The sequence below is a fragment of the Ovis canadensis genome, chromosome 8 (genome assembly GCF_042477335.2).
Source record: "Ovis canadensis isolate MfBH-ARS-UI-01 breed Bighorn chromosome 8, ARS-UI_OviCan_v2, whole genome shotgun sequence".
Taxonomy (NCBI): domain Eukaryota; kingdom Metazoa; phylum Chordata; class Mammalia; order Artiodactyla; family Bovidae; genus Ovis; species Ovis canadensis.
The window spans coordinates 62,065,073-62,353,430 of record NC_091252.1 but is presented as its reverse complement, the minus strand read 5'-3'; the positions used below and the strand labels follow the sequence as shown (position 1 = coordinate 62,353,430).

At 40.7% G+C, this 288,358-nt stretch overlaps 2 protein-coding genes and 2 pseudogenes across 10 annotated transcripts; 2 read left to right on the top strand and 2 right to left on the bottom strand.

Annotated features, from left to right (window-relative positions):
* The first annotated feature begins 62,084 nt into the window (after nt 1-62,084).
* LOC138445472 (U6 spliceosomal RNA) lies at nt 62,085-62,407 on the top strand (annotated as a pseudogene).
* Nucleotides 62,408-120,858: 58,451 nt separating this feature from the next.
* LOC138445101 (heat shock protein HSP 90-beta pseudogene) lies at nt 120,859-123,016 on the bottom strand (annotated as a pseudogene).
* A 10,607-nt stretch (nt 123,017-133,623) lies between these two features.
* On the top strand, nt 133,624-203,945 carry NT5E (5'-nucleotidase ecto). The gene is made up of 9 exons (XM_069598336.1): nt 133,624-134,603; nt 165,759-165,981; nt 172,081-172,269; nt 191,756-191,953; nt 192,677-192,831; nt 195,460-195,565; nt 196,617-196,766; nt 198,367-198,567; nt 201,983-203,945. Exons 1-9 carry the CDS (start codon nt 134,265-134,267, stop codon nt 202,144-202,146), a joined length of 1,725 nt encoding a protein of 574 aa, XP_069454437.1. The 5' UTR covers nt 133,624-134,264; the 3' UTR covers nt 202,147-203,945.
* Nucleotides 203,946-210,607: 6,662 nt separating this feature from the next.
* Nucleotides 210,608-284,294, bottom strand: SNX14 (sorting nexin 14). 9 transcript variants are annotated; one of them, XR_011258607.1, is made up of 29 exons: nt 281,930-284,294; nt 266,290-266,410; nt 265,067-265,143; nt 264,907-264,985; nt 260,981-261,024; nt 259,024-259,111; nt 254,709-254,793; nt 250,517-250,673; nt 249,128-249,203; nt 248,350-248,394; nt 248,172-248,252; nt 247,962-248,076; nt 242,416-242,571; nt 241,926-242,050; nt 241,347-241,405; nt 238,167-238,193; nt 236,191-236,323; nt 233,958-234,159; nt 231,242-231,325; nt 226,133-226,233; nt 224,315-224,426; nt 220,810-220,850; nt 220,564-220,683; nt 217,871-217,994; nt 217,440-217,599; nt 216,619-216,714; nt 214,166-214,257; nt 211,657-211,713; nt 210,608-210,820 (listed from the first exon to the last, which is right to left on the bottom strand). XR_011258607.1 is itself a non-coding variant. In XM_069598318.1 (29 exons), exons 1-29 carry the CDS (start codon nt 282,067-282,069, stop codon nt 210,782-210,784), a joined length of 2,841 nt encoding a protein of 946 aa, XP_069454419.1. In that variant the 5' UTR covers nt 282,070-284,294; the 3' UTR covers nt 210,608-210,781. The 9 variants fall into 9 exon arrangements, 7 of the variants coding, with proteins under 7 accessions (XP_069454419.1, XP_069454420.1, XP_069454424.1 ...); XM_069598318.1 differs by having other exon boundaries at nt 217,440-217,604; XM_069598319.1 differs by having other exon boundaries at nt 217,440-217,604; nt 250,517-250,670.
* Nucleotides 284,295-288,358: the final 4,064 nt, after the last annotated feature.

The following is a 288,358-nucleotide window of genomic DNA, read 5'->3' as shown; positions in this document are numbered from 1 at the left end:
ACAGCATGGAGATTCCTTAAAAAAAAAAAAAAAAAAACTAGGAATAAAACTACCATACGACCCAGCAGTTCCACTACTGGGCATATACCCTGAAAGTGAAAGTCACTCAGTCATGTTCGACTCTTTGCAATCCTATGGACTATAGAGTCCATGGAATTCTCCAGGCCAGAATACTGGAGTGGGTAGCCTTTCCCTTCTCCAGGGGATCTTCCCAACCCAGGGATCAAACCCAGGTCTCCGACATTGCAGGCAGATTCTTTACCAGCTGAGCCACAAGGGAGGGAAGCCCATATAATTCTGGAGGAAACCAGAATTGAAAAAGATACATGTACCCCAATATTCACTGCAGCACTATTGACAATAGCTAGGACATGGAAGCAACCTAGATGTCCATCAGCAGACAAATGGATAAGGAAGTTGTGGTACATATACACACAATGGATATTACTCAACTCTAAAAAGGAGCATATCCGAGTCAGTTCTAATGAGGTGGGTGAACCTATTATATTAGAGCCTATTATACAGAATGAAGTAAGTCCGAGAAAGACAAATATTATATATTAACGCATATATATGGAGTCTAGAAAGATAGTACAGATGATCCTACATGCAGGGCAGCAAAGGAGACGTGGACATAAAGAACAGACTTTTGGACACAGTGGAGGAAAGGGAGTGTGGGATGATTTAAGAAAATAGCATTGAAACATACACATTACCATATGTAAAATGGATGCCAGTGGGAGTTTGATGTATGATGCAGGGAACACAAAGCCAGTGAGTGCTCTGTGACCACAATGAGGGGTGGGATGGGGAGGGAGGTAAGAAGGGGGGTCAAGGGGGAGAAGGCATATGTATACCTAGGGCTGATTCATGTTGATGTATGGCAAAAAAAATCACAACATTGTTAAGTAATTATCCTCTAATTGAAAAACTTAAAAACTAAGAAAAAATAATATTGATTTCCCAAAAAGTCCTTTACACTTGCATGGGACTTCATATTTCACGTCTATGTGACATGTACAGCTACACTGTGAGGGCAGCCCAGCAGGCAGCAGTAGTCCCTTTATACAGATGTGAAAACAAATCCCAGTCACACAAGTCATCAGTGGAATTCTGACTGGAGTCTGGATCTCCCAGACACATCTCACTCCACATGGGATTGGAGCTTAGAACTCCTGGACTTCATGCTTAACATGGTAACAGAAACAAAACAATGATTTCATTGCTCATGTATCAGCATTTTGACTGCGCATTTGGTAGATACTGGATTATGGTAACAGAAGGCTGACCTCTGGCCAGCAGCTGAAGTGCCAATACATCTGTACTGACTGACCAGAGAACAGTCAGGACAAGTCTCCACGTATATGCATCAGCATATATTTGGTTTTCTCTTTCTGATTTCACTCTGTATAACAGATGTCCATCCACATCTCTACAAATGACTCAGTTTCACTCCTTTGAGTGGCTGAGTAATATCATCTTATATACCGATGAACCTATTTCCAAGGCAGGAACAGAGACGCAGACATAGAGAACGGACATGGACACAGCCAGGAAGGAGAGGGTGGGACGAATTGGGAGATTAGGTTAGACATATATACACTACCATCTGTAAAAGAGAGAGCTAGTGGGAAACTGCTGTTAATACAGGGAGCTCGGCTCAGTGTTCTCTGAAGACCTCGATGAGGTGGGATGCCGGGGGAGATCCAAGAGAAAGGGGATAGATGTATACATATAGTTGGTTCACTTTGTTGTACAGCAGAAACTAACACACCATTGTAAAGTAATTTCAATTTAAAAAGAGAGGAAAAAAAGAACTAGTCTTCACTCACCCTCCATCCTCATCAAACAGACAACACAGGAAACATTTCATTTTAAAGACAAAGGATCCTAATTTTTCTAAGAACTCCTGAGCCAAAAGCTTTCTGGCCTCCTATGAAAGCAGGCTACAAGGATTCCAACCAAAGGATGAAATATTTTCTCCCCAAATACTACCACACAAGCTTAGAAAAAGGCAGTCATGCTTTCTTTCACTGAGGAAATAAACATACAAAGACGGAAATATAAGCATAAGCACTCATGTGCTCCATAAAATCCAGCTGCCACCACCACCAAAACACACCTTCTAATTCAAGTCGTTCTTTGGATGTTTTCTCTCCATCAACATTGCTTTATTGCTCATTAGATCTGATTCTGCCTCCACTAAGGTTGGGAATTTGGGAAGAAACTGATTTTTCCCAAGGTTTGCCCCCTCCAAAGATGGCACATTCATTAAGCTCAATCTTTGGGGACAAAATCATTTAAACACATTTCTGTGGTTTCATCTGAAACATGGGTTCTTCCATCTGCCTTTTCCCAAGTCTGTTTAAGAAAATCAAACATTGTCCTTAAATAACGCATGGCCCTGAAAAGGATGGTTATGGTAGAACCAACAAATTCTTGACTTGAGGAAGGCCAGTAGAGAATGCTGGCCTATTTCTAATACTATTTCTAAGAATATGATTCTGGACTGCTACCAGCCCCCTCTCTCCAGCTAGTGGTTTTTACAACACCTTGGATGTATACATTTAACACAAATTACTTGGTTCTTAATAAAATACTGACACATTTAGATTTCCATAGCACATTTTTGCCTTTATAAAGATTTTAATAACTTTTTCTCTGATATGAGTCCCAAGAACCTCTGGGTAAGTGGAGCTGGCATTGGACCGTGACATGTTAGATGTCCAAAGTTAACAACTTTTGGAAATTTTTATTTACTTTCTTCTGTCTGAGTGGACTTCATGCTATTAAAGTTCTGTCTGGCAGCAGAAAAGGGTATAAACTTGGCCACTTAAGAAAAGCAATTTGGCCATTTGTGACAACAGCTGCCTGATGTTGCATTTTATTTAATTGGGAAAGGATGCAGGAAGTCTGTGGCGCATTAAAGAAACTCAGAGTTTGAAGATCATAGGAATTTTCTCCTCTATTTTCTTCTATAAAATTACCATTATTAAGTAATTTATTGAGTGTCAACAACATACAAGACACTTTTTAAATTATTTGAAAGGGACTGATTAAGAAAAAAATAATGCAAACTCTTTAAGAAGGGCTCTCCTCAGACCTTGCAGAGCATGTGTTCAGCTGACAGGGTGACACTGTCATTAAGACCATCCCCCCATAGCTGTTGAGTCAAAGCCAAGACCCTAAGCCAGCACGTAAGGCTCTGCCTTCACCCTCTAGTGGGACACTGTCTCCATCCTCTGGCTCTGCCTGGCTCCAAACACTTCTCCACCATTCGGTCTTGCAACCACAGCAACTGTCTACTGCTCCCCAAGGCTCAGCCCCCTCTCATTTCCTAGCCTTGGTACTCACTCTTCTCCCTGCTTGGCACACCCTTCCCAACTGGTCTGCCTAGTGAATTTCTTATCCAATAAAATACAGGAATATCCATCAGATCCAGCAATTCCCCTTCTGGATATATACCCAAAAAGAACTGAAAGTGGAAATTCCAAGAGTTATAGGCACACCCATATCCATAGCAGCACTATTCACAACAACCAAAATGTGGACACAGCCCAAGCGTCTATCAGTGAATGTCTACATAAAGAAATGGGGTGTGAATATAAAGTGGATTATTATGTAGCCTTAAAAAGGAAGGAAATTCTGACATATGCTACAAAAATGGATAAACCTTGAGGACATTATGCTAACTGAAATACACCAATCACAAAAAAATAAATATTGTATAATTCTATTTTAAGGAATCTAGAGTGGTCACATCATAGAGACAGAAAGTAGAGCTGCGGTTGCCAGGGACTCAGGGAGGAGGGAATGAGAATTTATTGTTTATTGGGTGTGGAGTTTCAGTTTTGTGAGATGAAAGCTCTGTGGATGGATGATGGGGATGGCAGCAAAGAAATAATCATGTATTTAGTGGCACTGTACATTTTAAAACAGTTAAGGTGGTAAATTTTATGTGTGTTTTACAATTTTTTAATTTAAAAACTGCTGCTAAGTCACTTCAGTCGTGTCCGACTCTGTGCGACCCCATAGATGACAGCCCACCAGGCTCCCCCGTCCCTGGGATTCTCCAGGCAAGAACACTGGAGTGGGTTGCCATTTCCTTCTCCAATGCATGAAAGTGAAAAGTGAAAGTGAAGTAGCTCAGTCGTCTCCCACTCTTCGTGACCCCATGGACTGCAGCCTACCAGGCTCCTCCATCCATAAGATTTTCCAGGCAAGAGTACTGGAGTGGGGTGCCATTGCTTTCTCCGAATTTAAAAACTAGAATATTAAAAATAATGTTAAATGTTTAAACCTCAAGTATTAACATGTCTGTGAAAATCTTTCCCACTTCCCAGCACCAACAGAATTTGTCCTTCCTTCCCTCTGAGCTCTCACTACACCTAGTACCTAATTAGAATTATTTTTATACACTTACATGGGGAATCTAAAATATGACACAAATGTATTTATCTATGAAATAGAAACAGATTCACAGACAGAAAACAGACTTGTGGTTGCCAAAGGGGAGGGAGAGGTGGGAGTTTGGGATTAGCAGGTGTAAACTATTACACATAGGATAGATAAACAACATGGTCCTACTGTATAGCATGGGGAACAATATTCAATATCCTGTGATAAACCATAATGGAAAAGAATATTAAAAAGGATATATGTATATGAATAACCGAATCATTTTGCTGTATAGCAGAAATTAACACAATGTTGTAAATCAACTATACTTCAATTTTTAAAAATCTTAAAAATAAAATCAATTTTTTCATTAAAAAAATAAATCATTTGTCTTAGTGTTGTTCTTCCCTCCCTCCAACTGGGAACTCCTTTAAAGTCAAAACCATGTCTTTTTCTTCGTTATATTCTGTGGTTGTCACCAAGACAGTTAAATAATCCAAGTATCTCCTAACAATAGAATGGCTCTTCTCTATCATGAATTTCTTTAGCCAGTGAATCAATGTGCATCTGTTAGATGGTCTTTCCCCTCAGCCAGAGAGTAGCTACTCTCTCACCATACCCCAAGTAAAGACTAGATGATTCAGAGTGACCCCCCCAGCGACACATAGTGAGAATGAGAAATAAGCCATGTTGTTTAGACCTCCAAGATTTTAGAATGCTTTGCCACCACAGCTTGGCTCCACCTATCATGATGGATAAATCCCTAAGGCTCAACATAATCCTCATAACATGGCCATTACCTGAAAAAAAAAAAAATCCTTTAAAGATATGAGTAACTGCATTAATAACTTAATGAATAATAAATTACCCCTACTGGATAAAGTCAAATATAGAGAGTTTAAATGTATTTTAATTCATTTAGACTTAGTTTGTAAATTGAGGTGACCACATTAGCAATCAAGAGAAATAATGTAATAATCTACAATTCAATCTCCAGCCCTTTATACCACTATTTATTAATTATAACAATAAAAGTGGAAATAGGAGGTGGTCTTCAGATGGTGGAGGAATAGGGTGGGGAGACCACTTTCTCCCCCACAAATTCATCAAAAGAACATTTAAACGCTGAGTAAATTCCACAAAACAACTTCTGAATGCCGGCAGAGGACATCAGGTACCCAGAAAAGCAGCCCATTGCCTTCAAAAGGAGGTAGGAAAAAATATAAAAGACAAAAAGAGAGACAAAAGAGGTAGGGACGGAGCTCTGTCCCGGGAAGGGAGTCTTAAAAAAGAGAAGTTTCCAAACACCAGGAAACACTCTTACTGCCGAGTCTGTGGCAAGCCTTGGAACCACAGAGGGCAACATAACAGGGAGGGAAAATAAATAAATAATTAAAACCCACAGATTATGTGCCCAACAGTAACTCCCCCAGTGGAGAAGCAGCGCAGATGCCTGCACCCACCACTAGCAAGCGGGGGCTGGGCAGGGAGGCGCGGGCTGCATTGCTTAGAGTAAGGACTGGGCCTGAACGCCCTGAGGGCAATCTGAGGGAACTAACTTGGGCTAGCAAACTAGATTATAGGATAGCTACCACAAGAAAAGCCCTAACGTAAGACACCATCAGGCCCGCTCACAGAACAAAGGACTGACTAGAGCTACATGAAAAGCCCTAACCTAAGACACAGTCAGGCCCACTCACAGAATAAAGGACTGAACAGAGCTAGCCGGTTGCAGACCATCCCCCTCTGGTGACAGGCAGCCAGAGCCAGAAGGGGGCAATCGCAGCCCCAGAGAGCCATTATGTACCAAACTGCAAGCAGGCTTCTTTGCTAAGACTTCTTGGGGTTCTGGACGGTCAACATCTGCCTGAGAAGGTGAGCCAGTTGTACACCCAGAAAACCAAGCGGCAAGGACGGAGGAGGTGATAAGTTGCAGCGACCACGTTCGCCAAACACCTCATCACCTGAGCTGCTCGGACCTGGGAAGGGCACAAAATGCAGGCCCAACCAAGTCTGCGTCTCTGAGGACTACCCAAGTGCCTGAACCTGAGTGGCTTAGACCTGAGAGGTGCATGCAGCTCAGGGCCGGCTTCAGACAGTTCCCGGCAGAGCAACCTAGAGCCTGAGCAGTGTGGGCCAGGAGGGCACATGAGCCGTGAGCGGGGGCAGGCCCAGTGTGGCTGAGATACTGCGAGCACACGCCAGTATTATTTGTTTGCAGCGTCCCTCCCTCCCCACAGCATGACTGAACAAGTGAGCCTAAAAAAGTGTCCACCTCTGCCCCCTTGTGTCTGGGCAGAAATCAGACACTGAAGAGACCAGCAAACAGAAGAAGCTAAAACAGAGGGAACCGCCTTGGAAGTGACAGGTGTAATAAATTAAAACCCTATAGTTAGTACCGTCTACATAGGAAGGGGCCTATAGATCTTGAGAAATTTAAGCTGGACCAAGGGACTATCCAAAAATGAACTGACCCCACACTGCCCACAACAACACCAGAGAAAGTTCTAGATATGTTCTTATTACTTTTACTATCATTTTTTTAAATTTTTTTAAAATTTTAAGTCTTCTATTACTCCTTTAATTTTCATTTTTATAACCTACTTCAGTTCAGTTCAGTTACTTTGAAAAAAAAAAAAAGGAGACCCTATTTTTAAAGCAAACTTCATATATACATATATATTTTATAATTTTTGCGACTTTTTTTTTCTTTTCTTTAATATTGTATTTTTGAAAATCCAACCTCTACTCTAGATTTTTAATCTTTGCTTTTTGGTATTTGTTACCAATTTTGTACATTTAATAACCCAGTCTTCAGTACCCATTTTTACTTGGGAGCAAGATTACTGGCTTGACTGCTCTCTCCCACTTTGGACTCTCCTTTTTCTCCACCAGGTCACCTCTATCTCCTCCCTCCCCCTTCTCTTCTCTACCCAACTCTGTGAATCTCTTTGTGTGTTCCAGACGGTGGAAAACACTTAGGGAACTGATTACTGGCTGGATCTGTCTCTGTCCTTTGGATTCCCCCATTTATCCTCCTGGCCACCTCTGTCTCCTTCTTCCCTCTTCTTTTCTCTGTATAACTCCATGAACATCTCTGGGCAGTCCAGACTGTGAAGCGCACATAAGGAAGTGATTACAGGCTAGCTTGCTCTCTCCTCTTTTGGTTCCACCTCATCTCATTCGGGTCACCTCTAACTCCCTCCTCCCTCTTCTCTTCTCCATGTAACTCTGTGAACCTCTCTGGGTGTCCCTCACTATGGAGAAACTTTTCATCTTTAACCTAGATGTTTTATCAATGGTGCTGTATAGATGGAGAAGTCTTGAGGTTACTGTAAAAATAAGACTAAAAACCAGAAGCAGGAGGCTTAAGTCCAAATATTAAGAACACCAGAGAACTCCTGACTCCAGGGAACACTAATCAACAGGAGCTCATCAAATGCCTCCATACCTACACTGAAACCAAGCACCACCCAAGGGCCAACAAGTTCCAGAGCAAAACATACCACGCAAATTCTCCAGCAACACAGGAACACAGCCCTGAGTTCCAATATACAGGCTTCCCAAAGTCACTCCAAACCCATTGACATCTCATAACTCATTACTGGACACTTCACTGCACTCCAGAGAGAAAAAATCCAGCTCCACCCACCAGAACACCGACACAAGCTTCCCTAACCAGGAAACCTTGAGAAGCCACCCATAGAAGTCCACCCACAGTGAGGAAACTCCACCATAAAGAGAACTCCACAAACTGCCGGAATACAGAAAGGCCACTGCAAACACAGCAATATAAACAGGTGAAGAGACAAAGGAATACCCAGCAGGTAAAGGAACAGGATAAATGCCCACCAAACCAAACAAAAGAGGAAGAAATAGGGAATCTACCTGATAAAGAATTCCGAATAATGATAGTGAAAATGATCCAAAATCTTGAAATCAAAATGGAATCACAGATAAATAGCCTGGAGACAAGGATCGAGAAGATGCAAGAAAGGTTTAACAAGGACCTAGAAGAAATAAAAAAGAGTCAGAATATAATGAATAATGCAATAAATGAGATAAAAAACACTCTGGAGGGAACAAATAGTAGAATAATGGAGGCAGAAAATAGGATTAGTGAAGTAGGAGATAGAATGGTAGAAATAAATGAATCAGAGAGGAAAAAAGAAAAACAAATTAAAAGAAATGAGGACAACCTCAGAGACCTCCAGGACAGTGTTAAACACCCCAACATTCGAATCATAGGAGTTCCAGAAGAAGAAGACAAAAAGAAAGACCATGAGAAAATACTTGAGGAGATAATAGTTGAAAATTCCCTAAAATGGGGAGGGAAATAATCACCCAAGTCCAAGAAACCCAGAGAGTACCAAACAAGATAAAACCAAGGCAAAACACCCCAAGACACATGTTAATCAAATTAACAAAGATCAAACACAAAGAACAAATATTAAAAGCAGCAAGGGGAAAACAACAAATAACACACAAGGGGATTTTCATAAGGATAATAGCTGATCTTTCAATAGAAACTCTTCAGGCCAGGAGAGAATGGCAGGGCATACTTAAAGTGATGAAAGAAAATAACCTACAGCCCAGATTGCTGTACCCAGCAAGGATCTCATTCAAATATGAAGGAGAAATCAAAAGCTTTACAGACAAGCAAAAGCTGAGAGAATTCAGCACCACCAAACCAGCTCTCCAACAAATGCTAAAGGATCTTCTCTAGACAGGAAACACAAAAAGAGTGTATAAACTCGAACTCAAAACAATAAAGTAAATGGTAACAGTATCATACTTATCAATAATTACCTTAAATGTAAATGGGTTGAATGTCCCAACCAAAAGACAAAGACTGGCTGAATGGATACAAAAACAAGACTCCTATATATGTTGTCTACAAGAGGCCCACCTCAAAACAGGGATCATATACAGACTGAAAGGGAAGGGCTGGAAAAAGATATTCCATGCAAATAGAGACCAAAAGAAAGCAGGAGTAGCAATACTCTTATCAGATAAAATAGACTTAAAACAAAGGCTGTGAAAAGAGACAAAGAAGGACACTACATAATGATCAAAGGATCAATCCAAGAAGAAGATACAACAATTATAAATATATATGCACCCAACATAGGAGCACCACAATATGTAAGGCAAATGCTAGTGAGTAAAGTCACTCAGTCATATCCGACTCTTTGCGACCCCATAAACTGTAGCCTACCAGGCTCCTCCGTCGATGGGATTTTCCAGGCAAGAGTACTGGAGTAGGTTGCCATTTCCTTCTCCAGAGGATCTTCCTGACCCAGGGATTGAACCTGGGTCTCCCGCATTGTAGGCAGATGCTTTACTGTCTGAGCCACCAGGGAAGCAAGTAAGAAAGGGGAAATTAACAATAACATAATAATAGTGGGAGACTTTAATATCCCACTCACACCTAAGGATAGATCAACTAAACAGAAAATTAACAAGGAAACACAAACTTTAAATGATACAATAGACCAGTTAGACCTAATTGATATCTATAGGACATTTCACCCCAAAACAATGAATTTCACCTTTTTCTCAAGTGCACATGGAACCTTCTCCAGGATAGATCACATCCTGGGCCATAAATCTAGCCTTGGTAAATTCAAAAAAATTGAAATCATTCCAAGCATCTTTTCTGACCACAATGCAGTAAGATTAGATCTCAATTACAGGAGAAAAATTATTTAAAATTCCAACCTATGGAGGCTGAACAACACGCTGCTGAATAACCAGCAAATCACAGAAGAAATCAAAAAGGAAATCAAAGTATGCATAGAAATGAATGAAAATTAAAACACAACAACCCAAAACCTGTGGGACACTGTAAAGGCAGTGCTAAGGGGAAGGTTCATAGCAATACAGGTATACCTCAAGAAACAAGAAAAAAGTCAAATAAATAACCTAACTTTACACCTAAAGCAACTAGAAAAGGAAGAAATGAAGAACCCCAGGGTTAGTAGAAGGAAAGAAATCTTTAAAATTAAGGCAGAAATACATGCAAAAGAAACAAAAGAGACCATAGCAAAAATCAACAAAGCCAAAAGCTGGTTCTTTGAAAGGATAAATAAAATTGACAAACCATTAGTCAGACTTATCAAGAAACAGAGAAAAATCAAATCAATAAAATTAGAAATGAAAATGGAGAGATCACAACAGACAACACAGAAATACAAAGGATCATAAGAGACTACTAGCAGCAATTATATGCCAGTAAAATGGACAACTTGGAAGAAATGGACAAATTCTTAGAAAAGTACAACTTTCCAAAACTGAATCAATAAGAAATAGAAAATCTTAACAGACCCATCACAAGCATAGAAATTGAAACTGTAATCAGAAATCTTCCAGCAAACAAAAGCCCAGGTCCAGATGGCTTCACAGCTGAATTCTACCAAAAATTTAGAGAAGAGGTAACACCTATCCTACTCAAACTCTTCCAGAAAATTGCAGAGGAAGGTAAACTTCCAAACTCATTCTATGAAACCACCATCACCCTAATACCAAAACCTGAAAAAGATGCCACCAGAAAATAAAACTAAAGGCCAATATCACTGATGAACATAGATGCAAAAATCCTTAACAAAATTCTAGCAATCAGAATCCAACAACACATTAAAAAGATCATACACCATGACCAAGTGGGCCTTATCCCAGGGATGCAAGGATTATTCAATATCCACAAATCAATCAATGTAATACACCACATTAACAAATTGAAAAATAAAAGCCATATGATTATCTCAATAGATGCAGAGAAAGCCTTTGACAAAATTCAACATCCATTTATGATAAAAACCCTCCAGAAAGCAGGAATAGAAGGAACATACCTCAACACAATAAAAGCTATATATGACAAACCTACAGCAAACATTATCCTCAATGGTGAAAAATTGAAAGCATTTCTCCTAAAGTCAGGAACAAGGGTGCCCACTTTCACCACTATCATTCAACATCTATTCAACATAGTTTTGGAAGTTTTGGCCACAGCAATCAGAGCAGAAAAAGATATAAAAGGAATCCAAATTGGAAAAGAAGAAGTAAAACTCTCATTGTTTGCAGATGACATGATCCTCTACATAAAAAACCCTAAAGACTCCACCAGAAAATTACTAGAGCTAATCAATGAATATAGTAAAGTTACAGGATATAGAATCAACACAAGAAATCCCTTGCATTCCTATACACTAATAATGAGAAAGTAGGAAAAGATATTAAGGAAACAATTCCATTCACCATTGCAATGAAAAGAATAAAATATTTAGGAATATATCTACCTAAAGAAATGAAAGACCTATATATAGAAAACTATAAAACACTGGTGAAAGAAATCAAAGAGGACACTAATAGATGGAGAAATACACCATGTTCATGGATCAGAAGAATCAATATAGTGAAAATGAGTATACTACCCAAAGCAATCTATAGATTCTATGCAATCCCTATCAAGCTACCATGGTATTTTTCACAGAGCTAGAACAAATAATTTCAAAATTTGTATGGAAATAAAAAAAACCTCGAATAGCCAAAACAATCTTGAGAAAGAAGAATGGAACTGGAGGAATCAACCTGCCTGACTTCAGGCTCTACTACAAAGCCACAGTCATCAAGGTAGTATGTTACTGGCACAAAGACAGAAATATAGATCAATGGACCAAAATAGAAAGCCCAGAGATAAATCTGTGCACCTATGGACACCTTATCTTTGACAAAGGAGGCAAGAATATACAATGGATTAAAGACAATCTCTAACAAGTCGTGCTGGGAAAACTGGTCAACCACTTGCAGAAGAATGAAACTAGAACACTTTCTAACACCATATACAAAAAGAAACTCAAAATAGATTAAACATCTAAATGTAAGACCAGAAACTATAAAACTCCTAGAGGAGAACATAGGCAAAACACTCTCTGACATAAATCACAGCAGGATCCTCTATGACTCACCTCCCAGAATATTGGAAATAAAAGCAAAAATAAGCAAATGGGACCGAATTAAAATTAAAAGCTTCTGCACAACAAAGGAAACTATAAACAAGGTGAAAAGACAGCCTTCAGAATGGGAGAAAATAATAGCAAATGAAGCAACTGACAAAAAACTAATCTCAAAAATATACAAGCAACTCCTGCAGCTCAATTCCAGAAAAATAAACAACCCAATTAAAAAATGGGCCAAAGAACTAAATAGACATTTCTCCAAAGAAGACATACAGATGGCTAACAAACACATGAAAAGATGCTCAACATCACTCATTATCAGAGAAATGCAAATCAAAACCACAATTAGGAACCATTTCACACCAGTCAGAATGGCTGTGATCCAAAAGTCTACAAGCAATAAATGCTGGAGAGGGTGTAGGAGAAGAGGGAACCCTCTTACACTGTTGGTGGGAATGCAAACTAATACAGCCACTATGGAGAAGAGTGTGGAGATTCCTTAAAACTGGAAATTAGAATTGCCTTACGACCCAGCAATCCCACTGCTGGGCATACACACCAAAGAAACCAGAATTGAAAGAGACACATGTACCCCAATGTTCATGGCAGCACTCTTTATAATAGTCAGGACATGGAAGCAACCTAGATGTCCATCAGCAGATGAATGGATAAGAAAGCTGTGGTACATATACACAATGGAGTATCACTCAGCCATTAAAAAGAATGCATTTGAATCAGTTCTAATGAGGTGGATGAAACTTGAGCCTATTATACAGAGTGAAGTAAGTCAGAGAGGAAAACACCAATACAGTATGCTGCTGCTACTGCTGCTAAGTCACTTCAGTCGTGTCCAACTCTGTGCGACCGCATAGACAGCAGCCTACCAGGCCCCCCCACCATCCCTGGGATTCTCCAGGCAAGAACACTGGAGTGAGTTGCCATTTCCTTCTCCAATACAGTATACTAATGCATATATATGGAATTTAGAAAGATGGTAATGATAACCTTGTATGCAAAACAGCAAAGGAGACACAGATGTATAGAACACTTTTTTGGACTCTGTGGGAGAGGGAAAGGGTGGGATGATTTGGGAGAATGGCATTGAAGCCTGTATAATATCATATATGAAATGAATCACCAGTCCAGGTTTGATGCATACAGGATGCTTGGGGCTGGTGCACTGGGATGACCCAGAGGGATGATGGTACAGGGAGGGAGGTGGAAGGGGGATTCAGGATGGGGAACACGTGTGCACCTGTGGTGGATTCATGTTGATGTGTGGCAAAACCAATACAATATTGTAAAGTAAAATAATAATAATAAATATATATATAAATAAAACAATAAAAGCTACCATGTATTGAGTTCTGGTAGCTGTTAGAGATTGCATTATGAGTTTTACATGTATTTTATTTAACAATTGCAACAATTTTACAGATTGTAAGACTGAGAAATAAAAAGTTAACTAACTTCCCCAAGATCACACAGCTAGGAATTAGTAGAGTCAGGACTTAGAGCTATCACTTTTTTCCAAAGCCCAGAAGAGTTCTTCTTGTGGCCTTACAGATGAGAAAAACAAGTAAAATCAGCAAGGAGAAAAAAATCACCCATTCATCTGGCTGGCAAGAATAGAAAAGACTGATACCATCCAATGCTGGCAAGATTGTCAGAAACAGGCCTTATACTGTGGATCAGAGTGTGAAATGTGATCATGTTTCTGGAAAGTAAACTGGAAGTATTTATTAAGATACACATATTCTGTTGCCTAGGAATTCCACTTTGGGGAATCTTATGCTACAAAGAATATGCGCAGATGTTGTGCAAGACCATTTTTAGTGTCAAAAACCTGGAGGGGGAACTAAGGATCCATTCACAAGGAAATGACTACATAACGTTCAATAAGTCCTAACCCTTGAACAGAGCACACAAAGTCCATAGTCATGTTGCCCAGAGAGATGTCCATGATATATGACTGAGCAAAAGCAAGTGTCACAAAATGTTTATAGCATAATTCATTTTTGTGAAAACAAGCCAAACGAGATCAACAGTAAGAACAACATGTGTGTCTCTACATGGAAGGAAAAGCACCAGCTGTTAATTGGTTAGTCACCCCGAGGAGATGAGAAAGGAGAGGACAAGGTCATACTTATCACTTTTTCTTTATTCACATTGAGCATGTTTTACTTGTGTTTGAGATCAAAAAACCAATTTGGACTTTTTAAAGATATGGATGGCATTGATTTTTTTAGATCTCAATCTACATAAAAAGGGAGAGAATATGAGGTCATTCTTTTCTATTTCTTTCCTCCGTACCACGATGCTGGGTGATTAGCTGGGCACCTTTCCTCACCTTCATGCCCAGTCCCCAGTACCAGACCAGCTAGAGCTCTAATGATGAGATTCACATCCTAGTCTGTACAACTGGACCCACTGCCCAGTGTCCAGTCACCTCCACTTGCCTCAGTCACTTGAAACTAGACCCTGGCCCCCTTTGGGTTTTCCAGATGAGGCCCTCAGACCATTGACTGATGCCTCCATCCCAGAGACAGTGCAACTCTGGTTCCCAACAGGCCAACCTAAGAGCAGTCAAAGGCACTGCAGCACTCTGCTGAAACTGCTTGGCTTTTAAGGATGAAGCAAGTGCTAGAGAGGGTGTGGGGGAAAGGAAACCCTCTGACACTGATGGTGGGAACGTAAATTGGTGCCGCCACTGTGGAAAACAGTATGTAGGTTCCTCAAAAAACTAAAACTAGAAACTGCCATATGTCCTGCAATCCCACCCTTGGGCATACATCTGGAGAAAACCCTAATTTGAAAAGATACATGTGCCCCAATGCTCAAAGCAGCAGCATTTAAAATAGCCAGGACATGGAAGCAACCTAAGTGTCCATCAAAAGATGAATGGATAAAGAAGATGTAATACATGTATACAATAAAATATGACTCAACCATAAAAAAAGAATGCCATTTGCAGCTACATGAGTGGACCTAGAGATCATTATACTGACAAAATAAGTCAGAGAAAGACAAATATCACACGATATCACTTATATGTGAAATTTTTAAAATAATCCAAATAAGCATATTTACAAAACAGATTTACAGACATAGAAAATAAACTTATGGTTGCCAAAGGGGAAAGGGACCAGGAGGTATAAATTAGCAGATACAGGTTACTATGGAATTAGCAGATACAGGTTACTATGTGTAGAACAGATAAACAAAAAGGATTTACTATGTAAAGCACAGGAAACTATATTCAATATCTTATAATAACCTATGATGGAAAAGAATCTGAAAAAGAAGATATATGTATATGTGTGTGTATCCTTGGAGAAGGAAATGGCAACCCCCTCCAGTATTCTTGCCTGGGAAATCCCATGGACAGAGGAGCCTAGCAGGCTACAGTCCATGGGGCTGCAAAAGAGTTGGACATGACTTAGCAACTAAACAATGTATGTGTGTATATATATATTATATTTAAATATATATAGGAATCACTTTGCTGTACACTTGAAACTGACCCAATATTGTAAATTAACAACATTTCAATTTTTAAATTAATTAATTTTTTTTTTAAAGATGAAGCATTAAGGACTATTCCAACCTTTCAGAGGCTAGAAGTAAGGCAGGTAACAAAGTATCCTCTTAAAAGGCTAATGTTCCTGATTTATAGGAAAGTCAAGTATTCATCCATTAGAATTAGAAGCAATCTGATTAACCACATCATAAAATGTAAACTGCACAGGGAGTGAATTTTGTTTGCAAGGTAGGAGTGGGAATGGGTAGTGATGACTAATAATTTTAGAGCATAGCATCCTTTCTGGAATCAGGCAGAGTTAGGGATAGAGTTAAAGCACATGAAGGAGGAGGATGTTGACCAAACAATGCTTTAAAAAAATTAGGTCTGATTGGTTCTAGTAATCTATTTGAAAACTGTAGGCTAAGTTCCAAACTTTGTTCAATAGAACACCTGCACTGAATGTAGTCAGAGTTGTAAGCTAAAGAATAATTTGGGAAGAAATACCAAGAAATAATATCCTCTGTGTTAGTTTTGTAGGGCTGCTCCAACAAATCACTACAAATGTGGTGGCTTAAAATGACAAAAAAAAAATTTATTCACTCATATTTTGGAGGTCAAAAGGCTGAAAGCAAGATGTCAGGGAGCCACACTTCCTCTGCAGGCTCTTCCAGCTTCCGGTTCCTCCAGCAATTTGAGGCGCTCTTTGGCTTTCAGCTGCTTTGCTCCATCCTCTGCCTGTCTCTTCACACGGCCATCATCCCTTTGTCTCTTCTCCATCCAAATCCTCCTCTTCTTTCCTCTATAAAGACACCAATTATTGGACTTAGGACCCATCCACCTTAAATCCAGGAGGACTTCATCTCAAGTTCATTAACTAATTTCGTCTTCCAAGGCCCTATTTCCAAATAAAGAACATTCTGAGGTTACAGATGGACATGAATTTGGGAGAGACACTATTAACTCACTACAGCCTCCAACCATGAAGCCAGTAAACATGAATAGAGAAGTGAGATGAGTCACCTACAGGAGTACCCCATTGAGAATGAGATGCTTCCCAGAGTTCGTACAGGGAGAGGAGTATCTTCCAAATCTCTGTAAGGAAATCACAACGTAAGCTGTATATTATCAACTATTTCTATGATTGAGATGTGTATCTACACAGAAAGATGGAGTTCATTGATGCCAGAGGAGAGAGAGTCTATAAATCCCAGGGTAATTTCTGGTGCCATCCTAGAAAGAGAAGGTTCTGATTACAATGACCATTATTTGTTGCCAAGAACAGAATTTCTCAAATTGATTTTCAAGAAAAAGTAAATCTATGGCATGTTAGTAGAATTAACTCCAAACACTCACACATTTGCATTTCAGGGGGAGCCAAGCTAAGATTGTGGTGTTGGAGAAGACTCTTAAAAGTCCCTTGGACTGCACAAAAATCAAACCAGTCAATCCTAAAGGAAATCAACCCTGAATATTCATTGGAAGGACTGATGCTGAAGCTGAAGCTCCAATACTTTGGCCATCTGATATGAAGAACCATTGGAAAAGACCCTGATACTAGGAAAGATTGAGGGCAAAAGGAGAAGGGGGTGACAGGAGATGAGATGGTTAGATAGCATCACTGACTCAATAGACATGAATCTGAACAAACTCTGGGAGATATTGAAGGATAGGGAAGACTGGTGTCCCACAGTCCATGAGGTCATAAAGGGTCAGACACAACTTGAGAGACTCAACAAGAACAACAAAGCTAAGCACTTGCCCTGGGCCCTCAGTGACTGCACCATGAGGCGTGTTCTGGGAGTACCTTCCTAGGCAGCCAGCTGTGCTCTCTCCTCAACCCCACCCTCTCTCTGCAACCTCCTCTATTCCTGCAAATGTGCACACATTCCACATGCTGACAAACTATTAACAAGAGATTGAAAATATCCAAGCATTTCGTTTCTTTCCATCAGTGAACTGAAGGAAGCAGCTGTTCTCCTAAGAGAATATAATTCATCCTAATATATAACTAAATTGCAGAATCTACTTCAAATCACACAATGAACTTCTTAAATAACTTTAAAAATCTTAAAAATGACTTTTGAAAATGTGGCTGTGCTCTGAGGCATTCTGAGTTCCACCTATTTAAAAATTCATTAAGGTAAAAGAGATTTCTAGAGGAACCTCATTTAAAAGTTGGAACTCTGGGCTTTTTGCACACATATATATGCATACTTGCACGAGCACCATACACCCCTGGCCTGGCAACACACATGCACATGCCTCCTCAATGCCAGGCACATCTCTTCACAAGCCGGAAGAAGGGGACAGGAGAGAAATGTAATCAAAACCTCCAGTGTTGAGAGTGGATACATGTGTATCTATGGCTGAGTCACATCGCTGTGCACCTGAAACTGTCACAACATTGTTATCGGTTATACTCCAGTACAAAGTTAAAAGTTTTTAAAAATCCAATACTTACTAAAATTCCATTCAGAAAGTCTTCTCAATATCCTCACAATTATTCTCATCACTGACCCTAAACAAGCTCCAGTAACTTGAGGCCATCGTCTTCTGGCAGAGTAGAGAAAAGACCATTAGTGGCTAGTTGATCGAGGAGGCTGATACCCAGGTGGGATGTGTTTCATAAAGCAAAGCTGTCAGGGATGGGGGCAGGAGGGAGACAGACATACAAGGCTCTAAATAAATGTGTGTCAGATTCACAGATGGACAAATGGATGAGTAACTATCCCACGAAGATGGAAGAAAGTTGTTCACACTGTCAGTAACATAATAAAATGGCTAATGAGCTCTGTGTTGGACCACAACTTACATGTTTACGTTTTATGAAATGAGACTACCTGTTAATTACCAAAGCCCTTATATAACTGGAACAATATATCTTTGGTTTCAACAAGTCACCGTGTGTGTACACTCAGGACCTCTATTTGTACACGCATTGCTATTCTTTACCAGATGAGTAAGAAGCTCCAATACTTTGGCCACCTGATGCGAAGAACTGACTCCTTAGAAAAGACCCTGATGCTGGGAAAGATTGAAGGCAGGAGGAGAGGGGATGACAGAGGATGAGATGGTTGGATGGTATCACCAATTCGATGGACATGAGTTTGAGCAAGCTCCAGGAGTTGGTGATGGACAGGAAAGCCTGGTGTACTACAGTTCATGGGGTCACAAAGAGTTGGACATGACTGAGCAATTGAACTGAACTGAAGAGTCCAAATACTCCCATACTTCAGAAAGTTACCCCCTAACTTAATACCTTCTACAAATACATGATAGCTGGTCTCTTGATATTAAGTAAGCTAAGAATATTTTTAACCTCATACTCACACAAATTCAGAAAGAGAGAGAACTACTCTTTCTATGCTCTGGCCAAATGTATAACAGATTTCCAGGTCACAAAGCCAAGGCTGGGGATCTGGGGGTGTGCAATGCAGGGCAGATGGCTTCAGCATTTCTGGATCTCAGTCTCCTTACTATCAAGAGTAGAATAGACTGTAACGGATTAGAAAACCTTCTTAAATTATATTTTAAAGTATTTCTATACAGTGAAAATAAAAAGTAGTATGACAATTATCATGTACCTAAAAAACCAGACTTCACAAATGTATTGGTAACCCTGTTACCTGGGATCATCAAAAAAGGCCCAGACTGCATATACCCTAAGAATACCATAACTTGTACCCCAATGTTCATTGCAGCACAATTTACAATAGCTAGTTCAAGGAAGCAACCTAGATGTCCATTGACAGATGAATGGATAAAGAAGCTGTGGTACATATATACAATGGAATATTACTCAGCCTTAAAAAGGAATGCATTTGAGTCAGTGCTAACGAGGTGGATGAATCTTGAGCCTATTAGACAGAGTGAAGTAAGTCAAAAAGATAAAAATAAATATCGTATATCAAGACATATATATGAAATCTAGAAAGATGGTCCTGATGAACCTATTTGCAGGGCAGCAGTGGAGATGCAGGCATAAAGAACAGACTTAGGAACATGGGGCAGGTGGGAGGAGATGGTGAGATGAATGGAGAAAGTAGCATGGAAATATATACACAACCATATATTAAATAGATAACCAGTGGGAATTCGGTATATGACTCAGGGAACACAAACCAGGGCTCTGTGACAACCTAGAAGTGTGGGATGGGGTGGGAGATGGGAGGGAGGCTCCAGAGGGAGGGGACCTGTGTATATCTATTGCTGATTCAAGGCAAACCATTCGATATGACAGTAATCCAAGTCTATGCCCCAACCACTAACACTGAAGAAGCTGAAGTTGAACAGTTCTATGAAGACCTACAAGTTCGTCTAGAACTAACACCAAAAAAAGATGTCCTTTTCATCTGGACTGGAATGCAAAAGTAGGAAGTTAAGGGATACCTAAATTAACAGGCAAGTTTGGCCTTTACAAAATGAAGCGAGGAACAGGCTAACAGTTTTGCCAAGAGAACACACTAGTCATAGCAGACACCCTCTTCCAACAACACAAGAGAAGACTCTACACATGGACATCACCAGATGGTCAATACCAAAATCAGATTGATTATTTTCTTTGCAGTCAAAGATAGAGAAGCTCTATATAGTCAGCAAAAACAAGACCAGGAGCTGACTGTGGCTCAAATTATGAACTCCTTATTGCCACATACAGACTTGAAGCAAGTAGGGAAATCCATTCGACCATTCAGGTATGACCTAAATCAAATCCCTTATGATTATACAGTGGAAGTGACAAATACATCCAAGGGATCTGATAGACAGAGTGCCTGAAGAACTATGGATGGAGGTTTGTAACACTGTTCAGGAGGCAGTGACCAAAAGGATCCCTAAGGGGAAAAAAATGCAAAAAAGGCCAAATGATTTTCTGAGGAGCCCTTAAAAATAGCTGAGAAAAGAAGAGAAGCTAAAGGCAAAGAAGAAAAGGAAAGATATACCCATCTGAATGCAGAGTTCCAAAGAATAGCAAGGAGAGATAAGAAAGCCTTCCCCAGTGATCAATGCAAAGAAATAGAGGAAAACAATAGAATGGGAAAGACTAGAGATCTCTTCAAGAAAATTAGAGATACCAAGGGAACATTTCATGCAAAGATGGGCTCAATAAAGGACAGAAATGATATGGACCCAACAGAAGCAGAAGATATTAAGAAGAGGTAGCAAGAATACACAGAAAAACTATACAAAACAGATCTGTATGACTCAGATAACCACGATGGTGTGATCGCTCACCTAGGGCCAGACATCCTGGAATGTGAAGTCAAGTGGGCCTTAGGAAGCATCACGATGAACAAAGCTATTGAAGGTGACGGAATTCTAGCTGAGTTATTTCAGATCCTAAAAGATGATGCTGTGAAAGTGCTACACTCAATATGCCAGTAAATTTGGAAAACAGCAGTGACCACAGGACTGGAAATGGTCAGTTTTCATTCCAATTCCAAAGAAAGACAATGCCAAGGATGTTCAAACTACTCCACAACTGCACTCATTTCACATGCTAGCAAAGTAATGCTCAAAATTCTCCAAACTGGGTTTCAACAGTACATGAACTGCGAACTTCCAGCTGTTCAGCTGGATTTAGAAAAAGCAAAGGAGCCAGAGATCAAATTGCCAACATCTGTTGGATCATAGAAAAACCAAGAGAGTTCCAGAAAAACATCTATTTCTGCTTCACTTGACTATGCTAAAGCCTTTGACTGTGTGGATCACAACAAACTGTAGAAAATTCTTCAAGAGTTGGGAATACCAAACCACCTTACCTGCCTCCTGAGAAACCTGTATTCGGGTCAAGAAGCAACAGTTAGAACCAGACATGAAACAATGGACTGGTTCAAAACTGAGAAAGTATGTCAAGGCTGTATATTGTCACCCTGCTTATTTAACTTATATGCAGAGTACATCATGTGAAATGCCAGGCTGGATGAAGCACAAGTTGGAATCAAGATTGCTGGGAGAAATATCAATAACCTCAGATATGCAGATGACACCACCTTTATGGCAGAAAGCGAAGAGGAACAGAAGAGCCTCTTGATGAAAGTGAAAGAGGAGAGTGAAAAAGCTGGCTTAAAACTCAACATTCAAAAAATGAAGATCAAGGCATCCAGCCTCATTATTTCATGGAAAATAGATGGGGAAACAATGGAAACAGTCACAGACTACATTTTCTTGGGCTCCAAAATCACTGCAGATAGTGACTGCAGCCATGAAATTAAAAGATGCTTGCTCCTTGGAAGAAAAGCTACGACAAACCTATTCAGTGTATTAAAAAGCAGAGATATTACTTTGCTGACAAAGGTCCATACAGTCAAAGCTATGGTTTTTCAAGTACTCATGTATGGATATGAGAGTTGGACCATAAAAAAGGCTGAGTGCTGAAGAATTGATACTTTTGAATCGTGGTGTTGGAGAAGACTCTTGAGAGTCCCTTGGGCTTCAAGGAGATCCAACCAGTCCATCCTAAAGGAGATCAGTCCTGAATATTCATTGGAAGGACGGATGCTGGAGCCAAAGCTCCGATACTCTGGCCACCTAATGTGAAGACCTGACTCATTAGAAAAGACCCTTATGCTTGGAAAGATTGAAGGCAGGCAAAGAAGTAGATGACACAGGATGAGATGGTTGGATGGCATCACCAACTCAATGGACATGAGTTTGAGCAAGCTCTGGGAGATGGTGAAGGACAGGGAAGCCTGGCATGCTGTAGTCCATGGGATCGCAAAGAGTTGGACACTACTGAGCAACTGAACAACAGTGGCTGATTCACATTGATATATGACAGAAACCAACACAGTATTGTAAAGTAATCATCCTCCAATTAAAAATAAATAAATTAAGACAAAAGGGCCCAGACTAATACTGGGTTGGCCAAAAAGGCCATTTGGATTTTTCCATAACATCTTGCAGAAAAATATGAACAAACTTTTAGGCCAATCCAATAAAAGGTGGAATGGTGCGACAATAGCCCTGAAGAGCATGGAACCCATGTGCCTATAGCTGGAAATTATAGATACAGGATTGTAGACAGAGATCTGCCACTTGGACCTGGGTGCTTGCAAGAGCACAAGCCCCTGGCCAAGAAGTGACTGACTAAATGGATGTGTTCAATGGGGCTCTGGATGGACTTCAGCTGGGAACACAGAATACTATGTGTCACCTTTTCTAAAAAGAGGTACAAGGTCATTGATGCAGGATTCACTGAGGGCATCCCAAAATATGTTCTGCCATTTAAGTCCATCAACCTCTAGGCTATGAAAGGAAGAGCTAAAGGTCCCTAAGATCGGCAGAGAAGAGCTCTGGCCAGAGAGACGTCAGAGGACTGAGCTTCCCCGGGATTCACACTAAAGGTGGGCAGGTCCAACTTGCACAGAGAGCTTGCCTGAGCCCCAGAAGTCTAGGGGACACATCAGCAGGTTAAGGCAAGAGTATGTGCTGCCCCAGTGGCCACCTAGTGGCCAAGCTAGGGGAGGAAACCTTGTTGAGAGCAGCTGACAGCAGGCAGTGTGTTTCCCCTGGCCAGAAGGGACCCATGAAAGAGAGTGGGACCCCAGCAGAAAGGCCCTGGGCCAGGAGAACTACAAGAAGGACGAGCAGAGGACAGCATGTGGTGGGAGGTTCCCTGATGGGGAGGATACTCCAAATAGCCCAGATGTGTCCCACATCACATATACATCTGCTCCACCAGTGGGTATCGGCACACACACCACAAACTGCGCGAGTCAGATCCAGTTTTCCTCTCTTGACCTCTCCTTCCCGCCTCCTCTTTGCATGTGTATGGGCATGTGTGTATATAGGAGTGTGTCCATGCATGTGTGTGTGCAGCTGTCCTTGTGCTCAAGGAACAGGAGACAGCAAGAGAGATGCTGAGCCTGTAGGTCCAGGCAGCAGACATGGCAGGCGGATGCTTGAAGGACATGTCAAAGCTTTTGTTTAAGTCAGACTGAGATTTTTGAGAACTTTTAAAGGTATTAAATTTTTTAATTTTATTATTGGAGTATAGTGATGGATCTGACTGTAAAGAGCCTGCCTGCAATGCAGGAGACCCGGGTTCGATCCCTGGGTTGGGAAGATCCCCTGGAGAAGGGAATGGCAACCCACTCCACTATTCTTGCCTGGAGAATCCCATGGAAAGAGGGGACTGGCAGGCTACAGTCCATGGGGTCGCGAAGAGTAGGGCACGACTGAGCGACTAACAGATCAATAGTTGCTTCACAATGTTGTGTAAGTTTCCGCTGTACAACAAAGCGAATCACCTATATCTAAACATATACCCCCTCCCTCTTGAGCCCCCCTTCTGATATTCAACTTTTAATGCCTAAAAGTGACAGCAAAAACTCTGGAATCTGCCCAAAATATTATCCAGGGGTAGGAAAAGGAGATTTACACACATACATGAAAAAAAAAAGTGGTGTGAAAACATAAAAGGATCCTGTGAGATCTACCTTCACCAATCCCAGCTGCTACTAAATATTTTGTCATATTGTCCTTCAATTCTGTCCTCAGATCTTTCTATTCAATAAATAAAATTTAACAAAGTCCCCTCTTCAGTCCTCAGTGGCTCAGTGAGTAAAGAATTCACGCAGGAGATACAGGATATGTGGGCTGAATCCCTGGGTGGGGAAGATTCCTTGAAAGTGGGCATGGCAACCCACTCCCGTCTTCTTGCCTGGAGAATCCCATGGACAGAGGAGCCTCGTGGGCTACCATGCATAGGGTTGCACAGAGCTGGACATGACTGAGGAGACAGCACGTACACCTCTTCAGAATACCACTTACCGCTCTCCCTCCCCAGGAGCAACCTCCGCCCTGAAGTTGATATGTGCTGTTTATGCCTTTTTAAAAAAAAATTTTTCACCGTGTAATTATTTTTTTGAAAGCAGTATATGGTATTTGTTGGTGATTTTTGGAAGGCTGTCTAAGGTCTTCTGCAAACTGTAATTCTAGACCGTAGTTTAGCTTTATATTATAGTAATATAAAAAGTGAAGGGGCTATTTAAATTCTGTCTCTTCACTTATGTCTTATTAATCATGAATGAAATACAGTGGCTCATGACATGAGAATACAAAGGAGTTCGGCCTGAGCAAGTGGCAACAGAGTTTCAAGGGGTGCGCTGGAAAGAAACCACGGTGCAGATACAGAAGGCATCCAGAAGAGGGCGACATCATCTAGTAAAAAGAGTACAGATGCGGGGGAGGCTTTGGACAACTGGATCGTTAGGAGAGGCCCCTGACAGATTTTAAGTGCTAGAAGGTAAAAATCAGAAAACACAAACTTGATCAAGTGAATTTTTGCCCAAGGTCACAAAGCTAGTTAATGTTTACCCTCTCTGACTCCCAGCTCAGCACTCTGGGAGGTCTGTTAGCAGCCCTGCACAGAGTACAGCAGACGCAAGAAATCAGATTAGTCTAAATCGGGTCACGGGTGATATTTATACTAATGATCCCTTGTGCCACTTGTAAGATCTCATCATGTTCAACTGGACACTTGGTTCATCATGAAGATGACGTTAAGGCTTGAGGAAAGAACCAGAGATGAAGAATTTACACACTGATAAAATTATAGAACTGGGCTGAAGCGGGGGTATTTTTAATCCCCCCTCCCCCAAAGAAACTTTAAGCTCTAATTCTTTACATTTGGTTTTAGTGCATGTAGATAATGTTTGTGTGAAATTGCTGGAATGATGTCAAAGGTACGTTCTGTTGACCACCCAGTGGAGACAGAAGCATTAGACAGATCACGATGGTTTATGCTGACACCACAAGTACTGCAGAAGCCAACTCCATAAACTGGGGCTCAGCAAATAGGCCCAGAGTCTATCTGTGCAGTAAGTCTTAAATGGAACACAGCCACACCACTTGTTTACACAGCATCTGCGGCGGCTTCTAAGCAGGTGAGTCATTGCCACAGAGACACACAGTCGCTTCGATTTGGTCTCAACCTGCAATGCCTAAGATACATATACCGCCAGGTCTTTTATTGGAAACATTTGCCAACCCCTCCTATAAAGCAATGCCATCCAGTAAAACTCTCTATGATAATGAAAATGTTCTTTATTTACACTATCCAGTATGGTAGCCACTGACCACCTGTGGCCCCTGATTCCCAGGACCTGAGGCTTATGGGAGTTCTGATGCCCCTGTGACTGTTACCCGCTCCTCGAACATTCTGCCCAGACTCAAGCCTGGAGAAGCCAGGGTCATGTCCTATAAACCAACACAAATCACTTAGCAACTTCTGCAAGACTTCTTTAGGGTTTTCCATCTGACTCCTAAAGTTCCAGAAAATATATTACAAAGCTTTCTAATTCCCAAAGCTTAATTTTCCCGGAAAACAGCTGTTGGCTATGGATATTTCCCATGAGACTCAACTGTGTTTTAATTTTGAGCTATTAATACAAAAAATATGCCAATGAAAACTGTATCATTTTTGGAAACTGCTTTCCATTTTCACATCTTATCTGTGTTATTTTAACAACTGTAAGTTTCAAATTCTTTATCTTATCTATAACATAAAATGTTTAGAGCCATGAAGTCTTCAGTTCAGTTCAGTTCAGTCGCTCAGTCATGTCCGACTCTTTGCGACCCCATGAATTGTCGCACACCTTAGGTACCATGATTTCTGGGATTCTGGGATTTCTGCCCTTTGACCTTAGAACTTTGGGCAGAGTCCACACCACAGTGTAAAGAGATACTCAAACTCCGAGTCTCAAACTGTCATTGACTGATGAGAGTGGATTACCATAGGAATCTTCATAGAACTTAGCTCTACCTTTTAAATGGCTGGAGGCAACATAAAAGTGTACTGCTGGAATTTGGAAGAGGAAGAGGTTGAACCTTGCTTAATGGCCTGAAGAATCTGTATAAAAGCTGGAAAAATGATAAGAGACTAGGGAAAAACAGAAAAGAGGCAGGGGAACTCCTCCCCAAAGCATTCACTCAGATGAAATGGGCTCTGATGCAGGAAACCAGAACTCCTGGACTGGTCAGATTGATCTTCTCCATCCACGTCAGAGCCTGATTGGAAGACTATCAAATGCAGACTAAAGATATGGCTTGTTTCAGGTAACATGGCTCTTCTATCACTGTAGCTGAGTTTTCAAAGAGATTTCAATATGTACCTTATAAATGAAAACCTGGAAGTCAGCCCAACAGATTTTCCAATTAGTTTCACCACCCTAAAATTCCTGTGCTCTGCCTATTAGTTAATAATCCTTGTCCCTCAAACTCTGATAGCCACCAATCTTTTTACTGTCTCTATATTCTGCCTTTTTGAAAATTGCCATATACTTTGAATCATATACAGGCTTTTAATATTGGCTTCTTTCACCTAATAACATCCATTTAAGGGTCCTGTATGTCTTTCCATGGCCAGATAGCACATTTCTTTTTATCAGTGAATAATATTCCACTGGTTGGGTATACCACAGTTTGTTTTTATTTATTCACCTACTGAGGGACATCTTGATTGCTTCCAAGACTTAGCAATTATGAATAAAGCTGCTACCAACGTCTATGTATAAGTGTGTTTTTGTTTTGGAGGGAGGGTTTGTTTTGGTTTTGTCTGTTCTGGGTCTTCACTGCTGCGCAGGTTTTTCTCTTGTGGTGGTGCATGGCCTTCTCATTATGGCGGCTTTTCTCAGTGTGGAGCACAGGCTGTAGGGCGGCGGGCTTCAGTAGTTGTGGCTCGTGGGCTCAGTAGTTGCAACTCCCAGGTTCTAGAGCAGCACAGGCTCAATAGTTGTGGCACACGGACTTCGTTGCTCCACGTCATGTGGGATTTTCCCGGACCAAGGACTGAAGCTGTGTCTCCTGCATTGGCAGGCAGATTCTTTACCACTGAGCCACCAGGGAAGTACTGTGTATAAGTTTTTGCACAGGCTTAAGTTTTCTACTCATTTGGGTAAATACCAAGGAGTACAACTGTTGGATCATATGCTATGCTCCTGTTTTAATAGATATGGAAAGAGGTCAAAGGAACTTAGAGTCAAAGGCAGAGAGGACTTCCACATTACTCCCTACTCCTCTGCTCCTGTTAACAACCACGGTCTTTATGATTCACCTCGAAATCACCCAGGTTCTGCTTGCTTTCTGTTTCTAATCAGCAGGCATGGAGAGCTTTTGCTTTCATTTGTCTTTCATTTCATCCTGGGTGGTTAAGCCTTATTTTCAACTTTTATTTTAAATTCTCTGAGGGCTTTGCTCTGAGCCTTCGGTAACTGTGTGCTTACTTGATTCACTCACAGTTCCTGAGGGTCACAGCAAGACTCACAGGGTATTTGTATTTTTATAGAGAACAATTATTCAATCTTTCAGATCTTCAGACACATCCTTATTAGTATGAATCATTAAGCTCCTTGTTTGCTAAAAATGTACATTGTTGTAACTAGAAAGGTACACTTGAAAGCATACAATTTGACTCTAATAAGACCAAACTTGAGTATAATTTTCTCTTTAAGAAAAATAATAAGGTTGAAACCATTTTGTAAGAACTTCCTGGCACTATTAGTAGCTGCTAGAACTCCAAATTTTGTTCACCTCACTCTTACTGCACACATATCCCTTCCCCCCTCCAAGTAAAACCAAGGTGTATCTCAACTAGAAGGAAAGCACATCAGATGCCAAGTGCTATCATCTTTTTTAAGCTTTCATCCCCCCTCCCATTGTGAATGCAATTGCTACCTTCTAACACGGTGGCTTGTTTGATTGGACACCTGTATAGCGTCCTTTCCCTCAGGTGAGCACCATGTCCCTGAGTTATAGACACCAAAAGTCCATTATCCAACCCCTGGATTTTTTTTTTAATATAGTTGCTTTACAATGTTGTGTTTATGCTCTACAGCAAAGTGAATCAGCTATACAGGCATGCATGTTCAGTCACTTCAGTCATGTCCGACTCTTTGCAATCCTATGGACTGTAGTCCTCCAGGCTCCTCTGTCCATGGGAATTCTCTAGGCAAGAATACTGGAATGGGTTGCCATGCCTTCCTCCAGGGGATCTTCCTGACCTGGGGACTGAACCAGTGTCTCCTCCATCGCAGGCAGATTCTTTATCCACTGAGCCACCATGAAGCCCATAGGTATTCATATGTTGGGGTCCTTTAATGGACCGGGACTTGGCGGTCTGGAGGCAATGATAAGAAAGTGAAAGAGAGAAAGAGGCTGATACTCCCTGGTTTACGCAGAGAACCAATAAAGTCCTTGACACAGGACTTGCATCTCTCACAAAGGCACTGGGTGCCCTCTCGAGGGGGAAATGAAGGCACGGAGCACCTTCTCGAGAGTCTTAGAAGCCCAGGCAGGAGAGTGAACAAGACGGGTGTCTGTGCTCCAGAGAATTAGCCGAGGAGAGAGAAAGAAAGAAAGATATGGGGACCCAAGCTCTGATGGAGCAAAGGTGATTTATTAGCAGAAATGCAAGCTTATATATTTCCAGTAAGATGATTACACAGGATGAAATTTTATCAATTGCCACAATATGGATAGTCTAATACTATCTGACGCTGAAAGAGTCACTGCATGTCTCATCCCATGACCTCAGTCCTGAGAACTGCATGCAGCTTTTCTCATTCTTGGAATAGGAACTGATAAGGAACAGAGAATCCTTGAGAAATAGAAAACAGCATGCAGGAATCCTCCTGTTAAATGTTCCCTGACAATTCCCCCTTATCTATTATATTTGTAAAAAGAGTCTTGGTTAATTGAGTTTGTCGTAAAGAAAATGTTTACTAAAGGAGATTCAAGCCTGTCTCACAAAATGATCTCAGTTCCTGGGAGCAGCTTGCTGTTCTGCTTAAAAAGAAACAAAGGACTTGTGAGAAACAGCACATAGGAATCCTCCTGTTAAACACTCCCCAACAATTCCCCCTTATTTATTTATAATATTTGTAGAAAGAGTTCTGACCATTAGAGTTTGTTTAGTTTTAACAATCTTGGCATGAAGGCAATGGTAGATGACAAATATAATTAAGATAATCACCAAAATTACAGTTTTAGACCTGATGCTGTGAGAAATGCTTTGAAACCATCCATGTGTGTCTAACCCAGATAATTGATCAGCTAGTTGTTCAGCTAAAGTTTTCAAATTAGTGGAAGAGGGTAGATTATTAGAAAATGTTTCAAATATTTCTTTTTGTAATAATTGCACATTCAGAGAGGCATTATCATGTATGTTTCATAGATGAAATTTGGTTTGTTCCCAGCTGTAGGCACTATTATTGAAATGGACAGGAGTAACACAAAACTGAGTAGAATGCCAATCACAGCTTAGCATCACCTGTTTCTGTACATCTGCCAATTGACCTCGAGCCCATCTGATGGCTGTTTTTAGTTCCTGTGTTTTCTCTTGAATATCCTCATCTATCTGAGCCTGAGTGGCCCATATAGTATGGGCATCTTTAGTCCAATTTTGAATAGAATTATGTGTTTGAATTGAGGTTTGTAAAGCAACACCAGTGACAGCAGCAGTGGTGCAAAGAGCTATTAATCCCAAAATGCCAAAAATCAGCCACCCAACAAATCATTTAGATCACCGGAACAATTTAGTAAGTAACCAGGAAGCAAGTCCAGCCATGGGACCTTCTTCCCAAGGCCACTGGAGATTCATTGGTAACCACAGATTATGTCGAGATGGAAGAATCAAAAGGGAGTCATTTCTCAAAGAAATAGAGGAGTTAAGACAAGTATATAATTTACAATTTATGCAAGTTACAGAACATAAAGTCTGATTGAATTGTAAATTTCCTATAGCTATAACAAAAGGAAGTGGAACACAGGCTTGTATAAAATATGATTGATCATAGCAAAAGAAATAATTGCTATGGCTACGACTGGTCCCTGTAAAATGTCAGGTCCAAGTCCCAAGCTCCTTGGTGCTTGCAGCAAGTTTCCAGATGTCTCATTGCTCAGGCCCAATCTGTTTATCAAGGACGATTCAAGGACGAGGGGGAGCCATTCCATGATCAAGCCGTCCAGGAGGTCCTCTGTCATGGCAATGCTCCATTGTAGTATTAGTAACTTTCGGTGCCACTTGAGTAACATAATCACACATAGTTCTATTAATATCATCTGAGCAGTTAGATAACCATATATTATGGGGTCCCCAAACCACAATTGTATGATTAGCCATTAACATTAATTTTCCTGATTTGGCCTGACATTTGTCCCAATAAATAGGAATATATTCAAAGTTCTTATTAGTAAACCTTTGCATAGTGTTCTTTGTTCTTTCCTTAATTCTTTCCCTAAAGTTTTAGTAGTAAAAACATGGTTCATGGACAAAGAAAGGGCAGTAAATAATCCAAGCAGCATCTGAAAGTCTTCTTTTGGAGGCAGGATGAAAGCCCAAGTTTGTTGATTCACACTAATATATAATTTTGTTGGGCCCATGCATAATGGTAGGATTTCATAGCCTAGAGAAATGTTAATTAGTTTTTCTACTTTCTCAGGATGAGAGGGCCCCTCCAAGCTCCAAGGAGGGGGCATATATATTGAGTCATTAGTGAATATGATTGGTTCTATATTTGTCCAGTCTATAACCTACAATAAAAAAGTGGCAGGGGCGGCTTAGGTACATAAGCCCATTAAGTGTGATCAATCAAGTCAGCCTGAGTGGTGGAAGCAAAAGCAAGCAACGCAAGCATAGCGAAGAAAAATATTTTCAGGATTCCGAGGCATTCCCTGTTGAGAAATCAGATTTTCAGCTTGATTAGTAAGGGTTTTTATCTGTCCCCAAGTAGGGAGATCATAAAGTCGGTGACGTCAAGTGCAGCGTTTTTTGGAAATTTTTAAAGCTGCCATGGCTCGTATTGGAATTTCTGCTTCCTAGGGTTTTTGTTATTTTGTCTTTAGTTTGAATGTTGAGGTCCCCCTAAGGTTGAATCTTCTGAAGAGGAAGTCATATGAGTTCATTGGATCCATCTGGAGAAATAGAAGTATACCCCTTTCCCTGTAAGATTAGTTTCTTAGATTTCTATTGATTAGTTAATCTGTCTTGATATCAAATAGTCAAAGGAAGGGAGGTGTCCTTTAATGTCTTGAAATGTCTTTTTCTGCTTTTGTCAAAATATTTCCTTGTGGTAAGTTTAAAAAATTTAAAACAAATAAAGCTATATTAACAATAGTTATAGAAAGAAAGGAAAGTGAAAATGATGAAAACATTCTTAGGAAATATTTCAGTCCAAAAGAAAAAAAAATCATCTAGAAATCTGTTTGGGACTGGTATTTGGCTGTGGTTTTGAATTAATGGGTTGATTTTCTCTTCATTCAGTATATACATTTTTCTGATATAAAGAGAAATGGGATCTGACTGTGTTTTAAGTCGTTTGTGTTATTTGGGGCAAAGGATTAGGAGCAAACACTCAAATATTTTTTCCTAAGTGAAATTATTGAAAAGTTGATGCAGAACAACTTGATAAATGAATTGTTGATCATATCTAAATATATTTGACCTTGTCCTTGGAAAAGAAATGGAGCCTGGTAGCTGTTGAATCTCTGTTCAGTGTGTCAAGGAAGATGATTATATTTTCAAGACAGACCTGAAAAGAAGGTAAATATTTTGCACTTTCAATATTCTTAGGAACAAATAACTTATTTGGCAAATGGTGTCATTTTTATGTTGTTTTAGTTTTGTATTGTGAAACAGGCAATAAAGTTGATGTTATTTTGTTTTAAGAATCTCACAGATTGGAAACAGAAATAAAGCTATATTAATAATAGTTATAGGCTTAAAGACTATATTGCATTAGAATCTAGTAAAGTCTGTTCTGAATAAGGAAGATAAAAGTGTTCCTGCGTGTATCCTCTTATTTAATTTTTTATTTGCAGTTACAGTGTATAATGTGTTTGTTTAATTATGTCTTGTGTTTGTGGATTATAAGGAATGTTTGTAATCTGTTTAATAGAGGATGAGTGTAAAAATTATTTGAATTTGCTTAGAAATATAGGCAGGGCCATTGTCTGTTTTTATAGAATTAGGTGTTCTCATTATTGCAAAGTAAGTTGATAGGTAGGTTATAACATGTGTAGTTTTACCTTGGAGAGGCATAACCCATATAAAAGAAGAATTTGTATTAATCAAAACATGTAAGGAAGAAGAAGAAGAAAGTTCAGGATAATGAGTTAAATCCATTTGTCATAAAATTTTCTTTCATTTGTCATAAACCCTTTTTATATTTTTGTATTCATCATTTTATTTGCCATTTCTCATATCCTTTTATTAAAGTATATATCTTACTTTTCTTTAGCAACTATGGAGTGTCTTGTATGTTAGTATTTTATAGATTGGTGAATATATTTATTTATCATATTATCTATTATAATATATATATATTTATTAATAGTCTAAAATCTCTTTAGTTTTTCTATGAGAAACACTTTTTGTAAGAGGAGGTTAATGTTCAGTAATTAATGTTTTAAAATATTATTTCATTTGGAAATGACCTAGCTACTTAATAAACTTTTATTATTTAGTTTAGTATAACTCCAGAAACAAGTTACCCCAATCCTAAGAGATTATTTTAGATTTAATAATAGATTATTCTATTAAAAATATAATTATTTTTAATAGAGTTTATCCAAAGTTTTCATCTTATTTTATATCTATATAAAGTTACCCTTTTGTTGACAAAAAATGAAAGTATTTAATAGTGTTGATGATTTAAGACATGTCTTAATTAGATTAGCAAACAATTATATTTAAATTATATTTATATTTAAATAAACATTATATTTAATATTGAATATTTTTCAATTCACGTGAACCTAAATTTAAATACAGTTCATTAACTTCATATTACCCAAAAACAAAGACATACATTGAGACATAGATAAATAGGCATAGTTTTCCACTTAAAACATCTTTTCCATTAAAAAAAAATTTTTTTTCACCAATTTGTAAATGGCTGGAGTCCCAGATAGGGTGGGTTGTGTATCCCAAGGACATGATAAGAGTTAACTTTAGGTTTTTTCTTAGGCCTGTTTTGTTTCCCAGGCAGAATTGGAGCTCCAAAAAAGTGTTTTAAGAAGTTAACCTTTTCTTAACTGCACTTGTAAGAAGAATCGGTTTTGCAATTTTAAAAAAGATTTTATTTTAATCAGTTTTCTCCAGAGTCTAAAGAATATCATGGCCATTCAGTGTCAAAAATATCATTTCTCCTTCTTGTAGTTATAGTATATTATTAATGATATATGCACGAGGGAATTGCTGTCACATTGGATGTAGAGCCTTGGCTACAAAAATTTTGACAAATATTAGGATTGTCAAGCATATTTTGAAGTAATATAGTCTATTGAAATCTTTTATGAGGCCCGATATGATTAGGATGAGGAAGAGAGAAAGTGAATCTCTGCCGGTCTAAAGGGTGTAAAAGTATATTAAAAATGCAATCCTGTAAATCAGTAATAATAATGTGCCAGTTTTGAGGAATGGTAATAGGTGATGGGATCTCTAGTTGTAATGTAGCCATAGGTTTCATAGATGCATTAACTTTCTAAGGTCTGTTAAGATATACCATTTGTTAGATTTCTTTTTTATCATAAAAATAGGAATGTTCTAAGGGGAGTAAGATTCCTCAATATGTTTTAATTCTAATTGTGTGTCTATAAGTTCTTTAGTAGCCTGAAATTTATCTTCGTAAGGGGCCATTTCTCTGTCCAAATAGACTCATCATTCTTCCAAGTAATTTTAATAATTGCTTTGTTTGTTAAATGAGCAGTGGCCCTTAGGAAAAATGTGGGATGTATATCTGAGTTTGCCATTGCATAAGTCCCTTCCTATTAGATTAAGGGGTGCATCTATCATATAAGGTCTTAATGTTGCAGGCTGTCCTTTTGGTCCTTCATATGGGTAGATCTAAACATTTTGATAAATTTCTTGTACTTTGGTTTGAGAAATTCCTGCAATTTGGTGAGAGACTTTTTGTATAGGCCAGGATTTGGGTCATAAGTGTTTGGAAATAATAGTAATATTAGATCCAGTGTCGAGGAGACTAGAAAATCTTTTATCATTAATTTTGATATTTATATTTCATTGGGCATATTCAGATACCAATGCTGTTCATAAGGATTGTTTTTGATCTGTACTGTTGAATCTGCCTGTCCATATATCATTAGAGGAGTTAATAGAACTGTAAGGCAAGAGAAGTAATTGAGCAATTTTGTCCCCTTTTTTGAATTGCCATAGAATCTGAGATGACATCATAATTTGAATCTCTCCTTTATAGTTTGAATCAATTATTCCGGGGTGAACAGTAATTCCTTTAGAAGCCAAACTAGATCGGCCAAATAAAAGACTGAAGGTTTGTGGGGGAAGGGGTCCAAAAAGTCGGGTAGGTACTCTAGAAGGGGCTGCTTGAGGATAAAGGAAAAAATTATTTAGGCCTGGTATATTGACGGCAGCACTGCTGGATGTTGAGGGTTTGACAGAAAAGATAGAATTTGCCCCTGGTTTTTGTTGTAGAGGACCTGGGGGTCCTGTGTTTGGAGTTTCCTGGAATAGGTTTTCCTTTAATATCAAATTTAGATTTACAATCTTTGGCCCAATGCATTCCTCTATGGCAGCGTGGGGGAATTCTTGGAGGTTTTTTATTAGCTTTCTTAGGGCAGTCCCCTTTTATATGGTTTATATCTCTACATGCAGAGCATCCTTCATTTCCCTTTTTAAAGGTAGTAGCCATTGTTTCAGCTAGCATTTGCATCTTTTGAGTTTCTGATCCTAGATTGTGATAAGCCTTCAAATAATCAATAATAGTCCCAGTCTTACAAATTGCAGCGATAGCTCTCTGACATTCCTGATTTGCATTCTCATAAGCAAGCAATTTCTCTAGCTGTTTCTTGGTTTCTTCTCCAATTACAGCATGAGAAATAACAGTTTCTAATGTAGAAAAAAATTAGCATAATTTTCATTCAGTTCAGTTTAGTTCTGTTCAATCGCTCAGTCGTGTCTGACTCTTTGAGACCCCATGAATCGCAGCACGCCAGGCCTCCCTGTCCATCACCAACTCCCAGAGTTCATTCAAACTCACGTCCATCGAGTTGGTGATATCATCCAGCCATCTCATCCTCCATCATCCCCTTCTCCTCCTGCCCCCAATCCCTCCCAGCATCAGAGTCTTTTTCCCAGTGAGTCAACTCTTCGCATGAGGTGACCAAAGTACTGGAGTTTCAGCTTTAGCATCATTCCTTCCAAAGAACACCCAGGGCTGATCTCCTTTAGAATGGACTGGTTGGATCTCCTTGTAGTCCAAGGGACTCTCAAGAGTCTTCTCCAACACCACAGTTCAAAAGCATCATTCTTTGGCACTCAGCTTAGGTTCCAACAAAGGAGAAACTTTTGGAGTTGCGCCTGTTGGCAGAGGAGGAGCATTTGGAGCAGCTGGGCAGGGCTAGTAAGAAAATTTTGAAATATTTTATGTTGTTCTAATTGGGCCTTTTGTAACGTTTCACCATCTAATTCATATTCATCCAATAAGTATTCTGTCTGTTGTTTAATATAAAAAGGGCTAGAATTTACCTTGAAATGGCCAGAAATCAATTGAAATATATTTTCCTTGCTTAGTATCTCATTCAAAATTTTCTTTGACCTGGTGCCAAATTTCTAAATCAAAATTGCATTTATCAGGGAACCAAGGATTACATTTAACCATTGTTTGAAAGCAAGCCTTTATTCATTGACGCAAAACCAAAAGTCCCTGAGCTTTAAACACATGGTGAAGTAAAGTAGAGAAATGATGGGGCTTTCCAGCCGTACAACCCATGTCTTAGTACTTACCATCCTCAATAGGTCCCGAGTCCCTCTGTCTGAAATGCCATGTATACCAGTGTCCCTGTTCTGGGGTGCCACTTGTTGGGGTCCTTTAATGGACCAGGACTTAGTGGTCTGGAGGCAACAATAAGAAAGTGAAAGAGAGAAAGAGGCTGATACTCCCTGGTTTATGCATAGAACCAATAAAGTCCTTGACACAGGACTTCCATCTCTCACAAAGGCACCGGGCACCCTCTCAAGGGGGAAATGAAGGCACGGGACGCCTTCTTGAGTCTTAGAAGCCTGGGCAGGACAGTGAGCAAGACGGGTTTCTGCGCTCCAGAGAATTAGCCGAGGAGAGAGAGAGAAAGAAAGAAAGAAGTAAGAAAGGAAGGAAGGAAGAAAGAAAGAAAGACAGAGACAGACAGACAGACAAGGGGACCCAAGCTCCGATGGAGCAAAGGTGCTTTATTAGCAGAAATACAGGCTTATATATCTTTCAGTTCAGTTCAGTTCAGTTCAGTCACTCAGTCGTTTCTGACTCTTTGCGACCCCATGAATCACAGCACACCAGGCCTCCCTGTCCATCACCAACTCCCAGAGTTCACTCAGACTCACGTCCATCAAGTCCGTGATGCCATCCAGCCATATCGCCCACTGTCGTCCCTCTTTCTTCCTGCCCCCAATCCCTCCCAATATCAGAGTCTTTTCCAACGAGTCAACTCTTCGCACGAGGTGGCCAAAGTATTGGAGTTTCAGCTTCAGCATCATTCCTTCCAAAGAACACCCAGGGCTGATCTCCTTTAGAATGGACTGGTTGGATCTCCTTGAAGTCCAAGGGACTCTCAAGAGTCTTCTCCAACACCACAGTTCAAAAGCATCAATTCTTCGGTGCTCAGTCTTCTTCACAATCCAACTCTCACATTTGTAATGACCACTGGAAAAACCATAGCCTTGACTAGATGGACCTTTGTTGGCAAAGTAATGTCTCTACTTTTCAATATGCTATCTAGGTTGGTCATAACGTTTCTTCCAAGGAACAAGCGTCTTTTAATTTCATGGGTGCAGTCATCTTCTGCAGTGATTATGGAGCCCCCCAAAATAAAGTCTAACACTGTTTCCATTGTTTGCCCATCTATCTCCCATGAAGTGATGGGACCAGATGCCATGATCTTCGTTTTCTGAATGTTGAGCTTTAGGCCAACTTTTTCACTGTCCTCTTTCACTTTCATCAAAAGGCTTTTTAGTTCCTCTTCACTTTCTTCCATATGGGTGGTGTCATCTGCATGTCTGAGGTTATCCGTATTTCTCCTAGCAATCTTGATTCCAGCTTGTGTTTCTTCCAGTCCAGCGTTTCTCATGATGTACTCTGCATAGAAGTTGAATAAGCAGGGTGACAATATACAGCCTTGATGTAGTCCTTTTCCTATTTGGAACCAGTCTGTTGTTCCATGTCCAGTTCTAACTGTTGCTTCCTGACCTGCATATAGGTTTCTCAAGAGGCAGGTCAGGTGGTCTGGTATTCCCATCTCTTTCAGAATTTCCCACAGTTTATTGTGATCCACACAGTCAAAGGCTTTGGCATAGTCAATATATCTTTAGTAAGATGATTACACAGGATGAAATTTTATCAATAGCCACAATATGGATAGTCTAATACATACAAGGTCTCTGACGCTGAAAAGAGTCACTGCATGTCTCATCCCATGACCTCAGTCTTGAGAAATGCATGCAGCTTTACTCATTCTTGGAATAGGAACTGATTATGAACAGAGAATCCTTGAGAAATAGAGAAAAGCATGCAGGAATCCTCCTGTTAAATGTTCCCTGACACATATACAGATTCTTTTTTGGGTTTCCTTACCATTTAGATCACCACAGAGCACTGAGTAGAATTCCCTGTGCTCTACAGTATGTGTGTGTGTGTGTGTGTGTGTGTGTGTATAGTTAATATACTCTATATAGACAGTTACATACATGTGTGTATATATATTATATATACCTATATAGTGTATATGTCAATCCCAATCTACCAATTCATCACACCCCACATCCCCTTTTGGTATCTGTCAGTTTGTTCTCTACATCTGTGTCTCTGTGTCTGTTTTGAAAGTTCATCTATACCATTGTTCAAGATTTCACATAGAGTGATATTATATGATACTTGTTTTTCTCTTTCAGACTTACTTCACTCTGATGACAATCTCTAGATCCATCCACAGGTCTGCAAATAGCACTATTTTGTTCCTTTTTATGGCTGAGTAATATAAAAAATCAGTCAGGGATTATTCTCCAAGATATACAACCCCTGGATTTTTTGACTGAAAGCTCATTAATATTCGCTCATTGTCCTTCAAGAATAATCACCATGCAGATTACTAGCATCAGTGGGTAGAAACAACAACAAAATTTTGGTTCAGTAAAGGAAGTGCGTGAGTGCATGCTCAGTTGTGACTGACACTTTGTGACCCCATGAACTGTAGCCCACCAGGCTCCTCTGTCCATGGGACTTTTCAGGCAATGGTACTGGAGTGGGTTGCCATTTCCTTTTCCAGGGGATCTCCCTAACCCAGGAATTGAACCCAAATCTCTTGTGTATCCTTCACTGGCAGGTGGGTTCTTTACTGCTGTGCCACTTGGGAAGCCCCAGTAAAGGAAGAAAGTCTCAGAATTCAGAGCTATTAAAAAATCAAATAGTCACATTCATACACAATCAAATTGAGGAATATTCTACAAAACTCCTGGTCATGGTTTTTCAAAAATATCAATGTCAGGAAAGAAGAAAAAGTAATAAGCAGAGAATTTGTTTGTATTAAATGAAATTGCATCAACTGGATTAACTACAGGCTAGATTAAAGGAAATACAATGCAAAATATTTTGTCGAATTCTGATTTGATCAAAAAGAGAACATTATTATGAAAATTGGAGAAACAAGTATAGAAATACAGTTCACATTAATAACAGAAATGAATTCATGTTACATTCCCCAAAGTCATAGGAGGGAGGTGGGTTAAGGCAGAAATAGAAAAACAAATATTGTATATTAAAACATATATGTGAAATCTAGAAAAATGGTACAGATGAACCTATTTGCAGGGCAGGAATAGAGATGCAGATGTACAGAATAGATGCATAGACACGGGGGGGAGGTATGAATTGGGAGATTGGGGTTGATATATATACACTACTGTGGGCAAAATAGACAGCTGGTGGAAACCTGCTGTATCGCACAGGGAACTCAGTGATGATCTAGAGAGGTGGGAGGAGGCGGGGAGGGCTAAGAGGAACATACATGTGTACTCATGGCTGATTCACTTTTCTGTACAGCAGAAACTGACACAATGTTGTAAAGCAACTATACCCCTCACCTCAAAAAAACTCAGCAGTTTGGCTCCAGAGCATCTTAAAATTTTCCCATCATAAAGGTATTTAAACTTTAAGACAATCAATCACTGGAATTAAAATTATCAATTCAACTAACCTACCCAGGGAAAGCTTTGCTACACACTACCCAGTTGCAGTGACCTCATTTTGTAATGAATGTAAAAAAAGGAGTCTACTTCATAGGCAGAGACAAATATGTATCAAGGATTTATTATGTGGCAGGCATTAAGCCATGCACTTCCACACATCATCTCCTTTAATCTCTCAGTAGAGAATTAAAAGGAATGGAAAACATATCCTATTAGGCAATAAATTAGTGTGCTACAACCTAGAAAAGAGAATGGCTGCTCATTGCAAAAGGGAAGGACTTCACAATGCCCAAAGGAAACAAGTCCCCTCACTCCCTGTCACTCTCTACCATACTCATTCAGCTGTCAACCAGTCCAGCAGCCTCACAGCTTCACTCATGGGCTTCCCTCTTGGGTTGTCTCAGCGGACTTGTCATCTGAAGATGGTTTATCTTCCCTTTACCTCAGGCCTGTGGCTTGTCTCAAGACTACCTTACAAGCCTTAGACCACTGGCACTGAGCTCTGAACCTGCCCCCCACCATCCATAGCACTGAGTAGATGGATGTCCTGATCCCAGTAGCTGCTCCACCTACACTTATTGAAAGAAATTGCAGTTAGAGGAAGTGAAAGGCGCTGTCAGTGAAGAGGGATTCCCAGGGAAGCACCTCACACAATTACCTCAGCTCTAATTGCTTAATTGGAGCAATGGTATTAAATAACTTAATTAAGCTATTCAAGTAGACTCCAGGAGGCACTGTAGCATTTTTCCTTGCTGCAAAGCTAAAATAATTTTTCATAACTTCATTGGAAACATGTTCCTCAACTCAAGAGCTACTTCGGTACAGCTTTGCATCTAAATGAAACTCCTGAATTCTACCAGGGGTGCACCTAGGCCTGTTGATTCTGCAGCTTAATTTTTCCAAAGGTGTGTGGAGCGTCCTGAGGATATTGTTATGCTTGTCCATGTTTTTATTCTGTGAGCTAGATCTGGACTAGTCCCTCCCTCTTCCCCTTGCTCTTTCATTTCCTAGAGGGCCTTTAGCTGCAACCAACAATAGGTGGGGCTTCCCAGGTGATACTAGTGGTAAATAAGCTGCCTGCCAATGCAGGAGACATAATAGTGGCAGGTTTAATCTCTAGGAAGAGCCCCTGGAGGAAGACATGGCAACACACTCTAGTATTCTTGCCTAGAGAATCCCATGGACAGAGGAACCTGGTGGGTTACAGTCCATGGGGTCACAAAGAGTTGGACACAACCAAAGCAACTTAGCATGCATACAACAAAAGGTTAGCCAGTGTGCAATTTTGGGGCGGGGGGAGCTGAAGACTGTTAGATTTGAATCATGTGTAATTTTTCTCAAGCACTACAATTAAACCTACTTATAAAAATATGTTGATAATTTGATGTCATTAAAACTGACATGTCACAACATACATACAAAAACACATAATGTCACAACATCTTCCATAGTCATCAAAGACTTCATTTTAATTCCACACGGGGACTTGGATTTACTGACACTGAGTTTTCTTTATTTATTTTAGCCTTTGACTTTTGTAACATTTCTTTTCCTAGGAATTATAAGTGAAGGCAGGTAGGACTGTGATAAACTAGAACAGGTTGTTTCATGTCCCGTATGTCATGGAGCTTGGCAATGTTTGATCTGAAATCAAAAGGGGAAGAGGAAACAACTGGGGGATGGGGTAGATTGGAAGGGACAAGAACAGCATTTCAGGGAATATGAACAATGTAAATTGTGGTCCCGAGGCACTTCCTTCAAGATGTCAATTGATTAGATGCAGGAATCTCCAGAGTCATTCAAAATACAAAGGAAATAAAACATATATTACAATATCCAGGACATGGAAGCAACCTAAATGTCCATCAGCAGATGAATGGATAAAAAAGCTATACATACATATACATATATATATACACACACACTTTCAGAAAACAAAGATCATGGCATCTGGTCCCATCACTTCTTGGGAAATAGATGGGGAAACAGTGGAAACAGTATCAGACTTTATTTTGGGGGGCTCCAAAATCACTGCAGATGGTGACTGCAGCCATGAAATTAAAAGACGCTTACTCCTTAGAAGGAAAGTTATGACCAACCTAGATAGCATATTCAAAAGCAGAGACATTACTTTGCCAACAAGGGTCCATCTAGTCAAGGCTATGGTTTTTCCAGTGGTCATGTATGCATGTGAAAGTTGGACTGTGAAGAAAGCTGAGTGCTGAAGAATTGATGTTTTTGAACAGTGGTGTTGGAGAAGACTGTTGAGAGTCCCTTGGACTGCAAGGAGATCCAACCAGTCCATTCTGAAGGAGATCAACCCTGGGATTTCTTTGGAAGGAATGATGCTAAAGCTGAAACTCCAGTACTTTGGCCACCTCATGTGAAGAGTTGACTCATTGGAAAAGACTCTGATGCTGGGAGGGATTGGGGGCAGGAGGAGAAGGGGACGACAGAGGATGAGATGGCTGGATGGCATCACCAACTCGATGAACATGAGTTTGAGTGAACTCCGGGAGTTGGTGATGGACAAGGAGGCCTGGCGTGCTACAGTTCACGGGGTCGGAAAGAGTCAGACACAACTGAGCGACTGAACTGACTGAACTGACTGACACACACATAATGGAATATACTACTCAGCCATAAAAAGGAAAACATTTGAGTCAGTTCTAATGAGGTGGATGAACCTAGAGCCTATTATACAGAGTCAAGTAAATCAAAAAGAAAAAAACAAATATCATCTATTAGTGCATATATATGGAGTCTAGAAAGGTGGCACTGATGAGCGGAGAGCAGAGCAGCAGTGGAGAAGCAAACACAGAGAATGACTTCGGACGTGGGTTGAGGGGAGGAAGGAGAGGGTAAGACGAGTGGAGAAAGCAGCATGGAAGCATAAACACTACCACATGTAAAAGGGTCAGTGGAAATTTGCTGCACGACTCAGGCAACCCAAATTAGGTCTCTGCAACAGCCTAGAGGGGTGGGAAAGAGTGGGGGGTGGGAGGGAGGTTGAGAAGGAGGAGACATATGTATAGCTAATTCATGTTGAAGTGAAAGTCAAAGTCACTCGGTCATGTCCAACTTTTTGCAACCCCGTGGATATACAGTCCATGTATTCTCCAGGCCAGAACACTGGAGTGGGTAGCTGTTCCCTTCTCCAGGGGATCTTCCCAACACAGGGATCTAACCCAGGTCTTCCATATTGTCAGCAGCTTCTTTACCAGCTAAGCCACCAGGGAAGCCCAAGAATACTAGAGTGGGTAGCCTATCCCTTCTCCAGCAGATCTTCCTGACCCAGGAATTGAACTGGGGTCTCCCGCATTGCAGGCAGATTCTTTATCCACTGAGCTACCAGGGAAGCCCAATTCATGTTGATGTATGGCAGAAATGAAACCAGTATTGTAAAGCAATTATCTTTCAATTTAAAATAAATTTAAAAATAAAAAAAGAAAGGAATGATATTGGGTCATTTGTAGAGACATGGATGGACCTAGAGTCTGTTATACAAAGTGAAGTCAGAAAGAGGAAAACAAATATGATATATTAACACATATGTGGAATCTAGAAAAATGGTACAGATGAACCTATTTGCAGGAGAGGAATAGAAACACAGACATAGAGAATGGATGGGAGGTGGAGGTGGGGGAAGACTGACATATGCGCACTGCCATATGTAAAACAGATAGCCAGTGGTAAGCTGCTGCATAGCACAGGGAGCTCAGCTTAGTGCTCTGTGGTGACCTAGATGGGTGGAATAAGTGGGGAGAGGGAGGTCCAACAAGGGGGGGATATATACATATGTACATATAGCTGATTCATTTTGTTGTACAGCAGAAATTAACACAACATTGTAAAACAACTGTACCCCAATTTAAAATATATATAATATTACATTTTATATATATCATTGTTAAAGTCACAGCTGAGTTCAACAGAAAAGGACATCTTCATATGCCAGAAATGAAGAAGGAACACATAATTATTAAAGTATGCAGTTTTTTAAACCACACAGTCCTTGGAAGAATCTAGACCTGATATATATCTTAAGAGATAGCAAGCTCATACCTTTGTGAGAAAGGAATTTAAGCCGCAGGCCTCACATATGTCAAAGAATAGGATGGGCATTCTCTTAGCACTGATTTTCCAAGAAGGCTGACAAGCTCAAAAACATTACCTGAAAATCTCCTCCAACGTGACCAGGATTGCATGAAGAAGTGAGCTGACTTTCTCAGGCTCTCAGAGACAGAGATTTCAACAGCCACTCCTACATACAGAGAGATTTTGAATGTTGAGTCTACATCAGTACAGAACCAACCACCTTCCCATTACCAGAGCAATATGATAATCTGTGTTGCGATCGAAATGACACAAAGACAAAACACTCGAGACACACAAGAGACAGACAATACACACTCCGGCCGGAGGAACAGAACTGCGCAAACAATTTGCGGTTTATTATTATATAGCCCCCTAGGCAGAATTCCAGACTGCATGAATAAGCCTTTCCAGTACAGCGCAGGTGCATACATGTTATTGTACAGCCAGGGGAGTGAAATCCCTGTCTACTGCAGAGTCTGTCCAGGGCCCTTTTTTTTTTCTTCTTATCACAAGAAGGGAATGCTCCCTCGTTTGCAAGGGACCATTAAACTCTAGGCTGTGTCCAGACTCCTTGGCAGAATGCCTCGTTTGCAAGCACGTTCAGCCCTGGCAGAGAGACCCGTTTGCAGGCACATCTCCGCTTACCCTACTGTGGCTGTATTAACCCTTCAAATCTGGAGCTCAGAACCTAGTGTCAAAGTTAGTTTGGAAGCAATAGACTCAGTAGGGCTTGAGCAAGAACAACGGTGAACCTTGTCATCAAGAGGACTCTCTAACTCAAGGCATGGACAGAATTCTCTCTAAAGATAACTCTTTCAGAAGATGAATTTATAGACATAAATTAACAGATGCATGAGGAAATTCAAAGCAAAAAGAGAATGTCCAAAGACTCCAAAATAGACGAATTAATAATGAGTATCATTATTGTATATTAATTTACAAAAGAGAAAAGAACATGTAAGTATAGCTTTTTTAAAGGAACAGAACAAACAAGAACAAGTTGACTTAAAAATGAACCAACTAGAAGCTTCTAAGTATGAAAGATACAGTAGACAAAATAGAAAGACTCATTAAACTTGTTAAATAATAGACTAGATTCAGATGAGGAAATAATTCATGAACTGCAATATGGATCTGGGGAAATCACCAAGAAAAGAGTAAATATAGAAAAAGAAGTAAAAAATAAGGAACAGAAGTTAGGAATATGGCAGGTAGAATGAAAAGTTCTAATTTATGTTTAGTAGATGCTCTAGAATAAGGAAAAAAAGACTTGGAAAGAGGAACATTTGAGATAACAGTGGAGAGTTTTCCAGATTTATGAAAAGGTATGAGATGTCAGATAAAAATACACAAAACCAAACAAGATAAATAAAAACAAAGGTTTATTTACTGCCAAACCACCAAGATTAAACAGAAAATCTTGGAAGCTCCCAAAGAGAAAAGATAGGTTGCCTGAAAAGGTGCAACAATAAGACAGAATGCTTCTCACCAGCAATTATATATGCTTGAGACAATGACTGAATATCTTAAGAATGATAAAGGAAGGGACTTCTCTGGTGGTCCAGTGGTTAAAAATCTGTCTTCCAACGCAGGGGGCATGAGTTCAATCCTTGTTGGAAGAGCTAAGATCCCATATGCTGAGGGGCAACTAAATCCATGTGCCATAACTACTGAGCCCTCACAAAGCTGCTGCTGCTGCTGCTGAGTCGCTTCAGTCGTGTCCAACTCTGTGTGACCCTGTAGACAGCAGCCCACCAGGCTCCCCCATCCCTGGGATTCTCCGGGCAAGAACACTGGAGTGGGTTGCCATTTCCTTCTCCAATGCATGAAAGTGAAAAGTGAAAGTGAAGTCGTTCGGTCGTGTCTAACTCATAGCGACCCCATGGGCTGCAGCTAGAGAAGCCCATACACCACTATCAAGATCCCATGTGCCACAATTACGACCTGATGCAGTCAGATAAATAATTAATTTTTAAAAGATGAAGGAAAATAATTGTCAGTCTATAATTCTATATCTGGCTTAGTTATACTCTAGGAATTTAGGGGAAATAAAAGCGTTTTTCAAACATACAAAGACAAGCAGATAACTTTCCTGAGACCTCATTGGAAAAGACTACCAGAGGATACACTCCCCCAAAATGGAAATGAGTAGGCTACACAAAGCCAAGGTGGAAGGCAGGAAAGAGGGTAGGAAGAGAGAGAGAGGGGCAGGGAGGAAAAGAAGGGAGTTATAAGTTATTAGGAAATATCATTTAAAACAAAATCTTCTCCCAACCCAGAAAATCTCTCCACAGAGATAGGAAAGAAAAAAATTTTTTTTAATTATCAAACAATCATTAAACAAGAGTATAATACTCATCACAGGCAAATTGTTTGAGGTTGCAAAGACAGAAGAAAATCTCACTTTTTTGTTTACCCAAGTAGATACAACCCATTATATTCATTTTTCAAGATAAAATTGTTAAGCTTACTTTGCCTTCATAATTAGAAAGGGGGGCTGCCATTTGGAGCTAGAGGACAACTGAAGTTAGGCACATTTTCTCCCAGGTTATTAGCAGCTGTGTTCCTGAGGCATTTTTATCTTTCAAGGTCTTTCTGTGACTCCAGAATCATATCTTGAAGTGATTAGCTTCTCCTCTTGCTCAAAAAGCAATTCACACTTAAATATTCAAATTTCTATGTTCAATTCAGACATTCAAAGCATTTTAGATTAGTAGTCAGAAGATTATCCTCTTTGTCCTGACTGTGCAATTAATGAGCTGTGAGAACTCGAGCAAGTCATTTCATCTCTCTGGCCTGAATGTAAAATGAGGGAGTGAGGCCGAATAATTCCCAGTCCCTCAGCTCTTAGTCTGTATGCTTCTGTTTAGGACACAGTTCAAAATCGGCTGTGTGTGATGGACTCTTATTCCTGTTCCTGAAGAGCCTTAGAGTAGTTCCATCCTGGAGAACAGAGCTCCTTTCAGTGCAAATGCAAATAATACACATGAGAGTAAGACTCAATGAGCAGCTGCCATCTATTCAGCCCGTGGGTAGTGGCAAAGCATTGAGAAGGCAAAATCATTGACTTTGGTTTGATTCCAGAATAAGACTTTGATGTTTACACAGAAAAAAAAAAATCATTAGTGCACCAAACCCTAAAAGTTAGTGTCTTAAAACAACAATCACTTTATTTGCCCGAAATTATGTGAGTCTACATTTGACCTAGATTCAGCTAGAAGTTTCATCTGCTGGTCTTGGCTAAAGTCACTCACACAGCTACAGTCATCTGAGAGCTCACCTGAGCTGGACTGGTCTAAGACAGCATGAGTCTAATATCTGAAAGTTGGTATTGTTGGCCAGGGGGTCTGCGTGTCCCCAGCAGGTTGAGCAGAGCTTATTCATTTTTTTAAAAAAAAAACAACAAAAGAAACCTTTTTATTTGGCTGAGATGGGTGTTAGTTGGGGCACACAGGATCTCTGATCTTTGTTGAGGTATGTAGGATCTTTAGTTGGAGCACAGGAACTTAGTTGCAGCATGTGGGAGCTAGAGATCCAACCAGGAATTGAACTCAAGACCCCTGCATTGGGAGCTCAGAGTCTTAGCCACTGGACCACCAAGTCCCTAGAAGACTTCCCTGGGGGTACAGTGGATAGGAATCTGCCTGCCAGTGCAGGGAATGGGGATTTGATCCCTGGTCCAGGAATATTCCACATGCCACGGTACAAATAAGCCCATGAGCCACAACTACTGAACCCCCACTATAGAGTCCACAAGCCACAACCATTGAACCTGAGTGCTGTAACTACCAAAGTCCACTTCTGCCTAGAGCCTGTGCTCCACAACAGAAGCCACCACAGTGAGAAGCCCACACACTGCAGCAAAGAGTAACCCTTCTCACCACTACTAGAGAAAGCCCTCGCACAGCAACCAGGTCCCAGTGCTGCCAAAAATAAGGAGAGAAAGGGGAAAAAAGGAAGTCCCTAGAGCTTCCTCATTTGACAGCAACATTCCTAGAGGGTGAGAGCTCCTGGTCAGGACCTCTTGAGGCATAGTCTTGATTTTTGAATGTCGCACATTATTCCCCTGCCTTCTATGCCTCAAGCAAGACTCAAAGCCAACCAGATTCAAGAGGGAAGTGAAGTAGACTTACATAAAAAAGAATTTTTCTTACTGTTCAAACTGTTGCAGGCTCAAGAAGTACATCTGCCAGGATAGTTTTCTCTAGCTACCTTTTCTTTCTGATGAAAAGTTACTAGTAAGACTTAAACAACCACTTGCTTTGGTTGGGCAGTGGGAGCGGGGTGAGAGGGTAATCTGAATTCAGAAATACGATTCCTTTAGACGTTTCTTTTAGAAGTTTCATTGTATATTGGCATATAGTTGATTTACAATGTTGTGTTAGTTTCAGGTGTAAACAAAGTGATTCAGTTATACATATATCTATTCTTTTTCAGATTCTTTTCCCATATAGGTTATTACAGAGCACTGAGTAGAGTTCCCTGTGCAATAAAGTAGGTCTTTATTGACTATTTTATAAACATTAGTATGTATATGTTAATGGTCCAAAGGTTGTGGGTTGTTGTTAAACTATTCCTTTTGAATGAAATGTCTTTCCCCTTTCTTCTGCTCAGCTCAGTGTTTCCTTCTCTGAATCCACATCCTATCCCACCAAGTAGTTGGTCATCCACCTTCCAGGCTCCTCATTGCCTTCTGCATGGCTCCATTACACACCCATCACACCTACTGTACTATCAGTCTATCTGGTCATCTCTTCCAGGACTTTGAGCTTTCTGAGAACAGATAGTTTTTTTATTTATCTGTACAACTCAAGGCAGATAATAAATGTTTGATCAATGATTTACAAAATGATTGAGAGAAGAAATGAACAGATAAGTTAAAGAGCAACAGGTAACCTTCATTAAACTTCTGAAGACCCCAGCATGAGCTGACCTCTACTTCTCATCTCAAATTCACAGAACCCATTTCTTTTTGTTTCTGCTTCCTTCATATTTTCTTCCTCTAACACACCTGAGGCAAATTTTTTAATCTATAATCATTTTTTATGTTACCCTCAAGACACAACAGATGACTTGCTATGAAAAGAAAAATCCCTGTTCTTGACTTTGATTTTTTTTTTTTTAACCAAGGGATTACCTTTCACCCTTAAATGTCTAAATTATCTCCTATATTGACAATAGCTGTTGGGTTTACTTTGCCAGAAATGGGGCATAATTTCACTGGAATCCAGAAAGCATTCTGGAGAGACTGGTTTTGTGTGTTTGCTCAGTCATGTCTAAGTCTTTGGAACCCTCTGGACTGTAGCCCAGCAGGCTCCTCAGTCCATGGGATTTCCCAGGCAAGAATACTAGAATGAGTTATCATTTCTTGCTCCAGGGGATCTTCCTGACCCAGGGATAGAATCTGAATTTCCTGTGTATCCTGGATTGTAGGCATATTCTTTATGAGCTATTGGGGAAGCCGCCAGAGATTGGTTTTAATCAGATACAAAATCACATCTAGGGAGGACTATGTTTGTGTGCGTGCATGCTAAGTTGCTTCAATCACGTCTGACTCTTTGCAACCCTACAGACAGAGGAATGTGCTTAGTAAATCTTCGAAACTTGCTAATTCATGGTTCTACTACTGTCAGGGAATGTTTAACAGGAGGATTCCTACGTGCTGTTTCTCACAAGCCCTTTGTTTCTTTTTAAGCGCAACAGCAAGCTGCTCCCAGGAACTGAGACCATTGTATGAGACAGGCTTGAGTCACGCTGCTCCCAGGAACTGAGATCATTGTATGAGACAGGCTTGAGTCTCCTTTAGTAAACATTCTCTTTACGACAAAACTGCTTAGTCTTGATCCCCTTTCTTGAGATATGGATTGTCTCCTGACCTTGTGACCATTATTAATCCCTTGTTCCCTTGGTAACAGTTGCTGTGCATTTGGTTTTATGATCTTTATCATTGTCAAAAGAAACTTCTTGTACCACAGCCTTTATATACTCACAGAGAAATCATTAAAGCACCTTTGCTCCATCAGAGCTTGGGTCCCCGTGTCTTTCTTTCTTTCTTTCTCTCTTTCTCTTTCTCTCTCTTTCTTTCTTTCTCTCCTTGGCTGATTCTCTGGAGCATAGAGACCCGTCTTGCTCACTCTCCTGCCCATGCTTCTAAGACTCTCTCCAGAAAGTGCCCTGTGCCTTCACCCACCTTGAGAGGATGCCCGGTGCCTTCATGAGAGACGTAAGTCCTGTGTCAAGGACTTTATTGGTTCTCTGCATAAACCAGGAAATATTGGCCTCTCTCTCTTTCACTTTGTTATCGTCGCCTCCAGACTGCCAGGTCCCAGTCCATTAAAGAACCCCAACATACTGCCATGGCTACAGCTATGCTAGGGACAAAGGAACTGGGGAACTCAAGTCAGTCTCTCAGGGTGGCAGCTTCAAGGCATAGAACCTAGGTGGCCGATCCCTAGTTTAGTCATAGACTTACTAGTGAATGTGTCACCATAACTGGGTAATATAAGACCCTAGTCAAAACAACCCAAAACACAGTAAGTCTCCAGTGATATGATTTTGTTTAATAAAATGGAAGCATTAGGAGATAACGTCTTTGTTATTTTAACAAAGAAAGTTTCTAAATTTCTTGAGGGCAGACCTTACTCCACCTTTCTTTATGTCATCATCATCAACCATGACTGGCAGACACAGCATAAATTAGATACCTAGTTGATACTTGTAGTTGAGATAGGAGTATATGAATCAGAAATTATTTGGGACATAAGTCCAATAGATGAAGCTAATTAAATCATAAAACTTGGACTGGAGTTTGTTGGGTGCCTTAAGAACGTCAATTCAGTTTAGTTCAGTTCAGTCACTCAGTTGTGTCCAACTCTTTGCAACCCTATGGACTGTAGCACACCAGGCCTCCCTGTCCATCACCAACTTCCAGAGCTTGCTCAAACTCATGTCCATTGAGTTGGTGATGCCGTCCAACCATCTCAGCCTCTGTTGTCCCCTTTTCCTCCTGCCTTCAATCCTTCCCAGCATCAGGGTCTTTTCCAATCAGTCAGTTCTTCACATCAGGTTGTCAGATTATTGGAGTTTCAGCTTCAGCATCAGTCCTTCCAATGAATATTCAGGAATGATTTCCTTTAGGATGGACTGGTTGGATCTCCTTGCTGTCCAAGACTCTCAAGAGTCTTCTCCAACACCACATGTCAAAAGCATCAATTCTTCACACTCAAATTTCTTTATAGTCCAACCCTCACATCCATACATGATTACTGGAAAAACCATAGTTTGACTAGATGGATCTTTGTTGGCAAGTAATCTCTCTGCTTTTTAATATGCTGTCTAGGTTAGTCATCAATTAATTCACACAAAAATGAAAAGCAGTGAAGAAGACAGAAAGAAAAAAAAAAAAAACATGAAAACAAATGATAGAAAACAGCACACTTTGAGAGGAGTCCTTACCAGACTTGATCTTTCTAGCACAATAAACAAACATACCAGGAATTAGAATAGTGGTAGTGGTTCTCAAAGCTGACTAATTGTCTGAATTGTGTGCTCAGTCGCATCTGACTCTTTGAAACCCCATGGACTGTAGCCCACCAGGCTTCTCTGTCCAGGGAATTTTCCAAGCAAGAATACTGGAGCAGGTTGTCATTTCCTGCTCCAGGGATCTTCTTGACCCAGGGGTTGCGCCCTCGTCTTGTGTCTCCTGCATTGCCATGTGGACTCTCCCACTAGAGCCATCTGCGAAGCCCTAGTTACCTGGGATTTTTTTTTTTTTTAATGTAGAGATTCCCATTCCTGTTTCAGACCCACTGACTGATCTCTTGGAGACCATGCAGGCATCTATATATTTCAACCTCCCCAGGTAATTCTTTTATCAACCACTCCTAGCAACATTGCTTTAGACCAGTGATTTTTTTTTAAAGACAACTTGAAGGTGTACTATTATGGGCTCAGTTGTATTCTCCCAAATTCATATGTTGAAGTCTTACCCCCAGTACTTCACAATGTGACTGTATTTGAAGATAGGTCTTAAAAGAGGCAATTAAGTTAAAATGAGGTCATTAGGTTGGATCCTAATACAATACAACTTGTGTCCTTATAAGAAGAGAGAATTAGGACACAGAGAGGTATAGAGGAAAGACCACCTGAAAACAGGGAGAAGAGAGCTATCTCTGAGCCAAAGAAAAAGACCTCAAAAGAAACAACCTTGCTGGCATCTCAGTCATAGACTTATACCTTCCCAGAACTGTGAAAAAATAAATTTCTGTTGGTTAAGCCACCTAGTCTATGGTACTTTGTTATGGCAGCCCTGGCAACTAATACATGTATCTTCCCCTGCTAATTTGCAAACAGGCAAATCTGAACAGCAAGAAGATACTGTAAAGGGTATCTTGTGTGAAAAAGAGATATTATATTTGAAGTGGATGAACCTATAGCCTGTTATATGGTGTGAAGTAAGTCAGAAAGAGAAAAACAAATATTGTATGCATGCTAAGTAGTTTCAACCGTGTCCGACTCTTTGCTACTCCATGGACTGTAGCCCAGCAGGTTCCTCTGTCCATGGGATCCTCCAGGTAAGAATATTGGAGTGGATTGCCACACCTACCTGCAGGGGATATTCCCAACACAGGGATGGAACCCGCATCTTCTGCCACTCCTACATTGCAGGAAGATTCTTTACCACTGAGCCACCAGGTAAGCCCAGATATTGTATATTAATGCATATATATGGAATCTATAAAAATGGTATTGATGAACCTATTTGCAGGGAAGGAATGGATATGTAGATGTAGAGAATGGACTTGTGGACACAGTGGGGGAGGGAGAGAGTGGGACAAATGGAGAAAGTAGCATTGACATATATACTCTATCGTGTGTAAAGTGGATGGCTGGTGAGAGGTTGCTGTACAACACAGGGAGCCCAGTCTGGAGCTCTGTGATGACCTAGAGGGGTAGGATGGGAGAGGCGAGGAAGGCTTAAGAGGGAGGGGATATATGTGTAATTATGGCTGATTTGCATTGTGGTTCAATAGAAACCAACACAACACTGTAAAAATTTTAAATTTTTTTTTAAATTTAAGGAAACAGTAGCCCTACTCAAATAGTGACTGATTGTTAAGTTTTAGTATTGTTTCAGACTTCAGCACAGAAAGAAGTTGCTGTGGGAGAAGGGGAAGAGTGTAGGAGAGAAATGAGTTCAAATAGAAAAGAAATAATGAAGAGCTGGTAAATGGGAGAAAGGAGGGACATTCCAGAATATAAAAACCATAACCCCAATGAATGCACTCTATCACAATGACATTATTAGGAAACAGCCACTCCAGGAGGGAAACAATGAAACACGTGCCCACAAAAACCTTGAAAGTACATAAAGAGAACAAAGAGCTTTTCTTGCTCACCACTCAGTACTATTAAGGATTAAGTCATAACCTGCTGCAGTCATGGACCAACAGGGAACCTTGAGAGGAAATTAAGATGTTAGCAGGATGTTATGTACTTTGGACAAGCAGGCTCCTTTGATAGTCAGATTAATATCTCAGGAATAATTTTAATTATTTTTTAATTATTTAATTATAATTATTCTATGCAGGGGAAGAGTCTTCCCAAAAGCCCTAAAATCATTACCTTGAGAGGTGTGTTCTGTGTGACTAGCAGTGACTTTTTACCGAGATGAAAGCTTTACTGTACATATGTGTGTGTGTGTGACTGTACATATTCCCCAGCCAAAAATCACATATATACTGGCTTCTCCATCTCCCTCTTTGGAATAGCTCCTCAGAGTTACAGAGCTGCTGCCTCCCAGACCATAGTTCTCAATAAGGTCCTTGAATAAATTTAAACCCTCAGCTCTTGATGTTGTGCATTTTTCTTTCAGTCGACAAAAGTTCATAATGATTTTTGTCTCTGAGTCTTTCCTGATCAGACAGAAAGTTAATTTCCTTCATTCCTTTAGTCAAAGACCATTTAGCCAACTTACTACGTATTAGAAACTCAGGTGTAGTCTTGCTATGTGATGATTCGCACAGGAGCTGTGCCACTTAAGAATGCCAGTCTATAAGGAAAGAGTTCTAGGCCTTCTTCAAGGCCCAGTCAGAGGAAGACACACTGATATTTTCTTTAGGGGATTTTAAATTCTACAGCCATTGATCTCTCTGTAGAGCTCGCAGGTTTCCAGGCTGGGAACCCACAGGTAATTCCTGTCCTAGCAACCCAAGAAGCACATGTTTTTTCAATCACTGTGGCCCCAGTGGGTTGTGGTCAAGAACTATATGTCTCTGACATCCTGACTCTAGCACAGAGCCAGGCACAAAGTAGGTGCTCAATAAATATTGAATAAATTAACTAATGACTCAGACAATCACATCTATCAATATGAGAAGCCCTCCTAGAGAGTCTAGTACACATTCCCCATCCCTTACACCCCAGATCCTTTCCAGAAGCAATTTTCTTCATCAGACTCCCTAAGAAGAGGTCACATAAGATATTGTTTAGGAAATATAATTAAAAAGCAAAATTTTCTTCCAATCTAGAAAACCTTTACACTAAGGTAAAAGAGAAAGAAAACAATCTTATTACTGAATAAAACCAGGAGGTGATACCACAGGCAATTCTCTAAAGATACTGCAAAGACAGAGGAAAGTCTTTTATATAACTCAGTGGATACAATCCCCAGGATTTATGTGTTCAGGATAAAACTGGTAATTTTATCATACGTTTACAGCTGGAGGTCAGATTTGCCATTTGGAATCAAAGGGACAGCTGAAATTAGGCCCATCTTCTCCCAGGAAGCTGGATGTAGGGCCTTACCTTCTTTGATGGTTATATTTCAAAGAGATGTGAGTTCAGGTCCATAAGAGAACACACCTGAACTGTAAGCTGGCAAGAAGTTCATTTAGCATTTGAACTTATTAGCAAGGCAGCTCAGTTCTCCTGGAAGCCTCAGGAATGGCCTATCTACCTATATACAAGCACCCCGGAGCAGCCCCAGGGACCACAAGTGTTCTGTTAACCAGGTTTCCTAGTCATGGCACTGTGTCTGGAGCTGCATTAGGCATTACTGACAAAATGGAGGCACAGCCCCAACCCCCTCTCCTCATCCCACAGGCACGGTCCCAGGATGAAGGGGTTAGCTCTTGTGATTCTGACTTGTTTCTTCCTTTCTTCAGTTGAGTTGGCTGGAAAGAATGTTAAGGTGCTTATTGTTCTTGAGAGGAGCATGAGAAAGCAAAAAGCCTTCTGCAGCTGTGCCCAGAAAATAATCCATAAAGTTAACCACTGACATTTGTTCAAGGATCTATACAAGGAATGTTCCAGGATGAGCATGTAGGCCGCAGCTTGAGGCCATGGGAAGAATTGTTATCTGAGACCTGTTTGTGAGGGGAATGTTTATGGCAAAAGAAGTTTGCTGAGCTTAGGGTTTAGGAATAATTAAGAATAGCTAGAAGCCTTTTTAGGAGATAGTGAGCTTAGGATGCTAGGGGCAAACAGGATTTAGAAAGATAAGAAATAAACTGAGGAATGTGGTATGCAGCCCAGACATAAACATGAGTTACAATGTAATCACAAGTATAGGACACATAAGAAGAAGTAGATAATAGATAGTAAAGCCGATTCTGAATCGCTGAAGCAGAAACTCTGTTTGAAGGGCAACAGTGATTTCTGGAGATAATAAATCTGGGTGCGGGGGTGGGGGGAGGGGGACTAAAAATGTCAAACCTCTGACCTAATGCTTTTGTCAAAGTATGAAATAAAACCTGAAGCTTGAAATAAATATGTAGTCCCGTACCTCGAGTCAGAGGCTACATCATTCTTCACTGACACCGCTCATCCCTTCAGGCTGATTCCTTGGCTGCTGGAGCTGGACTCCAGAGGCCCTGGACACTAAGGCCAACTTTGAGGAGAGAAAGCTGAAACCTCTTTCTGAAAAGCTACTTGATAGCCCATAAAGCACATTTTTTTAAATCTGACTTGCACTAAAGTGAAGTCACTCAATCGTGTCCGACTCTTTGCAATGCCATGGACCATAGCCCTACCAGGATCCTCCATCCATGGGATTTTCCAGGCAAGAGTACTGGAGTAGGTTGTCGACCAGAGATCAAATGGGTGTCCCTAACATTGTAAGGCAGATTCTTAACCACTGGACCACTGGGAAAGATCCCTATTATTACTATTATTGAAGCAAGAAAGTATAGAGGCTTAAAGCACACACTCTGAACCTGCCTGGATTTCATTCCAGACTCACTTTATCCAAAATGTGGCATTCCTCAATTGCTTCATAAATAAAGTATTTAGAAGACTGGAGAGCCCAGGTAAGAATGTAATCAATGTTAGCTATTATTTTTTTATTCTCATTAGTGCTTCCAAGACACTAAAGTAAACCTTTTATCTCACTCTTTCCTCTTTTCCTTCAATTTCTCTCCTCACCTTCACCTACCTTTTGCCCATGGGGATGAAGAAAGTGTGCTACAATTATATCCCACCATGCTTTCAGGTTGTTTCTTTCATTTTTAATTAGGTAGAAACCTCTTGAATTGCAATATCTCTAGACAGATTATTATCCAGATTAAAGTCACTTCAAAGCAAATGGACATAATTGTAAAACCTAAAGAAGCATAAAATTTCAAAATTGCACCTTTTTTTTCCTTGGCGGTTTGTGAACTAAAAGAGAAAAGCTTAGCTTTTCATGGCTATTTCACACTGGTTAATAATTGACAACAATTTTAACAGAGCCAACTATATCCCCAAACAGAGAATGATCACTAATTGCTCTTCAAATATATAACAGCAATCATTCAAGGTGACTGACTGCCACCAAAGATGATGTTCATTATCCCCACTCTAAAGTTCTGGGTTCTTATATCTCCAAATCAAACTTAATAGACAATTTAAATCATGATTACTCAACAAATGAAGGCCTAAGACCTGGGAGTTAACACTATCAGCTCCAGGACACAGCATAATTTTTTAGATGGAGAAACAGTTAATTCCCATCTCCACAGATACTATGAAAGATATTAGGGCTTTGATTTATATTTGGTTTCAGCTAGAATAAATGGCTTGCATCTGGTCAACTTAACAGAGATGTTTTAAAATATTCTTTATCTAATACTCTAGTTTGTTAGTAGACCTGATTAGGGTTATTGTTTAGCTGAACGTTGCCCCCACACCTGGTCTTCTGGGTTCCTCTTCAAGGAACCCTGAGGCAGGAACTTCCTTGGTGAACCAGTAGCCAAGACTCCATGCTCCCAGTGCAGGGGGCCAGGTTTGATCCCTGGTCAGGGAAGTAGGTCCCACATGCTGCATCTAAGAGTTTACAGGCGGCAGTTAAAAATCCCACATGCCACAATGAAAATCAAAGATCCCATGTGCCACAACTAAGACCTGGTGAAGCCAAATAAATCAATAAAAGTATTTCTTTAATACTAAAAAAAAAAAAAAAGAAGAAGAAGAAAGAAACCATGCGGCAATCCTGATTTAGGTCGTTTATTGGGAAGATGATCCCAAGAAACACAAGTGGAGAAAGCAAGGCAGGGCTGGGAGGAATGACAAGGATGTGTGTTTCCACATTAACAAATTGAAAGATAAAAACCATACGATTATCTCAGCAGATGCAGAAAAAGCCTTTGACAAAATTCAACATCCATTTATGATAAAAACCCTCCAGAAAGCAGGCATAGAAGGAACATACCTCAACATAATAAAAGCCATATATGATAAGCCCACAGCAAACATTATCCTCAATGGTGAAAAACTGAAAGCATTTCCCCTAAAGTCAGGAACAAGACAAAGGTGCCCACTCTCACCACTGCTGTTAAACATAGTTTTGGAAGTTTTAGCCACAGCAATCAAAGAAGAAAAAGAAATGAGGAATCTAGACTGGAAAAGAAGTAAAATGCTCACTGTTTGCAGATGACATGATCCTCTACATAGAAAAGCCTAAAGACTTCACCAGAAAATTACTAGAGCTAATCAATGAATATAGTAAAGTTGCAAGATATAAAATTAACACACAGAAATCCCTTCTATTCCTATACACTAACAATGGAGAAAACAGAAATTAAGGAAATAATCCCATTCACCATTGCAACAAAAAGAATAAAGTACTTAGGAATAAACCTACCTAAAGAAACAAAAGATCTATATATAGAAAACAGTGTTTTATAAAATACTGATTAAAGAAATCAAAGATAACACAAATAAATGGAGAAATATACCATGTTCATGGATAGGAAGAATCAATATAGTGAAAATGAGTATACTACCCAAAGCAATCTATGGATTCAATGCAATCCCTATCAGGCTACCAACTGTATTTTTCAGAGAACTAGAACAAATAATTTCACAATTTATATGGAAATACAAAAAAACCTCAAATAGTCAATACAATCTTGAGAAAGAAGAATGGAACTGGAGGAATCAACCTGCCTGACTTAAGATTATACTACAAAGTTACAGTCATTAAGACAATATGGTACTGGCACAAAGACAGAAATATAGATCAATGGAACAAACTAGAAAGCCCAGCGATAAATCCATGCACCTATGGAGACCTTATCTTTGACAAAGAAGCAAGAATATACAATGGAGAAAAGACGATCTCTTTAACAACTGGTGCTGGGAAAACTGGTCAACCGCTTGTAAAAGAATGAAACTAGAACACTTTCTAACACCATACACAAAAATAAACTCAAAATGGATTAAACATCTAACTGTAAGACCAGAAACTATAAAACTCCTAGGGGAAAACATAGGCAAAACACTCTCTGACATAAATCACAGCAGGATAATCTATGACCCACCTCCCAGAATATTGGAAATAAAAGCAAAAATAAACAAGTGGGACCTAATTAAACTTAAAAGCTTTTGCACAACAAAGGAAACTATAAGCAAGGTGAAAAGACAGCCTTCAGAATGGGAGACAATAATAGCAAATGAAGCAACTGACAAAAAATTAATCTCAAAAATATAAAAGCCGCTCCTGCAGCTCAATTCCAGAAAAATAAATGACCCAATCAAAAAATGGGCCAAAGAACTAGACAGACATTTCTCCAAAGAAGACATACAGATGGCTAACAAACACATGAAAAGATGCTCAACATCACTCATTATCAGAGAAATGCAAATCAAAATCACAATGAGGTACCATATCACACTGGTCAGAATGGCTGCTGTCAAAAAGTCTACAAACAATAAATGCTGGAGAAGGTGTGGAGAAAAGGGAACCCTCTTACACTGCTGGTGGGAATGCAAACTAGTACAGCCACTATGCAGTGTTAAAAAACTGGAAATAGAACTGCCATACTACCCAGCAATCCCACTGCTGGGCATACACACTGAGGAAATCAGAATTGAGAGAGACATGTGTACCCCAATGTTCATCACAGCACCGTTTACAATAGCCAGGACATGGAAGCAACCTAGATGTCCATTGGCAGATGAATAGACAAGAAAGCTGTGATACATATACACAATGGAATATTACTCAGCCATTAAAAAGAATGCATTTCAATCAGTTCTAATGAGGTGGATGAAACTGGAGCCTATTATACAGAGTGAAGTAAGTCAGAAAGAAAAACACCAATGTAGTATATTAACACATATATAAAAAATTTAGAAAGATGGTAAGATGACTCTATATATGAGACAGCAAAAGAGACAGAGGTAAAGAACAGACTTTTGGACTCTTTGGGAGAAGGCAAGGGTGGGATGATTTGAGAGAATAGCATTGAAATATGTATATTATCATATGTGAAATGGATCACCAGTCCAGATTTGATGCATGAGACAAGGTGCTCAGGGCCGGTGCACTGGAATGACCCTGAGGGATAGGATGGGGAGGGAGGTGGGAGGAGGATTCAGGATGGGGAACACATGTACACTCATGGCTGATTCATGTCATGTATGGCAAAAAACCACTATAATATTGTAAAGTAATTAGCCTCCAATTAAAATAAATAATTTTTTTTTTAAAAAAAAGGACATGTGTTTGATGATTGATGACTCCTGAGAGTAGCTAGAGTTCAGTTTTGCTGAGGACCCCCTGAGAAGTACCCTTCAGAAGTATCCCAATGAGGGATAATGAAGCTGGAGTATTTATCCACTGACCCTCATCCTTCATTGGTTAAGGACTGACCTATAGGCATTCATTTCCAGCACATTCATTTTCAGGCATTCATTTCCAGCAGCCTTGCACATGCAATGTACAAACACTTTTGGCTGCATGTCTTCCTTGTTTTGTTTCTCTTGAAGCAAAGAGACATGAACACTTAAGGTGGCAGGCTGCCAGTGTGCACAAGAGCTGTCTGTTGTGGCTGTAGGTGAACTCAGGGCTGGGGTTCAGTAAAAATCTAGCTGGCACTGAATGAATGCAAAGATAATTATTTCATAAACACTGTGTATATCTTAAAGTAAAGTCACCCATCTAGAAAAATTACATCAATCTTTTTTACCTAATATCCTATTTAACTCACTTAACATATAATATTCTAAGACCAAATTCTGGAATGTTCTAGAATAGAGATCATGGATATTTTACTTTTCAATTCTGTTTGTTGGAGTTCCTGGTTTTGAAGAAGACAAACAGGAATGTGGGAGCTAGTGGCTACAAAGAATCTTTCTCAATCACTTTTCGAATGTTCTTTATGAATGTACAGTGACTTTCCAGATCCAAACAGGAAGCCGGCTCTCAGGCTGCAAAAACAACTCTGAACTTGTCAAGTTTTCCAAAAGCCCAATCAAGTGAAACAAGTAATTAACCACTCACACAACCCACATCCTTGACACTCCACCTTGCTCACCATTCCATTCATGCTTCCATCATATTTTCTTTCCTCCTACAAACATTGAGACTTTGTGTTTCCACAGAGCTGCTGCTCCAGGAGGATCACAGGATTGTACAAACAACTCCAGAATTCTAAATAGCAGAATTCTAAATAGCTTCTCTTTATCCCTCATGGCTTCTCCCAAACACTGTGGGCTAGAAAAGTAGAGGCCTGTAATTTTGGTGCCAACATGTAATATTTTTAATCAGGCTCAACAAGTCACACAGGAATTTCTTGGGAGAATGTCAACTTTTATATCTTACATTTTTCCACATTAGTAATGGTAAGATTAGCCTAAAATCAACTAATAAATAAATACAAAAGGAGTAATAAAACAGAGTTTCTTATCAAATCTTATCAACTCCAGCTCTCTCATTTTGTAACAGTTTTAATTTGACACCTTAAATTAAAGCAAAGATTCTCAGGTCAGGCTCAGAATCTTCAAAGATACATTAAAATTTGACCAGAGCTTAGCACAAACCCCTGCTCAGAATGAGACCTTAAATAAACATGAGGAACTCTGGGAAGTCAAGTACACTCTCAAAATGACCTCCAAACCAAATCAAAGATGACCCTCTTTATGAGCTACTATTCTGGGACAAAATAAAAATGTGAAATGTGTCCTAAGGATTCAACTTTTGTATTCCTGTTTGAAGTTTCTTTTTTTTTTTTTTTTTTATTTTTTAAATTTTAAAATCTTTAATTCTTCCATGCATTTTATTTTTTTAACTTTATTGTAGTGCCAAGAGAAGATCATTTTATTCAGGTAAACTGGGATCTCCTACCAGTCTTAATCACAAATATAAAACTGCTGAAAAATGAATGCCAAACATTCTCAGGACCCACGTTTTAGGACTACTTTCAAGGAACAGAATTTTCAGAATCATGTGAAAGCCAGGAAACCTTGAGCAAAGAGTTTACTAATGGCACCTCTTCCTTGGCTACATTTAAAAAAAAAAAATGAAGAAGAAGAGGAAGGAGGACTGAAGAACATAAAAGGGAAAAACAAAAGCAAAAGACCTGTGAACATGCCAGGTGCAGACTGAGGAAGGTTTGAGTGCACTTAAAGCAGAAGCGTGGTGCTTGCTTTGGCAGCATATATACAAAAATTGGAACAATACAGGGAAGATCTGACTCATTTGAAAAGACCATGATGCTGGGAAAGATTGAAGGTGGGAGGAGAAGGGGACGACAGAAGATGAGATGGTTGGATGGCATAGCCAACTCAATGGACATGAGTTTGAGTAAACTCCAGGAACTGGTGATGGACAGGGAGGCTTGGCATGATGCAGTCCATGGGGTGACAAAGAGTTGGACAAGACTGAGTGACTGAACTGAACAAAGATCAGCAAGGCCCCTGCCCAAGGATGACATACAAATTCATGAAGCATTCCATATTTTTAAAACAGACTTATGGTTACCAAGGACAAAGGTGAAGGAGGAGAAAGAATAAAGTATGAGGTTAGGATTAACATATACATGCTACTATATATAAAGAAAACGCGAGTCTGAGTGAACGCCAGGAGTTGATGATGGACAGGGAGGCTTGGCATGCTGCGATTCATGGGGTCGCAAAGAGTCAGACACGACTCAGCGACTGAACTGAACTGAACCAACAAGAACCTACTGTATAGCACAGAGAACTATAATCAATATAATGTAATAATCTATAAGGAAAGGAATCTGAAATATATATGCATATACACACACATATATTCATACACATATGTGTGTATAAATGAATCACTGTGCTGTACACCTGAAACTAATACAACATTGTATCAATAAATCAACTATACTTCAATAAAAATAAAATAAAAATATTTTTAAAAAGCAGAAGTGTGGAATGATCCTCAGCAACCATGAGGACCTTGGGAACTGCTTAAAAATAGAAGTGGTGGCCATGAACAAGAAATGCGTTCACAGTTGCTATGGGGGAAAAAGCAGCAAATATTCCACTGAATAGACTCAGACACTTTAACAGGCAGATTTCTACCTATGGGAACTTTCTCTGTTTCCTCCTGACAGAATTAAAGGATTAATCTATTAAAAGGATTAAAAGGATTGCCCATTTAGCAAGCAGTTGTTCAACCAGCCATAAATCTATAAGAGACCACAACAGATATTTCGGGAGGCAAAGAAGTAGAAGGTTCTGTCCTTGTTCTCAAAGTGATTACAACTGGTGACTGGGTTGACAACATTCAGAAAGAAAAAATTCAGCTTCCCTGGTGACTCAGCAGTAAAGAATCTGCCTGCCAATGCAGGAGATGTGAATTTGATCCCTGGGTTGGGAAGATCCCCTGGAGAAGGAAATGGCAACCCACTCCGGTATTCTTGCCTGGAGAATCCTATGGACAAATGAACCCAACAAATCTAAGAGTGTGACACAACTTAGTGACTAAACCACCACCACCAAGAACAAATGAGCACATCCAAGCAATCCCAGGCTGCTGGGTTCCAGACTGAACACAGCTTGGAATGGAAGGGAGGAGTGAGTAGCTCACAGAGACTTTTTCCAACCTGGGATAAGACTTGCTGCTCCTTATTTACCATTTACCTTCTCTGAACTTCCATCTCTGTACAATGAGAAACCTAGGGTGTCGTGAGAGTTTTATAAAGTTGATAGCCCAGAGTAAGAACTGAGTAAGAACCTACTTTTATCATTATTAGCAGTAGCAGCAGCATCAATATAATCATTAAGTAATATCTCCTAAAAGAAGAATTTCCAAAAAGGTAGGACAGTGTCTTATAAGTCCCACCCTGGAACTGAAATGCACTTGCTTACTGCTATCAATTGTATTTAAGAAAACTGACTACTTCATGAATTAAACAGTTGTTTATTCCTTGTTGGGCATCCCTGATGGCTCAGTTGAATCTGCCTGCAATGCAGGAGACCCTGGTTTGATTCCTGGGTTGGGAAGATCCACTGGAGAAGGGATAGACTACCCACTCCAGTATTCTTGGGCTTCCCTTGGGGCTCAGCTGGTAAGGAATCTACCTGCAACGTGGGATACCTGAGTTCGATCCCTGGGTTAGGAAGATCCCCTGGAGAAGGGAAAGGCTACCCACTCCAGTATCCTGGCCTGGAGAGTTCCATAGACTATACAGTCCAAGGGGTCACAAAGAGCCAGATACGACTGAACGACCTTGTTTTTTTGTTTGTTTGTTTGTTTTTTGTTACTTGTTTTCAGGCTACAGTCACCGTAGATAATGTCCTTTGAGATGCTGAAACTGAGTTCCCAACAAGGTCAACACTACTCAAGGTTGGCAGATGCACAAGCAGATACTTGGAGCCATGCATTTATAATTAGTGTCCACCAGTGGATGATAGGAAGCAGACTGATGACAAAAGCAATGTGCTCAGATCAAAGTCACCCAAGGTGGGAGGGACTGAATTACAGAGGCCCCACACAGCTCCCAAGACAGGCCCCAAGCTCAATGATTGCAACGCAGCCTGAGTTTTCATTGCCTGCAGAAGCCTTTGGGTGGAAAGCCCATTGCCCATGGAGCTATGCTGCTTACAGGAGGAAATTTTCTCTAATTCTTTCACCCGGAGAAGGCACCATCCCATAGGCTTTACCAAGAAGGGAAATTGTTTCTATTAAGTCATCAGTGTGAAACTGAGTCCCCATTAAACTGAGTTCCCCTGTCGAATTCACAATTAGCCTCTCTATCCAAAATGTTATTCTCTTTCTTGTCCCAATCATGGTATCCCCATGATGGAGAAATATCAAAGAAAAGGAGGAACTGAAACTGAGCAGGACCCTGAGGAGCCCTCTTGAGTATAAAGGCTCCTCTGTGTCCCTTTTTTTCTTTTTTAGAGGAAAAGGCTTTAGTCTCTTAGACCTTCCCTGAGATCCAAAGAGCAGATTCAGTTCAGTTCAGTTCAGTTGCTCAGTCGGGTCTGAATCCTTGCAACCCCATGAACTGCAGCACTCCAGGCCTCCCTGTCCATCAGCAACTCCTGGAGTCCACCCAAACCCATGTCCATCGAGTCGATGATGCCATCCAACATTCTCATCCTCTGTTGTCCCCTCTCCTCCTGCCTTTAATCTTTCCCAACATCAGGGCCTTTTCAAATGAGTCAGCTCTCCACATTAGGTGGTCAAAATATTGGAGCTTCAGCTTCAACATCAGTCCTTCCAATGAACACTCAGGACTGATTTCCTTTAGGATGGACTGGTTGGATCTCCTTGCAGTCCAAGGGACTCTCAAGAGTCTTCTCCGACACCACAGTCCAAGAGCATCAATTCTTCAGCGCTCACCTTTCTTTATAGCCTTTTTCTTTTCTCACATCCATATATGACTACTGGAAAAACCATAGCCTTGACTAGACGGACCTTTGTTGACAAAGAAATGTCTGTGCTTTTTAATATGCTGCCTAGGTTGGTCATAACTTTCCTTCCAAGGAGTAAGCATCTTTTAATTTCATGGCTGCAGTCACCATCTGCAGTGATTTTGGAGTTCAAAAAAATAGTCAGCCACTGTTTCCACCATTTCCCCATCTATTTGCCATGAAGTGATGAGACCAGATGCCATGATCTTCGTTTTCTGAATGTTGAGCTCTAAGCCAACTTTTTCACTCTCCTCTTTCACTTTCATCAAGAGGCTTTTTAGTTCTTCTTCACTTTCTGTCAGGGTGGTGTCATCTGCATATCTGAGGTTATTGATATTTCTTCCGGCAATCCTGATTCTAGCTTGTGCTTCCTCCAGCCCAGTGTTTCTCATGATGTACTCTGCATGTAAGTTAAAAGCAGTTAATAATTAGGGAAGTGAGGGAATGCAAAAACAAAGAAAATGCAAAGTCAAGAAACAATAGCTCAGTGACAAAACAGAGTCCGAGTTCCTCCTCAAGGGATATATAACAATCTGATACATATCTTTGAGCTATTTTGCAGGAACTAAGACCCTCAGCCAGGAGGAAGATGGTGACTACATGCTGACCGCAAGAATATAGACTCCAGACTGGGTGGAACCAGATGTGCGATGCTAAAATGCCCCCAAAATACCACCCTGTTATCTCAACACCAACCAATCAGAAGAAAGTCATGCTCTCTGCAGCCCTCACCCAAATGTTGCCTTTAAAAATCCTACCCTGAAAGTCATCAGGGAGTTCACATCTTTGGAGCACAAGCTGTCTCTTCTCTTTGTTTAGTACCCTACAAATAAACACAGTACTTTCCTTCACCATAACCCAAGTCAGTAGATTGGCTTTGCTGGGCATGAAGTAAGCAGATCCAAGTTCAGTTCAGTAATAAGTATTATTTTTTTTAAAGTAAGAGGAAAGAATTTCAGTGATGTAGATGCTCATAAGTTGGCTAGTAAAGTGTCAGTCATTTAAAGTGATAATACCTTTTAAATATTTAGTGTTTTAAATATGTGAATCAACTTCATTAAAATGTGATAATAGTAATGAACAATAAACTTCTGTGGAAACCTCAACAAAAAAAATCTCATTCCTCTGCCATGAGAAGGCAGTTTCTTTTAATTAGCACAAAAACTAGGAGCCACTTAGGTATGATGAGCAAGAACTCTGCAGTTCAGAAGAGAAGGGTAAGATCCCAGAGGGGCTGGGGGGCCAGGAAGGCATTACAAAAGGCAGCCAGGGAGGGGGCAGGAAGCAGCTCCTGAGGGAGCATGTGTGTCTTGGCAGGAAAGGTCTTGGCAGTGCCTTCCACACAGGGAAATCCTTGGTCTTCACAGGAAGCTAAAGAGTCACAGTCCTCAGGGTGACAACCTGAAAGTCCTCATTATAAAAGACCTGCCTTAGCAGAGCATTCATACCCAGAGCTGGCCCCCTTCCCTGATTTATCAGACCTCCATGGGCAGCCTTGGATCAAGGCACAGAAATGTGGCTTTAGCTGTGACTCCTCATGGTCAGGAAATGCATGTCTCCAGCTCCAAAAAGAGCCTGCTTGCCTCTCTTCACTGAACAGAAAATCCCTCCTTTCTCAGAGACTCAGGCTAGCCCCACAAGCTGTCCTCATATCCCCATTTGCAGGCTCAAAAATCTCATCTCAAACTCTTTTCCCAAAGAGAAATGCCAGAAACATCCACATCATACTGTAAAGGACAGTTTGCCAAAAAGAATAGTTTTATCTACCCCTCCTTAAGTGGGCTTTCAAATGTCGTTTTTTCTCCTTCTGCTGGGTATGAATGAATCACGTCCTCAGGAAATACAACCCGTTGAGTAAATCAGCACACTGAAATATCTTAAGAAATAAAGCTAGCATGGTTGACTCATTGGATGGAGGCAGCTTTAACCAAACACTTGAAACCCTGAAATAGGCATCTTCTGATATTCATTCAAGGTGGGTTTTACATTGAAGCTCAGGTATTTGTCCAAGTGAAAAGGGCAAGTTGACTTAATATAGAGCCCTTAATCATTTACCTGAAAAAATGAAGAGAGCCAAAGCAATCTGGGAATCCAGCTTTAGGAGTAGCGTGGCTAAAATTCCTTTTAAAAGAACAATAGTAGGGAGCTACCAAGGAGAGGTTGTATGTAGTTCTGAGCATCCTTTATCAGTGTGGTGGGAAAATTAAAGAGATTTAGAACTCTGCATCCAAAGATAAATAAATAAATAAATATATACATATATGTAATTATTTTATGGTCACACAATTTGCCCCTGTGTTTCAGCCTTGATGGAATAATTGGGCATTACTGGCAAGGTGAGTCAAACTGGGGACAGTTCAGGAAATTGGGTGAGGCCCGTCTGCCCTATGCAAATAAATAATACTCCTAGACATGGGCAAGATTTTCATTTACCTTCTAAAATTAGAATGTGCTCTTAGACCTAAAAATGAGAGGCAGTGGAGTCATAGTGTCATCTGAGAGAGATGACTTAAACCAAGTTACTTTCCCTGTCTTTTGTTTGTCACAGCCAAAAGACACCTGGCTGAGTGAAGGGGGTCACAGGTATCAGAACACAGGTGAGTGCTCCCTGGCACCCTCCAACTGAGGGAAGGGAATCACAAGTGTCAGTACTTAACGGCACAAAAAACACACCAAATCACAAGAGAAAATTTCATTTCTTTTCTTAGCTAGAACAATACATCCTTCCAAACCACAATCCCTCAAATTTCATTCCAGTCAATATCCTTTCAGCCCAGTTCAAGCTGTGGCTAGGAATTCAAAATAAATAGTGCTGATTTTGAGAGCCACAAAACTTTGCACACAAGAATAAAGTCAGTTGTTATTGTCAGGGGGAAAACTACATACATCTTTAGTTCAGAAGGTAAAGAATATGCCTGCAATGCAGGAGACCTGGATTGGATCCCTGGATCAGGAAGATCCCCTGGAGAAGGGAATGGCAACCCTCTCCAGTATTCTTGCCTGGAAAATCTCATGGACAGAGGAGCTTGGCAGGCTACAGCCCATGGGATCACATAGAGTTGGTTATGACTGAGCTAGTAGCACTTTCAGGGGAGAGGTGAGGCTGAAAGTCAAGTTGTACAAAATGGAAAACTTTCTGTTTCTAAGGGCAGGCAAAGTGAAAGTTGCTCAGTCATGTCTTTGTGACCCCCTGCACTGTATCCTGCCAGGCTCCTCTGTTCATGGAATTCTCCAGGTCAAATACTGGAGTGGGTAGCCATTCCCTTCCAGGGTATCTTCCCAACCCAGGGATCAAACCCAAGTCTCCCACATTGCAGGTGGATTCTTTACTGTCTGAGCCATCAGGGAAGAGCAGGTAGGTTGGTCTTAATAAGTTAATGCCTGATCAGTTCAGTTCAGTTCAGTTGCTCAGTCTTGTCTGACATTTTGCAACTCCATTGACTGTAGCACACCAGGCTTCCCCCATCACCAACTCCCAGAGCTTGCTCAAATTCATATCCATTGAGTCAGTGATGCCATCCAACCATCTCATCTTCTGTCATCCCCTTCTCCTCCTGCTTTCAATCTTTCCCAGCATCAGGATCTTTTCCAGTGAGTCAGTTCTTCACATCAGTTGGTCAGAATATTAGAGTTTCAGCTTCAATATCAGTTCTTCCAAAGAATATTCAGGACTATTTCTTTTAGGATGAACTGGTTGGATCTCCTTGCAATCCAAGGAACTCACAAGAGTCTTCTCCAACACCACAGTTTAAAAGTATCAATTATTTGGGGCTCAGCTTTGTTTATAGTCCAACTCTCACATCCACACATGACTACTGGAAAAACAACAGCTTTGACTAGACGGCCCTTTGTTGGCAAAGTAATGTCTCTGCTTTTTAATATCCTAAGTTGGTCATAGCTTTTCTTTTGAGGAGCAAGCATCTTTTGATTTCATGGCTGCAGTCACCATCTGCAGTGATTCTGAAGCGCAAGAAAATAAAGTCTGTCTCTTGTTTCCATCGTTTCTCCATCTATTTGCCATGAAGTAATGGGGCTGGATGCCATGATCTTCATTTTTTGAATGTTGAGTTTTAAGTCAGCTTTTTCACTCTCCTCTTTCACTTTCATCAAGAGGCTCTTTAGTTCTTCATTTTCTGCCGTAGGGGTGGTATCATCTGTATATCTGAGGTTATTGATATTTCTCCAGGCAATCTTGATTCCAGCTTGTGTTTCATCCAGCCTGGCATTTCACATGATGTACTCTGCATATAAGTTAAATAAGCAGGTGACAATATGCAGCCTTGACATACTCCTTTCCCAATTTGGAAACAGTTCGTTTTTCCATGTTCAGTTCTAACTATTGCTTCTTGACCTGCAGACAGATTTCTCAGGAGGCAGGCAAGATGGCGTGGTATTCCCATCTCTTTAAGAATTTTCCGCAGTTTGTTGTGATCCATAGTCAAAGGCTTTGGTGTAGTCAATAAAGCAGATGTTTTTCTGGAATTCTCTTGACTTTTCTGTTGGCAATTTGATCTCTGGCTCCTCTGCCCTTTCTAAATCCAGCTTGAATGCCTGGAAATTCACGTACTGTTGAATCCTTGTCTGGAGAATTTTGAGCATTACTTTGTTAGCATGTGAAATGAGTACAGTTGTGCGATAGTTTGAATATTCTTTGGCATTGCCTTTCTTTGGGACTGGAATGAAAATTGACCTTTTCCAGTCCTGTGGTAACTGCTGAGTTTTCCAAATTTCCTGGCATATTGAGTGCAGCACTTTCACATTATCTTTTAGCACTTGAAGTAATTCAACTATTTGAGGAATAGGTGAGTTGATGGATGAATTCTATCACCTCTACTAGCTTTGTTCATAGTGATGCTTCCTAAGGCCCACTTGACTGTGCACTCTGGGATGTCTGGCTCTAAGTGAGTGATCACACCATCGTGGTTATCTGGGTCATGAAGACCTCTTTTGTATAGTTCTTCCATATATTCTTGCCACCTCTTCTCAATATCATACTTCTGCTAGGTCCATACTGTTTCTGTCCTTTATTGTGACTATCTCTGCATGAAATGTTCCCTTGGTAGTTCTAATCTTCTTGAAGAGATGTCTAGTCTTTCTAATTCTATTGTTTTCCTCTTTTTTTATATTGATCACTTAGGAAGACTTTCTTATCTTTCATTACTATTCTTTGGAACTTTGCATTCAAATGGGTATATCTTTCCTTTTCTCCTTTGCCTTTAGCTTCTCTTTTTTTCTCAGCTATTCCTAAGGCCTCCTCAGACAACCATTTTCCTTTTTGCATTTCTTTGTCTTGGGAATGGTCTTGATCATGAACAAAGATCATTTTGTCATTTTTGAGATTGCATCCAAGTATTGCATTTCAGACTCTTTTGTTGACTATGATGGCTACTCCATTTCTTCTAAGGAATTTCTACCCACAGTAGTAGATATAATTGTCATCTGAGTTAAATTCACCCATTCCAGTCCATCTTAGTTCACTGATTTCTAGAATGTTAATGTTCACTCTTGCTATCTCCTGTTTGACCACTTCCAATTTGCCTTGATTCATGCACCTAACATTTCAGGTTCCTGTGCAATATTGCTCTTTACAGCATCGAACCTTGCTTCTATCACCAGTCCCATCTACAACTGCGTGTTGTTTTTGCTTTGGCTCCATCCCTTCATTCTTTCTGGAGTTTTTTCTCCACTGATCTCCAGTAGCATATTGGGTACCTACCGACCTGGGGAGTTCATTTTTCAGTGTCCTATCTTTTTGCCTTTTCATACTGTTCATGGGGTTCTCCGAGGCAAGAATACTGAAGCGGTTTGCCATTCCCTTCTCCAGTGGACTACATTCTGTCAGACCTCTCTACCATGACCCATTCATCTTGGATGGCCCTACACAGGATGGCTTAGTTTCATTGAGTTAGACAAGACTGTGGTCCGTGTGATCAGATTGGCTAGTTGTCTGTGATTGTGGTTTCAGTCTGTCTGCCTTCTGATGTCCTCTCTCAGTGCCTACTGTCTTACTTGGGTTTCTCTTACCTTGAACACAGCTGCTCCAGCAAAGCGCAGCCACTACTCCTTACCTTGGACGTGGGGTAGCTCCTCTCAGATACTGCTCCTGACCTTGGGTGTGGGGTAGCTCCTCTCTGCTGCACCATCGCATCCCCTGCACTTGTGCACCGTGACTTTGCTTCTCTGAAATTTCTAATGTTTCTGTACTTCTAACTGTCAGTGGTATAAATGCTATAAAATTCAACTTCTTAACATGGCAGGGGTAAATGTCAGTGACCTGGCCTCTGCTTGCAAGCTGCTCTCATCTTGCACCATTTCTTGTGTCATATTTTACCCTCAGAACCACTTAGGAGTTTGCTGCTCCCCCCACATCATGATGTGCTCACCTCCATGCCTCTGCTCACATGCTCCCCTCCACATCTGTCCCTATTTTCATCTCTCTCAGATCTACTTATCCTTTGAGAATTTACTCAGCTCTTACACCTATCAATTCTCCCTCTCACCCCAGGCCTCATAGGTTTGCGAAAGTGCTCCAGGTCTTGGAAAAAGGTCAAAGGGAACTTGAATAACTGGGCCAGTTGTAAGGGCAGGAATTCTGTTGTGAGAAAGCAGGTAGCCTTAATCACTGAAGAGAGGTAGAGCCCCAGGGCAAAGGGTCAAATAGATTCCAGCAGCAGGGTTGGTTTCATTTTCATGGTTAATATTTATTGATCATTTACATGACATACTCTTTGCAAAATGTTTTACATATTTCAATTAACTTAATCTTTACAATGAGGCTGTAAAGTAGGGACTACTATTGTTCTTGTTGTATAGATGAGGAAGTTGAGCCATAGAGAAGTTTTTCAGTGTCTGGTTTCATAACCTCTCCAAGGTCCCTCAACGAGTAGGTGGTGAAAGCACTGTCTGGCTCCAAGTCTAAGCACCTAGCCAAGCCTGCATAGCTTTCTGTACAATGATTTACAGACATTAAGCTGGTCATAATTTGGACATGACAGCACCTAGATTCATCAGGTAGCCAATAGATGAACTTCTCTTTATCCCATAAAACTGAAAATTTCTTTGCTCTGAGATCCAAACTCATTAAGCAACTTTTTAATTAATATTAATACCAAAAGGCACCAGAACTAGTGGGAGGCCTAGATCACAAATATAAATATTCATGTAAAAAAAATTCACACTATTGTAAATAGATAAAGTGACTTTCTGATTTAAAGATAATCCTTGTACCTGATCAGATTGACTCTGCTCAAGACAAAGTCTGAGTGTAATGACATTCACTCAGATAGACCATATTCTGGGCCATAAAACATACCTTAACAATATAAAAGAATAAAAATTGTATGATACCTGTTCTCAAACCACAATGAAATTAAACCAGAAATTAATAATAGAAAGGTAGCTAGATAATCACCAAATACTTGAAGATTAAATGATATACTTCTAAATAAATCATAGGCCAAAAGAGAAATCTCAAGACAATTTTAAAATATTTTGTACAAAATAAAAATGAAAAACAAGTGAGAATTGATGGGAGTTTGTGAAAGCAGTGCTTAGAGGGAAATTTATAGCATTGAACATATTTATTAGAAAAGAAGAAAGATTCAAAATAAGTTATCTAAGCTGACCCCTTAAGAAACTAGAAAAAAAAAAAAACTTAAATCCAAAGTAAATATACATAAATAAATAATTTAAAAAGCAGAAGTGGGGGAGACTTCCTTGGTGGTCCAGGGGTCAAGACTCTGAAATCCCAATACAGGGAGCCTGAGTTCGATCTCTGGTCAGGGAACAAGATCCCACATGCCACAAATAAAGAGCTCACATGCTACAACTAAAAATCCTGCATCTCACAGCGAAGACAGGTCTCACATGCTGCAACTAAGACATGGCACAGCCAAATAATTTTTTTTTTAATGTAAGAAAAAAAGAAAGAACCAACTGAAGAGTCATGAAAAGATGTGAAGGAAACTTAATAGCATATCACTACATAACGAAGTCAATCTGAAAAGCTGACATACTATTTGGTTCTAACTATCTGACATTCTGGAAAAGGCAAAACTAAGTAGACAATAAAACAATAACAGTAAGGTTCCTTTTCATCCCTGAATTTTCTTTCCTCCAAAGTGTGGTTTGGTGCTAACATGTTCATTTCAGCCTCCTTTTTATTTAGATTTGCATGGTATATCTTTTCCTATCCTTTAACTTTTAGGCCACCTATAGTATGGATGTGAGAGTTGGACTATAAAGAAAGCTGACCACCAAAGAATTGATGCTTTTGAACTGTGGTGTTGGAGAAGACTCTTGAGAGTCCCTTGGACTGCAAGGAGATCCAACCAGTCCATTGTAAAGGAGATTAGTCCTAGATGTTCATTGGAGGGACTGATGTTGAAGCTGAAACTCCAATACTTCGGCAACCTGATGCAGAGAGCTGACTCATTTGAAAAGACCCTGATGCTGGGAAAGATTGAGGGCAAGAGGAGAAGGGGACAACAGAGGATGAGATGGTTGGATGGCATTACCAACACAATGGACATGGGTTTGGGTGGACTCCGGGAGTTGGTGATGGACAGGGAGGCCTGGCATGCTGCGGTTCATGGGGTCGCAAAGAGTCAGACACGACTGAGTGACTGAACTGAACTTAAATAGCATTGGATTTGAAGTATTTTGTTTACATACAGCATACAGTTTAGACACCCTTTTTTAATATATTCTAACAATCTCTATTTACTAGTTGGTATATTGAAAGTATTTACACTGAGTGAAACTAATGATACATTTGGATTTGTTTACCATTGTATTACTGTTTTCTTTTTGTTCTCTTATTTCTCATTTCTCTGTTTCCCTTTTTTTGCCTTTTTTCTTGGGGGGAGGACATTATTTGAGCACTTTTTATTATTATATTTTATTACTATATTGTAATTATAGCAATAAATATTGCTCTAATCTATTTTATTACTCTATTCTACACTGTTATAGTTTTTAATGGTATCTCTCTATATAGTTCTTTAGTGAGTGGTTGCTCTAAAGGACTAAAAAATATATACTTTTTTACAGTCTACTTAGACTCAATATTTTGTCACTTTTATTGGAAACTTTAACATCATAAAGTTGCCCTTACCCTGCCCTTCTTTTTGCTATAGGTATTATCATAAATATCACATACACTGAAAACTTCACCAGACCATGTTATACTTTTGCTTTCAACCACAAAATGTATTATAAAAAACCCAAGAGAAGAATAGTCTATTATACCTATCCAAATTTTAACAGTTTTATTCCTCTTTTTCACTCTTGATGTTCCCTGCTTCCTTGTGGTATCATTTCCCTTCAATCTGTAGAATCTAGCAATTCCTTTAAAGCATCAGAAATGCCTTTATTTTACTTTCATCCCTGACAGATATTTTTGCTATACACAAATTCCAAGCTGACAATTCTTTTCTTTCAGCACAGAAAACTGTACTACTTCCTTTTGATATCCATGATTTCTGATGAAAGAATCATTGTCAGCAAATCACTTGTTTCTCAGGGAGGGATAAATCGGTTACTTGGGATGAACATATACACACTACTGTTTATATATATATAACAGATATGAATGGCAAACCACTTCAGTATTCTTGCCTTGAGAACCTCATGAACAGTTTGAAAAGACAAAACGATAGTACATTAAAAGAGGAACTACTCAGGTCGGTAGGTGTCCAATATGCTACTGGAGATCAGCAGAGAAAAAACTCCAGAAAGAATGAAGGGATGCAGCCAAAGCAAAACAATACACAGTTGTGGATCAGACTGGTGATAGAAGCAAGGTCCAATGCTGTAAAGAGCAATATTGCATAGGAACCTAGAATGTTAGGTCCATGAATCAAGGCAAATTGGAAGTAGTCAAACAGTAGATGGCAAGAGTGAATGTTGACATTCTAAGAATCAGCAAACTAAAATGAACTGGAATGGGTGAATTTAACTCAGATGACCATTATATCTACTACTGTGGGCTGGAATCCGTTAGAAGAAATGGAGTAGTCATCATGGTCAACAAAAGAGTCCAAAATGCAGTACTTGGATGCAACCTCAAAAACGACAGAATGATCTCTGTTCATTTCCAAGGCAAACCATTCAATATCATAGTAATCTAGGTCTATGCCCCAACCCGTAATGCTGAGGAAGCTGAAGTTGAATGGTTCTCTGAAGACCTACAAGACCTTTTAGAACTAACAGCCAAATAAGATTTCCTTTTCATTATTGGGGATTGGAATGCAAAAGTAGGAAGTCAAGAAACACCTGGAGTAACAGGCAAATTTGACATGGAATATGAAATGAAGCAGGGCAAAGGCTAATAGAGTTTTGCCAAGAGAACCCACTGGTCATAGCAAACACCCTCTTCCGACAACACAAGAGGAGACTCTATACATGGACATCACCAGATGGTCAACACCAAAATCAGATTGATTATATTCTTTGCAGCCAAAGATGGAGAAGCTCTCTACAGTCAGCAAAACAAGATTGGGAGCTGACTGTGGCTCACATCATGAACTCCTTATTGCCAAATTCAGACTTCAATTGAAGAAAGTGGGGAAAACCACTAGACCATTCAGGTATGTCCTAAATCAAATTCCTTATGATTTTACAGTGGAAGTGAGAAATAGATTTAAGGGACTAGATCTGATAGATAAATTGCCTGATGAACTATGGATGGAGGTTCGTGACATTGTACAGGAAACAGGGATCAAGACCATCCCCATGGAAAAGAAATGCAAAAAAGCAAAATGGCTGTCTGAGGAGGCTTTACAAATAGCTGTGAAAAGAAGAGAAGCGAAAAGCAAAGGGGAAAAGGAAAGATATAAGCATCTGAATGCAGAGTTCCAAAGAATAGCAAAGAGAGATAAGAAAGCCTTCCTCAGCGATCAATGCAAAAATATATAGAGAGGAAAACAACAGAATGGGAAAGACTAGAGATCTCTTCAAGAAAATTAGAGATACCAAGGGAACATTTCATGCAAAGATGGGCTCAATAAAGGACAGAAATGGTATAGATCTAACAGAAGCAGAAGATATTAAGAAGAGGTGGCAAGAATACACAGAAGAACTTTACAAAAAAGATCTTCATGACTCGGATAATCACAATGGTGTGATCACTCACCCAGAGCCAGACATCCTGGAATGTGAAGTCAAGTGGGCCTTAGAAAGCATCACTATGAACAAAGTTAGTGGAGGTGATGGAATTCCAGTTGAGCTATTACAAATCCTGGAAGATGATGCTGTGAAAGTGCTGCACTCAATATGCCAGCAAATTTGGAAAATTCAGCAGTGGCCACAGGACTGGAAAAGGTCAGTTTTCATTCCAATCCCAAAGGAAGGCAGTGCTAAAGAATGCTCAAACTATGACACAATTGCACTCATCTCACATGCTAGTAAAGTAATGCTCAAAATTCTCCAAGCCAGGCTTCAGCAATACATGAATCGTGAACTTCCAGATGTTCAAGCTGGTTTTAGAAAAGGCAGAGGAACCAGAGATCAAATTGCCAACATCTGCTGGATCATCAAAAAAGCAAGAGAGTTCCAGAAAAAACATCTACTTCTGCTTTATTGACTATGCCCAAGCCTTTGACTGTGTGGATCACAATCAACTGTGGACAATTCTTCACGAGATGGGAATATCAGACCACCTGACTTGCCTCTTGAGAAATCTGTATGCAGATCAGGAAGCAACAGTTAGAACTGGACAAGTAACAACAGACTGGTTCCAAATAGGAAAAGGAGTATGTCAAGGCTGTATATTGTCACCCTGCTTTTTAACTTATATGCAGGGTACATGATGAGAAACGCTGGGCTGCAAGAAGCACAAGCTGGAATCAAGATTGCTGGGAGAAATATCAATAACCTCAAATATGCAGATGACACCACCCTTATGGAAGAAAGAGGAACTAAAAAGCCTCTTGATGAAAGTGAAAGAGGAGAGTGAAAAAGTTGGCTTAAAGCTCAATGTTCAGAAAACGAAGATCATGGCATCTGGTCCCATCACTTCATGGGAAATAGGTAAGAAACAGTGGAAACAGTGCCAGACTTTATTTCGGGGGGCTCCAAACTCACTACAGATGGTGACTGCAGCCATGAAATTAAAAGATGCTTACTCCTTGGAAGGAAAGTTATGACCGACCTAGATAGCATATTGAAAAGCAGAGACATTACTTTGCTGACTGAGGTCCATCTAGTCAAGGCTATGGTTTTTCCTGTGGTCATGTATGGATGTGAGAGTTGGACTGTGAAGAAAGCTGAGCGCTGAAGAATTGATGGTTTTGAACTGTGGTGTTGGAGAAGACTCTTGAGAGTCCTTTGGACTGCAAGGAGATCCAACCAGTCCATTCTAAAGGAGACCAGTCCTGGGTGTTCTTTGGAAGGACTGATGCTAAAGCTGAAACTCCAGTACTTTGGCCACCTCATGCGAAGAGCTGACTCATTGGAAAAGACTCTGATGCTGGGAGGGACTGGGGGCAGGAGGAGAAGCGGACGACAGAGGATGAGATGGCTGGATGGCATCACTGACTCAATGGACATGGGTCTGGGTGAACTTCAGGAGTTGGTGATGGACAGGGAAGCCTGGCATGCCCTGATTTATGGGGTCTCAAAAAGCTGGACATGACTGAGCAACAGAACTGATAACAGATAACCAACAAGGAACTACTGTATAGCACAGGGTACTCTACTCAACATTCTGTGATAACCTGCATGACAAAAGAATCTAAAAGAGAGTGAATATATGTATATGCATAACTGAATCACTTTGCTGTACACCTGAAACTAACACATTATAAATCAATTAGACTCCAATAAAATTAAAAAAAATTTTTAATCACTGTTTCTCTCTAGCTGTTTCAAGAATTTTTCTTTGTCTTTGATGTTTCAGAAATTTAAATATAATATGTTTGGCCATAGATTCCTCTGATTTTTGTCCTACCTGGAGTTTACTCCACTTTGTGACTTTGTAGGTATGTGTCTTTCTCCAAATATGTTAAGTTTTCATCCATTATTTCTTCAAACATTTTTTCAGCATCACATTTTCTTGTCTCCTACTGACAGTCTGATGACACAAATACTAGACCTTTTGCTATTGTTCCATCAGACCCTGAGGTTCTGTTCTCTTTTTTTTTTCCAATCTTTTTTCTCTCTGTTGCTCAGATTGGATAATTTTCAATAATATGATATCAGGTTCACTATTTCTTTCCCCTATCATCTTCATTCTGTTACTCTTTGCAGTGAATTTATATTTTTGGTTATTGTATTTTTCACTTCTAAAATTTTTCATTTCATTTTCTTTTCTATCTTCTATATCTGTTTTAAAATTTGTTTCCAAAAGTGCTCATGATTGCTCCTTTGAGCATATTTATAAAATCTGTTTTAAAGACTGTCAAATAATTCCAACATCTGTATTATCTCATCACTGGCATCTGTTGATTGTCCTTTCCAAAACAATTTGAGACTTTCATAGTTCTTCATACTTCAGGTAATTTTGGATTGTATCCTGGACATCTTTAATATCACTTTATATGACTCTGGGTCTTATTTAAATCCCATCAGAGACTGTTGATGGTTCTGTTTTAGCAGGCATTTGCCCTGGTTAGGTTCAAGTCATAAGTTTCAGCTCAATTTCTGTGTGTGTAGTCACAACATCAATTCAGATTTCAAAGGCTTTATGTGCTATTCAGATATGTCCTGTAAGTGTGTCACCCAGAGATTATTCTGGAACAAGGCAAGAAGTCAGTTAGCTCAGTTCTCATAGTCTTTGGAAGGCTAATGAGGGGCAGATCCACTATGCACAGGTTGGAAAACAGCCCAGAAAGACAAACAGGAAATGGGATCCATTTCCTGATCTCTTCCTTCTCTGCTGTCTCCCTAGTAGTGTCTGGTTTCTTAAACCTCTTTTTTTCAGTCCATCAGCCAAAAGCCTCTTGCTTCTGTGACTGACTCACATCTGGCATTCAAATGACAAGAGGCCAGACAGAGGTAGGGAGAGGAGGTTTGGAACTGCAGCTCCATCAAACAAAAAATGAGGGTCCCTCTCCCTCAGAATTTTGGCTCCTGCAGTTTTCCATATAGGCTGCTTTACTGCCACTGCCCCCACCACAAAATTGCCTGGGGTCTGGGGTGAAAGTAAATGCAAAAAAGGAGAAGGAAAAGAAAAAGGGTGATTCCCTCAATCTCTGTGTTTTAAGAGCTCTTTTCTGTTCCTCAAGCCAGAACTAAAAGAGCATTCCTGGGTCTCTCTCTGTCTGTTCCATAATGCTTACTTCTGAATTTTGATGTTATGGAATCAGGCTGGAGATACCTGAGGAGAAAAATAGAGTAAACAGACTTCCCTGGTGGTACAGTGGATAAGAATCTGCCTGCCAATGCAGGGGACACAGGTTCAATCCCTGGTCCAGGAAGATCCCACATGCCACGGGGCCACTAAGACAGTAGGCCACAACTACTGAAGCCCAGGTGCCTGGAGCCTGTGCCTTGCCACAGCAGAAGCCACAGCAATGGGAAGCCCGCCTACTGCAACTAGAGAAGTAGCCTCCACTTGCTGCAACTAGAAAAAGCCTGTGCACAGCAACGGAAAACACAGCGCATCCAAAAGTAAACTACTTAATTGATTAATTTAACAATATTAATTTTCTTTTAAGGTAGAGGTGAAGTAATGACAGATTTCCTTCTCTTGGGCACCAAAATCATTGCAGATGGGTGACTGCAGCCATGAAATCAGAAGACGATTGCTTCTTGGCAGGAAAGCTTTGAAGAACCTAGGCAGTGCATTGAAAAGCAGAGACATTACTCTGCTGACAAAAGTCCATACAGTCAAGGCTATGGTCTTCCCAGTAGTCACGTACTATTGTGAGAAGTGGACCATAAAGAAGGCAGAACACCAAAGAATTGATGCCTTCAAATTGTGGTGCTGGAGAAAGTGAAACGTGAAAGTGAAGTTGCTCAGTCGTGCCCGACTCTTTGCGGCCCCATGGATAGTAGCCTGCACCAAGCTCCTCTGTCCGTAGGATTTTCAAAGCAAGAATACTGGAGTGGGTTGCCATTTCCTTCTCCAGGGAATCTTCCCAACCCAGGGATTGAACCCAGGTCTCTCACATTGTAGACAGACGATTTACCGTCTGAGCCACCAGGGAAGACTCCTGAAAGTGGCTTGGACAGCAAGGCGATCAAACAAGTCAATCTTAAGAGAGATCAACCCTGAATATTCACTGGAAGGATTGATGCTGAAACTGAAGTTCCAGGATTTTGGTCATCTGATGGGAACAGACGACTCATTGGAAAAGTTCCTAAACTGGGAAAGATTGAGGGCAGAAGGAGAAGAGGGCTTCAGAGGATGAGATGGCTGGACGACACCACTGATGCAATGAACATGAACTTTGGCAAACTCCAGAAGCTGGTGAGGGCCAGGGAGGCCTGGCATGCTGCGGTCCATGGGGTCACAAAGAGTTGGACACGACTGGGCAACTGAACAACAACAACAATACATAAATATAGATAGATAAAGACATAGAGGGAGAGAGAGAGAGAGCAAACTCTCTGCTAGTTTAGTGGTATTTCAAATTCTGATATTATTTTGCAATCTGCCTACTACTGCAGAAGGAAGAAAGGAGCAATAGGGCCATCCTTTGAAGAAACTAACCAGCCACTTACAGGCAACCTGACTTAATTCAACCCCTTCAACCCTCCATGGGGCAGTAATGCATGCTGACTAGTAACTTTCCTTTTATAAGTTCCCTGGGAACATAGACTATTCAGTATTCTGAAGGAGTTACTCCCAGAGTATACTATACCAAAAAGGTGCATCCAAATGGCTCAAGAGCTGAAGTATAACCAATGTTGTGGTGCGCTGTCCAAATCCCCGCATCAACACTAAAACACCCATTCCTCCTGCCATTAGGCCTGCTCGGACCTGATGCTGCTCAGCGAGTCAGTCCCTGGGCATTGCCCTGGAAAGGCAAGCCAAAAAAAAGCCACTTTCCCCAAGGCCACACACTACCCCTGGAGTTAGCTCACATCCGGGGATGGTCAAGGTGAAAAGTATAAAGCCCAGCAGTCTTGACGCAAGGAAGGACAACTCTGCAAAGCCCTCCCTGCTCGTGAGAGCTCCCATGGGATTAACTGAATCTTTTATTTAACCCTTTCCTTTTCCTAATCTTGCTTCCTTCACTCCTCAGCAAGCACTGATTGGAAGACAGGCTCCAGTAAGCCTCCAGCACACAAACTGTCTCAGTTTGCTTCCCGAGGAATCCACCCTAAGACATGTACTAATACTATGTCTAAGCATGATAGTCCCCTGTAACAAGAATTGGTTCAGAAATGGGCACATGACTCAAATCAAGTTAATATGAACTGAAGGGATTTGGTTCTGGAATATTCTGGGGAATTTTCTTACCTCTAGAGAGAACCATCCTTCCTTTTTGGAAGGAAAGTTATGACCAACCTAGACAGCATATTCAAAAGTAGAGATATTACCTTGCCAACAAAGATCCATCTAGTCAAGGCTATGGTTTTTCCAGTAGTCATGTATGGATGTGAGAGTTGGACTGTGAAGAAAGCTGAGCGCCGAAGAACTGATGCTTTTGAACTGTGGTGTTGGAGAAGACTCTTGAGAGTCCCTTGGACTGCAAGGAGATCCAACCAGTCCATTCTAAAGGAGATCAGTCCTGGGTGTTCATTGGAAGGACTGATGCTGAAGCTGAAACTCCAATACTTTGGCCACCTCATGCGAAGAGTTGACTCATTGGAAAAGACTCTGATGCTGGGAGGGATTGAGGGCAGGAGGAGAAGGGGATGACAGAGGATGAGATGGCTGGACGGCATCACCGACTCGATGGACGTGAGTCTGAGTGAACTCCGGGAGTTGGTGATGGACAGGGAGGCCTGGCGTGCTGCAATTCATGGGGTCGCAAAGAGTCAGACACGACTGAGTGACTGAACTGAACTGAGAGAGAACCATAAGAAAAGATGATTGCCCTTCCAAACTAAATCTGAATAGGCAAACTCCAATTGCTACTGACAAGTGTATTTTCATCCCCAGGTCATCCAGTCCTAGACCAAGGTTTATACCATGATTGACAAATGGTGAGATGGAAAGAGGCTGAGGCTCTAATGACATCACTGAGTCACAAAGTCAATGTACCCATTTTTAGATTTCTCATTATATAAGCCATAAATTTTATCATGTAAGACAGGTTTGGGGGGGGGGGGCGGTGGTCTGCTTATTTCTGCTGGTGGACGGGTGGTCAGTCATTCAGTCATGTCCAACTCTTTGCAACTCTATGGTCTGTAGCCCTCCAGGCTCCTCTGTTCATGGATTTTCCAGGCAAGAATACTGAAGTGGGTTGCCATTTCCTACTCCAGGGGATCTTCCTGACCCAAGGATGGAACCTGGGTCTCTTGCATCTCCTGCATCAGCTGGTGGATTCTTTACCACTGCCCACTTGCTGCCAAAGCATCTCACTGATACAAATGTGCATTTTACTGACTCTCCCTTTCTTAACAGCTTCTGCAGGAGGTTTTCATATTCATCAAAAAGAGCTTGAAAAACCCATAACCAAGACAATGGACCAAAAAACTGAACTGTGACTAACTGCAAGTGGCTGATGAAGATTTTCTTTTCCTCCCTCCCTCTCTCTCTCCATTCTTCTTTCTTCCTTTTCCTCTCTCCTTCCTTTCCTTTCTTTCTATAGGTAACTGAAGATACATTCTTTAAAGAATGAAAAAAGGAGACCTAATTGAACAAATATACTTCATGTAAAAAAAGATCAATACTTGAAACTTGGTTGAGAAAAGTTACCTTAAATTCTGTTTTTAAGATCAAATTACATCTAAGCCATAATCTGTAATTTGGTATATAATTGGAACTTCTGAAAACTCTCTGTAATAGACAGGTGAAGACAGATACCTGGTAATTGCAAAGAGTATTTATACACCTGTGGAGGAGGCAGAGAGAGATTTTTGCAAAATGACTTCTGAAGGAAAAAGCCTATAAAAAAAAGATATAATTCCAAAAGTGATTCAGTTTGCAATTTTAAAGATGAACAATCCATTATGACAACCCAAGAAAAAGTTACTTATCCCAAACACATAGTATCTTGACTCAAACTCTGAAGGTCAAAGGACTATGATTTTGAAAGATGAGAGAGGAGGGTTTTAAAGAAGCAAAGGGCTCTGCCACAGTTGTCCTGTTTCGAGATTCAAGGATATGACAGTGGAACACTTGTGCTTTGATTTTAACAACTGCAAGAGTCTATTGTGTCTGCTTAATTAATCATGTTCTCTTTTTCCCTGTGTGCATGTGTGCCTGCTAAGTAGCTACACTTGTATCTGACTCTTTGCAACCCCATAGACTGTAGCCCACCAGGCTCCTCAGTCCATGGGATCCTCCAGGCAAGAATACTGGAGCAGTTTGCCACTTCCTCCTCCAGGGCATATTCCCAACCCAAGGATCGAACCCACATCTCCTGCACTGCAAGAGGATTCTTAACTACTGAGCAATGGGGGGAAGCTTTCTCTTCTTCCTTAGCCCTTGTCATTTCAAAACTGTTTCCTCGAGCGTCTAAATACAAAATCTAATGACTCTATCATTATGGATAACAGAGAAAGCACAGGGCTGGACTTGGGAGAAAGGCTTTAATCCAGGATCCACCCACCAGCGAGTTGGGTGTCATCAGTCACATCACTTTCCTTTCTGGGCCTTCATTTTCTCATCTGCAAAACAATCCCTTTGGTCTCCATAATTATAGATTCCTGGGGAAATAAGAGGATCCACATCAATGCTGGAGTGGCATGTGGCAGTTATAAACATTCTTCTGTCCACTCCATTCACCTGACAATTCACAACTCCAAGTCTTAGCCCAGTTTATAGTCTGCAGTATTACAGGCAAATAGCCAAGATAAAAACAACAAATCCTCTTCCTGAAACACTGTATTCAACCTCTACTTTACTTTTGGTGACTTGAGAGCCTACATCATCACTGCAGAGAAAAATTAGTCAAACACCATTGCTCATTTTATGTTTCACATTTTAGAATGATTACAGTGGTGGCAGTATGTTGAATATGACTGATTTTGTGGAAACACAGGTTAAGGTGGTGATGATTAGGTGTTGAGTGAACTTGGAGTCCCTTCATGTCAGTTCACTTCAGTTGCTCAGTCGTGTCCGACTCTTTGTGACCCCATGAATTGCAGCACTCCAGGTCTCCCTGTCCATCACCAACTCCCGGCGTTCACACAAACTCATGTCCATCAAGTCAATGATGTCATCCAACCATCTCATCCTCTGTTGTCCCCTTCTCCTCCTGCACCCAACCCCTCCCAGCATCAGAGTCTTTTCCAATGAGTCAATTCTTCACATGAGGTGACCAAAGTACTGGAGTTTCAGCTTTAGCATCATTCCTTCCAAAGAACACCCAGGACTGATCTCCTTTAGAATGGACTGGTTGGATCTCCTTGCAGTTCAAGGGACTCTCAAGTTTTCTCCAACACCACAGTTCAAAAGTATCAATTCTTCGGTGCTCAGCTTTCTTCACAGTTCAACTCTCACATCCATACATGACTACTGGAAAAACCATAGCCTTGACTAGATGGACCTTTGTTGGCAAAGTAATGTCTCTGCATTTGAATATGCTATCTGCTGCTGCTGCTAATTTGCTTCAGTCGTGTCTGACTCTGTGTGATCCCGTAGATGGCAGCCCACCAGGCTCCCTCATCCCTGGAATTCTCCAGGCAAGAATACTGGAGTGGGTTGCCATATCCTTCTCCAAGGCATGAAAGTGAAAAGTGAAAGTGAAGTCGCTCAGTCATGTCCGACTCTTAGCGACCCCATGGACTGCAGCCTACCAGGCTCCTCCATCCATGGGATTTTCCAGGCAAGAGTACTGGAGTGGGGTGCCATTGCCTTCTCTGAAATATGCTATCTAGGTTGGTCATAACTTTCCTTCCAAGGAGTAAACGTCTTTTAATTTCATGGCTGCAATCACCATCTGCAGTGATTTTGGAGCCCCCCAAAATAAAGTCTGGCACTGTTTCCACTGTTTCCCCATCTACTTCCCATGAAGCGATGGGGCCAGATGCCATGATCTTCATTTTCTGAATGTTGAGCTTTAAGCCAACTTTTGCACTCTCCTCTTTCATTTTCATCAGAGGCTTTTTAGTTCTTCACTTTCTGCCATAAGGGTGGTGTCATCTGCATATCTGAGGTGATTGATATTTCTCCTGGCAATCTTGATTCCAGCTTGTGCTTCTTCCAGCCCGACATTTCTCATGATGTACTCTGCATAGAAGTTAAATAAGCAGAGTGACAATATACAGCCTTGACGTACTCCTTTTCCTATTTGGAACCAGTCTGTTGTTCCATGTCCAGTTCTAACTTGCTTCCTGACCTGCATATAGGTTTCTCAAGAGGCAGGTCAGGTGGTCTGGTATTCCCATCTCTCTCAGAATTTTCCACAGTCGATTGTGATCCACACAGTCAAAGGCTTTGGTATAGTCAATAAAGGAGAAATAGATGTTTTTCTGGAACTCTCTTGCTTTTTCCATGATCCAGTGGATGTTGGCAATTTGACCTCTGATTCCTCTGCCTTTTCTAAAACCAGCTTGAGCATCTGGAAGTTCTTGATTCATGTATTGCTGAAGCCTGTCTTGGAGAATTTTGAGCATTACTTTACTAGCATGTGAGATGAGTGCAACTGTGCAGTAGTTTAAGCATTCTTTGGCATTGCCTTTCTTTGGGCTTGGAATGAAAACTGACCTATTCCAGTCCTGTGGCCACTGCTGAGTTTTCCAAATTTGCTGGCACATTGAGTGCAGCACTTTCACAGCATCATCTTTCAGAATTTGATATAGCTCAACTGGAATTCCATCACCTCCACTAGCTTTGTTCGTACTGATGCTTTCTAAGCCCGACTTGACTTCACATTCCAGGATGTCTGGCTCTAGATGAGTGATCACACCATCATGATTATCTGGGTCAGGAAGACCTTTTTTACAGTTCTTCTGTGTATTCTTGCCACCTCTTCTTAATATCTTCTGCTTCTGTTAGGTCCATACCATTTCTGTCCTTTATCGAGCCCATCTTTGCATGATCCCTTGGTATCTCTAATTTTCTTGAAGAGATCTCTAGTCTTTCCCATTCTGTTGTTTTCCTCTATTTCTTTGCATTGATCGCTGAGGAAGGCTTTCTTATCTCTCCTTGCTAGTCTTTGGAACTCTGCATTCAGATGCTTATATCTTTCCTTTTCTCCTTTGCTTTTAGCCTCTCTTCTTTTCACAGCTATTTGTAAGGCCTCCCCAGACAGCCATTTTGCTTTTTTGCATTTCTTTTCCATATAGATGGTCTTGATCCCTGTCTCCTGTACAATGTCACGAACCTCTGTCCATAGTTCATCAGGCAGTCTATCAGATCTAGTCCCTTAAGTCTATTTCTCACTTCCACTGTTTAATCATAAGGAATTTGATTTAGGTCATACCTGAATGGTCTAGTGGTTTTCCCTACTTTCTTCAATTTAAGTCTGAATTTGGCAATAAGGAGCTCATGATCTGAGCCACAGTCAGCTCCCAGTCTTGTTTTTGTTTACTGTATAGAGCTTCTCCATCTTTGGCCGCAAAAAATATAATCAATCTGATTTCAGTGATGTCCATGTGCAGAGTCTTCTCTTGTGTTGTTGGAAGAGGGTGTTTGCTACCAGTCCATTTTCTTGGCAAAATTCTATTAACCTTTGCCCTGCTTCATTCCGTATTCCAAGGCCAAATTTGCCTGTTATTCCAGGTGTTTCTTGACTTCCTACTTTTGCATTCCAGTCCCCTATAATGAAAAAGACGTCTTTTTTGGGTGTTAGTTCTAAAAGGTCTTGTAGGTCTTCATAGAACCATTCAACTTCAGCTTCTTCAGCATTACTGATTGGGGCAGAGACTTGGATCACTGATATTGAATGGTTTGCCTTGGAAACGAAAAGAGATCATTCTGTCATTTTTGAAATTGCATCCAAGTACTGCATTTTGGATTCTTTTGTTGACCATGATGGCAACTCCATTTCTTCTAAGTGATTTCTGCCCGCAGTAGTAGATACAATGGTCATCTGAGTTAAATTCACCCTTTCCAGTTCATTTTAGTTCGCTGATTCCTAGAACGTTGACGTTCACTCTTGCTATCTCCTGTTGGACCACTTCCAATTTGCCTTGATTCATGGACCTAACATTCCAGGTTCTTATGCAGTATTGCTCTTTACAGCATCAGACCTTGCTTCTATCACCAGTCACATCCACAACTGGGTATTGTTTTTGCTTTGGCTCCATCCCATCATTCTTTCTGGAGTTCGTTCTCCACTGATCTCCAGTAGTATATTGGGCCCCTACTGAACTGGGGAGTTTCTCTTTCAGTATCCTATCATTTTGCCTTTTCATACTGTTCATGGGGTTCTCAAGGCAAGAATACTGAAGTGGTTTGCCATTCCCTTCTCCAGTGGACCACATTCTGTCTGGAGTCATTTAGGGGGCATATTAACAAAGCTGGGTCTTCGAATGTGTAGAAAAATAAACTCAGTTGCTTTAAGTGCTTGCCCTAAATATCCAGTAAGGTTCTTGGGTTAAAACATCAAAGACAACCTCATGACTCATAGACCAGGGCTAGAAGGACTGGCTCAGAAATACAACGCAACATGAAGCAATGACAGGAACCCACAAAGTACACTGCAGAACATCTGGCCAGGAAAATTCCAAGATTCAACATGAAAGAACAGAGGGAAATGGCAGCTGTTCTAGACTGATGCCTACTAAAGTAATACAGCAGCAAATACAAGGCGTTAACCAGGACTTAACATTCTGGAAATGATTTAGGAAATTTGATAATGGACTATGTATTTGATATTATTGAATTAACCTTTTCTTAGATGTAGAAATAATATGATTATTGACCAGGAAAGTGAAAATGTCTTTGTTTATAAGAAGTGTATTATTTAGAATCATATAGGAATGAAATGTCATGATACCTGTATACTACTTTTGGATAGCTTACAAAAGACGTGTGTGTGTATGTGTGTGTGTGTGTGTGTGTGTGTGTGTGTGTGTGTGTGAAGACATTAACAGATAGTGAATCTAGAAGACCGGTTGTTATTTAGTCATTAAGTTGTGTCTGACTCTTTGCACCCCATGGACTGTAGTCTGCCAGGCTCCTCTCTCCATGGGATTTTTCCAGACAAGAACACTGGAGTGGGTTGGCATTTCCTTCTCCAGGAGATCTTTCCGACCCAGGGATCAAACCTGGTTCTCCTACATTGGCAGGTGGATTCTTTACCACTGAGCCACCTGGGAAGCCCAGAAGACCAGTACAGGAGTGTTAATAACTATGTTCTTTCAATTTTACTCAGACTTTAATTTTTTAATTGAAGACAGGTATACCCAACGTTGGGGTTCCAAAGAGTCGGACACGACTGAGCGACTGAACTGAACTGAACTCATACAACCCAACCAGATTTAGAGAGCATGTAGGGCTCCAGGAAGTCTCATGGCTGCAGACTCCCAAGATGCTTCCCTTTCCCAGGAGCAAGCTTATTTCCTGGGCTCCTACTAAAAATCATACTGACACCTGTTGGGGCCAAATACATAACTTACGATTGCTAAGAAAAGGTATGGGGGAAAACATTAAAAACCCCACTTTTCCAAGGAGAAAACTGAAGCACACCCAAGTCAGCCACCTCACAAGAAGTCTTTGCGGGAGGCATGTTGATATTCTGCCTGGATACCCTGGAGTCTCTCTGCCCAGTTCTGTGTGCCTTCACTCCCAAAGGCTCTCACCTGCCACCTTCTTCACAGGACTAACCTGGGTCTACCAGAACCTTTTCATCTAGACTCCAAACTCGCAGAGCCCGAAGAGCTAGGGAGTCAATGCCTCTCCAAATTACCCAGACCTACCACTGCCTCATCAGTTTCAGGAGACTACGAGTTCCTTCCATTTCTGCTTTTTTCCCAGAAAATAAATCCTTGCTTCACTGTTGCTATTGCTCTTACGAAGCTCAACTGCTCATTCCCAAAATCAAACCACTTCCTTCCCACACATCCTAGTATCCCATACACAGGCTTGTCGTTTCATCCCACGTTCTCTGGGTGGCCACAGATGAGCAGGGGTCCCAGATACAGTCCCATAATTACAGACTTACACTGTGTTCATGTGAATATCGAGGCCACCAGATGTCTAAACCCAGGACAGGCAACCAGAGGCCTTAAGACACCTGGCTCTTCATTTATTTAGCTCTTATAAATCTCAAGGAACATGCTAGGTATGCACTTTCTGAAGGAATCTATAAAGTTTATGATTTTTTTAAATAGAAACCTTAGAAGGGGCCTTGGAAGTCACTCTAGTCCACTTCCAGTGACAGGAGGCTCAAACTTCAGCAAGATAGCTGGGTCTGGATTGTGACCGTCTAAGTCATCATAAAGTTCTTCCTTATGAGGAAAGGATGTGGTCGTTAGTGTTTAGACTTTGAAGAATCTGTCCTCACTGTTCAGCTATTTCTTGTGCTTCCTTCACAAATCTTGGCTGAATTCCAAGACTAAGATTGACCTGATAACCATGTACTCTCTGTGTTAAGTTCTTCTATTTTCAGGAGGTGATACCCAAAACATATACAGAGGGTACGAACTAAGCAGAGTAGATGCAGGCAGGGGTACACTGCCCTAGGGTTCCACGGGATCCTTCCCCAGTTATGCCAGGTATGAACCCACCAGTAGCTGGACTGTGTGAAGGCCCTTGGCAGCAGAGGAGAATCCAGACGGAGTCTGTAACAAAAGTTATTTGTCTTCAGGTACAAAAGCATCTCCATATTTGATAGTCACCACACCCACATCACTGTGCACTATGCAAACATCAGTTCTGGTGGTGTTTTAACAGCAGGAGAAATAGAACACAAATACTTTGAAACCATGAAAAAGAGAAGGTGAGAATGAATGAATGCAAACCTAAAAGACAGCCCTAGACACAGACACCTACAGTCTCTCTCCCGCTCTCTCTTCACACACACACACAATTAGAAAAACAAGGGAAGTTCCACATCCATGGCAACAGGAAAGAATTTGTGGTTAATCTCAGTTTTCCCTCAACTTTAAAACTTCACTTCCCTCAGGCTGTGTTTTAAGGCCTTCTAGAGAAAGGCTATTGTGGCTTTGTACCGCTGAGGTTCCTGGCCAGCCAACTAGGCCTTAACCTCTGGAAAATATGAAACACTATTTATCAAACAGGGAGGAAACTGGCCAAAGCAGGGAGGAGAGCACTAAAGATAATATTATTATCCAAGAGAACACAAAAGGGGAAAAAGCTACCCTGAGCAAGATAAGCCAGGAAGGACACAGTGGCCCAGAGAACAGAGTTTTCCCAGCCAGGCTATCTAGAAAATGCTCCCAGTCCTTGAACCCTAGAATCGTCCTTGGTCAGCAGAGTCCACGATGACTGACACTGAAGTCTTACCCCTCAGTCAACAGCTGCTATAGACAAAGAAGCACCAAGACAGCAAAAGGAAAAGGAGCATTGACTTTAGAGACTATTTAATCATGTTTCTCAACTACAGTGCATAGAAGGTGTTTCACACTGTCATTCACTCATAAACCACTTAAAAACAAACTTGCAGTTACCAGGGGGCATGGAGGGAGGGATAAACTGGGAGATTGGGATTGACATATACACACTACTATATATTAAATAGATGACTAATGAAGACCTACTGTATAGCACGGAGAGCTCTACTCAAAACTCAGTAATGACCTATATGGGAAAAGAATCTAAAAAAGAGGGGAATATACATGCATGCTGCAAGTTCATGGGGTCACAAAGAGTCGGATACAACTGAGCGGCAGAACAACAATGTATGTGTATAACTGATTCACTTTGCTGTACGCTTGAAACTAATACAACATTGTAAATCTTATATGACGATAAAAATTGTTTAAAAATAAAATCTACACACAATGAAAGATTAGGTTAACTAAGCAATGATCTATCTGGCCTGGAGGTAAAAACTTGTGCAAATTCCAGGTGAGAATTTCCAACCATCCAGTGAACACAGAATGTAAACCCTCACCAAGAGAGCTCAAAAACTGCACATGAGTGAGAAAGTTCACTTCTTTCTCTGTGACTCTCCATCACAGCAAACATTCACATGGATCTAAGTTTTATCTCCAACAGAACTGTCATCAGAAAGGATTTTACTGATTTCAGAATGATGCTATTATAACAAGAAAAATGAAATGACCAGCAGGTCATTTGCTTTTTCTTGATGACCTCAGAGACAGGAATAATGCCAGGGGCAGCTGTCAAATGCGCATTTAGGGTGATCGCACTAATAGAGTAACCTAAGCAAATTTAACCATGCCGCTGGTTATGTGTGTCAGGCATTAGACAACCTGGAGAAGACAAATGTAGGGAAAACAGCCGTGAACCCATGAAGAAATGAGGGCGTGCTTGGCCTTCTAGTCTTTTCTTCCTTTCAGGAATGTGAAGTGGGGTTTGTACAAAAAGAAAGCCACTCACAGAAGCCAGGGTCAACAGAAGAAAGGGCAAGGAGAATCAAGACTTTCAAACTTGACTCTCACTCACCTCTAAGATAAAGAAGCTGTGCTTAACAGAAAGGCAAAAGCTGATCATTGACTTTTGGGAAATTCTTCACAGCCCCTTCTGGTAATGAAGTAGCTTCTGGTAATGAGGTGGATGGAGCCCACCACAATATTTACCCTTGTGTCCGAGTGGTTCTTGTGAAACAGCATAAAAGTTCTGATGTGATACTACATCCTACCATGAAAATCCTCAGCAAATACAGTCATTTTCACTATTTTAATTTAAATAACCAAGAACTCACAACTTTCGATACAGTTTGTTTGCTGTTTAGTTGCTCAGTTGTGTCCAACTCTTCTGCGACCTGATGGACCATAGTCCACCAGGCTCCTCTGTCCATGGAATTCTCCAGGCAAGAATACTGGAGTGGTGTATGCGAGACAGCAAAGGAGACACAGATGTATAGAATGGACTTTTGGACTCTGAGGGAGAGGGAGAGGGTGGGATGATTTGGGAGAATGGCATTGAAACATGTATACTATCATGTAAGAAACGAAGTGCCAGTCTATGTTTGATACAGGATACAGGATGCTTGGGGCTGGTGCATGGGGATGATCCAGAGAGATGATATGGGGTGGGAGGTGGGAGGGGGATTCAGGATTGGGAGCTTGTATACACGCGTGGTGGATTCATGTCAATGTATGGCAAAACCAATACAGTATTGTAAAGTAGAATAAAGTAAAAAAAAAAACTCTCAGAACAAAAAAAAATTAATAATACTGGAGTGGGTTGCTATTTCCTTCTCCAGGGGATCTTCCCAACTCAGGGATCAAACTCACATCTCCTGCATTGGCAGGTGGATTCTATACTGCTGAGCCACCTGAAAAGCATAGTTTGTTTAGATGAGAGGAAATAGTACAGTCAACTAACTTGGGCTTCAAGGTGGATGCTTCCTAGGTGGGCCAATATGAAGAAGGTCAAGTAAATTAAAAAGTGCTAGGAATTTCTAGCTTAGATACTCAATTTGCCATGAAAAATACTACTCAGAGTATTATAGCTTAGTATATAGTATAATATATACTAATAATATAATATATACTATATATATACTAGCATAGTACATAGTATAATATTGTACAATTATAGTATTATATTATACTATTATACCTACAGATAGTACTTTCAGAAAGATGTATTTTTAAAATACATATTGAGTAAAATTCTAAACATAATAAAAATCTTTTCCAGAAACTCAATATTTCACTTTGGACAATAAAGAACTTTAAAGGGTATAAATTCAGGGACTTTCCTGGTGATCCAGTGGTTAAGAATCCACCTTGCATTGCAGGGAATGTGGGTTTGATCCCTGGTCACGGAATTAAGATCCCACATCCGTGGAGCAACTAAGCCCAGGAGCCACAAGTAGAGAATGGGTGCATGGCAACAAAAGTCCTACATGAGGCACCAAAATTCTACATGACACAACTAAGACCCAACACAGCCAAACAAATAAAGAAATAAATTTTTTAAAAAGTATAGGTTCAGAAGGAACTAGTCTGGGTCTCAACAATATTTTTTTTTTGAGAAACAAATAAGACTATCTCAGCTATTGATTCCTGATTATTCTTCAAGTTCCAACTGCCCTGGAAAATCTTTTCCCCTCTGACCATTTGAGACAATGAAGATCTCTCCCTGTCCTGAATTTATCCTATGATACTTATATTCATAGCCCAGTGTGCACTATGTGAGGTCACATTTATGTCTTCTTGTTGTTCAGTAGCTGAGTCGTGTCTGACTCTGTGACCAAATGGACTTCAGCACACCAGGCTCTTCTGACCTCTACTATGCTCTGGAGTTTGCTCAAATTCATGGCCACTGAGTCAGTGATGCTATCTAACCATCTCATCTTCTGCTGCCCTTTCTCCTTTTTCCTTCAATCTTTCCCAGCACCAGGGTCTTCTCCAATGAGTAAGCTCTTCACACCCTTATGTGTGAATACGCTTATTAAGAGTTTGATCCCTGGATCTAGCAGATACCCTGAAGGAGGGCATGGCAACCCACTCCAGTATTCTTGCCTGGAGAATCCCATGGACAGAGGAGCCTGGTAAGCTAAAGGCCATAGGGTCACAAACATCCAGACACCACTGAAGCAACTTAACATGCATGCACACATACTTATTAAGCATATGCTTCATTTATTAAGGGCTTCCCTGGTGGCTCAGACAGTAAAGAATCTGTCTGCAATGTGGGAGACCTGGGTTTGATCCCTGGATCGGGAAGATTCCCTGAAGAAGAAAATAGCAACCCACTCTAGTATTCTTGCCTGGAGAATTCCATGGACAGAAGAGCCTGGAGCGTTACAGTTCATGGGGCAGCAAAGAGTCAGACAAAACTGAGCAACTAACACTCACTCATTCACTCACTGATTCATTAAGTCTGGGATGGGGTTTGAGATGCTGCATTTCTGACAAGCTCCCTGGCCAAGTTGGTGCTGATGGTCTTGGGACCATACTTTTAAGCAAGACTCTTGACTACATTGGTTAAGAAATTGAAAGAATGTGGGTTGCTCCCAAAAGCATTTAGCTGATTTAATGCTAAAAAGAAACATCCTATAACAGAGGTATAAGGTATAAGTTCATCAAGGACAAACACATGCTGTGGTCATCTCTGTATCCTCCATTACCCAGCACCATGCCTGGTGCGTGGTAGATGTCTATTGGGTAACTGATTGATTAGTGCTACTGGGGACCCCATATAGAGTCCAGAGAAAAATGGGAAGTAGAGAGAAGGGTATAAGACAAGAAAGGGAATGAGGCAAGGGAATGGGATAGAGAAGGAAGAAAGCCACATATGGAGGGCCTGATCTAGTATCTGGAACGCGATCACAGGAGTCCTCTTAGTGACCTCAATGACACAGGAGGCCTAATTCAGTCCAAGGCAATCCCCTGATTCCAGAAAGGTGTGGCTATAAAACAACCTTAGAGTCACCTGTCTAGTTGATAAGAACTGAAAGGAGTTAAATTAGTCAAAACCTACTCTCAGAACATTTCCGATGTCTGTGGAACAAGGCACTGATGATTTCTCAAATACATCAGTTGAGTAGATTTTTCATGCCAAGATTTGTTCGTATGAGAATTCAGCCTCCTCCAGGCTATTGATTAGACCAAGAATCAACATTTTTTCGGTGGGAGGGAGATAAACAAGAGCTACACCTTTGCTGAAGTGCTGCTGATCTGTACACAATGACACTACCTGATTGGGTAACTGGACAGGCCCTGTACAATTGGGTCGCTGTGCTCCATGCCCTCCTGGCTTCATTTGAAATTCTCCCCTGCCAGAGATATCCCTAGAGTTATTGGTTCACAAAAGATAAAATGCAATAGCCTAGGAGAGCTAGACCATTTGCCCTGTTTTTAAACATTAGACAGCTCCTTAAGGAAAGTCCCTGAGGCCTGGCATGATGCAGATGTAATATTCTGATGAATTATATCTGAAAGGCCCTAATTCCTGAGATGCCTGGTACTTCTGGTTTGACCTGGACCAAGTCCCAAACCTTTAAGCTCCTCTGTGGCTCCCAAGTTGCTAGTTGTTCCTTGCCCCCTACTTTCCAAGGTTTCCTGGGGTTGCTGGGCTGCAGGGAGAATTTTTTTTAAAATGTGCTTCTTGTCTGTTTCTGTTGCTGCTCAGCACTTGGCATTTGGTCTGGCAGTACTGCCTGGTGTCTGGAGCTCAAGCCTGAACTTTCCAGAAAAACATACAAACAAAAACATCATTCTTACACTTGATTTTGCATCCCACTGGGGGTGTGACTATGCTCCCCAGGTCTGCAGAGCCGAAAACCTTGATTCCTAAGCATCCCCAGCAGTGGGAGGAAGGATGAGGAAGTCAGGGCATATGGAAGAAAGGATGATGTCAGAATGCGTCCAGGGGCCAACCCCAGCTGTAATTATATCCTATCCAATGCCTTTCAAAACTTACTTTTTGTTAGATTTTGATAACAGATTCAATTCATCTTAAAAGGGCAACACTAAAAATTCTTAAAATAAAATAAAAATGAAAAAGGGAACATTAATAAATCACAAATTTGGAGTATGTCCATTTTAAATGTTTTATATGAAGCATGAAATGCTCTAGAATTTTAATGTGCACATGGATTACCACTGGATTTTGTTTAAATGAGATTGATTCATTAAGCTTGGGATGGGACTTCAGTTCCTTGGCATTTCTGACAAGCTCCCAGGCAAAGTAGGTGTTGACGGTCTTGGGATTTTATTTTTAAGCAAGACTCTAGATTATGGTGAGAAAATGTGTGGACTTGAAAGAATGTGGCCTGCTCCCAAAAGCATGGATCTGATTGAATGTCCCAAAGGAACATCCTATAGCAGAGGTATAAGGTCATAAGTTCCTCAAGGACAAACACATGCTGTGGTCTTCTCTGTCTCCTCTACTACCCAGCATCATGCCTGGTGCATGGTAGGTGCCTATTGGGGAACCGACTGATTAGTGCTACTGGGGCTCCCAGATATAGTCCAGAGAAGAATGGAAAGTAAAGAGAAGCGTGTAAGACAAGAAGGAGAAAGAGGACAGGGAGAGGGACAGAAAAGGAAGAAACCTGTAAGTGCACGGCCTAATCTCTTTTATGGTACTCTGTCACAAGAGTCCTCTTAGTGACTTCAGTGGCATAGGAGGCCTAATTCAGTCCAAGGCAATCCCCTGATTCTAGAAAGGTGTGGCTATAAAACAACCCAAGAGACAACTGTCTAGTTGATAAGAACTTAAAGGAGTTAAAATTAGTCAAAACCTGCTCTTGGAACGTTTCTGATGTCTGTGGAACAGGTACTGATGATTTCTCAAACACATCAGTTGAGTAGATTTTTCACTCCAAACTTTATTCATATGAGGATTCAGGCTTACCCAGGCTATTGATTAGACCAAGAATTAGCTCTTTTTTTTTTTGGCTTTTTTTTTCTTTTTTTTTTTTTTTTTGGAGATAAGTGAGAGTTACACCTTTGCTGAAGTGCTGCTGATCTGTATACAGTGACACTACCTAACTGGGTAACTGGGCAGGCCCTGTACAACTGGGTTGCTGTGCTCCATACCCTCCTGGCTTCATTTGAAATTCTCCCCTGCCAGAGATATCCCTAGAGTTATTGGTTCACAAAAATTAGCCGTTAGACAGTTCCCTTAAGGAAAGTCCCTGAGGCCTGGCATGATGCAGATATACTATTCTGATGAATTATATCTGACAGGGCCTAATTCCAGAGATGCCTGGTACTTCTGGTTTGACTTGGACCAAGTCCCAACCCTTTAAGCTCCTCTGTGGCTCCCAAGTTGCTGGGTGTTCCTTGCCCCCTACTTTCTAAGGTTTCCTGGGGTTCTGAGCTGCAGGGAGAATTAAAAACAAAATGTGCTTCTTGTTTGTTTCTGTTGCTGCTCAGCACTTGGCACTTGGTCTGGCAGTGCTGCCTGGTGGCGTGAGCTCAAGCCTGAACTTACCAGAAAAACAAACAAGCAAAAACATCATTCTTATATTAGATTTTCAAATCAGATTTGATCTGATTTAATGACAAGAAAACTGACCTCTTCCAGTCCTGTGGCCACTGCTGAGTTTTCCAAATTTGCTGACATATTGATTGCGGAACTTTCACAGCATCATCTTTCAGGATTTAAAATAGCTCAACTGGAATTCCATCACCTCCACTAGCTTTGTTCGTAGTGATGCTTTCTAAGGCCCACTTGACTTCACATTCCAGGATGTCTGGCTCTAGATGAGTGATCACACCATCATGATTATCCGAGTCGTGAAGATCTTTTTTGTAAAGTTCTTCCGTGTATTCTTGCCACCTCTTAATAGCTTCTGCTTCTGTTAGGTCCAGACCATTTCTGTCCTTTATCGAGCCCATCTTTGCATGAAATGTTCCCTTGGTATCTCTAATTTTCTTGAAGAGATCTCTAGTCTTTCCCATTCTGTTGTTTTCCTCTATTTCTTTGCATTGATCGCTGAGAAAAGCTTTCTTATCGCTTCTTGCTATTCTTTGGAATTCTGCATTCAGATACTTATATCTTTCTTTTTCTCCTTTGCTTTTCACTTCTCTTCTTTTCACAGCTATTTGTAAAGCCTCCCCAGACACCCATTTTGCTTTTTTGCATTTTGTTTCCATGGGGATGGTCTTGATCCCTGTCTCCTGTACAATGTCACGACCCTCCGTCCAAAGTTCATCAGACACTCTATCTATCAGATCTAGGCCCTTAAATCTATTTCTCACTTCCACTGTATATTCATAAGGGATTTGATTTAGGTCATACTTGAATGGTCTCATGGTTTTCCCCACTTTCTTCAATTTAAGTCAGAATTTGGCAATAAGGAGTTCATGATCTGAGCCACAGTCAGCTCCTGGTCCTGTGTTTGCTGACTGTATAGAGCTTCTCCATCTTTGGCTGCAAAGAATATAATCAATCTGATTTCGGTGTTGACCATCTGGTGATGTCCATGTGTAGAGTCTTCTCTTGTGTTGTTGGAAGACGATGTTTGCTATGACCAGTGCATTTTCTTGGCAAAACTCTATTAGTCTTTGCCCTGCTTCATTCCGTATTCCAAGGCCAAATTTGCCTGTTACTCCAGGTGTTTCTTGACGTCGTACTTTTGCATTCCAGTCCCCTATAATGAAAAAGATGTCTTTTGGGGGTGTTAGCTCTAAAAGGTCTTGTAGGTCTTCATAGAACCATTCAACTTCAGCTTCTTCAGCATTACTGGTTGGGGCATAGACTTGGATTACCGTGATATTGAACAGTTTGCCTTGGAAACGAACAGAGATCATTCTGTCGTTTTTGAGATTGCATCAAAATTCTCTTAGCCAGGCTTCAGCAATTCGTGAACCATGAACTTCCAGATGTTCAAGCTGGTTTTAGAAAAGGCAGAGGAACCAGAGATCAAATTGCCAACATCTGCTGGATCCTCGAAAAAGAAAGAGAGTTCCAGAAAAACATCTATTTCTCCTTTATTGATTATGCCAAAGTCTTTGACTGTGTTGACCACAAGAAACTGTGGAAAATTCTGAAAGAGATGGAAATACCAGACTACCTGACTTGCCTCTTGAGAAATCTGTATGCAGGTCAGGAAGCAACATTTAGAACTGGACATGGAAAAAGAGACTGGTTCCAAATAGGAAACGGAGTACGTCAAGGCTGTATATTGTCATCCTGCTTATTTAACTTCTATGCAGAGTACATCATGAGAAACGCTGACTGGAAGAAGCACAAGCTGGAATCAAGATTGCCAGGAGAAATATCAATAACCTCAGATACGCAGATGACACCACCCTTACAGCAAAAAGTGAAGAGGAACTAAAAAGCTTCTTGATGAAAGTGAAACTAGAGAGTGAAAAAGTTGACTTAAAACTCAACATCCAAAAAACGAAGATTATGGCATCTGGTCCCATCACTTCATGGGAAAGAGATGGGGAAACAGTGGAAACAGTGTCAGACTTTATTTTGGGGGGCTCCAAAATCACTGCAGATGGTGACTGCAGCCATGAAATTAAAAGATGCTTGCTCCTTGGAAGCAAAGTTATGACCAACCTAGATAGCATGTTGAAGAGCAGAGACATTACTTTGCCCACAAAGGTCCATCTAGTCAAGGCTATGGTTTTTCCAGTAGTCATGTATGGATGTGAGAGTTGGACTGTGAAGAAGGCTGAGCGCCAAAGAATTGATGCTTTTGAACTGTGGTGTTGGAGAAGACTCTTGAGAGTCCCTTGGACTGCAAGGAGATCCAACCAGTCCATTCTGAAGGAGGTCAGCCCTGGAATTACTTTGGAAGGAATGATGCTAAAGCTGAAACTCCAGTACTTTGGCCACCTCATGCGGAGAGCTGACTCATTGGAAAAGACTTTGATACTGGAAGGGATTGGGGTAGGAGGAGAAGGGGATGACAGTGGATGAGATGGCTGGATGGCATCACTGACTCGATGGACGTGAGTCTGAGTGAACTCCGGGAGTTGGTGATGGACAGGGTGGCCTGGCGTGCTGTGATTCATGGGGTCGCAAAGAGTCGGACACGACTGAGTGACTGAACTGAACTGAATGACAAAAGAGGAACATCCTATAGCAAAGAGTTTAAATCATTTGCCCGTGAAATATTTATTAATACAAAATATCAATCCTATAGTGGCCATAAAGAAAAAGTGTATGAATTCCGAAAGTAGAAACAGTACAGATAACATTCTCTGATATCAATGCAATAAAATTATAAATTAAAAGTACTAATACAGCTCTCTGATCATACAGCAAGCCTTCAAGATAGCGCCAAACAAAGACAAGAAGCTTAAGAATCAACTTGGAAGTTTACTTTGGATTTTACTCATCCAGTAGAAGATGTGTTGAGGTCCTTTAATGGATCAGAACCTGGTGTTCTGGAGTCGACCGATAAGAAAGTAAAGGGGAGAGAAAGAGGCTGATATTCCCTGGTTTACACAGAAAGCCAATAAAGCCCCTACATGGGGCTTGCTCTGTTCACAGAGGCCTCAGGCACCCTCTTGATGGGGTGAAGGCACAGAGCGCCTTCTTGAGAGGGTCTTAGAAGCCCGAGCAGGAAAGTGAACTCAGAGGGCCTCTGCACTCCAAAGAAATAGCCTGAGAAAGAGAGAGAAAGAAGGAGAAAGAAAGACACGGGGACCAGAGCTCTGATGGAGCAACAGTGTTTTATTCAACATTGTGTAGGTATTTATACTGTCTTACAAGATAGCTTGTAACCATATGGTTCATAAAAAGGAAGAGGGTACTTATCACCATATAGAAAAACTAACGAAGGAAATACCTGGATTCCTCAGCCCCCAGGAGAGGCTTGCCTCTCCTCTTAATTCCTGAATATTCAGTAATTAATAAGGAACAGAGAATTCCTGACAGATCCAAAATGGCACACAGGAAGCCTCCTGTTAAATGCTTCCTGACAAAGATGGAATTTTAATTCTGGACATTTTGAACAGTTTCTACTGGAGAAGGTTAAAGTGAATAGAAAGACTGGAAATCTTGGGAAAGTCATTCACATTGAACAAAATCACAGTTGTTTCTGAGAAACTGTTCTCTAAAAGGTATCTGAAATACCTTACCAAGAAATAGCTTAAAAAGAACAATCTTCGTGATTGGCTTCCTGTGGTTGCATCTGACAAGGAGACTTATGAGCTTTGTTATTTCCAAATTAGTCAAGATGGAGATGAATCTGAGTCTGAGGACTAGATGAAGCCATCCTTTACAGGGCTTCACTTGCTAATAAAACAAATGAAGCATACAAAAGAAAGAAACATCTTGAAATGGACCTTTAGTTTATCAGGGAATAAAATCATTACTCTGTATGTTAAGCATTCATCTCTTTTATTTAAGTGTATGCTGTTCATATGGTGCTGGCTTTTCTTAAACACGTTTCCCTTTTAAATTTTTACTGGAGTATAGTTAACCTACAATGTTGTGTTAGTTTCAGGTGTAGAGCAAAATGAATGAGTTATACATTCAATCCCTGGGATGGGAGGAGAAGGCAATGGCAACCCACTCCAGTACCCTTGCCTGGAAAATCTCATGGATGGAGGAGCCTGATAGGCTGCAGTCCATGGGGTCGCAAAGAGTCAGACATAACTGAACAACTTCACTTTGACTTTTCACTTTCATGCATTGGAGAAGGAAATGGCAACCCACTCCAGTGTTCCTGCCTGGAGAATCCCAGGGATGGCAGAGCCTGGTGGGCTGCTATCTATGGGGTCACAAAGAGTAGGACACGATTGAAGCGACTTAGCAGCAGCATTAGCAGCCTTGGATGGGAAGATCTAGAGGAGGGCATGGCAACCCACTCCAGCATTCTTGCTTGGAGAATCCCCATGGACAGAGGAGCCTGACAGGGTACAGTCCATGGGGTCACAAAGAGTAGGACATGACTGAGCAACTAAGCACACAGCGCACACACACACACACACACACACACACACACACACACAGTGTATGTCAGTTTCAGACTCCCAACATATCCCTCTCCCTCAAATCCCCTGATAACTATAAGTTTTCTATATCTGTGACAACTTCTGTTTTGTAAATAAGCTTTTATCCCCCTTTTAAATACTTTGTATATAAGTAATATTTAAATAGCTTATACTAGTGGAATTTCTTTCGGGATTTCTGTAAGATACTGATTTTACAGATGTCCTCAAGTTAAAGTATATAGTGAAAAAAATGAAGCACAATTTTGGGTCTAAGCTCAGGCGGTGGCGGTGGCCGGCGCACTAAGCATGGCCGAGAGCTACCCCACATCCGAGGTCAGGGGCAGCAGCCTAGAGTGCCAGGCTGCAACGGCACAGGAACGGCCAAGAGGAGCTACCCTGCCTCCGAGGTCAGGGGCGGCGGCTGAGAGGAGCTACCCCACGTCCGAGGTTGGGGCGAGAGCCAAAAGGAGATATCCCCGTGTCCGAGGCCAGGAACGGCAGCCGGGGGGCTACCCCACATCCGAGGTCAAGGGTGACAGCTGAGAGGAACTACCCCACGTCCGAGGCCAGGGCAGTGCCCAAGGTCAGGGCCAGTGGCCAGGAGGAGCAACCCCATGCTCGAGGCCAGGGTGGCAACAGGGAGGAGCAACCCCACACCCAAGGCCAGGGGTGGCCGCCGGGAGTAACAACCCCATGCCCAAGGAGTGATGGCTGTGCAGGCACAGGAGGGCCTAGAGGATCCATACCATGTTGAAGGTCAGGAAGGGCGGTGGAGGAGATACCCCTCATCCAAGGTAAGGAGCAGCAGCTGTGCTTTCCTGGAGCAGCCGTGAAGAGATACCCCACGTCCAAGGTAAGAGAAACCCAAGTAAGATGGTAGGTGTTGCAAGAGGGCATCAGAGGGCAGACACACTGAAACCATACTTACAGAAAACTAGTCAATCTAATCACACTAGGACCACAGCATTGTCTAACTCAATGAAACTAAGCCATACCCGTGGGGCCACAAAGACGGGCAGGCATGGTGGAGAGGTCTGACAAAATGTGGTCCACTGGAGAAGAGAATGGCAAACCACTTCAGTATTCTTGCCTTGAGAACCCCATGAACAGTATGAAAAGGCAAAATGATAGGATACTGAAAGAGGAACTACCCAGGTTGGTAGGTGCCCAATATGCTACTGGAGATCAGTGGAGAAGAAACTCCAGAAAGAATGAAGGGATGGAGCCAAGGCAAAAACAATACCCAGCTGTGGATGTGACTGGTGAGAGAAGCAAGGTCCGATGCTGTAAAGAGCAATATTGCATAGGAACCTGGAATGTCAGGTCCATGAATCAAGGCAAATTGGAAGTGGTCAAACAGGAGATGGCAAGAGTGAACGTCGATATTCTAAAAATCAGCGAACTAAAATGGACTGGAATGGGTGAATTTAACTCAGATGACCATTATATCTACTACTGTGGGCAGGAATCCCCCAGAAGTAATGGAGTAGCCATCATGGTCAACAAAAGAGTCCAAAATGCAGTACTTGGATGCAACCTCAAAAACGACAGAATGATCTCTGTTTGTTTCGAGGCAAACCATTCAATATCATAGTAATCCAAGTCTATGCCCCAACCCGTAATGCTGAAGAAGCTGAAGTTGAATGGTTCTATGAAGACCTACAAGACCTTTTAGAACTAACACCTAAATAAGATTTCCTTTTCATTATAGGGGACTGGAATGCAAAAGTAGGAAGTCAAGAAACACCTGGAGTAACAGGCAAATTTGGCCTTGGAATGTGGAATGAAGCAGGGCAAAGACTAATAGAGTTTTGCCAAGAAAATGCACTGGTCATAGCAAACACCCTCTTCCAACAACACAAAAGAAGATTCTACACATGGGCATCACCAGATGGTCAACACTGAAATCAGACTCATTATATTCTTTGCAGCCAAAGATGGAGAAGCTCTATACAGTCAACAAAAACAGGACCAGGAGCTGACTGTGACTCAGATCATGAACTCCCTATTACCAAATTCAGACTTAAATTGAAGAAAGCAGGGAAAACAGCTAGACCATTCAGGTATGACCTAAATCAAATCCCTTATGATTATACAGTAGAAGTGAGAAATAGATTTAAGGGCCTAGATCTGATAGATAGAGTGCCTGATGAACTAAGGGCTGAGGTTTGTGACATTGTACAGGAGACAGGGATCAAGACCATCCCCATGGAAAAGAAATGCAAAAAAGCAAAATGGCTGTCTGGGGAAGCTTTACAAATAGCTGTGAAAAGAAGAGAAGCGAAAAGCCAAGGAGAAAAGGAAAGATACAAGCATCTGAATGCAGAGTTCCAAAGAATAGCAAGAAGAGATAAGAAAGCCTTCCTCGATGATCAATGCAAAGAAATAGAGGAAAACAACAGAATGGGAAAGACTAGAGATCTCTTCAAGAAAATTAGAGATAGCAAGGGAACAATTCATGCAAATATGGACTTGGTAAAGGACAGAAATGGCATGGACCTAACAGAAGCAGAAGCTATTAAGAAGAGGTGGCAAGAATACACAGAAGAACTTTACAAAAGAGATCTTCACGACCCGGATAATCACGATGGTGTGATCACTCATCTAGAGCCAGACATCCTGGAATGTGAAGTCAAGTGGGCCTTAGAAAGCATCACTATGAACAAAGCTAGTGGAAGTAATGGAATTCCAGTAGAGCTATTTTAAATCCTGAAAGATGATGCTGTGAAAGTGCTGCACTCAATGTGCCAGCAAATTTGGAAAACTCAGCAGTGGCCACAGGACTCGAAAAGGTCAGTTTTCATTTCAATCCCAAAGAAAAGTAATGCAAAAGAATGCTCAAACTAGTGCACAATGGCACTTATCTCACATGCTAGTAAAGTAACGCTCAAAATTCTCCAAGCCAGGCTTCAGCAATATGTGAACCGTGAACCTCCTGATGTTCAAGCTGGTTTTAGAAAAGGCAGAGGAACCAGAGATCAAATTTGCAACATCTGCTGGATCATGGAAAAAGCAAGAGAGTTCCAGAAAAACATCTATTTCTGCTTTATTGACTATGTCCAAGCATTTGACTGTGTGGATCAAAATAAACTATGGAAAATTCTGAGAGAGATGGGCATACCAGACCACCTGACCTGCCTCTTGAGAAATCTGTATGCAGGCCAGGAAGCAACAGTTAGAACTGGACATGGAACAACAGACTGGTTCCAAATAGGAAAAGGAGTACGTCAAGGCTGTATATTGTCACCCTGCTTATTTAACTTATATGCAGGGTACATCATGAGAAACGCTGGACTGGAAGAAACATAAGCTGGAATCAAGATTGCCAGGCAAAATATCAATAACCTCAGATATGCAGATGACACCACCCTTATGGCAGAAAATGAAGAGGAACTAAAAAGCCTCTTGATGAAAGTAAGAGAGGAGAGTGAAAAAGCTGGCTTAAAGCTCAACATTCAGAAAACTAAGATCATGGCATCTGGTCCCATCACTTCATGGGAAATAGATGGGGAAACAGTCGAAAAAGTGCCAGACTTTATTTTGGGGGGCTCCAAAATCACTGCAGATGGTGACTGCAGCCATGAAATGAAAAGATGCTTACTCCTTGGAAGAAAAGTTATGACCAACCTAGACAGCATATTCAAATGCAGAGACATTACTTTGCCAACTAAGGTCCGTCTAGTCAAGGCTAATGTTTTCCCAGTAGTCATGTATGGATGTGAGAGGTGGACTGTGAAGAAGGCTGAGCACCGAAGAATTGATGCTTTTGAACTGTGGTGTTGGAGATGACTCTTGAGAGTCCCTTGGACTGCAAGGAGATACAACCAGTCCATTCTGAAGGAGATCATCCCTGGGATTTCTTTGGAAGGACTGATGCTAAAGCTGAACCTCCAGTACTTTGGCCACCTCATGAGAAGAGTTGACTCATTGGAAAAGACTCTGATGCTGGGAGGGATTTGGGGCAGGAGAAGAAGGGGACAACAGAGGATGAGATGGCTGGATGGCATCACTGACTCGATGGACGCAATTCTGGGTAAACTCCGGGAATTGGTATGGACAGGGAGGCCTGGAGTGCTGCGATTCATGGGGTCGCAAAGAGTCGGACACGACTGAGCAACTGAACTGAACTGATACAATAAAGTAAATTATTACAAAAATAACATTAAAAATACACACAATTAAGAATGAGAAAGTAATGCCCCGGAGCAACTAAGCTTGTGAGACACAAATGCTGAGCCCACCTGCTACAACTACTGAACTTTGCATGCCCTAGAGCCTGTGCTCAGGACAAAAGAAGCCACCACAATGAGAAGCTCACACAACAAAGAAGAGTAACCCCTGCTTAACTGCAACTAGAGAAAGCCCATGAACAGCAATGATGATCCACCACAGCCAAAAAATAAAGGAAAGAAAGAAAAAGAAATCTTAGAAAAAAAAAATGAGAAAGTGTCAGGCAATGTTTAACAGTAGGATTTCTGTGTGTTGTTTCTTATCTCTCTTGACCCCTCTGTTCCTTATCAGTTTCTGTCAGCAATGAGCAGAGCGGCAAGCCGCTTCCAGAACTGAGATCAAAGAGGTGGGATACTTGCATAAGATTTCCTTCATTAGCTTTTCCATATGGTGAAAGGGATTATTTACGACCCAGTTTTGAAACAGTGGAAACAGTGTCAGACTTTATTTGGGGGGGTTCCAAAATCACTGCAGATGGTGATTGCAGCCATGCAATTAAAAGACACTGACTGCTTGGAAGGAAAGTTATGACTAACCTAGATAGCATATTCAAAAGCAGAGACATTACTTCAAAGGTCCATCTACTCAAGGCTATGGTTTCCAGTAGTCATGTATGGATGTGAGAGTTGGACTGTAAAGAAAGCTGAGTGCCAAAGAATTGATGCTTTTGAACTGTGGTGTTGGAGAAGACTCTTGAGAGTCCCTTGGACTGCAAGGAGATCCAACCAGTCCATTCTAAAGGAGATCAGTCCTGGGTGTTCTTTGGAAGGAATGATGCTAAGGCTGACACTCCAGTACTTTGGCCACCTCATGCGAAGAGTTGACTCATTTGAAAAGACTCTGATGCTGGGAGGGATTGGGAGCAGGAGGAGAAGGGGAAAACTGCTGGGGTCCAGCCCTGGTGGATCCAGGGAACTCGAAGGGGAGATGGAGGCAGCGATTGATTTAGAGAGAGATAAGGAAAGGATGTTGCAGATAAGAAAATAGAGGAGAGAAAGAGGCTGATATTCCTTGGTTTACATAGAGAACCAATGAAACTCCGAGACAAGAAGTTTGCCCTGTTCACGGAGGCCACAGGTGCCCTCCCGGTCTCCCGAGGGAGTGAAGACGCAGAATGTCTTCCCATCCAGGTCTTAGAAACCTGGGCAGATAAGTGAACGCAGGGAGCCTCTATGCTCCAAGGGATCAGCCTGAAAAAGAGAGTGAGAGGGAGAGAGAGAGAATGATTGACATGGGGAGACCAAGCTGCTTCTGTGAGTGAAGCCCAATAACTTTATTTTCAAAAGGACTTTTATAACTTTCCCACAAATGATGTTGTGTACTTTATCTTCTGGCCTTGGAGGCCTGTGAAACATTTTAAGACCCTCTTTTGATAAAGGCTGCTCAACCAGAAAACTTATTTTCCCTTGAAGTGTTTTTTCTTTATATTTCTAATCTATGTCAGCCTCAGAAAGTATCAAACAAGGTTACATTTCTCAAGGAGCAAAGGTGCAGTAAGTTACAATGAAGAAAGAACCAATTAGCTCAAAAGTCTGATGTGGTTAGTTTCAAGGCTACACTTGTTTTTCTTACATTCTAACTATGTTAACAAATGTACTCCCAGGTGCACAGTGGATTAAGAGATATGGGAACTTAGCAACAAGTATTGGCTCAACAGTGAAATCTTACACCAGCACTACTCTAATAACTTTTAACTCTTTGAAAGGCTCTATGTTTTAGGCTTCCCATGCCTCTCACAGTTGGGGGGCTGTAAACAATCACAAGTTGTAAAAGTCTCTAACTGTCAGGCAAGTTAGAGAGCCATCAGAGGGGTTTGATCTGAAACACTCCTTTTATATGCAGGAGACTAATTGGAGCTCTAAGTTAACTTTTTCCAGAGAAAGGTGGTCGGGGCTAGCTCCCCCCTCCCCCATAATGTCAGAAGAATAGGTGGAAAGCATAATGCAGTAAGGCAGGCAGACTCTGGTTTTGGGGGTAGATTCTCGAGAAAGCCCAGGGGGTTTCCTTGAGGCCTGATCTCAGCCTTTGCGCCCTGTGCCTAAGTGAGTGGTATAAGCCCTGTCCTAGGGTTTTATTGGTTTTCTGTGTAACCCAGAAAATATTAAGCTCTTTCCTTTTCTCACTTTCTTATCGTCAACTCCAGACCACCAGGTTCCAGTCCATTAAAGGAGCACAGCAAGAAAGTACTATGTAGCACAAGGATTGTGTGTGTGTGCGTGTGCGCGCGCATGCACTTAGTCACTTTGCTGCTGCTGCTGCTGCTGCTGCTGCTAAGTCGATCAGTCACGTCCAACTCTCTGCAACCCTTTGGACTATAGCCCTCCAGGAACTATATTCAATATCTTGTGAGAAACTATAATGGAAAAGAATATGGAGAAAAATGTAGCCTCTTGATGAAAGCGAGAGAGAAGAGTGAAAAACTTGGCTTAAAGCTCAGCATTCAGAAAGATCATGGTATCTCAGATCATGGCATCTGGTCCCATCACTTCATGGCAAAAAGATGCAGAAACAGTGGAAACAGTGGCTGACTTTATTTTGGGGGCTCCAAAATCACTGCAGATGGTGACTGCAGCCATGAAATTAAAAGATGTTTACTCCTTGGAAGGAAAATTATGACCAACCTAGACAGCATATTAAAAAGCAGAGACATTACTTTGCCAACAAAGGTCCATCTAGTCAAGGCTATGGTTTTTCCAGTAATCACATATGGATGTGACAGTTGGGCTATAAAGAAAGCTAGGCACCAAAGAATTGATGCTTTTGAACTGTGGTGTTGGAGAAGACTCTTGAGAGTCCATTGGACTGCAAGGAGATCCAACCAGTCCATCCTAAAGGATATCAGTCCTGGGTGTTCATTGGAAGGACTGATGTTGAAGCTAAAACTCCAATAATTTGGCCACCTGATGTGAAGAGGTGACTCATTTGAAAAGACCCTGATGCTGGGAAAGATTGAGGGCAGGAGGAGAAGGGGACAAGAGGATGAGATGGTTGGATGGTGTCACTGACTCAGTGGACATGGGTTTGGGTAGACTCCGGCAGTTGGTGATGGACTGGTGTGCTGCAGTTCATGGGGTCACAAAGAGTCGGACACGACTGAGCGAATGAACTAAACTGAACTGAACTGATGTCTAATGGAGACACTTTGCTGTATAGCAGTAATTAATAACTAAACTTCAACTAAAAGAGAAAAAAGAATGAGAAAATTAAAATAACTACCAAGAGTAAAGTAACTTAAACTCTCATTAATAAGTCTGGAAATTCAGAAGAAATTCATAACTTTTGAGAAAGATACAATTACCAAAAGTAACTCAAGAAAAGATGGATATCTAAAGATACTTTTAACCCTGTAAAATGTTTTTAAAGTTGCCTAAGACATCTCCCAAGACACAGAGACTAGAGAGTTTTACATATGAAGTCTTTCCAGTCTTCAAGGAATAAATATTTAAATGTTTGTTAACATTTCCAGGAGAAAAAGTAGAAAACTTCCTAATTATTTGTGCAAAACCATGTAACACTAATTCTAAAATATAACAGAAAACTATATCCCAATTTATCTTATAAATATTGATACAAAAATCCTAAATAAAGTATTAGAAAATAAAATCAAACTATATTTTAAAAGGCCATAACCCCACGGCCAAGGACAGGTCAGTATCAGTTCAGCTCAGTTCAGTCCAGTTGCTCAGTCGTGTCCGACTCTTTGCGACCCCGTGAATCGCAGCACGCCAGGCCTCCCTGTCCATCACCAACTCCTGGAGTTCACTCAGACTCACGTGCATAGAGTCAGTGATGCCATCCAGCCATCTCATCCTCTGTCGTCCCTTTCTCCTCCTGCCCCCAATCCTCTGTTGTAGTTAACAGCTATTTATATGAAAAATTCCCTGTTCACCTTATTCTGTGGTTTCTTTCCTTTGACTGATACGCTAACCAAAATACCAAACAAGATTCTTGTGAACTGGATACAATTATTCTAAAGCTTTTATGAAGAAATAAACAACTGAGACTAGCTTGAAGCTTTATGGAAAAGGAGAATAATGTGCAGAGATAGATTTGCAATGAAGCTGATAAACTTCAGGGTCCCACACCTGCATGGTCCACTTTCAAGACCCTGGGAAGTATCTAGCAATGTATCCATATCGATATGCATGCTAAGTGACTTCAGTCATTTCCAACTCTTTGCAACCCAATAGACTTCCCAGTAGCTTCCTAGGCTCCTCTGTCCATGTGATTCTCCAGGCAAGAATACTGGAGTGGGTTGCTGTGCCCTCCTCCAGGGGACCTTCCCAACCCAGGGATCAAATCCATGTCTCTTACATCTCCTGGACAGGCAAGTGAATTCTTTATCACTAGCAATATCTGGGAAGCCCCCATATGGTTATATGTGTTTATAAAAACTTGGAATGTAATGTATTTCAGCCAACTTTGGTTAAGATCTCTATCTCTTTTCACTCCAACTTCCTCTATATAACACTTTCTCTTATGATGGATGGTACCAGAGGGGCCATAATGGAAACCAGGTAAGGGAATGCTGACTTGAAGATTCACTTAGTTTAGGTTTAATGGATATATTTACATAATATTCAGTCATTTTGTATATAGTTAAACTCATTGTTGTCATCTTTGTATAGGAATAGCTGCTAAGACTATTTCTGCTGTCTGTTACACCAGTTCCCTCAGATTCAGGACATAAAGGTACAATGTGACTACGACAAATCAACAATCAATTTATTGATTAGGGCCCCAACATCAACAACCAATTTATTGATTAGGGCCACCATTTTGAAGAAGATACAAGATTAGTCACTGAAATGAAAAAACTTAAAATGCCCTGAGATCTAGAAACTTTCTAGAGGTTGATGGACATTGAGAACCAAACTTGAAGTTTCCTCCAATTTACATGACATTACCAATGACAAACTATGAAGCTGAAAAAAAATTGTATTTCAATTATAAAAATTTATAAACTTCAGAACTATGGAGATGCCTCAAAAAGATAAGAATAGAACTACCCCCAGCTAACCCATTTCTGGACATTTATCCAGAGAATACAGAAACACTAATCCAAAAAATATATGCAACCCTATGTTCATTGCAACATTATTTACAGTAGCCAAGATATGGAAACAACATAAGTACCCATCAATGGATAATGGGTAAAGAAGATATGGTAATAAATACAATGGAATACTGCTGCTGCTAAGTCGCTTCGGTCATATCTGACTCTGTGCAACCCCATAGACGGCAGCCCACCAGGCTCCCCTGTCCCTGGGATTCTCCAGGCAAGAACACTGGAGTGGGTTGCCATTTCCTTCTCCAATGCATGAAAGTGAAAAGTCAAAGTGAAGTCACTCAGTCATGTCTGACTCTTAGCTACCTCATGGACTGCAGCCAACCAAGCTCCTCCATCCATGGGATTTTCCAGGCAAGAGTACTGGAGTGGGATGCCATTGCCTTCTCTGAATGGAATACTACTCAGCCATAAAAAGATGAAAGCTTGCCATTTGTAACATATATGGACCTTGAGGTTATTATGCTAACTGAAATAAGTCAGACGGTAAAAGAAAAATACTGTACAATTTCACTCAAATGTGGAATATAATAAACTAATAAACAAACAAACAAATGAAACAGATAGACAAAAAGAACATATAGTGGTTTCCAAAGTGGGGAGGTGAAGGTAAAATTGAGGTAAAATGTATGTCGATGAAACTAAGTTTTCGGTGGTGAGCATGTCATAGTGTATATAGAATTAGAAATATAACATTGGAAATGTGAAACCTAAATAATGTAACAGTATGAATCAGTGTTACCTCAATAAAGTAAATTTTAAATAAATAAGTTAAAAATCATAAACTTCAATTATAAAAATGTTTCAATCATAAAAAAATAAATTTCATCTAAACATGATAGGAAAAAAATGACTTTTTCCTATAGAAAATTATAAAGTCGTTTGACATGAAGAGATAATCAGAGGGCACTGCCAAAAATAGTAGGGGAAATGTAGAAAGATCAGAGGCAATGAATAGAAGTATTGCTTTTTCCAGATATTAGGGTATTTGCAGCGTTTATGAATCTTTTGAAACTCTGTAATTTGTGATGATTTTTTTTCTCTTTGTATATAAATATTCTTTTTTGTACTGATTTTATTTTCATAACTTTGTATCTTTTTTGTTAAAACTTCAGGTCACACAAAACATGTATCTACTTGGTAATGAACTAGTAGTTCTATTACATTTTTGTAGCAATAATAATTGATAACTTTGTCAAGATTTAACAATAAATAAAATATAATCAAGACTAAAGCACATATAGAAATTTCTTTTGATAAAAAGTTGCATTATCTATAAATTGGGGAAAGGTAAAACTATTCAATGATAGAATTGAGTCACCTGGCAAATCATTTGGGAAAACAGCAAAAGTGAATCCCCACCTCACTCCTTAGACTAATAAATTCTAGTTGGAACAATTATTAAAAATGAAACTATTAAGACTCTGGAAGAAAATACAAGAAAACTTGACTTGTAACATGAAACCCAGACCAAATGGAAAAACAGATAGACTAGACTATATCAAAATATAAAAATTTTACATGCCTAAAAACACCAGAAACAGAAGTCAAGGACAAGAACCAACATGTGAAAAAAATATTTTCAATCTGCATTATTTAATAAATAATGCTAGATAAAGTATAAAGTCCATTCAGACAACACACAAAATATCAATGAATTTATGGAAGATGCCCAATCTCCCTAACAATTAGAAGAAATGCTACATTATTCACAAATGGGAAGACTGGGGAAAAAAAAGAAATATAAACTAAACCATAATAATAATGAGACACTATTTTCTTATTAAAAAACTGAAAATTATTTTCTGAAATAGCTTTTGATTAAGACAGGGGAGTATAGGTTCTCTCTCACATTGTTGGTAAAAGTGAAAATTGATATAACATGTAAGGAAATGGCAACCCTCTCCAGTGTTCTTGCCTGGAGAATCCCAGGGATGGAGGAGCCTGGTGGGCTGCAGTCTATGGGGTCGCACAGAATCGGACACGACTGAAGCGACTTAGCAGCAACAGCAGCAGTTGAGGGGTGGCACTTTGAATTAACTAAAAACCAAAATCTTTTCTCACCCAGATGCATGGATAGTAATGTATAGGTTGTTAAGGTTGATAGAAACATCATCTGCAATACTGAAAAACTGTAAACAATCCAAGGATCTATTAAGAGAAGTAAATAAATTAAGATTTTTTGTTTGTTTTTAGGGTTTTTTTTAGGATATTTTTATAGTATGGAATACTAAACATCTGTTTGGGTTTTTTTAAAACGTAAAATCTCTATGTATTCAAAACTATTCTGAGTTCCCCAATTCTTTGATTACAGGAGATTCAAGTAGGGAAGGAAGAGTTTGGGAGGCCAAGGATAAACAGTCAAGAGAAATAATAGTGCAGCCTTCAGGCAAGGTCCGGGTTTCCCATCAGTACACAAAACAATATTTCTGAGCTGTTTTGCTGATATTGAAACACCCTCCAGGTGGGAGAAGTTAAGGATTAACAATGGTAAGCTGCCGACAAGCACGTAGACCCCAAACTGTCTGGAAACTGTAGGTTGATGATGCTGATTCCTACTTACCTCACCTCCAACCCATCAGAGAAATGTCCATGAGCTGATCACACCCTCTCTGAACCATCCCTATAAATCTCCTCACTATGGATATGTGATTGAGGGCAATCTCTATAGTCTAGGAGGCTGGAAAGAAAGAGTGAGAGGAATAAACTCAGAGGAAGACTCAGAGCTGAAAAATGCTTACACAGTAAGAGCCATAAAAGAATTTACAGTACTCCAGTGTTTGGTCTAACATTGACTGCTCCTTTTCTATGAGCTTTCAACTCAATATATATATATTTTTTCATTAAAAAATAACTCAACCCGTGGTTGATTCATGTCAATGCATGGCAAAACCAATACAGTATTGTAAATTAAAATAAAGGAAAAAAAATTATTATTAAAAAAAATAAAAATTAAAAAAAAAACAACTCAGATGGTTAAAAATAAGTGAACAGGAACTCATTACTCAGAAGATTTCTTCCTTGTTCAGCTTTGGCTATAAGACACCCATTCATCAAAGGAAGTTATAAGTTATTAACTTGCTTTGTGCAATGGTTACATATTAGTAAAATCAAGGAGAGGCAGTTACACTTAAAATTTTTTAAGACAAATAATATATAATAATTCTCTAAAGTCCAAATTGAAGTCATGGAAAGATTATAAAATCCTTAACTATCAAACCTAAGGGGACATTAACACTTCAAACCCCTTTCTTTTTTAAGAGTTAAGGGGTTGGATGAAGGATCAGAAAATCATGTGACTTTTTTCACATAGCTATTATGATTAAAATTGAACAATAGACTTGAGGGTGAGGAAAGGCACAGTGAAGTGGAAATTTTCTGTTTCTCTCCTGGACAGGTTTCAATATAATTGCTTGTAAAAAATAATTTTTTAAAAAAATCAGGAAAAACACTTCCAAAGGGGGGGTGGGGACCCCTCCCAAACTCACTTCTTTATAAAAACAGTAAATACTAGCAAAAATAGTCAAAATTAACTTCTTCATTATTCTGGACATTAAGCAAAGGCTTGTAACAATGCAATTTTTCTTGTTTCCTCAAGAAAAATGACTGAATCTCTGTAGGAAAAGAAAACCATGTGCAGTGTTAACCTGCCTTATTCCCATCCCCACAGTAATCTTGAAATGTAACAATCTTGCTATCAGCAGCAACTTAGAAATGGCTGAGGGAGGCAGAACAGATCTGACACTCCCCTGAAATCTCCATTCCCAAAGAACTGTCATTCTATAACTTATCTGGTAGCTCCCTAGAAATCCCCACTCACAGACCTGGTTCTTATTTGACCTAACCCAGCACGTTCTCAGTGGAATAGCCTTGTCCCCGCCCCAACACCAGTCCAAAACCATCTTTGGGTGGCCAAGGTGGTGGAGTCGGGAGACACTAAGTTCACCTCCCCCACAGGCACACCAAAATTACGGTTAATTCCAGAGTCAACTATTTATGACTGGCTGACTAGACTAGAAGATAAGCTTTTCCACAACTAAAGATACAGAGAAGGAAGAACGAGACAGGTAGGAAGGACAGAGATGCAGCGTAGTCAAGACCCACACACACAGGAGACCTGAGAAGAGGAGGAAAATCACAATTGCAGAGGTTCTCCCCAAGGAACAAGGGGTCCAAGCCCCAAACTAGGCTTCCCAATCTGGGGGTCCCACACGGGGAAGATGAACTCCCAGAACATTTGGCTGTGAAAGCCGGGAGAGCCAGAGAGCAGAGGGGAACAGCAACTCCACTCTTAAAAGGATGCACATGAGATTTCACATGCTCTGAGACCCAGGACAGAAGCTGTATGTAAAGGAGTCTGGGTCAGACCCACTTGCTAATCTTGGAGCACCTCCTGGAGAGACAGGAGACAACTTGAACCCTCCCTTCCAGGGACATAAACACTGGCACTAGCCAGTTGGGGTACATATTCCACTTTGAGCACACTGTGCTGGCAAGCCCCATTTTGGATTCCTCACTATAGCCTGTTAGAACCAGAACCCCGACCTTGCCACTACTTAGTGGACACCAGTCCTGAGAGGTCCCAAGCCAAGCAGCTAACTGGATGGGAACACAGCCCCACCCACCATCAAGAGGGCTATCATAGCACCCTCTTGAGCCCAGGGGACTCAGCCCCACCCACCAGAGGCCCTAGGATCCAGCTCCACTCCAGTGGGCCAACACTAGCCCCAGGACTCTCCACAACCCACCAGTGGGTGGGCACCAGCCCGACGCTAACCTGGGCCCTGGTCTAATCCACCAGCAGACCAACAGCAGCTCCAGACACTTTGGGCCACTCAGCCAGCCTCCCTGGCATCCAGCCCTAGCTCTACCCACCAGCAGGTGGACACCAGCTCCAGAAAATTCAAGAGGCCACGGTGAACTATGTTGGGACCTGACCCTGCCTACCAGGGCTATTATCAAAAAACAAACAAACAAACACAAATATCAAGTGTTGGTGAGGATGTGGAGAAAGCGAACCCTTGCGCACTGTTGATGGGAACGTAAGTTGGCACAGTCACTATGGAAAACAGTACAGTGATTTCTCAAAGAAATGAAAATAGAACTACCATACTACTCAGCAATTTCACTTCCAGGTATTTACTTCTCTGTAAAAAAAAAAAAAAAAAAAAAAAAAACACTCATTTGAAAAGATATATGTGCCCACAGCTCATTCTAGTATTATTAACAATAGTCATGAAGGGAAATCCCTGGTGGTTCAGTGGTTAGAGCTCCTCGCTGCCACTGCTCAGGTTCAGTCCCTAGCTAGGGAACTAAGATCTTGCAAACCGTACAGCACATCAAAAAAAAAAAAAAAAGAAAAGAAAAAATAGCCATGATATGGAAGCAACCTAAGTGTCCATCAATAGATAAATGGATAAAGAAGATGTGGTGTATGTATACAATGGAATATTATTCAGCCAAAAAAAATCATTCTTTTTTTACTCATCTATTGGTGACAACATGGATGGATCTAAGGTGTTATGCTAAGCGAATAGGTCAGACAAAGACAAATACTCTATGATTTCACTTATATGTGGAGTCTCAAAAGCAAAACAAATGAACAAGCATAACACAGAGAAGTAGTCATAGATACAGAGAACAAACAGGTGATTGCCAGAAGGGAGAGGAATGGGAAGAGGAGTGATCCAGGTAGTGGAGATTAAGAGGTACAAACTTCCATTTATAAAATAGATGAGTCACAGGGATCTAATATACAGCATGGGGAATATAGCCAACAACAATATTACACTGTTATGTATAATGATAGATGATAACGACTTCTGACCATTTTATGATGCATAAAAATATCAAATCACTCTTATATACCTGAAACTAATACCATATTGTAAGTCAATTACACTTAGACTTTAAAAAATCACAAATCCTCATTGGCAGAAAAGAATAAAACCAAACAACAAAACCTCAGGAAAATCCATGGCAATTAACATCCCAGGTGCCTATGATAGCAATAAGTGAAGTCACTCAGTCGTGTCCAACTCTTTGCGACCCTGAGGACCCTGTAGCCCACCAGGCTCCTCCATCCATGGGATTCTCCAGGCAAGAATACTGGAGTAGTTTGCCATTTCTTTCTCCAGGGGATCTTCCCGACCCAGGGATGATAGCAATAGGAGCTGGGCAAATAAAGGGCTGAACAAAACATTTTAAAAGAAAAATCTGGTGAATAAAAAGTTTTGGGGGTCTTTGAAAAGCTCAACATACTCTTTAGAATCTAGAAAGCCACCTGCATTACTGGGCTCTGAGTATGTCCAGGGAAGACCTGAGAAGGTCCTAATTTTTCCACCTCTGACTAGCCTCGAGATTCTGCAGGAGAAGAGAATGAAGGCTAAGGTAGGGTTGAAAACACTAAAAGCAAGTCCCAAAATGCACAGAGAACCCCTTGGGGTTCTTACTGGGAACTTACTGGGTGGGAGACTTACTGGCTCAAGAAATTTAAGGACATGTACCTCCAGTCACTAGCTGTTCACCAGGCTAACTGAGCAAAGACTTCAGTGGCTGTACATAGCAAAGAATGTTGACTCTATAACTTGTCCAGGGAAGTCACTAAAAAAAACAAACAGCAACTACAGTGACACCCACAATCCCAAACAGCAACAACAACAAACCCTGGTTAGGGGGAGGCTAGGGAGGGGATGGTCTGATTATCAGAGTTTTCACAATATGTTATTTTAAAAGCAGTATCTAACCAACAAGAAAAAAAAAAACACACAACTATGAGACATGCAAAGAAACAGGAGAGTATGGATCATACTCAGGGGTATTTTGAAGCACATCATGGAAGAACTGGCAACCTCTCAGTTCCCTTGTATCTGCAAGACATCTCTTTATAATAGGCATCTCCTTGTTTTATTCACTATGTGCTTGCTGGTGCCATCAAAGAAAAATTCTTCCTTTTTTTTAGTCTGTTTTAGGAATTCTGATGACTGAATGTCTTCAAAATGACTTTTCTAAGACAAGAAAGAAAAGAAGAAGGATTGCCAAACACAACTTTTGGCTGAAAAGAAACTCTTTGTGCAGATAAAATTTTTGCCACACTTCATTGTACAGCTTATTCTGCTATTTTTGTGAAAAAGGGACCTCCTCAGATCATTATCAGTCATCACCTTCTACATAGACAGGTGCTCATAACAAAGACTACTCAGGTCACCCTGAAGACATTTTTTAGCATGGCTGCTCAGGCACTTTAGTCATGTCCAGCTCTTTGTAAACCAATGGACTCTAGCCCACCAGGCTTCTCTGTCCATGGGACTTTTCAGGCAAGCATATTGGAGTGTGTTGCAGTTTCTTCCTTCAGGGGATCTTCTCGACCTAGGGATCAAACCCACATCTCCTACGTTGGCAGGTGGATTCTTTATCACTGAACCACCAGGGAAATCCTTTAGTTACAGAGGCTAGACCATTATTAGAACCAGATCTCTGAATCGCCACATCTTTTAAAGGGTTCTGTCAGGAAATGGAAACATGGGGGAGATGACTGCGCGTCCACTCAGAAGAGGAAAATCTTTAAAAGCACTTGAACTATGAGCAGAAGTTTCCTTTTCTCTAAGAGAAAAAGAAACCCGATTCTTGTTTGACTTTGGGGGGAAAATATCCTTTAGTTGCGTTACCTGACAGTTAGTTACACTTACACGAATAAAATAAATCTTTCCATTTAAATCTCTACAGTCACCATCATGGATACTATTGAAACATTATATGACTTCTCGGCTTAGCTGCTGAAATGAAACAAAGAGAGCAGGACCGGCATCCTTCTAACTTTTTCAAAAAAACATTTTTTAGAGCAATTTTAGGTTCACAGCAAAACAGAGCAGAAAGTACAGAGATGTCACATACGCTCTCTGGCTCCACATACACACAGTCTTCCCTGCCTGTCAACACCCTATACCAGAGTGGTACACTGATTACAATCAATGAGCCTGCACTGACACATAATTATCACCCAAAGTCCACACTCTGCATTGTTTAACTATTGGTGTTGTACATCCTATGCATTTTCACAAATGTATAACAAATCCACCATTATAGTATCATACAGAGTAATTTCATTGCCCTAAAAATCCTCTGTGCTACACTTCTTTATCCCTTCCTCTACTCTAACCCATGGCAACCACTGACCCTCTTCCTGTCTCCAGAATTTTGCCTTTTCCAGAATATCATATAGTTCGAATCATATAGTATCAGACTTTTTGGAATAGTATCTTTCACTTAGTGATGTACATTTAAGGTTTTATAACTCATTTCTTTTTAGCACTAAATAACGTTTCATTGGTTATGGAATTAAGCTGGTTTCATAGTTCCACATCTTTTCATGGTTTCATAGCTTATTTCTTTTTAGTACAGAATAATGTTCCATTGTCTGAATGTATCACAGTTTATCTACTCACCCACTGAAGGACATCTTGGTTCTTCCAAGTTTTGGCAATTCTGAACAAAGCTATTATAAACATCCATGTACAGGTTTTTGGGTGAACATAAATTTTCAACTCACTGGGGTAAATTACCAAGTAAAGAGATTGAGAGATTATATAGTAAGAGTATGTTTATTTTTTGTAAGAAACTACCATACTTTCTTCCAAAGTGACTATACCATTTTTCATTCCCACCAGCAACGAATGAGAGTTCCTTTTGCTACTCATCCTTGCCAGCATTTGCTCTTGCAGCATTCTAGATTTTGGCCATTTCCAGAAAATGAAGATCATGGCATCTGGTCCCATCACTTTATGGGAAATAGATGGGGAAACAGTGGAAACAGTGCCAGACTTTATTTTAGGGGGCTCCAAAATCACTGCAGATGGTGACTGCAGCCATGAAATTAAAAGACGCTTACTCCTTGGAAGAAAAGTTATGACCAACCTAGATAGCATATTGAAAAGCAGAGACATTATTTGCCAACAAAGGTCCATCTAGTCAAGGCTATGGTTTTTCCAGTGGTCATGTGTGGATGTGAGAATTGGACTGTGAAGAAAGCTGAGCACTGAAGAATTGATGCTTTTGAACTGTGGTGTTGGAGAAGACTCTTGAGAGTCCCTTGGACTGCAAGGAGATCCAACCAGTCCATTCTGAAGGAGATCAGTCCTGGGTGTTCTTTGGAAGGAATGATGCTAAGGCTGACACTCCAGTACTTTGGCCACCTCATGCGAAGAGTTGACTCATTGGAAAAGACTCTGATGCTGGGAGGGATTGGGGGCAGGAGGAGAAGGGGATGACAGAGGATGAGATGGCTGGATGGCATCACCGACTCAATGGACGTGAGTCTGAGTGAACGCCGGGAGATGGTGATGGACAGGGAGGCCTGGCGTTCTGCAATTCATGGGGTCGCAAAGAGTTGGACACAACTGAGCAACTGAACTGAACTGAAGAGGCATGTAGTGGTATCTCACTATTTTGTTTTGGGTTTTTTTCCCCAATACTTTAATTTCAGAACAAAAAAAACACACAACACACAATATCCAAACCCCATGTCAAACATGGATAGGGATAGGGCTTGCTTGAGGCCCTTGTATCCTGCCTTAGACAGAAGGACAGAAATAAAACCACCAGACATCAGCAGAGGGAACCACATGAGCCACGGCCACTAGGGCTGCCACTGGGTGCACCATGGGGATGCTATACAGAGGGAGCAGGCTGCAGGTAGAAACTCCTAATCTACTTTCATGCAAGAGGCATCCTTGTCACCCTCAAGGTGGGGAATCTCATCAGGAACAGCAGCACTGGGCTCCTCTGCTATCACCTTGTCTTCATCAACGCCCAGGCCAAGCTTTATCATGTGGGAGATGCGTCTGGAATGGGTCTGGGGATCCTCAAGCAAGAAGCCAGAGGAGAGCAGTGCAGTTTCAAATAGCAGCACCACCAGGTCCCTGACGGCCTTGCCGTTTATGCCTGCCTCTTGCCTTCTGCTGCAGGGTCTCCACGAGGGGGTGGTCAGAACTGATCTCCAGGTGCTTTTTGGCCATCATTTAGTCCATGGTCAAGTTGCCCCAAAGTGCCTGAGCTTTCATGATGCACTGCATGTTGGCTGTCCAGCTGTGGTGCTCATCACAGAGCAGCAGGGTGAAGACACGAGCCTGTTGGAGATTGTCACCTTCTCCACCTTCTTATCCAAGATCTCTTTTCATGAGTTTGCAGAGGTTCTCAAACTTGGCCTTGCTCTCCTCCATCTTCTTCTCCTCCTTGTACTCAGGCAGCTCCAGGCCCTCCTTGGTCATGGAGACCAGACTCTTCCCATCAGACTCCTTGAGCTGCTGCACACAGTGCTCATCAGTGGGCTCCATCACGTACACTACCTCAAAGCCCTGCTTCCACACGCACTCCACAAGGGAAGAGTTGGCAACCTGCTCTTTGCTCTCACCAGTGATGTCACAGATGGACTTCTGGGTCTCCTTCATGTGAGACATATATTCTGAGAGAGAAGTCATCTCATCTCCAGACTGGGAGGTGTGATAGCGCAGCAGCTCGGAAAGGCATCGCCAGTTAGTGGAGTCCTCATGGATTCCAAGCTTCAGGTTTTTAGAGAATGCCTCATAGAATTCCTTATATTTCTCCTTGTCTTCTGCCAGCTCAGAAAAGAGTTCAAGGCACTTCTTAATAATGTTCTTATGAATAACCTTCAGAACGTTGCTCTGCTGGAGCATTTCTTGGGAGATGTTCAGGTGAAGGTCTTCAGAGTCAACCACCCCATGGATGAAGTTGAGATATTCTGGAATCAACTCATCACAGCTGTCCATGATGGACACATGGCAGATATACAGTTTGGTGGTCTTTTTCTTTTTGTTCTCGAAGAGGTCAAAAGGAGCCCAACGGGGGATGAACAGCAGTGCTCTGAATTCCAATTGACCTTCTACAGAGAAGTGCTTTACTGCCAAGTGATCTTCCCAGTAATTGGTAAAACTCTTGTAGAACTCGCCATATTCCTCCTGAATGATGTCATCAGGGTTTCTGGTCCAAATGGGCTTGGTCTTGTTCCATTCTTCCTGAGCAATGTACTTCTCCTTTATCTTGTCTTCATTCTCCTTATCTTTGCCACTATCATCCTTCTCATCTGAACCCACATCTTCAATCATAGGCTTCTCTTCATCATATTTATCTTCCTATTCTTTCTCACCGTTCTCTTCTTCAGCCTCATCATCACTGATTTCCTTCTCATGTTTTCTGCAGATAGAGTTTTATGGGATAGCCTATGAACTGTGAGTGCTTCTTCACCACTTCTTTGACCCGCCTGTCTTCCAAGTACTCTGTATGGTCTTACTTCAGGTGGAGAATCACTTTGGTACTCCGGCCAATAGGCTCACCATGGTCAGCACAGACAGTGAAGGAACTGCCAGCAGAAGACTCCCAGGCATACTGTTCCTCATTGTTATGCTTTGTGATCACAACCACTTTCTCTGCCACTAGGTAGGCAGAGTAGAAGCCCACACCAAATCACCCAATCATAGAGATGTCTGCACCAGCCTGAAAAGCCTCCATAAATGCTTTAATGCCAGACTTGGCAATGGTTCCCAAATTATTTACGAGATCAGCTTTGGTCATGCCAATGCCCATGTCTACCAGAGTTAGAGTACATTCCTGGGGGTTCAGGATGATGTCAATTTTCAGCTCTTTACCAATGTCCAATTTGGAAGGATCTGTCAGGCTCTCAGCAAATCTTGTCCAAGGCATCAGAAGCATTACTGATCAACTCTGGAAGAAAAATTTCCTTGTTGGAATAGAAGGTATTAATAATAAGAGACATGAGTTGGGCAATTTCTGCCTCGAAGGCAAATGGCTCCACCTCTCTCTCCATGGTGCACTTCCTCAGGCATCTGCAAGGGTAAGAATCCAGGTACTGGAGAACACGGAGCAGGCAATGGCTGCCTCAGGCTCATTTGCCTCAAGAAAGCTGCGCAGGGGTGACTTAGAGAGCCTCACTGTTGTTTTAATTTGCATTTCCCAAGTGACATAGGATGTGGAGCATCTTTTCATATGCTTATTTGCTGTCTGTATATATTTCTTGATAAGATCTTTTGCCCATTTTTAATTGGAATAGTTTCTTTACTTATGGTTGAGTTTTAAGAGTTCTTGGTATATCTTGGATAAGTTCTTTAACAGGCATGTCTTTTATAAATGTTTTCTCACAGTCTATAGTGTCTACTTATTCTCTTGAGAGTTTTCACAGAGCAGAGGTTTTTAATTTGAATGAAGTTCAGCTTATCAATTATTTCTTGCAGGAGTCCTATCTTTGGTGTTGTATCTAATAAAAAGGCATCACCATACCCGGAGTCATCTGGATTTTCGTGTGTTATCTCCTTGGAGTTTTGTAGTTTTTTTGTTCTATAGTTAGGTTTATGAGTAATTTTGAGTTCATTCTTGTGATGGAAGTAAAAACTCTGTTTCTTTTTCTTTTTCTTTTTTTTTTTTTTTGCATGTGGATATCCAGTTGTTCCAGTAGCAATTGTTGAAAAGACTAATTTTTCTCCATTGTATCATCTTTGTTTTTTGTCAAGGGTCAGTTTACTGATTGGTTTACATTTCTATGGATTGCTTCTGGGCTCTCTATTCTGTTCCATCGATCTATGTATCTACTCTCATAATACTACACTGTTTTGAGGGCTGTAGCTTTATGGTAAGTTTCTAAGTTGAGTAGTGTCAGTCCTCTCTTATAAATTTAAAATATAATACTTATTCTAAACTGTGTAGTGTATACATCGAAATGATTCTCCCAATTAGTATTATTTTAACCAATGCCCATCAAAGTTTTTAATTTTCCTACGGAGAGATCAAGACAGTACAACTACTTCATAATTCCACTAATTGGCCAGAAAGAGGCTAAGTGGTGGAATTACAGGCTTTTGAGGTTTTATTCAAGAGATTTCTGGGTGAAATTCAGTATCAGCATGCTAATTTTAATTACAGATAAACATGGTATAGAACTGCAAATTCTCAGAACTCACTGAATATCTGTTACTGTAAAATTATGAGTTCAAATTTCCCCAAGTCAACTTAAAATATTATAATATATAACCAAAGCATATGAAAGGAAAATACAAAATCAAAAAATAAACTCTGATTGTAAAATGAATCTTACTCAGAATGTTCAAGAGGAAAATTTTATAGATTCATATAATTCCTTTTAGGAAATAGAACTATTTCCTAGAAGATACCATTCTTTCTCATTATAGTACATTTTAATTGCAACTGAAATCCCATGTTTTATCACATTTGCATAAGATTTAGCATTTTTGGTTTAATGTAAACTCCAAATATTTGCCATGCCCCAAATTTCCAATTTTGAGCTCTGTAATAACTGCATATATCATTACAGAATGAAACAAAATTATATTCTTTAAAAATCAAGGTAAATCCACAGATTTTCTAGTTTCATTGTAATGATGTTTTAAAAAGTCTTTCGAAACGTAAAGGGCATTCAATACAAAAGTCCCCAAAGTTGGAAACAACATTTTTGTCAGAAAAAGAAACATTATTTTAAAATGACCACATTGACAAAGAACAGTAACTCCTTGTTCTTTTCCAGAATCTAGATTTTTTGCCTTTGGAAGATTGTAAGCCCTTGTTCTCAAGCCCAAACTTATCAGCTCCTTGGTTTCTTCTTATTGACCCCAACATAAATTTGCTTCTTGAATTTTAAACTCTGCTAAGAGTCGGGGTGGGGGGCGGGGAGGATCATTGCTTTAAACTGAATTAAAACCAGTTTAATTCGCAGAACTAATATAATTTCATTCACAAGCCTTCTAGCTAAAATTCATCAAGTACATGAAATCAAAATGCCCCCATCCAGGGGATGACCCAGAAAGATGTTATGGGGAGGGAGGTGGGAGGGGGGTTCATGTTTGGGAATGCATGTAAGAATTAAAGATTTTAAAATTTAAAAAAAAAATAAAAATAAAAATAAAAATGAAAACAAAAACAAAAAAAACACAAAAAACAAAATGCCCCCATCCATGGTCTTCTTCCCAGAGCAGTTCCTCGTGACCAGGGTGACACCTGGAGCAACACAGATGGGAGGTGGCAGGACCAGGGAGTGCACTCCAGTGTAAGGCCTTCTCAGGGGTGACTTTCACAGCCTCCTATCCTGCCAAGGATTCTGGGGCTTTGCTCCATCTCTTAGCTGTTTCCAGTTGAGAAAGCCTGCATTCTACCAGATGAAGAGCTAAGGACGGGAAGAATATGTCCTCTTCTTCAGTTTAAAAAAATAAAATTCCTTTGTGTCTTCTGCCAGATGGCAAGGTTCTCCTGGCTTGTGACCAGGGGCAAATCTAAACCCCTTTCATGGGCCCTCAAGGCCAGTAAGACGTGATTTTCACCTCACCCACACCACCCTCCGAGGCATCACATATACGCCCCATTCACATGTCACACAGTTTTGTGATTGCTTTGTCTTGCCTTCACGTATTAGTTTCCCAGGGCCTCTGTAACAACATGTCGCCAACTGAGTGGCCTAAGCAACAGAAGTGCACTGGCACACTTTCCTGGAGGCTACAGTGAGATCAAGGTGTCAGCAGCGTTGGCTCTCTCTGAGGGCCATGATGGCAGATTTTGCTTCATGCCTCTCTTGCAGCTTCCAGTGGTTTTCAGGCAATCTTTGGCGTACTTTGGCTTGTGGAAGCATCACTGTGCTCTTTGCCTTCAAGTTTATGTGGTGTTCTCCCTGTGTGTGTCTTTATGAAAAACAAAATTTAACTGAGTAAGCATTAAAGATCTTATTGGCTCTGTATAAAGATTCATGATTCAAGATTCAAGCAGCATCAACAATCTAGCAGATGGAAAGGTTCCCTGAACAGTTAAACAAGGCAAGAGATTTTATAGACAGACTAGAGCAGGAATAAAGAAGTACTAGGCAAAAAAAAGCAGATTGTTTATTGCAAGACGACTTTCCTTAGAGGGGATGGCAAGGGTCTGACAGGCAGATTACTTGACTAATGTTGATCAGGCGATTCTTGATTGACTAGGGTAAGATTCCACTTCTGGGAGAGCTGAAACTGTAATTAAAGTCTTAGTTTGGTGATTTGGGGCTTGGCATAAATGACTCCATTTAGGGCCTGTTGCCTTTTCAACATCTTCACATCATCTCCCTTCTATGCACATCTGACTCTGTGTCCAAATTTCCCTTTATAAGTACACCAGTCATACCAGAACACGTGTGTGTGCATATGGGCAGTTGTTCAGTCTTGTCCAACTCTTTGTAACCCCATGGACTGTAGTCCACCAGGCTCTTCTGTGCATGGGATTTCCCAGGCAAGAATACTGGAGTGGATTGCCATTCCCTTCTCCAGGGGATCTTCCCTACCCTCGGATCAAAGCTGGATCTCCTGCATTTCAGACAGATTCTTTATCTTCTGAGCCACCAGGGAAGCCCTTATTGCCTAATAAGGTCACATTCTGAGGTCTTGGGGGTCAGAGTTGGTGGGACACAATTCAACCTGGCACACACTGAACGGTAAGAGCTTTAAGGACAGGTCTGTCCTGTGACCCATTTTAGCCCCAGAGCCCCATTAACACCTGTCACAGTGTGTCAAATATTCAGTAAGTATTTGCTGAATGGGCTTCCCTGGTGGCTCAGACAGTAAAGAATCTGCCTGCAAGGCGGGAGAACTGAGTTCAATTCCTGGGATGGGAAGATTTCCTGGAGAAGGGAATGGCAATCCAATCCAGTATTCTTGCCTGGGAAATCCCATGGATGGAAGAGCCTGGTAGGCTACAGTCCATGGGGTCGCAAACAGTGGGACACGACTGAGCGACTTCACACATTCACTCATTCAGAACTACTGTGCACAATCCAGCAATTCTACTTCTGGACATAAACCCAAAAGAGTTGAAAGCAGAGACTTGAACAGATACTTGTACAGCACATTCATAACAGCATTATTCACAGTAGCCAGAGATGGAAACAAGCTCCCACTACATATCTTCTTCTATCTGAGTTACTTGACCAGATGTTAGCACTTGTTTCTCTTCCAATTCTTCCTCCTCCTGCCGCTCCCCTTCCCCCAGTAACGGAGGATTTAAAAATTCAGAAGTGATTATAGTTGCCTTAAAGAGAAAATTATTCCAAGGAGAAGTGAACCATTCTCAGTGCTTACATACACAACCAGGACTCGAGCAGAACTTTGAACCTTGATTGAGAAATTTCCCAATTCAAGTCAGGATCCATTGGAATTTGCTAATAAATTCAAGTTAACCATCTGCTCCTATGAGCCCAGGTTTTCAGATGTATATCAGTTAATACAACTGTTAGTTTCTGAAAGTAAAGCAAGGGTATTAATAAAGAAAAAAAGATGGAAACACCTCTTAGTGAACTTTGAATCACATACTCTAGAGGCTCACACTGAATACAAGGGATTAGCTCAAAAACTACTTGAACTTAATCCAGAGCTTTTTCTAAAAACTGTAGACTGGACAGAGATTCAACAGTGTAAGCAAAGATCAAATGAATCAATTCTGGACTATTATGAAAGGTTTGGGGAAAAGAAAAAGAAAAAAATTAAGCAATATTCTGGCTTGACACCTGAGTCATTCTCTAACCACCAATATGACCCTTTGCTTAATTCTGTCTTTTCAGAAGGTTTAGATGAGGATTTGGCTACTTTGTCAAAAGACAATCTAGGTTGGTCTGAGTTACACATAAACACTCTTGTTATACTGGCTGACCAACTTTTCAAAACCATTAAAAGAAAAAAAGGAGGTATCTATGAAAAGTATGAACCTTCAATTGCACCAATTAAGTACACAATGCCTGTTGAAGGTTAACCGACCCCTAACTGGTTTAATTCCCAACCAGTAGAGAAGCTAGCTTGAAAGAAAATAGTAGTAAGTCCTGAGGAAATAAGTCCTATTTGAAGAACCTGATTTTTGCTCCCTGATCCTTGAGACCAGAGCTCTCAGGATCACTTATCTAGACCATCTCTAATTTCTGAGACTGAAGGGGGATAAAAAGGGTATGAAGCCTTCAAAAAAATTTTTTTATTCCAACTGCTACTTATAAACTAGTGAGTTTTATATTGTGATATCTGACTCATGACTAGGTTTAGAAAATGAAGTTAGATCTCTCAGTGTGTCTGTCTGAATACATGTATGTCTTAAGAGTCGTCAATATAATAATCAGTATAATACTTTCATTGTGCCTAGGTTTAATATAAGCTAACTAAGATCTTATTATATGTGTTGCAAATTTGTCAGCAAGGAAAATAACTCAATGTGAAGAAACTTTTAAGGAAAGAAAATGTAATAAGATAAGAATTGTAAAGAGATCATATAAAGAGATACCAAAAAAATGTAATGAGATAATGGAATACGAGAAAGTTTATTGACTAGCTAGTCACTCCTAAACAAAATAAGGTACTGAAACATTTAATACTAAACACTGGCTCCCTCTTATAGAAAACTTAAAGATATTTTGGACTACTAATGAATATGTTTGGTGCCATCCTGAGAGGTTCTCTACAAGAAAGCAAATATTTTTAGAAATTTTTCCTAAATCATCTAAATTATTATCACTGGTATTTATGTTCATCAATCTACAGAATACTAATATAAATGACAGTTGATGGTTGCTTAAGAAAAGTAGGATGCGTATTCTCAGTAAAGATGGCATATAAATGGAATTGTATTTTGTTAAGAAAAAAGGAAATAGGTCTGGTTTACAGATGACTGTTTCTGGATGGGCAAATTAAGTGATGGCTACAGAAAGTGAGGAAGGTTTGCAGAAAGCAGGCCCCAAGAAAAGAATTTCATGCATGGTACAAGTTTTCTTAAGATGCTGAACTGCCTTTGATAACAGATTTTAAGTTTATTTACCTCTGAAGTGATCTGTTCTGTAATTGGCCTTTGGAAATTTTGGTACTGTAGCTAAGTGAATAACTGTTGTTTCACAGTGACCTATGATCCTATCTGACTGAGTGTTCTAAATTCTTTTGATATTTATTGACAAAATTTTCTAAATCAAAATTTAATGAAGTCCTTTGACCATTAGTTAACTTTGGGATGCTTCAAAGGGCCCCTGAAACATCCCAAAGAGAGATATTAAACTAATTAAGTTTTTTGGTACATTAAATTACATGGGAAGTATTGTCAATAAGTAATAAATCTTCTTAGGTTATGTTGTTGTTCAGTTGCCCAGTTGTGTCCAACTCTTTGTGACCCCATGGACTGCAGCACACCAGGCCTCTCTGTCCCTCATCATCCCCCAAAGTTTGCCCACATTCATGTTCACTGCATCGGTGATGCCATCCAGCCATCTCATCCTCTGACACCCTCTTCTCCATCTGCCCTCAATCTTTCCCAGCATCGGGGACTTTTTCAATGAGTCAGCCGTTCCCATCAGATGTCCAAAATACTGGAGTTTCAACTTCAGCATCAATCCTTCCAACTAGTATTCAGGGTTGATTTCCCTTAAGATTGACTGGTTTGTTCTCCTTGCTGGACAAGGGACTGTCAGGAGTCTTCTCCAATAACACAGTTCAAAGGCATCAATTCTTTAAGGTCTGCCTTCTTTAAGGTCCAGCTCTCACAACTGTATGTGACAGCTTAGGTTATATTGTACAGTAAATATTACTAATACAGATATCCTAGAAATTATATAGAGTTTCTAAAATTCTGAAATGGCGTAAAATGTTATCAGTCATAATTCTAGTTATTGTCTACAAGTGTTATATATCACAGCAGTGACCAGGTAACTTTGTCAATTGAATTGTCATCAGATTTTAAATGTGCCTTTGTAAGTCTTTCGTCACTGTGGTTTCACTGATGCCTTTGCAAGAGTGCTTCCTTTTTAAGATTAACAGAAAGAACCTTCTGAAGTGTCTAACCTTCAGGACCAGAATGCTGAACTGAGTAAGAGATGAAAGCATCCTAATGGGAAAACACCTGCTGGCTTGATAAAACTGTTAACAAAAAGAGTTAGTTACAGAAGACAGTGAACACATGAATATCATTACAATTTTTATGGTTTCCATCTGAAAAATTGTTGGGTTGAATCTGTGTTTTCCACGTATAAGGAAAACCTTCCCCTCCAACTAATCATGGCTTACAATAATTTGGTAAATTATACATTTGTAAGCAGAATTGAAGCATTTATCCTTTTTCTCTATCTGCTCCTCCAGAGATTAGAAACCCTTAGATTCCCAGCAGCTTTATCACATAAATTAGGAGGGCTACCTCACTAACAGGTCAGAAATTTCAAGGTATATTGGGTACCTTGTAAAGGGAGGAATTCACCTAGATCTCTCAAGTCCTTGGAGTGACTCTCCCAGCCCTGAAAAGTGTTTTTTGTAAGTTCAGTCTGTGACTCCTTCCAAAAGTTTCAGCAAAGCAAAAAGCCTATATGATAAATTATAGTTACATAAATTATGAGGCCATGGTTTTTTGAGACCACACTTATTTTGCAACAAATAAGGTCTTCCCCAATGGCTCATCAGGTAGAGAATCCACCTACAATGCAAGAGACACTGGAGATGCATGTTCAGTACTGGGTTGGGAAGATCCTCTGGAGGAGGGAGGAAATGGCAACCCATTCCAGTATTCTTGCCTGAAAAATCCCATGGACAGAGAAGCCTGGCAGGCTACAGTCCACGGGGATGCAAGAGAGTCAGATACAGCTGAGCGACTAAGCACACATAGGTGACAATTGGCTTCCCAGGTGGCTCAGTGATAAAGAATCCACCTGCCTATGCAGGAGACATGGGTTCTATCTGTGGGTTGGGAGACCCCCTAGAGAAGGAAATGGCAACATACTCCAGGTTGTTTTGTTTTTGTTTTTTAATGTTTTAGTTGTGTTTATCTTTAAAACCTAAGTACAGAAGGTTTACTTTGTGAGTCAAGTATTTTTTCCTTATTTGGGTCCAGGCTGTAAATCATCTTCTTATAGGAGCTCCCTTCTTATAGGATGGTCCAATGTGATTTCCTCAAAGGAGGCAGCCAGCCAGCCTCATTGTGGATCTTTACATCATCAAAGAGTATGTCTCTTGCTCAATGGTGTGCAGCTAAAGGGATTGTTTGGGAGAAATGAGACCTTGCTGGTGTTGGAGGATCTCCTGTGGAGGCGTGGATCAGTAGTGGCTCACCATGGGAATGGGGGCACTGGCAGCAACAATCCTGGAAGATGCCCCTTCACCCACTCCATATTCTTGCTTGGGAAATCCTATGGACGGAGGAGCCTGGCGGGCTACAGTCCATGGGATCACAAAAGAGTCAGACATGACTTAGCAGCTAAACAATAACAACAAAATGTGGATATTTGATAGAAATTAGGGTAATTTTAGAGAGAAAGAGATTATGCTTCAAAAAATGTTAAATTCCAGTTTTGTTCATGGAGGTCTGCACTTACTGATTCATTTCCCAGAGAGTTCCTTGTTGTTACACTATATTATCGTAAAGGTAATTGAATTACTAAAAGGACACTCTAAGTTTTGTTTCTAAAGCTTATCTCAGTAATCTTTGAATGAAAATCAGATACCCCAGGACCTGCAAACAGGGGATCACGTATATTGGAAAAGATATAAAGGATTGTTTCCAAACTGGATGGAAGGACTTTTTATCAGGTGCTCTTAACTAGCTCATGCACAGTGAATCTGAAGGGAAACTGACTCTTGGATTAATTCCCACTTCTAAAGGCCCCTACATCAGACTGGTCTATAGAGAGGAATGCTGACCTCAAACCCACCTTAAAACAAAGCTCAAACAGAGGAAACTACACCCACCATGAGAAGAAGAAGATAACATCAGAAGTGACAGCTTACCCAAGATGCTGGACCTGATCATACAATTATTTATAATATTTTCTTGATTTCTTAGACCTCTGCATATAAATCAAATGTTTTTCTATCATTGACACAATTCTATGCCCATTTTAAAAATCAATCCAATTGTTGAGTTTGCAGCCAATTATCTGTGTCTATACTTCTAGACTACTTTGATGAACTTCTCCATTCCAAGCCTCTAATTGGCCCTAAGGAACTTTATTTTAGAAGAAAGGAAGTTCAGTCCTGTTCAGGCTACTCTTCATATTACTAGAATTCTCTCACCTGGCCAGTTAGTTATTGCTCTGATTCTGGCCATAAATATGAATTTTCCTCTAAAGTTATTCAAGCTCAGTCAGAGCAACAAGCAAAAATTCAGCCAAGGAATTAAGGAATAAAACCTCCCACAATTATGGGATGGATTTATGTGATTAACACCAGGCTATCATCATTTAAGTTTTAAGGCCTTCCTTTATCTTGAGAACAATTAAATTATACTAAGGATAACCAGCCTAATAACACTAGGAAATTGGGCTGGGACCTATGGACTGTGCGGATACATAATTTCCCTGAAAAATAAAGATTGGTGCAGAATAAACTAAGTCAGACGACCTGAGGCTATATTGCGCTACACTTAATGGAAGTTCTCGGCTGAATTCTTACTTATGACTTTAATAATACTGCTAGCTATGTTACTGAACTTTGCCTGTTTTACAAGATTGTTGTTTCTTGCATTACCAACTGTGTGACAGAAACTTCAATGAAAATAATCATGACTAGGTGATTTAAAGAAGTTGATCAAATCTATAGTTTTGTATGCAGTTGGAGAAAGAAATGGCAACCCACTCCAGTATTCTTGCCTGGAAAATTTCACGGACAGAGGAGCCTGGCAGGCTACGGTACATGGGGTCTCAAACAGTCGGACACAACTGAGCAACTAATACTATGTGATCAATGATTGTAACAGTGTAACTCTAGATATGAGAAGATACAACAAGAGGGAATTTTTCCTGGACCATAACAGATTAAGAGAGGTAGGTGGTCCAGAGCCCTTTGGTTACTGTTGATAGACCTAGTCCAGTAACAGCAACACTGAGCGGCCCATCAGCAAAATCTTTGCCAGATCTAGGAATGAGCCTTTAGGGCACTGTGGGACGAAATGGCCAGGAAATGCCTTCCAAAGTACAGTCGGATTTATGCCCATGAGAGAGCCCTGTCAATTACAAACCGGTACTTGCCATCTACCTCTGCAAGGATTAAATCATGTACTGCTGCAGCTGCTGACCTTCAGCATCGCCTGAAAGGAGTTCAGGGTGAGAGCAGAAATGAGGCACTCTGTGCTGGTGGGGGGTGGATGTTGTGGGGAGGGGGGGATGGTGTGAGGTGGGGGGATGAGGGGGAGATGGGGACTGGAAGGACAGATCTTCAGATAGATATTTTCAGGAGCTGATTTTTTGAGCCCAATTCTTTTATTTCCTCACATCTAGAAAAGCGCTGAAGTCCTTCATGGTGACGACTATTTTTTGTGACCAAAGCTTCCTGAGACCAGTAGAAATTTTCTGGAAAAAATAGGGACTTGATTGCATGTACTCTGCCTTCACCAAAATCACATATATATTCTCCTTCCCCCCTACCTCTTTGGAGCAGTTTCTCAGAGCTATTTGAGGTGCTATCTCCCAGGCTACAGTCCTTTTTTTGCCCCAAATAAAACTTAACAGTCAACTCTCAGGCTGTGTATTTTTAAGTCACCACTCCCACAGCCCCCAAAGCACAGCGCTGCCCTCGCTCCCTCCTCTCACCTATTTTCCTTTCCACCTCCTCTCTCTTCCCTCTTCCCCTTCTTTCAAGTGAGAACTGGCAACCACAAACCCACAGAAACAACGCATCCCTCTAGAAAAATTTAAAGAGGCAAGATCAGCGAAGACCTGGAAGCGGAGTGGGCCCTCCAAGTCCTCCCGCGCACCTCCCAAAGAGCAGCCCATCACCGATAGTGGGACCACCAGGGTCCAGGCTCCCTGGTCGGGCCGGGACCGTGACCGGCGCCCTCTTCCCGCGGGGAACAACCTCCTCACTGTTCCCGCCCGGAGCGAGTGCCAGCCGCCAGCCGCGCCCGAGCCGCCCCGCTGGCCAGGGTCGGACGGGGTGACCGCGGGGGTGTGCGCCTGGCGGTGTGGGGCCGGCCTCGGGAGAGCCCGCCCCGGCCCGGCCCAGCCCCGCCCGCCGGCCCGCGCAAGCCTCCTTCGACTCGCCGCCGCCCTCCTTCGACCGCCCGTCTGGTTCGCACTCACGGGCGCTCGCGCTCTCGCCACCAGCCGCAGCCATGGATCCCCGAGCCGCACGCACCCCGGCGCTGAGGCTCCTCGCGCTGGGCGCGTTGCTGTGGCCCGCGGCGCGCGCCTGGGAGCTCACCATCCTGCACACCAACGACGTACACAGCCGCCTGGAGCAGACGAGCGAGGACTCGAGCAAGTGTGTCAACGCCAGCCGCTGCGTGGGCGGCGTGGCACGGCTTGCCACCAAGGTGCACCAGATCCGCCGCGCCGAGCCCCACGTGCTGCTGCTCGACGCCGGCGACCAGTACCAGGGCACCATCTGGTTCACCGTGTACAAGGGCACCGAGGTGGCGCACTTCATGAACGCCCTGCGCTATGATGCCATGGTAAGACCGCCAGCCCGGCAGGCTGGGGAGCCCCCGGGGTGGAGTGTCCGAGCGAGAGAGATGCCCAGGTGAAGGAGCCGCAGATGGTGAGGCCGTGGGTGGCGAGCCTAGGACCCCGGCGCTGAGCGATGTGGAGAGAAAGCGAGACTCCCTGCAGTCTTCCAGGTGGATGCTTACATAGACGCCCCTTGGCTGATTCGTCTTAAATGGACTGATGTTGTACCTCCACCAAGAAATTGGGTATTTAGAGGAGCAGGACTCGGACTTGCCAGTGAGGAGGTTCAGCTGGGATGTGCAGGACCCCAGTTACACTGTGCCCTGGACCGAGGTAGACCCCTCACATATCTCTCATTTACTGCTTGGTCTTTCGAAGAAATGCTTTATCTCCAGTTAATTGGAAGGGAAACAAACTCAGGGACAAAGAGGTTAAGTGCATTATCCAGGTCATGTGCACCAAGACAGGGAGCGAGATAGGATAATAATAGATCCCAGATCCCTTTGACCCCAGAGCTTAAGCATAATTAAGCTCACAGACTTGGGGAGAATCCCAGCTGGACACCTTCTGTGTGCAGCTGACTTTCTCTGTGCCTTAGTTCCTGCCTCTAGAAAACAGGGTAATAATCCTGTCTGCTTTCAGAGGGTGGGCCGACACATAGTTGTTGTTTAGTTGCTAAACTGTGTCAGACTGTTTTGCAGCCCCATGGATTATCATCTGCCAAGCTCCTCTGTCCGTGGGATTTCCCAGGCAAGAATACTGGAGTGGGTTGCCATTTCCTTCTCCAGGGCATCTTCCCCACCCAGGGATCAAACCCACATCTCCTGCATTGGCAGGTGGATTTTTTACCACTGAGCCACTAGGGAAGCCCACTTCAGAGGGTTGGCTGGCATATGGTATGACCTTTTTAAATGTTAGTTCTTATTATTACCAGACACTGTTGTAGAGGTTTAAAAACAGAAATAAAGAAACTTCCCTAGGGAAGCCAAAATACTGAAAGCACTGGGTTTCAAAGAATTTCATTAAAACCAGTTTGGCAGCAGAGATGTAGGAAGAGTCCCACTTAAGAGATGAGAGGCTGCAGGTGCCAGCTCCTCAGTGCTCTGTTAAAGGTGATGCCTTATTTTGTTGGACTGAATTCTAGAAAAAGAGCAGAGAGGAGTGGCACAGTAATAAATAAGTATGACTTTTGTAAGTCAAACTAACGCCCGAGTTTAGCAGTGTGTGAAATCCTAGAGTGAAGGGATTCTGTGTGGTGAAACTGGGGGAAAAAATCCTAGAAGTTTTACAACAGGAACAGAGCCAGGGGTCCAGGGAGATGTGGTATGTGGATATGGGAGCCAGGGAGAGGTGTGGTCCTGCCTGGGATACAGCAGGCTAACGGTACACTTTGTATCAGAGGAACAGAGAGGTGGGCAAAGCACAGTGTTGTATTTTTCCCCCTGGAAACTTGGAGAGAGGAGGACAGGAAAGATACAGGGTGGGTAGACTTCTTTTTTTTTTTTCCAGGAAAGCTCATTGTAGAGAGATGAAAGAAGGACAGAGAGGTCCTCTCTATCTGATCGTTGGTTTTAAGGTTATCAGGAACACTCAGAGCCACTGCAATTCAAAAGCTATGAGCCCCATAGCCTTTGTGTTTACCTGAGCCACAGCATTTATCTGGGGGACTTGCCAGCATCTGGACTGTGCCAAAGACTCGCAGGTCTCAAGAATTCTGTGTATGGTCTCTTAGTGTTCTTATCTCAGCAGCTAGACCTGCCTGATGCTTTGTCCTAGGTAATGACAGAATAAATATTTATAAAACTGAATTGTTACTAGCCCACAGTTGCCATTTCCTCCCAGAAAGAATAAACCTTACGTGAGCTTGTTTTGATTTCATCTACAAACCACAACTTTCTAAACTTTGCTTTTCATGACGCTCTTTTTTCCACAGTTGTGTAGACTCCTTTCAGTGGAAAAAAAAAAGTGGATAATTCCCAGTTTTCCCAAGTGATACTGTTTTCCTCTTTCAGATGAATTAAGCTCACAATGTTAATCAAGTGTTTATGATAAGATGCTGGGTGAAGCTGAAGCAATCTGCTACAAGTTACAGCCCATCACCATCAGAAATGTTTAGAATACTTATTGTGGGATGGATTTACTGTCTTTTAAATTTCACTCAAAACAATTGGACCAGGGCCTGAGGAAAACTAGGCAACTTATGTAATGTTGGCAGGTTGTGAAAGAGGAGGAAAGCCAAAGGTAAGGTTGGTGGCCAGATTGTTGATACCATCTCATCAGATTCACTCCATGCAGGTTTGACAAACATGGTTTGACCTGCATAAAATCTTAGTTCTTGTGATGCTTTAGTAGGGGATAAAGCTCTGCCACATTCGCTGTGTTTTGGTTTTCCAGTGGCTTTTCACTGTCATTTTGCTTACACACCGTTCAGGGAGTTTATTGCTGTTCTGCTGTTAAAATCTACCTCCAGCCCACCAACCTGCTGCCACCTCTTGACTCTCAGGAAGCTGGAGATGTAGATCAGGGTGGAAAACAGTCGTGAAAGGATATCCCCAGTTCTCTAGAAACTGGGCCTGGTTAGAGGAGCCACATCTAAGGATGCATGGGTTTGGAGGGCAAAGAGGAAGTGACTAGAAGTTAACTTAACCCCAGGAGTTCCCTCAACCTCTGGACTTGCGAGCCCCAGTGAGAACAGCTTAGAGGGGTTCTTTTTTTTCTTATTGGTAGCTAGTTGCTTTACAGTGTTATAGTGATCTCTGCCAAATATCAACTTGAATCAGTCATAACTCTGTGTGTGTGTGTCTGTGTGTATCCCCTCCCTCTTGAGCCTCCCTCCTCCGACCCATTCCACCCCCCAGGTCATCACAGAACACCAGGCTGGTCGCCCTATGTTGGTTACATAGCAGCTTCCACTAGTTATCCATTTTACACATGGTAGTGGATATATGTCAATGCTACTACTCAATTTGTCCTACTCTCTCCTTCCTCCGCTGTGTTCACCAGACCATTCTCTATGCCTGTGTCTCCATTCTTCTCTGTAAATAGGTTCATCAGTAGTGTTTTTGTAGTTTCCATATATATGCTTTAGTATACAATGTTTGCTTTTTTTCTTTCTGACTGACTGCACTCTGTATAACAGGCTCTAGGTTCTTCCACCTCACTATAACTGACTCAATTTCATTCTTTTTTATGGCTGAGTAATATTCCATTGTATATGTGTACCACAACTTCTTTAGCCATTCATCCACTGATGGATATCTAGATTGCTTCCTGGCTATTGTAAATGGTGCTGCAGTGAACATTGGGGTACCTGTGCCTTTCAGAATTCTGGTTTTCTCAGGGCATGTCACCAGGAGTGGGATTGCTGGATCGTTTTATTCTTAATTTGTTTCATTCTTAATTTGTTTAGGAATCTCCATACTGTTTTCCACAGTGGCTGTACCAATTTACATTCCACCAGCAGTGCTGGGGGGTTCTGATAGTACTGGAGCCAAAGACAAGCTTAGAGACTTCTGGACCCAGCTGCCAGGCAGAAAACTCTAGAGGGAGGCCATCACAAGCTGCTAGTTAGTGTCGCTGTGTTGGTGGAGGCACAAGAAGACAGCTCTGATGTACTCACCATGTGACTTGGGCGGGTTGCTTTCTCTGAGCTTCCTGTTCCCAACTGCAAGACTGGCGGAATCAACTACCACCCCGCCCCTCTGTGTAAGACTTTTGCAAGTGATCCATGCGATGGCAAATGTAAAACTCCCTAGCTTCCTGCTGGCTCAGAGTAAATACTCAGTAAAGTTAGTTCCATGTGTCCTGCCAAAAAAAAGAGAAAGCTGTGAGTAAGGGGGGTTGGGGTTTTAAGCTCTCAGTTTATCTGATTCTGACTGCCCACACAGCCTACCACCCTCCTCTGCCCACTCCACCAACTTTTCTATGTCCCATTTCTGAACTATTCTTTTTTCTTTTTTACATTTCTTTTGTTTTTATAGAAAAAATTATTTTTAAATGCTAATCATGTAACATATTCCATCAAGACATACTAGAGGTTGGATTTTTTTTTTTTTTTGGTTTGGGCTATTCTTCATGTTTAGTCATTGAGCAGACTTATGTGAACCCCCAAAAGCACAGAAGCAAAGGGATTCATCTCCAGGGATGGGATTCTCACCACCAAGGTGGGCTGTGGGGAAGGGCAGCCTCTTTTGGGCCCTGTTGTAAGGCCCTGGCCACTGAGCCCAATTTCTGTCTGACAGCCAGCAGCCTCAACCTGAGCAAACCATTCCCTGATGCCAGAGCCAGCAGCCTGAGTGGGGACCATGGCCCCTGACTTTACCTCACCCAAGCCCAATAGACCCCCTTTAGCCCACATGCCTCACCTTCCATTTCCCATGTAGGCAGCCCTCCTCGCATGTTGCTGTTTGTGTTTGATTTCTATGTGGGATTGTAGAACCTTTGTTATAGTTTTAGTTGCTTATACTTTTAAGTTACGCAACTCATTCTGTTACTCAGCTCATTGTTTCTTTTGTTCTGAACTGGGCACCCGCACTGTGCCTCATGCACCATGAAGACCTCCCCACATTTTAGCTTTTGCTCCCCTTTGATGGGTTTGGACATGGGACACATCATGCTGAAGTTCCACAAATGTGCTGCCCCAAATAGCCTCCTGCAGGTCCCGCCTGTGAGACTTCCTTTAGGATCCATACCCATGGCAGGATTGCTGGGCACAAGGATGTGTACACTTACTCAAGAACTGACCACCAGATGGCCTTCCTGGGGCCTTCTATTCACCCCACCCACCCCCAGGCAGACATGACCCTAACCCCACCACATCCTTACCCCTACTTTGCATCATTCTCCAGCTTTCCAAGAGGTGTAAAATGACATCTCACTATCTGAGCTTGTGTTTTTCTAATAATTAGTAAAATTAATATGTTAACTTTATGGGTTTCCTCTGCCCTAACTGCATGGTCACATACTTTGCTCTTTCTTTATAAATTAGGTTTGCTCTAGTTTTCTTACTTTTCAAGAGTTCTAAGTATTGATCCATAATCAGTTTTATTTTTTCTAATTGTTTTTGTCCTTGCCATGTACCATGTGGGATCTTAGTTCCCTGACCAGGGATTGAACCTGTGCAATGGAAGCACACTGGACCACAAAGGAAGTCCCTGCAATCAGTTTTAGACATTGTTGTTTCCTCCTCCAGGGGATCTTCCCAACCCAGGGACTGAAGCTAGGTCTCCTGCATTGCAAGTGGATTATTTACCATTTTTAGATCTATTAATTTTGTCCATAGCATTGTCAACTTGTTTTATTGGGTGGGAATTTTTAGGACATCAGGCCCAGGCCTGGGAGATAGCATCTCAAGTAACCCTGAGAGAACTGCCTCAAGGAGGCAAGGGGAGGAGCCTGGTTGTATAGTTTTGCAACATCAAAATAGTAGATAGTCTGAACATCAAAAGAGTTATGCCAGTTAAAGAAAACTAAATATCCCAAGTTAAGGATTGTAGTGCTTTATATAGTTTTATATAATGAGTGTAGTGCTATATAGTTTTATATTAAGGAGTATAGTGCTTTATATAGTTTTGCAACATCAAAATAGTAGATAGTCTGAACATCAAAAGAGTTACGTCAGTTAAAGAAGACTAAATATCCCAAGTTAAGGATTGTAGTGCTTTTCTATGTATGGAAAGTTGCAGGAGTCTGGCTCATTGAAGTCATTCCTTTGATGTGTACCTCTAACATCTGGGGCCAGTATGTGTGTTTTCAGATCCTGATCTTCCTCAGGGCTCATCCTGGGGAGTGGCTGCAGTCTGATGGCTGCTAGATAGCTGGTATTCATCTCCTTCTCGAATTCCCTTAGGGCCCATATTGAGGGCTGCCATCTCTGATGACTGTGACATCCTTGTTTACTGATATGGCAGAAAATACTCCATTTTTTAGTGTCTTTCATTGAACAGAAATCCTCCACTTGGTATAATCAAATTAATTTTTTTTTTGTCTTATGGTTTGTGCTTTTTAAATTTTACATAAGATTTCGGCGGTTTGAAGCTTGTCATCCCCAGCACTCATCATTGGAATTCAGACATGAGTACTGTTCTCTCTGCCTTTGAGAGATGGTGAATCTGTAACTGGGAATATGCCATTCAGCTCTTTGAGCCATCAATTCCTCATCTGTAAAGTCTGAGGGTCCTCACATCTCTAAACCAGTGGTGACCTGAGAAATATTTTGATTCCATTTCAATTCAGTGGAGGGATGGGAGGATGAGGCAAAGGTGCAGAAGCAGGAATCTGTAAGATGGACCAGCCTGGACCAGAGCAAGGTGGCAGGAATCAGGAGAGATGGGATCACATGCAACTTACAGGCCACCCTGAAAAAATGGGGCTCTGCTCTATTGTCATGGGGAGCCACTGGAGGTGTCTGAGTGGAGGAATTGTGGTTAATAAAAAATAAATGTTTTGTCTTTGTCTGCAGTTCCTGGCACATAGCTCCCCAAACTCTTGGGGATACGTGATCAGTGTCTTCTATATGTCAATGAGATGATTGATGGCTGGAGACTCCTAGGCATCTTCAGCGTGAGATTAGAGAGTAGGAACTATTAACCTCTGGGGAGAGGCAGGGACCCAGAGACTGAGCTAATCACCAGCAGTCAGGGATTTGATCAGTTATGCCAATGTGATGAAACCATCCTAAAAAGTCCTAAATGGTGAACACACTGAAGTGGTGGCACGGTGGTGTGCCCAGAGAGAGCAGGGAAGCCCTGTGCACCCTTCTGCTTGCACGCCTTGCCCCATGCATGTCTTCCACTTGGCTGTCCCTGAGTTGCAGCCTTTATAGTACACCAGTAACCATAAAAGCAAAGTACTTTCCTGAGTTCTGTGAGTTTTTCTAGCAAATTATCAAAACTGTGTAGGGTCTTGTGGGAATCCCTGATTTACAGCTGATGTATTACAAGTACAAGTGACCAAGACCTGCAACTGGCATCTGAAGTGGGGGCAGGCCTGTGGCTCTGAACCCAGGATCTATGATTTGATGTTCACTCCTGGTAGACAGTGTGTGTGCGCTAAGTCGCTTCAGTTGCGTCCTGCTCTTTGCAATCCCATGACTGTGACCCTCCAAGCTCCTCTGTCCATGGGATTCTCCAGGCAAGAATACTGGAGTGGGTTTTACTGGAAGGGATCTTCCCAACCCAGGGATCGAACCCATGTCTCCTGAGTCTCCTACATTGGCATGTGGTTTCTTTACCACTAACACCACCTAGGAAGCCCCAGGTAGATAGTGTCAGTATGGAACTGAATTGTTGGACACCCAGTTGGTAACCTCAGAGACCTGGACAATTAGCTGATATGAGAAAACACTTCTCAGCCACAGAGGGAAATCACAGTTTTGGAAGAATGAATAGAAATGGATGGGAGGGCAAAGATACCAGAAAAGAGGAAGGGAGAAGGGGCTGGACGGTATAGTCTAGTCGAGAGATGAAGACAGACTGAAACTGGGCAAGGACTTGTATGGCTGCAGTGCAGAAAGCTGACGTCTTAACAGCAGACATTTGTGGCAAAGTAAGTATTTATTGCCGGGCGCCGAGCAAGGGAGTAAGAGAGAGCCTCAGATCAACTCCCACTTGGGTTTTGAGTTGAGGGTGTTTTTAAAGGGAAAGAACAAAGAAACTGAAATTCATCATTTTGTGACGGTTCTCAGTCACAGTTTCGGGAGCCAGTAAGTCTCTGGTTTAGGATTCTCAGGCCAGGTGGTCTGTGACTTGGGGGCCTATTAGAAGAGCAACCTGAAATTGTATGTTAATGATGAAATCTACAACAGCGGTTCCTCCAACTCTGGTTGATTACTGTTCTATAAACCCGTGGTTGAGGTCAGTGGGGACAGGAAGTGAATAAAGTTTTGAATAGAGAGATTAATCATTAACTTGGAAGAGAATTCGGTTTTAGGGGCACTCCAGGTCAGAACTATGGTGATGGGGAAAGAAAGGCTGAATCCACCAGCGCCATTTTCAATAGGCAGGCAGCATGGCACAGGGCTAGGAGGGTGAATTTAGGGTGACTATCTGGGATCAGGTCCCCTCCCTGCCACTTAAAATCTATGGACTGTGAGCAGGTTCTTGAATCTCCTGGAGGTTTTCTTTCCACAGGTGTAATGTGAGTGTGATCATGGTCTTCTCCCCATAGGTTGGTGTAGGGTTTAAAGGAGATGACAGAGACTTCCCTGGTGGTGCAGTGGCTAAAACTCCACTCTCCCAATGCAGGAGACCCGGGTTTGATCCCTGGTCAGGGAACTAGATCCCACATGTCACAACTAAAGATCCTGCATGCTACAACAAAGACTCAGCACAGCCAAATAAATAAATAAATATTTTTAAATGAATATTAAAGGAGATGATAGTGGGTGTAAACTTCTTTGCACAGTGCCAGCCACAATCAGGGGTCAGTAAGTGCTGGCTGTACTCACCTTCTGTTGGCAGAGGTGGCTCAGAAGAGCTTATAATCAAAAGATGACTAAGAGGGTTCAAGTCCGGGACACAGGGCGAGTCAGCGGTGTTTGACATTGCACCTCAAGAGTGCAGAGGTGTAGTAAGATTACCCCCTGACAGCTAAAGCCTCCTATTTCCAGGCTTTTCCTGACTTAGTGGCCATGCTTGTGCCCATGGGGTTGTGGCAGAGAGAAGCAGTAGAAAGAGATCTGGATAGGACCTCAGGACACTCAGGTTTCACTTCTTGGCTTCTCCAGCTTCTAGCTATGTGAGTTTGGGCAGTGGATTCCTCATCTATAAAACAAGGGATTTGGAGGGGGTGGTCTGCTCATGTCATTTCTCAGTGCCTCAGGCCCTGCCTAGCTCTATGTCTTGCTTCTAATCTGCCAACACACCTCGACTGGTCCCAGGACTTAATAGTACTCATGGGTCTAAGTTGGCCTGACAACTCTTGTTTCTCCTCCACAGTTCCTTTCATAGAAGCTATTTTCTTTTGGAGGGATGGCTTGGGTCTTCCCCCAGGTACCTCCAGGTGGCTACTGCTTCCAGACAAAGAGGTTCCCAGGATTTTAGATGGAGGGTTATCTGTTTTGTAATAGAAAATGATGGCCAAAATGGAAGGGTGATGAACCCAGTTTCAAGTCTGTTTTCTGTGAGGTTTACTTACTTTTTCAGTCCACGGAGATTCACTAGGGGCTCCTCTGGTGGCTCAGATGGTAAAGAATCCACCTGCAATGCTGAAGACCTGGACTTAGTCCCTGGGTTGGGAAGATCCCCTGGAGAAGGGAACAGTACCCACTCCAGTCTTCTGGCCTGGAGAATTCCATGGACAGAGGAGCCTGGCGGGGGCTACAGCCCATAGGGTCACAAGGAGTCAGACACAACTGACTGAATTTCACTTAACGGGCTTCCTTTGCAGCTCAGTTGGTAAAGAATCTGCCTGCAATGCAGGAGACCCGGGTTCAATTCCTGGATTGAGAAGATCCCCTGGAGAAGGCAATGGCAACCCACTCCAGTATTCTTGCCTGGAGAATCCCCTGGACGGAGGAGCCTAGCAGGGTACAGTACATGGGGTCACAAGAGTCGGACATAACTTGGCGACTAAACAACCAAGCCTGTGCCAGACTCTGTGCTGAGTACTTTAGACAGTAAACAAGACCTGCCAGAGGGAAACTTACCGTTCAGTGAGGGGCTCGTGCCCGTCTGAGCCCTTCTTAACCACATAGAGAGGCTGGGTAAGACCTATGAAGGCGGGTGAGCAGGGAGAAGCAAAACAAAGCAAAAATGACGGAAACGCTAACACCTGTGCACCAGGTTTCTCCAGCTACAGATCCCATCTGCAGAAGACAATGCTCAGGTATATGAACATATGTCCACGTATGTCCAGATCCACAGCAGGTGTGTTTCCCCTCCTCTCAGAAGAGCAATCCATAAGCAAATAGGGAAGTCACCTTGTATTCAAGTGCTTACATAGTCTCTCATACCAAGGAAACTGAATTACTTTATCATCAGTGACAAAGTCACCTGGTATTCAAGTGCTTACAAAGTCTCTCATACCAAGGAAACAGAGTTACTTTATCTTCAATAACAAAGCAGCATGTTCTGGGAAGACAGACTAGTAGTGCTGGTTTGGAAAGCTTGAAAGAGATACCTGATGGCAGTGTTTTGTTGTTTTGTTTTATTAAAGCATAGAAGTGAAAGTGAAGTTGCTCAGTCGTGTCCGACTCTTTGCGACCCCATGGACTGACTATGGCCTACCAGGCTTCTTGGTCCATGGGATTTTCCAGGCAAAAATACTGGAGTGGCTTGCCATTTCCTTCTCCAGGAGACCTTCCCGACCCAGAGATTGAACCCAGGTCTCCCCCGTTGCAGGCAGACGGTTTACTGTCTGAGCCACCAAGGAAGTCCTTGAAGCATAGAAAGCATGGAAAGTTGGTGGTTATCCCCAGAGCTCAGACCCTGAAAGTTGTCTATGGATTATGGATCCTCAGGTCTCAGTGACATGTGTGAACAGCCCCAACCCCATCCTGTGGCTGTTGTCCCCAACCTCTGCTTCCTCTGTTTCAGTCTGAGTTCCACATCAGGGCTGGTCTGGGTGAGACCAGCCTCAGGCACGGAGGAAAGGAAGCAGCAGCAGCTTCTGAGCTCATCTTGTCCTAACATCTGTTTTCTTAACTGAAAATGGGAGAAGAACCGGACTAGTCACACAACAGATTGGCAGCTCTCCCTGCTTCACTCACAAAAACATCTGGATGCTGTGTAAACACCCTCCCTGTCTGTTCAGCTATATAACCAGAACTTGCAAATCCTCTTGACACTTCTTTTCCTTCACCTGAACAGTTGGCTTTATGCTTTAGTCACTAAGTTGTGTCCGACACTTGTGACCTCATGGACTATAGCCTGCCAGGCTCCTCTGTCCATTGAGATTCTCCAGGCAAGAATACGAGAGTGGGTTGCCATTTCCTTCTTAAGTTGGCTCTATAAAAAATCCAAAAATAAGCTGGAGCCTCCTAGCTCCTCAGAGATGTACTGGGTTAGCCAAAGAGTTTGTTTGGTTTTTAAATAAAACTAAAAGACATTCTTCATTTTCACAAAGAACTCTATTGAACAGTGTAGTTCATCATTTTGTTCTACTACCTTCTGCCATTTTTCAGGCAACTTTATAATTCTGTCTTCTCAAAATGTTTTATGTTTTTGAGCAAAGAACTGTTCTAGGTACCTTTTACAGTCTTCCAGAAAATTGAAATTTTTCCACTAAGAGCATTTTGTAAAGACCAAAATAAATCAGTTCAGTTCAGCTCAGTAGCTCAGTGGTGTCTGACTCTTTGCGATCCCATGAATCACAGAATCACAGCACGCCAGGCCTCCCTGTCCATCACCAACTCCCAGAGTTCACCCAAACTCATGTCCATTAAGTCAGTGATGCCATCCAGCCATCTCTCCTTTGTTGTCCCCTTCTCCTTCTGCCCCTAATCCCTCCCAGCCTCAGAGTCTTTTCCAATGAGTCAACACTTCGCATGAGGTAGCCAAAGTACTGGAGTTTCAACTTTAGCATCATTCCTTCCAAAGAACACCCAGGGCTGATCTCCTTTAGAAGGGACTGGTTGGATCTCCTTGCAGTCCAAGGGACTCTCAAGAGTCTTCTCCAAAACCACAGTTCAAAAGCATCAATTCTTTGGTGCTCAGCTTTCTTAACAGTCCAACTCTCACATCCATACATGACCACTGGAAAAACCATAGCCTTGACTAGACAGACCTTTGTTGGCAAAGTAGTGTCTCTGCTTTTCAATATGCTATCTAGATTGGTCATAACTTTTCTTCCAAGGAGTAAGGGTCTTTTAATTTCATGGCTGCAATCACCATCTGCAGTGATTTGGAGCCCAAGAAAATAAAGTCTGACACTGTTTCCACTGTTTCCTCATCTATTTGCCATTAAGTGATGGATGGGACCAGATGTCATGATCTTCGTTTTCTGAATGCTGAGCTTTAACAACTTTTTTACTCTCCTCTTTCACTTTCATCAAGAGGCTTTTTAGCTCCTCTTCACTTTTTGCCATAAGGGTGGTGTCATCTGCATATCTGAGGTTATTGATATTTCTCCCAGCAATCTTGATTCCAGCTTGTGTTTCTTCCAGCCCAGCATTTCTCATGATGTACTCTGCATAGAAGTTAAAGAAGCAGGGTGACAATATACAGCCTTGACATACTCCTTTTCCTATTTGGAACCAGTCTATTGTTCCATGTCCAGTTCTAACTCTTGCTTCCTGACCTGCATACAGATTTCTCAAGAGGCAGGTCAGGTGGTCTGGTATTCTCATCTCTTTCAGAATTTCCCACAGTTTATTGTGATCCACACAGTCAAAGGCTTTGGCATAGTCAATAAAGCAGAAATAGATGTTTTTCTGGAACTCTCTTGCTTTTTTGATGATCCAGTGGATGGTGGCAGTTTGATCTCTGGTTCCTCTGCCTTTTCTAAAAGCAGCTTGAACATCTGGAAGAGCACAGTTCACGTATTGCTGAAGCCTGGCTTGGAGAATTTTGAGCATTACTTTACTAGCGTGTGAGATGAGTGTAATTGTGTGGTAGTTTGAGCATTCTTTGGCATTGCCTTTCTTTGGGATTGGAATGAGAACTGACCTTTTCCAGTCCTGTGGCCACTGCTGAGTTTTCCAAATTTGCTGGCATATTGAGTGCAGCACTTTCACAGCATCATCTTCCAGGATTTGAAATAGCTCAAGTGGAATTCCATCACCTCCACTAGCTTTGTTCGTACTGATGCTTTCTAAGGCCTATTTGTTCACATTCCAGGATGTCTGGCTCTAGGTGAGTGATCACACCATTGTGATTATCTGGGTCGTGAAGACCTTTTTTGTACAGTTCTGTGTACTCTTGCCACCTCTTCTTAATGTCTTCTGCTTCTGTTAGGTCCATGCCATTTCTGTCCTTTATCAAGCCCATCTTTGCATGAAATGTTCCCTTGATATCTCTAATTTTCTTGAAGAGATCTCTAGTCTTTCCCATTCTGTTGTTTTCCTCTATTTCTTTGCATTGATCGCTGAGGAAGGCTTTCTTTTCTCTCCTTGCTATTCTTTGGAACTCTGCATTCAGATGCTTATATCTTTCCTTTTCTCCTTGGCTTTTCGCTTCTCTTCTTTTCACAGCTATTTGTAAGCCCTCCCCAGACAGCCCTTTTGGTTTTTTGCATTTCTTTTCGTTGGGGATGTTCTTGATCCCTGTCTCCTGTACAATGTCACAAACCTCATTCCATAGTTCCTCAGGCACTCTATCTATCAAATCTAGTCCCTTAAATCTATTTCTCACTTCTACTGTATAATCATAAGGGATCTGATTTAGGTCATACTTGAATGGTCTAGCGGTTTTCCCTACTTTCTTTAATATAAGTCTGAATTTGGCAATAAGATGTTTATTATCTGAGCCACAGTCAGCTCCTGGTCTTGTTTTTGCTAACTGTATAGAGCTTCTCCATCTTTGGCCACAAAGAATATAATCAGTCTGATTTCAGTGTTGACCATCTGGTGATGTCCATGTGTAGAGTCTTCTCTTGTGTTGTTGGAAGAGGGTGTTTGCTATGACCAGTGCATTTTCTTGGCAAAACTCTATTAGCCTTTGCCCTGCTTCATTCTGTATCTCAAGGCTAAATTTGCCTGTTACCCCAGGTGTTTCTTGACTTCCTACTTTTGCATTCCAGTCGCCTATAATGAAAAGGACATCTTTTTTGGGTGTTAGTTCTAAAAGGTCTTGTAGGTCTTCATAGGACAGTTCAACGTCAGCTTCTTCAATGTTACTGGTTGGGGCATAGACTTTGATTACTGTGATATTGAATGGTTTGCCTCGGTAACTAACAGAGATCATTCTGTCATTTTTATGATTGCATCCAAGTACTGCATTTCGGATTATTTTGTTGACCATGATGCCTACTCCATTTCTTCTAAGGGATTCCTGCCCGCAGTAGTAGATATAATGGTCATCTGAGTTAAATTCACCCATTCCAGTCCATTTTAGTTCGCTGATTCCTAGAACGTCGATGTTCACCCTTGCCATCTCCTGTTTGACCACTTCCAATTTGCCTTGATTCATGGACCTGACGTTCCAGGTTCCTATGCAATATTGCTTTTTACAGCATTGAACCTTGCTTCTATCACCAGTCACATCCACAGCTGGGTATTGTTTTTGCTTTGGCTTCATCCCTTCATTCTTTCTGGAGTTATTTCTCCACTGATCTCCAGTAGCATATTGGGCACCTACCAACCTGGGGAGTTCCACTTTCAATATCCTATCATTTTGCCTTTTCATACTGTTCATGGGGTTCTCAAGGCAAGAATACTGAAGTGGTTTGCCATTCCCTTCTCCAGTGGACCACATTCTGTCAGACCTCTCCACCATGACCCGCCCGTCTTGGGTGGCCCTATACCGCATGGCTTAGTTTCATTAAGTTAGACAAGGCTGTTGTCTGTGTGATCAGATTGACTAGTTTTCTGTGATTATGGTTTGTGTGTCTGCCCTCTGATGCCTCTCACAACACCTACCGTCTTACTTGGGTTTCTCTTACCTTGGACATGGGGTATCTCTTCACTGCTGCTCCAGTAAAGTGCAGCCGCTTCTCCTTATCTTGGATTAGGGGTATATCCTCACAGCCACCCCTCCTGACCTTGAACAAGGAGTAGCTCCTCTCGGCCCTCCTGTGCCCATACAGCCACCACTTCTTGGATGTGGGGTTGCTCCAAAATAAATGGAAATCTGTAAATGCAATGTCTGGATGTGGTGGAGGAATCAGAACTTTGCAGCCCAGCTGTAACAGTTTTTGCCTGTCATCAAAGAAACATACAGTCTTGTATTATCCTGATGGAAGATTATGCGTTTTCTGTTGACTAATTCTGGATGCTTTTCATCGAATGCTACCTTCAGTTGGTCTAATTGGGAGAAGTACTAGTTGGAATTAATTTTTTTTTTTCCTGGAAGGTTTTATCCTAATAGAAGACTCTTCCAATCCCACCATATACACAATATCACCTCCTTTAAAAGAAGATTGACTGACCTTTGGTGTGGTTGGTGGCGGTTCATTCCAATTGCCCCACAATCTCTTCCATTCCACGTTATTGTGCAGTAACCACTTTTCATTGTACATCACAATTTGTTTTGAAAATGGAATATCTTACATTTCAGTAGAGAATGGCATGTGGAAATAAGATCAAGGAAATTTTTTCACTTATGTGGAACACGAACATCAAAGCAATTAACATAAGCAAGCTGGTACAAATGATTTTCCATGATTGATTTGGATATTTTGAATATGTCAGCTATCTCCTGCGTGGTATAATGGTGATTGTTCTCAATGTCTCGATATACTCGCTGTCAGCTTCAACTGGTCTACCTGACTGTGGAACATCATCCAGTGAGAAATCTCCAGCTCAGAACTTCACAAACCATTTTTGACACGTTCAATCAGTCACAGGATCTTCTCCATACACTAAATAAATCTTTGTTTGCATTTCAATTGCACTTTCACCTTTCGTGAAATAACAAAGCATAATATGCCAAAGATGTTACCCTCAAAATTAAAATGGCTACACAAAAATTCACCAATTTAGATAAGTCTTTTAAAAATGCACACTGATATGACAGCTGTCACAATAGAAACAAAATTGTTTTGAATGAAGCTAAAAACATCTAAGCACTGCTTGAGCCATCTTGTTGGGGAAACAAATAAGCCTTTTGACCAGCACAGTAGTGAAACCTTCCTGGAACCCAATTAGTTGAGCAGGTATTTCTAAAGGTAATGTTGCTTTGGGTATTTTGCGTGGTCAGAGAATTAATATAAAATGCTGTCTGTTCAGTACTTGTTTGTTCATTCATTCAACAGACACTGAGTTGTGAGTGGACTAGGTTGAGCTCAGGAATCTTTTCTGCCATTCAGTCAGACACCACATTCATCTGCCAGGGACTAAGACTGGGGATGTGAAGCACAACCCAACACCAGAAGCAGCCACTACGCCTACCTTGTAATCTTCCCTGCTTATGGTTGTTGCTGAGTCTCCCTGAGTGATTGGCAACTAAGCCCTGTTGAGTGACAGACCAGAGTTTCCTCTAATCCTTAAACTATAGGGTGTCCCACAGCCTTCTTCATGGGATGAGCTAGAGTCTAAGTGACTAACTGGATTCACGTGTTGCAAATTTCTGACACACGGCTCTTTGATGTTATTACAATTGATTTCTGCGGATTAAAACCAAAATTCTGCATCATGCATCCTGTGCTGCTCTTAATTCGCTTTCCGTTGTTTTTCTTCTACCTGGATTTAAGCCTCTTTTCTTATTTGGAACTTTTCTGACTGCCTCAGCTTTCATGTCTCCATCCCCACATTTGTTACTACAGCTGATGTCATTGGTCTGTGAGCTTTCCCTGATGAGTGCCTCGAAGGTGAAGCTCACTCTTGGAGCCCTGTCCATCCTTAACTGTCAGGGCAAGCCTGCATCTCTGTCAGGCTCTCTCACACACATCTCTGCCTGTGGTTCCCACTTGCTTTATGAATGCATGGATGGGTGTGTTTATTTCATGCTCTCTCCCTGTCTGCCTAACCCTTCCTAAAGGCAAAGACCAGGGCTGTGTTACTCAGCACTATGGAAACCTGGATCAAACCAGAGGGTTGTTTAATGATACTCATCCCTCTCCAGATGTTTGTCTTTTTCTTTTTTTTTTAACATACTCTTTTCCAGTATGGTTTATCATAGGATCTTTTTTAAAGGCTATTTGCAGAAGTCAGAGACTTTACTGTATTTTTTATTATTTTATTTATTTACTTTTGGCTATTCTGTGTCTTTGTTGCCGTTCAGACTTTTCTCTAGTTGCAGCAACTGGGGACTACTCTCTAGCTGTGGTGTGCAGGTTTCTCATTGTGGTGGCTTCTCTTGTTGCAGAGTATGGGCTTTAGGGTGCACGGACTTCAGTAGTTGTGGCCCCCAGGCTTAGTCACTCCACAGCATGTGGGATCTTGGAATGGAACCTGTGTCTCCTGCATTGGCAGGCAGATTCCTTACCACTGAGCCTCCAGGGAAGGCCCTGTCATAGGATCTTGAACATAGTTCTCTGTGCCATACAGGAGGACCTTGCTGTTTATCCATCCCAAATACAATAACTTGATTTTTTATTAGTTTTATTAGTTTTATAGCTGATTTGGGTCTTCCCCAGTGACTCAGATGGTAAAAATCTGCCTGCGATGCAGGAGACCTGCATTTTATCCCTGGGTTGGGAAGATACCCTGGAGGAGGGTATGACAACCCACTCCAGTATTCTTGCCTGGAGAATCCCCATGGACAGAGGAGCCTGGCAAGGCTATAGTCCATAGGGTTGCAAAGAGTCAGACACCACTGAGCAAATAAGCACACAGCTGATTTACAATGTTTTTACTTACTGCTGTACAGCAAAATGATTCAGTTATACATACACATACATGTGTATATATATAGATTAATTTTTTTAATATCCTTTCCATTATGGTTTACAGGTGCTTGTATTAGGAGCAGTTTGGCAGGATAGTTAAGGTCCCAGATGCGAAAGCCTTGCTTTGTTCCAGTCCCAGCTATGCCTCTTGCTAGTTGTGGAAGCCCCATGCCTCAGGTTTCCCATCTCTGTAAAGGACAAGTAATTAGTACTTATCTCACAGCATTGTAAGAATTAAATAAATTAATGTATGAACAGGGCTTAGCCATGTAGCATGAAAGTCTTAGCTATTAATATTTCTTTCTGTCATGTATTTTTTTTCTCTTTCTTGAAATTCCCTTATGTCAAATTCATTGGTAATTTTCTCAGTCCTTTATGGACCAAGCAGGGGGCTGTGAAATGCCCCCTTTGTAATTCAGATACCGTATCTGGACCAAGCAGGGGGCTGTAAAATGCCCCCTTTGTAATTCAGATACTGTATAAGTGGTTGGTCTCCTTGGCAGCTTCCCAATAGAAAGAGATTTTTAAAAATTCCTTTTTATTGCTAAATGCCTTCATGAAATCTATATAACATTCATATGTGCACACGCAAGACACTGAACAGTTAAAAAAAACTTTTAAAAAATCTATTCACAAGCAAGTGTCAGTAAGATATTAATAGAAATATAAATGAAGACACAGGAAATGAAAAAGAGAACCAGACTGAGCTGTGAATCGTGATGCAGTCAGCTCAGCTTCCAAGCTTATTGTCTGATTCACCTTCTTCCAAGCAGTTTGGTTTCTCTTGTTTTACAACTTCCCTGGTGGCTCACGTGGTAAAGAATCTGCCTGCAATGCAGGAGACCCAGATTTAATTCCTGGGTTGGGAAGATCCTCTGGAGAAGGGAATGGCAACTCACTCTAGTATTCTTGCCTGGAGAATCCCATAGACAGAGGAGTCTGGTGGGCTACAGTCCGTGGGGGTCACAAAAAGTTAGTTATGACTGAGCGATTAACACTACTGCTGCTGCTTAACTACTCTTTATCAAGTGTGTTTTTATATCCTGTTCTTGAACAGCTTCAGTGGCTCACCTACCAAATCAGAGATGAAAATGGAACCTATTTGAAAGGAGCAGGTGGGGTGGGTGGTTTTATTATTCCTTCAGTAAGCACCTGCTGAGCCGCTGGTGCCAGGCACTCATCTGGCATTACCAAGGACCTTGGGACAATTAACATCGCTCCTGCCTCCAGGGGAAAGAGCAGAAAGACGTGGACAGACAGCGGCAGCGGAGTGTGAATGGATGTGACAGGAGGGCAGTCTTCGGCGGCGGTGCCGCTGAAGCCTTCTCACACACACTTGAGCTGCCTCTGAGGTAGTTCTTACTTGCAGGTGGCTTTGTGTTCCTGGAACCAAAGGTGCCTGGTCAGGCAGAAAAAAATGAGACAACTCAGGGAGATCAGAGAGGGGCTGGTTTAGCATCAGAGCAGGACGGATTTCAGTAGGAAGGGGGGAGCCTTGCAGAGACACCCAGCAGGGCTGGAAGCAGTGGGCTGGGTGTTTGGGGACGTGCATTCTGGTGGCCCCTCGGCAGTGGGCGGGAGGTCTGAAGCCAGAGACTGGCTCAGAGGGTCTCAAAATGTCTAGGTGAGAAGCGATGAGACAGAGTGGGGCAGTGGGAGTGCCTGGAGGAGGGGACCCCTGGAGGGGATGGCACAGGAGCAGAAACAAAGGGGTTTCCTGGCTGGGTCACCAGGAGGGGAGGCCTGTGGGGCAGGGGAGGCCTGAGCAAGAGGGGAGGTCTGCCCCGTGCTACACTGGGGATTGCTCTTTGCTAGCACCTGGAACCACATGCATCCTCACAGTAACCTTCATGGGTTACTGAGGCACATGTTCTGCTGGCTGAATGGTGGGGACTGCCTGGCCAGCAGACTGTGCAGAGCAGGGATCCATGGGTAGGATATGGAGGGGGCAGTGAGCACCAGGTTTCTCCCAGGCAATTCCATGCAACATCTCCTGCAACAGGAGCCCAGGTCTCTGCCCCACCACCGACCCAGTTTCAGTGTCTGTAACCCCCTCACCTGGGTTCAAGCTGGGCTGGCCTGAAATTGGGGTGGGGGATGTCGTTTCAAACTTGGGGAAAAAAATCTACGTTTCCTGGTAACATTTGAAATAAAAATACTGCTGTGGGTTGATGCAAACCAACCAAAGATGTAGCATTAGACACTAGTCAGAGCTGGGCCACCGTGACCGCCGCCGCACAGCTTGCTTTATTCAGGGAGGCCTGGCATATTCTTGGCCTGTGAGACTCTCTCTCTCTGGGTTTTGCTGCTCGCTTGCCTTTTTGTGGCTCTGTGTTCTGTGAAAATTATCACTATGTGGCTGCTGTGGCTTTAAGAACAGAACTCTTTATCAGTCTGGTGCCGGAGCCCAGAGGCACTGTGTCTGAACCTTTTTCCCACCGCAGCCCACACAGACAGGCCAACACAGGTACAGGTTACAGAGAAGAAGCTGCTGGATACACCACCCAGGGACTGAGGACCAGTAACCCCAGCCTTGGGCATTCAGTCTCTTTTTTTCCTCCTCCTCACCAATCATTTATCAAGTTGTTTTTCCATCCAGTAGATATTTACTGAGCATTTCCCCTGTGGTAGCTACATTTATTTTTTATATATTTATTTGGCTGTGCCAAGTGTGTTTGTCAGATGGGATCGAGTTCCTGACCAAAGATCGAACCTGGGCCCCCTGCATTGGGCATGGATTCTTAACCACTGGGCTACTAGAGAAGCCCATTTTAAATAGATTATGGGACTTGATTAATGCATATTCCTTTTTTTCAAATTTACTTTATTGATTTACAATGTTGAATTAATTTCTACTGTACAGCAAAGTGATTCATTCAAAGTGTATATTCTTTTTCCTATTCTTTTCCATAATGGTTTACCACAGGATATGGAATATAGTTCCCTGTGCTATACAGTAGGAACTTGTTGTTTATCCATTCTGTATAGAATAATTTGCATCTGCTAACCCAAATTCCCAGTCCATCCTTCCTCCACCCTCCTTACACCTTGGCAAACACAACTCTCTTTGTCCATGAGTCTGTTTCATAGTTAAGTTTATCCATATCATACTGTAGATTACACCTATAAGTGATACCATACAATATTTGCCTTTCTCTGTCTGACTTACTTCCCTTAGTATGATAATCCCGAGGTCCATCCACTTTGATGCAGATGCCATCATTTCATTCTCTTTATGGCTGAGTAATGTTCCCTTGTATATATGTACCGCATCTCCTTTATCCACCAATTAATGCAGACTTCAATAACAGAGAGAAATGGCTCTGATCAATCACTCGTAACTGGAGGATTCAGAAAATGGGAGATTTCTCCATAAAGACTAAATATTCTGGCATAATAAGCGTTAGTCACTCAGTTGTATCCGTCTCTCTGTGACCCCATGGACCGGGCTCCTCTGTCCATGGGATTCTCCAAGCAAGAACAATGGAGTGCGTTGCCATTTCCTTCTCCAATTCTGGTATAATGGGAGACCTTTACAGAAGGCCAGCTGATGGCCACCGACCTCCATGTCCCCTCCTGAAGACCATGAAGAAAGAGCAGAAGACTCAGGTTTTGGGCCTCTTCCCTGTGTCAGCCCCCAGTACCACCCACTCCAACGCCAAGGGCTTTGTTTCTCTCACTCTCACCCCAAGGAGTGTTCTTATTTGTTCTTGTTCATTCATTTACTCAACACCACTAAGAGCATGTGTTTATTGATGAAGGAAATAAATGAAGAAATAGCAGCTTCTCTTAGGAAAAGCTTTGAGAAAGAAAAAAGACTGGCCGTGGGCATGAGGCCTCACAGGACAAGGTGGTCAGGCACGCCTTGTTAGGTGACAGCTGTATTCAGTTGCAGGTTCCATCTGCACTCTGTGGAACAAACATGGTAAAAGAGAGAAAAGTTGGGAAGGATGTGAAATCATTTCCTCTAGCACATGTTCCTCTCTGAAGTTTTATTTTACTGTTGTTGGAAGTCAATAGATTTCACGCTTATCATTATTATCTTCATGCAGACATGGAGAACAATTTCATCTCAAGTGTCCGTCTCTAGTTAATTGACAGTAAGTTCCTGCAGGGCCAGGAAAAGAAGAGTTTTGAGACTCAGTTCAAACTCGGTGGGGAAGACTGACTCCATCAGTTATTCAGCATCTGCCCCAGGTAGAGGAAGGGATGGGGGACTGTGGCATTATGACATCATGTATTTGTTTTCATTGGGTGGATACTAGGTACTTTCCACTGACTTCAGTATCTAAAGGATGGTAATTGACTGTTTCTTGACTTTCTACTTTTGCATTCCAGTCCCCTATAATGAAAAGGATATATTTTTGGGGTGTTAGTTCTAAAAGGTCTTGTAGGTCTTCATAGAACAGTTGAACTTTAGCTGCTTCAAAATTACTGGTCGGGACATAGACTTGGATTACCGTGATATTGAATGGTTTGCCTTGGAAATGAACAGAGATCATTCTGTCATTTTTAAGATTGCATCCAAATACTGGACTTTTCTGTTGACTGTGATCGCTACTCCATTTCTTCTAAGGGATTCCTGCCCACAGTAGTAGATATAATGGTCATCTGAGTCAAATTCACCCATTCCAGTCCATTTTAGTTCGCTGATTCCTAGAATGTTGACGTTCACTCTTGCCATCTCCTGTTTGACCACTTCCAACTTGCCTTGATTCATGGATCTAACATTCCAGGTTCCTATGCAATATTGCTCTTTACAGCATCGGACCTTGCTTCTATCACCAGTCACATCCGCAACTGGGTGTTGTTTTTGCTTTGGCTCCATCTCTTCATTCTCTCTGGAATTATTTCTCTACTGATCTCCAGTAGCATACTGGGCACCTACCAACCTGGGGAGTTCATCTTTCAGTGCCTTATCTTTTTGCCTTTTCATACTATTCATCGATTTCTCAAGGAAAGAATACTGAAGTGGCTTGCCATTCCCTTCTCCAGTGGACCACATTCTGTCAGACCTCTCCACCATGACCCATCCATCTTGGGTGGCCCTACATGGCATGGCTTAGTTTCACTGAGTTAGACAAGGCTGTGGTCCATGTGATCAGATTGGCTAGTTGTCTGTTATTGTGGTTTCAGTCTATCTGCCCTCTGATGCCCTCTCTCAGTGCCTACCATCTTACTTGAGTTTCTCTTACCTTGGATGTGGGGTGTCTCTTCACAGCTGCTCCAGCAAAGCGCAGCTGCTGCTCCTTACCTTGGACATGGGGTATCTCCTCATGGCCCCCAGAGGTAGAAAAACAGCTGGAGTAACAGGCAAATTTGGTCCTGGAATACAAAATGAAGCATGGCAAAGGCTAATAGAGTTTTGCCAAGAGAACACACTGGTCATAGTAAATACCCTCTTCCAACAATGCAAGAGAAGACTCTACACATGGATATCACCAAATGGCCAACATCGAAATCACATTGTCTATATTCTTTGCAGCCAAAGATGGAGAAGCTCTATACAGTCAGCAAAAACAAGACCAGGAGCTGACTGTGGCTCAGATCATGAACTCCTTATAGCCAAATTCAGACTTAAATTGAAGAACATAGGGAAAACCACTAGGCCATTCAAGTATGACCTAAATCAAATCCCTTATGATTATATAATAGAAGTGAGAAATAGATTTAAGGGACTAGATCTGATAGACAGAGTGCCTGAAGAACTATGGAATGAGGTTCGTTACATTGTACAGAGACAGGGATCAAAACCATCCACAAGAAAAAGAAATGCAAAAAAGCAAAATGGCTGTCCGAGGAGCCCTTACAAATAGCTGTGAAAAGATGAGACACCAAAAGCAAAGGAGTAAAGGAAAGATATACCCATCTGAATGCAGAGTTCCAAAGAATAACAAGGAGAGATAAGAAACCCTTCCTCAGCAATCAATGCAAAGAAATAGAGGAAAACAATAGAATGAGAAAGACTAGAGATCTCTTCAAGAATATTAGAGCTACCAAGAGAACATTTTATGCAAAGATGGGCTTGATAAAGGACAGAAATGGTATGGACCTAACAGAAGCAGAAGATATTAAAAGGGGTGGCAAGAATACATAGAACCGTACAAAAAAGATCTTCATGACCCAGATAATCACAATGGTGTGATCACTCACCTAGAGCCAGACATCCTGGAATGTGAAGTTAAGTGGGCCTTAGAAAACATCACTATGAACAAAGCTAGTAGAGGGGATGGAATTCCAGTTGAGCTATTTCAAATCCTGAAAGATGATGCTGTGAAAGTGCTGCACTCAATATGCCAGCAAGTTTGGAAAACTCAGCAGTGGCCACAGGACTGGAAAAGGTCAGTTTTCATTCCAATCCCAAAGAAAGGCAATGCCTAAGAATGCTCAAACTACCGCACAATGGCGCTTATCTCACATGCTAGTAAAGTAATGCTCAAAATTCTCCAAGCCAGGCTTCAGCAATACATGAACCGTGAACTTCCAGATGTTCAAGCTGCTTTTAGAAAAGGCAGAGGAATCAGAAATCAAGTCGCCAACATCCACTGGATCATCGAAAAAGCAAGAGAGTTCCAGAAAAACATCTATTTCTGCTTTATTGACTATGCCCAAGCCTTTGACTGTGTGGACCACAATGAACTGTGGACAATTCTGAAAGAGATGGGAATACCAGACCACCTGACCTGCCTCTTGAGAAACCTATATGCAGGTCAGAAAGCAGCAGTTAAAACTGGACATGGAAAAACAGACTGGTTCCAATTAGGAAAAGGAGTACGTCAAGGCTGTATATTGTCACCCTGCTTATTTAACTTATATGCAGAGTACATCATAAGAAATGCTGGGCTGGATGAAGCACAAGCTGGAATCAAGATTGCCAGGAGAAATATCAATAACCTCAGATATGCAGATGACACCACCCTTAGGGCAGAAAGTGAAGAACTAAAGAGCCTCTTGATGAGAGTGAAAGAGGAGAGTGCAAAAGCTGGCTTAAAGCTCAACATTCAGAAAACTAAGATCATGGCATCCAGTCCCATCACTTCATGGCAAATAGATGGGGAGACAGTGGAAACAGTGGCTGACTTTATTTTCCTGGGCTACAAAATCACTGCAGATCGTGATTGCAGCCATGAAATTAAGACACTTACTCCTTGGAAGGAAAGTTATGACCAACCTAGACAGCATATTAAAGAGCAGAGACATTACTTTGCCAACAAAGGTCTGTCTAGTCAAGGGTATGGTTTTTCCAGTAGTCATGTATGGTTATGAGAGTTGGACTATAAAGAAAGCTGAGCGCCGAAGAATTGATGCTTTTGAACTGTGGTGTTGGAGAAGACTCTTGAGAGTCCGTTGGACTGCAAGGAGATTCAACCAGTCCATCCTTAAGGAGATCAGTCCTTAGTGTTCATTGGAAGGACTGATGTTGAAGCTGAAACTCCGATACTTTGGCCACCTGATGTGAAGAGCTGACTCATTTGAAAAGACCCTGCTGCTGGGAAGGATTGAGGGCAGGAGGAGAAGGGAACAACAGAGAATGAGATGGTTGGATGGCATCACTGACTCAATGGACATGAGTTTGGGTAAACTCCGGGAGTTGGTGATGGACAGGGAGGCCTGGCGTGCTGCAGTCCATGGGTGGCAAATAATCGGACATGACTGAGCGACTGAACTGAACTGAATTGACTGTTAAATTCTCATTAGCATTCAATGCAATGGTAATAAATGAATGAATAGAGATGTGGTCATCATATAAGCACCTTAAAATGGGTATATGTCAGGAATTGCTTATCCCCAAAAGGAAGTTAGACTTTGTCCTGTGTTCAGAATTAATGAGAGTTATAAACCAATGATGGTAATGTGAGCTTTCCCTCACTCCTCACTTCAGAGTGTTTTTAATCAAAACAAGAAACTCCAAATGGATTCATTCTTCCATTGCTGATTCATAAGACCTTTTGGGCCCTATCCTTGCAGGGTTTCTGCAAAGCCTTTCACAAAATATACACAGCAAATATACATGCTAAGTCATTTCAGTCGTGTCTGACTCTGTGCTACCCTATGGACTGTAGCCTGCCAGGCTCCTCTGTCCATGGGATTCTCCAGGCAATACTGGAGTGGGTTCCCATGCCCTCCTCCAGGGAATCTTCCCTACCCAGGGATTGAACCTGCATTTCTTATGTCTCCTGCTTTGGCAGGCAGGTTCTTTACCACTAGCACCACCTGGGATGCAAATGTAAATATTAACAAATGCCTGCGTTGGGATTAAAAACATCTGACTGTGTTCTGCAGAATTTATTTAACAACAGCAGGGTTTTGAGTCAGAGAAAAAACATATCTCCCTTGTCCTTACATTTCAGTTTGCTTTTAGCTTTAAAAGGCAAGCAAGGGAATTCCCTGGCGGTCCAGGATTAGGGCTCTGCACTTTCACCACCAGGGTCTGGGTTCAGTCACTAGTTAGGGAACTAAGATCCCACAAGTCTCACAGCACAGCCAAAAATTTTTTTAATTTTAAAATTAAAAGAAGAAGAAGAATAAAAGGCTGGCAATATTCCAGGTATTTGGATAATCGAAAATACTGGGCTGAGCTAGGTAGAGAACATGGGAAGTCTCTTTCCTATATGAGCATCAAGTTTTGTTTTGCTTTTAATAGTGAGAACCCCAGGGTTCTCCTATACCAAGGAAGTGATGAGGATAATGAGCTGGGGTTAGACCAGACGCTCTCATTGTGTTCCTTTGATCCCAGTGTTGGAGATACTGAAAAAGGTCATTTTGTGAGATTCAACTCTCTTAAATTACAGAAAAGTGCATTTGGTGAAATTTAGCGTTTGTATTAAAAATATTCAAGGTGACGACAGTGCTAGAACCAGTGGGTGAATAAGGCTCTCAAATTAACAAATGAATGAAAATGAGTTTCATTTCCAATATTGGAAATGAAATGTTTGGAAAGCAGAAAAGTGAGAGAAAATGTGAGAATGTCCATTATGCTCAGGAAAATCACTTGCTTATGTGAGGATTAGAGTGATAAGTGGCACATAAGAGGTTCGCTCATATCAGGGTTAGTTGGTACACATAAGTATGGTACAACATAAGCACGTTAGTTGGGCAGGGCAGCAAAAAGTCAACAAGCACACATATGAGAAGGTGGACAGGGTCTTCAGAGAGGACCCGAGAAGGCATCATAATACTGCAGTGTGAATTTCTAAATTCTTGTACTGGGGCTTCCCTGATGGCTCAGTGGTAAAGAATCTGCCCGCCAACACAGGAAACGTGTGTTCAATCTCTGGACTGGAAGATCCCCTGGAGAGGGAAATGGCAGCCCACTCCAGTATTCTTGCCTGGGAAATGCCATGGATAGAGGAGCCTGAAGGGCTACAGTCCATGGGGTTGCAAAAGAGTCAAACAGGACTTAGAGATTCAACAGCAACAACATGGTTGCCCTACAAAGTTTCCGTAAGATATAAAGGAACAAGGAAAGGCTATACGCACTGTTACATTGTATCTTTATTGCTCTAAATTCTACTCCTAGGCAGACTCTTCCTGAGGTATTTTCACATTATTAATAAAAGCAACAAGAACGAATGAAGAAGCAGTGTATTTCACAAGTTTCTTGTGTGCTGGCAGGGTGGTGGGAGCAGGTGTCCTCAGGTGAGCTGCAGGATCCTTCCTCTGCAGAGTGGACAAATGGTGGAGCTCTGTTAGGTGCAGGGGAACAGGAGGGAGCAGGCAAAGTCAAGGTCAGAAAGTGGAAGCGCTGAGTTTCTAGAGATACGGATTTACAAAGGGATTGTTCTGCTTTGGTATCTGTAGGAAGAATTAGCTGTGTGTAGGAGAAATAAGTTGATGGAGACTTTTCTGTTCATTTATTTATTCATTTGATGGTGCATCCTTGCTCTCTTCCCAAAACTGTGCTGTGTGGTAAGCGACTCAGTGGGCAGGTGCAGGGTCTGCTGGGGCTGCCCGAGGGGACCATCAAGCGCAGGAAGGACTGCTAACTCAGGGAGGACCTTGAGGGTTTGGGGTCTTTCTTCCAGAAGGTCCGTTGGCCTTCAGGAGCTAGAGTAATTAGTTGAATAAGGCAGTAAAGGCCTGGCATGGGAAAGGAATGTTCTATCTTCCTATCTATGTATATATCTTTTTTATTATTATTTTTGGCTGTGGTGGGTCTTCACTGCTGTGTGTGGGCTTTCCCTGGTTGCAGTGAGCAGGGGCTACTCATCTTTGTGTGAGGGCTTCTCACTGCGGGTTTCTCCTGTTGAGGAGCACTGGCTCTAGAGCACTGGCGCAGTAGTTGTGACTCATAGGCTTTGTTGCTGCATGGCATGGGGATCTTCCAGGACCAGGGACTGAACCAGTGTCCCTTGCATTGCAAGGCAGATTCTTAACTGCTGGACCACCAAGGGAGCCCTGTCTGTGTATATATCAATCAGTCAGCAATTATGTATCATATGCGCATGCATGCATGCTCAGTTGCTTCAGTCGGGTCCGGCTCTGCAGCCCCATGCACTGTAGCCCGTCAGGCTTCTCTGTCCATGGAATTCTCCAGACAAGAATACTGGAGTGGGTTGCCATGCCCTCATCCAGGGGATCTTCCCAGCCCAGGGTTGGAACCCATGTCTCCTGTGTCTCCTGCACTGCAGGTGGATTCCTTACCACTAAGCCACCAGGGAAGTCCATGTATCACATACAGAGGGATAAAGATAAGTGAAAACACAGAAAACTGAGTAGTCAGGAATTTATTTTGAGTCCTTACTCTTTTATGCAAAGCCCATTATAGCCAAGCATAGAGGTTAAGAAAGTTGAAGTCAGACAGAAGTGGCTCTGGTCCCAGCTCCACTCCTTACTAATTTTGTGACCTTGAACCATTCATTTAATGTCTCTAGATCTCAGTTTTTCCCCTCAGTAACACAAGCATAGTAATAATACTGACGTCACAGCACAAAACCAGGTTTGCTACACAAAATCACCTTGCATCATGCTGGTGTGTGACATGTACTTAGTAAATACTGACTTGCTGTCATTACAGCTTTTCTTTTATTCATTCATTCCTCTTCTGGAGGAAGCTTCAGTTTAGAAATGTGTTCAGGTCACCGCTCATGAATGATGGAGCCTCCAGGCCTGTCTGGAGGTGGGTGTCTGAGAGAAGCTGCAGGAGAAGGCAAGACCAGACCTCAAAGAGCTCAGGACATTGAACTTTATCCCAGAGGAAGCCTCTCAGGACCCTTAAGGTCAGGAACAACAAGTTCAGATTTGCATTTTAGAAAGATGATTCTGGCAGCAAGGTTCAGGTTTAGAGATGGCAGTGGTAGCATCTGAAGGCCCAGCTGGGGGGCAGGGTTGGGGTGGGGGCACCAGGACCACATGCAGGTGGGAGCAATGGGGTAGGCTGAACTGGAGCTTTTAAATAAAGCGGGAGATGCTGGTGGGAGGTGAGGAGAGGGAGTGAGCAAGTGGGAGGGATTCGGCTGCTCCAGGGTTTCTGGCTGCAGCTGACGGGAGAGGGCAGTACCTTGGACCAAGATGGGGATCCCAGAGGCAGGAGCTTGAGCGCAGTAAGCTTGGGGTGCCTGTGAGACTCTGGGGGGCAGTGTCCACGTGGCAGCCAGACGTAGAGATGCAGAGTCAGGAGTCCAGCTGGGGTTGTAGATGTTCCGTTGAGTGTTGAAAGTGTGGGTGGCAGCAACAGCATTCAGGCGACCCTTGCACACCTCCAAGCACACTCTCTCCCTGCCAGGCAGAGAGGCAGAAAGGCAGCCAAGGTCACCACTTCCAGGGCTTTACACTCAAGTCCAAGGAGGAGATACCAAGCAAGACAAAGGAAAACTGTAAGTTCAGCTGTTGCTGAGTGCTAGCAGTATAATGGTAAACTGCAAGGCAGCTGACGCATTGACAGTCTTTCATGAAGAGCTATGGAAACATTCATTAAAAAAAAAAAAACCACCTGTACAGTTAAGCAAGATTATTATGAGTTATTGTAACCTCATAAGGCAGACTTATTTCACCATAGGAAGAAACCATGATGTTCTAAGAATAGAAGAGAAAAAGACAATTACCCAAGACTGGGAGAACCTTTAAGTAGGTCAGCCTTTAAGAGGGAAGCACTTAGGTAAGAGGAAGAAGGAAAAATGAGCAGATAATTCAGAGATGGGATAAAAGGCAAGTTCAGAAATTCTGAGTTTAATCAGGAAGACTGGTACATGGGAACATGAAGACACTGTACTGCTTTCTTCATGGAAACACGTGCAGATGAGGACGTGATGCACACGGCCCTTTGAGCATGGGTACTGGCGTGGGTCACCTGCCAGGCAGGCGAGGGGCTCCAGCACTGAGTGAGGTGAAGGTCCCAGTGACTCACGGGCACTCCTTGTGGGGAGGACCCCACGGATGTGCAGAACAAGCTGCTACAGAGTGGAATGGGTAGGAAGGAGGATGGGGACAGTCAGAGAACATGGGGATGGGGGAATTCATTTAGATGGAGGGGCCACCAGTCAGCACTTCTAGGCCTGTTCCCAGATGACCCTCAAAGTGAAGCAAAATCAAGTGTGGTGTATAGAAAGTTTGAGACCCACTGAGTTAAGTACTAAGATAGCAAATGAGCCTTGGCAGCCAGAGCCCATGGGTGGGTGGCTGCAGTAGGTGAGTTTTTTCCAGGAGATGCATAGAGAGGGAGTGGAAGGCTTTGGGGGAGGTGGCCAGTGGGTCCTCTTTTGTCAGCATCACCCTGGGGAAAGATACCAGACGTCAAGGTGATAGCTCTGGCTCAGCAGCTGGTCCCCGAACAGTGAGGAAAGGGAGCTAGGGAATAAGTTGGGAGTAAAGTGTCTTGTGTTAAAGCATGCCAGCTCCTCCCAGAGCCCTGGCTCAGGGCCCATCCAGAGCCCCAAAGCCTGCAGTGGTTTCATCCTACTCATCCTTGGATGTGAAGCTGCTGAGAGTGAAACCCAGGGTGACCCGGAACTGACGGGAAGCAGAAACCAATGCTCTGCTATCAAAGTGCAATCTCCTGCTTGCCCTTGGGGATCCTCGCCTTCCCAGAAGAACAGAGGACCACAGAGACCTAGGGAAGAAACAGTTATGGGAACATAAGGGTATCATGACCCAGGAGATGGGAGCTGCGTCGGGGAGGGGACGCCTCAAGTGTCTGTTCATCACATGACCCCAGCCCCTTTTGCTAAAGTCCTGTTGATTTTAAGTTGTCCTTGGCATATAGGAATGGAATGATTGGTTTGGTGAATTGAGATATGGGCTTATGAGAGAAGGGACTGGACAGAGCCTGGTAAATGCAGACTCTCAACCTGCTTCAGACCTGGAGGCAGAGGACACTGACCTGTCTGCGAGTGCCTTCCACACACATTGACGTCACCTCAGCAGGTGATATGAGGCCTGGAGTTCTGAAATCTACCTGGTGATCTGAATGCCCCTGGGCCTAACCCCAGGGCCCCAGAGTAAAATCTCTGAGCCTGAGGAAGACATCAGTCATACAGTCAGCTTCCTAGAGCTTCTCCAGTTTTCAGAACCCTGTGTTAAGGTCTTTTCTGTTTGTTTGTTTATTTTTTGGCTGTGCTGTATGCTTTGTGGGATCTTAGTTCCCTGACCAGGAATTGAACCCGTGTCCTCCACAGTGAAAGCATGGAGTCCTAACCAGTGAACCAGCAGGGAATTCCCCAAGGTAATATTCTCTGTAGTATGTTTTTACTGGCAATTACAGAGTACCTAATTCTTTTTCTCTTTTCCCTTTCCACCAGGCACTGGGAAATCACGAATTTGATAATGGTGTGGAAGGCCTGATTGATCCACTACTCAAAAAGGTCAATTTTTCAATTCTGAGCGCAAACATTAAAGCCAAGGGGCCTCTAGCGTCTAAAATTTCAGGACTTTATTCACCATATAAAATTCTTCCTGTTGGTAATGAAGTTGTGGGGATTGTTGGATACACTTCAAAGGAAACCCCTTTCCTCTCAAATCCAGGTATTCGCTTCTTTTACAGCACTCATTGCTTGAAAATAGGTGCCACTAAATCAGAGTGTGGCATTATTTTTCTGGATGGTTGGTTAAAGTAGGAACAGTGTGTGGTGTTGGACACGTGTGGATGACATTGAAATACCAATCTAGTGGTTTCCAGTTGCCCTAAGTAACTTCTTAAAGACCCTTGCTTTCCTGCTCAGTGAATTGTTGACACCAACAGTAACATTGCTTAATTCAGCACATTCAGAATTTGGATGAGAGGGCCATTTATATCCAGTGCTGATGTCAGAAGGAGTCATTTATTGGAAAATGAGAGTCACGTAACTCACGCCCTTTTTTCTTTGGAACCAGGGAGCCCGGAGCCAGGGTTTTACCTTGTCTTCTTTTTTTCTAGTATGATTATTCTATGTCTAGTTAGCTCCCTTTTTCATTATCTCTTGTTTTAATGGCTTTGTTATATCTGGCTTTCTGGGAGATATATACATATATATATTCTTGAATGGTCTTGTGTGTGTATATGTGTATCATACAACAGATAGATATGTATATCTGCTATAGCCATATATACACACACATATATCTGTATAACCTGAAGACCATTCAAAAAACATTTTGGAGCCACTTTTACAGGAATGGTTTGGCAGTGAAAACAAAAAGATGTTTTTCCTAAATTGCAAGTGAGTCACTCAGTCATGTCAGACTCTTTGCAGACCCATGGACTATAGTCCGCCAGCCTCCTCTGTCTGTGGGATCCTCCAGGCAAGAATACTGGAGTGGGTTGTCATTTCCTTCTCCAGGCGATCTTCCCCACCCAGGGATCAAACCCACATCTCTTTGCGTCTCCTGTATTGGCAGGCAAATTCTTTACCAATGTGTCACCTGGGAAGATTTTTCTAAATTATCCAAGTCAGTTTTCTTTCTATATTTGAAGAAAAAAAGGAAACAAGGGTTTGGGGCAAGAACACACTGATAAAGGAAATCTTCGAAAATGACAGTTAGAAATGTTGTGTGTTTACTGTTGCTGTTAAAGTGGTTGCAGGCCATCAGAAATGACACAAAAGTCAATGCACTTGACCCTGAGTGGCTCAGGGGTAAGGAGAGGATCCTGTGAGCTCGGAAGCAGGGCTGGGCTGCTCTCCACGGCTGGGGACCTGGGGTTCGTCAGGCACCCCAGGCACCAGGTGACATCGCTCCCCCAAGCCTTTGCACGTGGTCCATGGGTGTGGCTGAAATCATTGTGAAAATGCCACAGCAGGCACCTGCAGACCTCATGAATTACTGGCTTTTGAAGAGCTCTATGAGTGCTCTTCTGATGTGGCCCCACTGGAGGTACCCAGTGCAGTCTTGGGCTTCTCTCCCCGCCAGCAAGGCTCCGGTCCTTCTGCCCCACCGCTTACAGCAAGGCGATCAGCCCTTCCCGGGTTCAGGGCACCTTCTGTCTGGGCCCCCTGGGGCCTTCCTGCCCAGAGGCGGGGGGGGGGGGGGGGGGGGGGGGGGCGGCGATTATACAGTGAACCAATCACCGATATGGGTGGGGCTGGGGTCCTGAGGCCCCGTTGCCACAGGTCGCCCTCTGGTGAGATGCTCCTGCTGTGGGTCCCCAGCACCCCCCGAAAATGCCTCCCCTGATCACATTTGTCCTCACTCTGGGCTTCCTTGGGAGCAGCCTGAGGACAGAGCTAGTCTGTTCTCAGTGAACATCTGGAACCTAATAGAGGGGCCCGCTCAGGTTCTCTGACTAAAGATGTGGACATGTTGAATAACAGAATAGTTATGTGTCTCCATGATGTTCCATCCAGGGGGATTTGAGTTCATTAAAGGTAGAATCTAATTAAATGTCACTAACAAAGTCAGGGAGGGAGGGAAGAGGGTCTGGTGAGTGAAGGGCAGGACGGCCCTCCTTGGCCCCCTCTAAGGTGTGTGAAGAATTCTGGGGCAAAGGGCACTCCAGAAGTGAGGTCAGAGTCATCTGCTGGGACCCACGCTGCCAAGGGCAGGGACCTGCTTGGTGCCAGCACAGGGGGCTTCCCAGTGAAAGCTGTGGAATGAACACACGCGAGCGGGCGGGTGTGGGGCCACAGTCCCAAAGTGGTAGGTGTTTAGTTTCCTGGAACACGGATTCTAAGAGAAAGCTGGAAAGTGGGGTGAGGACTGGATTGTTGGGCTGAGGAGTTCAGCATGATTTGGAGAAAAACATTCATCCCTTCTTTCATAGTCAGCAATAATGAGACTCCCCTAATGGTCCAATGGTTCACTTTCCCATGCAGGAGGTATGGGTTCCATCCCTGGTTGAGGAACTAACATTGCATGTGCCTCATGGCCAAAAAAAAACCCAAAATGTAAAACAGACACTTCCCTGGTGGTTCAGACAGTAAAGAATCCACCTGCAACGTGGGAGACCTGGGTTCAATTCCTGCGTTGGGAAGATCCCCTGAGAAGGAAATGGCAACCCAGTCTAGTTTTCTTGCCTGGAGAATCCCATGGACAGAGGAGCCTGGCGGGCTACAGTCCACGGGGTCACAAAGAGTTGGACACAACTGGGCGATTAAGCACAAAGCACAAAACAGATGCGATATTGTAACAAATTCAATAAAGACTTTAAAAATTGTTCTTAGAAATAGTCACCACTAAAAAGATAAAAGAGGGGGATGGTGGAGAGACAGGGGGCAGGGACTAGCCTTGCTGGGACTCTGATGGCACTTTACCAGGTTACAAAAGACGTGAGAGCTGAAAGGACCACACTCTTTCCAGCGTCTCCCAGGAGAGAGGGGCTGCATCATGTAGGGACCAGTGCAGGAGCTGGGCAGGGGTGCAGCAGTGTCTCAGGGGATGCTTGCTTCTCCCAAGACCACAGGCTCAGCAGCCTGGCTCCTCCTATAGATCTCTGGCCCCAAATATCCAGCCTCAATCCTTCAGTCCTGGTGGCCTGGGTGCCCACGGGCATAATCTCATTATTTAGATAATGAAATTCCTCTCACTCCCTGGTGGCTCAGACGGTAAAGAATACCTGCAGTGCAGGAGATGCAGGTTTAGTCCCTGGGTTGGGAAGATCCCTGGAGGAGGGCATAGCAACCCACTCCAGTATTCTTGCCTGGAGAATCCCATGGACAGAGGAGCCTGATGGGCTACAGTCTGTGGGGCTGCAAAGAGTCGGACATGACTGAGCGACTAACACTTGGACTTTTCCCTTCATATTATCCTGAAATAAATCCCATGTCTTCTGTATGTGGGATGATCAATCATGTGAGGTTTCTGATGTGTTAGGAGAATACATTTCTTTGTCCTCAGAGGCCTTTCTCTTGACTTTTTGTTCTTTCCTGCCCACCACACTGAAGCAGAGGATGAAGCATAAGTCTCAGCAAACATCCATTCAGTTACTCATTCATTCATTCATTCCCTCTGGGAACCTACCTCTGTTCCTGGCAGTGTTCTTGGCATCAGAGATACTGACCCCAAAAAGCCCTGCCCACTGGAGCTTCCCATTTAGTGGGAAAAGAAGTAGATGAAGAGAATGTTTAGTGCACCAGAAGGTGGTGAGTGCCACAGAGAGAAATTAAGCAGCAGTGTGGCATGGGGAGGGTGCACCTCATTGTTTTAAGGGGAGATCAGTGAGAGGATCAGTGTTGACACAGCACTGAGGGTGACCTGGGAACCTTGAGCTTCTTGGGGTGACTGGCAAGAATAATCAGATGATTCTTAATGGCTTCATGGCAGACAGTGAGGGCCAAGCTGTTAAACTCTTGATTTTTAAGAGTTAAAAATCAAGAGCTGCCCTGTGAGCTACTGGCAGCAATGCAGATCCCATCCACATCTGTGAACCACTTGTTTTCAGGCTGTTGGTCTGGGGTACCCCTAGCTTTGCCATCAGCCTTGCTGCTTATTTTCCATGCTCTTTGGCCCAGATCATCTTAACTGATTTGAGGGACTCCAGAGTTCCCTCCTGGAACACACAGAGACCCCCAAACACCACAGCTTCAGAAGTGATATATTTAACCGTCTCACAGCTCCTTAGATGAATACTTTTCAAACTGGAGATAACAGACTCCTGGGTTTTGAAAACTTGTTAGGAGACTGATTCAACTTTGGGCATTTTTGTTTTAGGGTTGGTTCCAGCATAAGGGAATCCAGATCCTCTGGAAGATCTGGAGTCACAGCTGGCTTGCTGTGACTTCAGGGCAGCGTATCTGTGTTTGTAGTCCTGTCTGCGCCAGTCAGAGCTGTAAGCCCTCCAGCCATGCTGCGATTTGACTGCAGGACGGGGACAAAGGGAGAGCCTGGTGGGCTTACCACACCCGGTAGTGCGAGCCTGCAGCACACAGCGCCCGGCTGTGCGATCACACCCATACTTGCCGGCCACACTAGCAGGCAAGCTTCAGCTCCCACTGTGTAGGGGGTGAGCCTCCTGGGAGGGATGCAAGGCTCCCAGGGCCAGCAGTCCTCGGATGAGAACCCAATCTAATCAGTGCTCAGCAATGCTGTAACACTGACCTTATCCGGTGGACAAGACAGAGTTGTCAATGGCGTCAATTCAAGGACTAGTCGCTGACAAGAGTATCAAGTCTGAAGACTGATTGTGCTGAACTTGCAAACAAAGCCATACAGTAGCTAATCTTTTTTTTTTTAAGTTTTATTGAGATATGATTGATCCACACTAAGGTGTATAGCATAATGACTTGGCATGTATACAGTCCAACATGTTTATGTGCTCAGGCGTGCTTTATGTTGACCTAATGGAAGTCTGAATAAAAATACAAATAGATTCAAGAAATAGAGAGATTACAAATCTGAACCCTGCTCACAGTTTGAGATTGAACTCAAGCAACATAGTATCATCCGCAGCCTTAAACCAACAGGCAACCTTGTGTGTAGGTGTCTTAGACTCTCAGTCCTGTCTGACTCCTCGTGACCCCATAGACTGTAGCCTGCCAGGCTCCTCTGTCCCTGGAATTTTCCAGGCAAGAATACTGGAATGGGTTGCCATTTCCTTCTCCAAGGGATCTTCCCAACTCAGGGACTGAACCCAGATCTCTTACGTTGCAGGCAGATTTTTTATCTTCTGAGTCACCAGGGAAGCCCCAGTGCAACTTAAGGGAATGTAAGTGAGAATATTGGTGTGAATTTTTATTGGCTTTGTAGAGATATTACACTGAATTTATAGACAAGTTTTGGTCTTAAAAATTTAAGAACTTTAGGCAGTAAGGTGTTTTTACTTGATATGCTTATATAATAAGCAATATGATTTTTTTAAAAGCTATTGTTGAACCAGTCAGAATGGCTGCGATCCAAAAATCTGCAAGCAATAAATGCTGGAGAGGGTGTGGAGAAAAGGGAACCCTCCTACACTGTTGGTGGGAATGCAAACTAGTACAGCCACTATGGAGAACAGTGTGGAGATTCCTTAAAAAATTGCAAATAGAACTACCTTATGACCCAGCAATCCCACTTCTGGGCATACACACCGAGGAAACCAGAATTGAAAGAGACACATGTACCCCAATGTTCATCGCAGCACTGTTTATAATAGCCAGGACATGGAAGTAACCTAGATGTCCATCAGCAGATGAATGGATAAGAGATCAGTGGTACATATACACAATGGAGTATTACTCAGCCATTAAAAAGAATTCATTTGAATCAGTTCTGATGAGATGGATGAAACTGGAGCCGATTATACAGAGTGAAGTAAGCCAGAAAGAAAAACACCAATACAGTATACTAACACATATATATGGAATTTAGGAAGATGGCAATGACGACCCTGTATGCAAGACAGGGAAAGAGACACAGATGTGTATAACGGACTTTTGGACTCAGAGGGAGAGGGAGAGGGTGGGATGATTTGGGAGAATGACATTCTAACATATATACTATCATGTAAGAATTGAATCGCCAGTCTATGTCTGATGCAGGATGCAGCATGCTTGGGGCTGGTGCATGGGGATGACCCAGAAAGATGTTATGGGGAGGGAGGTGGGAGGGGGGTTCGTGTTTGGGAACGCATGTAAGAATTAAAGATTTTAAAATTTAAAAAATAAAAAACTAAAATAAATAAATAAATAAAAGCTATTGTTGAATAAGTGTCCATTTTATTTTCTTCCTTAGGAACGAATTTAGTATTCGAAGATGAAATCGCTGCATTGCAACCTGAAGTAGATAAGTTAAAAACTCTAAACGTGAACAAAATTATTGCACTGGGACACTCCGGTTTTGAAGTGGATAAACTCATTGCTCAGAAAGTGAAGGGCGTGGATGTGGTGGTGGGAGGACATTCCAACACGTTTCTCTACACAGGTAATGGTCCCGGGAGGGCTAGACAATATATATTGATATAAAGTATAATATGTATTAATGCGTGCAATAATGTATGTAAGTGATACACAGAGTGATAATGTGTAAATCTTACTCAAAGAGACTTTAAAAAATTTTTTGTATTGAAATACAGTTGATTTACCACATTGGGTGGGAATAACTGCAGGCAGGTTGCAGACAAAATGTGAGTGTGATGAAGATGGTGAGGATGCTGACAGAGATGCCAGCTTTCTTAGTGCAGGTGACTTTGCCATCAAGCATCTGAGAGCCGCTTAAGTAATTCAAGACGGGGGAGTTGGCTAGACTGAGGATGCCAACACCAAGAAAACCCCCACTGGAGAAGGTCATCGGGCAACACTGGGTGGAGGTTAAGACTCTGGTGTAGAAGGTCTAGACTACTAACAAGGGGTGGGTTCCTGTCAGCCTGACCTCCCTCATTGCTAGGATGAGGATCAGTTATAAAGCATTGCTGTGGCTTCATATGTGTGTGAGTGGATATTGGTGAAGTGCCTCAGAACAGGGCCTGGAGCTTAGGTTCTCACTTCGGTCATGTCCCGGCTCTGGAATAAGACACCCTCCTGGGTCTTTTCTTAGCTTCCCTCTGAGGCAGCATCAGCGCCTCAGGACACACAGTAAGAACTAGATGCATCCCACCCCTGCATCTGGCAGAGCAGTGGCTTCGGAGTCGTTTGACAGTGATCCATAGTAAGAAGGGTGTTGCTCACGAGGACCCAATGCATGCTCACACACACACGCGTGCACTGAATGAAACATTTCCCAAGGCACCTGGGGTGCACCCTGATATTTTCTGTTCTGTTTCACCTTTTTTAATTCATTGGCTGTGCTGGGTCTTCATTGCTGCGACAGGGCTTTCTCTAGCTGCGGCCACGAGCAGGGGCTGCTCACTAGGCGCAGTGCTCAGGCTTCTCACTGTGGTGGCCTCTCTTGTGGTGAAGCACAGGCTCTAGAGTGTGTGGGCCCAGTAGTTTCGACATGAGTGTTTAGTTGCTCTGGGGCATGTGGGATCTTCCTGGACCAGGGATTGAACCCATGTCCCCTGCATTGGCAGGCGAGTTCTTAACCACTGGAACTCCAGGGAAAACGTCTACTTTTTCACTTGTTAAGTGCCAATTACCACCCACTTAATTAATTGCTTCATATTATAGCTAGGCTATATTTTGAATAGCTGAGTTTTCAATGAGCTATGGCCAAATGGGCAAGAAGAATTAAAGGAATCCGATGCCACCTCTCAGATGTTGAAGGCATTGCCACACTCCTTCTGACTTGCCTTAGACCCTCTGAAGGCCCAGCCATCATCCGCAGCCTTGGTACACAGCCGTCAGTCAGTGAGCCCTGCTGGGCCTGAAAAGGCTGAATGGCTGTGCTCTGCCTCCCATTAATTCTGCAGCCTATTGTTTTGTTCCTATCACTTTGGTTCCAGCCAATGAGATCCTGCAAAAGAGAATGTGTCTTCTGCTAAGGAGATGATAAATGATGAATGACTGGATGAAAGAAAGATTTGGGGATAAAAATTACACTATTTATCTACAAACTTTGAAGTAGATAATTATAGTCTTGAGAAAAAACTACCTGTAGAGTTAGTATTTTATCTCACATTTCATGATTGCTTGCCAAGATTAAATTGTTCTCATGAAAATGTTCAATTTGGACACTCATCATTGTGAGGAATGAACTTAACAATTAAAGGGAATTCTAGGACACAATAGGAAATGAGATATGTTTGCTTCTTTAAATAAATTTTCCCAACCTTATAAAGCAAACAGAAAACAAAACAACAACAACAAAACACAGCCCTTCACTACATTGCCTTGAGAATTAGCATAAAGTTAGGAATGCCCTAGCGACCCAGTGGTTAGAACTCTGCACTTTCACCACTAAGGGCCTGGGTTCAATTCCTGCTCCAGGAACTAAGGTCCAACAAGCCAAGAAAAAGACAAAAGAATTAGCATCAAGTTGGATATGCTTGATTAATCAAATTAGGGTTAAAATAATGCATCATTTCCTGGAGAAGGAAATGGCAACCCACTCCAGTATTCGTGCCTGGAGAATCCCATGGCCAGAGGAGCCTGGCAGGCTACAGTCCATGGGGTCACAAGGAGTCGGACACAACTGAACAACTAAATAACAACAAGAGTGCATCATTTGTGATCTTAAGTCTCCTGAGAGCCATTTCAGCACACACAAGACCCAACACACACACTCACACACTCACCTAAAACAGTTTCACAAAGCGTTTAGATTGTACCTGATATTTTATGTTCTGTTGTTTAATTCTTTTAAATGCTGTAACCACTTACTAAAGAGGTTTGTCTTGTCCATATTTTTTAAAACTCAGCTTTAAATGAGGCAGGCCAAAATGGCCCAAACAGTGCATAAACAGTTTCCCTCCGAATACTGAACACCACTGCAGGTGCTTTGGATGACAGCCGCCATGCACGTGCAGACCAGACCACCCTGGTATTGCCTCACCATGCTTATGTCAGGATGAAGACAAGAGAACTTTCCTGACCAGCTTTGCAAAATGTCAGGGCTACAAGGACAAGGGCTAGAATGCAGACGTCTTCTCTAAAGGAATTAAACCCTAGAGATATGAGCTGGTCTGTGCATTTGCCTTGGGAGAAAAAAAGAGGTAAAGTATATTCAGACTGAAAGATGTGGCAGGTGCGACAGAGGACTCCTCCGTGTGTGACCCTTGAAAGCAGACAGGCTCCTAAGAGGCTGTGGCTCTGTGTGCCTCCCACTATTTTAACTGTAGTTTGAATCATGCAAGTCTGTCTGGTTAGCTGTGGCTTTGGTGAGTGTAGGTATCTGTTTCTCCATCTGCAGAGTTAAAGAGTTACAAGTTTTAAGTCTACAATCCCTTCTGTTCAGAGATTCTTGATCCTATCAACTTGTGACTGTCACCTCTTTTTCAGCAACTTCACTCCTAGAGTCGCAGGCTGATGAGACCTAGTCATCATCCTGAATTGCTCATCCCCACAACCCCACTCCCTCCTCCTCGTAAGGCGCTCTCACCTTATTCTTCAGCAAGCTGCCTGCAGCCTCACTGAAACCTCAGTCTGGTGAACCCTCCACCCCTCCCAGCCCAGCAGGCACTGCTTCTCTTCCTTAGCCTGGGAACACTCATTGCAGACTCACCACCAGGTCTCTAGCTGATTCAAGGAAGACAGGACTGTTGAGTGAATGCCAACAGATGTGGCTCCTTTAAAAGTAACATTTCTTTGGAATTCCCTTGCAGTCCAGTGGATAGGACTCTGCAGGGGACCCAGCTTCAATCCCTGGTTGGGGAACTAAGATTCTACATGCCACGTTGCACAGCCCCCACCCCACCCCACACACCCCCCCAAAAACTTTTTTAAGCAAGATGTCTTTACTTGAAGTTTTTTTTTCATTAAGTACCTAATTTGTGTTGCTTCTGGATTTCATCACACATTTCAAATATGAAATCCAAGCCTTGTCATTGACTTAAGAGAACATAAGTGATTTTAATGCACACAGTATTTTGTTCTCAAAATAAAAGAAGTTCATAGTTTTAAGTATAAACAAAACCATGAAGGCTAGTGTTTGCTCTTCCCACTGCAGCCAGCAGCCGGGCATGCACTGTGCGGGGGTGGACCCATCCCTGCTTCATTAGAATAAGTGAAAGAGCGCAAGAGATTTGGTTGTGCTTTGCAATCATTGTTCATGTCGCCATTGCTTTTCACTCTTGTAGTTCAGATAATCTTGCCTTTTAGAACAAAAAAGGAGTCTTATTACTTACTACACCTACATGATATGGAAACACTCTCCAACAAAGAACACTTCCTTTGGGCATCCATAGAACTGAGGATGTGTGGGTTTGAGTGAACTGGAAGAACCAGCCACAGGGCAGAGGTGTGGCTGTTAGCTTCAGAGATGATGGCCACCAGGCACAGGGACTCACTCCTTCCACGGGTCACTACTCAGGACCCCTCAGTCAACTTCCAATCTCAGCACCAACATCCTTCACAGAGTGAAACCAGAGCCTTCTGGCTAATGATTTTTGCAGCCACATAACACAAAAATGGTATGGACCTAACAGAAATAGAAGATATTAAGAGGTGGCAAGAATACACAGAAGAACTGTACAAAAAAGATCTTCACGACCAAGAGATTCACGATGGTGTGATTGCTCACCTAGAGCCAGACATCCTGGAATGTGAAGTCAAGTGGGCCTTAGAAAGCATCACTACTAACAAAGCTAGTGGAGGTGATGGAATTCCAGTGGAGCTATTTCAAATCCTGAAAGATGATGCTGTGAAAGTTCCGCACTCAATATGCCAGCAAATTGGAAAACTCAGCAGTGGCCACAGGACTGGAAAAGGTCAGTTTTCATTCCAATCCCTAAGAAATGCAATGCCAAAGAATGCTCAAACTACCGCACAATTGCATTCATCTCACACGCTAGTAAAGTAATGCTCAAAATTCTCCAAGCCAGGCTTCACAATACGTGAACTGTGAACTTCCAGATGTTCAAGCTGGTTTTAGAAAAGGCAGAGGAACCAGAGATCAAATTGCCAACATCCGCTGGATCATTGAAAAAGCAAGGGAGTTCCAGAAAAACATCTATTTCTGCTTTATTCACTATGCCAAACCTTTGACTGTGTGGATCACAACAAAGTGTGGAAAATTCTGAAAGAGATGGGAGTACCAGACCACCTGACCTGCCTCTTGAGAAACCTATATGCAGGTCAGGAAGCAACAGTTAGAACTGGACATGGAACAACAGACTGGTTCCAAATAGAAAAGGAGTACATCAAGGCTGTATATTGTCACCCTGCTTATTTAACTTATATGCAGAGTACATCATGAGAAACGTTGGGCTGGAAGATGCACAAGCTGGAATCAAGATTACTGGGAGAAATATCAATAACCTCAGATATGCAGATGATACCACCCTTATGGCAGAAAGTGAAGAGGAACTTAAAAGCCTCTCGATGAAAGTGAAAGAGGAGAGTGAAAAAGTTGGCTTAAAGCTCAACATTCAGAAAACGAAGATCATGGCATCTGGTCCCATCACTTCATGGGAAATAAATGAGGAAACAGTGGAAACAACGTCAGACTTTATTTTTCTGGGCTCCAAAATCACTGCAGATGGTGACTGCAGCCATGAAATTAAAAGACGCTTACTCCTTGGAAGAGAAGTGATGACCAACCTAGATAGCATATTCAAAAGCAGAGACATTACTTTGCAAACAAAGGTCCATCTAGTCAAGGCTATGGTTTTTCCAGTGGTCATATAGGGATGTGAGAGTTGGACTGTGAAGAAGGCTGATTGCCGAAGAATTGATGCTTTTGAACTGTGGTGTTGGAGAAGACTCTTGAGAGTCCCTTGGACTGCAAGGAGATCCAAACGGTCCATTCTGAAGGAGATCAACCCTGGGATTTCTTTGGAAGGAATGATGCTAAAGCTGAAACTCCAATACTTTGGCCACCTCATGCGAAGAGTTGACTCATTGGAAAAGACTCTGATGCTGGGAGGGATTGGGGGCAGGAGGAGAAGGGGATGACAGAGGATGAGATGGCTGGATGGCATCATGGACTCAATAGACAAGAGTGTGAGTGAACTCCGGGAGTTGGTGATGGACAGGGAGGCCTGGCATGCTGCAATTCATGGGGTTGCAAATAGTCGGACACGACTGAGCGACTGAACTGAACTGAACTGAACACTGATCGGTTTTAGTAGCATCTCATGGAAGTGCTTTCCAAGGCGAAGTGGGATGAGCCAAGCCCCCATAGTGAAAAGAAGAGCTATTAATATAGAAGAGGATCACGTCGTTTGGCAGGCTGAGTTGTAGGAAAGCTGATGGCCAACTACATATTGTGAAATAGAAAGCCTACTCCTATCACAGAGTCAAATTTCTTTCCTGGAGGAGAGAAGAATCTTTTACATTCCTGTTGTTCTGATTTTTCCCCTTGATGGTCTTGGAGATGGATTTCAATTCTCTGATCTCTCTGGCAAGCATCATGGGGTTGTGGAGAGGGCTTTTGCACTCTGATGGATCCAGTCTCCCTCCTGGGGTTAGTCACTGCTGGCTGGACAACTTTGCATGCATGCGTGTCTGACTCTTTGTGACCCTATGAACCATAGCCTGCTAGGCTCTTCTGTCCATGGGATTCTCCAGGCAAGAATATTGGAGTGGGTTGCCATGCCTTCCTCCAGGGGGTCTTCCCAACCCAGAGATCGAACAAACCCACATCTCTTAAGTCTCCTGCATTGGCAGGCAGGTTCTTTACCACTGGCTCCTCCTGGAAAGTCCTGTCCAACCTTGGACATGTCTTAACCACTCTAGGCTTCAGCTTTTTATTTTAAAAAATAGTTGCAATGATTTGACTACCTCAGAGAATGTTGTAGGGATTAAATAAGATTGTATAGTAACAGAACTGGACCCCAGAGCATAGTGGGTCCAAGAAAAAAATGTCAATTCTCTAATATTCTGTAACATAGGAAAATGTATACAATTTCATTTTAAATGAAAAAGAGGAAGATACAAAAAAAATTTTATAACTATACAGAATTTTCTTACCCAGATTGTAGTAATTTGACATTTGTGTACGTGTGCCAAGTTGCTTCAGTCCTGTCCAACTGTTTCGCGACCCCATGGACTATATTCCTCCAGGCTTCTCTGTCCATGGGATCTTCCAGGCAAGAATACTGAAGTGGGTTGCCATGCCCTCCTCCAGGGGATCTTCCTGGCCCAGGGATTGAACCGGCATCTCTTATGTCTCCTGCACTGGCAGGCAGGTTCTTTACCGCTAGCACCACCTGGGAAGCCCCTGGACACTCGTAACTCCAAACAAATTTATACGGTTACTCCTCCCTTTAATAAATGGAAAGACTCTTTATCCTACAAAACTTAGGGAACACTGGAGCTCTTCTTACCCTCTTCCCCGAAAATCTGATCATTCCTTGGGGAGCCTGTATTTTTCCTGATCCCCTTGGTCCTAATTCTTTCTTGTGTCTCCTCTGTTCTTGCCTCTTTCAAACCATTCTTATGCATGAAGCACAGACCCAAATATGGAAAAGTGACCTTTCTTCTTGATCCTTGTGAACTCCATCCACACAAGGCAGCTTCCTTTCAAGTCTGCCAGGCCCTGCAGGGGACCCGCCACTGTGCAGCCTCACCTTCCATGTCAGCAGCACCTCAGGGCATGCCTCACTGGCTGACTTTCTTCCCCAGCCCACCCTCCTCCCCATTCTCACCGACCTCCCATTCCATGTTCTCCTGTTGTTCCTCCTGTCCGCACACCCCTTATCCAAGGCTACCTCCTGAAACTCAAATGTCTCCCACTATATTTATGCAAAAAAATAAGCTCTCTGCATACACCCCTGCCATGCCACATCCCCGTCTTTGTCAGGGACCCTCCTTCCAGGCAGGTCTACCTCACCTCCCCATGGGGAGAAGGCGAGGGACAGGGACCCAAGTCATCATTAGGGGAGCCTGTTGGACCCTCATCCTCTCACAGGCATTCACTAGACAGAAAATGGTTTCTCCCTAGAATGGATTCTGCCACCCATTTTCCCCTCTTAGCGATCCACAGACGTATATTTTTTTAATTGAAGGATAGTGGATTTGCAATGTATTAATTTCTGCTGTATAGCAAAGTGATTCAGTTATAAATACATATACATTCTTTTTCATATTCTTTTCTGTTATGATTGATCACAAGATGGTGACTATAGCTCCCTGTGGGCTACAGTGTCACCTTGTTCATCCATCATGTATGAGAGTTTGCATCTGCTAATCCCACACTCTCAATCCATCCCTCCCCACCCCCACCCCACTGGCAACCACAAGTGTATTCTCTCCATACATACATTTTTTTTAATTCACAGAAATTATATTGGTTATTGACATGGGATGGGAGTGGGACTGCAAGTAAGTTTTTTTTCTTTTCCATTTGCCAAATATTGTCATGCTAATTTCACTTTGATCTAAAAAAATTTTTTTAACCTCTCTAAGCTTTTAGGGGAACCTGTTGGACCCTCATCCTCTCACGGGCATTCACTAGATGAAAAATGGTTTCTCCCTAGAATGGATTCTCCCACCCATTTCCCAAGTCAACAGACTTCCCTGGTGGCTCAGACGGTAAAGCATCTGCCTACAATGTGGGAGACCCAGGTTCAATCCCTGGGCCAGGAAGATCTCCTGGAGAAGGAAATGGCAACCCACTCCAGTATTCTTGCCTGGAAAATCCCATGGATGGAAAAGCCTGGTAGACTACAGTCCATGGGGTCACAAAGAGTCAGACACAACTGAGTGACTTCACTTTCACTCTTTTTCAAGCTTTGTAAACTGAACCATTAATCCTAAAGCTTGTTAAAAGAAAATTTTCTACAATGTACTGATCAGTAGGCTTTTATTCAGCAACTCATGGATGGAGCAGCATCCCATCTGGCAGAGAGAAAAGAGGCTTGGAAGGCCTGTAGGAGGCCAGAGAGTCTTAAAGACCAAAGGAGGAGTCACAAGGAGGCTGCTGTTGCTATTGTTCAGTCGCCTAGTCATGTCTGACTCTTTCGACCCCATGGACTGCAGCACACCATGCCTCCCTGTCCCTTACCATCTCCCCAAAGTTTACCCAAGTTCATGTCTATTGCATCAATGATGCCATCCAGCCATCTCATCCTCTGATGCCCTCTTCTGCATCTGCCCTCAATTTTTCCCAGCATCAGGGACTTTTCCAATGGGTCAGCTGTTCGCATCAGATGACCAAAATACTGAAGTTTCAGCTTCAGCATCAGTCCTTCCAGTGAGTATTCAGGGTTGATTCCTTTAAGATTGACTGGTTTGATCTCCTTGCTGTCCAAGGGACTATCAGAAGTCTTCTCCAGTACCACAGCTCCAAGACATCAATTCTTCAGCACTCCGCCTTCTTTTAAGGTTCAGCTCTCACAACTCTGTGACCACACAAAAGAACACAGCCTTGACTATACAGACCTTTGTTGGCAAAGTAATGTCTCCAGTTTTCAACACACTGTCTAGATTTGTCATAGCTTTCCTGCCAAGAAACAAATGTCCTCTGATTTCATGGCTGCAGTCACCATCTGCAGTGATTTTGGCCCTGGGCCTTGCTGACATTAGCTTCCCTTCTGTGGAACAGAGGGAGGTCTTGGAGCCTGTGTGTGGGGCCTGTGGGCACAGACTGGGGGGTCTGGGTCTGCCTGCTTTGGGAGAGCCTCACAGAAGACAGGTGGTTCTGGTTTACTCACGGTAAGCTTAGCATGAGTGACTCCATCTTGGGACTGATCTGGTTATTTTAAAACTTTAACTCTTATAAATATAGCTGTTAAATTTTTTTAAGGCGTTGTATAGGCTCAATTTGAGAACCTGACCTAAATACACAAATGACCAGATGTATCTTCTTACCTTGAAAAGATAAGAAACTGGGAGTGTGATGCTTTGTCCCAAGCAGCTGGGCTATGCCTCTCTCAGATCGCTTGTCCTCAGTTTATAAATTTCTCTCAGGCCTAGAAACTCGTAGGATTGTCGGTTTTGACGGTTTGTGTGTAAGGACATTTCCAAATGCTCTGTCACGCCATGGAAGCAGAAATTTGGCTTCCTTACTAGAAGTCCTCTGGGTTCTAAAAGAAGCTCACTTTTTAAATTAATCTGTATTGGACTATAATTGCTTTACAATGTTGTGTTAGTTTCTGCTCTACAGCAAAGTGAATCAGCCACACAAATACATCTCTCCCCTCCCTTTTGGATTTCCTTCCCATCCGGGTCAACACAGTGCATTAACTAGAGTGCCCTCTGCTGTATAGTAGGTTCTCATTAGTTATCTATTTTACACACAGTATCAATAGTGGAGATAAGTTCATATGAATCGTGCATCCCATGCTCCACTGCTCACCAGCGTGGCTGAAGCTCATGCTTTGTGGAAATCAGCTGCTCAGACCCTCATTGAATAGAAACACCTAGCATTTCCCAGGGTACACAACCACTCTGGAATGCCCTCTCCAACTAAATGCTGGTTTTCTCTTAAAAAAAAAAAAAAAGAGAGAGAGAGGCCTGTTAGAATGCAAATCATTCTCTCTCTGTCCCATTCCTTTGGACTCTGCAGTTTTTGTCTTTTTTTTTTTCATATTTTTAATTGGTGGGAAATTGTTTTACAATCATATGTTGGTTTCTGCCATACAACAACACAAATCAGTCATAATTTTATATATCCCTTCCCTCTTGAGCTTCCCACCCCCCACCCTTATCCCACCCCTCTGCATCATCACAGAATAGCCAGGCTGGGCTCTGTGTGTTATTTAGAAACGTCCCACTAACTATTTTATACATGATAGTGTATATATGTCAATGCTACTTTCTCAATCCGTCCCACCCTTACCTTCCTCCATTGTGTCCACAAGTTTGTTCTCTACTAGGTTCATCAGTATCATTTTTCTAGATTCCATCCCAGTTCCCAGTTCAGTCACTCAGTCATGTCTGACTCTTTGCAACCCCATGAACTGCAGCATGCCAGGCTTCCCTGTCCATCACCAACTCCTGGACCCTCCTCAAACTCATGTCCATTGAGTCAGTTATGCCATCCAACCATCTCATCCTCTGTCGTCCCCTTCCCCTTCTCCTCCTGCCTTCAATTTTCCCCAGCATCAGGGTCTTTCCCAATGAGTCAGTTCTTTACATCAGGTGGTCAGAGTATTGCAGTTTCAGCTTTAGCAACCAATGAATATTCATGACTGATTTCCTTTAGGATGGACTGATTGGATCTCCTTGCAGCCCAAGTGACTCTCAAGAGTCTTCTCCAACACCACAGTTCAAAAGCATCAATTTTTAGGTGCTCAGCTTTCATTATGGTCCAACTCTGACATCTATACATGACTCTGGAAAAACCGTAGCTTTGACTAGGTGGACCTTTTTTGGCAAAGTAATGTCTCTGTTTTTTAATATTCTGTCTAGGTTGGTCATAGCTTTTCTTCCAAGGAGCAAGTGTCTTTTAATTTCATGGCTACAGTCACCATCTGCAGTGATTTTGGAGCCCCCCAAAATAAAGTCTGTCACTGTTTCCGCTGTTTCCCCATCTATTTGCCATGATCTTAGTTTTCTGAATGTTGAGTTTTAAGCCAACTTTGGAGAATTTTGAACATTGGAGAATTGACCATTTTGAGCTTGGAGAATTGTGAGCATTACTTTGCTAGCATGTGAGATGAGTGCAATTGTGTGGTAGTTTGAGCATTCTTTGGCATTGCCTTTCTTTGGGATTGGAATGAAAACTGACCTTTTCCAGTCCTGTGGCCACTGCTGAGTTTTCTGAATTTGACATCATAGTGAGTGCAGCACTTCCACAGCATCATCTTTCAGGATTTGAAACAGCTCAGCTGGAATTCCATCCCCTCCACTAGCTTTGTTCGTAGTGATGCTTCCTCACGCCCACTTGACTTCACATTCCAGGATGTCTGGCTCTAGGTGAGTGATCCCACCATCGTGGTTATCTGGGTCATGAAGATCTTTTTTGTATAGTTCTTCTGTGTACTTCTGTGGAACCTTCTAGATTCCATATATATGTGTTAATATATGGTGCTTGTTTTTCTGACTTACTTTACTCTATATAAGAGACTCTAGGTTCATCCACCTCACTACAACTGACTCAAATTCATTTGTTTTTACAGCTGAGTGATATTCCATTGTATAAATGTACCACAACTTCTCTATCCATTCATCTGTCAATGGACATCTTGGTTGCTTCCATGTCCTGCCTATTGTGTAGTGTTACAGTGAAAATTGGGGTACATGTGTCTTTTAGAATTGTGGTTTTCTCAGGGCATATGCCCAATGGTGGGATTGCTGGGTCTGGACTCTGTGTTTTAACAGGCCACAGTGATAGAACCAGAGGACAGCTGTGTTGTTAGGATTTTGTTTTTAATTTTTATATAAAACACTGTTCTATACTGTAAAAAAAAAAAAAAAGAATTCTGGTATCTGAATAGCACAGATAAACCTATTTGCAAAGCAGAAATGGAAACATAGACATTAAGAACAAACACATGGACCCCAAGGAGGGGAAAGGAGGTTGGGATAAACTGGGAGATTGGGATTGACATACACACACTGTTTTGTATAAAACAGATAATTAATGAGAACCTGTTTGTCATGGGGAACGCTACTCAGTGCTCTGTGGTGACTTAAATGAAAAGGAAATCCCAAAAAAGAGGGGTTGTATGTACACATGTGGCTCATTCACTCTGCTCTACGGCGGAAACTAACACAACATTGTGAAGCAACCGTGAAAGTGAAAGTCACTCAGTCATCTCCGACTCGTTGCAACCCCGTGAACTGTACACCCCATGGGATTCTCCAGGCCAGAATACTGGAGTGGGTAGCCTTTCCCTTCTCCAGGGGATCTTCCCAACCCAGGGATCAAGCTGGGATCTCCTGCATTGCAGGTGGATCCTTTACCAACTGAGCTTTCAGGGAAGCAACTATACTCCAATAAAAATTTTTTTAAAGAAAGAATCCTGGTATCTGGAAGGATACTCGACCATGAGTTAATCTTCTGTGAAGAGAAGAGGGTGCCAGACCATAGGAGTGTCACTCCGTCCCCGGCTCTATCACACTGAGTGGCCTTTGCCTCACAAGGTGAAGCAAAGCCCTCAGGCCTGGCCCCACAGGGCAGTGGCGTCCAGCACACCAGGACTTGTTGGAGCTTAGAGATGTTTATTGAGTAAGTGAGTGAGTGTATGAGCCCATTCCCACCTTGCCAAGCTCCTGTAATTGCCCCAGCTGCGACCGGGTAGAGGCACACAGCCTGGCTTGGACTTCCAGGGGGTTTGTGCCCACTCGGGACCACTCAGAGATGCATCATCTCTGTAGGCCTCCAGGTGGTCACTGAATGTCTAAGAGCAAGAATGTGGGCAGTAAATCAAAGCATGTACAGCACAGAGGGACATGGTCCTGATATGGAGACTGTTGGTGGCCCCTGAGTCCCCAGAGAAGCGACAGCCAATGTGTCAGGGTCGGGTACAGAGGTGGCTGAGGAGCTGGCGACTCACCTCTCTGGTTGCAGAATGCTTCTTGACAGCAGCTGGCCTGACTGCCCGCTCACAGAGTGCTTCTTGGACCACCTGCTTCATGGCTTGCTATGCCAGGAGATCTCTAGCATGCAGAAGATACTCATAGCTTAAAAAAAATTAAACCCTGTTGGTTTCAACCACTGGTCAAATCTCTTATTTTACAAATACAGAAAATACATTAGGAACTAAGAGTCTCTCCCAAGGTCACCAGATTGAAAGGGAGCTGCACCCACACTTGTTCTCTCAACAAGCAGCTCATTCTGCTTTACAAGCCCCACCCAGCTTGTTGAAGAAATTAGATAGAGGGGAGTTGGGAACTGGGGCTTGACTCCCCTTGACATATGGATTCCTCCACATGAAGGGCATACACACACATCTTGTCTGATCTGAAAAAGAGCTGGCTAAACTACTCAAGCATAATCATTCAACATTTATCAATCACCTGCTATGTGCTGGGCCAGCCCCTGCACCCTTATGGAACTTACTATCTTAAAAGGGATATGGACACTGATCAGATTTTTTTTTAAAGTATGCAAAGAAATCAATCATATATAATTACAAAGCATGCTGTGAAGAAAGAAGTCCACAATGCTGGGAGGGCAGGTGTAGGAGGACCTGACCACGTCTGGGGAATTGTCAGAGAGTGTTCTGAGGAACTGACATTTAGGCTAAGATCAGAAAAATGTCCAGGAGGTAACTTGGTAACTAATTATCACTAACCTTTATTGAGCATTTGCCTGAATCAGGCTTCATATGCTTCATTAACTTCTTAAATCCTCTCAGGAACCCTCCAAGTCAGGTATGGTTACATTCTCCATTTACAGATGAATAAACTCAAGCAAAAAGAAAAAAATAGAAATAATTCACCCGTGGGCCTCTGGTTCTGAGTCTTACTCTATGTTCGTAACTGTGAACGTGAGTGTAGTGTGAGGATGGAAGATGCTAAGATTGCTGAAGTGCAGGGCAGAAGGTCCGCATGAAGCTGATCTCTAGCAGCCTCAGCCTGCAGGAGCTTGAAGTGGGGCTTTGGTTCCTGGCCAGAGATCCAGTCAAGCTGCAGCTATGAGAGCACCAAATCCTAGCCACTAGACTAGTGGTCAATGACAAGAACCTGGCCCTTCAGCTTTGCAGAAAATTCCCACAAAGAAGGAAAGTAGTGAAACAAATAAAGCACTTATGAAAAGGAACAGAGAGTCCTGTATGTGTGGGTAGATTTATGGATAGACTCAGGGAGTGTCACTCCCTCCTGGTAGCTTGAATTACTTATATGGGGCATTTCTTCTGGGTTCCCATTGATTTGCCTGGTTCAGAGTTCATATTTGGTGTAGGATCCCCCCATATGTGTACATGCATCTCTTAGCCAAGATGGATTCTACCAAAGAAGCCTATGGGTAGTTAGTATCACTTACCATCACTCCCCTTTGACCTCCAAGGAGTCTTCCTACACATATGTAGTCAGGGAGGTCTTCTGACTTCAAGAATAAGAAATAATGTGGTCTTTTTTCTTCTATTTGGGCAGGGCTTAGGCTCTTTTGATTGTCCTGCTATTTTCATCCTGTGGTATCTGCCCTGGGGGTGTTGGGGGGTGGGCATCTACCTCTTGCCTCAAAGCAGGGCCACATCATGTAGGTCTGATAGGTTATAATGTTCATGACAAAAATTACAATATTGCTACAAACCGAATTTGGGTCTGCTTGCCCCACCATGCAGAAAAGCCTGTCTACTAACATCAGGTTGTAGTGAGAGAAAGTACAGCATTCATTTGCCAAGTGCTAAGCAAGGAGGATGGATAACTTGTGCTCAGAAGACCCAAACTCTCCAATGGCTTTCAGGGGACAATTTTGAAAGGCAGTTTTGGGGGTAAGAGTTACAGCTGGTGCACCTTCTTCTGCTTGGTGGTAGTGAGGAAACTGTGGTATTTCAGGAATCCTAATCATCAGTCTTCTGGTTCAATTGGTCTGGGATTTGCATGCATGTGGTCAGCATAGAGTCACCATTCTCCACTTGGATGAGGGTGGGGGGAACGACTCAAAGCTATATGTCAGATTGTTATGTATATCCCTTGTGGAGACTCCAGGATTCCGTTTTTCCTCCCCCGCCACTAAGTTATTATTTTTAAGCTGTCGTTGGTTTTCTTGCTTGACTATGTTCCCTTTGTTTCTTCAGCCTCTCACCTCCCTAATTAGTAACTGCTTGAGTCTTTGGAACCCAGGGAAAGTCTAGGAGACTAAAGCCTTTTTCTACAAATGAGAAATAGGGAACAGGGAGGGACTATTTTTTACCTCGGAAGGCCCTGCAGGGTCCTGATCAGTTTTGCTGTTCTCCCTAAGGCCAGTGATAGACGGCATCATCCACTCAATGGACATGAGTTTGAGCAAACTCCAGGAGATAGTGAAGGACAGGGAAGCCTGGTGTGCTACAGTCCATGGGGTGGCAAAGAGTCGGACATGACTTGGCGACTGAACAACAACTCAGGCCATAGGAAATGTTTTAAACCAGGGAGTATTTAGTTATGTTTAGAAAGATCACTCAGGCTGTTGTGGGGAAACTGGATCAGAAAGAGGAAAAGAAGAGATAGATAGATAAATAGACACCAGTTAGGAGGCTGCACAGTGGCCCAGGGACAAGATAATGGTGACCAAGGTGTGACTCTTTCTGAGATGTTGAGGAGTAAACAGGTGAAAGCAAGCGCTTCCCAGTCATTTAAAAGAGAGACTCAAGTCCCTTAGAAGCATCGATGTGAAATATGCAAATTACCAAGTACTTTAATCCGGTCCTTTTATAGGAATATTGGAAGTTCTTGGGGCTTCCCTGATAGCTCAGTTGAGTTGGTAAAGAATCTACCTGCAATGCAGGAGACGCTGGTTCAATTCTTGGGTCGGGAAGATCCACTGGAGAAGAGGGTAGGCTACTCACTCCAGTATTCTTGGGCTTCCTGTATGGCTCAGCTGGTAAAGGATCTGCCTGCAATGTGGGAGACCTGGGTTCAGTCCCGAGGTTGGGAAGATTCCCTGGAGAAGGGAAAAACTATCCACTCCAGTATTTTGGCCTGGAGACTCTATGGATGGTATAGTCCATGGGGCCACAAAGAGTCGGACACGACTGAGCAACTGAACTGAATTGAACTAAAGCCACTTTCACTTTCACTTTGGAAATTCTGAGACCAATCCCATTATACATTAAAATCATCACACGGACGGCCTCAAACATTCTACAGTTCATTCAGCCAGGACTTCCCCAGAGGCCCAGTGATAAGACTTCACTTTCTAACGTCAGGAGTGCAGGTCCGATCCCTGGGCAGGGATCCACATGCCTCATGGCCAAAAATCCAAAGCATAAAACGGAAGCAGTCCCGTAACAAATCCAATAAAGATTTAAACATAAGCAATTCATTCAGCCAAGTGGGAACTGTGTTGAAGGCCTGCTCGCTGGCATCTCTGTGGCCGCATGATCCATCCTCTGGCCCTCCAGACAGGCACTTGTCAAGGCCAGCGCTGGGAACCCCCACGTCCTGAGGGGCTGCTCCCTCCCTGTGGGAAATGCCCGGTGACCAGGTGAAAATGTCAGCCCACACCTCCTACCTCCTCAGGCTTGCTCCCAAGACTATTTGTTTGCCAAATGGCTGAAATAGAGTTCTGGTAAACCATTTCTCCCCCACCAAGAGAACAAGCTGGGGATCTAAAGACGTGTGGCTCCGTGTGTGGAGAGAATATTTGGCGCCTGACCATCTTTGGCTGAATAGAGAGCTGTGGAAACTGAATGGTTTCCCTGGATTGCATTTCTCTGCCAGCGGTTTTCTGGGGTTGACGAGTAGAAGGGAAGCAGAGTTGTGGAGAAGGCTGACCTGAGCCAAACTAGACTGGTTGTTGCCTCAGCCGTGTGGGAAGCGTCCTCCTTGTTCCTAATTAGGTCCATCTGAGACGGAGATGACACATCATTTGTTCTAACAAAAGGCACATCAAGGCCTTTCAGGAGCTAGAGAAGGTCCCTGTCCTTCAGGAGCTGGGGGTTGGTGGCTCCTATTTCTAAAGAGCAAGCTGATCTGCTAAGACATCTGACTGAATAGTTGGGTTCCAAAATTTTACATTCTGTTTAAATTCAGATATATTTATGGAAGGCAGAATAATAGAGGCCAAAATAGTCAGGCTTGCCCGTCTCAACTCTCCAGGAATCTGCTAGATTCCTTTCTGAAACAGACTTAGTGCCTTTTCCTCCTGGATGGGGTGTTCTGCGCCACCTCGTGGACATAATGGAAACTGCATCTTGCCAAGGTTCTCTGAGCTCAAAGGAGGAACCCTCCCCAGCTGAAGGGGTGGAGGAGGGCTGCTATACCCCCTTCCTCTGAAGTAAAAAGCAGGCTCCAAGCTGGTCCAAAACAGGACCACCACAGAACCGATTGAGGATGGTGTGAGCATTAACCTTCCTTGCTATTCTGCAATACGTCCAACCATCTATGACAGTCCTAGCCACCATCTGTTGTGATCCGTGCAAATGGAGATGGGACATGGCCTGCTCTGGATCTCAAGTCAGGTGCCTTTGTAAAAATAAAGTTCCAAGGCTTTTTTCTTTTTCCATGGGAAGCAAGAAAATGGGAAATTAATATGGGCAACAGCTTGTTCCTGCTTGTGGGATGTTGGTATTTGTAGCATGTCTGCTCTGGGATTACTGAGGACAAGAACAAAGGCAGGACTGGGTTTTTCATAAAACATTCACCCCAGCTTGTCTTCAGTGAAGAGTAAAGCCCGGACACAGCTTGGAGCACAAAGACGCAGCCTCTAGGCTTGCACTTGCTTTGGGCAGTGGCCTTTGGAAACCAACTCTTACAGGCTTCTGAAAACAGCACATCATTGGCTGTGTCGGGAGGTGGAGAGAACAGAAGCTCCAGTGCCTCACAATCCTGTTTGCAACCCCCCTCCTTCACAGACCAGCTGCATAACCTTGTACACAAGGTGTACAGTCTGTTCAGTGGGGGCAATAATAGGAGCTGCCTCGCGGGGTGCCTGGAGGGCTAACCTAGATCTAGTCCAGGACTGGCTCCTGGCTGACTCTCATAACTGGTCCAGTGAGCAGCCAACATGAGCTGAAGTTGCCCGGGCCCTCTGTGAACATCCAATAGGAAGCGCTGGTGGTGGGTGTGTGGAGAGAGGTGATAGAAACAGTGGCAGGTCAAGGGTACCTGTTTCACTGCCTCTGACTCAGGACAGCCCAAATGAGGTCCTGGTCTCTGTGGAGGTGAGACAGGACATGCAGGGTACCCACAGGAGGTTGCAGCTACAGAATTGAAACATGTCAGGTGAGGTGATCAGAGACCAGGGCTCAGGGTCCCACTGCCCAGGCTGCCACCCTCCCACGGGCCCGTGTCTAGAAGGCAATGCTGGGGCAGGTCTCAGCGTCTGGCTGATACGTGGCACTCAGGTTCTCCCAGGGCTCCCCTTGGAGACAGAATTCAGCAGAACTTAGCGGGTCCGTGGTCTGGCTGGGGCGCGTGCTGTGTGCGCTGGTCAGCTCCCGGCATGAGCTGTTCCACAGGGCACCAAGGGGACACAGAACTCAGCGACAAAACCTAGGGATGGCCCTTTGGCATTTCTTTTTTTTTTGTTTAATTAAAGTACAGTTGATTTACCATGTTAATTTCTCATCATCTCCATTAAAGAGTCTAAGTTCTGAATGTGTGTCTAGAGTTTCCAAGAGGTTGCCATCCTCTCATAAGGGAAAGAAATACACATGTAATGAGTTTCTACTGTATCCCAGACATTACGCAAGGGAGATTAGATGTTTCATCCTCACAATAGCCCCAGGAATTATTTTGCCCGTTGTACAGGTGGGGAAGGCCTTCCCTGATGGGTCAGCGGATAAAGAGTCTGCCTGCAATGTAGGAGACACAGGAGATTTAGGTTTGATCTGGAGTGAGCAGGCTACTCACTCCAGTATTCTTGCCTAGAGAATTCCATGGACAGAGGAGCCTGGTGGGCTACAGTCCATAGGGTCGCAAAGAGTCGAACAAGACTGAGCAACTAAACAGCCGACAGGTGGGAAAACTGAAGCTCAGGGACGTGAAGTGACTTGGCTACTCCACCTGGCTGGTGAGAGTGCAGCCGGGTCAGGATGGAGACAGGAGAGTTTAGCAGTGTCGTATCTTTGTGTGCCCCCAGCACCGGGCACGGTGCCCTGGACTTAGGAAGAGCTTAGCAAATGTCTGCTGGGTTGAGAATGGGAGGATTCATGTGCCAAAAGGGCATTTGGAAACTGGGGCAGATGACAAAGCTGGGCTCTGAAAGACCAGCTGTGTAGAGCAGCAGCTGGGGAATCATTGGTTCAGAATTTGCAGTCACCTGGCCGGCGGCCTGCGGGCCCACAGCCAGCTGTGAACAAGGCCTGACTTGATCAGCTTTGGATCTTTCATTGCAGGCAATCCACCTTCCAAAGAGGTGCCAGCAGGGCAGTACCCATTCATAGTCACTTCTGATGATGGACGGAAGGTTCCTGTGGTCCAGGCCTATGCTTTTGGCAAATACCTAGGCTATTTGAAGGTTGAGTTTGATGAAAAAGGAAATGTTGTCACTTCACATGGAAATCCCATTCTTCTCAACAGCAGCATCCCAGAAGGTATGTGAAATTCAGGGCAGTGATCCACCGATCCCAAAATTAGATGGCTGGATTGTGTTTTATTTGCTTTGTTAATGTTTCAGGACAATGTTTCTGAAGAACTGAGTTTCTTCCTTGAGTTTACCCTACTATCTTCTTGGATAAGATTTAAAACACACCCAAATTTCAGAAGTCCCCATGGGCTTCTCCAGGCCCTCTCAGCACCAGACACTGCGACACTGCTTATTGTGCTTTTTTCAGCTCTACCCTGGCACAGGAGAACCACTCTCAGCTCATGTCCCAGAGGAGAGCTGGGGGAGAGCTGGGTTCAGATCAAAGACTGCTGATCAGGGGCCCTGGAGAGTCAGAGCTTCTGACAGCCAGAGGGAGAGGCCAGGACCCCATAGCAGGACCTCTCATCCCTTTACCTGCCCAAGTATAAGCATAATCATTGCCCCCATCTGCACCATGGATGCTATCCCCGGTGGGCCAGCAGGTAGTCAGATGTGATGAGCTGATTTTGGTTCACTTGGCATTTTAAGATCCAAGCAGGGCCTTATTTCCAGGAAACAGAACAGATGTGCCTAAGGAAATTTCCTGGTCAAAAACCAAAATGTACACACATATGGTGAAGAACTGTAGACTCACGCCAGGTTAGCTGAATGATGTTTCAGTCTTTCTCTCACATTTAAGCCAGTGTGAGATCTGCTCTAACTGCAGGCTGATTTGTTTGTTTTCTTCTAGATCCAAACATAAAAGCAGACATTAACAAATGGCGGGTAAAATTAGATAACTATTCGACCCAGGAATTGGGGAAAACAATTGTCTATCTGGATGGCACCGCTCAGTCGTGCCGCTTTCGAGAATGCAACATGGGCAACCTGATTTGCGATGCTATGGTGAGTGGTTCCCGGGAGAGCAGAGCCCACGCCTAGGGAGGGTGGAGGAGAGACAGAAGGAGGGAGGGAGGATGTGAGGACCGACCACCTGACACAGAAGCGAAGACGTTTAAAGCTTAATGCCCAAATAGGTAACCAAAGAGGACCTGCTGCTTAGCACAGGGAGCTCGACTCAGTGCCCTGTGGTGACCTACAAGGGAAGGAAATCAGAAAAGGGGAGGATACACATATAACATACAGCTGATTCACTCTGCTATACAGCAGAAACGAACAAAACATTATAAGCAACTATACTCCAGTGAAAATGTTTTTTAACAATTAATGCCCAGACAAAAGCTTGGTGTGGATTCGCACTGAGTACCCTGGGAAGGTGCCTGAACCATACCAGTGGACCATCCCTGTTTTGTAGAAAGTTTTCACTTTTATCTCAGGTTCATGAGGTTTGTTAACAAAATAAGCCACTTGTTATATACAAATAAATAATAGAAACATTTATTAGAGAAGTATCTAGCTTACTTTCAATATACTAACACTAAAAGAAAAGAGAAATAGGAACAGCAGAGGGATGCATCACCAAACTGGGGGTTGACTAACAGACAAACAGTGCTGGGAAGCCCCGTGACATAGCACATCCGGAGTTCCAACTGGGAAAAGGTCCAAGGCAGCATGTCTGCTCTGCGGATGAGACTTCAAGGGCTGCAGTCTGGGGTTCCTGCTCACAATCCCCAGGCTGCAAACCATCATCATCAGTCTGCGAGCAAAACTGCAGCTCTGGTATTATGTTAATCTTTTTCATGTAGATTACGTAGGTCTTGGAAAAGACCCCGGTGCTGGGAAAGATTGAAGGCAGGAGGAGAAGGGAGCTACAGACGATGAGATGGTTCGATGACATCATCGACTCAATGGACATGAGTCTGAGCAAACTCCAAGAGATAGCAAAGGATGGGGAAGCCAGGGGGGTTGCAAAGAGTCAGACACGACTGAGCGTCTGAACAGCAACCACCTTTTTTTACAATGCTGTTTGCTTTGTTCTGCAAATCGTGGAATGTTGTTAAGTCCCAGTCGATTGGTCCTGGTTGGCCAGATGGCTCAGCAAAGGTCCTCCCTCTATCTATCTATGGTGGCTCTCAGCCAACCCTCACAGCAGGCATGGCTGACACTCACAGCAGCAGTCAGGGCTATGTACAGGCAGGTTAGAAGCAAGGTCAGAGGCCTGCTCTGCTTTGTCTCCGAAGCCTAAACAAGACTATTTAACCTCTTTATTGCTGGACAAGAATGAAACCTTTACTTCGAGGTGCTCATCTTAAGTGTCTGAATTTTGGTTATGGCTTTCCTTTTGAAAGATGACCTGACTCCACAAACTCTGCTTCTCTGAAGATGTGGACATAGTAGATAAAACACTTTTGCTTGGGCCTAAAAAGGCCAGGCTGCGTTTCCCTGATCTGTCTCCTCTTGGCCCTGAGAACTTGGCCTTGTGGGAACAGCCTTCACAAGCAGAGAACGATGACATGTAGTTATCCTTAGGATAGTAAGTCCCATGGTGAGTGAGATCTCACACCCAAAGCACCCCTCTGTCCACCTGTCTGCGGGCAGCCCCCCAGGGGCCATGCCGAACGGAGGTCTCAGGGTCAAACTCACCATGCCCAGGGGAACCCAGGGGAACCCAGGGGGCCTTGGCTCCATGCCTGGTATCTAGGATGAAGCCACACTCAATAGAAGTCTGCCAAGTACTGATCTATGTTATTGTATGGCAGAAACCAATACAATATTGTAAAGCAATTATCCTTCAATTAAAAATAATTTTTAAAAAAAGCCTGCCAAGTAAATGACAACACTCATACTTCCCAAGGCAGGACCAGCGCTGGCTCCTAAGCACCATGCAATCCACGTGAGACAAGCAGCTGTAGAGAAGCCAGAGTGTGACTGTGTGGAGGCAGGAGTGCAAGGAAACACCCCAGGCTCTAGCAGTGCTCCCCGCACATGAAGGAGTCCCTCCTCCCGTGTCAGGAACACTGCCGTGGTGCTGTCCTCCTGGCCGCGACCCCGTGTCTCCCTCACCTCCTCCACCATCCTATTTTTTCAAATGAGAATGTATTCATTTTATTTCTTGTCACTAAATGCATATTAAGTAAAAGAAAAGACTGGAATTCCATCTCAGGGGCTGTCTCTCTCTGTGTCTCCAAAATTGCCAGCTTGGGAACTGGCTGGGGACCTAGACCAGGATGCCAGGATTCTTGGTGGCCCAAGGTCTAGAGCTGAAAGGGTTCTGGGCTCTGCCCTCAGGAGCAAGTGTGGGGCCTGTCCTGTGGGAGCAGCCCTGTGAGCCACTCTGCACAGGGGCCCCCGGCCTTTGCTGGGGGTTGGGGGGTGGGCTTTGCTCAGGGCCCCTGCTCTGGGGATGCAGGGTCTTAGGAGAGGGTCTCAGAGCTGCTGGCTGCTCAGAGTCTTCCCTGGGACTGGTCACAATATCTTATTGTTGCTTCTCAGATCATAAAGCTAGTTTTGACAAGTTACACTTGAGAGAGCTCCGGGCACACAGGGGCAGAAGAAAAGCAGCTTCATTTCTGGGAATGAACCCTCAGAAAGAAGGCTCAGAGTAACAAGTGTAAATTCCTGCTGCTGTTGCAGATTAACAACAACCTGAGACACCCGGATGAGATGTCCTGGAACCACGTGTCCATGTGCATTTTAAATGGAGGTGGCATCCGGTCGCCCATTGACGAGCGGAACAATGGTATGCTCCTGGACCCGGCCTCAGCTCTCTGTCTGACCAGCTCCCCAAACCTGGCCACGGGCAGCCTTAGCTCCTCTGTGCTGCCAGCCACAACCCACAGTGCCAGGCCCCTCAGCTTGGGTTAGCTGCCACTCAAGTCAGCACCCCACCTACAGGGCACATGCACACTTGTATTCTCGACGCGCACTTGCATTCTTGGATGCATGTGCACACAGAGGGAGCAGTTAGCCTTAGTGGAACCCAGCTTTACCTAAACTTCTGACTTGGGACTTGCCTGGTGGTCCAGTGGTTAAGATTCTGCAACTCCAATGCAGGGGGCACGGGTTCGAGCCCTGGTCGGGGAACTACGGTCCCACATGCTGTGCAGTGCAGCCAAAAATTTAAAAAAATCAAACTTCTGACTCACATGAATCATTGACTGATTTATGCAAAATAGTGACAGTTTCCACCTGGATATCTGGAAAGAGGAGGACAAAATTGCCAATCTCAAGCCCTGGACAAAACAGCTGGACAACTTCCTTTAGTGCATTTACAGATATCCTGGATTATAGCACATGGTAAAACCAGCCAACCAGACAGATATTCAAGACACTCCCGTCATCTTCCCTGCGTACGTGCATGCTAAGTCACTTCAGTCGAGTCCAACTCTGTGCAACCCTATGGACTTGTAGCCCGCCAGGCTCCTCTGTCCATGGGATTCTCCAGGCAAGAATACTGGAGTGGGTTGTCATGGCCTCATCCAGGGGATCTTCCCAACCCAGTGATCAAACCCGGGCCTCTCATGTCTCCTGCATTGGCAGGTGGGTTTTTTACCACTGACCCACCTGATTAGGAAGCCCTAATCATCTTCCCTGATATACTGTCAAAATAGTCTCAGTGAAGGAGGGCACAGCCAGGGGCCTCCTGATCCCTGTCTTCCCGAGCATCAGGAACACTCAGACTGTGCTGTCCTCATAGCCTCCTCGTGGCCCCGTCTCCTTTACCTCCTCTGCGGACAATGGGCTTGTTCACAAGCCATTTTCCCTCTGGCCTCATCTGTGACTACCCTCAGGCACGATTACCTGGGAGAACCTGGCTGCTGTGTTGCCCTTTGGAGGCACCTTTGACCTGATCCAGTTAAAAGGCTCCACCCTGAAGAAGGCCTTCGAGCACAGTGTGTACCGCTACGGCCAGGCCACGGGCGAGTTTCTGCAGGTGGGAGGTAAGTCACCTTCCAAGGTGAGGGGAGGCTTCCTGCTGGTTGGCTTAGCTCCCCGCCTCACCAGGACGTCCTGGCCAGGTTTGCTTGGGCTTCACACACCCAGCACCAATGCACAGTCTTTCAGTGGCTGTGGACTCCCAGACCACTGAGAATAGGTCGGGGTCAAAGCCCCAGGGCCCTGAAAATGAGCAATATTTGCCAACTCTGATTTGGACATCAGACGATCTTCTCTGAGGAGCTAGCCCTCTGGGTCTAAGCAGGTCAGCTGCCTTGAGGTCTGCTGCTGCTGCTGCTAAGTTGCTTCAGTCGTGTCCGACTCTGTGCGACCCCACAGACGGCAGCCCACCAGGCTCCCCCGTCCCTGGGATTCTCCAGGCAAGAACACTGGAGTGGGTTGCCATTTCCTGCTCCAGTTCGTGAAAGTGAAAAAAAGTGAAAGTGAAGTCGCTCAGTTGTGTCCAACTCTTAGCGACCCCATGGACCGTAGCCTACCAGGCTCCTCCGTCCATGGGATTTTCTAGGCAAGAGTACTGGAGTGGGGTGCCATTGCCTTCTACCTTAGTTGTTTAAACATTCAATATTCTTTGTAAAAACAAAAACAAACCCTTTTCTGTTCCATTGCCTGGTAATTGCCTTGAAGCATGCATAGGTTCAAGGGAATGCAATGTCCGATCACTATAAACAAAGATGATTTCTGCCAGGGGCAGCCAGGACAAGACATTGGAATCTGGTTCTAGTTCCAATGGGACCTGGGGCAAGTCTTCATTCAGCCTCTCAGAGAACAGTAAGAAAATGTGCCTGCTTATCTTATGGATTGCCATGGAAGTGGAAGGAAAATAAATGATTCCCAAATTGTTAAGGACTTCTAAAGTGCTTTTGTCAATCACTGATTCCACAGCCCAATGAGTTAAAATTAATATGAATAATCTTAATTGACTCTGACACCACAGTCCGACCTCACTGTTTGTACTATAGATGGTAGGCCCCACTTGAGGGGTCTGATTGCTTTTCAAGTCTTCCCCCTTCTGGGAAGTCCCAGAGCACCTCACTACTGGGACTGAGGGGCTGCAGAGGTTGGTGGAGTCCCACCTGCTGCCTATAGGGTTGCCCAGATATTGTGTTTTCCAGGAGAGAGCAGAGGGAACAGAGAGAGGCACTGTGTTGGGTAGCTGTATGTTTCGCAGAAGTCACCCAGGCCAAATTATTAACTATTTGTTGGTCAGCAAAATGGTAAATATCCTGTATCTCTCATCTGTTCCTCATTTTCCAAAGCTACTGAACCAAGTTGCTGGACCGATTAATTCATGAAGTGAATTAAAAAAAGGTGTGGTTTCTCCCTGCAGAGTCCCAGATTGCCCACCTTGGGCTAGAGCCAGTTTCCCTTCCAGGGGTTCTCACGCCTCCCAGAAAGACTCAAGGATAAACTTAACCAGATACAGTAGCTCCAACGTCACTTCAGCTCTCTTGCTGAAGTTTCGCTCAAACTAAATGAAAACTAAGCCGCAGCCCCCTAACTCCAGATTTGGGCCAAAATCTTTCTCAGAAAACAAAAATTTTCCTTTGGATCTAGTGAAAACCTACAGCCTCATTTCTTTTCTAGGAATTCACGTGGTGTACGATATTTCCCGAAACCCTGGGGACAGGGTCGTCAAACTAGAGGTTCTTTGCACCCAGTGTCGTGTGCCCAGTTATGAGCCTCTCAGAATGGATAAGGTGTACAAGGTGATCCTCCCAAGCTTCCTTGTCAGTGGTGGAGATGGGTTCCGGATGATAAAAGATGAAATGATAAAACATGACTCTGGTAAGCACAAGCGTCTCTTCCCCTCCCTAACCCAAAGGTACCCGAGAACAGAACAGATCCCAAGAGGGGGGCAGCCCACGATGACACCAGGAGGGCAAAGCCAGAAACCAGATCTGCCCCTACAGCCAGCTCCCTCCCACTTTGTTCGGAAACAGCCTAGCGAAGTAGTCTCACCTCTCCCCAGCACTCAACCCATCCATCCACACCCCGGGAAAACATATTTTTACATCAAAAAGTGTTTTAAAACTTTTAAAAGTGCAGCTAAGCAGCTATTTAAATTGTGAAATATAAACATGTGGCATTTTTAGGTTGGATGCGGGAAACCATATTAAATCGTCTCAACTTTTAAAAAATTTATTTTGGGGTGGGTCTTGGTTAGTTTGCTCGGGCTTTTTCTCTTTTAGTTGCAGCTAGCAAGGGGCTACTCCTGGTTGCAGTGCCCACGCTCCTCACTGCGGTGGCTTTTCTCGTTGCAGAGCTCAGGCTCTGAAACAGGCTCAGCAGTTGTGGCACAAGGGCTTAGATGCTCCACTCTGTGTGCAGTCTTCCCAGATCAGGGATTGAACCCCTGTCTCCTGCACTGGCAGGCAGATTCTTACCCACTGCACCACCAGGAAAGCCCCCAAATCACCTCAACTTTCTTGAAGAAGCTTTTGGTGTGAGAAGGTCAGGTAGGCACAAATGGGATATGCCCCCTGCCCCATTCAGCACAATGTGTTGGTGGAGGACATCATAGGAACCACCAAGTTGACCCCAGGTGAGGGTCATTATACCCCAGCCTCATTTTCAAAAATTCAATTGAGAACCACTTCCTGCGCGTGGAGTACACTGCCAGTACACGACCCCTTCCTGTTCTCCAGGGCAAAACCTACTGTGTTGACAAGACACCCGCACAGCTTCTCTGCGTCCGTCTCTACGGCCTTATCATGAGGATCCTGCCACCATAGCTGCATATCCCAAGGAGGGTGGAGGGCAGAGTCAGGGCCAAGGAGGCAGCCCTTCCTGGGAGGAAAGGCGCCAGCTACTTCCAACCATTCCATGATAGGAAGTGGAAAGGCAGGCTTAGAAGGTGTCCTCTTGAGTCCTGCATGAAACAAAGTTAATGGCTGTGTATCACTCAAGCCCAGACTAGTGAGTGCTGGAGAGAAAGATCTCACATGGAAGGCTGAGAAAGCTTTGGCCGCAAGTGTTCTCAGCCCTCATCATACATTAGAATCACTTGGGGAGTATTTTAAATTAAATACCAGCTTGGTCCTGTCTTTTAAGAGAGTCTGATTTATTTGGTTGGAGCAAAAGGCTTTGCAGTGATTCTGATGTATACCCAGGGGTGAGAACCACTGCAGAGAAGGGTTCTTTTTAAGTACTATAGTAATACATTGTTTTATTGAGGTATAATTGAAATATAGCATTAGTTTCAGGTATAAAACATGATTCCATTTTGTATATAGTGCAAAATGATCACCACGTTAAGTCCAATTAATGTCACCTTACATAATTACAAATTTTCTTGTAATGAGGACTTCTAAGATCTATTCTTGTATCAATGTTCAAATATGCAATAGTATTAATAACTATATTCACTATGCTATACATTACAGCCTCAGGACTTATTTATAACTGGAAGTTTGTATTAACTTTTGACTCCCTTCACCCATTTGCATCCTCACCCAATCCCAACTCCCTCCACCTCTAGGAACCATCAGTCTGTTCTCTGTAACTGAGCTTGCTTGCTTTGCTGTTGTTGAATTTATGGCATTTGTCTTGTCTGAATTATTTCACTTAGCATAATGTCCTCAAGGGCCATCCATGTAGTTGCAAATGGCAAAAGGTCATTTTTTAAAATAGCTGAAGAGTATTTCATTGTATATATATACACACATCTTTATTCATCCATCCGTTAATGGACATTTGTTTCCTTATGCTTCCCTGGTGGCTTAGATGGTAAAGAATCTGCCTGCAATGCCAGAGATCTGGGTCCCGTCCCGGGGTTGGGAAGATCCCCTGGAGGAGGAAATGGCAACCCACTCCAGTATTCTTGCCTGGGGAATTCCATGGACAGAAGGCCCTGGCAGGCTACAGTCCATGGAGTCGCAAAGAATTGGACACAGCTGAGTGACTAACACACTTCCTTATCTTGGCTATTGTAAATAATGCTGTAATGAGCGCAGAAGTGCACATATCTTTTCAAATTAGTATTTTCATTTTCTTAGATATATACTCAGGAGTGGAACTGTTGAATCATTTGGGAGTTCTATTTTCAATTTCTTGAGGAGCCTCCTACTATATTTCTTAGCAGCTGCACCAATTTACATTTTTGCACACAATGCACAAGAGCTCCTTTTCTCCACATCCTCACTGACATTTTTTGTCGTTTTGGTCATAGTTGTTCTAACAGGTGTGAGGTGGTAACTCTTTGTGGTTTTGATTTGCATTTCTCTGATAACTCATGATATTGAGCATATTTTCATGTGGTTTTGGTCATCTGCATTTCTTTGGAAAAACATGTCAGATCCTCTGCCCATCTTTTAATCAGATTTTTTTGGGGGTAGGCTATTGAGCTGTGTGCATTCTTTACAGATTTTGGGTATTAACCGCTTATCAGATTTATGATTTGAAGTGGTACTTTTAAAATAAAAGTCTGTCAGGTCACTGTGGGTTTGTTGTAGTTACAGGTGATTAGTATTTGTCAGTTGTCTTCTCTTTTGGAAATGAAGCCTCCATTATTTCACCATCAATGATGTGAAAATGATTCTTGAGTAGGCAGAACAACAACAACAAAAAAACCCAAAAAACAAAAAAGCCACATTTATTTCTCAACTAATTATCTTAACCCAGTTCCTTAGTGCCCCCACTCTGGAGTGGTTCAGAGGCAATAATGACAACAGCCTTTTCCTTTTCAAACATTCATATGTTTATTTGGCTGCTTCAGGTTTCAGTTGTGGCAGGCAGACTCTCTACTTGTAGCACACAGGCTCCAGAGCCTGCAGGCTCAGTGGTTGTGGTGTGTGGGCTACTAGTTGCTTTCAGGCATTAGGATATTAGTTCCCCAGCCAGGGATCAAACCTTTGTCCCCTGCAGTGGAAGGCAGATTCTTAACCACTAGACTGTCAGGGAAGTCCCTAGGTAGGAAGGCCCTTCTTACCAAGTCATCTCAGAGTTGAGAGGACTCTATTCCCCTGAATTATCCAATAGTAGACAATGGGCACATTTCTCATCTGAAACATGAAAAGCAATCAGATTCTTTGCACTTATGATCACCACTGTCCTTGTCTTTCGTGATACTTTAGCCTCACTTATGAAAGGAGTATCTTCCTTCTTATAATCACAAAGGACTTTAAAGAAATACATTGGCTTTCCCCTTATTATTATTAATGAATCATCTTCTGTAGTTAAAATAATGTATGTATTTTTCTAGGTGACCAAGATATCAATGTGGTTTCCGGATACATCTCAAAAATGAAAGTGCTTTATCCAGCAGTTGAAGGTCGGATCCAGTTTTCTGCAGGAAGTCATTGCTGTGAAAGTTTTTCTTTAATATTTCTTTCAGTTTTGGCAGTGATCATTATTTTACACCAATAGCCAAAAATTCTCCTTGCCATTAATGGAACTGTATTTTTTTTCTCACGTGAGATTCAAGTCGGTTTTTTAGGAACTGGTTTTACGATGGCGCAGACCATCTTTGCAGTCTCCTAGAAGCTGAGCTTAGAGGGTTGTAAGTAAAGACACTGACATCATCACTCAGGGTCAGCAACTTAGTGAACACACAGGAAAAGAAATGAAAATGGGACCTCTGACGAGAAGGCCAGCCATCTTTAGTTTACATATGCAAATTTTAATAAAACTTTAACACCTTTAAACCATACACATCATTTTTTCTCTTTTATATCCATTCTAATCCACCAAACAACTTATGTTTACATAACTATATCATTTACAAGGGAATTCTAAGCATATTTTCTTATTTGATGCCCATAACTTTGGTACGTGGAAAGACAGGCATTGTTTTCTCCTTGTATGAAAGATGAAGAAACTAAAGCTCAGAGCTGACTTAAGGCCATACAGGTAAAAGTGGCAGATCCCAGACCTGACCTAGGCCCTCTGACCTCAGTCCCACACTCTTCAGTTAAACCCAGTTACTGTTCAGGACGGTATTTACTGGAGCCCCACACTGATGGAGGACAAGTCTCTGCTTCATTTCTGGTCTCTCTTTTTTTCCTCGCTAGTATATGTGATAGGGAGTTTAATGGACTAAACACACAGTGGTGTTCTCTTCCTCACCACCATGCACCTTTGAGGAGTTGGGACACAAAGGGCAGCAGATAATGGGAAAGGCCGGGAGCTGCAAAAGGCCGTCTGGGGGTAGGGAGAAGGGGAAGGAAAGACTGGGACGCCCAGGAACAACTTCCATTAGAGAAGAGAAACAGATAAAGCCCATTTACTCTTGCTACATAGATATTTGCTAGGGAGTAGCAGCAGAGTGCCTAACACACGGCAGTAGCTACTAATAATTTCATGACATTCTATCAGTTCTCCATTTCTTTCCTCCTCCTTCCTAATGGGAAGGTGTCACAAAAAGAGAACCTTCTTAGAGAAGGTGTAATTCTAAACCTGCACCTGTGTCTCCTAGCAAGATATACTTATTCTAGGCACACACATATATACTTCACCCCCTCCTCACTTTTGGAAAATCCAGAGGAGAGACAAGGTTGATTTTTCAAGTGGTCCACCTAAGTTTAAAGTCAGCTCTGCCTCCATATTTGAACAGTCACTCTCAGTCATTCTCAAGCACAGACATAAGGACTCCTGCCTGAGAGTGGGAGCACCCTCTGAGTGAGTGCTCAGGAAATACCCAGACTAATGCCATACATGATTTATGCACAAATACTTGCTTAAAGGGGTAGTGGGGACCAAGTGAGCCTGCTCCTCATTGTATACATGATTCAACGAGAAATGGGAGGCCTCACCTTAAAAAAGAGTGAGCAGACAACAGCTAAAGGACTGAAGAGTGAGAATGCTTGTTTTTTAATGTTTACAAATATTAGGTACTCTTGATACAAATGTACTTTTAAATTTCATAACCTCTTTATAAAGATTGATGCAATAAAGTAATGCCCTCGGTTCTATGCATATGGAGATTGACCATAAATGAATGCCAATAAGATTGTAAGAGAAGAATGTCAATAGGACTGCATTTGGGCTACATTTTTTATGCTTGGCCAGGAAAATAGGGTAAACCCTATTGAAGCACAAATTTTTAAAGAAGATTTTTGTAAGTTTTCTAAATCTGTGTGCCTGTATTGTTCAGTGGTTTAAGAAATGACCTAAAAATACTTTTCAATTATAGGTTCCAAACAATAAAATTGACGATACACTCTGTCTTTGGTAGTTATTTCTTCTCTCAAGCAAATACTTACAACCCAAGACAATATGACTGAAGGAAAACTCTTTTAACAGTTCATCACTGGTACCACTGGCCATGATTATAAGCCCCCTGCCATCTGACAGCCCTCCCTATATCCCATCTTACCCCCCTAAAAATAAGAAAAATACATTCAATTTTCAGGTAGGAAAGAACAGTAGATAAAGGGTACTTAAGACTAATGCAACTTCCCTGGTGGTCCAGTGGTCAAGCCTCCATGCTTTCACTGCAGTGGGCTTCTCCCTGGTCAGGGAACTAAGACCCTACATGCCACACGGCATGGCCAAAAATAAATAAATAAATAAATAAATTTTATGTACAGAATCTGTTTTGATGACAATAATGGTTTCCAAAAAATAAAAGATGTTCAAATTATATAGTGTTGGGGATTTTAATTAATTTACCTGAACTGGCCATGCATCTAAGAATCTTCCTCATTTAATACTGATGATACAGCAGACCAGCTATTACACCTTGGGCAGACACATTAGATCCATTTGGTGGCAGAGCTGAGCTGAGCAGTTTACAACAGAGTAAGTTCCCTCGGGGGGCTTCCCTGGTGGCTCGGTGGTTAAGAGCTCACCTGCCAATTCAGGGGATATGGATTTGATCCCTGGGTCCAGGAAGATTCCACATGCCACAGAGCAACTAAGCCTGTGCACCACAACTACCGAGCCTGAGTACTAAAATTACTGAAGCCCACGCACTCTGGAGTCCATGCTCCACAAGAGAAGCCACCGCAATGGGAAGCCTGTGTACAACTAGAGAGTGGCCCCGGCTTGCCGCAACTAGAGAAAGCCTGCACACAGCAACGAAGACCCAGCACAGCCAAAAATAATTAAATTTAAAAAAATAACTTGGCAGGTCCCTTCCTATTTGTGCGAGTTGCCAGGGCTTGCTTACATATCTAGGTTGCTGCATTTGCTTTAGTGTAAGTGAGTGAAATCACTCAGTCGTGTCCGACTCTTTGTGACCCCATGGACTGTAGCCCGCCAGGCTTCTCTGTCTATGGAATTCTCCATGCCAGAATACTGGAGTGGGTAGCAGCAGCCGTTCCCTTCTCCAGGAGATCTTCCCAACCCAGGGATCGAATCCAGGTCTCCCGCATTGCAGGCAGATTCTTTACCGTCTGAGCCACCAGGGAAGCCCAAGAATGCCAGAGTGGGTAGCTTATCGATTCTCTAGAGGATCTTCCCAACCCAGGAATGAAACTGGGGTCTCAGGCACTGCAGGCGGATTCTTTACCAGCTGAGCTACCAGGGAAGCCCTTCTAGGCTGCTCCACAATTTCTTCAGGTAACCTCATCACCACCTCTCCATGCTGCACCAGTTTTTCTCCACCTTGCATTATCCTAAAATGTGGATATAGTACTATCTTCACCAAGAGCAGCTAGCATAATGCTTAAGTGTTAAAATAAAGCTTTAGTGATTAGGCATGAATGGAGGGAGTTACAATGCAAAAGGAAACTTACAACTCAATGTGAGACAGCAGTGCTCCTAAAAAGCATCAACCAGGGCTTCGCTGGTGGCTCAGTGGTAAGGAATCTGCCTGCCAATGCAAGAGAAACAGGTTTGACCCCTGCTCTGGGATGATCCTGAATACTGTGGAGCAACCAAGTCCGTTGCTTAGAACCTGGGAGCCACAACTACTGAGCCAGCACAGTCATCAGTAAATAAATAAAAATTTAAACAACTAACCAAACTCATCACTTGGAGTCCTTTTTGGGTTCCTTTCCAGCTCTCTTAGTGTCAAGCACTGGAGAGCCCCAGGGGGACAGTCCTTGGACTGCTTCTGTCTTCTCTTTACACTTAATCTCTCTGTGCTCTCATTCAGTTTTACATAGTAAGGCTGGTGACTCTCAAATTTATACCCCTGCCTACATCTCTCCCATGGACTCTAGATTCACAAATACAATGGCCTACTTGGCATCTCTAGTTGAGATGATTAATAGGCAACCCAAACTTTACATGCCCAAAAGTAGATTCTTGATCCCTCCTGAAAACTGGTGCCAGGCACAACTCCCTTCAGCTCATTTCATGGACCCTTCATCATTCTTATTGCTCAAACTGAATCTTGGAATATCCTTAGCTGCTGTTTTTCTCTCAAACTCACAACCTGTCCATCAGTAAATTCTGTTTCCTGACTAAAAGAACTAAAAAGAGACTTCAGCTTCTCAAAAACTTCACAAGTACTGCCCTGATTCAAATCACTGTCATGTCATCTGAATTACTTCATCAGCCTCCTAAATGAGCCATTTGTCTCTGTTTAAAATGTTTACTTATTCATTTATTGGCCACGCAGGTTCTTGTTGCTACGCGAGGGCTTTCTCTATCTGCAGGGAGTGGGGCTACTCTTCGTTGCGGTGTGTGGACTTATCGCGGTGGCCTCTCTTGTGAGGAGCACAGGCTCTAGAGCATGGGCTCAGTGCTTGTGGCACACAGGCTTAGCTGCCCAGAGGCATGTGGAACCTTCCCAGACCAGGAGTGAACCTGTCTCCCCTGCAATGGCAGGCAGATTCGTAACCATTAGGGAAATCCTCTGTCTCTACTTTTACTCCACTTTAGTCTCTTCTCAACACTCTCAACACAGTAACCAAAGAGATTCTATCACAGTATTAGAAAGATGACGTTGCTCGTGTGCTCAAAATCTTCCCATCATGGACCAAATAGAAGTGAGTTATCAAAATGGCTTCCAAGGACCATTGCGATCTTGTTTCCCATCATTTCTCTGACATTATCTACCTTCACGCACCGTGATTGGGGCCGATTTCTTTCAAAAGTACTTCCACTTAAACCTTCCACTTGCTATTTCTCTACTTGGAATATGGGCTCCCAAATATCTGCACGGCTTAATCTCTCACCTTCAGGTCTTTTTCTTCAATGTTAATGATCACATTAAACTGCAACCCAATTCTCTTTTTTAGTTTAATTTTTTTTCTGAGCACTTGTTACTTTCTAACATACTATATACTATTTTCTTATTTACACTGTTTATACTGTCTCTGTTTCCTGGGCTACATTTAAGCTTCAGTTCAGTTGCTCAGTCGTGTCTGACTCTTTGCAACCCCATGAATCGCAGCACACCAGGAGTTGCTGTCCATCACCATCTCCCAGAGTTCACTCAGACTCACGTCCATCGAGTCCGTGATGCCATCCAGCCATCTCATCCTGGGTTGTCCCCTTCTCCTCCTGCGCCCAATCTCTCCCAGCATCAGAGTCTTTTCCAATGAGTCAACTCTTCGCATGAGGTGTAAATGCACAAATGTATCATTGGCATCTCAAACTGCCTGGCACATAGTAATTGCTCAATACACACGTGCATAATAAATTGAATAAACCATGAATAATCCCTTCTCTGCTACCTCTCTCTCACCCTCTGGACTCAGGCCAAAAGCCACACAGTCCTTTTTCTCCAGTATCAGTTCCTCCAGAAGATAATTTCTCTATCTAACCACCCTTTTCATCATGCAGAGCAGTTTGCCTCTTTTTTACTATAACCCCTCTGCAACCAAAAGGCCAATTAAGTCTTCCCTGAAAAGGATAGCTGCCTTTTTATAAAAAATAAATTTTCTAGCCTCCTTCCCTGCTCCCTGGATTTCCCAGGTAGCACTAGTGGTCAAGAACCCACCTGCCAATGCAGCAGACGTAAGAGACACAGGTTCGATCCCACAGACGGAGGAGCCTGGCGGCATGGGGTGGCAAAGAGCTGGATGTGACTGAAGTGACTAAGTAAGCACACATGCAGCCCCTGCTCCTTAATTTGAATGTGATTACAATTTTTCTAATAGGATCCCTTTTCCCTCTCCACTTCTGTTTCTCTACATCAGGGACCTAAAGGCCAAATCTTGCTTGCCACTGCTTCACATAAATAAGGTTTTATTGGAATACAGCCACATCCAATACCTGGAATAATACTTTAGTGTAATTTGATAGAAAAAAATCATCAACATCAAATTAATTTTTAAAAAAGTGAAATAAAAAACCATTTGCAGTGGACTTAAAAATCTTCCAGGGTCCTTAGGCCTCAGGTTAAGGATTTCTCCTCATGTACCTAGCAACATTGAAGACGCTAACATATACATCAAAGAGAACAGTCTTTGAAACGGAAGTGGAGTGGACTAGCAAGATCTATTTGTTTGCTCATTCATTCAGTGGGTAATTTTTATTCTAATGTTGACTATATCTGAAGTTACAACTTACGTATATATCACTACAAAGAACAATGGCAAATTTAGACTTCTGTTTATATTTTTATTGTAAACTGTTTTTAGTAAGTCAATAAATAATTTTAAAAACATGTATCTATTTGGCTATGTTGGGTCTCAGTCACAGCACGTGGGATCCTTGTTGCAGTACTTGACTTAATTGTGGCCCACTGGCTCATTAGCTGTGGTGCAGCGCATGGGGGCTACATTTAGTTTTCCCGGGGGCATGTAGGAATTTAGTTCCCCCAGCATGGATCAAACCCCAGTGCCCTGCATTGGAAGGCAGATTCTTAACCACTGGACCACCAGGGAAGTCCCAATAAATGATAATTTAAGTGTTTCAACCATTTCTCAGAATCTTCTGATATCTATAGCTTAATGATTATAACACAGACATCATGTCCTTTATAAATTTCAGTGTCTTCTCATCTGTTTAATTTACCCCTGCAACCAGAGTTATTTCTCTAAACACATTTCAAAACGTAAAACTCATGCAGTATAAGACATACATAAAGATGGATAGAAAGGAAAGTGCAAAGTAAAACATCTGAAATGCACCAAGGACCATTAAAGGAATCTCGAAACAAAAAAAAAAAATAAAAAAATAAAACCAAAAAAAAAAAAAAAAAAGGAATCTCGAGTAATCACTTTTGGAAGTAAAGGCTCCTTTCATGGGGCAACACTGAAAGAGTACAAGACTAGAGACGGAGCTGTTTGAATTCCAGCTTCACTGCTCTCTCTAGCTTCAGTATAAATAACAAGAGAGGAATAATACCATCTCACAGTTACTGCATGGTGAAATGTAATATAAAATGCCTGACCAATGGGGAAGGCATCCAGTTCCTTCCTCTTTTATTATGCAAATGACTTTGTATTTATAGATTTTTATACATTACATTTTCTTTAAACAGAGCTCACCCACTGCTATGGATTTAAATGTGTCCTTCTAAAATTCACATGTTAAAACCCTAAACCCCAATATGACTATATTTGGAGATGATGCCTTTAGGAGGTAATTACGGTTAAATGAGGTCATGGGCTTAACCTAAGAGCATTCAGGGCCTTATAAGAAGAAAAGGAGGATAGTGAAAGATCTCTTTCTTTCTTCCCACACGGCCAAACACAGTGGTCATGTGAGTACACAGGGAAAAAAGGCAGTAATCTGCAGAGCAAAGGAAGAGGATCCAGAATGAAATGTACCTTTTGGGCACCTTGATCTTGGACTTACCAGCCTCCAGAACTGTGAGAAATAAAATTCTGTTAAGTCACCCCATTTACGGTATTTTATCAGAGTAAGCCTAGGTTGTTTGAGACACTCATAAGAATTTTTTTCTCATCTAAATAAACAAAATATCACAATTTATAAAAAGTAGCTAAGAAAGGCATAAAAGGGCTGTAAATATTTTATTCTTCCAGCCAAAATGCTATGGATTTAAATGTGAAGAGTTAGCTTGATTAATTTCCCACCTGCCCCTGAGAAGTAAGTAAAATGTTGAAGGCTTGGTTAAAAGTACTGATGCACAGAAACTCATACACAGTTTAGAATTTTTCAGCAATTTAAAAGATAACAGAACTACTGGCAAAACCTTAAAAACTTTTTATAATATCTAAAGACCATTTTTCAAAACTGGGAAAAAAATAACTGAACAGTATCATTCAACTGGTTTCACTTTACAAATTATATTTAGAGTTCCCACATTATCAGCATTTGATACATGGTTGAAACTCAATAAATATATTCTGAATGTACATCACAGCCAATAACCAAACACAAAATGCCCGATCTTGAAAGACAAACATGATTCAGGGAGAAAAATACAGCATGAAAAGCAATTATAAGCAAAACTCTAAATACTGAACCTTTAAAAATAATTATTTAACTTTCCCCAAAGAATACAGTTAATTCATACCTTTCTTTTGGAGAGACAACATAAACCAAAAATCCACTTGACTAAACTGTTTATATAAGCTTTTGGATTATAGTTACAGATGTTCAGTGAAATGCAGTTGTAACCACACAATCACAAATATCTGTTAAGTACTCGGTTTTCACACTCAAAAGGTCTACATATAACCTGTCAATCATCTAGGAAGAGTAAGAAGTCCCTTATTTGTTATGAAAAACTCATAAAGTATGTCTTCTTTACAGACACACAGTTACCTACACAGAAAAATGAAAAGGGGGAGTGGAATAAATCTGCTAAAATTTATTAACTCCAAATATGACAGCAAATCAGATCTCTGCGCTAAAAATAATTATTTTCAAAGTGATGCAATACTTTCAAAGTTATCAGTCTAACTGATTTGCCCCAAGAAGATTATGAATTATCTCTTTTAAAAACAGCAATAACAAGTGACACAGATCTAAGAAAATTTGGATAAGAGATGTAAAAGGAAAGGCCATGAGACCCAATCAGTTTTCGTCATTATTAAATTTGTTAGTCTTTATTAAAACAACAAAATCAAAACGTCAGACAATGAATTACATGATATATACAGGAATATACAAAAGTAAAAGAAAAAACAGTCCATATATACTACACTAGCACAGCAAACATTTCAACTGGTTATTCTATCCCAAATCCAAAGGTTTATATCCAGGACGTCACAGATGTAACTTCCTTTTGCACCTAAAGTAAAAATAAATCTACTTAATAGAAGAGAAAAAACAATCAAGAATTCATTTGTGAATTGCCTAACAGTTCCAGTGTATTAAAATTCTAACCTAAAACATATATATATATGTGTTAAAACCTGCATATGCCACAGATGATATTTATGTTTTAGAGAGGAGAAAAAAAAGCATGTGATAGATCTCATAAAGTCTCAAACAGAGCTGGAATTTCCTGGTACTGATTCCTACGTAAATTGAACACAAAATGTCTGTAACTGCCACCCTGTTTTAATACACACTGAATACTGCTATAACTTGAAAACCTGTATTCAATAGGTAAATAGTCCAAATCTAGTTCCCTCTATAAAACTAACATTTCACTGCTGTATCACAACCCTGAATAGTTAGTTATTTCATCAAAACTCAAAATCTGCAGGATTCAAGGTAATAATAGTATCACTATCCTCCAACTCCCATTCATTTTGTGTTCTTGGCTTCATATAAGCTCAACTGCTTTAAAAATGCTCACACAGCATTCAGTGTGCAGATGACAGCCTGCAGAGCTTGGCCCATCCTAGAGATAGGATGTACACTCACACCTTCCTCTGGTGAGGCTCTACAGATCCCATCTGACTGGAATCAGGAAGGGGGGAAGGCAAGGCAGGGGCTATTCAGTTCGTACATCCTCAAATCCACTCTATGTTTAAGCATGTTGAATGAAGAAAATACAAGGAGCTATTTGTTAAGGTTATTCATTTTTAAAACGATCACAAGGATTTCCTTAATTTTTATGTCCCTAACAAAATGTCAGTACACCATTAAGAACATAAAGTACTGCTGCTTTTTAGTTACCTTATTGAGTTCTGGAAACAGTTCTTGTATCACAATGTCCAATAAAACATAAGTCAGCTAAAATGCAAAAAAAATGATTTTAAGGAATTAGACCAAAAAAAAAAAAAAGTAGTTTCAACAAGATCCATAATGTTCTATTTTTAGGATGAGTTTTAGATAGATATGTTTTCACATGTTTACACTTTATTATTATGCCTCAGAATTTATATGTTAAATATTTTGTATATAACAACAATTTTAAAGAAAACAAGCCTGATGCAAAATTTTAACTGTGTTCAGGTCTCAACAGAATATGTGAGACTAAAGGCAAAGGAGAAAAGGAAAGATATGCCCATTTGAATGCAGAGTTCCAAAGAATAGCAAGGAGAGATAAGAAAGCCTTCCTCGGTGATCAGTGCAAAGAAGTAGAGGAAAACAATAGAATGGGAAAGATCAAAGATCTCTTCAAAAAAATTAAAGCTACCAAGGGAACATTTCATGCAAAGATGGGTTCAATAAAGGACAGAAATGGTATGGACCTAACAGAAGCAGAAGATATTAAGAAGAGATGGCAAGAATACACAGAACTATACAAAAAAGATCTTCATGATCCAGATAATCATGATGGTATAATCACGTACCTAGAGCCAGACATTCTGGAATGTGAAGTCAAGTGGGCCTTAGAAAGTATCAGTACAAGCAAAGCTAGTGGAGGTGATGGAATTCTAGGTGAGCTATTTCAAATCCTGAAAGATGATGCTGTGAAAGTGCTGCACTCAATATGCCAGCAAATTTGGAAAACTCAGCAGTGGCCACAGGACTAGAAAAGGTCAGTTTTCATTCCAATCCCGAAGAAAGGCAATGCCAAAGAATGCTCAAACTACTACACAATTGCACTCATCTCACACGCTAACAAAGTAATGCTCAAAATTCTCCAAGCCAGGCTTCAACAGTACGTGAAGCATGAACTTCCAGATGTTCAAGCTGGTTTTAGAAAAGGCAGAGGAACCAGAGATCAAACTGCCAACATCCGCTGGATCATGGAAAAAGCAAGAGAGTTCCAGAAAAACATCTATTTCTGCTTTCTTGACTATGCCAAAGCCTTTGACTGTGTGGATCACAATCAACTGTGGAAAATTCTGAAAGAGATGGGAATACCAGACCACCTGACCTGCCTCTTGAGAAATCTGTATGCAGATCAGGAAGCAACAGTTAGAACTGGACATGAAACAACAGACTGGTTCCAAATAGGGAAAGGAGTATGTCGAGGCTGTAGAGTCTCACCCTGCTTATTTAACTTCTATGCAGAGTACATCATGAGAAATGCTGGGCTAGAAGAAGCACAAGCTGGAATCAAGATTGCTGGGAGGAATATCAATAACCTCAGATATGCAGAAGACACCACCCTTATTGCAGAAAGTGAAGAAGAACTGAAGAGCCTCTTGATAAAAGTGAAAGAGGAGAGTGAAAAAGTTAGCTTAAAGCTAACTAACAGTCAGAAAACGAAGATCATGGCATCTGGTCCCATCACTTCATGGCAAATAGATGGGGAGACAGTGGAAACAGTGACGGACTTTACTTTTGGGGGCTCCAAAATCACTGCAGATAGTGACTGCAGCCATGAAATTAAAAGATGCTTACTCCTTGGAAGAAAAGTTATGACCAACCTAGATAGCATACGCAAAAGAAGAGACATTACTTTGCCAACAAAGGTGTGTCTAGTCAAGGCTATGGTTTTTCCAGTGGTCATGTATGGATGTGAGAGTTGGACGGTGAAGAAAGCTGAGCACCGAAGAATTGATGCTTTTGAATTGTGGTGTTGGAGAAGACTCTTGAGAGTCCCTTGGACTGCAAGGAGATCCAACTAGTCCATGCTAACAGAAATCAGTCCTGAATATTCATTGGAAGGACTGATGGTGAAGCTGAAACTCCAATACTTTGGCTACCTGATGTGAAGAACTGACTCACTGGGGAAGACCCCGATGCTGGGAAAGACTGAAGGCGGGAGGAGAAGGGGGACAGCAGAGGATGAGATGGTTGGATGGCATCACCGACTCAGTGGACATGAGTTTTAGTAGACTCCAGTAATTGGTGGACAGGGAGGCCTGGTGTGCTCCAGTCCATGGGGTCACAAGGAGTTGGACACAACTGAGTGACTGAACTGAACTGATAAGCAGTAAAATGTTAACTGCAGTTATTCTATACAACCTGAATAAATGACAGAATTCTTGATATATAAATTTTTACTTTATTTCATGAATTTTTGCTTCCCTGGTGGTGCTAGTGGTAAAGAATCTGCTTGGTATATTTCAAATTCCCTATAATGAATATTTATTTTCAATCATGTTATTTAAAAAAAAAAAAAACGAGCACAAAGAGTTAACAAGAGACACTTTTATTCCATCCGCATGTTTGAATTACACTGCCTTCACTTAGCACAGTATCACGTCACAGTTAACATACCAGACACACTACTGTGTCATTCACTAAGCTAAGCTGACACGAGTCAGTCTGCTTTAATGAATTTTACCTGCTTGTTGAGAACTGGCTGCTGTAAACCATCAAAAAGAAGTCTGATGCTTTCATACTTGGCTTCTTCACCAATACACTTGACTATCAAATCTAAACAAGAAAGCCACATGTGAAACAATTTTATATTATAAAGTGACTCATCATTTACTGGATCATAAAGCAAAATCTCTACCCTCTCCCCCAGGTATTATGTAAAATCTGTAAGTCAGCATTTCCTAAATCAGTGCTTCAGTAAGAACCTCTTGGAAAAAAGGGCTCTGTGGTCAAGTTGAGAAATGCAGCATCATGTGTCCTGAATTTAAAGATTCACAACACACAAAGCATAGCTGTAAGCTCTTAGGAATGTTACCGTAAAGAAATCTGCTTATACTATTAAAGGATAAAAGACAGTTGGGAAACAATACATATTCTATTATCCCGTTCAAGTAAAATAAGATAAAACACTAGGTACATACACTTGTGCATATAGAGAGAGAGATACAAAGAAACTGTCTGTTAGGATTAACACCAGTTGGAGCATACCGCTACTTCTGCACAGTAGGGACAGGATCACTTCTACTTTTCACTCTTTGTATTTTCATGTTTGAATATGTTAATGTTTTTTAAAATTTAATCAATTTAATTTTATGGTGAACAGAGACTCTCTTCAATGAATATGACTAATTTATTTCAGTACTTTTTGCAAAATTACTAATAACTATTTTACAGAACAATCTTTTGGGAAACTGTTTAAACACAAGTATGCTCCCAAAAGTTCTAATTCATGTTTGACTACACAGCTGTCATGTATCACTCCTGGTACCACAGTCAGTCCTTATTAAAATCTGTGCTGAATGGTTTCCTCCAAGCAGGAAAAAAAGCTTATTAAGTAAACAAGGTGCTCAAATATTTGTCCTTTCCCCTCCAATCATCATGAAACACTTAATGTTGTTCAAGGAAAATCTTCATTTTATGTTTGCTTTTACAGGGTAAATCTAACCCTGAGAGGCAAAATTCAATTTATAGGAAGTTCAGTAGATCCTTGATATTTTTCAAGAGAGATGGGCCACAATGCATCTTTGTGAATCCCCTAATTCACCAATACTACACAGAATTTCCCAATTAATATGCATGAAGCATCATGGACAAAAACAGACGATCCTTTCAGATTCTTCAAGAATCACTAAGGAGGAAATGAGTAGAGGAGAGCAGAAAGGCATGCTATGCTTCCTCACTAGCTAAATCACCCCTTTCCAAATGGAAGTCTTGAAGCAGATGTGACTCAAATTCATGGCTGAGCAAAATTACAATTATTATATTCACTGGCTTTCCATGTTTCTAAATATTAAAACTAAGTCAAAATCATGAATGCTATATTACAAACATAGAAGGTCTCTATATTACATTACTAAAGAAGGAAGAAATGACTTCATCATACACCTACAGAAGAGTCACTCAAGAACAGCTGTGGTTCACGTTTACATTCAGACTGGGGACAGAAATTGTCTTCAAAATTAAGCAGGACCATTCTGAGACTCATTTTTCAATGATGAGAATTCTCTAAGACATCTTCAGGTTTACTCTATATTTTCTTGCTGGGCATTACCTGACTCCCAGATCTCATATCATTGCTCCTCCAATTCCAAAACCTGGATATTTAATTGATTACGAGACAATGCATCCTGAATAATGTATAGTTAGGCTTGTCACGTTCAAAATGTCCTAAATTAAGTATCATCTGCTTTGACTCCTTGATGTTTTTTCCTTATATTCACATCTCAGTAAGAGGTTACTAACCATTCACTCAAGCCTACCTCCTTTATGAGAGGGATTCACCCTCCTCCTTTGAGATACTGCATAACCTAAACAAGCCTCTATTATCACAGGTACATCTTGTCTGTGTGTCTATCTTCCTGCCAGATTGAGCTGCTGCTGCTGCTGCTAAGTCGCTTCAGTCGTATCCGACTCTGTGTGACCCCACAGATGGCAGCCCACCAGGCTCCACCGTCCCTGGGATTCTCCAGGCAAGAACACTGGAGTGGGTTGCCATTGAGCTACCCAAGTACAATTTTTGTATCTCCTGCACTGTGCTAAGTGCCTGGCACATGGAAGGTGTTCAATAAACTCAGGATGAATGAATTCTGACCTCTAACTCACACACACTAATGTAGCTCTCCTCATGGTGAAGTGAACAGCAGGACTCCAGCTGTCCCACAGACATACCACTATGATCAGTTTGATTCTAAGTTACTGAAAGAATCCAACTATTGTGTGAGTAGAAACAGCCTTATCTAAAAGTTCTTAGTGCTAACATAAAAACCAAATTCCATTTAATGAATGAGTTAATTTTAACTGGTTCTTATAACTACTTCTAAAATAAAAACTCACAGTAAAAATTGCCTCAATAATTACTATACATTGTGACCACCAAAGAGTGCTAATCTATATTAAACTACTTTTTAAATATTATACCTGGAATGTAGTTCATCATTCCTTCAAAAGTCTGCTTTGCTCGTTTTTGCTTATCTTGAAGAGAGCGAGGTTCAGTGTTTTCACAAAATACAGCATCTAAAAAGAGACAAAAAATATTTGCTGGGTTCAAGAGAGAGGGGACATGTGTATATATATATAGCTGGTTCATGTTGATATACAGCAGAAACCAACACAACATTATAAAGCAATTATCCTCCAATTAAAAACAAAAAATTAGGGCTTCCCTGGTAGCTCAGTAGTAAAGAATCCACCTGCCAATGTAGGGGACAGTTCAGTCCCTGGTTTGGGAAGATCCCATATGCTGAGGGACAACTAAGGCTGAGAGTCACAACTACTGATCCTGTGCTCCAGAGCCTGTGCTCCACAAGAGAAACCACTGCAATGAGAAGCTAGCTCACCACCACTAGAAAGTAGCCCACACTCGCTGCAACTAGAGAAAGCCCGAGTACAGCAACGAAGACCCAGCGCAGCCATAAATGCTCAGTTGTGTTCGACTCTTTGCAACCCCATGGACTGTGTGGTTGACCCCACTGGAGTGGGTTGCTGTTTCCATTGATTAAGCAGCCATAAATAAATGAATAAAATAAATCTTAAAAAAAGAATCTTATAAAAAATTAATAAATTTTTTAAAAAAGAAACATTTGCAGGAATTTTCACCTATTATATACAAAGTATTTCCTCATAGGAGCAATACTAATAAAAGCAAAGAAAAGCCAGGCTTCTCACTCTTTGAGATCTAATTAAAATTAAATAAAAATTGAGTACTCAAACATGAAACAAACACATGAGGAAATACAAACCTCTGAGAAGTGTTATAAGTGAAACCAGACGGTGCTCCTGAAAGAGTTGCTCTAGCTTACAATGAAGATAGTAATCAGTATACATTTCCAGGGTGTTTTTAAAGAGGATTCGAGTTCCCATTAAGAGATGATGAAGCCAGTCAGGAACCTGGAAAACCACCTGTCCTGAGAAGGATCACACAGAACATTTCATTAAGATAAATAGACACCTGAACATTTTCCAATACAAAAAATACAAACGGTCAATATTTTATTTTTAAAGACTAATAACTTTAATATGTTCAAGACCAATTATATTCTATGTATTGAATCCTTAATTTTAAAAGTACCTTCAATTCAAAAAATATATAATGGAGCAATACACAAGAGCATTAATTTGCATCACAGAAGAAATATAACACGGGTTTTAACAGTAACCACGGATATCTTACCTACATACATCAGGTAATCATAGACTCCTTCTACAGTCATCATTTCCATAAAATAATTCTGATTTTGCCTTCTTTCTGTATTCTCAGCACGGTTTGCATTATTTTTATACAGATCATTAAAAAGCTAAAGTAAAAGTTGAAATAATAAAAAAAGTTTATTACACAGGCTAATAATAATTACTAAGGGTAAAGTAATTACAGAGCAAGGTGTTTAAACTTTGTCCAATCAAAACAGAATATTAAAGGAAAAAACACATAATACCAAAGTGGTTAAGATCTGCCCCCTAAATGCCACATTTATACCCAAAATTGAATTAAAAAATACAATACTTTGGGGGGACAAAATATTAAATAAAAATCTACCTTTATTTTAGATGCAACAGATAATTCATCATCCATACAAAGAATCCCTTTGATTTTTTATATCAAAAGAAGTAAATGAACATAGAAAATGCATAAAACCATTAGCACTAGAGTGGTGGTCCAGTGGTTAAGAATCTGCCTGTCAATCCCTGGGTTGGGTTTAATCCCTCATCTGGAGATTCCACATGCTACCAGGTAATTAAGCCCGTGTACCACAAATGGGGTCCACGCTCTAGAGCCCACGAGCTGCAACTACTGAACATGCATGCCACAATGACATGCAGTGCTCTAGAAGCTTGAGCACTCTAGAGCCCACGTTCTGCAATAAGAGAGAAGTCACAGCAATGAGAACCCCAAGTACCACAACTAGAGTGGTGTCCACTCTCCACAACTAGAGAAAGCCCACGCAGCAATGAAGACCCAGTACAACCAAAAATAAATAAATAAAATTATAAAAAAAACCCCCTAAGAATAGCTGATTTTAATCCCAACATGATTTAAAGGTTATAAATCACTGTTTAATTAAGGGATGCTTACAGATGAATGTTTAGATTTAAGCTAAGTTTATTTGGACAAAATAATCAAAGACCTAATGTATATGAAAAAAAAATGAAGAATTACTCATAGCAAAATAATAAAATGCAACTAAATCTTAGCCTTACCTACTATACCAATAATAATCAAAGAGCAGATACTAAAGAACTAAAAAAAACTGACAGAAAAGGTAAACAAAATGATAAAATGGACAGTTTTGGTATGATGGGTCAGAAAAGCAAAAAGAAAAGGAAAGGAAAAGAAGACAATGCCAGGAATAAAAAGGGACACAACCATAGATGTCAGAGGGAAATGAAAAGAGGATATTATTGACAACATAAGGCCAAAATTTTTCAAATTTAGACAAGACGGAGAATTTATTAAAAAGTACAACCTATCAAAATCTGACTCATGAAACAATACATCTGAAAAATATTATAATCATTAAAGAAATTACATTGGTTAAAAAAAAGAACTTCCACAAACAAAACTTGAGGCCCAGATGACTATTAACAAGTTATCACTATTTAAATAACTAACATTCTACCAGCAAATAAAGAAAACTTAATGTAACTTTAATACCAAAACCTGACAAGGATACAATGAGAAAGAAAAACCATAGGCTACATGCACCCACAAACATGGAGGTTAACTCTTCTAAACTTCATAAAGGATATCTACAAAAAGAACTACACTATATTATTTAATGGTGAAACACTGCAATCACTCCCTTTGTATAGCAGGTCCTAGTCATGAATGAAACATAACTGCCATCATTTGAATACATAAATATAAAAGAATTAACAGATATACCACTAAAATTAACACAAGTCTAGCAAGACTTGTGAATTGAAAATCAATACACAACAATCAACTCTATTTCTGTTTACTAGCAATAAACTTATAAAGTAAAAAAAAATTAAAGATACCCTTTATAGTAATAAACCAAAGAAGTTCTCTTGAGAAAGAGGGTGCTATTCTTTGAGCTCACGGAATCCCCCATGCTGGCACTAAACTGAGCTTCTTGCAGACAGGAAATTTATCTGTTTTTCCTTTTTTCTTTGGCCATGCCACACCACTGTGGGATCCTAGTTCCCCCGCATTAAAACCAAGGCTATCTAATTAGACAGCAAATGGAAATTTGCTGTATGATGCAGGGATCTCCAATCAGGTGCTTTGCGATAACCTAGAAAGGTGAGATGGGGAGGAAGGTGGAAGGGAGATTCAGGATTAGGGGGAACATATGTATACCTATGGCTGATTCATGTTAATATTTGGTAGAAACCAACACAATCCTCCAACTAAAAATTTAAAAAACAAACCAAAAAAAAAGCACAAAGTCTTAAGCACTGGACTGCCAGGGAAGTCCTCGGAATTTATATTCCCAGTGCCTAGCACCCAATAGCAGGCACATAACAAAGTGCTTGTTTAATGAAAGGATGAAATATTTTATAAGTCATTAAAATTATATAATACCATCAAATAAATACAAATACATTATAGAAATCAATTCCCTGATTACTGGAAGTTGGTGATTTACAACCTAAGAAAACCACTTTAAAAAATTCCCCAATAGAGAAACGGTAGGAGCTGACAAATACAGATTCTTAAGAAACATTTACCCATTAAAGCAAAGAACCAAGCAACTACCTATAATACCCTCCTTATCCTTTACAACTGATTTCCATACAAAGACATACAGTCCCGTCCATTTCATTAACACAGAATTCTCTAACGGAAAAGTCGTAAGTAGGACAATTTCAAACTCAATGGCTCTCCAAGATGATGCATAGTACCTTCTTATTATTTTCTGAAGTAGGGCTGAGAATGGTCAGTTCTGGTTTACTCGGTTTAGGCTTTGGAGATTCACAAGAATTAATGAAATTCATAATAAAAGGTTCCAAATGTTGACCTTTCTGTGGAAACCATGGTATAAAAATAAAAAAATCAAGATTATGATTTTCAGTATCATATAGCCAATTAAAATTTACTAGTATTTAAATATGCTTATAACTATCATTTTATAGAATGCCCATATTCACCTCTTTCATTAGTTTTCCAGGAACAGATTTTATAATTTTCCCTGCAATTAAAAATAAAATATTAATCTTAAGAAGGTAAAATATATCTCATAACTGCTTATATGAATACTTCACCAGGTAATTTTAAATACCAAAAAGCCAAGTAAAAAGCAAAATGGACCATTTCACACTTCACAAAAATTTATAATAAACATGGTATTCTTAACTGTTTTCAGATACAGCACTTGGGATACTTCAAAATAATCCAGTGGGGTGGAAGGTAGGGGAAGGTAAGAGGGTAACAGGCAGCAAGGCCAGGGATCTCCAGAGGAAATAGGCTGCAAGTGTCAGACATTTTTTCTCTCTCTCTAAAGCGGCAGGAGGTAACAAACAAATCTTAGGTTTTTTCCCCCTTCTCTATACACATTTAAAAAGAGGTTTCTTTTAAAATCCTGTGCTGCCATGACGATACATGGTTCCACCTAAACTTAACTCTTCTCATACTTTGAGCTAACCAGTGTGGTTTTTCTTATGAAAATGTTTGTCTTAAGCCATGTTAATGAACTATGTATTTACTCTAGACTCTGTCTTCAAGTGGGTTCCCCACTTGACAAACCAGTATGCTTTACTCATGCAAATATTCTCTTAAGCTATGTTAATGAGACTGTATTGGCTTGGAACCGGGCCTTTCTTCAAGATTCATGTCAATCATTTTACGGCTCAGGACAACTCACCTTGTGCCAATGCTATCTCAAAATGCATGTTGTGGGTAAGGGGTCTGGTGCCATTCTCTGAGTTTTGAGACATTTCCTTTCTCTAATTAGCAAACTGCTAGTAGCTGATATCATCTGGCTAAAAACTAGCAGGGTGCACTCTTTCTGCCCCCCTCTGATGTCTATGTCAGAATCTTTATCTCTTTTATACTTTAATAATACTTTATTTCACAAAAGCTCTGAGAGATCAAGCCTCATCACCGGCCCCAGATTGAATTCTTCTCCTCTGGAGGCCAAGAATTGAAGGGTTTTTCACAGCTCAGCAACAACTTTTCAAAGGACTGGAACAAGGCAAGTGTAGTAACTTTTGAAGGGGTGAAGAGTTCATTATACAAATTTCTCTACCTTTGTGTATATATGTAATTGTCCACAAGAAATGTTTTCAAAAGATATTAAGCAGTGGTGAATATATAAAGATATCTAACTTTTGCAAAGACATTAAACAATGGTAAATATATAAATGTATCTAACTTTTGCATTTAGTCAAAAGGAAAAAAATTTCTAAACACTGCTACAACATTTAAATTGGCTATTTGAATAGTCTGTGTTCTTGATTTTAGATTAATATTTATATTCTAATCCAGTTTGCCAGAATACTGTTTTGATCTTATCTCCAGGTTCCTTTATTATAAAATAAAATATCAAACGTGATTTTTCTCAACCATTTACAAAAGGCTATCAAAATCCATCAAAACTGAATAATATAACTTAAATTTCTTTCAGTACAGTTTGGGAAAAAAGTAGACCCTAATGACAATAACAAAAGGCATACTAATGAAAGCTAAAACAGAGACTGTTTCATAACATGAAAACCTCCAACCCTCTTGCCAGGCTATTTCTCCTTTGGTACCCCCAGAATTACTCCCTCGCCTCAGAATTTCCAAAGTTCTTTAAATTATGGTGTTTCATCCTGTGCTTCTCTCTTCTACATGCTCTTCCTGAGCCAAAATTTTTACTCAATCTGATTTCAAACAACATCCAAATCTTTATTCATGCTTTCTGCTGCCGCTACTACTTTATAAAACTTCCTCAACTGGATTCTATAAACTTGTAAGTTTAGAACTGTGCTGTGCTGTGCTCAATCGCTCAGTTGTGTCCAACTCTGCGACCCCATGGACTGTAGCCTGGCAGGCTGCTCTGTCCATGGGGATTCTCCAGGCAAGAATACTGGAGGTTGCTATGCCCTCCTCCAGGGGATCTTCCCAATCCAGGGATCGAACCCAGGTCTCCCCAATTGCGGATGGATTCCTTATTGTCCGAGCCACTAGGGAAGCCCAAGTTTAGAACTACTCTAAATTTATTCCATACCTCAGCAATAAACAGTATTTATCCAGTTATACAGACAGAAATCTGGCTCATATTTGATCATTTATTCTCCTTCACTCAAACTGAGTCAGTAAACAGGTCTACCCAATTATACCTCTTAAACATTATACATGGCTTCCCTGGTGGCTCACTGGTAAAGAATCCGCCTGCCAGTGCAGGAGAGGCGGGTTCAATTTCTGGGTTGGGAAAGTTCCCTGAAGAAGGAAATGGCAACCCACTCCAGTATTCTTGCCTGGAGAGTTGCAAGGACAGAGAAGCCTAGTGGACTACAGTCCATGGGGCAGCAAAAGAGTCAGACACCACATAGGGATTAAACAACAACCATCATATATAACCAAATACAAAATATTCTTGCATCTCCCCTCAATAAGACACACACTAAATAATCTGCCTGAATTACATGTACTAATTTGGAAAGATCTAGATGAAAGCCAGATTTATTCATTAGGTATATGTGTGTGTGTGTGTGTATACAGACACACAGGCACACCCTCTCTTAAAACGGGGCTTCCCCAATGGCTCATTAGGTAAAGAATCTGCAATGCAGGAGACACAGGAAATGCTGATTTGATCCCTCCATTAGGAAGATCCCCTGGAGGAGAAAATGGCAATCCACTCCAGTATTCTTGCCTGAAAAACGCCATGGCCAGAGGAGCCTAGCGGGCTATCGTCCGAAGGGTTGCGAGGAGAGTCGGACATGACTAAATGACAAAGCACAGCACATAAAAGTGACACTACACAAAATATATTTAGAAATACTGCTTTTCTTCCATTATGATCTTTAACACTTTTATCCAAACTTCTCCAGCTTATTTTATTGCTTGGTCTGGATTAAACTTTATAAAGGAATCATGCTGTATACATTGTTTTGTGTCTTTGTTTTTACGCGCACCATTCCAAGCAGCTACAATGCTACAGGTATTCATTGCTCTAAGTATTCATTTTGTGAAGCTACTATAATTTATCTGTCTACTCTACTGCTGATAAACATTTGTATTATTTCCAGTTTGGGCCAACCCAATACCGTAAACAATGCTGCTAAGAACATTCTTAAATATAAATACAAGATTCTCTCAAGTATCTCAAGTATCTCAGAGAGGAACTGCTAGATCATTCGATCTTATACCAAACTGGTTTTCCTTTTTGTTTTAACTGACTTTATGATATTTACAATTATTTTTCACTGATTTACAACATTATATTACTTTCAAATGTACAACACAATCATTCAGTATTTTTATAGACTATACGCCATTAAAAAAGTTACAAGTGGTTTTCCAATTTATATTCCTATTAATGGTATATAAGAAGTCCTTCAGAGCTTGATACATGGCTGCACTATATAAATTACTTTTCTAAATTAACCTAAAAATGCTGCTTATCTTTTTAGTTTATCATCTTCTATATGATTCTTTAAATTGACTTACCAAGATTTACATCTGGTAGTATCTTATCAAGAAACTGTGTTTCCCCACCATTGGGAGAAAGAAAATCTGCCAGAAGTTGACTGTTACTCAATTCTGGATGTTGCAGAAGTTTCTTGATGAACAAAAAAAAAAAAAAAAGAGGGGGGGGGAAACAGTTTCAAAAATCTAGAAGTCACAAAAACTACATTAAAACGATTTTTTTAACCAAGAACAATTTTAAATCTTCAAAAGCTATTTTATATTCAGAATAATAACCAGATACATTTATAGAAAGATTATCACATAGCAGGTAAGACCCTTACAGTCAAACATGAAAGGGTTTGAATTCTGCTCTTCCTTCTGCTAGGTAGGTGTCCCTAGAGAAGTTCTTATATTGCCTAAGAGTCAGTTTCCTCACGTGTAGAATGAAGATAACACTACTTACTTCTAGCATTGTTAGATAAAGCATTTTAGCTCAGTACCTGACACACAGGAAGGAAGATTAAACATTAGCTAATATTATTTCTCAGTTTCTCAACTATGACACAAGTATTACAATATCATATATCTTTCTTGATAATTAAAGGAAGTTGGTATAAAGGGTTTTACAAATAACTAAATGTGGAAATATGACATAACTTGGACTCTGTTGTCTGATCTTCTTGCAACACTATTTTCTTACAAGATAAAACTGATGTCTTAAAGCCAAATTTAACCCAGTCTTACCTAATATTCAGTTCTGTAACTGAGAAACAGTTACAAAACTCTATGAGCAGAAATCTACATAAATGAAATGCCAGTACTGCAACATTTAACTCCATATTACTGGAAAGTATTTCTTCTAGAAAGAGGTTCTCTTGTTCTTAGAAAGAATTAGTTGGTTCAAACAACAGTCTAATGATATCAACGAAGAAACAGGTTAACACTAGCACATGCTGCGTTCAAACATCCTTACAGTAGTCAATGTATACTTCATTTTTTAATTTTCCTACCACCAAAAAATTAAATAAAAATACTTTCTGGATTGAAGTATTCATTGGTTCAAATACACAAATTAAAATGTAACTACCCCTCTACAAAAAGTACTTATTATGGTTACTAAAAGGCATCCAAATAATTAACAATTAAAATTACAAAATGGCATGTCCAATTAAAGGAGATTTTTTTAAATAAAATAAAATGATCCATTCTTTGGTCTTAATCACCTGATTAAAGAAAAATGGTGTCTTTAATTTTAGCCAAGTCTCAATAAGTAACTTTAAAGCAGATAGTACCAATAATGGGAATATCAATTACATTGTTTATACAACACAATGTACACACTGAAAAAAAAGGAATTCAATTCCAAGTGGTGAACGGTAGAGTCAGGAGATTCCAAGTAACTGGAAAAACATCTACAAGCGCAACAACAACAAAAAAGTTGAGAAATAAAAATAGGAGGGGAAAATTCCAGAGTTCAGAAAGTGCTAAGCACAAAAATCAAATAAAAACTAAGAAAAAAATAAACAAAACAACCCAGTATTCTTAGAATGCACTTAATCTATTACATCAAACTTTTTCTTTCTTCCTCTCTCATTCTCTTTCTCTCTCTCACTCTTTAACTTCCCACACCAAAAGTTTTAAAATAAGCCCAATATAAGACTTATTTCCTCTAAGAAAATAACTGGTATTTCCTGGTTATCCATCTTTTTTAACAAAGCAGACTTTTAACAGTAATTCATTTCTACATGGGAAAAATTTTTTTAAATAAAAGAATTCTAGAAATCCACATTGAAAGACGTTTGTGAGGCAAAGCAAAAAACGAGCTAGAGGATGTGTTAAATTAACTTGGTGCCATACCTGCAGATATTCCTGAAATTCTTCTCTCTTAGACTTTAAGAACTCATAATTCTTAGGGCCAATGATCCTCTTAGAAGGAAGCTGGGCATCAGGAAATGTGCCTGAAATTAATACATATGAAAGTTATTACTATACCCTGCTATTATTTTGAAAACCTTATTTATAGTTTACCGTAACAAGTTCTGACTCACAGTGCTGCCTTGTAGAGATGTTGCATTATCCCTTAAATAATTTTGAAAAAGTCAGAGACCTGATTTCAAAAGTCAGAAAACAAGACCAAAGAACTTGAGTTTATCAATATCCACAATATCACCACTTGGGGTCGACACAAATTTACTTAGCCATCGACATTAGCAAAAAAGCTTCCAAAAATTATCATGAGTTTATTTTTAAATTGATGGGATTTTATTAGACAAAATCCTACTAAAAAAAATATCCACTGTCTCACGGGGGGAAATGCAGCATTTTGCCAATGCTATATAAACTTAAAAACAAAATGTAAAAACCATGGACATGTTTTCTCAGATAGGGTCAACTTTGGAAATTTTAGTATCAAAAAGGAAAAATATTGTTGGGAAACAATCAACTTTAGTTGATCTACGATTTTAAATTATGGAGATAAATGATCTTTTCTCAACTCTAAATCTAAAGGGAAAGTCTCAGAGAAAGACCAAGACAAGGATGGCATTGTACCAGACTGACAAAGGCAAAGAGAAAACCATTTAAGAATAAGTAAAAACTCGAAATCTAGGGAAAAGGTATGCAAAGGGACCCTTTAATTTTTATCTTTCTATACTCTCCTTATTGTGGATTTTATTCTTGTAGCAAGGTACAGTTTTCAGAACCAACCTGAATTTGGATCAGGGTACACTCCACGAGGCCAGGGGCGGCAGCCAGGAGGAGCTACCCCATGCCTAAGGCCAGGGGCAGTGGCTGCGCAGGCACAGGAGGGCCTAGAGGAGCTATTCCACATTCAAGGTCAGGAGGGGCAGAGGTGAGGAGATACCCCTCTTCCAAGATAAGGAGCAGCAGCTGCACTTTACTGGTGCAACCATGAAGAGATACCCCACATCCAAGGTAAGAGAAACCCAAGTAAGATAGTAGTTGCTGCAAGAGGGCATCAGAGGGCAGACACACTGAAACCATACTCATAGAAAACTAGTCAATCTAATCACACTAGGACCACAGCCTTGTCTAACTCAATGAAACTAAGCCATGCCTGTGGGGCCACCCAAGACGGGTGGGTCAGGGTGGAGAGGTCTGACAGAATGTGGTCCACTGGAGAAGGGAATGCCAAACCACTTCATACTGTTCATTGAGAACCCCATGAACAGTATGAAAAGGCAAAATGATAGGATACTGAAAGTGGAACTCCCCAGGTCAGTAGGTGCCCAATATGCTACTGGAGATCAGTGGAGAAAAAACTCCAGAAAGAATGAAGGGATGGAGCCAAGGCAAAAACAATACCCAGTTGTGGATGTGACTGGCGATAGAAGCAAGGTCCGATGCTGTAAAGAGCAATATTGCATAGGAACCATGAATCAAGGCAAATTAGAAGTGGTCAAAAAGAAAATGGCAAGAGTGAACATCGACATTCTAGGAATCAGCAAACTAAAATGGACTGGAATGGGTGAATTTAACTCAGATGACCATTATGTCTACTACTGTGGGCAGGAATCCCTCAGAAGAAATGGAGTAGCCATCATGGTCAACAAAAGAGTCCGAAATGCAGTATTTAGATGCGATCTCAAAAACGACAGAATGATCTCTGTTTGTTCCAAGGCAAACCATTCAATATCACAGTAATCCAAGTCTATGCCCCAACCAGTAACGCTGAAGAAGCTGAAGTTGAATGGTTCTAAGAAGACCTACAAGACCTTTTAGAACTAACACCCAAAAATGATGTCCTTTGCATTATAGCGGACTGGAATGCAAAAGTAGGAAGTCAAGAAACACCTGGAATAACAGGCAAATTTGGCCTTGGAATACAGAATGAAGCAGGGCAAAGGCTAATAGAGTTTTGCCAAGAAAATGCACTGGTCATAGCAAACACCCTCTTCCAACAACACAAGAGAAGACTTTACACAGGGACATCACCAGATGGTCAACACTGAAATCAGACTGATTATATTATTTGCAGCCAAAGATGGAGAAGCTCTATACAGTCAACAAAAACAAGGCCAGGAGCTGACTGTGGCTCAGATCATGAACTCCTTATTGCCAAATTCTGACTTAAATTGAAGAAAGTAGGAAAACCACTAGACCATTCAGGTATGACCTAAATCAAATCCCTTAAGATTATACAGTGGAAGTGAGAAACATTTAAGGGACTATCTGATAGAGAGAGTGACTGATGAACTATGGACGGAGGTTAGTGACATTGTACAGGAGACAGGGATCAAGACCATCCCCGTGGAAAAGAAATGCAAAAAAGCAAAATGGCTGTCTGGGGAGGCCTTACAAATAGCTGTGAAAGGAAGAGAGGTGAAAAGCAAAGGGGAAAAGGAAAGATATAAGCATCTGAATGCAGAGTTCCAAAGAATAGCAAGAAGAGATAAGAAAGCCTTCCTCAGCGAGCAATGCAAAGAAATAGAAGAAAACAACAGAATGGGAAAAACTAGAGATCTCTTCAAGAAAATTAGAGATACCAAGGGAACATTTCATGCAAAGATAGGCTCGATAAAGGACAGAAATGGTATGGACCTAACAGAAGCAGAAGATATTAAGAAGAGGTGGCAAGAATACACAGAAGAACTGTACAAAACAGATCTTCACGACCCAGATAATCACGATGGTGTGATCACTCACCTAGAGCCAGACATCCTGGAATATGAAGTCAAGTGGGCCTTAGAAAGCATCACTATGAATAATGCTAGTGGAGGTGATGGAATTCCAGGGGAGCTATTTCAAATCCTGAAAGATGATGCTGTGAAAGTGCTGCACTCAATATGCCAGCAAATTTGGAAAACTCAGCAGTGGCCACAGGACTGGAAAAGGTCAGTTTTCATTCCAATCTCAAAGAAAGGCAATGCCAAAGAATGCTCAAACTACCGCACAATGGCACTTATCTCACACACTAGTAAAGTAATGCTCAAAATTCTCCAAGCCAGGCTTCAGCAATACGTGAACTGTGAACTTCCAGATGTTCAAGCTGGTTTTAGAAAAGGCAGAGGAACCAGAGATCAAATTGCCAACATCCGCTGGATCAAGGAAAAAGCAAGAGAGTTCCAGAAAAACATCTATTTCTGCTTTATTGACTATGCCAAAGCCTTTGAATGTGGATCACAACAAAGTGTGGAAAATTCTGAAAGAGATGGGAATACCAGACCACCTGACCTGCCTCTTGAGAAAGCTATATGCAGGTCAGGAATTAACAGTTAGAACTGGACATGGAACAACAGACTGGTTTCAAATAGGAAAAGGAGTACATCAAGGCTGTATATTGTCACCCCGCTTCTTTAACTTATATGAGAAATGCTGGGCTGCAAGAAGCACAAGCTGGAATCAAGACTGCCGTGAGAAATATCAATAACCTCACATATGCAGATGACACCACCCTTGTGGCAGAAAGTGAAGAGGAACTAAAAAGCCTCTTGATGAAAGTGAAAGAGGAGAGTGAAAAAAATTGGCTTAAAGCTCAACATTTAGAAAACGAAGATCATGGCATCCGGTCCCATCACTTCATGGGAAATAGATGGGGAAACAGTGGAAACAGTGTCAGACTTTATTTTTTGGGGCTCCAAAATCACTGCAGATGGTGACTGCAGCCATGAAATTAAAAGACGCTTACTCCTTAGAAGAAAAGTTATGACCAACCTAGATAGCATACTGAAAAGCAGAGACATTACTTTGCCAACAAAGTAATGTCTAGTCAAGGCTATGGTTTTTCCAGTGGTCATGTATGGATGTGAGAGTTGGACTGTGAAGAAGGCTGAGAACCGAAGAATTGATGCTTTTGAACTGTGGTGTTGGAGAAGACTCTTGAGAGTCCCTTGGACTGCAAGGAGATCCAACCAGTCCATTCTGAAGGAGATCAGCCCTGGGTGTTCTTTGGAAGGAATGATGCTAAAGCTGAAAATCCACTACTTTGGCCACCTCATGCGAAGAGTTGACTCATTGGAAAAGACTCTGATGCTGGGAGGGATTGGGGGCAGGAGGAGAAGGGGACGACAGAGGATGAGATGGCTGGATGGCATCACTGACTTGATGGACGTGAGTCTGAGTGAACTCCGGGAGTTGGTGATGGACAGGGAGGCCTGGCGTGCTGCGATTTATGAGGTCACAAAGAGTCGGACACAACTGAGCGACTGAACTGAACTGAACTGAACTGACACTCCAAAGAACTGTTCTAAAATAATAAGATTCCAAATACACAATTCAAACACACCAATTTACATATAAAACAACTGGAAATACTTCATGACTATAAGCCTAATATTAACTCCAATAAGTGGAGAGAGTAGAGAGACTATAAGATTTCCCTGAAAGGCTAAGACTCCGTGATCCTAATGCAGGAGGCCCAGTTTCGATCCCTGGTCAAGGAACTATATCTCACATGCCACGACTAAGACTAGGAGCAGTCAAATAAAATTGTAAATATTAAAAAACAACAATAAAACAGAGACAAATTGAGAAGAGGAATAACTGAAAAGAGTGTTCTACCTTTCTGATTGAGCTATTTGTTTTTAAAACATATAACTACAAGGTTTTGTGTTTTTTTTTTTTTTCCATATCTAAATCTAGGATTTAGACCAAAATACTTGCTATGTTGCATAGCAAACACATTCACCACAGAGGAATATGGCAAAAGAACAGATGGCAACTCTAAAATGCCTCCTTTAAATTCTCTACCACTGTCTTAAATTTTAGTATCATTGTTATTTGAAAAGCAATAAATTTTCATTGTAAAAACTTTATAAAGATAAATAAGTAGAAATAGGATAAAAACAGTACACTCCTATTATCACTAGTAGTGTACACAAGTGCCACTGTTACATTTCCTTATTACAATTCAATTAAAATTAGAAAGTAACTTTAGAAAGCTTGTTCAATGGCTTTCAGGAAAGCTAATGCTGAAATGTAATGCCTTATACAAAAAGGACAACATACCATGAAATTCTGTTAGTTTCGATTCAAGTACATAGAATTCAAGATATCTTCTATAGACAGACCAATGTTCAGGCTCATGCCCAACTGTGAAATGAATGAATACACACTGAGAAATAAGTAATTTTATAAACTACTATTAAAGGAATGTACTATTTATAACAGTAAGTATACAAAGCTAGAAATTACCCCAGTCTTAATAATTTATTTCTTGGGAATTCCCTGGGGGTCCAGTGGTTAGGACTCCATGCTTCATCTGCAGAGAGCATGGGTTCAATCCCTGGTCAATGAACTAAGATCCTGCATGCCATGCCAGGCCAAACAGAATAATAATAATAATTTACTGTTTCTTGGCTTCACATTATTAATATATTTTATCCTATATTTTAATTTTAAGAAACTTAGAAGAGCTTGATAAATTTCAGCTATTTATGAGGTTATCACAATAATATATACATTTTTTCCTACACGGTATCAGAGAATTTATAAACTTCAAAAAAGCATGCAATTATGCTTAATTTTTAAGTGTCACATTTTGTATTTAACAAAAATTTACAATCAGTTTTGGAGCTCTCAAACCCCAATTGTCAAGAACTAACACAGTACAGAACAGCACTATCCAACAGAACTTTCTGCATTTCTGAAAACGTTCTGTATTATCTGTACTAATATCATAGCTATTAGTCACATATTGCTACTGACCACTTGAAATGTGGCTAGTGTAAAAAAAACTAAATTTTTAATATTAATTTAACTGCCACATGTTGACTCGAGACTCAAAAATTGGACAGTACAAAATAATGGTTTAAAGAATGAGTCGGGTCACACTGCCTATTTCAGTTCCAATTCCCCCATTTACTGACTATGTAAATTTGAACACTTAACCTCACTGTTCTTCCCTGATAGCTCAGTTGGTAAAGAATTCAGCTACAGTGTAAGACACCCAGGTTCAATCCCAGATCCAGGAAGATTCCCTAGAGAAGAAAATGACAACCCACTCCTGTATTCTTGCCTGGGAAATAGCATGGACAGAGGAGCCTGGCAGGCTACAGTCCATGGGGTTGCAAAAGAGTCAGACACGACTTAGCGACTAAACAACACTGTGCCTTAGTTTGCTTATAATAAAAAGAATTGTACCTATTACATTAAATAATCCACCTACAGAGCTTTTTGTAAGGTGCACAACACAGAGCAAGCACCCCAAAAAATGTTAACGGCAATTATGAGCACCTCATGTCATTCAAGCATAAATCTGGAAATGCAATGTATTGAGTTAACTAAACCCACAATAACTCAAAACTAACACCTATATTCAGAAAAACCAGCCTGATACAGTTACAACCTATCAAGCAAATACTGTTTTTCTTCTTGAATACACATCTTAGAAGATCTATACTATATTCAGCTTTGGTTTTTAAAATCCTAAAATCGGTATTCTCCTATACATCCTGCTCACAGCATTCTCCTTGGGCTTCCCTGGTGGCTCAGACAGTGAAGAAACTGCCTGCAATGCAGGAGACCTGGGTTCAATCCCTAGGTAGGGAAGATCCCCTGGTGAAGGAAAAGGCTATCCACTCCAGTATTCTTGCCTGGAGAATTCCATGGACAGAGGAGCCTGGCAGGCTACAGTCCACGGGCTGCAAAGAGTCGGACACAAACGAGCGACTATCACTTTTACTTTTCACTTATACATATAAAATCAATGCAGCATTTAAACGATACACCTTTTTTATCCTTCATAGGGCATGGCTTCCCAAGAGCACATTACTTAAAAGTCTGCAGCACAGCTGACAAAAATTATCTTAGAATACAAGTTTTAAGATAACTTTATTTCAATTTTATGTTGAATTAAGCCAAATTTTAAAAAATAAAGCAAAAAAAAAAAGGCAGTTGTGCAAAAGGCAAAAACAAAAGTAAATTCCCCAAATATTTTAAAGTATATCACATCTAAAACTTTCAAAAGGAGAAAATACTACATGCTTACATAAATTTATTTATATTGGACGGGAGGTCCAAGATGGCAGTATAGGAAGATGCTAGATTCAGTACCTCCAACTGATGACATACCAAGTCTACAGCTACATATGGATCATTTCCCTCTGAAAAAGATCTAAAAACTAGAAGAACTGCTTCTCCACAACAAAGGATAAAAGCACCATACTGAGACAAGTAAGAAGGGCAGAGACACAATCTTAGCAAAAACCCTATTCTGAACTTTTAAAAAAATAAATAAGGGGAAAATAAATAAATAAGGGGAAATATTACCACTGACCTACCTTCATACTATCCAAGTAACTGGAAATATTAATCACTTCTCCACTCCTCTCTCAAACCCATTTCCTAACAGTACCATGAAATTTTTTCCTTCTTTCCTCACAGAGTTCCCTCTTCCTGAGATCAACTTTATAGCTTTCTGCTCTCATTCCCAAAATGTGCTCACTTTTGATGTGTTTTTGCTTATACAGACTGTCTCCTCTCTGGGATAAAGCCCAGAGTGGTGACCATTTATACAGCTATGGAGGCTGTTTATCCCTGTCTCTGCTCCAAGCCGCAGCTGAAATCAATGAAAGAAAAAAGACAGTGAAACGTAAAGAACACTTATAAGTTGTGTTTGATCATATTTTTATCAATTACTATATGCTACAACAATGGAGGATAAATGCTGTCTTAATCAAATTGGTTTAATATATAGTGCTATATGCATTAATAATAATAATACCTGCTCTTCTATCATTTCTTTCAACATCAATACAAAACACTGGGATTCTCTCCTTTTTCTCCCTCCTTTCAGAGGAAGTATCTTCAAAAAAGTCTACATATGGAATGCTAATTTTCCATGCAGCAAGGTTTCGAGGAGTATTAGGTGTGTTCACAGCTTCCACTGGAGAATCATCTTCCATTACAACAATACCTTCTTCAATCTGAAAGAAAAAGAATCAGAGAAAAATTTAATATTTCCAGGACCTTTACACCTACAGCATATGAGATATACTATAAAGCAATGTGCCCCTACAAAGCTTATAATTTGTAATACTTTTAAAATAAAGTGATATCAAATTTTCTACTGAAAATATAAAGATAAGAAACTAAAACTAGCAAGTTACTAGAATCGACTTCATGTTTTATTACATCAGCTGTATATGAAAATTCAACAGAAAACACATACATCAGCAATTACAGGAAAAGATATTAAAAATACACAAATATAGGTAAATATTTTACTTTAGTAATAACAAGTATAAAATTATTGTACTGATATCTTTCATTTAGAGATGCATAATTTTGTGATAATAGCCACTGACAGAAATTGCACAGACAAACTGGAAATATATTGTACCTGGATACACCAGGTACAAATCTTTTGTAAAGCATTTTGGCAATACATATTTATAAAAAGCTATAAAACAGCCTTGATCAAGTAATCCCATTTCTGGGAACTTATGAAAGTATTTATTCTAAATAATTTCTTTAAACTGTGAAAAAGGCACAAGTAAAAAACATATTCACTGCAGCATTAAGTAATATAATATTGGAAAAAGGTCTGAAGGCAACCTATTTCTATAGAATTGTTTTCTGCATCTCCTGGCTTCAAAAATTTTAATCATATAAATGTTTAAAATAAATATTCTTTAAAATATTTTTGAAGAAATATTATTTTTAAAAGAAAGCAGTGTTACACATGTTCTAGAAATATACATGCAGAAAGAAAGGGAAAAAATGTACTTCATTAAATTGGAAGAGAACCTCTGAATTGACACATAATAATATCCAGTCACCTAGACATCTCTGATTCATGCTAAAGGGGGCAAATTTTACAGACAAAACACAATCATCTTGAACACACTTTTTAAAGGAAATGAATCTTGTAGCACTTAAGAGAATACTGAATAGTCTAGTCAGAGTAAACCAGTAGTGAGAGGTATTTCTTTCCAGAATTCTAGCTCCCTACCTTCACCCTGGGTTGTATTTTCTTCCCACACCTCTCTTCTAAGTAAATTATTTTCCTCCTCAACAAAGTCCCTTGGCAGTGATTCCCTTTTCTGTTTTGTCCTCAAATGGTTTTCTGTCATCCCTAAGAAGACTGTTAATGATCTTAGGAAGACTTCTTAACGCTCTGTTAAAATCAAGTGTTCTAGGCCTAAAAAATGGAACTACAAAAATATTCAGTGTTGGTTTTTGCCTTTTTGGGACAAGGCTACAAGGCTACCTCCTAACTATGGTGTTGAAAAAAAAAATCACGATTTCAAATACAATGTGGTATATAACTTAACACATAATCTAATAGGAGTAACAAAGGAGGGAGTGTTCAGCTCTGCTTGAGGACCCAGGTAAGGTTTATGGGAAGCAGCTGGATTCTGAAAGATGCATATGAATTTTCCAGGTAAATAAAGGGGAGTGGGGAGGCATCTCAAGCAAGGCATCACATGAAAAGATACAGAGAAATAGCATGGAGGGTATAATGTGCTTAAAAATCAGCTGGAATCTTGTTAAAATGTAAATTATGACTCAGTAGGTCTAGGATGAAGACTGAGATTCTGTCTGCACTGAGAACAAGCTCTTGGTTAATACTGATCATGTTGATCCACAGATCACAGTTTGAGTATCAAGGGGTTAAACAGGATATATTAATACAACTCCAAACGCCTGGCTAATATGGTTAGGAAGAGATAAGATCAGGATGTGAAGTAAAAGCGTAATCAAAATATGATAAATTGTTTGACTATTAGAAGCATTATCACCAAAACAGAAACCATTCTGGCTTTAGTAAGCAGTAACTTAATGCTCAGAAATTTTTAAATTAGATTAGCACCATGGATGGAAAACACAAATGAAGTCTGAAGTAAGAAGTATGATTAAAAAAGAGGGAAAATAACAAGTAAGCACATCCAACTTTTTATGCTATTTTTAAGTCTGAAGTTATACATACATCAAATTGAAGAATTCTTACTTACAAAGTCGTCTTCACCTTCAGCTAAACCATAGTTTGGCAACATAGCTCCCTCCATTGTGGTGCTCTTGAAGACTCCTTTAATTTTGCTGCCTATTCGGCTGATTCCAAATGATTCTCCTCTCTTCTGTGTGCTCCTAAATATTAAACAAAAATGTATCAAGAATATAGCAAGTTATTACATTATCACAACAGTCTAGTTTACTGTAAACAATAATAAAAATAGTTGCAAAAAGGGTAAACTGAAGGTATGGCTAAACATAACTTTTTGGAGTTCTCAGTCATAGATTAAGTCTCAATATCTTCATAATCAAAAGTGACAGTATATTTAAAGTTTAAATTTGAGGGGATGAATAAATGGGACAATATTTATTAACAAACATTTGAAATTTACCTACTCTTTTACCTTAGAATACGAATGGAACTACCAAGTATAAAAGATGAGAGCCCTCTAGTGGTACATATTTCTAACTGCCATTCAGCTTTTGAAATAACAGGTTAAATAATTTGGTTAAGACCGATGTTCAAAATAGACTATACCACTCAAACTGTACCCACCCAGGTGGTGCAGTGGTAAAAGAATCCGCCTGCTAATGTACTTCTGAAATAATTCAGTGTAACAGAAAAACAAGAAGACTAGGAAACTTTCTCAGTACTTCATTTTTAGATAGAACAAAAAAATTCTGAAAATGGCTGAAAATTTTTAAGCATACTTCAACTTTATAATCACATAAATGATACTCAAAAGAAGAATGAAGTATAAAGTGTACCTTACATTATTTCGAAGTAATAACAAGAGAAGAAATAAAATGGCAAGGGAAAAGCTAGCAATGAACATAAAAGATAAAAACAAATGTAGCCTAAGGAAGAAGCCCTGCTCTGTCTTACATATTAAATAATGGTTTTGCAATTTTTTACAGAAGTGAATTTCTAAAAGCAGAAATAGCTGAAAAGCGACAACAAAAATACTCCAAAAAGCAGCAAAAATTTCCTCCATTACAGCCTACTGCTTCTGTTTCAGCAAGTAAAAACGTAACTTTTATTCAAAAGTCATGCTCACTATGTAATACTGCCCTTATAACAAACCTCCAAATAAAAAATGACTGTTTTAAAATTCAAGAAAGTTGGTTTTGAACGGCTTAACTTAATGAATAGCTACTATTCGTCTAAGAAAATGTACTTCTAAAAATAATGCAACAATTACAGAAATACAAGTAAACTGATCAAGTTTCAATGCACTAGGTATATGAGTAATATATACATTTTATACACGTTCAAGGAGTGAAGAAGTGAATCAAACTTATTTTAAAACTGGAAAAATGCTAATAATAAGTAGTAGTAGTTGTAAAAAAGGATACTTAAGCTAGAATATTATTTTAAACAAGCATAAAATTAGTGTTTTTTAAAAATTCAAAATTGTAAACACAATTTTCTCTGAAAGAAATGTCAAAAACAAATACGAAAATACTGATAAAATATTAAAATCTCCAGAATCTAGATAGATTTTGCTGGTCCTCAGAACCTAAATGGATTATAAAACAGTTTGGACTTTTTGAACTATTTTTTTTTAATATCTCACTTGTGATGAAGCCCAGAAATACTGAAAAAATTGTACTACTTGCTTAAAAAAAACAAAGTTCTTTAAACACAAGTGTAAGTCTAAATGTAATTTAGCAAGATCAATACCATTAAAAAAATGAGGTAATAGCTTTAAAAGCTGAATACTGGCTTTTTCATTTTATTTTTATACTGACATTTTTATTTTATAATGATATATATCATGTTATTTCCAAAATGAGACATCTAGAATCAAACTACAGGTTAATTTTAAGAGATATACCAAACAGCTGATATAAAGGCAGCTATAATGTTTCTTTTTTTTTTTCCTTTTCAGTTTTACTTAGGTTGTTTTGGGTGTATGTTTTGGAATTAAACAGATAATTTATACAAAAAAGAATCACATGCTGTCTCAAGACTTACCGAAAATCATCCAAACTTAGGCTACCTCTGCAGTAACAGATATGTGAAATTATATAAGGAAAAGAGAAAGAGAAACCCCAGACATTAAACAAGTTTCACTTTAGAACAATAAAACAAAATTTAAAAGCTTTAAAAGTTACACTGATGGATAACATTCATCTTGACAAAGAAAAGGAATTCTTAGGACTAACATGATAAAGGAAAGAGAAATAAAACATAATGGCTCTTTTGGGGAAATGCAATCTGAATTCTAGATCATTAAAAAAATTCTTAAAAACTCAGTATGTCACAAAATAATTCTGTAGTTTTTTGCCCTCATTTAGGCAAACTATTTGTTTAATACAGTGCAAAATATTCAGAGACTAAGCCACCAAAAACTTGGCAGAAAAAACAAATGTGTATTTTCTAACACGGAATTCATGTCTATGGATGCAAGCTCAACACATTTTTAGTTTGAATATTTTTTAAAATCATGTCTTAAGCTAAGAAGCAAAGTTAACAAAAGATCCAGCCTTAAACATTTTTTAAGTTATGCTGTAAGTATAGAATGAAACAGATTAACAGTAACATGCATTAAAATTCTGCTTTTAAAATGCAAATATAATAATAATGTGAAAATGCCTAAACATTTGGGAAAATTTAACAAGATACACACCAATGCCTTGTTAATCTCACAATTAATATATATTAGTGCTTGGTCACCTGCTTTTAATGTAGGCATAAAATGTATGAATAAATATTTTACATATTTTCAGTCATCTAACAGCTAATTAGCAATGCTACTGTAAATTTTCAGTGAAGGACTGTTAAGAAAGTCTTTTACTTATTCTACACAGATAAATGAATCATTGAACGTCACTGGAGCAGAGTCCTAACAAGACAGATAATGTCAGAGTCAGGTCAACATAAAGAAAAACATACTTTCTAAGGCCATAACCATTACCCAGAATGAAAACAATCCACATTTTCTTCCTATTAAGTTTATATGCTAAGTCAGCAAAATTAGAGCCTCAATATGTTGAAGACAACTAGGTGTTCTCAAAGTGGCAAAGGAAGCTTTCCATCTCTGAGGTTATGACCCTGACTTACATTTAGCTACTCAGCAAGCTCAGAGGATCAAAGAACCACTTCCTCTTAAGGAATCCAATAGAGGAGTTTCACTATCAATGTGAGACTCCAAACATCCTAAGTCCACAGATAAAAATAAATAAATAAAATGTTAAAGAGTCGCTCAGTCATGTCCGACTCTTTGCGACCCCATGGACTGTAGCCCACCAGGCTTCTCCGTCCATGGGATTTCCCAGGCAAGAATACTGGAATTGGTTGTCATTTCCTTCTCCAGGGGATCTTCCCCACCCAGCAAAGGACCCACATCTCCTGCATTGGCAGGTGGCTTCTCCACCACTGAGCCATGTGGGAAGCCCTGTGTGGATTGGGTCAAGAATGCTATTTTAAATAGTATGCATGGAATTTTTGTTATATAAAGTAACTATTGCACAGTTGCAATATATAAATTAGGGAACAGTAAAGGAGTAACATTTTAACAAAGAATCATAAAGGTTACGTCCCACATTTCAGAAAGCTGCTGCTGCTAAGTCGCTTCAGTCGTGTCCGACTCTGTGCGACCCCATAGACGGCAGCCCACCAGGCTCCCCAATCCCTGGGATTCTCCAGGCAAGAACACTGGAGTGGGTTGCCATTTCCTTCTCCAATGCATGAAAGCAAAAAGTGAAAGTGAAGTCGCTCAGTCATGTCTGACTCTTAGCGACCCCATGGACTGCAGCCCACCAGGCTCCTCTGTCCATGGGATTTTCCAGGCAAGAGTACTGGAGTGGGTTGCCATTGCCTTCTCCATTCAGAAAGCTATGTCCCACCTTTCAGGTGGTAGCTAGTGGTAAAGAATTCACCTGCCAATGCAGGAAACACAAGAGACACAGGTTCCATCCCTGGATTGGGAAGATCACCTGGAAAAGAAAACAACAACCCACTCCAGTATTTCTGCCTGGGAAATCCCATGGACAGAGGAGCTTGGTGGGCTACAGTCCATGGGGCCACAGAACATTGGACACGATTGAGCACTGGGGCACCTTTCAGAAAAATTACTACATATATACTACATATATTGGCACATTATGTAAAAATTAATATTTAACATACAAAAAAATTCAAATCTATATATTTCTACAACCCTTAGTTTTGTCAAAATATGTAACACAGTCTCCCCACGGCTCAGGTTTTCACATTTTTCCTTATACTATTTTTAAAACCACTCCATTTTCTGACTTATCTACTTCTCTCTTTGCAACATATCTCCAATTTATTTATGTTTATTATTAGATTCTTGCTCAAACAAACTGGGCTTCCCTGGTGGCTCAGATGGTAAAGAATCTGCCTGCAATGCAGGAGTCTGGGTTCAACACCTGGATCAGGAAGATATCCTGGAGAAGGGAATGGCTACCCTCTCCAGTATTTTTGCCAGGAAAATCCCATGGTCAAAGGAGACTGGTGTGCTACAGTCCATGGGGTTGCAAAGAGTTTCACATGAGAGCATATAATACACAAACTGGAAGATGTTGAGAGCAATGTGAGTATCAATTCTATAGATTTATATATTTGATATCTGTATCAATTTTGTACATATACAATGTAAGGAACAAATCAAGACATTAATTATCCAGCTTATAAATGGATAAAGCACCTCTCTTACACTGCCTTTATTAGGTCATTTAACTGCACATTTATGTTTCCAGAAAGCCAAGAAGGGAAAACCCTTCCACTTTTGTAACCAGTGGGTACTCTAATAAACATCACTCTCTGGGAAAAAAAAAAACAAACTACTCTCTAAAATGGAGTTATCTGTGGATTTCAATTATGCATGCAGTCCACAGTTTCCAATAAAGCAGGTAATCCAGCAATAATATGTGTTAGTTATAATATTAACAAAGCAATGGTGTGTACCTTGTTAAATTTTTCTAAAAGAATGTCTGGCATTTTTACATTACTATATGTAATATGGCTCTACAACTCCTTAATAAAATATCTGGTTTACTTATACAGCAAAGAAACCACACAGTCAAACAAAAACAGCTAATAAAGGTAATGATGCTATCACAGAATGATTAGTATCAAAAAGAACCAAAAAAAAAAGCAACCACCATATATACAATTGAATATACCTACCTGTTGAATTTTGAATTGCGTGTTGGTGATTCTGCACCTCTTAAAAGTTGTCTAAAATACTTAAAAAATAATTATGATTTATTAAACCAGTACTTGATATTGAATATGCTATTTTACCTTACTACTTACAAGTTTAAAGAAAATATTACTTAAATCAAGTGAATACAATCACAGTCAAATAGAGTAAGGATTAAGATATTGCAAATGGAGGTATTCTAACCATCTGATTTCCACTAGTAGGTAAACAACATACATACAAAAATGGGGTTTCCCCATCACCACTACAAAGCCACTCAGATATATGGAAAATCAAATAGACCAATTAGGTAGCAATCTACTAGCCACATACACAAACATGGTTTTGATATTAAGAAATAATATTATCAGTTTCTAATCTCCTGCATTGGCAGGTGGCTTAAATTATGTAGTGGCTTAAATTAAATTATGTAGTGCAAAACAGCATCTAATTAACTACATTTTATTTTTCTATTTATTATTTGAATTACTCATGCAATGATATCAAAGCAACTAATAAGTTTTAAAGAAAAATCTTCACACAACATTAATATTCTGACTTACCTCATCACTGTGGCAAAACATAGGAGTAAACACATTTTCCAAGAGAGAAAGTACATGTTCATAAGCTTCAAAAAGACATCTCATAGTTTGAAGTTTCACAACATCTATATATGGGCCTTCAGCAACTGTTAAAAAAATTATATTGCAAAAATTATTTATGAAAAGCATAAATACATTATATATTAGTTTAAAATTCATTACAGTGAAAGAGCAAACAAACAACACTAAAACTGTTTTGCAGAAAATCCACTGTAAGGTGCAAATCACACCAGAATGAAGAATTAGAACAACCTAGCCAGTTCTGGCAAGTATTATTTATGTGAATTGTGAATAAGTTTCTTCATCACAGCTTTCATCTTGTTAGTAAAATAGGATAATGCCTGCCTGTGTATCTCACACAGCTGTTGCAATAAACAGGGAATACATCAGAAAACTCTGAAAAGAGTAAAAGAACTACAGACAACAGAATTCATCCTCATCTTTTACTTACTTTTTTGAATCTCTTCTACAATGAAGGGATCAAATCGAATTTTGTCAACACTTTCATCTAAACAATATGTTTTATAAATCTTTTGTAACTCTTCATGAAGAGACAGCATTTCGTCATTTGATAACTCTGGTCGTAAAATTCTGTCATTGAATTCCTCTAGCAAATTCAGAAAGGAAAAAAAAAAGATTTTCATAGAGTAAAACTATTCAGTGAAAACTTCAGGCTCTCAGTCTAACTGTAATGAATATCAAAAGTGGCAAGTATGAGTAGTCTATTCATCATTTTAAGTTTTTAAAAAAATTTTAATTGGGAGCAATAAAACAACTACTGAGATGAAAGAGAAGTTAAACAATGAAATATAATATATACCAACATAAAATGTGTAAATATTAGCCTAGCAACATAAATCTTCTAAAACTTAGAATAATAAACATGTTTGTAAAATTCTCCTTAAGAAACATATTGGATTAATTTCTTATACCAAGGGTCTTTAATATTCTGAAACCTGATTCACTAAATAATAGTGAAAACTAAGGCTCTTTTTAGTCCTGGTCAATGTTTTTAAACAATGTTTCTTTCCATCAAGGAAGCTGTAGACTAGTGACAGGGCTCAGAGTCTGAACAAATCAATTTTTTCTAAAGAGACAGAGGACAGCATTAAAAAACCCAAAATACTGACTGCCTTTTTTATTACAAGAGGTAATATGGAGCTTACCCCTTAATTCTTAATTATCAAAACTGAAACACAAAGAGAAAAGGAGTTTTTCTTTAAAAAAGAATAAGAAAAAACTAGAACAGAACATATGAGATCTTTGGAATGATAGCAAATTCATAAAATTGGAATCTCAAAAAGGAGAGGAAAAAATCAGGCACAGTATTTGAAGAGATAACAGCCAAGCATCTTCTAAAATGATGAAAGCCACCAACCTACATATCTAAGATTCCTAGGAAAATCCAAGCAGAATAAACTTTTTAAAAACTACACATTACAGTTAAATTGCTGAAACCCCAAACACAAAAAGAAAACTGCAAAATCAGGGAGAAAAGAATATATATAGGGAAACAAACATAAGAATGGAAGCTAATTTCTCCTTAGAAACAATGGCGCTGCTCAAAAGGCAATGAAAAAATGACATAAAATGCTGAAAGAAAAAAAACATAACCTGAAATTTTTATTTGGTGAGAATATCTTTTTAAAATGAATACAAAATAACACCTTTTCAGACAGACAAGAGCTAAGAGAATTTACCTCCAGCAGAATGGTGCTATAAGAAATGTAATAAAAAACATTTATTTCAGCAGAAGGAAAATGATACAGAAACTGGCTCTGCAGAAAAAGAATAAAGGCCACCAAAAAAGTAAATTTGCCAGTAACTATCAAGGCCAAAATATGTGTGCATGTGTGTGTGTGTTAAGACTGTTGCTTAAGGAAGAAAAAGCAATGTACTGTGGAGTTTCATAGCCTACACAGAATTAAACTATATAGTAACAGTCACATCAGACAATAAGGGAACAAACTGAGGTATACTGAGGTTCTTACACTGTTTCTGAAACAGTAAAATATATGTTTAAATGAAAACTGTGATAAATGAAGGATGATGATCATTGAGCAACCACTAAAAAAAATAAGAAAATGTCAACAGAGGAGATAAAATACTGAAAAATGCACAAGTAATTCAAAGAAAGGTAGGAAAACATTTAAAAAAAAAATACATGGAACAAATACAAAACACCAAGACCAAAGACCTAACAATAAATATGCAATAATTATACTAAGTGTAAATGTACTATAACCCCCAATTAGAAACTAAAGATTATCAAATTCGATTTTTTAAAAGCAATATTCAGCTATGTGGCATTTATAATAAATGTTAAATTCTTTAATTATATAGAAAAAGGTAATACAATGCAAACCCAAGAGTAAAGATAGTATAACTACATATTAATATCAAACAAAGTAGACTTCAAGACAGAGAATTACCAGAGAATTTTATAGTGATAAAAGGATAGATTCATTACCGATCTTAAATGTCTCTGCACCTAATAATGAAACTTGAAATAGATGAAAAAAAATTAATAACTAAAGGGAGAAATAGCAAATCCATTAAGAAATCAAAAGCCATCAATTTAATCTAAATAATATTTACAGGACACCACCCAACACAGCAAAATAGATGTTCTTCTCACATGTACATGGAATATTCATACAGATCATATGGATGGGCCATAAAACAAGTTTCAATCAATTTCAAAGGACTGAAATCACACCAAATATGTTGTCTGATCAGGACAGTATTAAATCAGAAATCAATCACAATAAGATATCTCAAAAATCCCTAAATTTTGGAAATTTAGCAATACATTTCAAAATAACCCAAGGGTCAAAGGATAAACCACAGGAAAATTTTAAAATATTTCAAACTAAATGACTATAAAAAGCACAGCATATCAAAAATCTTAGAATTCAGTTATAGCAACTCATAGAAATTTATAGTTTTAAGTGCTTATATTAAGAAAGAAGAAATGTGTACAAGTTAATCATCAGTGCTTTCACCTTAAGAAACCAAAAGTACACACTAATTGCAAGGTAAGAAGAAAGGAAATAATAAATATGAAAGCTAAAACTTAGCAAATCAAAAATATTTCAAAACTTTATAAACCACTAGAAAGTACAAATTAGCAATAAAGAGGGGATATCACTACAGCTCCATAATAAAAGAATATTAGGAATAACTTGGTGATTAAATAGGGTGCTGAGATGCACTAAAAGCATTTTAAAAATCCACTGTTCATTCATGATAAAAATTCTCAGCAAACAATAAACAGAAGGAAATATTCTCTATCTAGTAAAGGAGATCTACCAGGAAAACCCAGGCTAATATTATACATAATGGTGTAACACTAAATGATTCCCCCATAAAGCAAGGATGTAAGCTCTCACCACTCAGATTCAACACCACACTGAAGGTCCTAGCCATTACAATAGGGGCAGGAAAAAGAAATAAGATGTAAACATCACAAAGGAAAAAGTAAAACTGTGTATTCACAGATGACATGATTGTGTGTGCAGAAAATCCTAAGGCAATCTACAAAAAAGCTACTAGAACTAGTAAGTAAACTTAGTAATGTCACAGGATACAAAATCAGTACGCAATAAATCAATTCTATTTCTGTATATAAGCAACAAAAAAATTTAACAAGTTATTTTAAATACCACATTCAAATAAATCCAAAAATAAAGATCCACAGTGATAACTATGAAACACTTTTATGGAGAGAAATTAAGAATGAAATGAATGAAAAAATACGCCCTATTCATGTACTGGAAATCTAAATACTGTTGAGATGTCATTACTCCCCAAGTTGAGCTACAGATTTAATACCACCCCAATTAAAACATTGAAGCAGGTTGTGTATGTGGATGAAGGGGTATGATTATCAGTCTGATTGTAAACTTTATATAGAAATGCAAAGAACTTAAAATAGCTAAGGACAGTCTTTAAAAAGAACTAAGTGGGAAGCCTTAAACCACTTGATTGCAAAACTTACTTAGTCAAAGTAATCAAGACTGTATTAGTATTAGTCGCTCAGTCGTACCCAACTCTTTGCGACCCCATGGACTGCAGCCCACCAGGCTCCACTGTCCATGAGATTTTCCAGGCAAGGATACTGGAGTGGGTTGCCATTTCCTTCACCAGGGGACCTTCCCAACCCAGGGTTTGAACCCTGGTCTTCTACACTGCAGGTAGATTCTTTACTGACTAAGCTACAAGGGAAGCCCCAATCAAGACTGTGGTATTGGCCAAAAAAAGTAGACATATGGATCAATGGAAAAGAATATAACTGAGAAACAGACCCACATATGGTCAAAAGGTTTGTCAAAGATGCCCAAGTAATTCAAGATGGGAATGAAACGTCTCTTCAAAAAATGGATACTGGAAAAACTGTATATCTATACAGGGGGAAAATGAACCTCCACCCCTACCTAATACCAACCTAAAATTTATTCCACGATGGATCACAAATCTGTATATAAAATATAATAACTGTAACACACCTAGAGAAAAACAGGCAAACATCACCTTGACTAAAGATAGGTGAAGGCTTAAAAAAGTCTTTTGGAAGTCTCAGAAAGCACTAAGCATAAAATTAAAAATTGATACACTGAATTTCATCAAAATTTAAAAGTTCTGCTCATCAAGAGACACTATTCCAAAAATAAAAAGACAAACCACTGTCTGAAAGAAAGTCTTTGTAATACTTATATCTGACAAAAAGACTCATATCTAGAATATTTAAAGAACTACTGATATTTCTGACAAAAGGAAAAACAATTCAGTAAGAAACAGGCAAAAGACAGCAATTCCACAAAGATATTCAAATAGTCAATAAGCACATGATAAAGTATTCATCTCTGTTAATCATTAGAGAAGTCCAAATTAAAAGCACAACAAAATTCTACCACATACCAACTAAAACGGCTAAAATTAAAAAGATAGACACCACCAAATTTTTATAAAGTTGAGGCACAACCAGAACTCTCTTACCCTGCTGGTGGAGTAAAATAGTACATACAACCCTCTGGAAAACAATTTGGCAGCTTCTTATAAAATTAAACATATATCTACCTTGTGACACAGCAATTATACTTCTAGTTATTAAATATATGCTCAACAGAAAGCCCTGTACAAGAATGTGCACAGCAGCTTTACTCATAACAGCCCCAGAGTGGAAGCAGTCCAGATACCCATCTAGAGGAGAATGAATAAAGAAAGTGTGGTACCCTCATACAAAAGAACACTACTTCGCAATAAAAAGAACAAACTACTCATCTACACAATAACATGAATCAATCTTAAACAGCATCATCCTGAATCAATGAAGTCAAGCTCCAAAAGTACATCCTATGAGCTTCCATCTATATAAGGAAACTGTACAGGAAAAACCAATTTGTGGTCAAAGAAATGAAATCAGTGACTGCTTTGGCAGAGTGGGAGCAGGAAAGCATCAGCTGGGAAGGGCTCTCAGGGAACCTTCTAGGGTGATGGAAATCTTCCTGATTTCAGTAAAGGTGTAGGTTATATGGAGTGCAGATTTGTTAGAGCAATTGTATATTTAAATTCTATTTGTTTTGCTGTGTAAAATATGCCTCAATTTGTTTTCATTATATATTTTAAAAAATTAGGTGCATTAAAAAAACTAATCTTTTCAGAGTCCATATAGTGCCTCAAAATCCAATAGCACAAGATGTTATAGAACTTCTAGTCAAAATAGAACATTTTTATATTTGATTACTTAATCAAAATAATTCTTAACAAAAACTGTGACAAAATGCTCATGACCAGGTCTTTAACACAATTTCATTACTCTAAATTTTTAGTAGTTTTTTTTCCTGCTAAGAGCACTTGGTTGAAGTCAGTTAAAGATTATGTTCCAATGTGGAAAGGAGTAGACACTGGCAACTACAACATCAGATCTGATCTGAACTGTCAAGTATATGACAAAGTTTAACAATGACTTTAGTAAAGTACACAGGTAAGCCTCACCCACAGTCAGACAAATCTGCAACACGTGCACTGCTCCTTCTTGTTTCAGAAAGTTCATAAACCGGAACAAGAGATCTTGCTGCTCTCTGATTTGCTTCAATTCTAACTTCAGCACCTTGATACAACATGGGAGGAGGAGTAAGTTAGAGCTATATAAATACGTGATAAAATTGTTTATATCGAAAGTATGTTATTTCTGAAAATACTTACAGATGGTTTTTTATTTCTAGGTTCTGCAAATTTCTGCAAGAATGGAACTAAAGGGGAAGGTGGTTCAGTCGCTTTTTCAGGCTTTGAAGAGAGAATTAATTCAGTCAAGTGTCATTTGATTGGTATGTATCAAACTTCAATGCAATCTGAAATATTTTCTAACATGTTCAATACTCACTGGACTGTCATCTATGAAGATGATAAGCAAATGATTCACAGTATCCTAATGGAAAATAATAAATATAGATCAAAATAATTTCATTAGTGTATTCTGCCCTGAATTCTGAAAGCTTCTATCAGATTGTGAAAGTTTCTGGAAAAATGACAAAACAGAGCAGTGGCAAAGCATCTGTACGTTTGTTAACACCGAAGAACTTTTTTAAAAAATCTACAATACAGGGTTCTCAACTTTTGTGGAAATGGAAAAAGAAAAGTAATTCTGACTTTGGCATTCAAACTGCTTATAAATTATCCCTATTTCTTCAAAATCTTACTGGATCAAAAGTAAAAGCAACTCAACTATCCATCAATAGATGAATGAACAAAATGTGACATACATCTATAATGAAATACTACTCAGCCTCGAAAAGAAAGGGAATTCTGATCTATGCTGCAACATGAATGAACCTTGACGATATTATACTATGTAAAATAAGCCAGATGCTGCATCACTCCACTCATCTAAGGTAACCAGAGTAGTCAAGTTCACAGAGACAGAAAACAGTCAGGAAGCAGAGCTGCCAGGTGTTAGGAGGAATGGAGAATTACTGTTTATATGGGTGCAGAATTTAGATTTTGTAAGATAAAAAGAGTTCTGGAGACAAGCTATGGTTATGATTGCTCAACAATGTGAAATGTGCTTAATACCACTGAACTGTACATGTAATTTAAGATGGTAAATTTTACTTTACATGCATTTTATCACAATTAAAGAAAAAAATTTTTTTAAATCTTACTGGATCAGCTAGGAAATCCAAAGAAGGGAGGAACACCGAACCAGAGAGAATCTCTCTTAAAAGTAAGGTCAGAGATCTGGAAAAAAGAACAATATTGTACATATTTAGTGACTTACATCAGCTCTCACGTGGGAATCTTGTTAATATGACTATGATTCAGGAGATCTGGGGTCTGCCTTGACAGTCTGCCATCTCTAACAAGCCACCAACTAATGCTCACACTATTGGTTCAGAGACCACATCTGGATTTCTTAACTGGTTAAAAGGAATACTATTAAGAAGGAAAAAGCATTTCCTCGGCAGGAGGAACTTGAGTAAGCATTAGAAAAACTCTACTTCAGAATATTACAATGTTACATGTAACAAATTAATAAGTAAAACTAATTTTAATAGTATAATTATTGTATGACTATAATATTTAAATTAATAAAGCCATTTTTTAAACTTTTATTTAAAATATTTTAAATTTAAAATAAAGTAATATTTAAAGTGTACCACCAAGAATAAGCCATGGTTGGACATACTGCACAGCACAGGGAAATATAGCTATTATTTTATAATAACTCTAAATAGAGTACTTTCTTGGTGGCTCAGACAGTAAAGCGTCTGCCTCCAATGCGGGAGACCCGGGTTCAATCCCTGAGTCGGGAAGATCTCCTGGAGAAGGCAATGGCACCCCACTCCAGTATTCTTGCCTGGAAAATCCCACGGACGGAGGAAGCTGGTAGGCTACAGTCCATGGGGTCGCAAGGAGTCGAACACGACTGAGCGACTTCACTTTCACTTTCTTTCACTAAACAGAGTGTAATATATGAAAATACTGAAGCACTATGTTATCTGAAAATAGTACTATAAATTAACTATAATTCAATTAAAGTAAATAAATAAAATAAACCATGGTCCTTATCTCTAAGGATCATAAAGATAAGAGCAACAAAGGAACTTTATGGAATAATCTAAACATGCTCTTATAGGAACAAAGGAGGCTGGATGGACTAAATGACCTTTAACTATACTTTCCAAACTTAGTGGTATAATTTATCCAAAGTGTTTCTGCCAGTGAGTCCCAATATGCATGTCTTTTCAAAGGAACACCAAGGATGTAACACAGTATAATGATATCAAGTAAGAAACTTAATTTTTATGTTTATCTTTGATTTCCCAAGATCAGCTTCTAGGAAAAAACTGTTAGCAATACAATATATCATGAACGTTCAGTGCCTAAAATGGCATTTTAGGACCTAATAAATTATATTTCTTAAATGGAAAATTTTTCACATCACAGGATAACCTCAAGTTTTAGTGTATTCCTATTATGATCAAAAACAGCAATATACACATGGCATGGTATGTAAATACTGCTATGACATTTTCCAGTCTTATTTATACCTGCAGTCTGTTGCTTTAGGAGGTAAAATATAAGGAAAAAGTAGTTCGGTAAGTTTCCTTAAATAATGTAATTCATCTCTTCGACTCCTCAAAGCCACATGAAGCTCTGGACCATACTCTTCTAAAGCAGCTTGCTGTAAAAACTCTGTATTTTCTACTATAAATACAAATAAGAAATAAACATTGGAAGAAGTTAACAGCATTAAACAACTTCAGCCATTTCCACTAACAAACAGAAAATAATTTAACACAGCCATTCCTTTCTTAACCTTTCTTTCTTTCCAATATGTATTCTACTGGCAAACTTTTCCACAAAAAGAAAGTAAAGAAGGTAATTTTCCTCTTTGCTGGAAGTTTTTAATTTATTCAAAATGAATTGATAAAAAAAGTCCTTTCACCCTTGGTAAACAAAATTTTAAACTCAGGTCATTACAAATTATATTAAAAGCAAAAGTTTTAAGTGGAAAAAACTAAATAAAACATCTTCCAGCACACACAAAGCTTTAGTTATCAAACATTACATCTTATTCATCCTCTGCAAGTATTAAAAAATCCATCTTAAAGCTCTCTATTATCTCTTCTTTCACATCAAAATCAATCAGGTAACCCTTTAAACTAATTATAGAATAGAAACGGGCTTCCTTGGTTAAGTTCTGCATCTTCTGCCCATAGTATAGGACAGAAAAGGTATAGAACTGTATACAGTGGAAGTCCATGAAGTTCGATTACTTACTAAATGTTAACTGATGATAAAAGTTACACTAACAAAAGGTTTTCTTAAAGGCCAAGCACTAAACTAATACTTCAAAACTTAAAAATAATAGTATTGTCAATCCTTTTTTACAGACCTCAAAAGAGCAGGAGAAAAAGAAGTCACGATTTCCCCCTATCTGCACTCTGGGCCAAGTTTTAAAATCATGAAGTCTGTGAAGGGAATCTTAATTCTAATTCAATGGCATTTATTTTATACTATTTACTTCTATTTTTATTGAGAGAATGCAAGCATATTTACCAAAAAAAAAAAAAAATGCTAATATATACATTCCAAAGGTGTGAAGGTAAATGAATGTTACCTGCACCAGAGGTGCAAAAGCAGGACCGACAAAGATGGATGTGGTTTTCATACAAATCACGTTCATGCATTTTATTTTATAATTATAAAATTGTTTACCAAGCATTCTGCCCCAAGTATTCGGGGTACAGGTCTTTTAAAAATTTATATCATAAACAGGAATTTAAAATAAGAAGACTAAGCTATGCTATAAACTCCAGTTCTACTTACTAACTGATGATCTTAAATAATATAATCCCTTTGAGCCTCAGTTTCCCCCTCAGTAAAGTCATTAAATAGATAACACTGAAAATATTTCATGTAAAATGTACAAGTAATTATAATATTTGATGCTATTAAGCATTTATACATAATATATAAATTGAATCACTAGACTGGACTCTACTCAGATGTGAGATTTTTGTAGTCTTAGCTAATGAAAGAATTTAAAAATCAGGCAGAAGATAAAAACATGTGGAGGAAGAAAACCTTAATACAAGTACAAGCAAAATATAGATGCTGAAAAACAGGCTATGAATTAAACTCTACTAATCACCAGTATACCTCCTGCCTAATCAATGGAGTTTTCAGACCACGAAAGGAAGTTTTCAGAATCCATGACAAAAAGATTCCTTTAGGATGAAAAGACCGATATAATAAGGCCCTTCAACTACTACTGAATTTAAATTAAACCAAGGCTTCTAATGTATGTATTTTCAACATGTCTAAGGATGACAGAAGTAATTACATAGAAAACCTCTTTGCAATTCCTACTTTCAAGAGGCAGATAAGGAGAGAACACCAAGAGAGTAAAAATGTACATGGATAAAGAGGTTAACCTTTAATTACTTCCTGAGTATACAAAATTGTGTAGCAAAAAATATTTAGAAAACAAATGCATGCATGAAAGAGAAGAAAAATCAAAACCCGGAAAATCTTACAAGTCTAATTCACTGTTATAACATTTAGAACACCAGAACCTTTGGACAAACTGGAATCCTCCTAATACTTAGGTCTTTTAATTTTATGGACTTCATTAATTACTAATACAATGTCATTAATGAATCCAATCTAGCATTTTATGGTGATTTTGTAATTGAGGACCATTTTTCACACGAATAGTGGTAGCAAACTAGCAACCCTTCTCTTGCGAAGACTAAAGGATAAATTTCAGCACTCTCAGAAACAAAACAACTTGGAGATTTTATTAAACTGATCAATTCAACTAAAAGTAAAAAGATGAGTCCATTTATCTATATCCTGAGTTCAAAGTGTTTGTCTTTATAACAAAATTAAGACCATATTAAAAATAATTTTCCCACACAAAAACTTGCACACAAGTGACCAAGATGTCCTTGAAAAAGTGAATGGATAACTGTAGCACATCTAGACAACAGAATGTAATTGAGCACTAAAAAGAAATCAGTTATCCAGCCACAGAAGACATGGAGAGCCCTTAAATGCATAATTCTAAATGAAAGAAAGCAGTCTGGAAAGGCTACAGTATGATTCCATTTATGGAATTTATGACATTTGGAAAAGGGAAAACTGTGTAGAAAGAGCAAAAAGATCAGTGGTAGTCAGGGGCTCCTGAAGGAAAGAGAGAGGGATAAACAGGTGAAACACAGGGGATATGGGGGCAGTGAAACATTCAGTATGATACTGTGATGATAAATACATGACATTAACCATTTGTCAAAATCCACAGAATGTACAAGAAGAGTAAAACCCTAATGAAAACTATGGACTTTGTTAACAATGTATCAATACTGGCATATCAACTGTAACAAATGTACCAACCAAGGCAAGGCATTAATAATCGGGAAGGGGGGAAATATATGGGAATCTCTAAAATATCTGCTCAATTTTTCTATAAACTTAAAACTACTCTAAAAACTAAAATTTACTAATTAAAAAAACACATTTTCCATATTTTTTTCTGTCAGTAAAGTACCCTTAACAGAATGGCTACAATCTTCTGGTATGATTTTGCCAGTGAAAGGACAACAATTTTAAAAGTTAACTTTTTTTTTTGTTTAACATTTAAACTACATACATTTAAACTTTTCTACTTTTAAACTACATTGAAGGTAAAACTTCTTAATTGTTATATAAGACAAAAACACAAGAGCTTAAACATGCAATCTGAACTGGTTCTCGTACCTGAGGAATGATTTATACCAAATGACAAGTAAACTAATAATTTAACTTCCACTCTACCTAGAACACAATTTCCTCAAATATATTGTGATTATATGAATTGATGTTATATGAGAAGGGAAAATTGGTTCCACGCTCAAATGAGTCTAGGATGTTCCGGGTTATACAAAGTTAAAGCTATATCTTTGCTGCAAGACTCCTGAGAGGCTTTGGACTGCTAATACTTACTGGTAATTTCCAGAAAAGGAATACCATACATGGTAATTACCAGTCTCACAAACAACTAAATATAGAGCATATAAGTAATTTTGCTTAAAAAGTATATTTCAACTTGATCTAAGAGTAAGAAAAGCCCCAAAGGAAGATTTCATTTGTTCAATCAGCGAACATTTGATGAATATATATTATGTATACATCATGACAGTATAAAGCCCAGGACATATGTGGGAAACTGAAAAGAGGTCATCCTAGCTAAAGTATAATACATATTGAAGGACAAGATCAAAGAACTTACCTACACAGGAAAGGATTTAAATATAAGACAGTTTTGACTCTACAGCAGTCACTAATTTTTTTTTTTTTAAGTAGGGAGGTAACAGGATTGTGGTATTGTGAAATTAACATAGTAACAGTATACAGGATAGGCTAGGTCAAATTGAAATCATTAAGGAAAAAGGAGAGAAGACGTGAGAGATACCACAAAGGAAGTAACGAAGGCAAAGGATCCATTCAAAAAAAAAAAAGATAAGGTTCATCAATAATATACCTAACAATTAATGACTGTACTTTAATTTTCATAGATTCTTGAGTTCACACAATCACTTGTATTATTAATAAATTACCGAAAAGGATTTCAGTTGAAACAAAAACTCACAGCATTTATGAATATATCACTTAATTTATCAGTACTCAGATATTTAGGGTGAAAGTTGGCATATAAAAACAAAATCACTCAAATTTCGGAGCAGGAAATTGTATTACCTTTCTGACTGGCTTTAACAATCACTTCTATATGCTTCATTGCTGCTTTTAATAGTTTCTTGGTGATAATAGATGGAATATCCACCTAGAAAAATTCAACATTAAAATAAAAACTTTTGAAATAATTTATCTCTAAGTTACAATGGCAGGAACACTATATTTAAGACACTGGGACATAAGATCTTAAAAATTAGCTGTACTGAATGAAGTCAGAAAGAGAAAAATAAATGTCGTGTATTAACACATATATATGGAATTAGAAAGACAGTACTGATGAACCTATTTGCAGGGCAGCAATGGAGACACAGACATGGAGAAAGACTTATGGACATGGGGTCTGGGGAAGAAAGGAGAGGGTGGGACAGAGGGAGAGAGTAACATGGAAACATATACACTGCTGCTGCTGCTATGTCACTTTAGTCATGTCTGACTGTGCGACCCCGGACGGCAGCCCACCAGGCTCCCCCGTCCCTGGGAGTCTCCAGGCAAGAATACTGGAGTGGGTTGCCATTTTCTTCTCCAACGCATGCATGCATGCTAAGTCGCTTCAGTCATGTCTGACTCTATGCGACCCTATGGACAGCAGCCCACCAGGCTCCTCTGTCCACAGGATTCTCCAGGCAAGAATACTGAAGTGGGCTGCCATTTCCTTCTCCGAACATATCCACTTCCATACGTGAATTAGACAGCCAATGGGAATTTGCTATATGACTCAGGGAACTCAAACCAGGGCTCTGCAACAACCTAGAAGGGTGGGATATGAATGGGAATATCAAGAGGGAAGGGACATATGTATACCTAGGGCTGATTCATGTTGATGTTTGGCAGAAATCAACACAATATTGTAAAGCAATTATCCTTCAATTAAAAATAAATTTTTTAAAAATTAGTTATATTATTAGGAATCTTTCAAAAATATAACTTAAAAGCACTTTACACTCTTAGACCACATTGATTATAACTTCAGACAGTTTTACTACCACAATAATGAAAATATACCTTAACAGGCATACCTTATACACTAAATTTTTCTCATGAAATTAGTGTCTTTATTCTTGACTTATTTCTTTAATGTATTTGTTCTAAACGTATTCAAGAAAAAAAAATGTCAAGCAGCTTATCATTCCTTTGAGGTTATAAATTTGTGTTAACTAAGGCTGCTTGAAAATAAACTTTTCATTCAGATTACAAGACAAATCCTGGTTTCAAGATATATGGCAACATTCTATTTTGGAATAATACTAAGTTTCATTTTTCCGCACAGACAATTTTCAACTTAAAGATTGGAAACTGTAGTGACTAGGGTAGGTTAGTAAGAGAGAATTAGAAGCGTACATGAATACACATAAAAGAGACAGAAAATAAAATAACTTAAAAAAAAAAAGTCTTGTGAATTAAGTAAATCACCAAAAAGCATGTTTATTAGACTTCAACAGGGTTATCTGCCATCACAAAGCTCAACACATTACATTCTCCCTTTATCAAAGGCATGAGAAAACTGCATCCCAACAGTGTTATTTTGTGTTAACTTTTCAATTCTTTTTAAATTCCTCATTAAGAAAGAGGGAAAACATCACAGCCTGATAAATCTATTAAGTGTAATGACTCAGAAGCCCCCAATATTAGTGATTTACTAGTAAAACCCAGAGCAGTTTATAGGTATCTTTCAGCTATGAATATCAAACATGTTCAAAAGGGGGCTATGGTTTCTGCTAGCAATATGCCTTTTTTGCAAAATAACATTACTCTTCATTTACCCCTGCCCTCTTGGTACTTAGTGATTATAAATTAGTTCCATTAATTGTCAAATAAACAAGATGTCTTTGTTTTCAAATATTTTGTAAAATCTCATCTTCTGAGAATACACATGAAAATTTTCACTTGCAAGTTCTATTTTAGAAACTTCAGGTCAAAGTCAAAATGAATAAAACAATGAGTTTGTCACTAAACTTCAATTTTAAAAAAAAACACTGTGGACCTTAAATGATTGTCTTCATTATCCCCAAACCCCCAAGGTACATTATTCAGGTAATGTTACCAAGGATAGAACACTGTACTAGGAATAACATGACCCAGGCCTAATCCTCTGCCCATCAATTACCTCTGACACTCTGACATAGAATATTACTAACTTTCTACAAAATGAGTATGATAAAGACCCACTTATCTTCCAGGACAGTATGCAGATAAAATGAAAAGAAAAAAATATATAGCATAACAATCCAGAAAGTGGAAAAAATATTTGGAAATCATATATCTGATCAAGGAAATCCAGAATAGATAGTAAACTCTTACATCTCAGTAATTAAAAGACAAATAACTCAGTTTAAAACATGGAGAAAAAATTTGAATATACATTTCACCCCCCAAAAAAGATATACAAATGGCCAATAAGCATCCAAGAAGATTCTCAACATCATCAGCCACGAAGTGAAGTGAAAGTCGCTCAGTCATGTCTGACTCAATGCGACCCCATGGACTAGACAGTCCATGGAATTCTCCAGGCCAGAATACTGGAGTGGGTAACCTTTCCCTTCTCCAAGGGATCTTCCAAACCCAGGGATCGAACCCAGGTCTCCCACATTGCAGGCAGAGTCTTTACCAGCTGAGCCACAAAGGAAGCCCAAGAATACTGGAGTGGGTAGCCTATCTCTTCTCCAGGGCATCTTCCCAACCCAGAAATTGAACCAGAGTCTCCTGCATTGCAGGCGGATTCTTTACCAACTGAGCTATCAGGGAAGCCCCATCAGCCACAGGGAAAAGCAAAGCAATGCCACAATGAGATATGACTTCACATCCATTAGCACGGTTAGAATCAAAAAGTGAAATAATAATTAGTTATGGCAAGGATGTGGAGAAATCAAGACACTCATACACTGCTGGTGGCAATGGAAAATGGTGCAGTCATTTAGGAAAACAGTCTTTTGACAGTTTCTTTAAAAAATGGTTTAAACATAAACCATCTGACCCAGTAATTACATTTGTAGGTAAAATCAAAAGAAAGGAAAACAAATATTCTATACACATTCTCCCCGCAAAAAACTTGTACACAAACCCTATGGTGGCATTATTCACAATGGCCAAAAGGTAGAAACAATCCAAATGTCCACCAACTGACAGATGGATAAACAAAATGTAGTATATCCATACAATGGAATATTATTCAGACATAAAAAAGAATAAGTACTGATACAGGTACAACAGGACAATATGAATAGACCTCAAAAATATTATGCAAAGTGAAAATAAACAATCACAAACATTATACTAAATGAAAGCAAGTAATCACAAAAACTATAGAAAGGATTTCATAGTTAACATGTACTATATTCAACCAACCAACAATCTTGTCATTGGACATCAGTTTTCCTTTTCAGTCTTCCTTATTATAAGGTATACTGCAATGAATCTTTGAATATACATGTTTCCCCTCTATTTCTTTAAAATATACTAAAAAAACGGAATTATATTTGAGAGTACAGACATTTTTAAGTCTTTCAATGAAGATTACCAAACCCCCTAACAGGGTAAGAGTTATATCAATTTGAACATGCTTTGCCTGTTTCTCTACAATCACCAGTGCTAAACACTATCATTCTTTTTTCTTTCCCAACCTGATAGGCAAAAGAATAGTATCTCATTAAAAGACAACATATTTTCAAATATTAACTGGCACTTTTATATTTTCCTTTTGGGAACTACTTATTCATAATTTTTTGCATATGTTTGCTACAGTGGTTGATTTTATTGGTCATTTCTCAAATAGGTATAGCAACATTTAACAAGAATTTATCTTTATTTATTCCTGGCAGAGATACAGATCACTAATTTATTATTAATATGTTCAATATATAGAACTGACAAGGCAGTAGACAAGTACTTGTGTCTATAGCCAACAAAGTTAAGTGTATATATATGGCTTGAAATTTTTTTAAAACATCATAATCATTACAATGTAGTCAGTAAATTCATCTAACAAGAACATGACTTTTTTTTCTACAGTTGTCTTTTTATCTCTAACTGCTAAAAACCAAGATATCCAAACATTAAAGAAAGCAAAATTGATCAATTAATCAATAGTAATCCATTTATCTCTTAATCTAAAAAAATTAAAGGTGAAGAACAAAGCGAATACATATAGTGTGTGTGCTAAGTTGCTTCAGTCATGTACAATTCTTTGCCACCCCATGGACTCTAAGCCCACCAGGTTCCTCTGTCCATGGGATTCTCCAGGCAAGAATAGTGGAGTGGGTTGCCATTTCCTTCTCCAACATATAGTATAGAAATTCCCAAATTTCTCATTATAAATATATACCTTGTGAATCCTTCGAATTAAGACGGATGCAAAAAACCGTAATATAATTCTCAGTTCATCAACAAAGGACTCATCATCTGTTACATCCCTTCAATTGGAAAGAAAAACAAGCATTTAGAAGTTCAAAGAAATACAGCTTCCCTTTCTAGAAACCAAGAGAAGTCTAGAACTGACTCTTTTCCCATTTACTTATGCTATTTTTCAACAAACAATGCATTATATTATGGAACAAAAGAACAAAGAAGAGAATTAAAATCTCCCATAATTCTAGTACCAAGACACAATTATTAACTAAATTATTGTATAGATTTCCCTGTAGACATTCATGTGTATGTAGTCACATGTTTAAGATTTTTAAGATCATTTTCTAAATATCATCAAAGAAATATCTAAAAAACACAATAATTCTGAAAAGAAACAGAATTACATAGAAAAGTTCAATTAAATATTTATAGATTAATAATATAAACTAATTCTAAAAGTAAGAAAAAAAGTGTGTGTTCTATTTGAAAAAGAAAATAAATTGAAACTCAAAATGTTTTTAAATAGAAATTTTGACAACCTTTTCCTGAATTTTCCTATAGCCTGAGGTCCCTAGAAGAATTAGGATACCTTCCTAATCCAAGGCAAGAAAGAAAGGTATGTATAATCATAATTTTCTGAACTAGAAGATGATGCTGTTAAGTCCCTTGGTAGAATAAAGAAGATAATTTTGTATCAATCATGGTTCCCACTATTAACTCCAAGGAAGGGAATATCATAGCATCAATAGCTATACAGGATACACACTAAAAAATACAGCCAGATTTTGTCTGAAAAGTTATAATGTGGGGGCACGGTGGGGATGGGGTGGCAGTCAGGGAGTTTCACAACAGGATTCATTTTATAAAAGGCCTCATCATCAATTTACTTAAATGACAAATGCCCCATGTTTAAGACAGATGCCAATGTAAAAACTGTATATAAGCTATATATGCAAAAATAACATATTAAATGAGTGTTAAATTTGTTTTAATCCACTATAGATCAACTCAACTACTAGCATTTTTTTCCCCCCAGCCACATTGCTCAGCTTGTGGAATCAGTTCCCTGACCAGGGACTGAACCCAGGCCCATGGCAGTGAAAGCGTTAAGTCCTAGCCACTGGAAACCAGGGAAGCCGCCTATTAGCATTTTTAAATTAGGAAATTCAAAATATACTGAATCATTCTAACATTAGGGGAGATATAATTAAATATTATAAGTCATATAGGTGTAAGTGTTCAAATATATAACTAAGTACATGATGCTTATGTAAGGGAGTATGTGTTTTATTAAATGATTTCTGATTGTCAAATCAGACTTTTTTTTCCCACAGATCTAGAGCATTTTCCATATTCCATTGAGCATAGGGGATTTGTACATTAGCATCAGATACCAAAAACAAAGCTACTCTGGAACATTAATTTTCCAGGAAGTCTACTGAAATTAACTTTCAGTTTAATGAAATACCTGAATAAAAATTTTTTCTCTAAATGTACAACTAATTGTACTAAGTGTAACTAAGTGTAAAAAGTGCATACAAAATGATAAATCACTACAATTAGGAGTCATAAGAAACTGTACAAGTTACTGTTTTTTCAAAAAGTAGCCTAGGGTTTTTTCCTCTTTGCTATCACTAAATTGTTAATTGATTACCTACATCAATGGTTCTTAAGAGACCACTGTGCCTCCCAGGTAAATTTGGCAATCTCTGAAGACATTTTTGGTGATCACAACCAAGGAGAACAAGGAGTGCCACCAGCATTCACTGGGAAAAAGTCAGGGGTACATTAAATACCCTATAATGCACAGTATAGGTCCCCTAACAAAGAATTATGTGGCCAAAAATATCAATAGTGCCAACACTGAGAAATCACCATCTATACTAAAAATGTATCATTAGCACACTTAATGGGATCTTAAAGAAAGAACTTACCTGTACCAGGGGTAGACAAAGTTTTCCAACACTAATTCAAGAACCTGCATAAAAATTATTTTTTAAGAAAAATCAAGTTAATTAATTCTGGGAAAATAAACTCTCATACTAAGGAATATATAACAAAAATTCAGCTTAGTATCCCAAATATTGACCCCTAGTATCATTCTTTTGCATGACAAAATGTCCATGTCGACTTCACATAGCTATGATGATGAAAAGGGACATACGGGAAAACACTCTGAAAACAATAAAACTCTATTAAAAAGAAGAATTACTATCAGAATGACACACACACTTTAAAATATGTCCATAATTTTAAAGAATTTAATCTAAATTGTTCCTGACTCTGAAGATTCAATGAACCAAAAAAATTATATGGAAAGAAGGAAAATAATAGGCTGGTCTTTTGCATTCCTAATGCCCTCTATAAGTCAGTATTCCCAGGATAAAATGAAAAAACAAATATATAAGACTTAGGGGACTTCCCTGGTTCTGGTGGTCCAGTGGTTAAACTCCGTACCCCCAATGCAGGGGGCACAAGTTTGATCTCTGGTCGGGGAACTAAGGAGTCAGTGGTTATCTTTCAAGGGAGGATAGACTAGAAGGGAGCATGAACAGGACTTCTGGGTGCTAAGATGTTTTTGTTTCTTGATCTGAGTGCTGGTATATGAATATGCTCAGCTCTGTGACAACTTTAAGTTATATCTAAAAAAGTTACAAAACAAAACAAAAGAAATCCTTGGTGTTGAACCTTCCATTTCTTGAGCCTGGGTGGAACAGTATAATTTTTAAAAGGACTTGCAGCAGTGGGCATTAATTTTAAAAAGTACTAGGGAGGTAATGAAACAACATATCTAATCTGACTATATACCTTCTCTAGCCCAGTAATGAAGATTGTGGACTCTCTACATACTCAGGCAACAAGATTTGGATTTTTTATTACAAAAACTAAGCATCAGTGATATCAGCTGGAAAAATAAGATACACAGAGACAGGGTTAGGACATAGAGAGGAGACTAGAAAGCTTACCATTCAACATTTCATCTTACATTATTCCCCAAATAATCCAACCAGAAGTCCTACTGATTTTACATCCTACGTAGCTCTTTTCTACCTCTTCTCACCCCTATACATAGCCTCTAAATCAGTCTCCCTCCTTCCAAGTTAGCTCCCTTCCATCCTCCACAAAACTGCCAAAGTGATCTAAAGTATGTATTTGACCACATCACTCACCTGCATGAAACCGTCAATATAACAAACCACACATCAAAGTAAGAAAGGTGGAGCTGCACTGATTCTGAAAAGGCAAGAGAAAGCTGCATGCCAGCAGCTGTGACCTTCTACTTCCTTTTCACCTCCCACTACATCCTGTAGAGAATTGATGCTTTTGAACTGTGGTGTTGGAGAAGACTCTTGAGAGTCCCTTGGACTGCAAGGAGATCCAACTAGTCCATCCTAAAGGAGATCAGTCCTGAACATTCACTGGAAGGACTCATGCTGAAGCGGAAACTCAATTACTTTGGCCACCTGATGTGAAGAACTGACTCATTGGAAAAGACCCTGATGCTGGGAAAGATTGAAGGCAGGAAGAGAAGGGGACAACAGAGGATGAGATGGTTGGATGACATCACTGACTCAACGGACATGGGTGTGAGCAAGCTCCGAGAGTTGGTGATGGACAGGGAAGCCTGGCATGCTGCAGTCCATGGGGTCACAAACCATGGGGTCACAGAGTCAGACACAACTAAGCAACTGAACTGAACTAAACATCCCGTGCGTCACATCTGAAAACTCTAGTTACACAATTTGAAAATCACTGACATCTATGATCAATTAAACATCTTCAGCATGGCCTTTTAAGTCTTTTGATGATCTGATTTCCAAACAGCGATATGAAAATTGGTTACGAACTAAAGCAGTCCTGCATTTTTGATTGAGTTCTGCTACCAGCCAGCTATACTTGAGAAAATTATTAAAATGCTCTAAACCCTAGGTTTGGTAAAACCATCAAAAATAGCACCTACTTCATAGGTTACATGAATAATACAAGCACAGTGATTAGCACGATATCTACTATACAGTAAGTATTGAAAGTGTTAATCGCTCAGTCGTATCAGACTCTTTGCAACTCCATGGACTGTAGCCTGCCAGGGTCCCCTGTCCATGGAATTCTTCAGGCAAGAATACTGGAGTAGGTTGCCATTTCCTCCTCCAGGGGATCTTCCCTACCCAGGGATTGAACCTGGGTCTCCTGCACTGCTGGCAGATTCTTTACTGTCTGAACCACCAGGGGAAGCGATATAGTAAGTAACTGATAAACACTAGCTACTAGAGTATGGTCTCTTCGTTGCCCACATTCTCCTTCACGTTTCATCCTCCAGCTTACAGAACTGTCCACCCGGTTTCAAAGCCTCTTTTTCCTTCCAAAAACTCTTTCCACACCCTGGAATACCCTTTCCCTTTTACTATCAGGCTTGCAAACATCTAGGTATACTTTCTGACTGCCCCTCTCTACAGTGATGCACGTCTTCCTCTGTACTAATGACATACCTTGTATGTTTCTTCCATAACTGACTGCATTACATTACACTGTGCCTGTCTGTTTATATGCCTACCTCCCCTCCTAGACCAAAGCTCCCAGAAGAAAAGAAGCATATTTTACTTTTTTATTCCTAGGACGTAGTCTAGTTCCTGCCTAAAGCAAGACCTCAGAAAATGGTTTTTAAATATTAGAGCTAATATTTACTCAACACCAATATGTTCCAGGCACTAGGTCAAAAATTACATAAGAAATAAAGTGTCAAAGTTTTTACAAAGAAATAAAGTGTCAAATTACTACAATTACTATTTCCCTAGAAGTCTTGTCTTCAGAAGACCTCAGATCAACACTCACAAATAGAAATGTCAGCCACATATATAATTTCAAATTTTCTACTAACTACATTTAAAGAAAAATAAAAACAGGTGAAGTTAATTTTATTATCTATCTTATTTAACCCAATATACCCAAAATATTATCATTTTAACATATAATCAATATGAAATATATAATAGGATATTTTACATTTCTTTTTCCTTAAGAAGTTCTCAAAACCCAGTACATATTTTACTTATATAGCACATCTCAATTAGGACTAATATATTTCAAGTATTTATTAACAGCCACATGTAGCTAGTTGCTACCACACTGGAAAGCACAGTTTTCAATCCAGGAATCTGGAGGATGAAAAAGAGCTTAGAGAAGAAATGGGAAAAGGAAAATGCCAATAATTTAGCATTTATGCAGCATACTTTTTAGCCAGCGGAGGATTCAAAGTGGAAAAGTGACAATTAGGCAGGATTCAGATGTTTAATGCTACTCTTCAACTAATCAGCATTTAGTTTAATTCAGTACATATCTATCAGATGCCAACAATACATCTGGCCCCTGCACTTGGTGCTGGGGACAAATGAGATCTATTCCCTGCCTTCAAGAATTTGACAGCTTTCTCAGATGGATGAAGAAAACAAGTCTCTCAAAGAAATAACTAAAACATGGTATATTACCAAAAAGTTACATATAAAATGTGACTGCCACAAAGAGATCACACTTCCTATTCCTATATTATGCAGAAACAGTGAAATGTATCCTGTTCTCTGCTCTATTCTGGTTATTTCTACTGCCATATTATAAAAAATGACTATTTCTTAAAGAGATAAATAGTAACTAGGTAAAACTATTTTCTTTGGCCAAAATGTTCATTTTTATTAGATATGGAATCAAAAAATACTTATGTCTTACAATTCAAGTTGTGTAACAATCAACTATCTAACCAAGAATCAATTAGGTGGCATTTATTAAAATGCTCCATGATTCCATTTCCCATTAAGTATCTAACATTTTTTGCTTGGGTATACACAGCAATATTAATTAAATCAGTTACCTCTGAGAGAGATGCATCAACCTTAGAAGAAATTTTCAGGTCTAGCCATGGCTGGTAGTTCTCAAGTAGCAAGGAAGGCCTAAAGAAAATCATACAGTTAAATTGCTTGAAACCCAAAACTTAATGGAAAATATCAACAAATTAAAAGTGTTTAACTTACCTATGTCGCTTACATTTCACCTTACCACAAACAGCACAGCTACGACCTTGAGGAAACAATTCCTGAAGTCCTAATTGCTAAAAAAGGGAAGTAGGGAGATTTGTCTTTACATTACACATCATATTTACTAAAGAGAATCAACTTTTCAAAAAATGGTTAATCAGTGTATGAATTCAGAGGACATGATTTTTTTTTATTACTGTCTGCTTTAACACTGAAACTATTCTTTATAATAAATAAATCTTGCTATACCAAACTGCCAATAGGAGAAAAATACCAAATGAAATGCTTTATAATAACTAAGCCAAATTCCCAAGCTTAAAATTAAAGTCAATTGCTATGCTCGCTTATTTAAAAAAAAATTCAATCTATATTTGAAAATGATACTCTGCTGCAAAAGTATAAGAAAAAACTATTTTCTATTTCTCCAAAACCTTTAATCAATGAAGGAGAACATATGCTATAACTAGTCAGTTTCCTGACCAAACACAGGGCACCACTTACAGCCGTATTTCCTCTGAGCAGAAATATCAACCAACCTAAGATGAGGGACTGCAGCTACTTGAAGAATTATCAAGGAAGACTTCAAGATATCCCACTTAACTCTCACCTACACTCTTGGGACTTTACCTACCAGAGACAGACTCAATACAGTACCATCTTCCTCAAAGTTCAGATATACAAAACAAACTATTCTGGTTAAGCAAACTGCCTGATTATTTGTTTCTATGAAGCAAACGGACATCCGTGGAACAACGAGTTCCTGAGTTGCGTCTGTGCCTCAGAATCACCTGGAAAGCTTTCAACAAGTACTAATTATAAGGTCCTAGCCCAGAACTATTCAATCAAATTCCGGGGGTAGAGCCCAGGAACCTGTATTTTTTTTAAAGATTCCTTAGGTGATTCTACTGTACAATCAACTTTGGGAACCTCTAACTTACTGTCCTCATAGTTAATATGAAGTTAAAGGACACTAAAATTGTGGACCCAATTTTCTGAGCATTTTGAATTTTCTCTTTCTAGCTTCTCCTAGGAGAACTGTACACTTTAAAAATATATACATATGCAAATTTCACTTTGAAAATGTTCTGATGTCTTCCATTATTAAATTATAGCAGATAGATTTTTTAGAAATCACTGCTTTAACATGCTTTCAAGAAGAATATCGAACAGCATAGAATCATATATACTGACTCTTAAAAATAAGAACACATATATTTTACCTTAGGTTTGTATTTTATCATGAAGAATATATTTGGTAACAGAGAATCAGGTCCCAATGAGCAGTAAAATGTGACAACTCCAGCAACAAACGACCAGAAGATCATTAAAACATGAAGATACCTTAGAAATAAATAAAGATAATTATTAGAACCAAAAACACATATAAAACTAATTTGTGCCTTCATTGATTTAATGAGTATTTAATTAAGCATCTACAGTATCAGGTTGATGCAATTCCTCCAGTCATGTTTTCTATAATATACTTATTAACTATAAGAATATCAGAATGTTTGCTATCAAAAGTATATTTCATTTAAAGTATAAGGAAGTATAAATCCTCAATATTTCATAACTTGGCACCTAGGCTGTCATATTTAACTAGCCAATACTACATTTTTCCAGAGTATCTTCTAATGACAGTGTAGTATTCATACCCCACCAAAATTCTGATTACTTTGCATTAAATCAAAACAAAAACTGTACTCAGTACCCATTTAGAGCTACACAGTACTAGGCTCTGGGGATATAGTAAGGAACAGCACTGTGTCTATTTGCATAGGAAATACTATCCCGCAGGTGTAGCAGGTAAGGAAATGAACACAGTGTGATGATGTGTGCCATACTATGACAGAGAAAGTTCACATGATATAAGAGCACCCAGGGCAGAATACACAACCCAAAACAGCAGAGCTTTTTGCAGAGAAAGTTGTGTCTCTGGGAAAACTTAAAGAATGAGCAGGAGAAAAGCGACAGAAGGGGACAGGGTAGAGGAATGAGGGGAATTCAAACTTGAGAGAACAACATGAGCTAAGTAAGATCTGTGCACGGCTCCAAGGAAGACGTGGCCTTGAGAGGAACCTAAAAAAACAAGCCATAGCCATACCACCTAGTGTCACATAAGAAGTCACATTACGGTGTAGCAATACAGTCTGTCCTCACATTGCACAGTTTTCAGTTACCATGATTTTGCGAAGCACCAGCCCCTCAACAACGCAGCCCCTCAACAACTCTAACCGTGAGTAAGGACACGGAGTTCAAACTTTGGTGCCAGCTCTTCAGTTCACAAATCACTACATAGTAAGAGAATGAAGCCAAGCCACAGAGAGAAGGGGGACAATCAGGGAGATGCAAAAAGTATTTCAAAGTTTCTGAGGCCCAGCTACTTGCCAGTTCTTTCTGCACTTACATAAGCATCCAATGATTGCCCTCTCTGCCAAACCTAGAGTGAGATGAGTTTCTTTCATCTACCATCAAGAGTCCTGAGTAATACCCAGGAGATAATGAACAGCTTAAGAAGATTTTAAGAATTTTTAAGAGTTTTAAGAAGGAAAGCAGTATCATCAGATTGTTTAATCAGAAAACCACTCTAGCAGCAATATGGAGGATAGTCTAAACTGGAAACAAGCAAGCTAACTAGAAAGCTGCTGAAACAGTTAATCTAGGAGAATCTACGGATGGCCTGTAGAGACTTAGAGATAAAAAGAAGCTGACTGTTTTGAGACACCTAGGAGGAAGAATTGAGAGGACTAAGTAGGGGAATTCCCTGGTGGTCCAGTGGTTAGGACTCCACACTTTCACTACAGGGAGCAGGGGTTTGATTCCTGGTCAGGGAACTAAGATCCTGCAAGCCAAATGGCCTGACCAAAAAACACTTTTTTTTTTTTTTTTTTTGGCCTCTCTGCACAGCTTAAGGGATTTTAGTTCTCCAACCAGGGAGAACCAGGGATCAAATCCAGGGCCTCCACAATGAGAGCTCAAAGTCCTAGTCACTGGACCACCAGGGAATTCCCTCAAAAAACAAAGTAAAAAAAAAGGACTAAGTAGTTGATTAGATGTAAGGAGAAGAGAGAAATAAAAATCAGTTCCTTTTGGACACACTGATTTTCAGGTTTCTCAAGATGCACCAAGTAGAAATGAGTTGGACACGACTGAGTGACTTTCACTTTCACTTTCAAGATGTACCAAGCAGAAATGTTCCATAACCAGCCAGGTTGTGGGTAGTTTAAATCTCTGCAGCGAATACGGGCCAAGGATAAAGGCTTGGGAATTACCAGCATAAAGATCACTGAAGTCATGGGAATGAATGTCACGACCAGAGACAAGCTGCAAACTGAAACATGAAGAGAACACGACATAGTTAAGAAATAAGCAGAAGCAGAGAAATCTATAAAGGAATCTAGGGATTAGGAGAGCTGAGAAGAAACATGGGTCAAATCATAAAGGCTGTCAAAATTTTAAAAAAGAAGAATAAGTGAAGAAAGCATTTCAACAAGAATGAAGTAGTTAAACATGACCAAATATTTGTAAAATAAAGTAAAAGAGACTGAGAAGTGTCCACTGGTCTCAGCAACAAGAGAGATGCTGATGAAGCAGGCAAATCAATTTTCGCAGGATGTAACGGATTGAAGACTGGTGGGGAAGTGGGATCAGGAAATGCGGACAATTCTCTTTTCAAAGGAAAGAAGAGCAATAAATAAATAAAAGAGCTAAGGTGTCAGCTGGAGAGAGACAACTAGGAAAGGTGTTTAGTAAAATCTGATCACATCTAAACATTAATAGGAGAGAAAGAAAACAAGGGAGGAGAGAAAAGATAACACAGACATATTTTCCCCTAGAGAATATAGGAGTAGTTGGGATTCAGAGCCAAAACAGAAAAAAATAATTATAAAAGAAAGTGATATCTCCTCTTCAATACTAGAGAAAAAGAAAGGGTTGATGAGAATGGAGTTAAATCTACAGATTAGATAAAAAGAATTCAAAGCCATATGATGGCCTCTAAGTGAAACAGGTGCTGCTTGAGAGGAAAAGGCAAAGGTGGCATGAACGGGAGGTCTAGAAGACTGAGGAAATTCTGAAGCAGCAGCTGGAGCGAAGTAAAGAGAAAGGTATCCTCAGGAACTGCTGGGCAGTACTAAAGCTGAAGAGTTCAGTTTACAGGTATGCGACCTTCTCTAGCAGCCCTCAGTAACCAGGATATAAACACTTAATGAAACAAACCAGCATCACTGATCCAAGGTTTGGATTTTGTTCAGTGAGTGACATGCAAGCAAAGAGAGTCAAGGATGCTGGCAGTAGAGTGGCTAAAGTGATGAGCCATGGAATCCAAGCTAGACTGACTCTAAACCACGCAAGAAAGTAAAGGATAACAGAAGAGGAAGAAAGCAGAGAAAAGCAGGTACAGTGTGACTGATGGAATAAGAGACGTAGCCACAGGTCAGCAAGTGGGAGGCTTAATTTTTAAGATTTCACAGAACAGTCTCTGGTGATAACACAGGCCACCGAAAGGTGATCCAAGTGGGAGACTATAGAAGAGACACCTCAAGATAAACTGCAGTATTTGATGGGTTACTTGCACAAACACTAAAGTTACCCAGAATCACAAGATTTAAAATGGAAAGAGTATACAAACTAGAAGCTTATAGTGCAAGAGACTGATATCAGTAAGAAAAGACAGATGGCAGAAGTTCCAAAGGAGTGAGAGATTTCTACTTCCTCAACAGAATAACTGGTACCAGACTCATCTTCCCACCATAAACAACTGGAAAACTGGACAAACCATATACAGCAACTGTTTTTAGGCACTGGATAACAAGCAATACCAGAGAAGGCAATGGCACCCCACTCCAATACTCTTGCCTGGAAAATCCCATGGATGGAGGAGCCTGGTAGGCTGCAGTCCATGGGGTCACTAAGAATCGGACACGACTGAGCGACTTCCCTTTCACTTTTCACTTTCACGCACTGGAGAAGGAAATGGCAACCCACTCCAGTGTTCTTGCCTGAAGAATCCCGGGGACGGGGGATCCTGGTGAGCTTCCGTCTATGGGGTCACACAGAGTCGGACACGACTGAAGCGACTTAGCAGCAACAAGCAATACAGGAACAGAATCTTGAAAAGAAGGGAAGTGTATGAACCTAGAGCCTGTTATACAGAGTGAAGTTAGAGAAAGACAAGTATTGTATATCAACACATGTATATGGAATCCAGAAAGATGGTACTAATGAAGCTATCTGCAGGGTAAAGAACAGAGATGCAGACACAGAGGACAGACTTGTGGACACGACGGGAGAAGGAGGGGGTGGGGCAAAAGCAGCGCTGAAACACGTGCATTATGATATGTAAAACAGACAGCTAGTTGAAAGCTGCTGCGTAACAGGGCGCTCAAGCACAGTACTCTGCGACAACCTAGATAGAGGGGTAGGTAGGAGGGAGGTTCAAGAGGGAAGGGACGCATGTATACATACCTGTGGCTGATTCTGTTATTGTATGGCAGAAACCAATACAACACTGTAAAGCTATTATCCTCCAATTAAAATTTTTAGAACAGAGAAGGGAAGCACACAAGTGAGTGCCACATCCAGCCCCGTTCTCTGACTGGGGATAACTGCCCCAAATGCACCATGAAATAGAACCAGCTACAGAAGATATTGTGAAGACTGGGGATTTCAGAATTGAAGAATAAAGCACCAAGTAGTAAGAAAAGGTGAAGATGATGATTAAAGGTGCTCACATATTACAGACAGTGAACAGTAAGTGCAAATGCTGTGAGACAAAGGCTGCACCACTCAACCACAGGAAACTGGTCTCTAGGCCCCCAGGGCAATTCTGCACTTGACAAACATCCACTACAAACCTATCACTAAAAGTTCTCACATAAACATGGTTACTGTTAACTCAAAGAACTGCTACGGATTAACCTGCCTGCAGAAGGAAACACAAACCCTCTAAACCTCTATGGTCCCTGTCAACCTGGCCCCAACTCACTTTTCTGCTCTTATGCTTCCCATTCCTTTATACAAAGTCTTATACAAAGCTTCACTCCAACCAATAAATAGCACACTTGACATCAAGCTTTTAAAAAACCTTAAGTCTGGAAACTAACTCAATGGGTTATAGAGGTATTCACATTATGAAATCCATGTCCACAGCCACTTACTGAAAATCATTCTGAGCCAGAAAGATACGACTCCGAATTCACAATTTTTAGAATCCTTCAACACTTATATAGTATGTATTTCATAAACAACATAAATTATATAGCATAATACATCATGTTATAAAAACATAAATGAGGTCTGATATAGTACTCCATAATCAGATATTAATATTTCCATAGAAAAATGTATAAACCATAAATAAATAAGTCAGAAATAAATACAATAAACAAGTCTCATGCCTGTTCAGGTCCAGGTTTTGTTATCAAATGTAACTGGTGTTATCAAATCTAGAGGACAAGTTATTTCTTCAGAACTTTTTGATTTCTGAATTATAATAGGAATTATAGACCTGTGCTTAGACTGAGTGACAATAAACACTTCACGCAATATGCACATCACTGTAAGGCAAGCAATAACTGAAAGGCATTATTTAAGGAGGAAATCTTTAGCGTTAAATACATTAATCCTGCTGTTCTCAACCAAGGGTGATCTCACCCACTACCAGGGGAATTTGGCAATATATGGAGACATTTTTCACTGTCACAACTGTGGGGAAATAAAAGAGAGGTATTTTTTATGGTATGGTATTTACATCAAGTGACTTGAGGCCAAGGCTCTGCTAAGTATCTTACAACGTACAGAAGAGCCCCCCACAACAAAGAATTACCTGACCCAAATTATCTATACTGTTGAGGTTATCCTGCATTAATCAGAGACAAATACTGAAAACCAACAAGCTAAGCATTCAGAAGGTTGGGGGAGGAAATACAAATCCAAACACATAAAAAGGAAGGACACACTAAAGAACAGAAATCAATCAAGTAGACAACAATGACAAAAGACATTATAAACTGGTTCTTTGGAAAAATTAATAAAATAATTAAAACCTCTAGCTGGATACTACTTGAGGTTATTAGGGCACCAGTAATTACTCTAAAAACTGATAATTAAGAGAAAAAGGTATAAGCATTTATTCTACTTTTCCAGCTTGAGCTATACTTCGTTGTAACTAAACAGACCTTAACAGAGGATAAATTAAAGCAATTCTACAAACACACACACACACACACACACACACGAGAATTTAAATTAAAAAATACAGAAGGAATCAAACAGTAACAAATCACCATGTTGCATCCTACAATGATTCAGGGAGGAAATAAATGGTGAAATCAAAGAGAAAATGTGTTGGGCAGCTGTCACCACCTGAATCTACAACAAGTGAGGCAACTCGACCATTTAATGTGGAGTTATCTTTTGATGTGATGTATTAGAATGTACACATCATCACTGAAGTACACCTGCACCCCCCCCTAAAAAAATGTAAATCTAACAGAGTTTATAACTCTAACTCCCTGTCTACAAGAAATACAGAGGTGCAGATGACTATCAGTAAAATCCAAAGTGTGAACAAATAACCCAGTTTCAACAAGTCAATGGCAAAGGGAAAAAAAAGAGCGGGTGAGGAGGAAAGTTCTAGATTAGGGTTGACAAAGGCTTATGGTATAGCCCTCAAAGCTAAGATTTTTACATTTAAAAAAGAATATGGGACAGAGACCTGATATAGCCCGCAAAGCCTAAAATATTTACTGACACTTTACAGCAAGTTGGGCAACTCTTGTTCTAGATTATACTTACAAAAGCTTCAAAGATGCAGCAACTACATAAAATGAGTAAACCCAGTTGCAATTCTGATTAGAACAAATGCATTATGAATTTTTATATAATTAAGAAAATTTGAGCATGAGCTGATTATTACAAGACATTTAAAAATTACTGTTAATTCTGTAAGGTTATGGTTTTGTGCAGAATAATTATTTTAAAAGGAGGAAGGTCAGATTTTTTAAAAATACTAATGGTTGTTGAAGCTGAGTGGTGAGTGCTTAGAGGTTCTTCGTACTCTCTTTTTTCTATGTATGCTTGGAAATTCTCAAAAGTTAAAAAAGACAAAGTTTTAGCAAAACAGATCAGGGGAGAAAAGAAAAAGGGAGGATACAAATATAAAACTGTTGACTTTTTAAAAATGCACAACATGAGAGTTGTAAATTTTATTTGGGGCAAAATGAGGACTGCAGCGTGGGAGACAGCACTTTGAAATAGCTCTAAGAAACTACTCCAAAGAAGGAAGGGGGATGTTCAGCATATATGAGATTCTGGTGAAGGGGGAATACATGCAATCAAGCACATATTCTTCCGAAAGGTTTCTGCTAGTCTCATGAACCTTTCGTGAGTCACGAGAAATAGTCATCACCATGAAGTGTTTTTCTAGGTATCAGGAGATACAAGAATGATGCTAATAAAATCGGCTCCTGAAAATATCTATCTGAAGACCTCTGCTGCCAGTCCCACCACACCACCCCCAGCACAGAGTGCCTCATTTCTGCTCTCCATCCTGAACTTCTTTCAGGGGGTGTTAAACATCAGCAGCTGAAGCAGCATATGATTTAATCCTTGTAGAGATAGATGGCAAGTGCCCATAAAAGAGCCAACTTGTAGTTAACACAACACAGAATGAAAAAAAGAAGCAGTCACAGCTATAACTGAAATGAAAAGTAAGACTGTAAACAACTATAGAGTCATAAATTGGATAAATAATATGACAAACTTTTAGGAAAAAAAATGCTAAGAATTAGGAAGTTAAGAACTAGATAACCTGAAAAGACCAACTATTTATTAGAGGAATTAAAATATAATCAGAGACCTGGCCTCAAAAAAAAAAAAAAGGCCCCTGACCCATATGATTTCACCAAACTTTCATAAAATAGATAATCCTTACTTTATACAGATTGCTTTCAGGGAGGAAAAAAATGAGGAAAAGCTGCCAATTTAAAGAGAAGAGAGAGAGAAGTCGCTCAGTCGTGTCCGACTCTTTGCCACCCCGTGGACTGTAGCCTACCAGGCTCCTCTGTCCATGAGATTCTCCAGGCAAGAATACTGGAGTGGGTTGCCACTGCCTTCTCCAGGGGATCTTCCCAACCCAGGGATCGAACCCGGGTCTCCTGCACTGGAGTCAGACACTTTAACCTCTGAGCCACCAGGGAAGCCCATTTAAAAGGACTAATAATTTTAATCCCCCAACCTGATAAAGATAATATAAGGAAATCCTTAGGTCTATTTTATTCATGAATAGAGAAATGAAATACTCAGTAAAATAGTAGTTAACTAAAACTAGCAATATATCATAAAGTAAAGAATAACACACCATAAGAAAGGCATATTTTTCTAAATAGTTCAATATCTTTTAATCATCATGAACTAAAGGAGAAAAAAAATCAAAACAATGATGCCTTTTAACCTAATTACTAGTTTACAGGGAACCTAGAGGGAGATTCAAAAACACTGCAGGGAAGCAATCAGCAGAAGCCAAATTGTGGAAAACTCTACAGAACAAAAGGCCAGTTTCCCCAACAAATAAATTACAAGGTTAAAAAAAGGGAAGAAATTTTCAGATTAAAAGATCATACTTGGGTATTATTTGAATAAATCTAAAGGCTGTTTATAAATAAGATTCATTATGTTGGCGTAATGGATAGACAGGCTCATAATAAAGCATATAAAAATACAGTAAAATTTTAATGATAATTGATCACTTACTATAAATTTCAACACTGCTGTATATTTAAAACTTTTCATCATAAAATATTGGAGAATAAAGTTCTAACAGATTCAGGGAAATCTGAACAATGAGTAGATATTTTAAGGATGCTAACAGCTTTTTTATTGTGAAATGGTATTGTGGGGGCTTCCCTTGTGGTCCAGTGGTTAAGACCTTGCCTTCCAGCACAGTGGGTGTGGGATCAATCCCTGGTCAGGGAACTGAGATCCCACATGCCTCCTGGCCAAAAAGTCAAAACATCAAACAGAAGCAATAATGTAGCCAATTAAATAAAGACTTTAAAAATGGTCCACATCAAAAAAAAAAAAAAAAACCTTTAAAAAAAGAATGAAATGGTATCCTGGATATGTAGAAAAAACAAAAGCTCTTGGGAGGTCACTGGTGGCCTAGTGGTTAGGATTCTGGGGCACTGCGGGGGTCCGGGTTCAATCCCTGGCCTGAAAACTAAGATCCTGAAAGCCGAATGGCACAGCCAAGGGGGAAAAAAGCTCTTATCAGATAAAGACATCTACTGAAATACTTGATACCTACTGACTGACTAACACACACATTAAATAAGAAGCTTTTGGGGCTTCCCTGGTGGCTCAGACAGCCAAGAATCTGCCTGCAATGTAGGAGATCTGGGTTTGATCCCTGGGTCAGGAAGATCCCCTGGAAGAGAAAATGGCAACTCACCCAAATGTGCTTGACTGGAGAATTCCATGGACAGAGGAGCCTGGCAGGTTACAGTCCACTGGGTCGCAAAGAGTCGGACACAACTGAGGACTAACACTCACACTGAAATGCTTGGGCTTCCCAGGTGGTTCAGTGGGTAAAGAACCTGCCTGCAATGCAGGAGACACAGGAGTCGCAGGCCTGATCCCGGGATCTGGAAGAATCTCTGGAGAAGGGCATGACAACCCAATTCAGTATTCTTGCCTGGAGAATCTCATGGACAAAAAGGAGCCTGGAGGCCTCTAGTCCATAGGGTAGCAGAGAGCTGGACATGACTGGAACGACTGAGCACATACGCACTGTATGTTTAATGTTTATAGATAAAACATCTCACATGGCATTTCCTTCAAAATAATTAAGGACAGGAGTGATACTTGGCTTTGAACTGATCATTTTTTAAGCCAGGCAATAGCTATTTACAGGTTTCACTGTACTACTCTATTTTTATTTTGTATGTGATTGAAGTTTTCTATAATAAAGTTTTTAAATGAGAAAAAGAAAAAAATCTATTAAAAGACCATAAGAGCGGATCTGAATGAATGCAGAAAGGTATGTTCATGGATGAAACCATTAAATATAGTTAAGTCATCAATTCTACCCAGATTAATTTACAAATTAAATAAAACTGTGCAAATTCTTTGCACTCTTTACATCAAAAGCAGGAATTGAATTTCCTTCCCCTTCTATAGAGGCTGGCCTTAATAACTCACTCCTAATCAAAAGAATGTGGCAGAAGTGAAGCTACCTAACTGTCTAAATTTCAGGGTTAGGTCATAAAAAAGATACAGCTTCCAGTGGAATCTCTTCTTCACAATACTCACCCTTGTCACCCAACACTATGTGGGGAAAAAAGTCACACGTGAAACTGTACGTAGATGTTCTGACCAAGAGCCCAACTGTATATAAAAAACATACTACAAAACTACAATACTGTCATTTTAAAAACAATTCCAAACTGTTGTAGAAAGAGAAAGATAGACAAAAGAAACAGAACACAGAGTGAAAGGCCCATTAAGTTTGGAATCAAAAACATTGTAGTGTCTGGGTTCTAATCCTGGATATGATAAAACGCAAATTACTTAATCTCTCTGATTGTTTGGTCCTCTATAAAACGGGTGTAATAATAATAATACCTAACTCACAGGGTTGTTATAATAATTAAACAAGTTCATTAAAGTACTTTAGAAGAGCCTGTCTTAATACTGTTAAAGTGTATGTAAGCCAATTGTGGTAACTTAAAAAGTAACAAAGAAAATAATAATAAAATACATTAAGAAGTGGCTCCATATATAGAAAAGGCTACAATTTATAAAATAAAATTGTAAACTGCAGGGAAAGTGACTAGAATGTTAACAACAGTAGTCATCTTTAAATGGTAAATTTATGAGTGATTCTGAACAGTCTAGGGCTTCCCTCATAGCTGTTGGTAAAGAATACACCTGCAATGGAGGAGACCCCAGTTTGATTCCTAGATCAGGAAGATCCCCTGGAGAAAGGATAGGCTATCCATTCCAGTATTCTTGGGCTTCCCTTCTGGCTCAGCTGGTAAAGAATGTGCCTGCAATGAGGGAAACCTGGGTTGGGAAGATCCCCTGGAGAAGGGAAAGGCTACCCACTCCAGTATTCTGGCCTGGAGAATTCCACGGACTGTATAGCCCATGGGATAGCAAAGGGTATGACACAACTGAGCAACTTTCACTTACAGTTTATATGAATCAATGTTATTTAGAAGCTTATTAATAAGTTTTTCTTAATAATGTCTTTTTAATGTAATTTTTAAAAGCTTGGGCTTCTAAATCAGAATGATCAACATTAGAATCTCATTCTGCTACTTACTATCTATGAGAAAATTACTGAACAACTCTTAGCTTCAGTTTGCTCATTTGTAAAATGGGGCTATAATGAAGACCCTACAAATTGAAACTACAATGACCTCCCACTATATACTAAGTAAAATGGCTAAATTAAACCTATAAACAATATTAGACAAAACTATAAAACATTTTTGGCGAGAGTATAAATTGGTATAATAACCTTGGAAAACTGGCAGTATCTACTTAAGTTAAACAAATGTATATGCTACAATGAAGCATGTTCATTTATGGGCATATACACCCAACAGAAATAAGTACATATGCCTATTCAAAGAAATATATATTAGAATACTCACAGCAGCATTATTCATAATAGCCAAAAATTATAAACAACACAAATGCCTTTCAACAGAATGGACAAAGTGTGGTATAGTCTCAGTGGAACAGCTACCAATATATGCAATAATATGCATAAATCTCAAAAGGAGAGTTGAGAAAAAGAAACCAGATAAGAGAAGACCATATGATTCCATTTATATAAAGTTCAAAAAACAACAAAACTGATACATGACAACTGAGAATGTTACTGACAATGGAGCCTAGTAGGGTGATGTTTTATATCTTGGTAAGTGGTGGTTACATGGGTAGTTATATTTTATAATTCACAGAACTATACAATTACATATGTGTTATGTACTCTTTTATAAGTTGTATCTCAAAAAAAAACAAATCACCAAGGCTGGTTAACAGTACCTACTTCACAATGTTGTGAGGATAAATAAGACAAAAATAACTGTTTTTGTGCTGAGCACCATTCCAAGCATGTTCCATGTTTTAAAACTCAGTTAAGGACTTCCCTGGTGAAACACCACAGTTATGGCAGAAAGTGAAGAACTAAGGAGCCTCTTGATGAAAGTGAAAGAGGAGAGTGAAAAAGTTGCCTTAAAGCTCAACATTCAGAAAACAAAGATCATGGCATGTGGTCCCATCACTTCATGGGAAATAGATGGGGAAACAGTGGAAACAGTGACAGACTTTATTTTGGGAGGCTCCAAAATCACGGCAGACGGTGACTGCAGCCATGAAATTAAAAGATGCTTACTCCTTGGGAAAAAAGTTATGATCAACCAGACCGCATATTAAAAAGCAGAGACATTACTTTGTTGACCAAAGTCCATCTAGTCAAAGCTATGGTTTTTCCAGTACTCACATATGGATGTAGAGTTGGACTATAAGGAAAGCTGAGCGCTGAAGAATTGATGCTTTTGAACTATGGTGCTAGAGAAGACTCTTGAGAGAGTCCCTTGGCCTGCAAGGAGATCCAACAAATCCATTCTAAAGGAAATCAATCCTGAATATTCATAGGAAGGACTGATGTAGAGGCTGAAACTCCAATACTTTGGCCACCTGATAGGAAGAACTGATTCACTGGAAAAGACCCTGATGCTGGGAAAGATTGAAGGCAGGAGGAGAAGGGGACCACAGAGGATGAGATGATTGGATAGCATCACCAACTCGATGGACATGAGTTTGGGTAGGCTCCACAAGTTGTTGATCGACAGGGAAGCCTGTCATGCTGCAGTCCCTAGGGTCGCAAAGAGTCGGACACAACTGAGAGACTGAACTGAACTGAACTGAACTGGAGAATGTACCTACCAATGCAGGGACACGGGTCTGATCCCTGGTCGGGGAGACCCCACATGCCACAGAGCAACTAAACCCATGTGCCACAACTACTGAGTGTGTGCTCTAGAGTCTGCGGGCTGCACCTACTGAAGCCGATGTGCCTAGAGCCCGTGCTCTTCAACAAAAGAAGCCACCACAATAAGTCCACACACTGCAACAAGAGAGTAGCCCCTGCTCACCACAACCACAGAAAGCCTGTGTGCAGCAACAAAGACCCAGCACAACAACAAAAACACTTAAATCATCAAAGTAATCACAAAATGTAGGCTCCAGTATTATGCACATTATACAGATTAGGGGACTGACTCAAATAAAAATTAATATTACTTATCCAAAGTCATATAACTAGTTAAAGGAGGAATCAGAATAAAATTCTTAACAGTCAAGCTTCAGATTCAAAACTTGTGACCACATGAATAAACTGCCTCAATAATAACGAAAACAACACAGTAACTAGACCAAAGTACTCACAAAGAGTTACCTATTAATACTATTGATATTACCATTATTATTAGGATAAACTTAAAAAATATTCCTTATAATACTCAAATATTCAATTCTACGATTAGCAAATCTATATAATTGTATATCCTAATCGTATGCTCTAATATATTAAATCAATACTATAAAGATGACATCATAATTTGAAATACATAAAGTATATTACTCTACTCTTCCCACAAATCAGTTACAATGGTCCAAAGGTTATATCCATTTTATCTTTCCACAGATAAAATTCATAATTTTATTAATACTGAAAGAAAATTTTATATACTAAATAACATCTTGAGAGATTTTTAGGGGTTAAAATTTCAAGACAATAAGAGAAAAGTTAATTTCAAAAAGAGTACTAGTCTAAGTTTAACCACATATTAACCAGGGTAGTTTTTGTTTGGTTGGTTTTCTGGGGAGGTGTGCGATTGTTTTGTTTGTTGCTTTTGTTTTCTTTTTGGCCATGCCATGAGGCTTGCGGGATCTTTTCTTTTTAACTTTTTATTTTACATCGGAGTATAGTTGACTAACAATATTGTGATAGTGTACAGCAAAGTGATTCAGTTATACATATCCATATAACCATTCTTTTTCAAATTCTTTTCTCATTTAGATTGTTACATAATACCAAGCAGAGTTCCCTGTACTACACAGTAGGTCTTTGATGGTTATCCATTTTAAGTATAGCAGTGGATCTTAATTCCCTGACCAGAGATCAAACCCAGGCCCCCAGCAGTGGAAGTCCAGAGTCTAAGCACTAGACCACCAGGGAATTTCCAACCAGGGGAGATTTTAAACTGAGAATTTCTTATAAAGTTACTTCTAAAAATCAACTGGTGAAATGCCTGTATAAAAATCATTTTTTGAAAATATGTACTAAGCATATCTTCTCATTTTTCTAGTTCCACCACTACACCCCCAATGGTGCCATGGACACAAAAACAATCTCATTCATAAATCCAACCACTCAGAGATAACACGTGTTATTTCGTTCTTTCTTTGCATAATACAAATACAGGGTACAACGTTCAGATGTTATAAAGACACTGATGCTATCCTATGATTCCTTAATAATATAGATGCTGGATGCTATGATTAAGTTGAAAACCTCAGAAATCTAGTTTAACCTGTTCCTACATAGTTGTCCTATTTGGAACACCTAAACTGACCTGGCTCCCAAATAAGATAAGTAAAGATGCCTGGACAAAACAATCATATAAAGTTGGCATATCTTTCATACTACACCTGTTTATCTGGCTTGAAATACTTTCCAGATGATAAAGTAAATAATTAATAGCTTCCACTCTCTTAAGGATTCCACGTCCTCCATACTCTTAAAATCATTTTACCATCACAAAGTACATTTTCCAATAACATTAATCGCAATTTAAACCTAGTATTATATAACTCAGAATCAACTAACTAGAAAGCAAAGCGACAAGGGAAGAAATCCGGCTTCAACACAACCCCAGGAAACGGTTATCTTAGAACAAAATCAATTTACCAAGTTTCATGCGAAAGTTTCCCCGATCTTATGCTTGGGGACCAATATCTCCAGATAAAGAGTAACGATGGCTGCACGCTCAGACTATGAGAGGAAACATGCAGGTGTTATCGCTGACAACTGCCTCACACGTCTTTCCACCAAAAGCAAATCTGGAAATAATTCTCAAATAATTTCGCCTCTACTACCTATTTCATCGCTACCGCTTCTAGAAATAACAGAATGAAGGACATCAACCAGTTTAGTTCAGAGGCAGAACCTTCCGCTTTCAAAATGTCAACGAAATTAACCAATTTCACCTTTCAGTCTTCCCTTTAGAAATATTCTAGGGATGACAGTACTATTTTGCCTTCTGACTTCGAGGCAACAAATCTCTGCGGTGTTGTAACCAACACCACCACTCCTTTGAGGGAGAATGCCTAGGCTGGGATCGCTTCATATAGGGTGGGCGTGTGCGCCCGGGGCGGGGAGGAGCGAGGGGAGTCAGTCAAAAACAGACCGCGACCGGACTTTGCAACTCTCCTCCGTCAGCTGACCGGACCGCCCTGAAAGATTTTATTCCTCTGAAAAGCATAGACGACGGAAGCCCAGGTTTTAAGAAATGGGTGAAAACAAGGGAAGACTCGGGGCCGGGTGGTTGAGGTGGGAGGCCTTAGGACCCGGGGCACCCAAGCCCACCCGTCCGCACTTCCGGGCCCGGCGCCCCGCCCGGCTCCCCCGGGCCGCTCTCCCAGAGGCCCCCGCAGCTCGCCCCACGTCCCGCAGCTGCGCAGCCCGACGGTCCCCGCGCAGCGATGTAACACGGCCTGAGCCCGCAGCTTCGCGGGGGGTGGGGAGGAGGGCAGTGGCCGGCCGCCCCTGCGCCGCCGTCTTACCTGTTGAGGAGCAGGGAGGCGGCGCTAAGGCAGAGCAGCAGGAAGCAGAACAGCGGGTACTGGCGACAGATCTCGCGTCCCACGTCCAGCCGCAGACGCTGCTTCAGCTTCTCCCCCATAGTCCGCACCCAGGGCGCCATCTTCGTCGGCGTCGCTGAAGCTGAACTAAAGACTGAGGCCGAGGTCTAGGCGACCCCCATCTATCGCCCGCGTCTCCACCCCCCGGGGCAGGATCGCGGACCCAGACCGCCAGCGACCGGCGGACGGTCAGCCGGCTGCAGCCGCCCAAAGCCCCGCCCACGAGCCCCGCCGCGCGTGCGCCGCCACGCCCCCCGCCGGCCTGCGGGGACAGCCGCGAGATGTGTTCGACGTCAGTCGGCGGCGCAAGGCCCATCGCTTACCTCTCCGGTCTGGACCTCGCACCGGCCTCCAGCGGAGAGCCCCGTTCCCCGGCGGCGGACCCTTTGCAGAAATCGGGGGGAAGCTGCAGCACCCAGTAACCGCCTGTATTGCGGAGGAGAAACAGAAGGATGTGCCGGAGCACAGGAGAAATTGCAGCCCCCTGCAGCCACCGGGCCCTGCCTGCGGTACTCCCGGAGCTCGGGGCCGCTGGGGACTGTAGTCTCTGGGACGCGCCCCTGCAGCGCTCTGCACGCCTCCTCTCCGTAGTCTCCTCTCTGCGTGGGGACAGGTCCAAGCTTTGCGCGACGCCCCAAGGGGAGGAGGGGGGGACACCTTTCAGCCCTTATTTTGCACGGGCCGCGCGCGGTGAGTAAAACAACCCTGGAACATGGAAGAGTCAAACCCGCCGGGTCACCACGCTTGCGAGGAAGCATCTTTTACGTGCTCACGGGCGAGGTAGACTTCAGTGCACAGCAGCCCCGCAGACCTAACCAAAACGTGTGTTTGGGTGACACAACTTGGCAGGTTAAATCCCTCAATAGAGTCTCTTAGGGCTTTTGCTTTACCAAGTCATCACATTTCTCAATTTTAATTTCCTTTTTCTCCGCTACTCTGACAGATGCAGGAAGACAGTATCGTAGTAAAATTTATTTAGGCGGTGCTCTAAGCAGTTTACCCTTCACACGTTTAACTCCTGATATAGGTACTCTGGTTTCTCCCATTTTACGGCTAGATAACTGACATTACTAAGGCAGAAAGGAACTTGCTCAGAATCACACAGCTAGCGAAACCAGGCTTGCAACTATTCTAACTACAGAGCCGGTTTTCCTGCTGCGTTTTTTTCATTCTTGGGAGGGTGAGCCTCCAAAGTGCAGAGACAGAATGTTCAGAAATTATTTTTTTTAAACATAAAAAGGTGTATGGACAGCTTAATATGTTCCCATGTTATTCCGAATGCGTGGGTCATCTTTAATTACGCATTGCTTCCAACGTAGCATCTATTAGTGCTATTTAATTTCACTGACGTTACTAACCTTGATCACAAATTATACACATTTCTAATCCTTTTAAGATCAACATCAATAAAATTGCTATATCAGACTAAGAACATGGTACAAACGCAAGATCCTATCTAGAATGGTTTACCAGTTCCACAATGGGATATAAAAGTATCAATTTCACCGATCCTCATCTTTTGGTATTAAACGCACATCATAAATATACACTGTAAGACTACTCTGTAACATTGTTGGAAAGCTTAGTGCTTTTAAAAAATATTTTGAGGTACATAATTAAATTTTCAGCCTTTTTTTTTTTTTTGGTGTCATTTTAACTACCTATAACCCCTCTTGTTATTACCAAATTTTAAATTTTATTTTGTATTGGGGTATAACTAATTTTAACTAATTAACAATGTTGTGGTAGTGAACAGGTAAGGGACTCAGCCATAATATACATGTATCCATTCTCCTGCAAACGCTTTCCCATTCAGGCTGGCACATAACATTGAGCCGAGTTCCATGTGCTATACAATAGGTCCTTATTGGTTATCCATTTTAAAGATAGCAGTGTCATGATCTTTCAAAAGTCCCTTCCCCCACCACAACCATAAATTCACATAACCCCTCATTTATATGAACATTCTAGGGCTAAACTGAAGTATAAATAAAAGGTGTATGTTCAGTTAATCTACATGTATCAAGTGCCTACTGTGGACTTGAGTACTTTATACTTGGGTAAGTTACTTCATCAAACTAATAATATATTTTGTTCTTTCAAATTAGACATCTTAACACCACCCAACTCCTTTCCCTTATGGTTTTCTTTGCAGGAGCAATTAGAATATAAGCTAATTAGACAATAGACACATTTAAATTTTCATATTGCTCTTATGCTCAGAAAAGGAAAAAGTAAAAAATTCCTGCTTTAAGAAAACTATAAAAATCCAATCTAAAAGAAGAAAAAAAAATTCCTATGGATCAGATTTATCTAATGAAGTAAAATTTTTACTCCATTAAATGTTTTTTCTTTACATTATGGCCTAGTATCCATGTCTGCTTCATGGATACCAGGCTCAGCTGGTAAAGAATCCACCCCCAATGTGGAAGACCTGGGTTCAATCCCTGGAGAAGGGAACGGTACCCACACTTCAGTATTCTGACCTGGAGAATCCCATGGACTGTATAGTCCATAAGCAACTTTTATTTCACTTCATCCAGGTCAGCAGTCATACACAGAGCTTGAGATTTTTTTCCAACTTTTTATTAAAAGATATGAACTTCCTAGGTGGTCCAGTGGCTAAGACTCTGCACTCCCAATGCAGGGGGCTAGGGTTCGATCCCTGGCGGGGCGGGGGGAGAGGCTAGATCCTACGTGCTACAACTAAGATCCTACATGGTGCGACCTCCGAAGCAGCCAAATACTAAACAAAAAAAGAGATATGAACTTCTAGTGAGGATATGGGATAGCCATAATCAATCTGGGTTCGGGAACCAGCTTCATCCTATACTAGCAGTTTCACTTAGCACATTTAACTTGATGTATCTCAAACCCAATATCCTCAACTCTAAAGGTTATATTCCTCACAAGTCTTTAAGAGATTAAACTGGGTAGAAAGTGGCTATTATTTACAATGCTTAATACAAAAAATGTTTATTTTATGGATTTATTAACATGACAAAAAAGCCAAACCAATTAGCTTTATTTGGATTTTAACAACCTAAAATGACAATGACATAAAATCAAAGCTGTGAGGTAGCTTGGAAACAAGTCCAGAAGTTTGTTGCCTGCCCTAGAGTTCTAGACCTGCACTGTGCTATACTGTAGCCACTATGCATTATCTTGCTATTGAACACTTGAAATGTGGCTAGTTTAGAGAGATGTGCTGTAAGTGCAAAATAGACACCAGGTTTTGAAGGCTTACTATGAAAACAAGAGTATAAACTATCTCAACTTTCAAAAGTTGATTACATGTTAAACGGTATTTTGGAAATAATAGGCTAAAAATTAACCTGTTTCTTACTTTCGCAATATACCGAGTAGAAAATTGCAAATATGGCTTGTGCTTTATTTCTAGACAGTGATACTAATATTAGTATCCAGACTAATATTAGTTGTGGAGAGACCTGACAATTAAAGGCAAAAACTTTTTTTATAAAAGCCAGTTATCACATATACTACTGGTACATTCTCAAACTATAAATAGTAAATAGTTACTAATGCATTCATCTAAAGGGCTCATAAACATCAAACTACAGTATCTCCATTTTAATGTTTATTAAATTAGCAAATAAATGTAAGGCACTGTACTAAATGTGGTGGCAGATAAAATGATTTAGATGCTTTCTTGCTGACCTCCAAAGGCTTACAGTCTAGTGAAGGAGACATGTCACCTAAGAAAAATAATGCATCATACAGGGCATATCTTTATATAAAGGCTGTAATAGCTTTTTTTTTTTTAATGACAGTTGCTGGGAAAGGAAAATTTTCAACTGGTTGATGATCAAGAAAGTCCTCTGGGAAGACAATAATTTGAACATACGAGGATTTATCTCTGCTTTCACTTAATTTTCAGAAGTGATGCAGCACAAGGCAAAGTATTTCAAATGCTTCAGAAATTTGAAAAGATGGTGTTGAGTACTTGAATCCCTTGTGACTAGGCCTACTTAACTCTGATGACCCTAAAAATACACCAGATTTTAACTGTAGAGGGCCACTGTTTGTGTGGCATCTGAGTATGTAAGGGAAAGGATAGAGGAATACTTACTTACCCCTTGGAGCCATTTCAGCCTCTCCCTCTCACAGCTGCCTCCTGTGATTTGCAGTATGATCTCCTATCACAGGAATCTCAAAGCATCAACATTCTTGTTTTACCTTTTGTGGCATTTTTAATGTTCTTTTTAGTCTTCATTTTACATCTCCTATTAGCCTCATCTCCCTACAACCTATCCTTATGTGGATCAACCTCTGGACATGATAATACCTGTAAAAGGATTAATCTGCCTTCTATACCTCAAGTAATGTTCCCTTCATTGGTTTTCAAAAGAACTCATTACAATGGAGAATATGCAACTGAAGGAAGAGCATTAAGGGACTTTTCGATAGGAGTTCAAGATGTAAAAATGCAGCTACTTTCTTATTCAACCAGCCCCGACTTTTCTGTGTCATGAAGACAGACATCCAACGATAAGATATCAGTAAGATATGAAGAACTACTACTTTACAGAACCAGTGGACCAAAGAAATACTCTCTGGGTAAAAGCTATCTAAGCTTGAAATTCTGAGCTGTCTCTTAGCACCAAAAATTAAACTTCATGTGTGTCATTTTATTTCTAAGGTATGTTGGAACAACCATCCTCTCAAACCTCACTTTGATGTTAATAGTCATAACTTCAGAAAATATAAATTGATTAAAAACAAAATATAGTCACCTGCCTGTTGATAGGGTTTTCCAGGTAGCATCTGTGGTAAAGAATCCACCTGTCAATGCAGGAGATGGAAGAGACATGAGTTTGATCCCTGGGTTGGGAAGATGCCCTGGAGTAGGAAAGAGCAGCCCACCCCAGTACTCTTGCCTGGAAAATTCCATAGAGAGAGGAGTCTGACAGGCTACAGTCCATGGAATCAGAGTCGGTCAGGGCTGAGGTCAGGTGTACACACACCTGTTGGTAAATATTAAAGATTGGAAAAGGCCCTTATAATCTAATACTGCTATCCTTTGTATAAGATAGCCAATGTTTTCTTGTCTAACTAAGGTTTTTTAAAGTTAGTTTTCCTTTAAATAAGTAACACTCCACCTTATTTCTTATATTGACTAGACAATGGCTTTCATAAAAAGAAAAATGTTAACTATATTCAGATGTTTAAATATAGCTTTCAACTGACTTCAGTAACTTGAAAATATTTTGGGAAGCCTTTGTAATCATTCCTCTTATCTCTCAGTAGCTGTTTTCTAAAATATAAAAACAAAAGCATTTGCCATGGTACATATAAACCACCATGCAACTAGGGTTGGTTCAGAATTGTGAAGATCACTAATACTGGTACTTCAATTCTAGTAAGGTTGCTAACAATTAAAATAGATTTTTATATTCCTTTCATATAGATAGAAACTACTGTATTTGGTCAACTGAATCCAATTAAAAATATTTTTTAAAAAAACCACAACTCCATACAGTATATCTAAATAGAAATCTTGAACAGTTAAGTAATTTTGGAAATTTTTATTGAAACAATTTTATTTGAAAATTATTCCTATATAATGAGTTACCATTTAGGTTTTTTTTTAGCTCAGAAGAACGCATTTCAAAACAGTCTGAATTCTGAGCATTATTAAAGTAATATGGCCTACATGCTTAGATTTTGTGAAAACAGTTCGAGATATGTATTTATTCAATATAATTGAATTATCCAGATGTTCAGTGAGCAATTCTCTTCCGTTTCAAAAAAAAAAAACCACCAACCCATGTAACTTAAAAAAAAATACAGCTCACTTTCAGTTCTGTATCTCCAAAGACTAAGAAAGCTTCTCCAAGAATGCACAGAAACGCTGATGGCAGGGTTGGAGCAATTTTTATAAAGCCTCAGAGATAAGAGACAAACAACAAATAACACCTACCTAAATAGACCTTTACATGTACTGGATTTTCAAATGTTGGTAATACTTCATGTATTATCCCTAAATTAGTTAAGCCTATTTACTCAAGCTCTGCCAAGTTTCATAGCCTTTTACCACTGACAGCACAAGTGCTTAGCTTGCTCAGTCACGTCTGACTCTGCAACGCCACGGACTGTAACCCGCCAGACTCCTCTCTCCACGGGATGGATTCTCCAGGCAAGAATACTGGAGTGGGCTGTCATTCCCTTCTCCAGGGGATCTTCCCCACCCAAGGATCGAACCCTAGTCTCCTGCGTTGCATGAGTCACCAGGGAAGCCCCATAAAGCAGCCTATGAAACTGTTATTGATAACAGCAGAGGATGGGAAATGGTAATGAACACGAACACTGTTGACAGAAAATGAATCTGAA

Bases quoted from the DNA above. Each gene is read 5' to 3' on its own strand.
- NT5E (XM_069598336.1), top strand. From the start codon at position 134,265: ATGGATCCCCGAGCCGCACGCACCCCGGCGCTGAGGCTCCTCGCGCTG. The intron at 165,982-172,080 runs GTATTCGCTTCT...TTTCTTCCTTAG, and splicing joins CCCTTTCCTCTCAAATCCAG to GAACGAATTTAGTATTCGAA. The intron at 191,954-192,676 runs GTATGTGAAATT...GTTTTCTTCTAG, and splicing joins CAACAGCAGCATCCCAGAAG to ATCCAAACATAAAAGCAGAC.
- SNX14 (XM_069598318.1), bottom strand. From the start codon at position 282,069: ATGGCGCCCTGGGTGCGGACTATGGGGGAGAAGCTGAAGCAGCGTCTG. The intron at 234,160-236,190 runs GTAAGTAAGAAT...TTTTTCTTTCAG, and splicing joins CTGAAGGTGAAGACGACTTT to ATTGAAGAAGGTATTGTTGT. The intron at 214,258-216,618 runs GTATAATATTTA...TTTCTTGTTTAG, and splicing joins AATGATGAACTACATTCCAG to ATTTGATAGTCAAGTGTATT.